This window comes from Sander lucioperca, chromosome 6 (genome assembly GCF_008315115.2).
Source record: "Sander lucioperca isolate FBNREF2018 chromosome 6, SLUC_FBN_1.2, whole genome shotgun sequence".
NCBI lineage: Eukaryota > Metazoa > Chordata > Actinopteri > Perciformes > Percidae > Sander > Sander lucioperca.
Genome location: NC_050178.1, coordinates 237,501 through 475,000, shown reverse-complemented (window position 1 = coordinate 475,000; position 237,500 = coordinate 237,501). Strand labels below are relative to the sequence as shown.

General features: G+C 41.5%; 6 protein-coding genes and 1 long non-coding RNA gene across 15 annotated transcripts; 2 read left to right on the top strand and 5 right to left on the bottom strand.

The window, feature by feature from the left end:
- Positions 1-36,618: 36,618 nt before the first annotated feature.
- Positions 36,619-75,902, bottom strand: phf2 (PHD finger protein 2). 2 transcript variants are annotated; one of them, XM_031300218.2, is made up of 22 exons: positions 75,461-75,902; positions 61,458-61,543; positions 61,220-61,334; positions 60,768-60,928; positions 58,272-58,413; positions 57,981-58,167; positions 57,027-57,189; positions 55,877-55,964; positions 55,458-55,564; positions 53,599-53,690; positions 53,421-53,510; positions 51,530-51,874; positions 51,282-51,398; positions 48,595-48,710; positions 48,238-48,416; positions 45,145-45,212; positions 43,656-43,822; positions 42,594-42,880; positions 41,651-41,746; positions 41,372-41,481; positions 40,606-40,921; positions 36,619-37,591 (listed from the first exon to the last, which is right to left on the bottom strand). In XM_031300218.2, exons 1-22 carry the CDS (start codon positions 75,556-75,558, stop codon positions 37,503-37,505), a joined length of 3,219 nt encoding a protein of 1,072 aa, XP_031156078.1. In that variant the 5' UTR covers positions 75,559-75,902; the 3' UTR covers positions 36,619-37,502. The 2 variants fall into 2 exon arrangements, with proteins under 2 accessions (XP_031156078.1, XP_031156077.1); XM_031300217.2 differs by having other exon boundaries at positions 42,594-42,901; positions 75,461-75,899.
- Positions 75,903-78,441: 2,539 nt separating this feature from the next.
- LOC116050241 (constitutive coactivator of PPAR-gamma-like protein 1 homolog) lies at positions 78,442-116,332 on the bottom strand. Its single transcript, XM_031300219.2, has 17 exons — positions 115,332-116,332; positions 114,235-114,481; positions 114,062-114,144; positions 112,726-112,854; positions 108,600-108,690; positions 107,593-107,678; positions 107,351-107,517; positions 103,816-103,912; positions 103,568-103,735; positions 103,247-103,418; positions 96,525-96,774; positions 96,286-96,400; positions 92,806-93,015; positions 89,570-89,762; positions 85,496-85,634; positions 85,309-85,405; positions 78,442-79,973 (listed from the first exon to the last, which is right to left on the bottom strand). The coding sequence occupies exons 1-17, from the start codon at positions 115,803-115,805 to the stop codon at positions 79,668-79,670; spliced, it is 3,024 nt and encodes a 1,007-aa protein (XP_031156079.1). The 5' UTR covers positions 115,806-116,332; the 3' UTR covers positions 78,442-79,667.
- LOC116050242 lies at positions 94,746-95,554 on the bottom strand. The gene is made up of 2 exons (XR_004105050.2): positions 94,925-95,554; positions 94,746-94,887 (listed from the first exon to the last, which is right to left on the bottom strand). It is a non-coding gene; the product is annotated as an uncharacterized LOC116050242 (long non-coding RNA).
- An 8,131-nt stretch (positions 116,333-124,463) lies between the features above and the next one.
- Positions 124,464-144,476, bottom strand: cass4 (Cas scaffold protein family member 4). The gene is made up of 7 exons (XM_031300216.2): positions 144,301-144,476; positions 127,816-128,238; positions 127,105-127,188; positions 126,890-127,006; positions 125,506-126,804; positions 125,280-125,363; positions 124,464-125,058 (listed from the first exon to the last, which is right to left on the bottom strand). Exons 1-7 carry the CDS (start codon positions 144,301-144,303, stop codon positions 124,648-124,650), a joined length of 2,421 nt encoding a protein of 806 aa, XP_031156076.1. The 5' UTR covers positions 144,304-144,476; the 3' UTR covers positions 124,464-124,647.
- Positions 144,477-145,251: 775 nt separating this feature from the next.
- cstf1 (cleavage stimulation factor, 3' pre-RNA, subunit 1) lies at positions 145,252-167,140 on the bottom strand. 4 transcript variants are annotated; one of them, XM_031300214.2, is made up of 7 exons: positions 167,136-167,140; positions 164,605-164,614; positions 164,107-164,296; positions 163,740-164,017; positions 163,457-163,654; positions 162,934-163,324; positions 145,717-145,976 (listed from the first exon to the last, which is right to left on the bottom strand). In XM_031300214.2, the coding sequence occupies exons 3-7, from the start codon at positions 164,273-164,275 to the stop codon at positions 145,717-145,719; spliced, it is 1,296 nt and encodes a 431-aa protein (XP_031156074.1). In that variant the 5' UTR covers positions 164,276-164,296; positions 164,605-164,614; positions 167,136-167,140. The 4 variants fall into 4 exon arrangements, with proteins under 4 accessions (XP_031156070.1, XP_031156074.1, XP_031156073.1 ...); XM_031300210.2 differs by lacking the exons at positions 164,605-164,614; positions 167,136-167,140 and adding an exon at positions 164,492-164,511 and having other exon boundaries at positions 145,252-145,976; XM_031300213.2 differs by lacking the exon at positions 167,136-167,140 and having other exon boundaries at positions 164,605-164,707.
- Positions 167,141-173,470: 6,330 nt separating this feature from the next.
- On the top strand, positions 173,471-186,962 carry znf831 (zinc finger protein 831). 4 transcript variants are annotated; one of them, XM_031300207.2, is made up of 5 exons: positions 173,472-173,717; positions 173,991-174,151; positions 175,353-179,550; positions 183,475-183,734; positions 184,618-186,962. In XM_031300207.2, exons 3-5 carry the CDS (start codon positions 175,401-175,403, stop codon positions 185,404-185,406), a joined length of 5,199 nt encoding a protein of 1,732 aa, XP_031156067.1. In that variant the 5' UTR covers positions 173,472-173,717; positions 173,991-174,151; positions 175,353-175,400; the 3' UTR covers positions 185,407-186,962. The 4 variants fall into 4 exon arrangements, with proteins under 4 accessions (XP_031156065.2, XP_031156067.1, XP_031156069.1 ...); XM_031300209.2 differs by adding an exon at positions 174,767-174,966 and having other exon boundaries at positions 173,472-174,151; XM_031300205.2 differs by having other exon boundaries at positions 173,471-174,151; positions 183,484-183,734.
- A 12,182-nt stretch (positions 186,963-199,144) lies between these two features.
- Positions 199,145-215,115, top strand: LOC116050304 (endothelin-3). 2 transcript variants are annotated; one of them, XM_036002280.1, is made up of 4 exons: positions 199,145-199,367; positions 199,687-199,915; positions 209,264-209,416; positions 213,370-215,115. In XM_036002280.1, exons 1-4 carry the CDS (start codon positions 199,298-199,300, stop codon positions 213,452-213,454), a joined length of 537 nt encoding a protein of 178 aa, XP_035858173.1. In that variant the 5' UTR covers positions 199,145-199,297; the 3' UTR covers positions 213,455-215,115. The 2 variants fall into 2 exon arrangements, with proteins under 2 accessions (XP_035858173.1, XP_035858172.1); XM_036002279.1 differs by having other exon boundaries at positions 199,684-199,915.
- Positions 215,116-237,500: the final 22,385 nt, after the last annotated feature.

The following is a 237,500-nucleotide window of genomic DNA, read 5'->3' as shown; positions in this document are numbered from 1 at the left end:
TTTCTGGTTCCTTTACAAGACAATTTGGAATATTTGGCTAGAGGACTTGACATGATAATCTACAGAACGCACTGTGAACGTTAATATGGACTATTTCTTCCAATTATCAGTGTACCATGAGATCTGTGCTTTATCCATTAATCAAAAGCACAACTGTTGTTGAAATATATACATATCATTTTGAATGCTGAATCCCATTCACCTCCATTGTATTGTGATGAACGCATAAATACCAGACAGATATCTCAAAACCTCAACAAAAGAAACCCAAACTTTCTCCATGGCTAGAGAATATGCTTTTGTTTGTTTCAATTTGATCTGCCGTTTATTAAGGCTTAAAGCTCCTGTTCTCAGTGACAAATTAGGTCTTATTTTTTAAACATTCTAACTACAACCTTGTAATCCAGCTATAAAACGTAGCGCTATATATATATATATATATATATATATATACACACATATATACACACATACACACACACATACACAGTATATATATTGACATATTGTCTCATCATACATAAAAAACAACGTATTAATAAATGTGGCGCTTTCTCCACCCTGCTTGTGCGCACACATCTGCCAGCTCTGTGTACTTTTCCTTCTTCCTCTCGAAGGCTGCCTCCATTCCCTCTTCCCATGGAATGGTCAGTTCGACCGTAATGACCGTCCTAGTAGTGGTGGACCAGAGCACAATATTTGGCCATAGGGAGGTTGTGGTGATCTCTTGTGGAAACGTGAACTGGCGGTCAAGGTCGGCTCTCAGATTCCAATCACCTCCGTTTGATAGGAGGGACCACTCTCTCCTGCTGCTGTTATGAGTCTCACCCTCTTGCCTGACAAACTAGATCAGCTGCTGTGATGGTGCTTGATTGCCCCTTTTTGCTTCCAGCCTGCGGGCCTCAAGAATTTCAGCAAGCTTGCGCAGGACCCTGTCATGGCGCAATCCGTGCCCTCCCTGAGTCAGTGCTACCTGGCAATCAGAAAGGATGTGCTGCAAGCTGGGGTTCTGGGAGTCGCAGGTCTCCTCTGAGCCATACCAGCGGTGCAGGTTCCGGGGGACTAGGAAGGGTATCATATGTGGCCCTGATAAGGACGCTAAGCCTTGCTTGGGGCATCCTGTACATATCCGCCCATGAAATGGCCCTGTTAATCACGGCCTCCCATGTTGTCTCCCTTGCTGCTGTTGACTCACCGCTTTGATTTTGTAGCTCTCCTCTTCCATCCTCACAACTTCAGAGATTACCAGGTCTTTCTTTTCCTTGCAATCCCACAATCTTCTGATGGTTCAGATGGTTGATGACCAGGTCTACTGTCTGCATTGACCTCCACTTGCGACCTGTGTGAACTTGGGCCTTGGTGTTTTGGACCGACAGGTCGGGTGATTCTCTCAGCTCGAATACAAGCCTCACCTTCTCCTGTTTGTAGCCCAAGCTGATGGATTTCAGTGGAAGCTTCAGATAAGTTCTCCCAAACAGTGCTGTACTGTAAAGACATCAGGGAAGGCCCAGCCATTTACGGATGTAGCTTTTGGCCTTTGTGTCCATCTTCAGGACTTTAGGGGCCACATAAGCCGTTGGTATAAGGTGAACTGGTAACACCAGACCTTGAATTTCCCTGGTAGAAAGCTTTGGTCGATCTTGCTCAGACCCTCCGAAAGCTGGGAATCCATTGCTATTGCTTTCTCCAGCCGGTGCCAACAAGTTGAGATATCCTGGGATATGTACCAGACGTGGAAGTTGTTGAAGTAGTTTGCTATAAGGCTCTGGATTCACAATGGTATGTGGAAGAAATTAAAAGTGATGAGCAAATAGGCATTTGCAAGATCCAACCAAACTACGTGGAGATCTGATTTGCTGCGCTTGGCTGCTTGGATTTGCTCCCAGATCATGGCTGAGTGCTCTACACAGCCGGGAAACCCTGGAACTCCTGCTTTCTGGCAGCTGGTGTCGATGTAATTATTTGCCAGGAGGTAGTTCGTCATGCGCTTTGCAACCACCGAGAAGAATATCTTCCCTTCCACATTGAGCAGGGCGATGCCTCTAAATAGGTTGAAGTTGTTGGAGTCTGTCGCCTTTGGGATGAAGGTGGTAAGTGTCCTGCTCCACTCTGGTGGGATGAATAGGGTTTTCCAGGCAATGCCCATCAGCTAATGAAGAAACAGTAAAATGATTTAGCATTACGAATTGTAACATAGCACTTGTTTCGGAGATGACGAAAATGCTGCCAATACGCATCCAACCCCGAAGCATGTGCCTTTTTTCAGGCAATGTCCCTAGAATGTAACATGTCAGCATGTCCGAAGTAAACCAAGGGTTACGTCTGTTCTCTACTCTTAAAGGGATATTTCACCGCTGGAAAGCTCAATTTATCTTTAAATTGGGTCACTTATGTAGTATAAATGTGATTTTTTTTTTTTTTAAATTGGTGCCTTCTAGGCCGAGAAAAGCCAGGAAATGTGTTTTTGGCTAATGTGGATGAAAGACACCAAATCCCAGAATGCACTTGCTTCGCTGCTCTGAGTCCACTCCCAGTGGCTCAAGTGGTTACACAATTAAAATATATAAAAACAACATACGAAACAGGCTACATTTAGTGCACACACATTAGCTATATGCTCCGTAAAGTTAGAGCCGTAAATTTGCGTGGAATGTAGAATGGTCGGCATCTAACAGTCACAAACTCCACCAGCAGTTAGCAGTTAGTTGGATACAAGCACCCCATTTCTGCAACAGTCCGTGTTAAAAAAGCCCACCTCCACTAGCTAGCTAGTCTTACCCGGTGACAGAGCTGCTACTGAGGCTGTGCTGGTCTCCATAGCAGGCGAAGCCTGGCACAGGTGGCTGGCTATCGTTAGCTTCCACCTAGCTCCAACTCCTACCCTCGTCCCACTTTCTGCAAAACATTTTAAGCAAGAAATAGGCCATGCAGTTGCTGAATCTGTCTTCATTTCAGATCGACAAAGGTCAGTTTAAAAGATTTGTCAGATTTTGAGAGACTCTAGTCATGCTCATTCCACTCCCTGTTTCCGGGTTAGCGCTCTACCAATCAGATGGGTAATTTGAGTCTGACTGCCAGCAGTGCCCGCCCCGCCGATTATACATGTGAAATCGGCCAAAATGAAGGACGACGGCCCCTTGGACGGACGACGGCACGGAACACACCAAACAGACTCGAGTCACCGACCTCACCAGACTGTCCAACGGCCGATTATCGGCTCTGTGCGTCCACACCTTTAGCTTCTTAAAAAGGAACATGTTTATCAACAACAGAATTTAAAAAAATGTAACAAAATAATTTAAAGCCATAGTAGGGTCAGGAACAGTTGTTGTAAGAGAAATATCACTAAAAGACAAGTCATGTACAAAACTTTTTAAATGTTGTCTTTACAATAATACAAGACTTTGATTTTTCGGACAGTGATTAAAGTTGAGTGGAAGAACCCTACTAGATTTAAAATGATGTGGCCTATTTGTAAAAATAAGATCCGATAAGGTGGCTTTCTCAAGGGTACCTGGATCAGGCCTAGAAGCAGAGATTAGCTGCGTAAGGTTTAAATTCCAGGTATGAATGTGTAACTGTGTGAATGTGATTCCTGCAAAAGAGAGGTTGCCTCTCAGTGAACCTTCCCTGAATTAATAAAGGTTAAAAAAAAAAATCATTACACAAATCTTTTGAAACACCAGTTGCATTAGTAAGCCAGTCAATATTTAAATCACCCATTATTACAACTTCTGAAGATCCGTGCAAAGATATCAGACAGGCAAATTCAGAAATGTAATTAGACGGTACCATATGCTCCTATAACAGGCAATCTTCCACAATTAGCATTGTTACTTACACCCAAGTATTCAAAACACTTCCGAGTAGATACAGGGCTAATAACAGTAACAGAAAAAACTTTGTTAATGAAGATGGCCACACCTTCTCCTTTTTAAGGCTGACATCTATCAGACCTAAAAATGTTATGTGCGAAGGAGCCAGACCTTACTCCACAGCGCTGTGGAGATAGGTCTGGCAATGCAAGGCAATATTTGGTATGATACTGCAAAACAAAAATAATGAATTCTGTTGTAATGTTCTATGTCTGGAATAGAATATTGAATTGAATATAGAATACTGAAATCATCCCCAATTACATTGTTTTATTAAATGAATTAACTACACGTAGTCTTTAAAATTGGTAAATGGAAGAAAAGTACACAAAAATTGTATGATATTCTAAAATACTTACCCACTGTGTCAACTAAATTACATTAAACTGTGTTTCACCTTGTATGTTGTAAATTATGTATTTAAATGAATTAATGTCTCCTTTATATTGATGTTATTGTCAGGTGCTACGTCGGAAGTAGACGAATCTTGGACCCAAATGCAGTTTAAGAGATTTATTGCAGACAGGAAATACACTTACTTGGAGTACTATCCACAAGGCAAGGCAATTCACGACAGGAAACACAACACAAACAGCATGCGACAACAAAAGAATGATCCGACAAGCGAAAAAGAGCACAGGGACTGAATACACCAGGTAATGAACACTAACAACGGACAGGTGATACAAACAGGTGGAACACATCAGGGCGAGGCAGAACAATCAAACAGGCGGGAAAACAGAAAACAGGAAGTAAACTAGACAAGACAAGGGAGAACAAACAGATATCAAAATAAAACAGGAAACACAAAGTCACAGTTATAATTATGTTCAGAATGTATTACTAAAAGCACTTTCTTTGTATTCCATTCTTTTTTATTTTAAGATGATCGTTTGGGCATTTTATGCCTTTATTTATAAAGGACAGCTGAAGACATGAAAGGGGAGAGATTGACATGCAGCAAAGGGCCGCAGGTTGGAGTCGAACCCGCGGCCGCTGCGTCGAGGACAAAACCTCTAGATATGGGCACTCGCTCTACCAGGTGAGCTACCCAGGCACTCTTGTAAGCCATTCTTAATCCTGTATAATAAAATGTCTATCTTTGATTACAATGCTTTGTACCATTCATGCAATGTACAAATATAAATCTTAAATAAATAAATAAAAGGTTGCTGATGACAAAATCACTCATTAAATATGTAAATTGAAACGATGTTGGCGTTACAGAGCTACCTGCTCCCTGTTCCGATTGTCTGATATGCATGGCCGCATTGCATTGTGGGATATTCCTAAATGCGCTTGTAGCCTCGTGGAGTTCTGTCTTACAGCATCCTGTAATATGTTACAGGTAAGAACGACATAATAACATTAAAATAAAGAAAAAGAAAAACCATGATAAACATCTCATGAATAAATGTTTATTAATGAGGCAATTATAGTTTTAAAAGTATTAATAACAACAAAGCGATACAGCTTCCCTGGTAATGAACTTCATGTCCATGTATACGAATCAATGGGTTAACCATTATCAAATAGGAGCCTGTGACTGCAGTCTAGCAGTACAAATACTTGGTAACTACTGTTTCCTGGATGACAAACTTTATTTATAAAAAGGTAAACCAAAAAGCCAAAGATAGTTTTTCTTAAGGAAGCTCAGAAGAGTTAATGTTGAAAGGGTTTTATACTTCTTTTTCTGATTCCGTTTTAACATTTGCTGTCTGTGCAGATCTGTTGGTTTCGAAAATCTGGAAAATTGTGAATGTGTACTGTAAAGTTGCTGGCATAAATTGTGTGTGTAAAAGTTTGAGTTTAAGTTGACACAAGTGATGAAGTTTGAGTTGACACAAGTGATGAAGTTTGAGTTGACACAAGTGATGAAGTTTGAGTTGACACAAGTGATACAAGATCTTATTGGACTCCTTTATATAGTGAATTTAATTGTCTTCCATCAAGGCAGAGGTTTAGCCTCCCTCAAACAGATACATGAGGGTTTTTATTCCATCAGCTATTGGCTTTTTAAACAAAATATGATTTGGCCTGTTACTACCTGTTTCCTTCTCTTATGTATTATCACCAACGGGTGTGAGGACTCTTTTGCCAACATACATCTCTGAATTTCAGAATGAGTTATCAAAAATCATAATGTTTTATGAAAAGAGAAAAGATGGTGATTTTGATATATTTTTTGGGATACATAAGCAGTATTAAGCAAGAGAGAGCAGAACAATTATCGCAGTTACATTTTCTTTAAGACAAGTCACAAAATATCATCCCTACACACTTACTGTGTAAAACTCTTGTACCCCTCTGAGGCTTTGAAAGAATCATACCAGAGGCCGTTGTCTGCATGTTGTATCACCTGATGTGTGTAACATCCCTCACTGACCTCAATGACAAACACAATAAAGCATTTTCCTAACAGATCTGTGATTGAAATGTGATTATATCCCCATTCATCACTCACGTGAAAGGTTTATTCAAGGGGAGGATACGTCCTATTCAATGGACGTGATTCATAACGACAGACAATATGCAGTCAGCTCAAGAGTGATGGTGCTTGTGTGAAGCAAATGGCCCATGGCGAAGTTCAAACACTGACACTGGAATTAAACTAGTTTGTAGATGTGTCATAAATCTCTAAGACAACGTATGTGGTGACATTGTATCCACATTTCACACTCAGGACTTCAGTGCCGCCAAATAGCTGGTTATCATTCACCCTGTAAAGCAATTAACTCGTTATTGGCTGTGTTTATAGAAGCTCGGGTGTGAAGGAATTCCCCTGGAAATGGTGATTACTGCCTGATCTGGAAATCATCTGAAGAGGAACCAATGTGTCTTGCAATGTGATTTGTCTTGCCCAAGTTGCCTATTTGTGATTTTAGCAACAACATTTCATATGTGGCTTCAGCCTGTGTAGCGTCCCAAAGGGAGAGCAGTACAAACACAGCAATTACAACTGTTGTAGAGAATCAACATTGCAGACCATAGTCCCCACCATGTGAGCAGTGCCAGAGGTTATTGTGTTCCCAGGCTTAATTTTTCCTAAACCGTTGCTAAACTAAGCTGTAAAACATTTGGTCACGAAGATTTTCACTTAAAAACAACCTACAATGTCTTGTGAAATGTCCCTCTGTGTGCTTTGTCTTATTACAATAACTCCTGCAAAGCTTGTGAAAACAATGTTCCCTGAAGGTGCTTTATGGCAGCAAAGTATTTTTTTTAAATTTCCTGTAATCATCAAATCGTAAAACCACAGTTGATTGGTTTAATGTAATCATGCACCGTGGTGAATAACTGCATATCTGCAATGGGTTTTTATAAAGAAAAATCTGTGGAGTTCTCCTTGAAAGATCCAAGACTTTTAGTGTGTGAGAGAAGAATCAAGTCCGTCAAACAAAGCAGAGTGAAACTGTCACTGCAGGTCGACTATTGTCATACAGCAAGCATCTTGCTGCATGTTATTTTCCTGGTGGGTGGTCCCCGCTCTGCTAGCTGTGGAAACTGAATTAGCGCCCAGCCAACTTTGCCAGCGATCTGGAAACATTCTTTACCTTCCAGAAATGGGCCTAATATAGAGCTGTAATAAAACACCTCCAGCCTCTGGCGTGTTGTTTTACCAAATAACATCTAACTGGCCATTACTCCCCATTAAGGCTAATGGTCACACTAATTAGGATAATTCCATAAAAGGCTCTGTGTTTAGACCAAACTGTGGACAAGCATTAACTTAATGACAAGACTGACCAATCTAAAACGTTGCCAGTGTGCCCTTTTTTCAAGCAGGCTATTAGTCTGCAGCCGTTTGGATATTGCAGTGTTGAGAAGCGCTCTCTCCGTGGTATTGCCTGCAGTCGAGCTGGTTATGAGGTCATTTTACACTTCGTTTCTCTTCATAATGTAACAGACGTTTAAATTGGTTTCAAGCGATAATGATGCCAGGGTAAACAGTGGGGATATTTAATGTAAGGATCCTGCTGAAGTGATAAGACCATTACAACTGCTACTCCACTGAGTTCGATCTCTTTAAAGCTGCACTAGTCAATATATTTCTAATTAATATGTGCAATGTGAAAGTGGGTCACTTGTAGTGATGAACCCACAGAGAACCCATTTATGCAGTTCCCCTCGCCTCGACGGAGCTTTTAAGCCTTGTTCAGCTCATCATTTTGGTTTAACGACCGGCAACTTTACTGTTTTGGTTCAGTCTCACCGCTCTCGTCAACTTTGTTTCTAGCAGCAGCAGGCAGATGAAACCCACTGTACTCTACCTGCTCAGCAGCAAACGGCAGACACAGTTAGAGAGTAGCTGGTGGACAAAGTGGAGCATTTAGCAGCTAAAGAGATGGATATTTCCCTCAGATGTTAGATAAAAAACAGAGCTAAAAGAGAGAGAATACTGAATTAGTCAGGTGGCCAGAAACAGAACTCTAAATAAATGTTGCTACATGTGTGCTGGATGTGTAAATTGGCAACTGCGTGCTAGCATGTTAGCCATAACATAACATTATATTGCATATGGACTGTCCTCCCAATCAAAGGCAGCCGTATAGGTCGTTTGTGCAAGCAGTTTATTACGACCCGTATTTACGGCAGCCCAGTCTCATGGCAGTTTGTGAAATGGTGACGTTATTTAATCTGTTGATTCGTGTACAGGGACACGTTTTTCTGTTTTTTATTGTGTTAGTGAGCACGAATTTTAAACTAATGTATTTGAATGGGAAGCATATTACGTGATAACAGCATGATTATGGTAGCGAGTAGTATTGAAAAGCTGAAAATCCACGTGAGGAGGTTGGATGGGGTGGTGGATGGGTCAAACAACACAGGACTTTCACCCAGGAGACCGGGTATCGCGTCCCGCATGTGGTAGTTCCTTTCCGCATTCTTGTTCTCCTAACCACAACCTTTCCCCGTCTTTCTTTTCCTAACCACAACCGTCCCGTTGTTGTAGCGCGTCCCCCGTTGTTGTCGCCGTTGTTGTCACTGGTGTGCGGCGTTTCATTTCCCCGTTTTTGCGTCCCCCAGAGACCGCGGATCGTGTCCCGGCGGCGTTGTTGTCACCGTCAAAGTCTGCTTCGGGAGGAGGCCAGGGTGGATGGATGTGTCAAACAAACACAGGACTTTTATCCAGGACACTGCTGTTCATGTCCTGTGTGAAACCAAAAGTCAACATTGACTTATTACCTACGTAAATGAACTTACATAATGTACTGAACTTACGTTGCGTACGTATCCTAACCTACGGACGTGAGGTTACGTAACAAAACTATTCATTTTAATCCAAACCATGATCTGTTTTTTTTTTCAACCTAAGTAGTTTTGTTTCAATTCAACCATGTGTTCTAAAACTGCAATGCGCGCCTGTCGTTGGTACTCTCCAATGGTCATTATTCTGTCACTGAAGATGTGTTAATCCCATAGTAAGTCGTTAAACTTTTTTTTTTACTTTTGTAGTTTTGTCTACTTTGACTAATTTAATTCAATTAAAATAGACCAGAATCATTGTAGCGATGTCACTGTTTTCACAGATCTTAAAGCTGTAGTGCGTAACTTTTTGATATTATTGAACGTCAACGTCATTCAAGCTGTTGCCAAATGAGTTGCTACAAAGCTAATTAAGACTATGAGCTCCACACAACTCTCTCTGTATTTCTCAGTATGGCTATGTTCAGAAGATTGTGACGTCCGGTGACTTTCCCTGGCAGAAACCTCGAGTGAAGATAATTACCCCTTCTGAAGAGTCCATTATGTTTTTTTAATCCTCCGTGTCCTCCTTGGCTACTAGCAACTCTGTGGAGGAGGGGCGGGACGCGCGGAAGGCTTGTATCATGTGGACGCGCCAACGGTTTTGTTGTCATTACTTAGAATTCTTTATGGGGGTGACAGAAACCACGCACTATAGCTTTAACATTTACTTTGGTGAGTGTGTTGTTATGATTGAGAGAAATGATCCCAAACTATGAGAATAAGTTACAAGTTATTAAAGCAGAACTATCCTGTAACTTAACATCTTCGTCGGCAGCTCAGAGTGAAATCAGTCAGGGGTATCCCTAAATGATTTCACTCTGCCCAAAGTCCTCTCAAGCAATGTCGAGTGACACTGAACAAATTCCCGAGGACATGGTTTGTCTGACTGAAACAGAAGAAAATAATTGGCTGCAGTGGAGCAAAGAATGCTTTTAAAGCTGCTTGTTATTTTCCCCTCTTTCATCCAGTTCCCATGTAAAGTCTTTGAAATCCTTTTAGTAATCAAGACGATTTTCTCTGGATGTACCACACAGCTTCTCCCAAATGTTTAGAGCAGTTTAACGCTGCAATTTTTTGTTTTCATAAGTGAGGCGGCATGGCTGTATAGAGAGCCAGCATACCGTATTAATTGTATTCTTGTGGGTACCGCTGATTGCCATTCTGCATTGCTGCTGATTAACACCGGCTCTGGAACGGCCGCTGTTGTCCCAGGTGCTCTGTGTTTGGGGAGAGAAAGCTTCCAACATTAAATACTTCACAGAGGAAGTCTCTCCCAGGGCCAAGGCTACGCAGCCAGACCACATTGAACCACTTTCTGTGTGCTTTGACTTCCTCTGCTTTGTGTTGTTAAATGTTAGGATTTGTGTAACAGTGATCACAGCGAGCAGCGAGCGAGGGCTGAAGTCACAAAATGAATTTGCAGGCTTACTCAGAGTTGAAATCACCAGGCAAGTCAGAACAATTAGCATTGTTTTCTTTAGCAGAGCATCCAGGGCTAGGCAAGGCAAAGCCTGCTCCAGACATTTGTTTGGATCACTGCTGCGTAGCTTTCAACATGCAAGATTAACCTGAATTGTTGTCATCTGAGTAAATGGAAATTGGCGGATTAGTGCCATGTTGTTTAGACTGGAAGTGTCATATACAATAGACACAACAGTTGCTGCAGAGTAACAGATCCAGGGGAATAATGTGGCATTTCCGTCTCCTGCTGCATTACCACATTTTGCTTAGTTTAATGCTTTGAGCAGATGATTTGTATGAATCTTTAACTGTCCTTCGGTTCACTATTTCCACGCGTGCATTCTCTTCAACATGTTCCAACAAGCCTAATAAAATAAGTGTTATTATTTCTGACTGGACTCTTGAATGGTGGCCTGAGCCCACAGCACCCAGTCGTGTGTGTTTGTGTGTGTGTGTGTGTGTGTGTGTGTGTGTGTGTGTGTGTGTGTGTGTGTGTGTGTGTGTGTGTGTGTATGTGTGTGTGTGTGTGTGTGTGTGTGTGTGTGTGTGTTCAGTAAGCAGTGTGGGGCAGCCCTCGCCGGTCGAGGCGCTCCTAAACAGAGTTGATTAGCGCAATTGGAGTATTTAAGGACAGAGCAGCTGCTTTGATTCTGCCTGATTGCTGTTTGAAGGAAATGGCCGAGAGAGGCACTGTTCTGTCAGGAACTGTTTGGCAGACTCCAGATGCCCCTCCCCTCCCCTACACACACACACACACACACACACACACACACACACACACACTACTTGCAGACCTCCCACTCGCATATTTTCACTTCATATTCCTCGGCCTGCTCATTTCCACCGCTGCCATCTGAATATTAGCAGTGTGTCAAACTAACCATGAAATAATGAGAGTAATGCTTCTGACATTAGCGATGTGATCATGCTGGCTCCGAGCACTCAGCAACCAAAATGGCACCCAGAAACTTGAACACACAAGTGGGGCTTTTGGAGCCGAGATGTACTGTACTGTTAGGACGAAACCAAATTGTTTCCGTTTCAGATGGGAAAGGGATACAAACATTTGGATGCTTGGCTTGGTTGTCTGGCAGTGACTGCTCGGTTGTCAGCGTGTAAATGACAGCCTTTGTGTTCTCATACGCTCCCTGAGCAATGAGCCATCCGCGCCGAGCTGCAGCACAACCAGCTGCCTGCAGCCAGAGCAGCTGGAACGAATACAGCGGTGGCTGCATTTTCCGCCCAGGACCGGCTGATCTGTGTGCCAGCGAGGTTGAGTGATATCAGTCAGGGACTCGGGATAATTAAAATGATCACCTTCCAGGTCTGCAGGGTCTGTGCTCACTGGAAAACCTGTTTTTCAGCTTTTTTTTGCTGGCGCTAATTCTGAGGTGATGAATGCTATGTCCGCGATAAGCCTTTTCAAAAGAAATGATCCAAGGAGAAAATGCACAGAGGGTGAAATGAATAAGATTCAGCCTACATTCAGGTGTGGCTGCTTCAATTTCCCACTAACACAAGCCATCAAAGACACATGAATTCATATCCTGTGATGATTTAGTCACACAAAACTCCTGCCTGGCTGTTTCAGCAAACTGCCACAACCCAGCAGGACCAGGACAGTGTAGCCCTGCAGCTCCAGAACTGTATGTACTTTGTTCTGGCAGTCACTTACTGAGCTGAAACATTATTTCTCCTTCCATGCCAAGTCCACAGTAATGAATGTACATACATGCTGCTGTTTCCTTTACCTCCCCCACTGCTGCTGAAACATGAATGACTCAAAAGCAGTTCAGGACATATTTCACAAAACTGTCTTCTCCCCTCAGAACCACTCAATCAAATGTCATTCACTTAGCAGGGTAACATATGGGAAGGTAAATGCAGTGTTATTGTGTCATTTTGCGCACTTATATTTGGAAATGACCTTCCCACCATTTAGTAAAGAAAATGTCAGGGGAGGAAACCGATTTTATACCACAGAACTGACAAAAACAATCATAACAATAGGAAAATGTTCGTTATTTCTTTTTCAGTTTTTTTTCTTTTAGGGTCAAGTAAGAAAAGCCTTCTTGTTCATATACATTCGTTGTGAAAGGAGAAGTTTAAAGGGTGATGAATTCTTGGACTACCATTAATAGGTCTCTCTACTTATTCACTTCTGCAACGACTCCTCTAAACATGGGGCCATTTCCAGCCCTTTGCCAGCGACAGGTAGGTATTGTTAGGTTAAATATGTCTTCCTCTGCACGCATACATACATGTCAGGCTCACAGGACTTGCCTCCAATTTACATCATTAGGCCTGAAATTATTGCTTCCTTCAGTCATGGTGGGAACACGATCTAGCAGCAAAAATGCAATTACCATGCCCACAATCAGAAAGCCGGGCACGTTGATGTCTATTCATTGGTTGCTGACAGGATGGATATTCAACTTGATAGAATTGTATGTTTTTGTCGATATTTTTTTTTTTTTTTACACTTACATGGCCAATTCTGACTGAAAAGCTGTGCTTAAAGACGGATCAATAAGTTTGGACTGCAGGGCCCCCATTGGGGGCGGACCAGAGGTAAATGGGGGCAAGCCTGGAAAAGGGTTGGGTGGTGGGGGTAAGTTGGTGGGTGGTTGGCTGTGGAGAGGACGGGGGGGGGGCAACATCTGAGAGCAATCGCATCGTGTGACAAAATGCAGACATAACAGTCAGGCCGACACTTGTTACCAGCACATAAACACTTGCCTCAGTGAGATAGCAGGGAGAGGACTCCAGCGGTGGAGGGCCTGTGTCCATCTGTCATTTATCAACTGCTAATTAACTGTTAATTTGCCAACCTTTGGGTTCAAGCATGCAGCCAATTCATCACGCTGAACAAACAGCGTGTCCTGCCGCTCCAGAGGGGTGGTCCATCAGACGGCGTGGCCGGGCCCGCTGCTGACGGCATGAATCATCTGCTTCCTTTGTTCGGCTGCACCGTGGTCTTTCCAAAGATGGAGGTGAGCCTTGTAACAGGAAGCTGGAAAGACCGATATTCTTGTGTTATGTTGATTATTGTTACTCAACACGTTTAGAGTGCTGGGTTTTTTTTCTTCCCCTAAGCACATATCATAACATAGAGTTAGACTGATATATCGCTTTGCTGATGTACTGCAGCGTCAAGCTTATACAATTGATGCCGAATGGATTATTCATGTTTTTTTTTTTCTCAGTTTGTGTCTCAATCCCATGTGGACTTTTTGCACTAATTGAAATCTGAATAAACTATTAAATGTCTTGTGCATTATTTTATGCATATTTCCCCAAAGTCAGCCTGACATATTTGAGATGATGAAACAAGAACGCCTGTAGTCTTGTTAGACGTCGTTGACAATGAATACTTGTGCTTACAGTGTTACTGTTAATATGCAAACACGCTCATCATGCTGACATGTTAGTATGTGAACACTAAACACACGTAGCATGCTTACATGTAGCATGCTTGTAATGTATGTTAACTTTAGTAAGTTAGCAAGGTATTCTAATATTTGGTATGTAATGTAAGTGTAACATGTTGAAGTTAATATTTAGATGCAAATATTTACTTTGATTTATTACACAGCTTTGTTGAATACTCCAAATCAATATTTTGTGCCACATTATTGATTTCCTTAGTACGTGTAATAAGCAGGATAATGTAGAGTGACTTTAGGAATCACCCTGTCAGGGTTTATTTCACAATAATGACCTGCTCACTCTCCATGATCCCTTACTTACATCCCTGATCTGAACATACAATCTTGCAGAGTGGTGCTTAGAGAAGAACCTGCTGCTCAACGTCAGCAAAACCAAGGCGCTGATTGTTGATTTTAGACCCACACCCCTCCTGTAAGTCAACCGTTTTAGGTTCCTGGGAGTCGGCATCACAGAGAACCTGACATGTCTCCACCCTGGTAAAGAAAGCTCAGAAACAACTGGATTCCTCGTTCACTTTGTTCAGAGGAGCAATAGAAAGCATTCTGACTGGAAACATTACAAACGTGCGTGGTTTGGGCTTGACCCAGGACGGGAGGGCTCTGCAGAGGTGATTTAAACCGCCCAGAACATCATTGGTACCCATCCAGCGAGCATCAGTGATATCGTTGAGGTTGCCTGTGCAGAACCCGAAGGATACTAAAAGAAAATACGCACCCAGCGACAGCCTGGTCACCTTGCTGATTTTGGCACGAGATACAGAAGTATCTGCTGTGGCACCACCAGACTACAGAGCAGCTTCCTAACTCAGGCTGTGAGACTCCTCAACTCATCCTCCACACTCCACCATAAAATTACTATTTTATAGTAATTTTTAGTAATGGACAACTTCTTTCTAATAACATCCATATTGGCCTTCAATAACCCTTATCAGTAAAAGACAAATCACTGTGCATGGTGGCAAAAACAACACACACCACTTACAGTAAAAAAGATAAGTGATGAAAAATGTCTCTGACTCTAGAGCCAAGTTGTTAAGTTATTCCGGTGAGAAGCTGTCAACGACTAAATATTTGTAATCTGTGTTTTCCTGATCAGTATCTTGGCAGACAACGGGGGTAGTAGGTGTTCTCCTGTGTGTGTGTGTGTGTGTGTGTGTGTGTGTGTGTGTGTGTGTGTGTGCGTGTGTGCATGCGTGCGCGTGCGTGCGTGTGTGTGTGTGTGCGTACTGACAGCAGTGGCTGTTAGCAGATGTATCTACCACACTGAGGTGACAGCACACGCCAGAGCGGCGGAGGAAATGCCCCCATAAAGCATCACTGTTGACAGCTACGACTCGGTCTGCCTGACACCCAACATGAAACTCTGCGCCTGGCCGGGTCACGTCTGCTAACACACACACACACACACACACACACACACACACACACAGATCAAACCACTCCACTGAGGTGAGAGTAAATAGCCGGGACAACTCAACAGGTCACCTCTTCATAAGCTCAGTATACCAACACGAGTCCAGGCTTCAGTCTCAACAGGGAGGTTGGTATTAGCTGCTGCACATACATCATACTTGACAGCAGGCCAACAGTAACATCCTCATTTTCTCCACTGACAACAACAAGAGGGAGATTACACTCTTGCTTGTTGTGCAAATCGCAAATAATTTCAATAATGAAACCAATCTGTTGCTGTGCACGCTCCACTTAAGCACAATTACTCTGAAACAGAATGCGTGGGGCTAATCCATTTAAAATGAATCACAAACTCTATGATAAATCTTAAGCTAACTTAAATAGAGCAGCCCAATTAGGTCTATTTGAAATCCTAACTTCCCTGGCTAATCACCTCTCGAGCAAACGGAGCGGTTTGATTTCAGTCACAGTTGTTATTAGGGGAAGGAATGCCCAGAGATAGCAGACCTAAAGCTCACACACACACACACACACACACACACACACACACACACACACACACACACATGCACGCACGCCACACACACGCAACCACTCCTCCAGAAATTGCCCTCACTCAAGCATACAAGCAAAGCCTGGTGCCAAATGAGGTCGTTTTGCAGCAATTTCACTTCCTTCAGCAAATCTCTGAGGTACTTTTGAGAAAGGACAGACTGTTTACTAACAGGCTCTGATTGCATGTGTTAGTTTAAGAGGGAGAGGAGATGCACACCTGTCCCCACACACACACACACACACACACACACACACACACACACACACACACACACCTGAAACAATGCAGCCGTTATTAAATTATCTTTATTGTGAATGACGTGAATTCTCAGCTTTATCCCCTCTGTCCAGGCTGTTGTCATGAACCATTCGTACAAATCGCTAAGAAAAGTGATGCACTGTAATTGGCAAGTGTTACATAAGATGAAGGCGGTGGGTCCTTGTTTGCTTCTGCCTCGCATTGCTATTTGATGATTAACGTCTGCATAAGTAATTAATCTGTGTTACACAGCATATTTGTGAAATAGGTAAATGAAGCCTCTTTTTTCCAATTTGGCTAACATATTTATATTAGGATTAAAGCGGCTGCTGAAATACTGCCCCAGTGTGCTCTCCCTGCAGCTGCGTGCTCCAGAGCCGGGCCTGCTCAGTCTAATGTGCTCTGATGGTCCCACCAGAGGATTTCCTTACACCATCTCCCGGCCGCCGCTCGCTTGATCAGGCCCAGGCCTCAGTGCGCTCATTCATCCCGCGGCCCCCCCGAGCAAATGTGTGTGTGTGTGTGTGTGTGTGTGTGTGTGTGTGTGTGTGTGTGTGTGTGTGTGTGTGTGTGTGTGTGTGTGTGTGTGTGTGTGTGTGGGTCGGCGTGTGAGAGCTCACCTCTAGGGTAATGACAGCCCACTGAAAGGGGACCTGTGGTGAGCCCGAGCCGGCCAGATTTTTTCAAGATGCCTGCAATCAGGCGCTCAGGACCGTGTCATTGCTCTGCCCTTCGCGCTTGCACACACGCCGGTTCGAGCGCGCTGATGAGCGAGCTTTCCTCAGACTCCAACTTTGCCATGGTGAAAATATATGAGAGTGTGTGGCCTCGCTGATGGGGATTCAAAGTGAACATGTCCTCATTTTACTCCTAAATGCTTTGTGGCCACTTTGCAGAACTCCCACTTTGCATACTGTTCACATTCAGCCTAATCATAACTGAGAGCTGCTGGGTATTGCTTTTCTGAGCGTTCAAAGCTTCGAATACTAACAGTTGTAAACATCAAAACCATTAAATCTGCTTTACATAATCTGACTCTGGGCAACGGTGAAGCATATCTCTCTGAAGTATATTTTCCGTAACACATCATTTAAGGCCAAGTGTTCCCAACAGGTCATTAAAAATCCCTATAAAAGGACAAAACTGCAAATGTTTGTGCCACAGGCTGGAAAAACAGCATTCAATCACAGCACTTTAATTTTAATCATTCGTGTTTCCTTTGCAGTGTGGTGCCCACGCTTTGAAACCGAAGAAACACAAAATAAACACGCCGCTCCTGGTAAAGAAAACACGGACGAATTTACCCCCGCTTTGTCTTTCTGTCGGGTTTGTCCCGCGTTTTCCCCTGCAGAAACACACCCACTCCCTCTTCACATGCAGATCAGGTATGGAAATAGTGCCTACGATTTACATGAAATGGAACAAATGCACAAAAACCTAATTTACACGTGTACATTTTGCACACATGTTAATAATATGTGCACTATTTCCAGGTCTGCCATGTGAGGTGTTGCTGCGAGACTCTGGCCATGTGTGGACACTGTGCAGGCCGCTCTGCCGCCCGGCCACTCTGCAGCCCTCTCTATGTTATCACAGCTGTAAGTTTGCTAGCCAGGGGAAATTTGTCTGCAATTCACCTGAATTAGAAGCGCTAACCCAGCTCTCCCGTGGCACGGCGTAATGGTTTGTTTATTTTTGAGGTTTTTGCTTTTAGCAAATCATTCCTTATCTGTCAATTGCTTATTGTCCCATTGAGAGGGGTTGCGGGGGAGGAGACGCCGCCACATGGCCCTGGAAAGTCCCACCTTTAGTTAAACAGTCCAACTTTGTGCAGGTAACGCATCCATCCAAGCGCCTGCATGATGTGTTCTCTGCTCCACTCAATCTGGCCTTTTGTGTGTCTGCCTTGTTTAGGATTCCCAACAACGAGAGACTTTGAACAAATGCCACAGTTATTCCAAATGAAAGATTCAAAATGCCTATAAATAGACCTTGATTATAAAGAGTTTCTCTGCTCAAGCTGACTGCAGTACACATTGTTTTGCTCGCTCTGTAATCAGCGAGGCGGGCTCTCAGTAAGCCACATGAATGAGGCCAACGAGATGTAAATTATCACATGATTGTCCATAAACCATGTCATTTGGCGCACAAACATGGTAATGTGGGAAGATCTCGACTCACCCAAATGCTACAGTTTCTTCAGACATCTCAAATGACCATGGGATAATGTTATGTTTATCAATTTTCCATTACGCATTTTATTTTTTCGCGTCGGTCACAATTGCCTTGTTTCCGTAAACAACTTTGAAGCATTAAGATGGTCGGCGGAGACGAGGGCGAAGAAAAACAAAGTTGAAGATGTCTAAAATCGGCCAAATGGGGGAAAAGATCATTAACAGACAAACAAATAGCCATTTGGAAGGGAAGTTTAGCAGGACTGGCACAGCGTCCAAGTGTTCCTTGATGTGCGGCTAAGTGTGTGTAATGGCCCTGCAGATGTCTTTAGCGTTCCTCCCCATTGAGATGTGGTCGGTGTGGGATGTGGAGTGGGCTTGTTTTGTTGCTGGGGTTGAGGGTTTACACAGAGCCGGGCAGCCTTTAGTGTTCTAAATCAGCCCGTCACACACCACTGCCTCCCTGTCAGAGGCCTATCTGCTACCACTTACTCAGAAATGCAACAAATTTACTTATAATTACTTAAAATTTTGCCGTGCTTGTAAATACTTGTGCTCTGACAGTTCATTTATTTTCTTTGATTGCTGCCGACTATTTATACTCCATGTGTCCTCTAGATTCGGCAATAAGACAAAAGTGGCTGTGATGATTATCCACTACTTTCAGGGTGTTTATTTACTCACTGAGGTAGAGGAGAATGGGGCTGTAATTGATGTGCATTCAAGCTTAGGATGGCAATCCTCAGGGAGTGTCTGACAGCAGCAAAGAAGGCCTATTATCTTACAAACCTGTGTTCTCTGCAGAATGGTTACTTCCAATCGTATGTCCGTGTCTAATGTGAGTAGGTTTCTGAGACTTGGTGCATTTACCCAAACTAGTGGAACACAGAGTAGGTGTTAACCGCTCAACAATGGCCAACAGCATCAACATTAACTCCTTTGGAAAGAGTCTAATACAAGGATCTTCAACAGGGGGTTCGGGAGCCCTAGGGGGTCCTCAGAGTAGCTGCAGGGGGGCCGCCAAATTATTGTTCGATGGTTTAAAAAAAAACATTTATATATGTTTTTTTATGTACACAACATTGATGATGGGTTTACTGGCCTACAGCTAAGGTAGCCATTCACAGATACAGTTAAGATTACGAATTTACTGTTACACATTTTAACATTTTACAGTAAAACATGATGTATAAATATATGAATATGGCAAAAAAAAAAAATGTTTAGCTTAGTATTATATGCACCATAAAAAGGTATGTGTAAAGGCTTAAGGCTTCCCTACATGTTATTGTAGGTCCAGTTTAATACACAACTACATTGTATACAACATATGTAGTAGGGGGTCCCTGCTCTGTTTCTCTTTCAGTTAAGGGGACCTTGGCCGAAAAACAACGTTGAAGATCCCTGGTCTAATCACACTTTTGGAACAATTGTCAAACAAATATCTTATTCAGTCCATGTGTCTCCATCATTTCCTTTTCTAGTCTATGTGTAATATGAAAGGGCTCACTTACAGGGAATTATCGCCCGACTGAAGTTTCTCTCGGCTTTACCGAGCATTTTAGCATTTTTTTTAGCTCAGTGTTCTCATTTTAAGGCCCACAGCTGTTTTCAGTAAAAAGTTCTGATAAACTGTACCCCACACACTAGCTGCCCACCAAATGGCAGACAGGCAGCGGTAGCAACTAGCTAGTAGAACAGTTCCGTGCTAAAGAGTAGAGAAGGTGGCCAAAAACACGACTCCAGATGAGCATTAATGTGTCTGCTGGATATGCAAGGGTGTAACTTTGGATTCAACATTGGGGAGGGTTGTGATCTCCACTTTATGAGCAAAACTAAACAAATTGAGCATATCAAACACTTCACTTACTATGCATTTTAATGGATTTTTCTGCAACAATGTGTGCCTTTTTACAAGTTATGGTGCAAATGTCTTTATTTATGTAAAGGAAAGTATTATTAGATTTTGGGGGGAGAGGGGGGGTGCACAGGCCAGTTTAGATTATTGGGGGGCTGTAACCCCCCCCGTAAATTACTGCTGATGGTTTGTTAACAAGTTTGTCTTAAAAAGTTAACATGGTGATCATTTGTTAGTTTTACATGACATGTTACAGCTGCTCCCAGTTGGTAAAAAAAAATCATAATAACAATAATAATTCCAATAAAATAACAAATAGAAGATTTAAGACAAGTATTCTTGTATGCTTCCATGTTAATTAATGTCATGACCCCTGCTGGGAACCGTAGATTCAATCTATTATTAGGTCCAACAATTACTATTATTACTTAGTGAGAACATGTGCTTATGGGGTGACAGTTTTTTTTAACCACTTTTTAATTGAAACAAAGTTGTTAGACAAGTGTCTTAATACCTCTCGTTGTCTTGCTGCAACACACCGACACTCATTTCTTTAATTCCTAAAACAGAAGAGACCGCACTGGAATCACATGGCATAGCATTTCTAAGTGTTTAAATGGGCTGGCCCCAGGCGTGGTGTCTAAACTCATTACACAGTTTTGTAGAGTCCCAATGTACAGAACAACTTTTGGTCCATCATCCTGGTCAATAAAAAGGTGTACATTTATGGAACTCTTTATCCACAGAACTTAAATCCCAAATATAACTAAAAGTGTTTAACACAAAAGCCAAACTATGGCTTAAAGTGCTCACATTATGCTTTTTGGCTTTTCCCCTTTCCTTTATTGTGTTATATATCTTTTTGTGCACATTATAGGTTTACAAAGTGAAAAAGCCCAAAGTCCACCCCAAAGGGACTTACCATCTTCCAGAGAAAACACTGTTCACAAACTGCTCCAAACAGCTCTGTTATAGTCCAGCATTTACTTCTATGACGAACGTGCGTCACTTTGTAACACACGTTATAATGCTCGCCTAGCTGCGCATGTGCGACTCCCAACAAAGATGGAACAGAAGTGAGATGCATCACTCTGTAGCTATAACAGAGAGCTCAACACACAGGGTGAAAAGAGGAGCTGCAGCAATGTGCAACAAATATATGGTGTTTTCTGAAAATTAAACCACATAAACCTATTCTGGTACAACCTCTAAATACAATTATGAACCTGAAAATGAGCATAATATGAGCACTTTAAACAACAACAGAGATGTGAGCACTAACGGTGTCCTTTAGCGACACAATTTTTACGTAAATTCTGTTTTTTATTTGATTTTATTCTTTGAGAATTGAATGGACTCTTTGTTGTGCTGTGTTTGTCGCTGTGATTGGTTTTGTAAAAGCCTGACCAGGGACAAGGACTGCAAATTAGCGGAGGCCAGACGTCCTGATAAAACCTTGCATCTCTCACATTTGGTTGTGATAATGTTATAGGTAATGTCCCTGATAAATAAACAATAAAGACATTTAAAAAAAAAAAGGACACTTCATATCAATGATGACTGCAGCCTCGTCCCTCGCATCGCCGCTCCTCCAGCACATGGACAACTAAGCACAAAGACTGAGACGCTCCATTTCAGCTCCACAAACACACGGCCATGTTTCACTGACAGGCGGGGTTGCTCAGCATTAAACAGGGCGTCATGAAGGAAAGATGAGACACTTCCGATTTAATTGCCACAATCAAAATATTAAAAGACGATTCACTGATTGCATTTTTTTGTGTGATTTCAAAGCCACCATTTTCTTTTAAAAGTCAACTTGTCATGGATGATTATGACATGCACTCCGCTTTAGATCACACACTGATACAAGAAATGAAACTCACAGACTGAAAGTGAGAAAAAGGCCTCTGATTATTATGTTCAGTTTCAGGTCAGCGGGTTCACACAAACTTTCTTAAAAAATCATTTGAATATTTTATCGCTGATGATTTGGATTACCATCGTGTACAGGGGTTGCATAGTAAATGCCTCTTTCACCATGGTGGCCTTTAAATACTCTAGTCTTGTATTAAAGCCCAGTGTCTGCAGGATAACTGCACGGCATTCATCTTCATAACAGTCTGGCTGGATTTGTCCCCCCATAAGGAGCCCAACTTAGCTGGGTTAAAGGAAAGCATTACAGCCAGCGGGCATGTGGCCACATAATTTCAGCCAGAGAGGCCTATGTTTCCTCTGTTTGCTGTCATTATGTCCTCAGTAAGCCACATAAAGGCCCAGCCATCCTGTGGAGATCACTGCACTCCTCGCCGCTCCGCCTGATTGGCTATTATCTAAATGAACCAATGTTCTATATCAGGGCTTTTGACTACATAACTAGCCTGTTAATATTCAGAGGAAGTGCTGGAGGTCAGGGAGCTCTCAGCCGTTTGACCTCGGGGTCGCAGGAACCTGAGCCACAGAGTGGCACATGGCAATGAATGAGCCCTAATGATTTAGATGGTATCTGTTACACAGCCCGGAGAAAGCCAATCTCTCCGGGCAATCTGGCCGTGGAGAAAAGGCAGAGGTTTGAAAATAAACCCCACTTGTTTCAGAACGGGATAATGCTGCCTTACCAGCGCAGCACGTCATTGGAATTCCCATGTATGAATAATTACACACAGATGACCACACGGGAGCTTTGGACGCACCGCCGGTGGATGTGTTGTGCGTGCAGTTGTTTAGGGAAGTGAGTCCAGGAAATGCAGTGCGAATGATTTGGGTTGTTTGTTTGTTTACTTGGTGCTTAAGTGACTTCGGCACCTTGTTAAAGGGGCCTCGCGCAGTCCTCGACGGCGAGAGCTGTCACAAGAGCCCCTTTCAGAGGATTAGGTGAGCATTTACCTCAGTTGGGCCGAAAACGGGCCTTTTGTGCGGCCGTTTAAGACATTTGTTGATGCGTGGCGTGGCTTTGAGTTTCCTTAAAATACTCTGGTAAACATTGGGCTTATGCACAGCAACAAAAGCATGACCTTAAAGAGCGCTTTCAAAAGCAATTTCCCCTCCCCTACTACTGCATGTAAACAGAGTAATTGTACTTGGGAGACTCCCAGTGCCAGCTGAGTGTACTTTATTTCCACGTCATCCACAATCAAATCAGAGCCACGGTGATAGCTGTCACGACAGCAATGCAAGTAACATTTTTCACAAATAATACTTTATTTTATCATTACTACTAATGCCACTACAATACTAATTATTAATAATTACAGCCAGACTGATACTGGACTTTCAGGCAAATGTAATGATATTTAAATTTAGATAATGACAAACAATTTTGATAAGAATCCTTTCAATTTGGTTATTAGAGTTCTGACCTGTATGATATGAAGCAGTTGAAAAATATACACAACAGAACAGCAACAAATAGATCACAAAAATATGTTACATATATATGTATAAAAATGCAGCCCATAAATCCTTTTTAAAGAAAATCACAAGTAAACTATATTGAAGTACAATATTTAATGAACTTTTAACAGTCAAAGAAGCGCATTAGTAATTACTATGTACAGTATCTTTTTACAGGGCCTGCTGTGTTTCTGTTTATGTGATGCAAACAGCAGAAAAGATTCATGTCAACATCCAAAAGTTAGTCTCTTGTTAGTTATTGGGTGACATATATGCAGATCATAATATAATTTAGTTTCTGAATGAACTCAACCTGATGCATTGTTGGGTCTTTAATTATCATCATCACCACATCTTCTACTCACGACTGTGTCATTTTAATGACAAAGCTGGCCTTTGATGTCATCATAATGCTGTTACCACTATCTGCTAAAAGTCAAACTACCACTCACGTCTGTACTAACAGAGATTCTGTTACCAACCTACAGTATTCTGCTTGAGCTGGTTCATCTAACAGATGTGCTGCATGTGTTGTTGGCGTCTTCAATCACACCGTGCACATCATAAATGTTTGTGTGAGGAGGCCTTGGTGCAATGAGTAACACACGCTCTGTGTTCATCTCTGATCACATTTCTTACAGTGTGCAGCTACAAGTGTCTATGAGCCAGCGGTTGGAGTTGGAAACCAAAATTCAAACAATGTGAAATAAAAAAAGATGCAGGTCTGTTCATTAGAAAGGGAAAGGACATGTCTTTATGTGGAAAGATGTTAAAGGTGCAGTAGGTAAGACTTATAAAACTAACTTTCTGTCATATTTGCTGAAACTGACCCTATGTTCCAGTAGAACTACATGAAGCAGGTAATTAAAAAAGAAATCTGGCTCCTCTGGCACCACCTACAGCCTGTAGTGTGATTTGCAAAAATCCACCGCTCCCTGTTAAGATGCACCAATCATGGCCAGGGTGGGGTGTCTAACTGCATGTCAATCACTGCTCATGCACAAGCATTCATTCTCCCTTGTGGGGGGAGGGACTGAGAAGTTGTCGATGTTCAAATTTTTTGGCTAAGTCCTGGATCTTCACAATCCTACCTAAGGCACCTTTAATGTGCTGCAGCTATAAAAAATTATATAAATTACAAAACACATGCTGAAAAGAAGAAAAATGGACAGTGTTCAGAGAATGCCACAAATGTATTTTCAACTATAGTATAAAGAAAGTTTATATTGATTAAATGTGTCTTTGTTTTGCTGTCTCCATCCGTCCATCTGCCATTTCTAATACATTTATACGGAAATAGATATAAGAAATTCATCTTTAAGTTAATGCATTTAAATGTGTATTTACCACAGGACTAGCTTAGCTGATATTTGATTTCCCCTCAATCATTACTGATTTAGCTACTGCCTCATTTACCAGACTGAAGTATTGGGATATTGTTCAATTACAGGACCCAGCTACAAAAAAATGCCTACATTTAGGGACCGTTCGGTATTTATGGAATGGACCACCGGAAGAAAGTAGGGGAGGGTCATGTCTTTTTATTCTTTGTTGAGGGGAGGGTCATCCGATTTTTTTAGTCTAGGGGGGGAGGGTCACCCAACTTTTGTATTTGTGAGAACAGCAACATTTCAAAGTGGCTTGTTTGGTGCATATTTATCCATGTAGCTCCTAGCGCTAGCAGATGGGTCCCTCCCTGTTTAGTCAGCCAGACAATTTGAGCTGTAGCTTTAGAGACCGTGGGATCTCCCAAACTGAATAAATCCTGCTCGCATATAAACACAAAACTGCTTTGCTAGCTCCATCGTGTTGTAACTAAGACACCAAGTCAAAGCTTGCAGACTGCACCAAGCCGGGAGGGCATGAGACAGGACGTCTCCAGGCTGCAGCCATACCCGACTCAAGTATCCTTTCGGTCCCGGTGATATTATATATATATAAACGACAGCCTTTTCAAGGCATTTGAGAAGGAAGGAGTGGTAGCATGCAAGCTCCCAAATTGACGCTCGTCTGAGAAATGGAGTTTTGGATAATGTTCAGCTTCGACAGCTTTACCTATGCTAAAATATACATGACTGAGGAAGCCTAGTGATGAGTCCATAGCAACCAGTGTTGAATTACCCAGTGTGCTTTGCTGAATGGTATCAATGTTGTATTGTTTTATTTCATGTGAATACTAGTTTACTAGAGGAGTAACTTAGTATTTGAAGTAATGCAGTAATGCAGGAAGTGTGCATTTAGTTTCCATGCTTATTGTGTTTCCACAACAATGTTAGTGAGTAAATCTACTGAAATGGCCACCACACCAGGTGGTGGCCATTTCAGAAGAGTGTGATGCGTAAGAGGAGTGTGATGCGTAAGATGAGAATGCAGAGGTTTAGACATGTATGTCATGGCTGTAAAAAAACAATGGATATCTGTATATCTTTGCCAAGCACAAATCTGTACAGAAGGATTCAATAAATTGTTGGGGAAGGTCATCCTTTTTTCCTAATCATTTTGGAGGGTCATCTAAAATGTATTCCTGGTGAAGGGAGGGTCAGGTCTAATTAGTACTAAAGGTCCCCAAACTCCTCCGGTGGTCCCTGAAATAAATAACGAACAGTCCCTTGGTGACTTGAGCTACTTGCTGACTAGTTGCTGTGTCTTGGCAGGTGATTACTTACAGGACTAATTACAAGCAGCCGACCAGGGGGGAAAAATAGTCATATCCGCCACCTTGTAATTCTAAGTCAGTGAAATCAAGAAGTTACCAAAACTTTCTTTCAGACTTGGTGAAACACACTGGCTCGCTGACAGCCCCGCCAAAATAAAATGCTAAATTAACTCTTCAGCTACTGCAGCTAAACACTATTTATATGTATCTGGTGTAACCAGGGGCAATTATAAGTGCTCAGAAAAGCTGAAAAAAAAAAAAAAAAAACACAAACCAGAAAATTACACTTTTTCACAAGACTACACAATTTGATAGACTGTGCTGTTTCCCTTTTCCCATACAGTTTAATTAACACAGGTGATAGTCTGACGGGCACACACCTGTTCTTGCTGTTATTCTGCTCAATTCCCTGTTTGTATGCGCTTTCATTTCATCAGGTAGCTCTCCATCCTGCTGTTTTCATGTTTGGTCATCATCTTAAGGCTCTGACACACCAACCCGACGGCCGACCGTCGGCAGAAAAGGCAGTCGGACTGATTGGGCTCCCCGAGTTGGTCAAAAAAGTGCCTCGGAACACATCGAAGCGACGCCGACTTGAGTGTACGTTCTGCGCGTGCGCGAGACGTAATACGTCTCCATAACAGCAGGCGGCGCTAATCTGTATTGTCACCCAGAAAATTTAAACCGGCAGCTGATTGGACGAACGCGTCACGTGGGTCTGGCTTCTCCCCGACCATAATGGCGGCTCGTTTGGAATACGATCTCGTATTTTTACGAAAATAGTTCACCGAAACGTGTTTCTGAAAACATTTTAAGCGAGAAATAGGCCATGCAGTTGCTGAAACTGTCTTCATTTCAGATTGACAAATGTCAGTTTAAAAGATTTTCGTCAGATTTTGAGAGGCGTTCATCACTCTCATCCCGCTTGTCATTTCCGGTAATTGGTCATTGAGTCCAACTGCCCGCTGGCTGATTCAACAAGTCAAATTGGCCCAAATGAATTTGGGTTGGTATGTCAGCCTTTAGAAAAATGCTTGAGATCCTGTTGTTGTTGTTGTTGTTGTTGTTCTTCTTCTTCTTCTTCTTCTCTGAATAATACACATGGGGAGCAAAATATCATCTTCTCTGCTAAGCTATAAGCACTTAAGCCTGGTTCACACGGGACGATTTTAAAATTGTCGGCCGATTTTCCAATCCTGAGAGACCCCACACACGGCGATAAAAAATCACGGGTCTAACAGTTTTGGTCATACAGTGTGTGGTGCGCAGCAGACGGCAAAATCAACACATCACACACGAACTGATTTGACTCCCGAGCATTCCCAGGTCAGATGGGAAATCTCGCAAAATCCCTTGAGATCAAACGTGACTTCAGAGTAAACAATCATGGCGGACGGTGAGGATGCAGTGGCGATAATTTGTAGTTTGTTTTTAACCGAAAAAAACTGTTATCAAAAGAAAAGGTGATGGTCAAAGAAGTGGAGACAATGCGAGCATGGACTATACTTATCTCTGACGTCCACCGGACTTTCTGGTGCGCCATGCCGCCGGCTGTTTTGATTTTGTTTCCCGGTGCTTTCCTCGCCGCCTCCTCACTCGCTTTCTGATTGGCTACACGCCACAGTCCACAGGCTGCGTGCTCGTTTGTCCCCAGGGGACACCACACACAAGGAGAAATCGGGCCAAAACAATCCAACATGTTGGATATCCCCGATTTGAGATCGGAGCGGTCCCGACGTCCTTCCGAGCAGACGAGAGCAGTCTTAACACACCACACACAGCAGGAATATCTGATCAGATTATTTTATGATAATCGGAGCATCCTTAAGATTGTCGGAAGGGGTGAATCGGGGCTAAAATCGGCCTAATTATCCTGCCGTGTGAACCAGGCTTTAGCCATTGTTTTCCCCTTCAGAACCACTCCATGTTAAATTGGATTATTTTTACCAGTGGTTTGGTTTAAAACAATACCCGGCTGGTGGGCGTCAAGGTGTTTAACCTCTAGTTTTACTTCAGAAGACAGCGTGCTGTAGAAGATAACACACACTGTTCATGGTGACCACAGTTACTATCTTCTTTAAAAGAAATACAAACTTATGACAACCAGCCTACGGTATACCCAATTACCCTGCTGGAGATCAACAAAGGTTTATCCTAACCTTCCTTGCAGCAGAGCAACAGGTAATCAAATCAAATTTGGGCCAACCTCTTTGAACAGGCCTATTGTTTTCCCCTTCACATTGTGAGTGTGGGGCTAACCTCACATAGCGGTCTCTCGAGCCAAACGCAATTAAAACACCATTTTTACCAGCCGCAGCAGCAACGCCTTGTGTTTCCACCTTGTGTGTGTGTGTGTGTGTGTGTGTGTGTGTGTGTGTGTCATCATGGGAAATTGTGGTCCTGGAGACACCTGCTGTATAGAGCGAACTACCACAGAGACAGATTTTTAAGTAATTTGCATTTATATTTCTGCCTGCCTGCCTGCCTGTCTGTCTGTCTGTCTGTCTGTCTGTCTGTCTGTCTGTCTGTCTGTCTGTCTGTCTGCCTGCCTGCCTGCCTGTCTGTCTGTCTGTCTGTCTGTCTGTCTGTCTGCGGACAGATTTTGTCACTGTGATAGCATCACAACCATGCAAAGTGTTTGGTTGAGATCCAAATGAAGGCCGAGTTTGAAGATGGGAGTGGTGCAAGTACGGGGATAGGAACTAGGAACTAGGCAAGGCCCCCCCTCCCCCCCACATTACGCCCCTGGCCTGATTTTGATGGTCTCTCAAATACATTTCTAAGTTACTCAGTTCCACTAAAACCACACTTTCCTCTGCTGGCAGCAGGTGGGGTGGTGTTACAAATATGTAACACAATAAAAAAAGCTAATTCAGGCTATTTAAACAGTGTGTACACTTAAGTAGTAATAATGTGAAGTATTCCCGTTCCTGTGAATGCAGCATCACAAAGCTAAAGTCAGTAAATAAGGTGACTTTGTAGTCACTGCATATTTTCCATGTTCCATTTTTTTGTTGATGTAAAATTTTTATATGGATATGATCACGATCATGTAAAAAAAAAACCTGGTGAGCGTCTAAACATATAATAAATACATAAAAACATAGGGGTGCCATTTCTATATGAATGAAGCTCTCCCGTGAGTGCTGCAGCTGTCCCTGTGAGCAGTCAGTGAATAAAACAACCTTTCCACCGAGGCCTTGATCACGCTCACATTAATAATACTCTCATTTGGGTGGGCTCTCACCTCACTCGTGACAGTCGTTTCCTTGACGGGCGTCAAAAATTAACGATGGAGTGTTGTTTTCCAGTTCCAAAGTTTTCAGGCCTGCCAAAGGTTAAGGAAACACAGCATTATAAAACAGAGCCTCTGTGTTTGGCAGCGTTTACTTGCACTTCTCAAGCTGTCGGACGTTCATTTTTATGCTGAGGCAAGACTGTGTTTTGTTTGACAACGCTTTTTTAAATTTGAGCTTCCTCTCACTCCATTACTGAATGATCTTTAAGCCCTCAAATAGAAAACTTTCAGAAAATTAACCCTTTATACACTCGTTGGAGCTGCAGTATGCGTTGGAAGTTAAACCGGTCGTCAAAAAAAAATCCTAGTACAATTAACATTTAAATCCTACGTGCTGACTCAAATGTAAACATTCGCCATGTTAATACCCTATCAAATAATATTAGCAATCCTTTTAAGAGTAATTTTCATTGATACTTTTTGGGAAGCAAACCAAAACACACAGGAAAAAAAGTGTGTCTGTGGGTTTGTGTATCGGCAGAAGCCAAACGTCTCTCCGCACTTGTGAGTTCCTTTTGGCTGACAGAGCAGTTAATCCACGCAGAGGAGAGCCTGCTCCAAACAACGGCAGAGAAACACGAGCTTCAGCTCGGCCACTTTTCATCACTGCAGCCTGAGAGTCTTTTGTGAGGCTGATGGCTCCAGGGCCGGTGCACAGTGCACATCTCTATAGCTTTACCAATCTGTTGGCAGGGGAATAACCACACATTATTACTAATGACAGCCCTGAACCCAGAAGAATGGGATGAAAAAAAAAGTTCTTTTAGCAACTTGCATCGTTGCATGGCCACACAAAGGCAAAGCTTAGCCTGACATTCCTGTGTAATTAAGACATCTCTCACATGGCACGTTTCTCTTGACCACTTGGGACTCTCCTACAGGACCGGAGGGTTTTCAAAGCAGCCGAGGGCAGCCCATTCACATCTGTGATCACTAAGCCAGTGCAGCATGGCCATGAATGCAGTTAGACTGTAACACTCTGCAGGCATTGTTGTTAGTACACTGACATTTAAATTGTGATCCCACTTGCCCTTTCAAGGGGACCAAACTGCAAACGAGGAGGGAGGGGAGACCAGAACTTTGATAAGAAAAGATGTGTAGTGCATCTGTCTACATTCTCCATTATATGCATGCTCCATTTTGAGGCAGCTACACTGCAAAACAACTCCTTGAATATTCTCCTTTCTTATAAGTAAAAATAAATAAATAAAAAATCTGCCAGTGCAGTAAGAATATTATTATTATATTGTAACATGTGTCTAACGTAATACAATTCCAATCAACTTGTTGCAGCAACGTACCTCATTTCTAGAATTTTTTTGAAATTGGACAAATTAATTTGCATTGAGGGGGAGATTGAAATAAGTTTCCTGTACTGGACATTTTCTTCACTAGTTTCTTTTTATTTTTTTTATCAACCCTCCTGTTGTCCTCGGGTCAAATTTGACCCATTTTCAAAAAGTTTCTATATCATAAATTTGGGTTTCTTTCAACCAAATTGTCCAAAAAAACGTGGATGGTTCACTACAACGCTCTTAACAAGTTAAATAAATAATCTGTTCGCTACTTTCATTGAATTTGGGTGTTTTAGTCAATTTTATAGCATTTGAAGAAAAAACAATTGATAAAAGAACTTTGAAAAAAAGTGACAATGTAAGAAAAAAGTGACAAATGTCAAAAAAGTGACATAAAAGCTTTAAAAATGTCACAAAAAAAATGACAAAACAGTGACAAATGTGACAAAAATGTTGAAAATAGTGACAAATGTAAAAAAAAATTTGGGAACCCCCCCCAAAAAAAAAAAAGTGACAAATACATCAGGGAAAGCCACAAAAGTGTTGAAATAGACGAGTTTTTCATTTAAAATTTTGACTCAGAAAAACTAAAAGTTGCAGGTCGACAGGAAGACAACACAAGGGTTAAATAACATTTTTAGGCCTCAGATATAGTCAGAAATGACTGGACAAGATGGAGATTGTTGTTACACTAAATTGAGTAATTGAGTTTACTTTTGTGCGTCACACACGCACTTTGTCCAAATAGTCTTAGTAACTGCTTATATTAGGAAATCAAATACAATACAAAAAAAAAATTAAGTTTCTTTGGCTGTGGTTTGGCTTCCATAAGATTTGCACCTTTCATTTCAGCGAAAGAGTCTCAAAGTGAAAACTCAGTGGGAGTGGGAGCTTGCTTTCATGTTGCTGTGTGAAAAACGATCCTGAGAGGACAAATGATGCGATTGTTTCCTTTGCTGCTGTCGGAGCACTTCACGTTCTTGTGTTAACAATTAGCGAACAATAACAAGTCACTTTGATGCTAACCAGGGTGGAGACGGAGGGGGTCAGGACCTCAGGCAGCCGCCCACATCTCAGTCACACACTCAGCGAGACACTAAGAAATTCAATAAAAACATCAATTATGGGAAATGCAGATTCCCATGACGAGCACGCTTTTATTTTTGTGAAATCAATTGTGTCCAGATGTGTTATTATTAGGCAGTATTAACCCTCCTGTTGTTTTCAGTCTCTAACATCAGAAATTTGGGTTTCTTTCAACCAAATTGCCCAAAAAGAACACGGAGAGTTTCATACAACACTCTTCGCAGGTAAAAAAAAAAAATGACAATCAGTTCACTACTTCCATTGAATTTGCGTTAAATTTTATGGCATTTGAAAAAAACAATGATAGTATAAGTATAGTATATCCTGACTAAACTCTGACAGTCTGTGACTATCCACTAAATTGTATGTAAATTGTATTGTAAATTTGTCAAAATAATTTCAGATTTAAAAAAAAATTAAAATTTAGTATAAATTCATATCAATGAGGTTTATTGATTATGTATTCCAAAAAAAGTGTAAAACTAGTGGTAATAGGTTGATATTATTGGTGAATCCGGTGGTAGTGGGGGAAAAAAAAGTTAAGAAAAAAAGCTAAACTTAAAGTGCTCATAATGTGCTTTTTGGCTTTTCCCCTTTCCTTTATTGTGTTATATATCTTTTTTGGGCAAGTTATAGGTCTACAAAGTGAAAAAGCCCAAAGTCCACCCCAAAGGGACACAAACTGCTCCAAACAGCTCTGTTGTAGTCCAGCCTTTTTGCTGCGTTCCAGGCAACCCGTAACTCGTGTTTTCACAACCCTATACCGGTGAAAGTGCCCTGGAACGGCAGTCAAACCCGTAACTTACTACCCGTGAACTCGTACCAGATCGTTGTACTCCCAGTAACAGTTTTGACGTCACACACACACACACACGTAAACAACAATGGCGACCCCCTGTTGATGCTGTACAGACGCCGGTGGTTAACGGTGAGAAATAGAAATAAATAGACAAAAATAGGCAACATAAAGTAATTCCGCACATTGTAATCAAAACAATACACATATGATTGTGTACTACTACGGCTTATGTTTATTAAATGAAGCCCAAAATATGTCGCAGACTAGAAATCGCTAGTATCAGCTAGTGCTAGCTAACGTCAATGTTAGGTAGCCGTTAGCTAACGCTAGCTAGAAGGGTTTGTGGTGACTTTGCCTGGAATGCTACCAAGTCGTGAGTCGTGACTTGAAGTCGTAACTTACAGGCTAAAAATTGTGTCTAGAACGCAGCATTACTTCTGTGACGAATGTGCGTCACTTTGTAACACACGTTATAATGCTCGCCTAGCTGCTAGCGTGGCTCTCCCTCATGCTCTGCAACTGACAAGCTAGCAGTACTTACTGCGCATGTGCGACTCCCAACAAAGATGGAACAGAAGTGCGATGTCTCACTCTGTAGAGCTCAACACACAGGGTGAAAAGAGGAGCTGCAGCAATGTGCAGTACAACAAAAATATGGTGTTTTCTGAAAATTAAAGCACGTAAACCTATTCTGGTACAACCTCTAAATACAATTATGAACCTGAAAATGAGCATAATATGAGCACTTTAAAAGAAAAGTGGCAGAAACCTCAGAAAAAAACCCGTCTTAATAAAGGGTACATTTTTATTTGCATTGTCAACGCAAGGGTTAAAACCAGCCCAATAATGGGTTCACATAACTTCCCTATTTATGTAATCAGTCCTCTAACACAAAGTAAGAGTTCATTTGACTTATTTTCGTTGGAGACACTAATTTTCAAATGCGTGGCAACTATTTTTGTTACAATCTCCTCATTGATGTTCACATCCCATCTTCAAAACGTTTGTGTGAATAAACACTGACGTTAAAAGCTTATCGAATGGCAAACCTCTGAGTATGAATATGCAGGTTGCGCTGAAACACAACTGCTCTGCAATAGCTGGATCATTAAGATTTCAAAAACATGATTCAGTTGCTACATTCAGATCTTTTTGGACTCCATCTAGTGGCGCAGCCTTGCTGTTGTTTTAACAGTTTTGACACTAATACTGGCTGCGTGGACCACAGATCTAAGCACAAAATCAGATCTTGTGAGGCAGTAAAAGTAAAACTAAAGGAAATATATTTTTGATCCTGTATGAATTTCTCTTCAAACACCGCAACACCTGATCAGGACGGTGTTAAGAGTGAAAAGAGTCTGACTACTTGAGAGCATTTTAACGTTAATACATTTTTAATGGTGTTGACTTTGGCTTGGTTCTAATTAAGGACTTGGCTAGAGCAAGCTGCCTAAGCTCCGGGAGGCCAGATCCTCAACTGAGTCCAGACGCAGATTTTTTTTTTTTGGGAGTGATGCTGGATTTGATGCGACTTCAAAGCTCGACAATGTGAAGCGTGGGGGAAAAACATTATTTAGTCGTCGCCACAGAAGCCGTCACGCTGCAGGCGGGAGAGGAACACACTACAAAGGAGGTTTTCCACAGTAACTGTATTGCAAAAGTAAACAAGGCGGGCAATCATATCATTCAACAACAATATGTTTGTTCCTCCGAATTTGCCATTTCTTGATGTCTTAAAAAAAGCGAGCCGTGATCTCAACAGAATCATCTAAATACAGAAAAAAAAAAAAATATATATATATATATATATATATATATATATATATATATATTTAGATTCAGGTCAAAAAGGGTTGTAAATACTTACTAGTACTGTAAATAACAGTGAGGGAAGACAACAGGTATCATTCACTGTCCTGGCACAGTGGATGCATTTAATGGTCGGACATAGAAAAATAAACCACAACAAAGCAACACACATATTGTACAAATTAAAAACCTGGACAGAAAAAAAAAAAAAGTCCCACTGACAGTTTGATCGGAGCGCATCTCATTTCTGAGAAGTGGACGCATCATGGTTTACATGTGTGACTCAAACACTGCTGCTATAGAGTACAGCTCATTAGATATCCAGACAAAATGAAACGCTGTGAAGGACGCAGTTGCTTAGAACTATTATATTAACAATAATAATAATAATAATAATAATAATGTTTCCCATGATAACATTGACACTGAGTGAAGACAGGATGGAGATAAAAACGTTTGCTAATGTAGATTCCTGTGTGTCAAATGTTTGTGATGACACACGCACGCACGCGCACACACACACACACACACACACGCGCGCACACACACACACACACACACACACACACACACACACACACACACACACACACACACACACACACACACACACACACACACACACACACCCCAAGAAAATAATAATTGTCTGCTCAGGGTACTTTCACAAGTTGATGAAATATTCAAAAACAGAAACTCTTCAGAATTGTACAAGTATAAAAAGCTACAAACATTAATAAATTACATCACTGACACATAAACACTTCACAAGGTGCTAGTAAAATAACTCTGAAACCCTTCAGGACACTAGAACTGGAACAAGAGGCTGGTCACAGAAACTTGAAGTGTTTTTTTTTTTTTTTGTCCTTTTATATTATATTATTTTTCCCTCAAAGCTTCGTCTCTTGTTCTAACAGAATCACAATACAGTTAGCTTTGTGTATGTAAGGCCATATGACAATATAATGTATTCATTTTTCTGTTGTTTTCCAGGCAACACCTTTAAAGGGTAGCTACCGTTTTTTTCCAACCTGGACTCTATTTTCCTATGTTTTTGTGTCTAAGTGACTGATGGGAACAACAATCTTTGACATTGGTCCAGTATTCAGCGAGATCGCTGCAGTTGGCAGCACTGAAACAAGCTACAATGTAAGTTAATAGGGCAATTGTCCAGTTTGTATTTACCTTCACAAAAGTGCTCGTTTTTCCACTGACATACTCAGATTAATATTGTGTCTGACAACATTATGGAAAGGATCTCTACACAGATAGACCTTTAAAATCTCTTTGAGACCTTTCTGTTTTAACCAGAAACAACTCTGAAGTCGCTAGCGCTAAACCCACCAGACTCCATTTAAAAAAACAATATTTCTAGCGTGTATAGAGCCAACATATTTTCAAGTGTAAATCGGTAAACTATGTGTTTATTTCAATCAAAATTAGAGTTGTGATGGTTGGAAAAGTGGAAAGACGACCCAAAAACGGCGTTTTATTTTGTTTCTGTCGACTTTGAAGGAAGTGCATTTTACTAAAATATTGTATATGTTTATTTATATGGAGTCTGGTGAGTTTAGCAAACGCAATTTCGTGGATGTTTTTATGTTTAAAAAAAGGATCTTACTCTTCAACAGAAAGGTCGACCTCCTTAGAAATCCTTTCCATAATGTTGTCAGACACTTAGAATATTAATCTGAGTCTGTCAGCGGCAAAACGAGCACTTTTGTGAAGGTAAATACAAGCTGGACAATTGCCCTATTAAGTTACATTGCAGCTTGTTTCTCCACTGCCGACTGCAGCGATCTCTCTTAATACTGGACCATGTCAAAGATTGTTGTTCCCATCAGTCACTTAGACACAAAAACATAGGAAAATAGGGTCCAGGTTGGAAAAAAAATGGTAGTTACCCTTTAAATGTAACAGGGGGAATTAATCTCTGCTATTAAAAATAAAAACAAAATAAAAACCCCAAAAATCAGAACTATGCTGTATATCCATATATATATTTTTATTCATTTATTCATAATTAGCAAAACCGGTAAAAATGTAGAATCAAACCTTAAGGGGAAAGAATACAAAAAGTAGTAATTTAAAAGGCTATGTACAAGCTACATTCTATATATTGTACTGCGTGAAGCTGTAAAAAAACAAACAGGTGCTGCCTGTGAAAGCAAGAGAAGAGAGAAAGTATCCCCATGTAACTGCAGACCTGACATGGATGAGGCTTATCATTAGCTAAAGAAATCCTACTCTTCTCATGTCCAAACATCCTGTTTCATACACAGCGGTACACATGACTCACTTTGTGCTTTACAGTTGAAGTCCCACTTCCTGTTTATGACTCGACACAAATAAATAAATACCACCGCTAGATAGTGCTCTGCAAACCTAAGTGTTAACACGGAAAGAGATAAATGCTCGAGTCGATGCACAGAGAATCTTGGTTGGCAATGATAAGCTGCATCCATATAGTAGGAATTAATGTGTAAAAATCCCCCAACCCTGACCCAAGCGCACATGCAACTGAATACATGCAAGGGATACTTTCAAAAAAAAAATATCTTGGAATGACTGCAATGTACTTCTACTTCATGTTTTAGCAACCCCTGATAAACTGACAGCTGTAGTAAAATGAGACATGTTCTCTTAAAAAATATTTATAGTAGGTTCTGTACACTTTAATATCTGAAAGTTATAAAGTATAAGTAGAGGCAAAAACCTATTTGAGTGATGTTCTTCTTAGAAATTGAAAATGCATGATTTTCTTTCTTTTTTTTTTTTTTTTTCCATTGTTGGCTTTAATCAGTGAAGGAGGGGGGAGAGATGTGAGGTGGGGATGAATTCCCAGTCCGACAGCAGTCTTCTCTGCTGCGTGCTACAGGAGGAGCTTTCCATTTCGATGGATCTTTAAAATCTTTCCAAGTCTCTGTTTGGCTGTTGCCATGCCTTTCTTTAGCCGCTTAGCTGTGAAAAGAACACACACACAAAAAAGACAGGAGATAAGACGGTAATCTTGGTGCTCGATGGTGTTTTAAGCCCCCACCGTTGACTACAAGGCAGCGCTGCGACCGTCGACTTCAAGGCACCTAACCCTAACCCTAACCTTAACCTTAACCGTAACCCTGGCCTAACCCTAGAGCCTTCCATGCAGCGCTGCCTGAAAGACGACATTGGGGGCTTAAAACACCAAACACCAATCTTGGTCCTGCTGCAGTAATAACTGAATTTCTTTCACAGATAAGATCTTTACTCCCTTATGAAGCTAAATGATATATACTAAAACCGTCCGTGTCTAAATGCATGCTTGACAGCTCTGAGCCTTCTTTTCTCCTGCCTTCATACTGGGACTTGGGTTTGTTCCTTGGCCCATTAATGCCATCAACTGTCAATCAGTGGGAATGACTTGAAACTATTGGCAAGAATGCGTCTCATAAAAACATTTTTCCATACCGCCTTTAGCAGTTAAAAAAAACAACACAGGGAACCTTTAAGCGAAAACACAATCATAATCATTTGTGTTGCAATTCCATCTTTTTCACACATTTAATAGTTCCTTTTAACAGAAACGTTGGGAGTTATTTGAGGTAATAAATACAGATCATTAAATGTAATGTGAAAAGTCCATTATTAAATGCTTTAACCGGGTTGGTGCAGATGCTTTCTCAGAGTAACTTCTGCATCCATCTGCAGCACCGATCATTTACACCAATCTATAATAGTTCATATAAACGTCTAACATGATGAATATACTTTGCATACATAAAAGGCAGAAGCTGCTGAACCATACTGTTTATTGCTAATAGTTATTAAATACTCATTCCAGTAGTGCTTCATTTTAGGAGCCTGTGGTTTCCTCAGAATTCTTGACAAGTTTCTTGAAAATAATGTAGTTGGTACTGAACATAGGGATAACAACTGCTCAGTGAGTAAATATTCATTCCATATGCTCATTTGGTGATTGGAAAAATGATTCTCCATATATATTGAATAGTATGCTCCTCTGTACACAAATACTTTGCTTATCTGCTGCGACCTACGCCTCTCTCAGTTATGCAAGCAATTACTTGGAATCAAGCACACCAACTGAACACAGTTCTTTCCAAGAAACTTGCTGAGAAATTCTGAGACACTTTTATTACTTTTGTTGAAAATGTCTATAAAATCAATTCATTAAAAAAATAAATGCATGCATGAATAATCCAAACAGCTAAAGTTACAAACAGGCCCGGTAGTGAACGGCGTGCTGTTCGCTGTTCAGATATTTCAGTCTGGACCAAAGTGTGGGCTGACGTTACCATCCAACTTGATGCTGCTTATGCCAGGATCAGACTACACGACAGTCACTGTGTCAGACTGAGGGCCCTATTTTAACGATCGAAACGCACGGCGTGAAGCGCCCTGGCGCAGGTGCGTTTAGGGCGTGTATGAATCCACTTCTGCTAGTTTGACGGCGGGAAAAAGGGTCCGTGTGCCGGGCGCATGGTTCAAAAGGGTTGTACTTAGTGTCTTTATTAATTCATAGGTGTGTTTTGGGTGTAACATGCAACAAACCAATTAGACTGTCATCTCCCATACCCTTTGAAAGCCAGGCGCGTTTGTACTTTGGCGCATTGCTATTATGATGGATTTGCACCGTAATATTTCTATTTTTAATCTTTTGCATGTTTGTGTGCTGCTGAGCTTCTCTGTGTTTGTGTAACAAGCATAGTGTGCGCACGCTGTGCATGAGCCTAGGCGCATTTTACTAATTTGCTGTTAAAATAACAATGAAATGCTACGTTATTGACTTTAGACCAGGTTTTTGTTGGTCAATGGCGTGATCACTTCCCGCTGCCTCAAGATAGCAATACGCCCAGAATGCACCTGAACACACCTCCATGTAAGACCAGCACGCCCATGGGCGCACAGATGGGCGCAGGTGCATTTGCTATTTACGGTGTGGGCGCTGGACGGGAAATTGCGTCGGTCTTAAACTAGCAAAGACACTTGCATCGGGATTTGCGGTGCACTGGGTGCAAGATAGGGCCCATAGTGCCAAACGTCTTGGACAGAAGAGTGGCAACACTAGTTTGACACCGACCAGCCCCCCCGGACCCATTATCGCGTGCTGTCGCGAAGATCACGCACAAGTTCATAGGTCTGCGCTTTGGTGGAGCAGCAGCGTCTCAAAAACTCACCAAAATCTGACCGTCAATCTGAAATAAAGACAGATTCAGCAACTGCACGGCCTATATTTCTCGCTTGAAATGTTTTCAGAAACACGTTTTTGGTGAACTATTTTCGTAAAATAAGAGATCGTATTCCGAATGAGCCGCTATTATGGTCGGTTTTGAAATCCGGGAGCCCCACGTAGTGTGGCGTTCGTCCAATCAGGTGCAGCCATGGTGGTTGTAGGAGGGTGGAGCCTGTTTTTCTTTGCTTGTCAGTGGTCAAAGTGAAGAGTAACAGATAACTGCTAGCGGCGAGCCCGCTAGCGTGCAATGCTGGGAAGCAAGGCGATCCCTGCCGTGATATATGGTGTGGACTGTGTGTATCTTTCCTCCAGTGGACAGCAGCAGCAGCGTCTCTCCTTCTTCACCATGGTTACATATGTGCGCCAGAGAGGCAGAGAGCGCTCTCTCTTCCTATTGGTCAAAGTCAAGGAACACGTCGTAGAACATGTCACACTGGGCGGAAAAAGGCACAAAAAAAAAAAAATCCAGCCATGCTAGACTTTCTGCGTTGTGGTGGTGAAGCGTCCCAGACATTAGGTCGCTGATCTTTGATGATGTCACACTACGAGAGGTAAAGATGCGTCCGTCGGCCCCCGACCCTCATTATCGGGCACCACTTTGAACGTGACGCGCCTGTCGGGTCACAACCGTGTTGAATTTGTGTCGTCTGACCCTGGCATTAGCATAAAGCAAACATGTCTCCAGCTAATTGAAGGTACTGGTCTGAATGGTCTTGCGCCCGGAGAAGCTTTCGTTGTGACTCACCTTTGGCGTCTGCTGACACCCCCCGCTCCCCCTTGGCCAGGCTGCTGCTGTTGGTGCTCGTGGAGTTGGTGCTGTTGTTGGGAGAAGAAACTGACGGCCGCCTCTGGCTGAGGAAAACCCCCGGCGCCATGGGCTGTGGCCCTCCCGGCGACTTGACTGTTCCAGTGTTGAACTCGTGGTCTGTCAAGCTGCCGTCTTGGGAGTCCAGATTGTGCTCCGGCGAGCTACTGTCCTGAGAGATTTTCGGGGGCTCCTCAATTACTATTGCCTTCTTTTTGGTGCTTTTCTTCTTCTTCTTAGTTTTCTGCTGCTCCTCCTATTAACACATGTTTTTTTTGTTTGTTGAGCAACACTTACAGGAATAGTTACTACTATTGGAGCTGGGCAATATATCGATATTATATCGATATCGTGATATGAGACTAGATATTGTCTTAGATTTTGGATATCGTAATACGGCATGATTGTTGTCTTTTCCTGGTTTAAAAGGCTGCATTACAGTAAAGTGATGTCATTTTCTGAACTTACTTGTAACTGTTCTTTTATTTGCCTTTACCCACTTCAGTCATTATATCCACATTACTGATGATTATTTATCAAAAATCTCATTGTGTAAATATTTTGTGAAAGCACCAATAGTCGACCCTACAATACCGTTGCAGCATCGATATCAAGGTATTTGGTGAAAAATATCGTGATATTTGATTTTCTCCATATCGCCCAGCCCTAACTACTATTATGTATGACTATTGTCACGATGACATACCTGATGAGAAAGCTTTGCTGCAGCCGCGGCCAGTCCCGTTTCTATGGAGGCCACTCGGGCTCCGTCTCTCGCCGGCCGCTCCTGTCGAGGAACTGAGGGCCCGACACGGGCTGCCATGACATCCATATACAAGTTTAGAACGCATTTAGTGTAGAACTTTCAACTAGATACAGCTGTTTGTACGTTTTTGCACTATCCCTTGCCGCTGTAACTAATTCCCCCCTACTGCGGGATTAATAAAGAATCTTCAATCTTTCTTAAGACATTAAGTTTATTTACCTGTCGGGCTGTATGGAGTGTCGTCACTACTTTTCCGTTTTTTCGATCTGGATTTGAAAACAGGATTATCCTCTTCAGACTCCAACGATGGGTAGACTGTAATCAAAAGATGTAACAGATTACGAACATGTCAGGCATGTAAGCTTTTCAATGAGAGGACGTCGAAAATTAAACATTACCGGCCAATTATTGTCACACATGTAAAACACAGAATGTGACTCAGATGCACTTATTTCTGCTTCTCTAAAATGGTGGAAGTTTCCAGTGACAGCATGCAGGACAGCTGTGAGACAGCTGTGGACTGCCCCCTTTCTCTCTGCCTGCGCGCAGCACAACCTTTCATTTCTGATAATTGGATGATCAAGATATACAGTATATCAGGAAAACTGCCTGTTTACAAAAGACAAAAAGGGTGCCAGTGTGTCAGGAAACGTTTTACGCTGGCCTGAAGACTTCAGGCCGAGAATGTTCGTGCTGCGAACAACTAATTAGACACTAATTTGAAGTTCAAAAAGCATGTCAAATAACAATTCACAACTCGTGTTAATGGCTTATTAACAAGCTGGGAGGGTCCGAGCAGCTGTGTTTGGATGGGGCTCAGAAAGGAAACCTTTCAAAAGGAAATACAATCACAAATTGGAGCAACACGAAAGGGTGGATATGGAAAGGAGGCACGAAAAAGAAACAAAAACCCTATCATCTACTCCTAATGAAAAGTTCAAGGCCAAATTTAGAATTAAAGACCCACGTAATGCTCCATCAAGGGCCAATCTGTTTTTAACAGCCCCTGTTAGCAGCAGTGAGAATCAGGCATGGCAGATAATTATTTTCTCATTGGTATAACCCTGTGACCCTGCTCTGACCTGGGTGAGCTGCATCTGCTGTGCTTTTACAATTCTAATAAAACAGGAACAAGAGGAATAAGTCGTCTTTCGGCGCTTACCATAATCAGAGTCCTTGAAACACGCGTCCATGTGGTCCTGGTCGTCATCGTAATCCAGACTCTCAATACTGCTGCTTTTCCTGGGTTTCTTCGGGAGCCGTTTGGTGGGCCGCTTACCATTGCCGCTGCCAGCTCCTCCGCTGGACTTCTTGCCAGCCTGCGTGCTGTGAGAGTTGCTCTTCGACTGGCTATTGTTTTTAGACTGGCTGTTGCTCCACGGCTGCTGCAAGCTGTCTGAAGACGACAGGTTGGCCATGGACAGCATGCCCTGAATGGCCTCCTGTGTGCTGGGAGATGCAGGTGGCTGACTGTAAGTACGTCAATAAGAAATACACAACAACACAGCCATTACACAGCAGTCAGCACGCTGGCAGAGGTGAAGAGTGTCTGAGAGAAATAATAGAAGAAAAAAAAAAAAAGGCTTTGAAGCCACCGCTTGTGCTAATAAGCATCATTTTCATTTGACACCAAATCTGGAAGAGCGACTCTAAATGTCCTTCAGAGACCTGTTATGAATCAGCAATGGAAATATCTTCGCACACATTAAGCAATGAGCAAAGTGACTGTCAAACACTGCTAATGAACTGCGGCCGCTTCAGTCCCCGCACTCGCCACGTTCCCTATTCAAAGCACTGGAACAATTAACATATTTCAGCTGATGTTTCTTTCTTTCTTTCATTGCTCATTTGTAGCTTTCAGTGTGGTGGAAACAGACCATCAAAAGCTGAGCAGAACAGCAAACAGCAGAGGAGCCTGGAGCATCAAGCTCAACACAAACTGCTGAAACAATCTGCCTAAATTGTTGTTGTGTCGATTTTTCAGCTTGAAGCCAAGTTATGAAATTTAGCTTTTTTTATCCAATTACATCGCCGTTGAGCGGGCCGTTTGTTTGTCAGCGGGTTGCCCCATTAAGGTAGGCGTAAGACCTGAAATTCATTCCAGTGGGGCCATTCAGAGAGTAACGCTGTGCATGTGCTGTAACCCAAGTGTGTTTAGATGTAAAGTTCCACAGGGGTTGAAGGACCTGGAGTGAAGAAGCAGAACAAAATGAGGTCAGTCTACCTGTTGGTGCTGTAGTCAATCCCTCCCACTTGCTTGCTCGCCTGCAGGAGGTCAAGAATCCCTGCAGCGCTGCTGCCCTTCTTCTTCACCTTGGAGTTGCGGCTTTTGACTTCAGACTTGGCCTCTGTGTCTATGTGCAGAGTCTCTTCATCTGAGGAGTCCACACTCTGGTTTTGGACAAAGTGCATGGAGTAGAAACAGACGTGAGAGACACAGAGGAATATGGTGTTTGATTTCTCCGGGTCCCTGTGTATTAACTTACTTGAGTCTGATACTGCTCCATTGGGCTGTGATTATGGGGGCGTGTTTCAACCGAACAGCAGACGGGTGTGGCAATGCGTATAAATACGTGATCGCGGTTCTCTGTTCCTCTTTTAAAATGAATGCGCTGTCGATATCTTCTATAACAGACGCGATGGCAGCCATCTTTGTTGTAAACGAATTCAACCCAAGCGCTCTTTGGTGACGTGGTTGATTGCGCTACTGTTGATCATCTGTTCATCATCGTATAAAGCCCGCCCGGACAATTGGATTGGTCCGAACAGCTCTGGTTCGGGCATAGTTGCTGCACAACGGCTCAAGTCCAGACCGAACTTCCCGACCTCAAATGTTGTGGGCGGGGCTAAATTCGGCATCCAGGCTACTGTTAACCCCCTTCTGTTAAATAAAATGGCGGGTTTTATTTGGGCTCGAGTCCATAAATACAGTTAATGAATACGGGCACGGAGAACAGGAACTGAAGGCTCGGTTAGCAACAATTAGCAACGATTAGCTCCGGTTAGCGGTTAGCTCCAGTCAGCTCCGGTTAATTATACTCCATCATAAAGACATGGAGAGGCTCAGCGGCGAACTTGTTTTGGTGGAACATGTGTACGTTCAAAAGTTGTTTAAGTCGTGCAACAGAAAACTCAGATTGGACAGATAATCTAGCTAGCTGTCTGGATTTACCCTGCAGAGATCTGAGGAGCAGTTAACCATAGTCCTCAGAAATCCACCGGAGGTTAGAACGCGAACACAAAGAAAGAGGAAGGGGACGGACATCCGGCGGAACCAGAGTAATCCCGTAAATTAATGGTCATCGATATAGACTAGTGGGGCTGTAAACTGTGTCGCAGCTAATGTTAGCTTGCTAACTCTGGCGCGCCACACTGGTCACAGCGCATAGCAACGTGCAAGTTGTTAAATGTGACTCATTTAGCGGCTGGCTCTCTGCCTCGTAATGATACTACTCCACTGCTTGTTTGTCCGTTACTACAAAACCTCACCTCCGCGACTTTCTGGAAGTCGGTTTACACGGAAGTTTGAACGTTACTATGGCAATGGTACACGTAAAAATGGCTGCTGCTCATGGGGGGATCTGGTCCAGTGTTTCTCTTCATGTATATACAGTACATAATCACATTACAACTGCTCAAATATTAGCTCCTTAGCGTCACAACATTTGATTATGGTCAAGGCCATTAGTCTAAGGTGATGTCGTGATACATACCTTGGTCACCAAGGGTTGGAACTTTGGTTTCTTGGCTGGCTGAATGGGTTCTTTGATGTCTGACAAAACTGGGAAGACAAATGCATTTATTGAGCAACAAACCTAAGTTGTTAATCAAAATATTGTTTCATTATTGATTGTAGGGCTGGGTATCAGTGCTAATATAATACCTGATCACCGGTATTCATAGCAAAACAATTCTTAATTACTGTACAGTACTGTACTAAAACTGTGCATTTCCATGACCGTTGGACACTGCAGTTAGACCTAATTCCCTTCATGGAGTGGCCAGCGCTTAAATTTTGTTATTTCATTTCATTTTGCACCGATTCTTCTGTCCACAATGAGAACACACACTATTTATACGTCATGTTGCTGTTAATCATGTGTAGACCACACACAATATAAATTTCATATAATTCGGATGACCTGTGACATCATTAATTCTGACTTCATGTTGCCACTAGGTTGCCCTACTGCCCTTGGACCAACTCCAGATCTGAGCCAGTGCCTTGATCAAGGGCACTGACTGGAGAACCTAGTACATGTTTTTCGACGGTGGGGGAAACTGGAGCACCCGGAGGAAACCCACGCAAACATGGGGAGAACATACAAACTCCACACAGAAAGGCCCAGAATGACCTGGATTTGAACCCAGAACCTTCTTTCTGTGAGGCCACAGTGCTAACCATTGAGCCACCATGCTTTTTCGAGGCGTAACGTGGAAATATGACCCCTTGCTACGTCCACACCATTCAATGAGAACTCAAATGCTTCGCAAGATAGCTTTGCCAAGGTCTTGAGATTGTACTGACCAATTTTGAAGTCAATTGGGATAAATCTAATAAAGCAGTAGGTTAAAGTACAGCCCTTGGAAATTATATATATATATATATATATATATATATATATATATATATATATATATATATATATATATATATATATATAAACTTCGCACATATGTGCAGGGGCCTTCGCTGACTAATAAACTAATGATTAGACTGAATTCCCATTTTGTTTCACTTTATTTATTCAGAGGTAATTTTGCTTTTTTTGTGTCAAATCAAGTCAATTTTATTTATATAGCCCAATATCACAAATCTGCCTCAAGGGTCTTTACAATCTGTACAGCATACAATACCATCTGATCTGTCTTTAGACCCTCGCTTCAGACCATAAAAAACTCCCCAAAAAACTGGACAGACAGGAAGTAGATGTCGTGAAGATTAACCAAAAGAAATAAATTACAGTATAGACAGCCCAAAGGACAAATTTACACATCGAATGTAAACATATATGAATTATATTTGTGTTGTGTGAAGCATGTGTAGCTAATGCTTGGAGCTAGTAGATGTCAACAACCTGTGAGGCTGCGACCACCTCATCCATCCATTTTTGTGGGCATTTTTTCTGTTGCTATTTTCCATGGATGAAGCGAGCTAGCTAGCTATGTAGGAAGATGATGTCTCACCTGGAACAAGGCTGGTTTTAACCCTTTATGTACCCAAATATACCAAAATGCTTAATGCATTAGTATTTATATATACATTTGTTTATACACACACTCAAATAAATTCCCTCATTTCAACAAAAGGAATTCACAAAAATACTTTTTGAAGGTGTACAAACCATTTTTGATATTGCTTGATGAGTAAATGTCTGATTTGTGTGTTTGCTGCTATGCTACGCCCTAAAGTGATATTTGTCTGCCTGGAATTGATTTTTGGTTATTATATAACAAGTAGATCCGACCAGACAATCTGATTGGTCAACTAGACATTTAGAACGCGCTCATATCAGCATGACAGCACACCCAGAGCCATTTGAGCACACCTGGCGCATCACTTAAAATATCACTCCGCCATTTCTCTGTCAACATTACGGAGTTGAATTAAAAAACTGTTTCAAAACATTTGTATTCATGTAAGTAATGCAGGAACCACAGTGGAACACACAAAAGCTCTCCAACCAGTATATAAAGTGATTCATCGGATTAAACGACTCATTTGTTACAACGCTCTGAAGTTAACCTTCACTGGATATATTTGGATCAGCTGTGCCTATGTAGAAAATAGCTGTTAAATGTGATTTTCGCGGACATACAGGGAGCTATATGTGTTGATGGAAACATTTTTTTTTTTCAGCAGACGTCTTAGTTACAACAAGATAGAGCTAGCAAAGCAGTTTTGTGTTTATATGTGCGGTAGTTATTCAGTTTGGGAAGTCTCACGATTTACACAAAGCTAACGTTAGCTTAAGTTAGCTGCTGACTAACGTTTTACAGGGACAGGAGTTCGTCTCTGTTGTTTGAAGTTCGCGGACGTTTAGTGTCTAAATCTATCCATGGAAAAAAATATTTTTTTCAGCAGATATCTAAGTTATAACAGGATAGAGCTAGCAAAGCAGTTTTGTGTTTATATGTGCGGTAGTTATTCAGTTTGGGAAGTCCCACGATGTCTACAAAGCTAACGTTAGCTTAAGTTAGCTGCTGACTAACGTTTTACAGGGACAGGAGTTTGTCTCTGTTGTTTGAAGTTCGCGGACGTTTAGTATCTAAATCTATCCATTGAAAAAAACGTTTCAGCAGATATCTAAGTTATAACAGGATAGAGCTAGCAAAGCAGTTTGGTGTTTATATGTGCGGTAGTTATTCAGTTTGGGAAATCCCACGATCTCTACAAAGCTAACGTTAGCTTAAGTTGACTAGCTGACTAAACAGGGAGGGACTAGAAATCGTCTCTGTTACTTTTTATTTTGTATTTTGAGAGCGAATTGCCCCACAATATGAATACCGTTTTATTTTGTTGGTAACCGTTGTTATAACTTAAGTGATGCTTATGAATCTCCTAGCCACATTACTGTCGTGCCAATAATGACGTTAAATCAAACCCTCTCGTGTAATATTGCTTAGGTGAAACATCGCGGTGATTTAGTCTATAGACCAGGAAATATTGGATCAAATAATGAGCAAATCTAATAATCTGACCAATTCAATGATGATTTTCAAAATATTTCTACAGACACATTTGTACATCAACAAAGAAAAAGTGTTGAGGTTTAACAAACTGAAACACTACACTAAATACTCACAGGACAGATCTCTCTTGACGGTGTTCTTTTTCCGCCTGATGGGGAATTCGTCAATCTTCAGCTCCCCCTCATCTGAGACGTACTCATACTCGTCTCTCACTGGTTTGGTTTTGTCCTCTTTTAGGTTTTGTAATGATCCAAAAACACTTGAGTTGGTCTGAGGTTTCAGCGTCTTGGAGCTGAAGAGGAAACCACAGGACAATAAGGGAGTGATACAAGGCTCAGTCTAATGGGTATGGTGATGATAGCCACATAGCTCCATAATCACCATAATACACCGAGAAGGTTAACATGCTCTCCTCTCCGAAGACCTTTCATGAAACGTTTGTATGGTAATCCCAGCCATTCCATACATACCCAAGCATTTTCTTGTGAGACATAGTAAAGCTGAATCTGTCCTTATTGCCCAACAGCGGCGTTCTGTCAAATTTGCACTCTTCCTCCATTTTCAGCAGGGAATCGGGTTTACTGTTCTGTAAAATTCAAGAAGAATGAAATCACCATATTAACTTAGCACACAACAGCATCTTTAGTGACAAACTTACTCCTTCAGATTTCAGTCCTGGTTGATTTAGAAATTATATTTGAGTGAAAACAATGGAATCATGCTGAGAGCAGATTTAGAATAGATGTAGAATTTCTCTAGCTCACTCCACCACTTTGTTTTATCTGTTAGCACCACTCTCTCTCTCTCTGTTATTTCTCTAGCTCGCTCCACCACTTTGTTTTATCTAACGTTAGCACCTCTCTCTCTCTCTCTCTCTCTCTCTCTCTCTCTCTCTCTCTCTGTTCTTTCTCTAGCTCGCTCCACCACTTTGTTTTATCTAACGTTAGCACCGCTCTCTCTCTCTCTCTCTCTCTCTGTTCTTTCTCTAGCTCCCACCACCACTTTGTTTTATCTAACGTTAGCACCTCTCTCTCTCTGTTCTTTCTCTAGCTTGCTCCACCACTTTGTTTTATCTTGTTGTTTTTTGTTAGCTTTAGCACCACTCCACATAGCGCTCTAGGATACTGTAGCAGTAGCTGTTGTTATAGCAACAAAAGACTCTCTCGGCTGCTATTTGGAACCTAAACGCTGCCAGCTTCTTCTTTTTAACAACAAAAGTGCCTTAGTCAACTTTTTCTTGTCAAAAAAGAGCCAGTTTCGGAGAAATGTCACGCCAGACACCCAGTTGGTAATAATGCAAATATATAAATCTTCAATACTTTCATCAGTGGGCCATATGCTCAATCAACATTGTGGTACCCATATATCTATGGTGGTACCTCCTTGAGTGATAGGTAGTGACTTAACAGACATTTAAATTAAAAAAAAGAATTCCAGATTACAGCAGCACTTATCAATATGTCTTATATTAAAAATAGCTCAAATGACTAAGTGTAATGTTAAAGAGGGCCGAGCCACAGCTCAGTTTCTCAGCTCCGGTCTGGTTTCCAGCAGCAACAGCAGTTTTGAGTGAATAAAATATGAGCTGCTCACAGACACAGTCAGAGACGAGCTAGTGAAGCCAGCGGAGCATTTAGCAGCTAAAGACAGAGAGGTTTTCCTCAGAAACATGGCTCCCAATAAGTGCTAATGTCACTCTGTGTTTGCCAACATGTTTTATAAGGTTATGATAAGTCAAATGTGTTTACATCTTATCAAAATAAATATATCTGGGTCACAACCTAAAAGAAACCTTTTCAAAAGTGTTCAAAAACAAACACGGGATTGAATTTTTGGAGTTTCACAATGTGGCTTCAACCCTTGACCTTTAATTCATGCAATTGTAATTAAATATATCCCAAACCTTGTATCTACTTTCCTATATAACTCATGTCACTATCCCCTCCATAACAATGAATAATAAGTCTGTCTCCCTTTTTATTTTTTTAATCTCTTTATCTCTTATGTTATTGTCTTTTTGCCAACCATGTACCAATAGAATCTGCTTGTATTACGTAACATTTAATAATCAGCACATTTTCTTCCTGTTTAAGTATTTTGACTCCCCAAATGTACTCAATAATAAACTCAAATAATCAGTGTGTCATCTTTTCAACACTATGGCTCCCTTCCACTTATTCTATTGAGTCATAATTAAACAATACAAAAACCCTGCTAGGAATAAGGATAAATACTGTAGCTGCAATGGACTGAAATCAACGTATCAAGTCAAGACGTGTTTGGATTTTAATGCCTGGTATTAGACGGAGAGTGAAAAAACATATGATGAGTACTTGTCTAATCAATTAATGATATTCACTTATGACATATTTAAACTAAGCCACATTTACTAAGAGGAATGCAACACTGCTGCCATAAAAAAATCACCACTGAGCAGACTGTGTAATTAACTGAAATCCAAGAATATACATTTTCAAATATTCACTCCACAACCACTTTGACTCCTAAATTAAAGGCATGTGACAACGCGGCGTAACTTGAAACCGTCTCCCGCATTCTTGTAATGGACAGTAAGGTACGGTGGAGGCCTAACTGCCCTGCACACGACACAGAGGAGCTCTCCAGTGACCTTGGTAACCATCTAACAGGGTCTCCGCTCCATCTGCAAATGTTTGGCCCGATGGGAAGGAGGAGTTGGATGGAGATCTGCAGGCATTCCACAGCAGTTTAAGTTTTCCATGAAACCAAAGCCCTCCAATGTCTTAAAATTACACTTTTGCTCCAAAAACCCTCCCCCTGTTTTTCAGCAATAACGATACAACAAGCTTTTTTTTTCTTTTTTTTTTTTTATAAAGATGAGGGCATATGTAAATACTTAGAAGGAAGGCAGTGGATATGGACGTGGTGTAATTCCATTAGGTAAACTCTGGGAGGGAGGCTGGATGTTTCTCTGATGAGCTGCAGGCCTCCAATGTGCGACTTGGCCACATCATTATTTTTGCTGATTGCTTTGAAGTGAAGTGTGCAAATCCCTTATGGATGGTCCGACATATTTTTTTTTTCTTCCTGTTCAGCTGCTCAGCTTGTGACTTCCACAACAGTTTGAGCCGCCTTTAATAGGACTGTGATATTATTTAACAAGCTGAGATGCTCTTACCTTATACTTCCATTTTGCTTCAGTCTTGTTTTTATTCTGCTCTCTGATTTCAAACTTCTCCACGTTGTTCTGCTTCGATATTTCCTTCTCTGATATACTCAGGACGTTCTTCACAGCCTGAAGGAAGACACAACTATTATTAAGAGTAATTACAGTATTTACTATTCTGCATATGTGGTTACTTTCGACAAGCTTTCCGCTAGAAGGGATGCGGAATCCGCTCCCATTTCCATCTACAGTACACTCACCTTCATCTTTTTCGGCTGGTCCATTTTACTCAGGATGTCTTTCGCGTGGGACTCAAGGGCTGCGAAGCTGGAGGGTTTAGGAGGCGGCGAGGACTCTTTTGCTTTCTTCGCTTTCTTCTTTCCTCCCTCCTTGACCTTCGGCACCTTCGGAGGTTTGGGCATCTTTGGGGGTTTGGGAGGCTTGGGAGGTTTGGGGGGTTTGGAAGCTTTCTTTCTGGGTTTCTCTCTGCTGGGTGATGGGACATGGGCCGGGGAGACGGGCTCTTCGGGCTCCGAGTGGGTGGACGGGGGCTCCTCCACCGGTACCTTCACGCTGGGCTCACTCTTAATGGCTTTTGTTGCATTCTAGAAGTGAAAGCAGGGAATGCAACGTGTGAAGTAAGCTGTCATTTTGGAATCTGCAATTTGAGCCTTACTGAACCGGGGCTGAAATTATTAGTTCATTGATCAATGGGTTGATTGCATTTTTGTTTTAAATAACTAAATAAAGACAATATTTATTTATTAAGTAACAAAACGATGACTGGAGGCATCACTCACATCACTCTGGTACCTTGTGATTGCCATTTGTCATGTGCAATAAATGGTTACAAAAAAAAAGAGATTTTATTTATATCACAAAGTTTGACACTAGTTCACCTGCTGGAGAAGCTAACATTAATGTTAGTCCAGGATTATCATGTCACCGATTACATTATAATAAATATAAACCTCTCATGTGTTGTCCATAACAGGGTCAGATTTTTCTGAATTTCCTTGTGTTCCTAAAGGCATACTGCCTTGAAATTAATAAATTCAAAAATTTCATTAATATAACCTTTTAACATTAGCATAAAGTTGGATGCTACTATCTCTTAACCTGACTCCGCCAGATGGATTGCTTCGCATTTGCTCGGCATATCCATCTGGGAACTTTCCGTTGGAGAACTTTTGGGAAGGGGCGATTGATATGAAAGGTAGTTGATATATCAAACTCTTGCTGAAACCAGTCGGGAGAAGAGCAAAAACATCTTTTCCTCCGAGAAAAGCCTCCAGTGCCGTTTTTTTGCTCTTCTTTCAATGAAGGAATACTTTCTAATTCGGATAAAACTTGCGCGATAGCTACGCTCATCTCATCTGTGGAAGCCGGAACAGTCGGTTCTCGTTGCGTCACACCTAAACCCGCCTCAAAACCAACGCTGATTGGTCGGTCGTTTGGCGAACGGCTCCAAATTTTCTCTATCTCAAGATGCCAGACGAGTGGAAAACTGGAGCTCGCGAGATCAGGGGGGTCTCACGAGGCTAACTATCTCTCACGTTAGTTTATGAAAGACTGAAGATAAAGTTATATTTGCCTCGTAGGACTTGAACTTTGCTTTTTCTGTGTGGTTTTCTCGCTGAACGTTTCACAGTTAACTTTCACGCTTTTGTGACAGCAAAGGAAGTGGCGCACCTGTCACCCGGCTCTCTTCCCGTGCAATTTCTAAAGCTCCAAGTAGAGAAGCTAAAACACTAAAGTCTGTACTGTGGGTCAAAGGAGAATAAAGCCATGGGGGTCACTAAAATGAAAAAGGTTCATCCTCTGGGGAGCAGGAATATTCTGTATGTAATATTTTGTGTGCAAAGCTGACACAGGGAGCTGATTTTGGCAGTGAAGCAAAGTCTATAAATCCACAGTCATTAGGTAACTTGACGTGTTGCTTTGGTGCTCCAACAAAAGTCATCATAAATATCCAGTAGACATGATTGCAGTCTAAACAGTAATGAGTTAAGACTCTCAGATCGCACATCGGAACATCACCATGTTGACGTAAACATCGAAACGGTCCTTTCTTACTGCCAACAAGTAAAAATACTCCGAAAACTTTGGAGAACGGTTGATCACGTTATAGCCAAAATGAAATGAGAATACCTCTGACAGTCTGATCTCTTTGGCAAGATCTTTAATGAGCTGTGATGGTTTCATGTTCTCTGGGAGCTCGTCTTCATGTTCCAAGAGTGCCTATCACAAGAAAAACAAACACGACTGTCATTACTTTGAATAACAGTTTGGATGGACAACTGACACGCGTATCCTCGCGTGTCCATACCTGCTTTTTAGTCCAAGCTCTGAAGGCTCCATTGATGATTTTGGCACCATGTATCAGGTATGGGGCTGGTTGCTTATTTGCTTTATGTAAACCTGCAGGAAAAAAAAGTAAACGCAAATGTTAGCATTGAATAAATCCCGACTTTTAAACTTTGAGAAGTCAAGATCGATAACTACAGCTGTGACTGAGTAAGCCTCTCACAAAACAAAATACCAGATGAGCTGACACAGAGACACCGTGTCAAATTATTGGATTGTGTCAACTGTGTGTTTGGACAAACTGTCCTGCTCCCAGAATCAACCAGAGCTGAGCTCCCAAACAGCCAAGTTGACATGTTAAGCCCAGTTTGGACCAAAGATTTGCAAGACGAGACCGTTTTAGAACGGAGGCTCGGCGGCCGCGAGCACGGTATGTGGCCACGCGAGCTGGAGAGAGACTGAAGAGAAGGAGCGGCGTTAGAACAAAGCCGCCAATTTAGAGAAATAAAACGCATTTTCGCCGATTCATCACTAGCAATGCAACTGTAACAAGCATCTCACTATGACTAATGTTACCCACATTCATATGTAGAATTTACAAATGATATATCCAGCTACAGAAAAGCCTGAAAGTCAGAAGTTAGAACGGAAGTACAAAGAGTTGTTGCTATGGATATGATACACCGTCTTGTCTCATTGGTGTGAACTGGCAGCTTTCACAACGCTGCAGAGCGGAGACTTGCAAGTAGTTGCCATTTTTTTTGCAAATCTTTGGTCTGAACTGGACTTCAGAGTCAACTCTCACGCACTCTGGATCCCTGTGCATCAGCTCCATGACTCCTGGAGCCATTGTATATATACAGTACATACGTCTGTTTTAATTACAACCCAATGATGTCAGTGTGGCAGAAGAGGACAAAACACTTCCTGACTGCTTTCTGTATTTATTGGTCATCACCAGCTACAACAGTGAACTGCATTTCCCAGGTGTACGTGAAGAAAGAGCCAGTGTGCCCACTTGATGTCATGAGAAGCTTACCCCTAAGCATGTTTTAAAAAGTACATTTTCGGTTTAAACTATTAAGACTGCTAAGATGTTTTTAAGAATTGTGATTAAAATATACAGAGTTTTTGCTGGCCAGGGCTCTCTGGACAAACTTTGTAATGCCTTATTTATTTCTACATGAACTCAAACATTATGTGTTATTTGTTAGCCGACATATTCACAGATACCAATGTGGCTGCAACAAGCGGATATCAGCCAGACCCACACGATGACTCACCGGTTCAAATTCAACTGCTTTATAATGTGGAGTTCCTTTTTTTTAATTTCAGTTTAATGGCAGAAAAACACAGTTTGAATACCTGAGTAGCTATATCAACTGAACCAAAACAGGAAAGTATTAATACCATCAAGGCAAAATAGCAGCAGCCGTGAAGTGAGTCTGAAAGAGCCGACCTTAAAGTTAGAAAGAATTATGGTATATTGTGGTTTAGAAGTACACGTACACGCACACACACACACACACACACATACACACACAGAAAATAGTGGAAACATAAACAGCCAGCTGAGGGGAGTTTAAACACTGGCTCGTAATGGAGCAAGTGATTCTAGCTGGGCCAAACCTTTTGAAGCTAATCATCTGTGAACTCTGCGATTCACCGATTTAATGACTGAAATAATATTAGAGCATCCAGCTCCTCATCTGTGCAGCAGACATGCAGCCGGACTCGGATTCTGACACTGTTTGTGTTTTCTCTGCTCTCACGCATTCTTCTGGAGAAATTCTAAGTGAAATGAGGATGTAAGTTTACATAAAAAAAGAAAAAAAAGAAACGCATATTAAATCTTGAAATACATCAAATATGAGAGTGTACCTTTGAATCGCTCGAGGAGATGTCGTCCCACATACCAGCACGCCGTCTCAAAGTTGGGGAAGGGGTTGAGAGTTTTGACCTTTAGCCGCTTCTCGATTTCATACGCTCTGTCGAGAGGAAACCAGGATGTTTCAGCTAAACACCGCCATGCATTACCCACAAACTCTGCCACTGACACATTTCATAAACAGATTGGAGGAATTTGGAGCTAAATGTTTTTTTTTTTGTTTTTTTTAAATGAGGACATAGTGGAAACTACTGAGTAAGATCAGCCAAGGCCAAATACGCAATGTCTTCAAGTCCCACTAAAGTCCCAAAATTAGGACACGGCTGTCTGCAGGAGGAATGGTGGCTCACAGACATAGAGCATAAAAGGTGTGTGTGTGTGTGTGTGTGTGTGTGTGTGTGTGTGTCCAGACCTCATCTGCATCTCCACACTGAGGTTGTGGACGAAGTGTCCAGAGAAGGCCAGGCAGTCGACCGGAGTCAGTATTGCATTGATCCAACCTGAGGAGACCATCACATTTCAACCACCAGGATACGAAAAATATTCATTACTCAATTATTTTTTTTAGTGAAAGAAAAATCATTATTATTACTTGGTATTACTTTCCCTTACCCACCTCAATATTCTATTTACCTTTTATTTATTTATTTTTTACACTTAATATTATTACCATTGTGCAAGATTTCGGAAGCTTTTTCCGATTGAATTTGTCGATCGATTAATTGATTTATCACCACATGGGACCAACATGATCATGGTGTACAGGAGGGGCTTGTGTCTGTCATCAGTTATTCCACTCATACTGTGAATGCTGAAATAGGATTTTTTTCACATCAACGTCGTGCAGTGCTTTGATTTGACCACAAAACCGACATCACTTGTCTTGTTATTTTATATCCATAAATACAAAATGAAATATCTCAATTGATTTTACACAACGTACAGTAGATCAATAATGTGATAGAGAATGGCATCAATATCTCCTTCCCGAAACAGTTTCATAAATCCAAAAAAACCCCATTTAAACCATGCATGTTATTTCTATTTTAATCCTTGTATTATAAGTTTATTCATTTGAATGAATTAATGGGAACAGAAAAAATGAAGAAAAAAAAAACTTTGTTTTTGTAAAGTATTAAAGTATTTGAATCCCTCTAATTTCTCTTGAATTGAGCAGATTCAAAGTTGGAAAATCAATGAATTGATTTGTCTCTAAAAGGTCACAATAGTGAACAAATGTCTGCAGTGACATCTTTAAATGATAATGATGACGTTTAAAGTGGTATAAAAAAGTGAAAAGAAGCTGGAAATATGTTGAGCATTTTTGCTTTTAAAAACAAAAATGACTTCAACGATTAATCAATTCACAACACTGAGAAATCCGGTCATTTTGTCAGTAGAGACATTATATCATATCATATTCCAAATACGTTCTACTGTGTGACTATGATATGCTTGGACTCCACCACAATTGAAAAATCATTGTTTTGAAACGCACACAGCTACGGGTCAGCTGTGATAGTGTGTCATTACATTATTGTAGTGTTTGATTCAGCTCTGACCTGATGGGATGAACAGAGTCTGGCCTTGCTTCAGAGTACATTTGTAACACTTGTCCACCTGGTCGGCAAAGAACATTTCGCTGTGATTGGACGATGATCTCCAGCGCTCGTACAGAGACAGGTTGGCAGACGTGGGCTTGATGAGGAAGAAGATCTTTTCGCCCTGCAGACACAAACACAGTCAGATTAGGTTTCATGGATTGCACACTCAGAGCCCTATATATATATATATATATATATATATGTATATATATACATATACATTTATATTAGGGCTGGGCGATATGGAGAAAATCAGATATGGCGATATTCTTGTCCTAATACCTCAATGTCGATATTGTGGCGATATTATAGGGTTGACAATTGGCGCTTTAACAAAATATCTTCACAATGAGATTTTAAGCCATTTACAATATTACGATATCCAAAATCTAAGACGATATATTGCCCAGCCCTAATATATATATATATATATATATATATATATATATATATATATATATATATATATATATATGACTGATATCTATTTTTGTTCCGAGGCCAGTTCTGATTAGAGCTGGGCAATATATTGATATTATATCGATATCGTGATATGAGACTAGATATCGGATATTGTAATATCGTGATATGGCATAAGTGTTGTCTTTTCCTGGTTTTAAAGGCTGCATTACAGTAAAGTTATGTCATTTTCTGAACTTACCAGACTGTTGTAACTGTTCTATTATTTGCCTTTACCCACTTCAGTCATTATATCCACATTACTGATGATTATTTATCAAAAATCTCATTGTGTAAATATTTTGTGAAAGCACCAATTGTCAACACTACAATATCATTGCGGTATCGATATCGAGGTATTTGGTGAAAAAATATCGTGATATTTGATTTTTTCTGTATCGCCCAGCCCTAGTTCTGATTCAACATACTCGTCTAACCATAAGAGTGACAGACCTTTAGGACGTGGTACCAGACGGAGGCGCCCCCGCACTCAATGTGGAAGTCTGTGTAGCTGTCTTTGACACAGATGAGACAGTATTTGGTGACTTTGGGCTTCCCGAGCAGAGCGTCGTCAGGCCAGTAGTTCTCTACCCAAGACAACCGTCGCACAATCTGTGGACTCTCCACGATACTGTTCATCCTGTCCCAGGAAAACAGACAAACACAATGAGTACCAGGAGTTTTCCACACGGCCATCTTGACTCTGGCTTCATGTCAAACATCGGCATCAGATCGAGTGCACACCTTGCGTCAGAGAACTCCAGGTTGATGACATTTAACACTTTCTTTCTGTTTGTGCTGTAGTAGTAATCCACAAATTCTTTGAGCTTCATCTTGCTGTCAGTCTGTTTGGTGACGTCGACGACGTCCACGCCGACATCAGGACCTGAGAGAGAGAATAACGGAGGACACAGAGATCACGATCAAACAAGCTGAAGAAAAACTAACCGCCTCCAAGCTAAACATTTTCTTTCAACAATAAACTGGGGAACAGTATGCTGTTGATTTGCAGCACCGGTGCACAGGGGAAGAAAGAACAGTTGTGCCCCCTATTGAAAAGAAATTGTATAGTACATGTTTTGTCTTGTGTTTCTTTAAGGGGGAAATGTAATGGAGTGCAGTCACAAATATTAGATACAGTATTAATGAATTAAAACTCTCAGGCTGTGCAAACACACTGCATACAAAGCATATGTTACGTCTTTATTTGTTCTTCCCTCTTCTATTGCTCATGCTTTTATTTTGAAAGCACTGCTGTGTACCTGAAGATGTTCCTATGGATATTTAAAGTAAGCAAAGTATAGAAGCTTTAAAAGTAATAGTTGTGGTGGGAATAGCAATAGTAAGTAAATTAGTAGAATTTATTGTGATATTACAGAGGTACTATTATTACTACACTTACTACTGTGAGTACAGCAGTAACAGTAGTAGTAAAGTCATACTACAGTTACAGTCTCGCATTGCCAGCTCTATCTCCACAGTGCTGTGGAGTAAGGTCTGGCTACACCACAGATGCATTCTGGGATAGGAGAAGAAGAAAAAAACTCTCCGGGTTGTTTGCATTTCTTTAAACCAATCACAATCGTCTTGGGCGGCGCTAAGCTCCGGACGCAGCGACGGTGGCTCTGCTAAATAGCCTCGGGAAGGAACTTGTTTTGGTGGAACATTTGCACCCCGCAAAAGAAAACACCACATACAATATTAAATTAAGTTAACTGATGACACAATACAGTAACGTGAGCTATTTAAATTAGCTGGATACATGGTTAAACCTCATTGGCTCTCACCAGTGTATCTCCGTGTGTACTTCGTCCACAGCAATCCCACCAATCGGTCCCAAAACGTCCCAGTTAGAGAGGAAATGCCCTAAACATATGCTTTGTAAATCTTTACAATAGCTTGAAGTTTGTCGTTGTTTTCCGAAGAGAACAGAGTTTGAGAACGGCAAAACGCGGAGAGAGGAAGGAGAGGGACATCCGGATCCAGACTATACTACAGTAGCTACACCAGCTGTAGTACTAGTACACTAGTAGCAGTAATATCTGTTGTAGTGGTAGTGTGGTAGTTGGATTATAGTAGACGTTGCTGTGCAAGTAATTACAGCTGTAATAGTAGCAAACAGCCAGTAGTATTGTTAATCGTGGCATAATGATTCATAGAGGTAAAGTGATAGTTTTAGTCATACCACTAATTCCTGTAATATTAACAGGAACAGTTCCAGGGCAGCAGCAGTGATGGTATAGGTGTAAGCAGCACTACAGTATTAGTACTAGTACAGTGGAAGCATGAGCAGAAACATTAGTGCTGATTACTGCAGTAACAGAGGCAATAGTTGCACAACGTTGACAGCCACATATTGATTTTTTTAAATATTTAAAATGAGTAGAGATTTAAAATGATTATTAAAATGAGCCCCGCGGCCGCCTCCTCTCTGTGCGCGGCTGCTTAGTCGGGATCAACGTAAGTACATTTCCAGGATAAAGCCTGACATCCGACGCGTCCCTCTCCTTCCTCTCTCTGTGTGTTGCCGTTCTCAAACTCTGTTCGCTTCGGGAGACAACAATAAACTTCGAGCTAGTAAGCTGAAGTGGGGTGCAAATGTTCCCCCAAAACAAGGTCCTTCCTGAGACTATTTGGCAGAGCCACCGTCATTGCATCCGGAGCTTAGCACTGCCCAAGACCATTGGGACTGGTTTAAAGAAATGCAAACCAACCCAGAGAGTTTTATTTTCTCCTATCCCAGAATGTATCTGTGGTGTAGCCAGACCTTACTCCACGGCGCTGTGGAGGTAGAGCTGGCAATGCAAGACTGTAACTGTAGTAACTGTAGTATGACTTTACTACTACTGTTACTGCTGTACTCACAGTAGTAAGTGCAGTAATAATAGTACCTCTCTACTACGAGACAAGCAGCCATTTGTCTCGCACTGTGTATCTATGGCAACGGCTTTCACGAGTTCACCTGGACTCTCACTGCTGTTGTTTTTCACATAGATCCTAGCCATAGCTATGATAGCTGACATAAGCTAACGTTAGCGCTTCTTACAGCGGACCTCTACATAACATCAGTCAAGCTAACTTTAACCAGACCAGTTCTATGTGAAAAAACAACGGCACCTCACAACAGTAGTAGTTGTTATAGTAGTAGTAGTTGTAAGACAAATAATCAGTGCAGTAACAGCAGTAGTAGACGTAGTCATTGCTCATTCATTAATTTTGCCTTCATTCTAAGGTCCTCACCAACATAGTTCTCCACATCGCTGATGTAGAAGGTGGGAGCAGGCATGGACATGCCCAGGCCGTCCTTCTTCTGAACCAGGATCGGATCGTTGAAGCCGCCCTCCTCCAGGTAATCCAGGGTCAGCTGACTGCCGCTCAGCTTCACCAGCACATCATCAGCACTGCAACACACACACACACACACACACACACACACACACACACACACACAGAGTGAGTGAATGAGCAGTGTGTTCAGAAATGAGATGCGATTGCTATGGCAACATGTAAAACAATTTGAAGTCAGATCTTGAAAAGTTATTAGACAGTGCCCCCTAGTGGGATTATGAATACAGTGAGGAATAATATTGACACGAGGACAATAATTAAGAGTCCCTAATGAGATCTCAAGAGGCTTATTCAATCATTTCATTATAACTAAAGAGTGTTGCGGCTATTCCAATGGTCTTTACCTTGGAAAGGTCCTACTGCGGAGCTCCTTTATGAAAACCTGACTGCCATTCTGAACAGCTTTGATATCTGTGCTTTGCCCCGTGTCATGTTTGCTCCAGTTTTTTTTCTTTTTCACTGAAAAACAGAACAAACACATTTAGAGCCAGTAATGACACGATCGCATCATTTCATCTTCAGACATAAAAACTGTGAAGTGAACAACAACTCAGTCAGCAACAGTCACAACTTGACACTTACATGTGGATTTGCCGTGGTTCTTCTCGCAGTTTGGACAGTGATACACGTCAATGTCTGGAGCATCATCTTCATCCACCCCAACACAGCTGAAACAACAAGAAACACTTCTAATTTTTAGGAATATGACCTTAAAGGACCCATTGTTAGGTGTCCCTGCAGTGTAACAGTCACTGTGATATGCTTTTATTATTGTCAAAAAGTTACAAATGTATCCCTGCATTGACAGCAGGGCTGCAACTAACCATTATTTTCAACCAATTCATCTGGCAATTCTTTTCTTGATTAATTATTTGGTAAAACAGTGAAGCACGCCTATTCCGCTCCCTAAAGCCCATGATCAACAGACATTCAGTTTACAGTGGTACACAGAAAAACAGCATGTTGTTGAACACGAGTTGTTTCTTGAAAAAATACAATAAAAATAGTTGTTTGTTATTTTTCTGTCGCTTGACAAATTGATTAATCGACTAATTGTTTCAGCTGCAATACGCTGTAATAAGTGCGAATGTATCTAAAAAGTCTGACCTGAAATGACCACAAAGTCCTTTCTAAAAAAAAAAATAATACAAAATGTCAATACAAACTGAAATTTGTAGTGGAGTGACCTGAACAGAAAACACAAGTCTTTGTAATTTGGAATATGGAGCATGAAAGGACACTGTAATAGTCCTTAGGCTTTAAAATTAGTCCTGGTCCACAGTAGCAGGCCTTTATGTACAGGACAATGCTGGATAAAGGGACAGGACAGTGGGGGACACCAGACAGACACCCCTCTTCACCGTATACGTATTCTAGAGTTCAGCACTGTGGTTTACAGCTGCTGTGAAAGGAAGTGTTGGTTGAATTTGTGCCCTTCATGGAATAATTATTTTTACATTCCACAGTTTACATCAGAAACATAAAAAAACTATGTATTTCTCAAAAAGCTTTTCTGACTCGAATGTAATCATCAATGCAAAAGTCTTGTATGTTAAAATGAAAAGTGCAAAATGAATATAAACTAAGGCTAGAGGCCCTTTTAAAGGTACAATATGTAACATTTCTGCATTAAAATGTCTAAAAACAACTATACCTATGTTATATATTTTGTTGAGTTGTGTACCTACACTATCCCAAATGTTTCCAACAACGTTCAGACCCAGAGAAATCTGTTATTATATTTTAATGACACGGGACGTTTAATTTAGTCAGTGTCAGTGACGTCATATAACCTTTGACCCCTCTAGTTACTGTAACTTCCGTCAAAACACGGGCACCCAGATGATACATTCGACAGTAATCGTAAATCATGTCACAGAAAAAATACTACTTAGTAACCGTAATACTTGCTTTCTGCCACACAGCATAATTTAGTCATTGCCACTTACAACACAGTAATACAGCAGATATCTTATTTATTGGTACATTTCAATATCGATTGATCCAGCTTAACGTGCTACGTTGGCAAGTAACGTTAGCGTTAGCTCATGCTAAGTTATTTTAAGTATAATTGTTTTGATCAAGGTAAAGTTACCGTTAAACAGCACTGGGCTAACCCACGATTACGTCCGCCAGCTAACGTTAGCGGGAACGTTAGCTGTATAGATAGAAGACAAATCTAATTAATTAATTAATTAATGCTAATTTAGCCAGCTACACCACCCTGTTTTTTCTGCCTCACTCCCCGCCGCTAAGGGACTTCAGTCGGGATGAAAGCGGACAACAGCCCCGGGGAGACGACACATCCACAGTTAGCCAGCAGCCAGCCACTATTATTAACTTACATCAATCCGAACCCAGCCAGCACAAATTCCAGCGCTGGGTGATAACAATGCTAACGGCAGTAACAGAAAGTTTTATGTTCCGTCGGGGAAATGTACCATATCGCCCCAGGCGTTGAGTTGGCCCCGGAAATACTAGTCTAGTCTCTCAGTAGGGCTGTCAACGAATATTCTAAATTTTAATATATATTCGAATAGTTTTTAAAAAACGAATTTCGAAGGTGAAAATTAATAGTCGAATTAAAAAAAAAAAAAAAAAGTGGAAAAAACCGCTCGCGGTAGCAGAGGCTGTCTGGCTGTCTGCTTTGCAAGTGGGCGTGCTAGCGCGCCTGAGGGTTCAGGGACAGGTCACAGGAGTCGCACTGTCTGGCACAGCTTCACTGCTGAAAGTTGACTTGTCTTGCATGGAAGATGGCAGAAAGTGCAGAGCCCAACTCGACCGCATCAGAGAAAGCGATTTTAACCCCCCAAAATCTAAAAAGCCATGTCTGGAAGGACTTTGGATTTTGGTCGGTAGGAGGTAAAATAGTTGAGCCGCGAGATAAAGTTGTATGCAAGCTATGTAAAATACAGTTAGCATACCATTCGACCACTAGCAACATGAGGTCACATCTCGAAAATGTGCACCCAAATGAGCATGGCATAATGTGTGGAACTCCAGCTAAACAGTCACGTCTTGACACGTATTTTGCACCGCCTGCCACAAGCTCTTTGTCTGCAACACGACAAGAGGCCATAACGGCGAAATTAATTTCGTTCATTTGTAAGGACATGAGACCAATCAGTGTCGTGGATGGGGCAGGCTTCAGGGAGTTCTGTCAAGCAATGGAACTGAGGTACCGTATCCCTATGCTACGATTGAATAGATATGCATGAATAAAGGTTAAATGCACTGCTTCCACTGGTTTGATTATTTACCGTTTCATGTCAAGGAAAAGCTCCATGTTTACCACAGCACAGCTCGCTCGGAGCGTTCAATGTCGGTTCTATATAGGCTACCGTGAAACTTCAATTAATGTTAATAATATTTGTTTCAATCACTGAATGAAGCCTGCTATATTTGGGACAATAGTCGCGACCTTAAATTGCTTGCACAAAGCTCTTGATCAGCACTCAAAATGTGTTTATTGTTGTTCATTTTAAACCGTTATGCGCACAGCCGCACATTGCGCAGAGAGCGTGAGGGCGAGAGAGAGAAAGTGCTCGAGTGTCCTGTCCTGTTATTGACAAAATGCGCGTCATTGACAAAATGCGCATGCGCAACCAGATGTTCGAATAGTTTGAATATTATGTGTTTTTTTAGAGGGAATATTCGAACGTCATTTTTGAGCAATTTTGACAGCCCTATCTCTCAGCAGGGTTGAGTAACAAACCCTTTTCCCCCTGGTGCTGAAAAAATCCAAAAAGTGACACTGACGTGAAATATATTGTGATATTGTGGTTTTAGCTGCTGGCTAATGTAAGCTTGCTTGCTCGCTAACTGGTATACTAGCTAGCTAGCTAACTTTAGCTACCAATACAAATCAAATCAAGCAAACGTAATTATGTGGGGGAAACTGCAGCTTTTTTATCAGAATGACATGAATAAACATTACTAAACGTAACGTGGATAAAACTGTAATGGATAAACCTATCCATGAACAGATATATTCCAATCGGCAATTGTGTTAAACTACAACTCCCATAATGGCACTACACGACGTCATCAAAAGTCCTTGTTTACATCCACTGTTTTGATTGAGAGACCCCTAGCAGCAGAAAATGACATATTGTACGTTTAATGTGCGCACAACATTTGTGTTATATAGTTATAGCTATTAACATACAAAGGCTTCAGCAGTGATGCAAAAAATGACAACACTGTAGACTTAAAAAAAGCCCAGTTGATTTGTGCAGCTCCGTTTCAAACAGCTGCTGTCATCATGGTCACAAGAACATTCCTCCCATTAGGAAGCGCTGCTCCCGAGAAAAAAAATCAACTGGGAGTTTCCCACAATACTTTATTTTTCCCCTGTGAACTCCACGGCTTTACTACACCACCTACTCACTTTCACTGAAGGCAAATACAACTGTGTGTGTGTGTGTGTGTGTGTGTGTGTGTGTGTGTGTGTGTGTGTGTGGGGTGGGGTGGGGGGGGGAAATGCCTGTTCACTGGTAGCTTGGAGGAAAACTAAATTCATACTAAATATGGAATGTACAAACAAGTGGGTGTTTAGACACTTTCACTGACAGATCAGAATTTAGTGAGGTGTGGTCACTTTCATTAGTTTGCTAAGTATAAGAAAAAAAGGACACGTATTTGGTCGCGACATGTTTTTAGGAGTAAGTTGAAACTTCAGTGAGAACGATACAAACATGTCACCTTGACGACAGTAAAACTGTGGCAGAGACTTTTTCTGCTGATCACAGGATCAGGCTACTATGGAAGTAAATCTGTTTCATTGGATTTTGAAATTCAGATGCAAAATACAATGTATAAAATCCAGTGTTAACACCCAGGAATCCAGGGAAAAGCAATCGATTCTAGATTCAGAGCAGCAGTCAGGGGAGAGGGAGAGCAGCATCTAAAAGGGCAGAGTTACCACTCTCTTTGACTGACTTGTAAATAAATGATAACATGTATACACATTAGATTTCATATTTCAGTTCACATCTGGTAAGGATGCCCCCTGGGCGCCTCCCTAGGGAGGTTTTCCAGGCACGTCCAGCTGGGAGGAGGCCTCGGGGAAGACCCAGGACTAGGTGGAGGGATTATATCTCCAACCTGGCCTGGGAACGCCTCGGGATCCCCCAGTCGGAGCTGGTTAATGTGGCTCGGGAAAGGGAAGTTTGGGGTCCCCTGCTGGAGCTGCTACCCCCGCGACCCGTTACCGGATAAGTGGAAGAAGATGGATGGATGGAGTTCACAATTACTGTTTGTTGTATTTGCTTATTTTACATAAATAAATAATAATAAAAAAAAACATTTTGTTTCAGTTTGTCTGGTAAATAAACTGTTGTAGCCTGGTAACATGCTATGACACATTTTATTTAGACACCAAAGCTTATAATTGTCATTCATTTATTGGCTTATTTAAATCAGGGACAGTGTACAATACATATCTTGCACCAGATATGTCACAATGCTAATTCCCATCTGTTGTCTCTGGGCATGTAGCCTAAATTCACATCTATATAAAAAATATAATTCCACATAACACTAATGTACATCTGTAGGACAGACCAGTGTGTATACATTCAGAGAGGCATTATCAGACCTGAATGACAACATGACTCTTTTAAGATTAGTTTTAAACTGACTAAAACTAACTGTTTTTTGTTCATGTAACTGAAAAGATTTTGAGCAAATGTTGGCAAGCAATGTCATTGCAGTGTGGGTAAATAGATCAACGGTGTTTGCACTTACAATTACATATACAGTGCATACACCCAGTGGTCACTTGATTAGGCACCCCTGGACAATCTAAGACTGTTCTGCCACAAGGCTGACTTTAATGATAAATTCCAAAACGTTGTCAAGTTAGAATTTATGGCAGAGCTGTTGCATTAAATTTCATTACTGTAGATTGTACAGGTGTACCTAACAAAGTGGCATTTGAACCAGACTAGTGCAGTGCCCGTTTGAAGTACGTGCTAATACGGAACAGGCCGATTGCTTGGTTCCCAGTATTTTTTGCCCCACAACTTTATCTAATGGTGTGTGTCCATTGTCAGCGTTATTTCCCCGCTTCCCATTCATTTCTATGGGAGCAGCCATGCAAAGCATTCTGGTAGCGTCACGGGAACTTTGGAGTAGGGCTGGGTGATAGGGAGAAAATCAGATATCACAATATTCTTGACCAAATACCTCGATATCGATATTGTGGCGATATTCTAGGGTTGACAATTGGTGCTTGCATAAAGTTGAATACAGCCAACTTTATGCAAATGAGGAGCGGCCGGCTCGGCTCGCTGCCTCTCAAAATCTTTGTCGATCTGAAATGAAGACAGATTCAGCAACAGCATGGCCTATTTTTTGCTTAAAATGTTTTTAAGCTATTTTTGTAAAATAAGAGATCGTATTCCGAATGAGCCACCGTTATGGTCTGTTTTGAAATCCCGGAGCAGCCAGACCCACGTGAGGCGTGTGTCCAATCAGCTGCAGCCACGCGGTTGTAGGAGGCTGTTTTCTTTGCTTGTCAGTGGTCAGTGAAGAGAAACTGGTGGCGAGCCCACCAGCGTGCAATGCTGGGAAGCGGGGCGATCCCATCCGTGAAAACAACACCTATATGGACACGTACCTTAACTATTAGCGCCGTTCAATCAGGCGCGGCGCGGCTGATCTAGGGATTTGCTGTGTCCCATTTTTTCTGTCTAGCCGTCACACATCCAGGTAGCGGGGGGAGCAGGGAACCTGGTTCAGCCTGCTCAGAAAGCCGCTACAGCGCCCAGAACAACCGACAAATGGGCACAACTGCCGGCAACAAAACAACATGCTGGGATAGCCCAAGAGCCCGGGCGTTCAACTACCACGTGTTTGTGTACCAACCCGTCCTCATTCCCATTTCGTCAAATACTGATACTTGGTCAGTGGCTCTCAGATACCGACGCAAAAGGCACCTTAAGCGTCTGTATAGGACTTACATCCATGTATGGGACGTATCGGGCATAGCAGCAGCTCGACCGCGGCGCTGTAAGATACGTGGTATGAAGAGCAACATAAAGATCAGTATTAAAGACCGAAAATCCATGTGTAAGAAGGTCAGATGTGGGGGATGGATGGATGGGTTAGACAACACAGGACTTTAACCCAGGAGACCGTGGACCGCAATCTATGAGCCGCCGTATACGTTACTGTGCTGCGCATGCGTGAGACACACGCACAGAGATTTCTCGATTTGTAGTTATAGTATAGTCAAAAGGAAGGGGGGAGGGAATAAACGGTGAAGGAAAATTAAGAGTTTATGTTTAACTACATTTTAGTGTTGTCTTTTTTCATCAACGAAATTGCATGTTGATATGTTGTTCATTTTTAAACAGGCTTTGCGGCTTGATGGTTATAAAGTAGGCCTAGTATGGATTTAATTAGTGGAGGTGATTTGCCGACGGTAATGTTATTAGAGTTATAAGTTAGCAGCACACTTAAACAACCGGACCCATGGTGAGTCTGAGGGAGAGGAGGAATTTAAGTTGGGCTTTAATTGTGAAGGGTAGAAACGGAAAAGCCAGAGTTATGGCAGCGTCTTTTTCCCTCAACCTTTATTGTGCAGCCATTTAGTTTTATTCACATTTTATTAATATCCAATATCCAATGCTGTCCAAAATGCTCCAAATTCCAGACTCAAATTTCATAGGAAACCAAGTGTGAAGTAGATCGGATGAACGGTTCATGAGATATTTCAAACACAACAGACACACGCGCACACACATACAGATATTCCCCAAGTTATTAATGAGATGTTATTGTGCTATAAACAAACAAAATTACGTTTTGTGACAGCATTCTAAAGAAGGGTGACACATTTCTGTCCTGTATTATTGCCTACTGTATAAGTCTACTTGGATCATTATAAGTCAATAATATTTAGATTAATTGTATTTCATTTTCACTTATATTTTGAAATTATATTAAATAATTTTGCCTGTGGATTTTGATGACCTACACCAGAATGTAAGTAATAGACTAACATAAAACACTAAAACCAATCTAGTAGAATACACCTGAAATGTTACATGCTGCTGGCTACCATCCACACAGGTGAAACCAAAACATATGACTTGGTTAGTGGGTGATAGGACAGACAGTTCATATGATCCATAGTAAGAGATGATGACAACAACGGCGGAAATGAAGCAGAGTCTGTAATTTACGTGTTATTATTGATCCAACTGCAGTTCTGGGAAAGACCCGCCCTTCAATAGCATTTGCGCGCTACGATTGGCCAGGCGTCCATGCTAGGTAACGGAACCCAATTTGTTCAGGTCCTATCCCCTGACCAATCGGCTATCCTAACCGACTCGAGGTCAATGCCTGACCTCAACCAATCGGCCTGCTTCGTAGGGCGGGTCTTGTCTCGAACTGCATTTGGATCCATAACAGAAACGGTTTAGAACTGAGACGTCCCAACTCAGAGTAGTTTCCTGTATCTGTGTCACCTAGGCTCCACTACTGCCACGTCTCTTTAGGAGACTAGTGGCAGATCCTGAGTGTATTGATTCCAATGGGTGAATGTGAATGTTGGACCCATTATTCACAAGCCACACATCTCCAGAACATTCTGAAACTAAAATGGCATTTTTCAGGTGGACACATCAGGAGAAATTAACTTTGTTTGAGACCTGTTTCTGTCTCAGGAACAAACTCTCGCGAGATCTGGCAACACAGATAAACTAACGTTGGCTAACGTTCGTGAACGCCCTAACAAAACTAATCTCTGTGATGCTAAATATGTATTTTAGCTGTGTAAAATATCTAATGTTAGCAAGAATTATAATAAATTATACAAATATAACTTTTTATCCATCAATACGACCTTCACTACACTTTCAAACGAGGCCACGCCCATTTAGGAGACAGGAAGTATAAACCGTTTCATACCATTGCCGCTGCTTGAAATGTGCTATCTTTAGTATAGAGGATCTTTGATAATAACGCATAGTTTACAGCACTGTGTACAATACAGCATTGCCAGCTCAGCTAGCCGCTACCAGGTTAGCTATGCATTAGTCATCATACTTCATCAGTTGAAGAAAATAAGACACCTTTATTAATCCCGTAAGGGGAAATTAAATTTTTTTCCACTCTGTTCTTACAGTTACACATATTACATACAGGTCTGAAATGCACAGGACCTACACATGCACTGATGAAGAGATGTCAGAGTGACGCCGGGAACACATCGCACGCGGAAGTGCCACGAATAGCCGCAAAGTTGAGCTATTATTATATGGCGCCTATGTTATCCAATCTGTCCAGCTGCGATCAGGAGCGGAGTGGCCGCGCGCTACACCTATCGTTTCGGTGTCTCCTCTATTTATTCCGCAACAGCGAGCGAATGTGTCTAGCCAGGTAGGTAATCACATACAGGAAGTCCACAATGCAGCCGGATACTTTACAAAATAAAAGAAATTTCAAAATAAAACACCCAGGTTTATGGTGATTTTGACTTCTCAGCTGTGTCTAGAGAGAGACAGGCAATCTGGCACATGGACAGAGAGTAACAGACGGACGGACAGACTGGCGAGAGCGCGCGTGCGTACACACACACACACACACACACACACAACCAAACACTCAGAGAGAGAGAGAGAGAGAGAGAGAGAGAGAGAGAGAGAGAGAGAGAGCTGTTCTGGAGAGTGGAGAGGAGAAGGATCACTTTGTGACAGAGCACAGCGCAGAGAAATGCGCAGCTGGTATGAACAGCCAGGCGCGCGATTGGGCACAAATCTACGCTTCGCTGGCGGTGTGTTCCCAGCGTCAGGGGGCTACAACTGCTGGACCGGCGCCCCGAGCAGTTGGGGGTTTGGTGCCTTGCTCAAGGGGCACCTTGGCAGTGCCCAGGAGGTGAACTGACACCTCTTACACCACTACTGAAATGTGATCTTCTTCACAGCACCGCTTGGCAGTAAATTGCCGTCAGACGCTAGTGGCTCCGTTAGCTTGTTCATTTACATATAACCATCATTTGTTAATCACATTGTCATCTTGCTTATCACCAGTATTGGGCAAGCTATTGGAAAGTTTAGTGAGTTAAACTAATGTTAAAACAGTAAACAAAGCTTCACTACACTGAAGATAACGTTAGCCCCCAAATAAATGAATCAAGCTATAAGCTACATCAACATGGCAATATTAGTTTACTACTTCTGAACTATTTTTTTATACATCCATGTACCGATACACGTCTGTGTTTGGCCATGGCATCAGTGCCACTCAGGATTTTTATTTTAGATCGCAGCAGAAAGCTCCAATGTGATTGAGCTTCAGAATGCTCGGGGAAATGTATGGACGCTTCCATTTAGACTCTTAAAGCGAATCGGAAACAGTGAAAACGGAAATCAGCCCAACTCTTATCAATGTTGAGATCAAAATTATTTACCACGATTATTCATTGAATTTAGGGGCAGTCAAAGCAGCTCCAAGAATGGACTTCTTCTCTTCTGTAGCCAATCATTTCTACGTCACTAAACAAGCACGAAACACGTTTGAGTTATTCCCGAGTCATGCTGTTATGGCGTTTTTCCATACATGGTACCTGCTCGACTCGCCTCGACTTTACTCGCCTTTTTTGTTTATCCATTATGATAAAAAGTACCTGGTACTAGCTAACAGGTACTTTTTTTAGTATCACCTCCGTCGAGGTTCCAAGTGAGCTGAGGCGATACCAAAAGGTGACATGAAAACCTGCAGACTACTGATTGGTCGGAGAGAATCGTCACTAATAACTGCGTCATCATTGCTAGCGACAGACGGGGGTGTTGTGAACAAACCCGCCATTTTTAAATAGTTTAGCCAGCGGTGTGTGTTCTGTGTGTGTGTGTGTGTGTGTGTGTGTGTGTGTGTGTGTGTGTGTGTGTGTTGCGTTAAGTCACGGCAATTTCCTGCGGCATCGCTACGACGACCAGCCACGCTCGCCTCACGCATGAGGCGGTACTAAATCTGCAATGGAAAATGGAGGATGGGGCACCGTGGCCGAGTCAAGTCGAGTAGAGCTAGTACTAGCAGTGGGTAAGCGCCATTAGTTGATTAAGCGCTTGATTTGATATGCAGTGGCATTTTCTCTGATCGGAGCACGCACTTCAAATGTCAATATCGCAGTCAATCATGTTTATTTAATTGTGGGAAGCTAAAATCCTGATCACGATTAATATTTGATAAATTGTGCAGCCCTAATACTTAGCAGGAACATTTTACAGTAGGAAAATAAACTTTGTAACTATGTTACAGTGACAACCTTTCTAAATTAGCACAAAACATTACTTTGGCATTTCTGTATTGACATTTTTTTGTAACTAGCCAACTTATGAGCCCATATCAACATATCTGTTATGAGCTAATCCTGGCAGATAATAATGTATCAGTCAACCGATTTATGGGTCAGGTTCTATGGTATTTACTCTCCCTCAGCTGTTGCTTCGCTCTTTAGCTGCCAGATGTTTGACTTCCCCACCAGCTAGTCCCGTTGCGAACGGCATAGAGTCCTTTAGAGCTTGTGTGTTGCTTTAGTAAAAAAGGGTTGATGAGAACTGTTAGACCAAACCCAGAATAAAACAAGGAGCTCAATTGAGCTGCAGAGTTGGACAATATCCATGTGGGGGTTTGACCCCTTTTACGTTATACACATTCATACAATGTAAAAACACATGGACTAATGCAGCTTTACTGTATGTGCATGTTGGACTGTTTACTCAACATGGGATCAACCAGTAACAGAATGTACAGTAAAAATAAGACAATGTGGTTTTCAGGACAGTTAGAACTATTTCCTGATCAACAACAGCTGGCCACAACTGCAAGCGGCATCTCAAAAGGTCTCTGCTGAACACTGCTGCAACTCCAACAGGCCCACACTAACATGACTGAAATATAAAGCTTACAAGTTGTAGCAAAGTGTTTGTCACTTTTGATGGCGCTGAGCTGTGTGTCTTTGTGAAGTACTGGACACAAAGAAAAACTGATACAGTCTTCTTATCTGATTCTATGCCAGCAAATAAGCATGTTCCCCAAAATATTTGATTGTTACATAATTCTGGTAATGAATTAGCATTACTACTACATGTTCACGACAACATACCTGTGTGTTATTATATGTTGTTACAACTAGCAGAATCATAATTTCACACCACACAAACTATCCACTTGATATTTTCTATAGCTTGACAAATCATACTAGGGCTGTTGGAATGAATTCTTGAAGTTGAATATAAATCAAATAGTAAAAAAAAAAGTCATTACTAATTGGATGCTGAAATTACTATTCGAAAAGGTACTTTTTCAAATTTGTTGGCTAACGTTAAAGAATCTCGCTCTTCTCGCCTTGGCCTACCCTATGTTAAAAGATACTGCTTTTGTCATGTCACGTCTGATGAACAATAAAGTTAGTGGGAGTGTGCAACACAAGGTATTGTAAGATCTTAAGGCCCTAACACACCAAAAATCATGAATAAGATTGTTCTAGCTGCCCTTCAGCTGTGACACAGTCAGCTTCGACTTCATACATTAACTTCTGTATTCTGTATTCTGATTACCATGACAAAAGAAACAGTTTGCTAATAAACCACTAAAATAGTAGTGACAGCACCGTGTGGCATAGTTATCACTGTCGTTAGCATGGTGGCTAACACTAATGTTACTCAATTTATGACATTTTAGCTGTGCTTTTAAACATGCTGTCGTGCTAACCGAGGACCGTTAGCCTTTACAACAGAGCCCCTTCACTAATTGCAAGGTTCTCTGTTGTTTTGTGTTTGTCGTTGTGTGCTCGTGGATGAAAATGAATGTAAACAAAGCAATGTGCCAGAAATACAATGCACCATGATTTAGTTGCCCCTTCTAGGCTAATGTTGGAAGCACTCTTGCAGATAGAATGTAGGCTATAACAACAACTACAAGCTAATAGTGGCAATGGCAATGCATACCCCTGAGTAGTGTAAGTAAATACAAATAATAGGCTGAATTTGAACATTAAATATTAAAGAAAAAAAAAAAAAAAAAATGGTATTGTAGAGGAAGATTAACCGCTCTACGTCATACTGTATGTGGGATCCCCCAGGGTGCCATCATTGGTTCACTGCAATCCATTTAAAGATGTTACCATCTACCTGTGTTATCACAATTATGCTTATGACAAATAATACCATAACATCATTTTTAGTGAATACATCTTCAACGGAATACTACTGACTTTTTATTTGAGTTAAATAACCTATTTTTTTTATTTTGCCTTAATAGAAGGTCCAGCTCATGCAGGATCCTGAATTATTGCAGGGAAACAATTAAAACACACCTTTCGTTTGTTAAGAAAAAATATATATATTTTTGTAACCTTTTAGATGTGAACACATAGAATTCCCTCCTGTATACGAATGATGATATAGGCTACATCAAGCTGATATGGGGACATTTAGGGTCTAAATTAATATCTAATAAGATGGGGTCTTTTTTCATAATGTTGATGCGTGACTGGAGGTCATGGCTTATCCCCAGCATTTAATTCACCACCGCATAATTTGATAAAGCTGCACACAGCCCAGAAGCAGCCAGGGGAAGCATTAAAGGGTTAACGTTCAGGCGCGTAAATACATTGCTCTGAAGGGCTTGTTCACCAAACGAAACAAGATTAACAAATAATCTAAAACAGACAAGGAGAGTGCAGCCGAACAGCAGGAAACATGGCAAAACAAAGACGAGTGCAGGGACAGACTTGTGTAGCAACAACTAGCTAGACAAAACAGGAGGGAATCTAACATGATGGTAATAACAGGGATCATTACAGCTTAAGTACAGCGGGGAAAGTGATGAGCGGCGGCGGACGACACGTCCCCGTTTAATAAGCAGTAAAACAACATATCCATTAGCTAAAGCTAATGGATATGCTAAAGCTCAAAGTACTGACAAACCTGCTCAGTCAACATTCATAAGTATATTCGTTCCCCCGCTAAACATTCAGGGCTTCCAGTAACATTTACGGGCTATTGTCAGCCATAGCTGCTGCCCGAGTGGCAGGAAGGCTGCGCTGGGCTGAGCTCAGACTCACACTGGGGTCCGTGATTTTCGGCCGTGCTCTGTAAAAGCACCCGGCGAAAGCTCTGAGAACAACATTTACAGACAATATACGTGAAATATAGACCTGAAGCGGCTATGAAGAGGGGAGATGTGAGACAAATGAGCAGCGAGTGTGCCGAGGCTTCCCCCGCTGCCCTCCGCTCGCTACGGGGACGGTTTAGTTTGGGGCTCTGCGGGGACGTTAAATACCCACTATCCGTGCAATTAATAGACGACGCCCGCGCCGAAATCACTCTATAAACCACCAAAACTTTTTATAAGGGGAATCTGTTTTGTGTTATTCGCGAAAAAATGTCACAACCCCGGTCGGCTATGCTTAACTCCGCCTTCTTCTTCTTCTCCAAGCGGCCTCTCTTCAGATGTAGACGGGCGACTGAGAGCCACAAAGCTGTCAAACGCACCGAGACCTCGCCATTTTTGTTTGTTTTAAACACATGCAAACCGCCACAAAAACACCCCGGTGAATAATCTAGCCTTACCTGCCGTGGAACCAGTCCTTGCAAGCATCACACTCGATCATAAACTGGGTCACGTCGTAAGGTAATCTGCAGATGCAATATACTGGTACAGTCGCCATGTTCAATTCACAACTACGTCGGGATAGACTGGGGGGGCTGCAGGAGGAACAACGTCCTGCAAACAATATGATCCAATATGATCTTCCCCAGAAAAAAAGCCAGGGGCAGACCCGCCGGACACATGAACCTAAACGCACATCTCCATCACACCACGGCCGTGTGCTTGAAACGATGGAGGCTCGTCGTAGCAGGCTTTCCTGAAATGCATTATTATTATTATTATTAGTATTACTACTATGTGCATGCCCCCTGGTGACTGCACGGCACCGAGGCGGTCATATTAGCAGCCTGAAGAAAATGTAGCCTCGATGTCGTTGCGAAATAAATAAATAAATAAATAAATAAATAGAGTAGCTAAACGTTACGTCAGGCAGGTTTAAATCAGCGGAGCTCAGATCAGATGAATGAATGTTCGGATTAATCACCAGTGCAGCTATATACAGGCAACATAAAAGCCTTTATTAGCAGTCTCAGGCTGATTATTGTTCTTACAAAAAAGTAAATTTAAAAAAAAATCACACATTCTGTCATCACCTCAGTGCCGATTCCTTTACTTTTACATAATTACGTTTACGTGATAAATATTAAATTGTGATCAATTATTTATTTTTTGTACATTTTAATATTTAATAATTTAAAACGTTTAAAAAATAATAAATTAAAACGGGTGATGTTTTAAATCATAACATATTATTAAGCATTTCATACTATTAGATTAAGACACAAATAAGTACATTATAGTCATTTTTGTCAAATGACAGTAAAATATAAGTTGTATGTCTTGTTATAGGAGCATGGATCATATTAAAGGTGCAGTAGGTAAGACTTATAAAACTAACTTTGTCATATTTGCTGAAACTGACCCTATATGTTCGAGTAGAACTACATGAAGCAGGTCATTTAAAAAAAATACAAATAAATCCAGCTCCTCTGGCACCACCTACAGCCTGTAGTGCGATCTGCAAAAATCCACAGTTCCCTGTTCAGATGCACCAATCAGGGCCAGGGGGGGATGGGGGGGGGGGGGTGTCTAACTGCTTGTCAATCACTGCTCATGCACACCATTCATCTCCCTTGTGGGGGGAAGGGCTTAGGAGACCGTTTTGGGCTTCAGCGGAAAGGGGGGAGGGACGGAGAAGTTGTCAATGTTAACATTTTTGGCTAAGTCCTGGATCTTCACAATCCTACCTACAGGACCTTTAACATTACACACATGTTGAGGCTGATTTTATATAGTTAAATAACAAATACAAGTTATAATGTAGGTGTTGTCTTAAGTTGCCTACATTTGGTGGCTTTAGTTAAACAATGTTGGTCTTAGGCCCTGAATACTGACTGGAAAATGACCGTCACATCTCATATTCATGCATGATTGCATTCATTCACATGCAGAGGCATTACAATACTGAAAAGACAATTTGACAGATTTTTTTCTTATAGTCAAAACGAATCCTCCAGGACGCCACAAAAATTGCAACAGAAACTTTTTCAACTTATCTAGTCTCATAAAAAGTCTCCTCTATAACATATAAAAAGTCCTCAGAAATCCAAGTGGTGGAAAGTATTGAAAAACACTGAAATCGGTGGTGCCAGTTTATCCCATTGCAGCCCATGTTAAGGGGAGACGCTGCAGGTGAAAGGGGACAATATTTTAACTAACAGCCATCTCCATGAAACTTCCCCAGTTGATTACGTACATTAAGACAATACTATTTTGTATTACAAGTTTTCTGAACTTGTATGTTTAATTATGCAAATGAGGCATTGTCTAATAAATGTGTGCCAATTTGCATAAATAATGGTGTTCCAGTATTTTTCAACTTGGACTGAGCTGACAGGCTCAGATTATTATTCTAAGTATCTTCAGCCACTTGGATTTCTTAGGACTTTTTGTTATACAGTGCTGCTCATGAGTTTATGAATCCATGCTAAAGTTGACTAAAAAGAGGAATAAAAAAAATCATCTTTTGGAAATTGATCTTAATGCCTTAATATAATAATAAAAAATAAAAATCCAACCTTTAAGGACACTAATTTTCTTTGTGAATGAATAATGTATTGTAAATAAATAAATGTTCTTCCTTAAATTACAGGGGGAATAAGTATAGACACCCCTATGTTAAATTCTCATAGAGGCAGGCAGATTATTTTTAAAGGCCAGTTAGTTCATGGATCCAGGATACTATGCATCCTGATAAAGTTCCCTTGGCCTTTGGAATTAAAATAGCCCCACATCATCACATACCCTTCACCATACCTAGAGACTGGCATGGGGTACTTACTGGCATGGGGTACTCCATAAAATCAACTCTCAATGCAAATCAAACTAGCTATTAGGCTAACTGAAATAAAACCATGTATGGTGAAGGGTATGTGATGATGTGGGGCTATTCTAAATCTACCTGCCTCTATGGGAATTTAACATAGGGGTGTCTATACTTATGCCCCCTGTATTTTAAGGAAGAACATTTTTTATTTACGATACATTATTCATTCACAAAGAAAATTGGTGTCCTTAAAGGTTGGATTTTTCCTATTTCTTTTAATTAAGGCATTAAGATCAATTTCCAAAAGATGATTTTTTTATTCCTCTTTTTAGTGAACTTTAGCACAGGTTCCTAAACTCATGAGCAGCACTGTAAAGGAGACATTTCTGTTGCAATTTGTGGGAGATTCACCAGTTTTCTTTTTCTCACAAAATGCTTGTACTACTTCTGTCTTACTTGGTCTATTTCCAAAAAGCAAAAACCTTATGTATGTGGCCTTTTAAAAATAAATGCAGTATTTGAATTATGCAGAAAGTCAGTGAGCAGGGATGAGGTAAAACGTGAATTCCTACACGCTGTTACAGTATGACGAGGGATAAATAAACGACCAACAACTTGTACTAAAAGAATATAGTTTTTATTAAGCATTGTAGCCAAGTAGCCTTCAAATACACCATGCCACAAGCCATCAATATTCAATCAAAGCCAACGGCAGTTCATTCTTTTTACGATCCACGAGTTAGGAAGAAACTGATCAACTCACATAAAAAGGTAAGCTATATGTAGCTCTGGCGGGGGACTCTGATCATTACTGAAAGATGAAAAGCTGAAAAGGAGAACGAAGTCAAATATTAAAAAAGAGGATTGTGGTGTAGTAGTAGGAGTGTGAAATCTTAAAATGTATGACTTGGCTGACAGCTAAAGGAATGAATGAATGGAAAAGTGGAGCACGTGTTGCTTTCGGCTACAAAGAGGGCATTTTCATCCAAGCTTTTTATGTGATTTCTTTGAGATTATTTGACTAACGAAGAAAACGGCAACAGAGAACACTATTGTGTGAATATACTATTTCAAAGTGGGTAGATACATTTTGAATTAAATGCAACAACAGAGGTCGCCAAAGAATCGAGGTCAGAACAAATGTGCTACTAACAGTTAAACCCCTTTTAGGGGGCCGTCGCTGATATCAGCCGTTTGTTATTAATGGGCACATGACGTCTAAAAGATGGAAGAAAAGGACAACATGCATAATAACTACACACCTCTGAAACTGTGAACCATGCAGAAGGTTTTTGTTTTAAACGGTAATACTCCGGCTCCTCATCTGACTCCAGAAACCAAGGCGAGTTATCAGTCGGATCTTTAGAGCCGTCTTCTTAAAATGTCCCTTACAGCTAAATGATTGAAATGACAAGGAGCTCTTCTAAACTGACGGACAGAGTTGCTTCAATACGATCCGAAACATTTTGTTTTTCCTCATCATACGTTTTGGGTTTTTTTTCCATTTAGCAGTTAACACAAACACAAAATTCGTAACAGTCCCTATGGTGGCGTATCAACCTATAAGAACTCAAATATTTCCAAATGAAAGCTTCTTGGAGCTTTAATATTCTAATGAAGTAAAAAGTGCCATGCTCATAAACATGTAGAAATCGTGGTGATGGAGTGAACACCTCCTTAAACTAACATGGGTCTTACATCTGGTGTTTACTGAGAGGGATTCACACATTTCATCGCTTTTCTCTATCTCACAGGAAAAAAGGTACATTGAAACTCAAGTTCCAGATATCTTAACCCTGTTCCACCTTTCATCCTTGACCCTCTCTCTAGAAAAAATAGGCTTACTCTTCTTTGTTTAAGACAGCGGCCTCCAGACCTTCATCTCTATGGCAGCCGCTGTCTACGTGTAGTGCATTTAAGTGAGAATTAGAACGGCACGTCTTGGAGTCACTGCTGAAGGCACTTTCAGGTTGGATGAGAGCCCTGCGTTCCTCCTCGTCTCCGTTCAGCCGCTCAGGCTCCTCGTCCTCCACGCCGTTCTCCGTGGTTGAGCCGTCGCGCCGTGCACTGGAGGATTTCCTCTCCTCTGCGTTGGGCTTCTTTCTCTCCTTCGCCGCATCGTGTCCGGACTTATGAGCGGGCTTACTCTGGTACAGAGGGAAGATAAGACACATTTTCAACTGATGCCAAACAGTGAGTAAATCATGTGCAACATGGAGAAAAATCCAGATGTGGGCTGGAAGTCCTCTCCTGGTCGACCAACACCACAGAGACCATCGAAGACTCAGGAGTAGGGCTGCACCATATGAAGGAAATATCTAATTGGGATTATTTTTGACTGATATTGCGATTGAGATGATTCATGATACAGACTGATCTCGTGAAGTTTCGTATGCCGTTATTGGCGTGTTATCAAGACACACACTTGTTTTTCAGCGTGTTTATCGACGCCGTTTGGCCTCCATTGACTTACATTACCTTGCGATTGCGTGCAAATTGACGCCGTAGCGAGTAGTATGAAAGGGCAAAAATCCGCATAGGGAGGTTGGGGATCGCGTCCCGCGTGTGATTGCGTTTCCTTTCCACGTTTGTTGTTTTCCTAAACCCAAACCCGTTGTTCTTTTCCTAAACCCAACCCCGTTGTTCTTTTCCTAAACCCAACCAGTTCTTCTTTTCCTAAACCCAACCCGCGTGTGCCGTTTTCTAAACCCAACCGTAGCCTCGCGATAACACGTAGCCTTGCGATAACACGCCACGTGGCTTTAGAAAGTGCCACGTGGCGTGTGTGTTTACGCTGTGACGTTGCAGACTGCCGTCTGCCGTACAAAGCGTGGACATATACACGGATAGCTCAAGATGCGTACAGATAAAACATGTTTACGCGACGTTGCATGATATTGGAGGGAATGATCATTTTTATTTTTTATTTCAAAGATTATTTTTTGGGGCATTTTAGGCCTTTATTTATATAGGACAGCTGAAGACATGAAAGGATAGAGAGATGGGGGGGGGGGGAATGACATGCAGCAAAGGGCTGCAGGACGGAGTCAAACCCACGGCCGCTGCGTCAAGGAGTTAACTTCTATATATGGACGCCTGCTGTACCAGGTGAGCTACCCAGGCGCCCTGAATGATAATTTTTGTGTCATTATTCTCATTTCCATTGAAAAAATTTAACATTTAAATACTAGGGTCGTTGCGCCTCGCCTGTAAAGTAGACGATGTATATAAATAAAATAAAAAAAAATGAATAAAATGTTATCATACCCATATATGAGCTTGTACGCAGTCTCCAGACTGTAGATGATCTGTAATCTGAACAGTCTCTCTGACTTCTAAACGTCACTATCAGCCTTTAAAATCAGACAAATAGCAATTACAATAAACAATAAAACGTTTAGATAAAACGTCATCATGTTGAGTCGATTCTGAGCCAGGGGTTTCCCAGCATGCCCTGGGTCTTGCAGTCGGTGGAAAGCAACTGTGCCGTCTGCGTCTCAACCCTGCGGCCGCCTTGATCTCACGAGGTTAGCGTTGCCAATGTGCGCATGACGTCAGACGGTCGGGATCAAGTCGGACACAAACCTACCCAGCATGCACTGGGCGGCGATCGCTGGTGATCGATTCTGCGCAGGCCTGGCTCATCTCCAACGAGCCTAATTATTAATTATAGCGATTTCTGCGAGGATCTGTACCAAGCAAAGATTTTTTTCTTTAGTCTGTAGGATACGATTTCTAAGCTGTGATGCCTCTACAGCACCACAATACTTATTTCAGAATGGTTTGACACATGCACTGTGTGGATATTGCACTGGTCCATATTGCGATTTCAATAAAATTGCGATTTAATAGCGCAGCCCTACTCGGGAGGCTCAACACCGAGAAAAAGCTGCTGGTGGCGACCACAGAAAGCCTCCTGACATACCGCATGTCAGTGTGGTGTGCCAGCTGCTCTGCTGCGGGTGAGGAAGCGCTCCAGAGAGTAATGCAGACTGCAGGGACCATCACAGGCTGCCCAGTGCCTCTCTGGAGGACATGGCCACCAACATCATCCCCCCACCCTGGCCATCACCTCTCAACTTTTGCCCTCTGGGAGGTGTTATAGGTCGGCCAAAACACACACACACCTCCAGATTCAGAGACAGTTGTTTTTTTTTTCCAAGCATTTTGCACATTAAATAAGAAAAAACAATGCACACTTTCATCCATGCTGCTACACACCTGCATTTTACGTAACAATCCAATCCTTAATTACCATTCACATACCTTCACATTCTCTGCTCTATGTTCTTAGTTGAATGTTTGTGTTTTTATGTTTGCGCCATAGAGTAGCACTTTTAAAATTGTTGTATGTACTTGCAGTGACAATAAAGTAAATTCTGAAAAGTTAGTTATCAGTCAAATAAAATACCTGCTGTTTAGTTCCCACTCATCTGGTGGGTATGTGTTCTGTAATCAAACAGCTGTAAGTAATCTTTGTAAAGCACATACAGTCTATGTTGAAGCATCACCACAACTGATATGATTATCCCCCAAGTCTAAAAATGGTTAATAGAGATAGTTTTTTTCCCCCAGTTTATTAGGAATGTACATTGCACCTGTAGTATCTTTTTCCATATGTCTTTTGACTGGGCCCACTCAATTAAAAAATTCAACATTTTAATCCTAAAGGTCCTATGACATGCTGCTTTTTGGATGCTTAGTGGTCCCCTAATACTGTATCTGAAGTCTCTTTCCCAAAATGCAGCCTTTGTGCAGAATTACAGCCACTAGAGCCAGTCCCACAATGAGCTTTCCTTAGTATGTGCCATTTCTGTGTCTGTAGCTTTAAATGCTATTGAGGAGGAGGAGGGGGGGGGGGGGGATGTTGTTGAGGTCATGAGCCCACTGTGCACCCCCCAGGCCAGCAGGGCATCCACATGTCTGCCATAGACGGCTGTGAATGCTGAGATTTTCCTCATCATTTCTGCAACTCCCTGACATCTCCTCTCCAAACCCAATACCCAGACCCCCATGAGATTTGCTGTGGATATTACTAATGAGCGAGATGGCGAATTAAGAACTTCACACGTCTTTTCATTCCATAATATTCCCACAGGTGGTACATCCATGTGTGTTGTGGCTTTGTACAGACGGGACGGGACTCAATGCTGGAGTGATATTTGGCACCAGGTGCACAAGAGGGAGCCGCGCTACGACTCAGCAGCACTAAGTAGTGATATCAAGGGGAAAGATGTGTCCTGTGGTCACCAAGGGCCCTCCCAATGCTGGACCATCGCTCCTGCCTGCTGTATAATGCCCCACAGTGCACGAGCATAGAATGACTACATGTTACATGCTGTTGACATGAATAGAAATGTATCAGGAGGTAGTGCTGGTAGTGAAGAATCAGCCCATTCACTGGATTTCCTGCTTTATGAAATACATGTCATTGTGTATTGTGTAAAACATAACAAAGGAGCGATACTTGGGGTTGGACAAGACACGCAGCTCACGAGATGAGACTTTAACACTATTTTACAGAAAAAGAAGTAGAAGAAATAGTCCTTTATTCAATCGAAAGTCACAAAATGAAAACCCGAGCACTGAATGGTTTTGCCACAAACTCAAATGGCTTCTCTCCTGTTTAACTAACAGTTACACTGTTACTTATTCCATATGTATGGTGGAGAGAACCAAGGTTACAACATAACGAAGTGCTTTTTTGGCAGTAGTTGAGACGAAATGTTTTGCATTTGAATTTGTCATTGTACAATCTCGTCACGTTTAATCTCACGCGAACTCGTGGGGACGAGATCTCGTCACACCTCTAACCGTGGATTTCCACAGGAATGCGGATGTCTGCGAACCGGCTCCGCTGCGTGTCAGCTGCGTGCTCCGCCGTCCGTCAATACCTACCAGGTCCGGATTTGTTGCGTAACGGCTGCGGCCAGCCGACCACGAGATCTCGCGAATTGACGTATGTTCGCGCGATATAACAGGATGTAGTTTCTATAAACAGAACCACAAAACACCACCAGTTAGTTTCCATCCAGAGGAGTAGAGGGTAAACTACTCTGAGCTGTGTTTTCAAGGTGTAGTGCAGGGAAAATGACCTGCCGTGAGCACGGTGTATTTTATTTTGAAAAGTAACCGGATGTTTTATTTTGTTTCTGTGCTCGACTTCCTGTCCTGCACAATCTGAATTGTGCTGAATTGCTGCGGAGCTCTCCGTCGTCCGTCAAAAATAGAAGCTCTGCATATCTGCTCCGGACTGACGGAACTGGGACGGAGTAGGGACGCAGATGTTCTGCAGTCAGTGGAAATGCACACATTGACTTTAATGGAAACCTAATGACTCCGTCGACGTTCCGGAGACGTTCCGCATCCAGTGGAAATTGCCAGTAAGCGACACCTTTCCAGAGCTGTGAAGACGGTGGAACAAAACGCTCTTTCCATTAATGTGACAACACTGAATTTAAACGTTGAAAGCATTATGGAAAGGTTACTGGTGTTACTTTTGTGTAAAATGGACTAGGGCTGGGCGATATATCCATATTATATCAACATTGATACATGAGGCTAGATATCGTCTTACATTTTGGATATCGTAATATCGTAATATGACACACGTTTCCTGGTTTTTACGACTGGATTTACAGGACTTTATAATTTGCCATGGTATCCACATTATTGGTGATTATTTATCAAAACTCTCATTGTGTAAATATTTGTGAAAGCACCAATAGTCAACCCTTCAATATCGCCACAACATCGACACCGATGTATTTGGTCAAAAATATCATATTTGATTTTCTCCATATCGCCCAGCTCTAGATGAGACGTACAGGATGACCTAAATTGAGGACTCATTCATTGTCAATGAAATGTCACTCATTCATTGTCAAATCACACATTATATACAGTCAGTGCACAAATTACAGTATCAATATCAAGCAACTTCATTACAATTTTGCTGTCACTTTTTTTGTGACGAATTCAAGTGTGAGTTTTTGTAAAATGTGGTGTGTCAAATGTTTCCTATCGTCCAATAATATCAGAAAGCTGAATTGGGCATTGGCGCCATGGAAATAACCCATGCCAAACAAACAACTTGACCATTGTCTTTCAAGTCAGTAACAGACCGTGTAAATATTTGTGAAAGCACCAATAGTGAACCCTTCAATAATCGCCGCAATATCGACGCTGATGTATTTGGTCAAAAATATCGTTGATATTTGATTTTCTCCATATCACCCAGCTCTAAAATGGACTTATTCAGACATGACACCACCAACATGGTAATGTTAATTTTGGGGTCTCTGAGAAAACCTGCTAAACATTCTGCTGGTATAACATGCAACAAGACAACATCTTAACCATGGAGCCATCTCTACACTTAAGTGAAGTCTGTAATGAGCGGTACCTGTCTGCATAGATCATTAGAAGTGCATTGTGAAGGCCCATGTCTTCCATGTGAAGACTGCTTCATCATTCACTTACCAGATAGGCTACCTGACTCTTGAAGGCTCGAGCGTGGTACCTGCCCCCCCGACCAAACGTCCTAATGACGGGCGTGGAAATCACACCTCTGGGACGACTGCAAAAGAGCAAACCCAAGTCCACATGGTTTACAAATAAATAATCGGACAGGTAGATAAAGTGTACCTCATCTTCTTTCTGTACGTACCCTCTATTGGGTCCACCAACAGACACCACCTGAACAGGGAAGCCTCCTCTTCCTCGGCTGCGTCGAGTTCCCGCCCACTGACCCACCACGGTGCCTGCTATCTCCAGCTTCCCACCCTGGGACGACATCCGTTGCAGTCCTTGTAGGAGGAGGAAAAACAATGGTGTTAATCTGTGCAAGTGTTTCCCTTGCAAAAATACCTGCAGACTACTGATTGGTCGGAGAGAATCGTCACTAATCACTGCGTCATCATTGCTAGCGACAGACGGGGGTGTTCTGAACAAACCCGCCATTTTTTAATAGTTTAGCCAGCTGTGTTTTTTTTGCTGCCTCCAGCTCTTTAGAAACTAAGGGCCCTATCTTGCACCTGGCGCAGCACAAAGCCCGATGCAAGTGTCTTTGCTAGTTTAAGAACGACACAGTTGGCAGTTTCCCGTCCAGCGCCCACGTCATTTAAATAGCAAATGCACCTGCGCCCATCTGTGGCCAATGGACGTGCTGGTCTTACAGGGAGGTGTGTTCAGGTGAATTCTTGGCGTATTGCTATCTTGAGGCAGTGGGAAGTGATCGCGCCATTGACCAACAAAAACCTGTTCTAAAGTCAATAGTGCAGCATTTCATTGTTGTTTTAACAGCAAATTAGTAAAATGCGCCTAGGCTTGTGCACAGCACGCGCACACTATGCTTGTTACACACCCACACACAGGGAAGCGCAGCAGCACACAAACATGCACAATATTACAAATAAAAATATTACAGTGCAAATCCGCCATCGTAATAGCAATGCGCCAAGGTACAAACGCGCCTGACTTTTAAAGGGAATGGGAGATGATCTCTGATTGGTTTATTGCATGTTACGCCCACCGTTCTAAACTCCGGTGGATTTAAAGCGTAACTACCGTTTTTTTCAACCTGGACCCTATTTTCCTATGTTTTTGTGTCTAAGTGACTGATGGGAACAACAATCTTTGACATTGGTCCAGTATTAAGAGAGATTGCTGCGGTCGGCAGCGGAGAAACAAGCTACAATGAACCCCAGTTCTGAAGTATTTGCACAGGCTTCCTGTCCCTCAAAGAACTGATTTCAATTTCACTAAACGGTTTAGGGCCAAAATACATTTCTGATCTGCTGCTACACTATGAACCACCCAGACCTCTCAGGTCGTCTGGGACAGGTCTGCTTCCTGTACCCAGAGTCAGAACTAAACGGGGGGGAGCACCGTTCAGTTTTTATGCTACACATATCTGGAACAAACTCCCAGAAAACTGCAGGTCCGCTGCAACTCTCAGTTCTTTTAAATCAAGGCTGAAGACATTTCTTTTTTATGCTGCCTTTCTTTAAATAATTGTTAATTTCTTATACTGCACTGTTTTATTCTCGTATTTGATCTGTTTTTAATTTTTTTATTGTTTTTGACTGCTCTTTGTTTTATGTAAATCACTTTGAATTGCCCTGTTGCTGAAATGTGCTATACAAATAAAGCAGCCTTGCCTAAGTTAATAGACAATTGTCCAGCTTGTATTTACCTTCACAAAAGTGCTCGTTTTGCCGCTGACAGACTCAGATTAATATTCTGACATTATGGAAAGGATCACTACAGAGATAGACCTTTAAAACCTCTTTGAGACCTTTCTGTTTAACCAGAAACAGCTCTGAAGTCGCTAGCGCTAAACTCACCACACTCCATTTAAAAAAGCAATAATTTTAGCGTGTATAAAGCCAACATATTTTCACATGTAAATCTGTAAACTATGTGTTTATTTCAACCAAAACTAGAGCTGTGATGGTTTTTCATCGTTTTATTTTGTTTCTGTCGACTTTGAATGAAGTGTATTTTACGATGCTAAAATTACTGTTTATTTACATGGAGTCTGATGGGTTTAGCGAACGTAATTTCGCGGATGTTTTTATGTTTAAAAAAAGGATCTTTAACAGAAAGGTCGACCTCCTTAGAAATCCTTTCCATAATGTTGTCAGACACTTAACATATTAATCTGAGCCTGTCAGCGGCAAAACAAGCACTTTTATGAAGGTAAATACAAGCTGGACAATTGTCCTATTAACTTACATTGTAAATTGTTTCTCCGCTGCCAACTGCAGCGATCTCGCTTAATACTGGACCAATGTCAAAGATTGTTGTTCCCATCAGTCACTTACACATAAAAACATAGGAAAATCCAGGGTCCAGGTTAAAAAAAAACCAGTAGTTACCCTTTATGAGGACTATGGTTAACTTAAGGTGACCAGATTTCTGAGACAAAATCCGGGGACATTTTCAGCTCAGAAGCATAAATACCTCCAAAAAGGTCATGTTTTTATCTTTGTAAAACTTAAAACTGGTACACTGCCCCAGGGGGGGGGTCACATGGGTATGCTCCCCTGTAAGAAAATTTTGTCTATTTTAACATTTAAATGCATCAATCTGGTGCACTTCGAAAAGAAATTCAGAGGTTAGACTTGATTATTCTTATCTATGGATGGAAATATTTGTGCTGTAGCTTGAACTATTTTGCACTTCAGAATTTTAACCATGCACACACAGGTTGAATAGATTTTTTCTTCATATTTTTGCATTAATGTTACTAGGAAGTATACCAGTAGAAATATATATTCATATTTGTAAGTGGGATTTAAATATATATAGTAAGTGGGATTGTCTGGAATCTGGCAATATAATAAACATTATGGTGGGATACATTGGCTGACAGAAATGTCTGTGTTGACATAAATAGTTTACATGAGAATACATTATAATTTTGGCCCTTTGGCTGAGTCTCTGTCTGTCAGAGGGAAAGCAGGAGTGTGGTTGTGAAGAAGTTGGTAATTTCATGTCGCAGATTAACACTTTTGCATGCATTATATCCGTGTCACATTCTCATTAGGGACTGAGCCCCCCTAAAGGTCTGATCCTAGAATCGCACCTGCTGCTACTTCATACTTGTACTCCACTACACCTCAGAGGGAAATGTTGTAATGTTTACTGCACTACATTTATCTGACAGCTTTTGCTTTATTGCTTCACGCTGGGCTTGTTTCTGCAACAGCTCATTGAGTATCAGATACAATTAAAACTATTGAGGAAATATTTTCATTTGACGTTGGTCCAGTATTAAACGAGATCGCTGCAGTCGGCAACGGCGAAACAAGCTATAATGTAAGTTAATAGGACGTCAATTGCGCCACTTGTATTTACGTTAAAAAAAGTGCTCGTTTTGCCACTGACAGACTCAGATTAATATTCTAAGTGTCTGACAACATTATGGAAAGGATTTCTAAGGAGGTCGATCTTTTTGTTAAAGAGTAAGATCCTTTTTTAAATATAAAAAGTCGGCGAAATTGCGTTCGCTAAACCCACCAGACTCCATGTAAATAAACAGTAATTTTTGCATCGTAAAATGGCCATTCTAGAACATCTCTGAGCTCTGAGGCTTGCTCTGGCTGTCTTGTCTGCCTGTGCGTGTAGGGTGCACGACTATTTCATTCCAATTTCGGGTCTGTCAGTCACAGTGAAAACCGGGGACATTTCCGGGGACATCTCCAGCCGGGGACAGGTCACCGAAACCGGGGACTGTCCCCGGAAACCGGGGACGTCTGGTCACCCTAGGTTAACTGTTCCTCAGATCTCTGCAGGGTAAATCCAGACAGCTAGCTAGACTATCTGTCCAATCTGAGTTTTCTCTCACACGATAAAACAACTTTTGAACTTAAACATGTTCGACCAAGACGAGTTCCTTCCCGAGGCTATTTTGCAGAGGCATCGGGGCTCCATGCAGCGCTTAGCGCCGCCCAAGATTATTGTGATTGGTTTGAAGAAATGCCAATAAACCAGAGCACGTTTTTCTCCCATCTCGGAATGCTGTGTGGACTAGCCAGACCTTCCTCTGCAGCACTGTGGAGGAAGGTCTGGCAAAGCGAGACTAGGCCTCTGGTGATTCCCACCCCTAGTACCTGGTCTAGGACATAGCACAGGGAACACAAATATGAAATCTTTCACAATGGTTTAGGGAGGGATGTTAGAAACTAGCCGAATGAAAAATGTAGGAAATGTTGTAACCGTTGGTGGCTGTACTCACCAGGCATCCCTCTGCCTCGCCCCGGAGGAGGCATCATAGGGGGTGGGGGGTAGAAGGAGCCAGTCAGGGGGTAGAAAGGCATCCCGTGAGGAGGTGGAGCGGGGGGAAATGGAGGAGGATGGGGTGGCCGAGTGAAGTTGAGACCTTCCAGGATGCTCCTACGCATCGTCTCCACCTTGGCCACCAGCTCAGGCTGAACAGAGAGAGACCAGTGTAAACACCCACATCAACACGCGCACCATTTCTACTATCAACGTTTGTAGTACGATTGATACTGTAATACGATTGATACTGTAGCACGATTGATACTGTAGCACGATTGATACTGTAGCACGATTGATACTGTAGCACGATTGATACTGTAGCACGATTGATACTGTAATATGATTGATACTGTAGTACGATTGATACTGTAGTACGATTGATACTGTAATTTATACTGTAGTACTCTTGATACTGTAATACGATTGATACTGTAGTACGATTGATACTGTAATTGATACTGTAGTACTCTTGATACTGTAATACGATTGATACTGTAATATGATTGATACTGTAGTACTCTTGATACTGTAATATGATTGATACTGTAGTACTCTTGATACTATAGTACGACTGATACTGTAGTATGATTGATACTGTAGTACGATTGATACTGTAGTTCTCTTGATACTGTAATACGATTGATACTGTAGTATGATTGATACTGTAGTACTCTTGATACTGTAATACGATTGATGCTGTAATAAGATTGTCGAGATAATAATTTAACAAAACATAAGAGAGAAGCAGCACATCTTCATATTTCAGAAGCTTTACCTTTACAATGTTGTTACACATGAATAATAGATTAACCAAATATACTGTAAACCGTTGACACTTTTATTTAGGAAGGACTACATGAATAAAGTAAAGGATATGTCCTCTTCATATTACAGCGTTAAATATTTCTGTGTGTAAACTAAAACTGTAATATTGACCTTATGGTTGGTTGAACTAGGGCACTTCTGTCACTTTGTAATCTTACTTCTGTTGTAGAGCGGAATTAAGATTACTTCGCTTAGCGTCGCCAGCCCTATCATCCTTAACTTAAAACAGCTGTTTATACGTTTTAAAATTTTTGTTGGCGATAAAGTAACCGTTTAGATTCCCAATATGTGATTAGTTTATCCAAATGAGGCCTATTTGGAAATAAGCGCTGACGTTTTCAGAGCTGTGAGCTGCCGGCTGTGTGAGACCCGCCAATCAGGATTTAAAAAAAGCACACGTCGACAGAATCTTTGTAATAATACTATTACTAACAATAATAATAATCATAATAATAATGGGAGGAAAGACTGAAGGGATGACAGAAGTGATGGTGAAATAAAATTGCTGAATCATATAAAAGCAAATGTGGATTATGTGTTGTTTCTCCTGATGAATACAAAATATAATATATAAATATAAAGTATATAATAACAGTATTTAATGACACCAACAAACGGTGTAGAGAGAGACAGTACGAAGTGATTTCAGGCTAGAATTGTATTTTGTCCTCCTAGTCACTGATGGGAGTGTTTCCCATACATTGATGTATTTATTTGTAGTGACCTGCCAGAATATCAACATCCACATATGGATTTTCTGTTATTTCTACTATTTGAAATGGGTAAAATCATATTTAATTGTAGAGCTCCACACAGTGACCCTCATTACCCCGCTCTGCTGTCTCTCTGTTTATCCAGAGCTAACGTTAGCTAGCACCCTGTGGTCCTTCAGCCAGCCCAAACTCCAGCACTGGGGGTCACAGTGGGAGCGCTGACGGCAATAAGTAACAGGAGGTTTTCCGATCTGACAGATAGTCGGGGCGGTCCGGGATCAGACCCCATGTACCAGAAACCCGGTACCGGGGTTTGAGCTGGATGAATTGGAGTTGCTACAGGCGCTAACTGAATGTACGTATTCCCCCTCCAGGTCAGCTACAACCCAAAAAATATGATCTAATTCTGAGGGAGACACTGTGTACTGTAAAACCATCCGCTCGCCCACAGTGTATGCTAAATGTTCCCAAATTACAGTTATTGTTTAGAACGCCAACTAGCAATAGCATAATGCTAACTGGAAGAACAAATCCAATTGCATTTGAGTTTGGGCAGTATAAGGTGACTATGATCACTGTGCGTTCACTTTCTTGGGAGTGCTTGTAAAGGGGGCCGGGAGAGGGGGGTTTACGGGAACACATTTCAAATTAGATATAAGTCACGTTATTGGTTGCATTTGCAAGTTTTAACACATAGGCATAAATCAGACAATGCACAGGCAATTTAGCAAAATCCCACTGTCACTGTCAACTACTGCTGTAACAACTACTTCTGTCAAGTTTCATGTAAACAACTGAGTGACAACATGAAAGCCTGAAAGTGTGCACCCCATCCCCATTAGTACGACTTATAGCTTTGAGACTACTGACCTTGTGCTTTCAGCACCAAGGAAGACTCGGAGTCATCTAACTTCCTGTCTATACCCTCAGTGGAAATGTGTTTCCTTGTGTAGGTGGACCAGGCTTTCTTTTTTATATTTATATATTATATATTTTGTGATTGTTTATAAAAAATTTAACGGAGCGAGAAGATAACAGACAAAACCAAAAACTTAAATGGAACAAAAGACAAATGGGCTGGGCCGCATACGGACACAGAACTGATGGAGAGAGACGGTGGGTCTGACCGCCGGCTCTCTGCGCCACCTTAGAGCTATAAACCGTTTGCCTGTAGACGGATGTAAAACATTGTTAAAGCTAATAGTGCGTAGTTTCTGTCCTCCCCCCCCATGACGGGGTAATGTAAGTAATGACAACAAAACTGTCGGCGCGTCCACATGACACAAGCCTTCCGTGATCACGAACCAAACCCCCCCCCTCCCCCCCTTTCCACAGAGTGGCTAGTAGCCAAGGAGGACACGGAGGATTAAAAAAACATGGACTCTTCAGAAGAGGTTATTATCTTCGCTCAAGTTTCTGCCAGGGAAAGTCACCGGACGCCACAATCTTCTGAACATAGCCATACTGAGAAATACAGAGAGAGTTGTGTGGAGCTGATAGTCTTAATTAGCTTTGTAGCAACTCATTTGGCAACGGCTTGAATGCAACGGCCGTTCATTAATATCAAAAGTGACGCACTACAGCTTCAAGATCACACTAAGGTCTTTAGCAGCGATGTGTTTTGCGGACGTGTGGGTGGTGTGGATGACGCTACCTGACCATCACAGAGGTCAATGAGCTGGGCCTTCTCCCTGTTGGCCCGGATGAGTTTACTCTGAAGCAGCTTTCCGTCAAAGTACATCCAGGGACAGCAGTGCTCCCAGGGGACTGGCTGCCCACACGCGTCGTTGGCAAACAGAGCCATGTCCACGCCGCTCATGAACAGAGCAGCCAGCTGGACTCCGCGAGGGTCCAGGTTGTCCATCTGTGGAAGAGAAACATCCAGACTTAGAAAATGTCCGGATAAGAAAAGAAAAAAAAAAGGACAGTATGTTCTAGGGCTGCACAATATATCGTTGTTTTTTTTTTTTTAATCGTCATGGCGATATCAACCGGCGCAATAAACACATCGGGAAAGAGACTCAGAGATTTGTCGTGTTAGTTGAAAGAAAATATCAGCAGAAAACTGCACTTTAAAATGTAACTGTCATTCTTTTTTAGTGGTGCCTTTCATATTCAATTCAATGTTCAATAAAAAGAATATTGGAAATGATTCCCTTTCATTTGATTTAAATTCAACAAGCAGTTTGAGTATTAAAGCAGAATGCTGAATATTGTTCATTTATCACAGACGTAGTTGTGATATTCAACAACCTTATCGCATATTTTCCTCATATCGTGCAGCCCTAGTATGTTCCTCCACAGCCCCACTGAGCATTCAGATTAAGGAAGTGCAAAGCAAAGCACAGAGCAAGCGAAAGCAGCCCATTCACTCCCAGCTGCCAAAATAGAGCGCCTAATCCAGCCGAAACAAAGAGCCAGCAGACACAACCAGGATGTTGTGGCACAAGCGAAGAGCAGACAGAGATACACACAGACAGACCACAAGGACTCGTACAGCTTGTGTGGATGGTTTACATTAACAAAGGCCAAATGACAACAGAGCTCGGTCTGGGATGGGGTTGATAAAAACCATCCACACACGATAGGAGAACCCCTCAGAGTCACTCAAAGTTTGACAAAAAAATTACATCTTTTAGTGCAAAGCTACGGCTTTAGAAACAACACGCTCTTTGTACGAGCATGTTGTTGAGTCTGCAGAATATGAGGAGTGTCTACAGAACAACAAACTGACAGGAGTCCATCCAAAGTGACATTTAGGGCCCTATCTTGCACCCGGCGCAGCGCAAAGCCCGACGCAAGTGTCTTTGCTAGTCTAAGACCGACGCAGTTGTCAATTTCCCGTCCAGCGCCCACATCGTTTAAATAGCAAATGCACCTCCACCCATCTGTGCGCCCATCTGTGTGCGCCGGTCTTTCAGGGAGCAGACCTGCCAACCTTGAAAAACTTTTTTGAGTAGCAACTTACTGATTTATTGTTGAAGTTCTGTTTCATGAACACGGCGGCACGCACGTGAAAAAAATATGCCAATACCGCTGTCTTTGATGTCATTTTGGCTTGTTGGGCATCAGTATAGTAACATGCACATGCTTACCAATCACTTCACCTGGTCCTAGGACGTAGTCATTAGTCATAGCCCAGGTTACTTATGATCTCTATAATAACCTTACCCTCCATAATGTTCCTACAGTAGCCTACAGTCTTATAATAGTCTCCAAAATACTGTAATACTTTTATAGTATGTCCCAAAATACTAGGCCTATAGTAGCCTATTTCTATAAGATTACTATAATATTGTTCCAAAATTGGCCTACTATACGATTCCTATAATTCTTTTTCGTGATGGTTTGTACAGCCTAGGCTACAATGAAAAAGTCACGTTCAGCAAACAAACACGAACAACATACAGGGTACCCCCAGGATCCTCCAACTTAAATTCAAGGCTTTTTAAGACCTTTTTAATACCTTTTCAAATGAAATTCAATGCCAACTTCGTACCCATTCCGACAGAAGTATGAGGGGAAAATGTCAAATCTGTATACATTTTAAACCCTAGAAAATAATTATGTATAAGTAGGCTACTTGAATTAAACATTTTATTTAAATTATCAGTCATATTTAATACAATTTATTGGATCATAATATAATCCAATAAAATAAGATATATTACACTGCATAATAGGCACTTTTACTTTTGGTACTTAAGTATATTTTGATAATACTTTTGTACTATTACTTAAGGAAGATGTTGGATGCAGGACTTGTAACTGACAAGTAATTTGTAACTCTACAACACTGTTTTTTCTACTTTTATTGCAATACATGATCTGAGTAAGTCTTCCATCTCTGTAAATCACCAATAACAGTCGTGCATGAATACCTGCAGCTCTGCTACAGTAGCAGATAACCTTTAAAGTTACATGCCGGTCACATGGTCTCTAAACAGTCCAGTTACAGTGAAGTCCTGCACAGATCAACAGATGTTAAGAGTCCGGCGGCTGCTCGCTATGTTTGTTATAAGACACACACCGAGCAGATTAATGCGCTCACAGATCAAATCTTAGCAGATAATAAGCCGTTAGCCTGTTAGCTTGAGCTTTGTCTGAAGGCGCCGAGCGGCCAGCCAGGCTCCGACACACACCGACACATTCTGTACATCCTCCGCTCAGTTTAATCACTAACCCCCCGGTACCGGTCAGAGAGGCGTGTTTACTTTGTGTCTCTGTCCTCCGGTGCTTCCAGCGACGGGCTCCGGTCAGTTTTTAATTAGCCTTCAATAGTAACAGTTAATTTTGTTACGGTATGAACTTAATCCTAGGAGAGGCAAAAAAAAATACAAGACCTTTGTAACGAAATCCAAAACTGAGACGGCTACTGCACGTCAACTGTCAACAAGTGAACTCAAAGCAGTCACCTGATTTTCGCGTAGTTTAAAGTGACAAATCATATCACCGTATTTTTTATGTCAAAATGCGTATCTACTACGCAAAATGCGTACAGGTTGGCAGGTCTGAGGGAGGTGTGTTCAGGTGAATTCTTGGCGTATTGCTATCTTGAGGCAGCGGGAAGTGATCGCGCCACTGACAAAAACCTGGTCTAAAGTCAATAGCGCAGCACATTAGTAAAATGCGCCTAGGCTCGTGCACAGCGCGCACACACTATGCCCGTTACACACACAGGGAAGCCCAGCAGCACACAAACATGCAAAAGATTACAAATAAAAATATTAGGGTGCAAATCCGCCATCGTAATAGCAATGCGCCAAGGTACAAACGCGCCTGGCTTTTAAAGGGAATGGGAGATGACACTCTGATTGGTTTATTGTGTGTTACGCCCTAAACACACCTATGAATTAATGAAGACACTAAGTACAACCCTTTTGAACCATGCGCCCGGCGCATGGACCCTTTTTTCCGCCGTTAAAATGGCAAAAGTAGATTTGGACACGCCCTAAACACAGCTGTGCCATACGCTTCACGCCGTGCGCTTAGATCGTTGAAATAGGGCCCTTAGAGCCGTTAACTACATACAGACCAAGTGAGCGACTGACAGGATGGCAGATTGTGGCCTGGACGCGGATGACCTGTGTGTGGTTCTCAGACACTCCTCCTATAACAAACACTACACAATCACCTTCAGTTCCTGCAGCTGGTCAGGCTCATAAAGTTTAGGAGAAAGTGCTTGGGCTAGGAAAGCGTCAAGTTCATTACGACGCAAAATTCTTACTCCTGGCCAATGTAACATAAACCTGAAGCAAAACACAGAAGGTCAAAAGTGTTACACATACCAAAACGGTCTTCAGAAAATATCCTCAACTCCCTTTCAATTGACTTCCCAGGGGACTTGTGGTCTAAACAGGGTGTAGTACTCACCGCAGCACACAGCAGAGCACCAGGAGGGGCGTGGGGACGCTGCCAGGGTTCAGCATGGCCGGAGTGTCCGAGCGCATGCAGGCCAGGAAGGCTCTCATCCTGCGGTTCTTGTCCTCCACGGCCTTCCCCAGCCACAGCTTCTTCAGGTTGGGACAGGTCCACTCCCTGAAGGGCAAAGCCTCCACCAGCTCTGGAGTGTGGGGAGTCTTGCCTTTGTAGGCGGCCCACTCTTTGACCATGACATGTGTATCTGGGGGAGACAACATTTTAAAGAGATCAGGGCTTGGGTCAAGCGTCCAGGGATCTAGAGCCAGACTGATATTATCGGCGGTCCGATATTATCGGCCGATATTAGGCATTTTCCAAACTATTGGTATCGGCATTTATTATATATATATATATATATATATATATATATATATATATATATATATATACACACACCTTTAAGTTTGTATTTTTATACATTTTATTTTAGAGGTGCAACGATGAATCGATTAATCGATTAGTTGTCAACTATTAAATTAATCGCCAACTATTTTGATAATCGATTAATCGTTTGAGTCATTTTTTTATTAAAAAAAATAAGATTCCTCTGATTCCAGCTTGTTAAATGTGAATATCTTCTAGTTTCTTCTCTCCTTTGTGACAGTAAACTGAATATCTTTGAGTTTTGGACAAAACAAGACATTTGAGGACGTCATCTTAGGCTTTGGGAAACACTGATCCACATTTTTCATCATGTTTTGACATTTTTATAGATCAAACAACTAATCGATTACTCGAGAAAATAATCAACAGATTAATCGACTATGAAAATAATCATTAGTTGCAGCCCTATTTTATTTAACAGAACTTTAATATATTTTGATGTTCCTCTGTTCTGTTGTTACAATAAAACAAACTGCATTATCATTATTTTAGTGAGGACTCATAAATAACAAATGTATAACAAATAACTAATGTTAGGGAAATCCGTTTATGTTTTGTTACGCGTTTCTGGATTTGTTTTTTTAAAATACGTATCGGCCGATATATCGGAATATCGGATTTTTAAATCACCAAATATTAGTATCGATATCGGCCTCCTCCATTTTAACGTTTAGAAAGAATTACTCTCTGCCGTTCTGCAACACTCTCAGCTGCAAAGTGTTTGGAGTATTAAACCGGGGTAACATATGAAATGCAGAACATGAGAGCTGCAACAACGTCAATTAGTTGAACAGAAAATGAATTGGATACTAATTTGATGAGGAATTAATGACTGAGAACTTTCTCTGGCTCCAGCTCCAGCTGATTTGCAGAATGGAACGATCCCGATTCACAAGGTCCCGTTTTCCTTTAAATGTCGAGTAGAGATATTTCAGTTTCAACACCAACTTTGCTTGGATATGAAAGAGAGCCACAGAGAACTAATGCTGCAAATTGTACAAGGAACCCTCTGACCTGGTGCAATAATAAAAATATAATGTTTACATTGAGAATGGACCCCAAAGCGGTTACATTAATGTACTTTTTGTTTCACATGAACACACTACAGCAGTCAACACAATAAAGTGGAACTCTACACACTCTGTATAGTCAGTGAGTATTACGTAGCCAGAAAACATTGTGGGTGCTTTTCTTTAGTGCAGAGGGTGTGGTGCACTGTACAGTATATACCTAAAGTCATTCATCCTGAAAATGCCCATGGATTTCCCTTGCCAAAATTGAGCCTAACTTTGGCTCATCTAGTTTCATATAATAATAATAATAATAATAATAATAACTAGAACTGCAAGCAGTTATGACGGGGCCCAAGCCACCCACGCCAGTCGCCCCCGACGCCCGGGGGAGCGCGCGGAAGCGGAACCCGAAGCCGGGCGGCGGGGAGGCTAACGTGCGAAACGTCGAGAGGCGCGAGCCGCGACGCCTGCGGAACGTCGCCGTCGCAAACGTAGCGGTCGACGGTTCACCTCCAAGCGTGTACGGACCGCCTTTAAGAATGCTCTACAACAAACAACCTTCTTAACCCCCCCTGACCGAGGGAGACAGCGGAGAGAAATGAGAGAGTGACCGAGAGGGTGGAGGGGGGAGGCAGGCGTGGTGGTTGAAGGAGCGGGGGAGGCGGTCAAGTTGTTGTAAATGGCGTCACAGGCGCCGATTTATGTTTTCCTCCGTGGGTGCTTCGTGGGAAATTAAGCATCGATGCCACCGACGTAACCGATCACGCTACGACAGGTGCTCCACTTAGCACCAATTGCAATGTTTAATTGCACGGTATCGCCGCCTACGAATGGTGTTGATATTGGATTTAAAAAGTGAGAGAAAAGAGTTGCATTTGTCCACTGTGAAGGTTGTAGAAACTTTGTCAGGTGGGTTAAGAAGTTTGTTTATTGTAAAAAACCAAAGGAGCACGCAAAAATGAAAACAAAAACCTAACGGTATGAGGCAAACTTCAGTAAATATTAAGAAGTGTGAGCTGCAAGGTCTGTGGTATATTTCCATTGCAAATATCCCATTAAAATTGAGTAAAAGGGCCAAAACTGGTCTACGTTGATTATAGCGCCCCCTAATGGCCGATCTTCGCCAAATTTGGTACTGAGCCTCAGAGCCCCATGCCGAACGAGCACCACAGGTTTCGCGTTGATTGTATGTACTGTGGCAGAGATATTGCATATGCAAAGTTCCCATTCAAATGCATTGAGTTATTGGCCATAACAAATAAACGTTGATTATAGCGCCCCCTAAAGGCCGATCTTCGCCAAATTAGGTACAGAGCATCAGAGTGGCATGTTGAACAATGACATCAAGTTTCTTGGTGATAACATTTCATTTGGCCAAGATATGATATGATACGTGTGTGGTAGCTATCTATGAAAATTTGTTTGGTCCTCAAATGCGCATACTTTAACATAGCAAAATTCCTTGAGTAACTTTTGGTCAGGTCCATCTGGAGATGCTGCGTACTAGGTTTCGAGCTGATCCGTTGCACGGCCTAGGACGAGTTCGAAAAAGTTGGTTTTGCGCATTGCACGATTTTGCGAAAAAGATTTTCAGCAAAAATGGGCGTGGCCTATATCATGTGATTCAGCTTGATTCAAGGAACACGTGGATGTATGGTTTTCTAATGTGCGATGTGTAATGTGGGAGATAAAGGCAAAAAACCATTATAGCGCCACCTAGTGGTCCACATGTGTAATTTTTGGTAGGTGTGGTCCATGACCCATTGTCTATCTACCCTGTAAATTTAAAGTTGTTCACATTAGTGTAAGTGGTGAATCTAGACTTGGGTCCCATAGGCCACGCCCACTTTGACCCCTCAGTACCCCACTCTAGACATGGCCTCAGAAGGATCCCTAGATGGTGCCCATCAACTTTTGTAAAAATCAGATGAGCCGTTCATGAGATATAAACTTTTTGTACTTGTAGCGCCCCCTAGTGACCAATCTTTGTAAAACGCGTGGGGCACCTCCAGAGGGTCATGGCAAACAAGAATCTAAAGTTTGGCGTTGATAGCCTTTATTTTGGCCGAGATATGGCAAAGTTGGTGTTTTCATAGTTAGCTACACAAATTTGTTCGTGCGTAATATGCGAAATTTTTGTCCTATCAAAATTCTTTTCATTAACGTTTTGTTACGTCGGTCTGGAGATGCTACGGTCCAAGTTTCGTGCAGATCGGTCACACGGTCTAGGAGGAGTTCGAAAAAGTAGGTTTTTGATAAATTGCGATTTTTCACGCATAAAAGTCTAGGCGGAAATGGGCGTGGCCTATATCACGTGATTCAGGTGGATCCAGGGAACGCGTGGATGTATGAGTTTTGAATGTAGGGTGTACGGTGTGGGAGTTATAGGGAGTTATAGAGCCAAAATGCGGTTTTTCTGCTATAGCGCCACCTAGTGGTGGAAGTGGGTCAATTTTTGTGCCTGAGGTCCTTGCGGTGATTCAGACCATTCCTGAAAATGGCAAACCCCCACCATGTACGGTTTAGGCTGTAGTCGGAGTTTTACGCGGAGAAGAATAATAATAATAACTAGAACTGCAAGCAGTTATGACGGGGCCCAAGCCACCCACGCCAGTCGCCCCCGACGCCCGGGGGAGCGCGCGGAAGCGGAACCCGAAGCCGGGCGGCGGGGAGGCTAACGCGCGAAACGTCGAGAGGCGCGAGCCGCGACGCCTGCGGAACGTCGCCGTCGCAAACGTAGCGGTCGACGGTTCACCTCCAAGCGTGTACGGACCGCCTTTAAGAATGCTCTACAACAAACAACCTTCTTAACCCCCCCTGACCGAGGGAGACAGCGGAGAGAAATGAGAGAGTGACCGAGAGGGTGGAGGGGGGAGGCAGGCGTGGTGGTTGAAGGAGCGGGGGAGGCGGTCAAGTTGTTGTAAATGGCGTCACAGGCGCCGATTTATGTTTTCCTCCGTGGGTGCTTCGTGGGAAATTAAGCATCGATGCCACCGACGTAACCGATCACGCTACGACAGGTGCTCCACTTAGCACCAATTGCAATGTTTAATTGCACGGTATCGCCGCCTATGAATGGTGTTGATATTGGATTTAAAAAGTGAGAGAAAAGAGTTGCATTTGTCCACTGTGAAGGTTGTAGAAACTTTGTCAGGTGGGTTAAGAAGTTTGTTTATTGTAAAAAACCAAAGGAGCACGCAAAAATGAAAACAAAAACCTAACGGTATGAGGCAAACTTCAGTAAATATTAAGAAGTGTGAGCTGCCAGGTCTGTGGTATATTTCCATTGCAAATATCCCATTAAAATTGAGTAAAAGGGCCAAAACTGGTCTACGTTGATTATAGCGCCCCCTAATGGCCGATCTTCGCCAAATTTGGTACTGAGCCTCAGAGCCCCATGCCGAACGAGCACCACAGGTTTCGCGTTGATTGTATGTACTGTGGCAGAGATATTGCATATGCAAAGTTCCCATTCAAATGCATTGAGTTATTGGCCATAACAAATAAACGTTGATTATAGCGCCCCCTAAAGGCCGATCTTCGCCAAATTTGGTACAGAGCATCAGAGTGGCATGTTGAACAATGACATCAAGTTTCTTGGTGATAACATTTCATTTGACCAAGATATGATATGATACGTGTGTGGTAGCTAGCTATGAAAATTTGTTTGGTCGTCAAATGCGCATACTTTAACGTAGCAAAATTCCTTGAGTAACTTTTTGGTCAGGTCCATCTGGAGATGCTACCTACCAGGTTTCGAGCTGATCCGTCGCACGGCCTAGGACGAGTTCGAAAAAGTTGGTTTTGCGCATTGTGCGATATTGCGATAAAGTTTGTAAGCAAAAATGGGCGTGGCCTATATCACGTGATTCAGCTTGATTCAAGGAACACGGGGATGTATGGTTTTCTAATGTGCGATGTGTGATGTGGGAGATAAAGGCCAAAAACCATTATAGCGCCACCTAGTGGTCCACATGTGTAAGTTTTGGTAAGTGTGGTCCATGACCCATTGTCTATCTACCCTGTAAATTTAAAGTTGTTCACATTAGTGTAAGTGGTGAATCTAGACTTGGGTCCCATAGGCCACGCCCACTTTGACCTCTCAGTACCCCACTCTAGATCTGGCCTCAGGAGTGTCCCTAGATGGTACCCATCACATTTTATAAAAATCAGATGAGCCGTTCATGAGATATAAACTTTTTGTACTTGTAGCGCCCCCTAGTGACCAATCTTCGTAAAACGCGTGGCGCAACTCCAGAGGGTCATGTCAAACAAGAATCTAAAGTTTGGCGTTGATAGCCTTTATTTTGGCTGAGATATGGCAAAGTTGGTGTTTTCATAGTTAGCTACACAAATTTGTTCGTCCGTGATATGTGCAATTTTTGTCCTATCAAAATTCTTTTTATTACCTTTTTGTCAGGTCGGTCTGGAGATGCTACGGTCCAAGTTTCGTGCAGATCGGTCGCACGGTCTAGGAGGAGTTCGAAAAAGTAGGTTTTTGATAAATTGCGATTTTTCACGCATAAAAGTCTAGGCGGAAATGGGCGTGGCCTATATCCCGTGATTCAGGTGGATCCAGGGAACGCGTGGATGTATGAGTTTTGAATGTAGGGTGTACGGTGTGGGAGTTATAGGGAGTTATAGAGCCAAAATGCGGTTTTTCTGCTATAGCGCCACCTAGTGGTGGAAGTGGGTCAATTTTTGTGCCTGAGGTCCTTGCGGTGATTCAGACCATTCCTGAAAATGGCAACCCCCCACCATGTACGGTTTAGGCTGTAGTCGGAGTTTTAGGCGGAGAAGAATAATAATAATAATAATAATAATAATAATGAAGAGGAAAAATCAGTAGAAAAACAATAGGGTTCTACAGCCCTGCTGTATGAACGGCATAGCTTTGCTATTGCCCGTTCTTACAGACTCGGGCTTGGACCCCTAATAATAATGAAGAGGAAAAATCAGTAGAAAAACAATAGGGTTCTACAGCCCTGCTGTATGAACGGCATAGCTTTGCTATTGCCCGTTCTTACAGACTCGGGCTTGGACCCCTAATAATAGTGAAAACTTTTATTTATATAGCGCCTTTCATGAAACCCAAGGACACTTTACAGAATTACAGTGGCAAAGCTAAGGGAGGTTGTAGGCTGTGGTCTTTTTTTTGTAGGTGGACTTTTTAAGGCCCCACGGAACCCTATTATTTTGAACTGATTTCCTAAATTAAGAAAAGTTGATAGAACTAAAGCAGCGCTACAAAAAGAGCTTTCCAACCACAGGACTCACATTCAGGGAGGCAGTTCTTCCTCACGGCGAGTCTCTCCGCCTTCTTCCTGGCCTCCGACAGGCTGAAGAGCACACCGTAAACATATTGACGGATTGGCCGAAACAGCTGCACTGCTGCAGGCAGCTCTTTGTTAGCTTCATCTTCAATGGTGACAGACAGCTTTATCTCGCCCTGCAAAAGACACACTGTTCCCTAAATGCTGCACGGTGCTACAACTCCATTCACAAATAAGGTGTCTGTGAATGCCGAGCATCACTATGACTGGACATGAACACAGATAATGAAAAGGCTGTGACTGTCAAACATGTCCCCCACTGTACCTTGGTGAGCGCGTGGTAGATGTACGGGTACATTAGGCCCTTCTTGTGTCTGTGCTCGGCCACCCGCAGGACCTCGGGGGCCACGGCCGGCAGTGGTGGGATGGTGATGTCCATGTGGTTCCTGGTGGGCATGGAGAGCAGGCAGGGGATGCTCGCACACAGCTCAGCCTGAGGACAGATGGGACACAGCGCCCAAACTTTACCTACCTGCTGACATTTCGGACCAGTGTTCCTGATGTTTGACTCACTTTTGTTTGGTCCCCTAGGTCTTCCTCTGGTGCGTTTTCAGAATGTGTACTATGTCCGTTTTTCTCCCATGATCCTCCCTGATGGTCACTAACATGACTACACAAAACAGAAAATACATACAGGTGAAACCAGTGATCACCTCTGGCTGGCAGTGTGCCATAAATACAACACAACGTGATGTGTTCATACAGAAAAATCTAAAATGACGAAGATGGACAGCGTCACAAAACACATCCAATTATTATTGTTACATTAAAGCTACATTGTGTAAGAATTTCTCCCATCTAGCGGTGAAATTGTATATGACAACCAACCGAATATTACTTTCTAGCCCCTCCTATTCCGAGCGCGTTTTAACTTCTACGGTGGCCGTATGCCAAGATTAACATGGCTTCCAGTACGACTTTGTCTGTTCTGTATATTGTACGAGATTAATAGTGTAAGGCAATGTTTACAGCATAGGCTACATATGTTTCTCCGTGAGCAGAGTCAGAGATCAGTTGATACGACGGAGGTGCGAGGGAAAGCTAAAGGAAGAGGGAAATAAGGTAAAGAGACACTCTCCAAAGACAACGAGGCGACTCCGTTACGTTATGTCCTCGAGAACAGGTGTGACCCACCATCTTCAACAGGCTTTCAAATCTGCCGGCAGTCGCGAGTAATCTCCCGGCTGGCATTCGTCACGGTGCCACGGAGTGTAAAAGCGCGAAAGGCGGAGGTATGTCCCTCTTTGGCTAATGTATTTTAAAGATGGAGGCGCTACATGGCTGCCGCCATTCGAGCGACTCGCTCGTATGTATTCTGAATGATTCTGAATGGCAGATTCTACGCGTACGAGAAAACTTTGATTAGTTGGTGGAAGTAATTACACATGAATGAGTACATATTTGTGAAAGAACAAAGGGTTTTTTGCTAAGAATCAACAACAAAAATTACACAATGGAGCACTACAGTTGTGCTCAGAATAATAGCAGTGTGTTTAAAAAAGTGAATAATGCTCTAAATCCTTAGAATAGCTTTTAATTCCATAATATCAATGCATTGGGAACACTGCACATTCAATTCCAAATCAAAACATGACCAAAATGTATCAAGTTTGTGTTATACCTTTACAGAAAGTGAAGAAAAAAGAATTAGGCTGTTCAAAGAAATAGCAGTATTTGCATTTTTCTTTACAAACTCAAACATTTACTGTATAAACTGAAAAATGTATCAAGGGTTTGCTTTACTTTGAATCACTGCACTAATATTTAGTTGCATAACCATTATTTCTGAGAACTGCTTCACATCTGTGTTGCATGGAGTCGACCAACTTCTGGCACCTGTGAACAGGTATTCCAGCCCAGGACGATTGAACTACATTCCACAATTCCTCTGCATTACTGGGTTTTACCTCAGAAACAGCATTTTTTATGTCACCCCACAAGTTTTCTATGGGATTGAGGTCTGGGGATTGGGCTGGCCACTCCATAACATCAATCTTGTTCATCTGGAACCAAGACTTTGCTCGCTTACTGGTGTGTTTTGGGTCATTGTCTTGTTGAAAGACCCATTTCAAAGGCATTTCCTCTTCAGCATAAGGCAACATGACCTCTTCAAGTATTTTGATGTATTGAAACTGATCCATGATCCCTGGTATGCGATAAATAGGCCCAACACCACAGTATGAGAAATATCCCCATAACATGATTTTTGCAACACAATGCTTTACTGTCTTCACAGTGTACTGTGGCTTGAATTCAGTGCACGGGGGTCGTCCCTAGACCCAAAAAGAAACATTTTGCTCTCATCTGTCCACTGAATGTTGCCCCATTTCTCCTTTGGCCAATCAACGTGTCCTTTGGCAAATTTCAACCTATTCAGTACATGTCTTTTTTTCCTCAATGGGACTTTGTGGGGGCTTCTACCTGATAGCTTTGCTTCACATAGCCTTCTTCTGATCGTAACAGTACTCACAGGTAACTTTAAGTCTTCTTTGATTTTCCTGGAGCTGATCATTGGTTGAGCCTTTGCCATTTTGGCTATTCTTCGATCCATTCGAATGGTAGTTGACAGTTTTTTCCCACATCGTTCAGGCTTTGGATGGCATTTGAAATCATTTTGACTGAGCAGCCTATAATTTTCTGCACTTCTTTATATGTTTTCCCCTCTCCAATCAACTTTTTAATCAAAGTCCGCTGTTCCTCAGAGCAACGTCTGGAACGACCCATTTTGCTGAGTATTTCAGTGTGAAATGCACTATAACCAGCATGCACAACATTTGCTTCCTTCCTTCCTTAAATATGGGCCATAATTGACACCTGTTTCTTCACAGAATCAATCACCTCACTAATTGAACACAACACTGCTATTATTTTGAACATGCCCCTTTCAATTACAGATTCAGTTACACAGAATGAGCAGCATGCATGTCATGACTGTTGGGTCTGTTGGTTTTCTATGACTCTACAACACTTACTAGTAAATTATTTGCCATGTAGAAATATCACTTCTACCAAAAAAATTTATTTATGAGGTTAGTGATGTTGGACTGCTATTATTTTGTATATTCATATGTATATGTAGCTTTTAAATGTTTCTGAAACGTAATTTTTCATCATAAATGACCTGTAACAGCAAATGAGACTAACAGCAAAAAGAACGCTATTTTTATGTAGTTTTTATTAATGCCTCTGCATGGGTACGATTTTTCCCGCACAGTCACAGAATGATTTGCGGCAGGTAGACGGCGCTACAGAGCACACATTCTGATGGGTCACAGATTTCTTTATAACACCGGAAAAGCCCGTGTTATTGTATCCAGCCAGGTAAAAGGAAGCAGGAGATTTCTTTATATAGGCCTAATTGTATTTAAATTAATTTTAGAAGTTATCTGCTGTAGTTATGGCTGATATTGGGGTAGGACCATCACAGGAAAAAGGAAATGAAACAAAGAAAAACTAAAAGGGAAAGTACGAGTCAATCTCTGTCGGGCTTTCAACATATGGAGGCAATTACGGGATTGTAAATGATTAATAAAAACGTCCCTGAATTGGCCTTCAGATATGTAATATTTCTATTTCCTTCATAAAATAACTTTAGATTGCGTGATGTGGTTGTACGTCAGTAGCCCACATTAAATTACGTCCCCCTTCCATTTAGTTTTTTTTCTTCTTTTCAGTCTATGTTGGCATACTGTTTTCTTTTTGTCCCCCTGTACTTGTGTAAAGCGTCCGTGGGTTTCATGAAATGTGCTATAATAATCTAAGTTAGTATGTCGTTGGTTGGTTAGGTTGTGCTAGAGTAGCCGGATTTTTTTTTTTTTTTTTTAATTACCTGCTTCATGTAGTTCTACTCGAACATAGGGTCAGTTTCAGCAAATATGACAGAAAGTTAGTTTTATAAGTCTCACCTACTGCACCTTTAAAGAGACCTTTTGCCCCAAATGAAATGATGACTACCAGTAGGACGATGAACGTGACAGACTGATGAGCTCTAACAGCTTCACCATGAATGGAAACAGTGACAGAGAGTTTAGTGTTGTGTTGAACTCACTTGGCAGTTGTGCCAGAGCTCTCTTCATCCTCCAAGGAGGAGGCGTTGCAGAGAGCAGCCGGTGTATGCTCGGGGTTGATGGAAGAGGACCTCTCATACAGCGGCGTGTGCTTCGCTTCATGAGGAATGTCGCTGAAGCTGTTCTTCTCCGGGTACGAGAGCTGGACCTGAACACAGTCACGAGTCATTCTCATGAAGCTCAAGCACCTGCACTATTTCACTGGAAGCTTTCCCAGTCTTACCTCCTGTTTTACAGGCAACACCTGTGGAATGGTGAGCGTTTTTGGAAACGGCACTGCAGCAGACACTCCCACTGGTTTTGGTCTGACTGTAAAACAATAAGCATAGAGACTGGACCTTCTGTACAGAGCTGGAATTATCAAACAGGACAAAAAGGACTACACATTACGGCACAAATCTTTAAATTTATTTTTCAGCTCCTACTACGTAAGCAGTGTCTGTGCGTAACGTTGAGTTTTTCCTGCGTGTCTCTAAGGCGTGTAATGTTAAGACATCCAATCACAGACATTATTACATCTTGCCAGAAGCATGCTGCATGCTTACTGGCTCACTGACACTGATGAGATTTACTTTTTAGGTATTGAAATTTGGGTATTGAATGACGAGGCATTTTCCGATACTCGATACTTTAAAGGCAGTTCGGTCGGTGCCTAAAAAGTATTGAATTCGGTACCCAGCCCTATTCCCAGATGAGCTGGACAACTTCTATGCACGCTCTGAGATCAAGTCCCCGGCTGAGGAAGTACAGAAGAGCAACAGGTGGCACAGATAAGCAACGGGTGTTGCTTAGAAGGTTAACAAGGCCTCTGGCACTTGTGCACAAAAAAGGCAGCCACAATTTAAATGAATTAACACCGGTGTTTGACGTGTAAAGCCCAAATGGCTCTGGGTGTGCTGTCATGCTGACATGAGCACGTTCTAAATTTCTAGTTGACCAATCAGACTGTCTGGTCGGATCTACTTGTTGTATAAAAAAGTATCTTGTCTTACTGACATTATCCCCCACTTATGATGTCAAGGCTCTGTCAAAACTTTCATTGTATGATCGCCAACGCAGCCAATACGACCCCGAATCACAGAGATGCTGATTCACACGGGACATATATTATGTATATTATTACTTTTTGTATGGACATGGCCAGCAGTCTAAAGGCACACTTTGTAAAGAAAAGAAACTAGCCAGGTCAATGAAGACCAAATATGTCTACAAGCAAAGCAACAGACCCACCTGACTGTGGAGGGAAGTGATAGGGCTGGCTGGCCACTGAGTAGTACTCCACTGCCTTCTTGAAGCGGATGACTTTGTCATCAGTGCACGTCTAAAAGAAAATAGGATGAATACACACAGAGCAGTCAGAACAATATACTTGAACTCAACACCAGAATTATCGAACTGCGCACGCGCACATGCGCGCGTGTGCGTGCGAGTACAGCAGCGGGGGCGGGGAGTTGCGCCCAACGGAGAGCCCACGAACTTTAACAGTTCTACTAAAACCATTTAATTGAATCTTAATTGCTAAATAAATACTTGGCAGTTTTACCTTTTTTTCCCCCGGAGCTTTTATTTTGTCATCGAAGCTTTTATTTCGACTGTCAACGGGGAATATTTTGTGCCACTGTATCAAAAATATAACAGGAGAATAAGACAGAGAAGGAGAGTAAAAGGGAAAAAAGGTTTTCTAAACCGATTCTTGAAAAACTGAAAAATGACATCAAAGATATGTTTACTAGCGATCACGTGCAGTGAATGGTTAATATGCTTTTACGTCCGTTTTGATGAGCCCAGAGGGAAAATATGGCATTTTAAAAGGTAGCCTACATTTACGGTTAGCTAACGGTAGACTACAGAGAAAGTGATATTTTTACGTCCATTTCGGAGCGAGAGAGGGAAAATATTTCAGTCAACACATTACGTGGAACCGAAATGAGGAACCGAAATTTACATTCTAATCCGGTCAGATTCCTACCGGTTGCGTAGGAACCGGTTCCATAGTGGAACCGGGTTTAGGTACCCAACCCTACCCTCAACATCATCACACCACAGGACTAAAACTGGATTATTATTTACCATACTGTATATGTAAGGGAGCTTTCACACCTATAGTTCGGTGGACTCGGTGCGAATCAGGGGTGAAGTTGCAACATTGTTGCATTTTTCATTTGGTTCGGTTTGCGTTCACACTGCACTTTGTCAAACGCACCAAAAACTGTAAGCGCATGTCACGCGATCAAGACGGTCGCTTGTTTATTGGACAGAATACCTGAGTGAAACTCGCCGATACTTCTGGTCTCAGAAATAATGGAGCAACACCAAATTTATAACGTCTTGGGTTTTCTGGTTCTGCTTTAGCGTTTCTAATATTTTAGAAGAAAAAAATGAGCAGCTGACAGACAGTGATTGAAGGAGAGAGAGAGAGAGAGATGATGATGATGCCACACAGACGGCCAGCGATGTGTGCTCAGAACACCTAATGTATCTGAAAGTTATCATCCCTTGAATCATATAGAAGTCCGTAAATTGTCTGCGAGGTTGAAACTGCAGGCTAGTAAATGTGTTGTTTTTGGTTCACTTCCTGTATGTGTCATGGTTTTGGTTTTCAGTTGTAGTTTTTCCTGTTTTATTGTGTTTATCTATTCCCTGTTTCCTTGTTGTTTACAGTCTCCTGTTTTCTCCATTGCGTTTTACCCTGTTTCATCCATGTGTACGTTTTCATGCTTCAGTTTTCTGTTTTATTTTGTAGTGTCCGTTTTTCCTGTGTCTTGTCTTGTTTTACTTCCTGCCTTGTGTTTTCCCGCCTCTGTCATTGTCTGCCCCGCCCTGATGTGTTCCACCTGTTCTTCAGCCCTCATGTCACCTGTCCCTTGTTTTACCCTTGTTACCTTGTGTATTTAGTCTCTGTGCTGTCTTTGTCTGTTGTCAGATCAATGGGCCTCATTCCCCAATACCTTCCTAAGTTTTCTCTTAAATATGTTCTTAAGAAAGTCCCTAAAAAAAGTCTACGTCTGATTCATGACGTGTTCTTAAACAGCAGAATTGTTCGCAGGTGTGTTCTTAGAATGATGAAGCCCAATGTCATCGTAAATTGAAAGCTTGTGCCCGTTGCTCCTATTTAGCATAGGTAATCGCCCTGTTAATTCCCATAAAAGGGCATGAGATGGCAGGGCCGTGTCGTGTGCACACTTAGAGAAATGTCCAAAAGACGTGGCAAAGACGGTGGAGGCCTCGACTCCAAAAGAAAGAAAAACTTTAGTAATTCTGAAGTGGAGGTACTGCTGCAAGAAGTTAGCGAAAAACAAGACATCATATTTAGCAGTGGATACAAAGCAGCAGATAAAAAATAAATAAAAACGATGCATGGAATGCAATAGCTCATGCAGTGAACGCTGTACCCGGAGAAGGGTGCAGAACTGACAAAGTATATAGGCCTAGCACAATTCATCACAAAAATGGCAATTCAAAGTGCTCTACGAATGAGCAGAAGTGCAAGTGTAGTGTGTATTTATTAAACCAAACAAACTATAAGTATGTGTAAAATAATGAAACAAATTAGTTACAAAATGATAAAGGAGAGAAATATTACATTTTTAAATTAGATCGGACGAAAACGGTATAGCTACTTGTTTTGCGCAAACATGTCAGCTCTCAATTGTGCGTAAGAGGGCTCTTAAAGCGTAACTCTCGCCAAAATGCAACCTAGGGTCTTTTTGTGAATGTACCCGAGTCAAACTTTCGTTTAAAAGCATATTTAGGACAGAAGCGCCACTTTTAAGATTTACCGTATTCTCGTTTTTCGGTCAAATGGCCTTTTGAATGGGAGTGCTAGGGGCACTTCTATGCCAGCCTCAAAATCGCTATTTTTAAAACACTAAGAAGGCTTGACACAACATGAAACGTTGCTTGAAGTATCACCAGGGGCTCTACACATGAACTCGAGCATTGAGAATTGAGAGCATTCTTTTTGTACACAGAGTTTACTAAAACTCCCTCGACTATTTTTGACTGGCTCGATGGACGGCGACCGGAAAAACAACAGCTACAGTGAGTTGCTTAAAACCTTTTTTAGTAAACTCTGTGTACACAAACAATGTTGTCAATACTGGAGTTCATGTGTAGAGACCCTGGTGATACTTGGAGAAAAGTTTCATGTTGTGTCGAACCTTCTTAGCGTTTTAAAAATAGTGATTTTGATGCGATCATAGAAGTGCCCCTAGACCTCCCATTCAAAAGGCCTTTTGACTGAAAAACAAAGATACGGTAAATCTTAAAAGTGGCGCTTCCGTCCTGAATATGCTTTTAAAACTAAAGTTTGACTCAGGTACATTCACAAAAAGACCCTAGGTTGCATTTTAGCGAGAGTTACGCTTTAAATGTACATATATTCTGTTCTTACCTAAGAACAAATCCCAAATAAGAAAACATTGGTGAATTGCCAGAATCTTCGTGAAAACTGCGTAAGTGGGGTTTAAGAACAAATTTGTTCTGAAGAACGTTTTGGTGAATGAGGCCCAATGTGTATTTGTAACCCCCTTCCTCTCTGTGTTCCTTGTGATTTTGATGCCGTAGTCTTTAGTTTTTGCAGCGTTTTTTGGAACTCCTTTTGCCTGCCTTACTTAAATCCCTTTTGCCTGCCTGTTCCATTGCGGGGGAACGCAATGGAGAGGGCTGGGGTACAGTACAATAACTTTTTTTTTTTTTCAAGCAATGCAAAGTTAAAATGAGCCAGTACTGTACATGCCAGGATAGAAGGAATGACGGTCATCAGTCATCCATCCTGTGCTCCGTCCTCCCTCTGCTGAGGTCCGATTTTAAGATTTGTGGCAAACTACGATCAGTCAGATAGTTAGACTTTATACAGACAGCTTTCACTTTAACTTGTAACAATTTGCTATTAGCCGAGCAAGAGCGCTGTGCTCGTGTAAAACATAACAGCAGCTGATGAAGACTGCCACAGAGCAGATTCAAATATTGCTTCCTACATCTACACGTCAAAGTGTCCCTGAGCAAGACACTGAACCAAGTTGCTCCCCGAATGCTGTTATGTATAGCTGTCCACTACTACCGATACTTAGGATGGGTTAAATGCAGTAATTAAATTGCACAACATTCTACTGTGTGGATGTGAACAATAACGTTTGTTTGGTTTTGTAACGAGAGTAGTTGTCTCCACTCTTATCTGCTGTCCACTGACTTCGCTCTGGGGTGTGTGTGTGTGTGTGTGTGTGTGTGTGTGTGTGTGTGTGTGTGTGTGTGTGTGTGTGTGTGTGTGTGTGTGCGCTCAGAGCAGGGCAGAGGCTGCATGACGACGGAAATTCGATTTATGGGTCAGCACTAGCACTGCTCGAGTTTTTCATACCTGCGAGTGCTTGAAGATGTCCTTAGCAACAGCCTCCAGGTCGGTGATGTCTGGGATGTTGCAGACGTAGTCGGCCACAGCCTTGATTACAACATCACAGGGCGGGAGCACAAGCTGGTGGGCACGCACCTGACAACACACAACCACTCAGGTTTACAATAAAACTCCACATGGCAGTGTGTCCAGCAACATCCTTTTCAAAATGCTGCAATTTGCCTGGAGTTTGGCACATGATAATAACAATACATTATATTGATAGAGCACTTTTCAAGGTACTCAGACACTTTACATAAGTTAAATCAAAGAAAAACTAAAAATATATAACAAAAATCATGGATCACACTTTAAAAGCATCTCACACACACACAGACAGGCACAGACAAACACGCAGACACACACGCACACGCAGACACACGCAGACACACACACACCTATGTTGTAAGTATAGGTATTTATGATGAGACTTTGATACCGCGGCTCCACCGCCTGATTGCGCAGACTTTGGCTCCAAAATTACAAAACGGGAGCGCCCGTATCCGGGAGATTTTGGCTTCATGAAGGCAAGGCTCCACAAGCAAGGGAACTCAGTTCTCTCAGTCAATACAGTACGCACTGAGGAAGTAATTGCTTCAAACGACTACATTTATCATCAACAGTGATCCGACATCCACATAGAAGGTGGCACATTTTCCCTTAACAGTTCCAGATCAATTTGTTGCCCAACCAGTAGTTTTGTCAGATAATTCTCAGCCTGCAATTATCACCAAAAAAGCAGTTGATGTTCACAATGCTGCTTTAAACCGCACTAGTGCAGTGCACGGGTCTGTCTGAAACGGGACAATTGATTGGCCTTGCGCTGTTGCGTAGCACAAAATTCAGGGCCCTGTAGAAAGGCATTTTCTATTGGCATCTTTGTGGGCCCTCCTCAATGGATCTGTGGATGGCTACCTTACCTATAAGCCAGTAAGCCTATCATTTGGGTTTTTTGTCCCACAAAATGTATGTGTACTAATAATAATAATAATAATTTGGTGGCCCACTGCAGTATCTCTGAGGTCCCTGGAACTCCTGTTGAAGATCTCTGCCGTACATCTCAAGATCTCACACTCGATACTGCACTTCCTTGGGTTAGCGATTGGTTAAAGGGGTTAGGTTAAACTCTTCTCGTTTGACAAAGTGAATGACAATGGTGGTTTTCTGAGAAATGTATTTATTCATTCAGCACTGTATGTGCGGAACCACCGTTCCACTGCGACTGTCATTCACACACACAAAACTCACAGCACACTTCTATTAGACTGGAATACAAAGACATAAACATAATTTAAATATTTACCTTTAAGGATGCTAATGGATGCTCTGGACCAAGTAAGCTCCAGTGAAAGGCAGCCAAGTCTTCATCAGGCAATATGTGATTTCCTATAAAAAAAAAAAAAGCACACAACTGCACATCAGCCTCATTTAAACTACCCCCTCCATTTAGATTCTGCACAGAAGTGTCAGACTTACCTAAAAGGGACGCAAAAATGACAAAACGATTTGGGTTGAGATGGAGCTGCCGAGCCACTTCGTGCATCAGGTACTGGCTGGTGGTGAGGTTTTTGCCGTTGCGGCTCAGTTTGAGGGCGTGGGCGCTGAAGTAGTATGGGATGTTGCACAGAGCGTAGTCAGAGTCATAGGCCACCAGGCCGTGGAAGCCGTTCTCCCTGCATAAGGCTATCACTTCCAGGTGGTGGTCCTCGATGCTCTGGACAACCTTAGGAGGAGCCAGCACAATTTAGGCTTTAAATGGTTAAGGCTCAAAATAAACCTGTACATAGACATAGTGTTAAGGACAGAAACAGGACGACAAACCAGGTGCAGCTTTGTTTTAGCTGCTCTTAGTGAATAAGCCTGACACAGTTGATACTCCAGACAAATAATAGGCTTTAATGATAGTCTATACATGTAAACTTTTATCCATGTAAACTTTTATCCAGAGCGTGTGAGCAAAGAACCTGAAAACAGCATTATATGAATACTAACACTATATAAAGGATTTACCACGTCACTGCATCGTCAAATTACTTGTTTTGTCTAACCAGCCCAAAGATAGTCCATTTACTATCTTAGAAAAACAGCATATTATATTTTTTATAATTGACAGGCTAGAAGCAGTGAACTTGGGGCTTTTATGTTTTTAAAAAGAAAAAGGACTAAAATGATAAATAATAATAGCAATATGCTGTCAATTGGGTTATCGTTTCAGCATTAGTAATATTGTTTGTATGTTCCAGAGGGACTTCCCATTCAGAATCTCTGTACTGAGCAGTTCAGTGAGTCTGTTTGATTATTGATCAAACCATCACAACATAGTCTGAGGTAATGTCACAGAATCAGAACGAGTTAGGTACTAAAAAGCAGGCCACTGACTCCACCGCTCACACTCCTACAGGCACAGTGATTCACTTGGCCGCGGGTGGAAGCAGCTTTTATCATGGGTGAAGTTGGCAGTGATGACATGGTGGGCAGCTAGCAGGCTAACCAGAGAGCCTGCTAACTTATGCCGGTTGGCGGTCCAGAGTGGCTCAGCTCAACAGGCATTGTCAGGCCGAGTTTTCACTCACCCCGACGCGGAACCTGAGGAGCGCCAGTCGGATGCAGTGGGCCATGCACACGGGAGGAAGGAACCAGACTTTGGGCGGTGGAGTGCCCTTGTTCTGGACGTGGCTGATGATCTGCTGGGCGGTCTGCCTCTCGTTCACCTGCCGCTTGACCCACTCGTGAAGACGGCCTTTCTCCAGGGCGCCATTGAAGCACACCGTGAGCTTTATGTTGCCGTTGAAGCAGGCCTTGGAGAGGGCGGCCAGGTAGCCCAGCATGTGGTTCCACTGGCCCCCGCTGACCCAGTCGGTGTAGAAGCCTCCGTAGAGCCGGTGGAGGCAGTTCTCGGCGTCCACCAGCAGTCTCAGTGGACTCTGAGGTGATCTCTGCCGGCCACCTCCAACCATACTTCCCCGGGCAAGCTTCTGGAGCTCCACCGGCACCACAGCGCTGGGGCAATGCTTTTCAATGTATTCTTGGAAACCCAGAACACCCATGTTGAGCAAGACGGACACTTGACAGCGAAATTAAACCGAAGTGAGTTGCAGTGCACTTCTCTCCCCCTGACAGGATTCGACAGCAGGCTGGGAGCTCCGAATATGGCAGGAGTTGGAATATTAATTTCGAAAGAAACGAAGCAAGGCTGCTATTTTAAAGCATCGTCAGTTTTTGGTGGTGGCCGCTTTTTTGGTTCATGGCTGCTTCTAGCCGCCATGTGTTGATTCACGGGGCCATGTCTGAGGTCTGTCCAGACTCCGGAGAGAGAGAGAGAGAGAGAGGGGGGGGGGGGGGACATGACGACATGACGCACGTACAGAGGCACGGCACAACAAGGAACACGAGCAAGACAGTTCACTGCTGCTTACTTCCGCAGATATTTTCACGCAGCTAAAGAGGCGAAAGCCTTCGCTCCAACGGTGCGGACACACAAAGTAGACAGCAAAGAACTAACGTTAGTGGCGAAAGCCTCATGTCTGCTGTTTCTTGGCCAAAAAGTTGCACTTAAACCACGAATGTACACACCGCAAAGACTACAGCCGGCGGCCAACTAGTACGCGTACGTTCTTCTTCTTTTAATTTCCGGCAGTCACTGGCATTTACGGCACATTACTGCCTCCCATAGGGCAAAGAATTTTCATTTATTATCCTATTTCCATAGGAACAATGCGGTTGCAAATTCAGAGAAGTTGGGAGAGAGAGGTGGCAAGAATTTCAAGTTTTGGATGGACAGGGGAGACAGTGGCACAGGAAATGTCTATTCATGATAAGGACTTTTGTCCTGGAGTGCTGTGGCCATCAGTTCCTTTATGGCAATTGGAGGTCCCAAAGACTGATTTAGACATACTTGGGATTAAGTTAGAAAATCCTGAATCAGATTTAGTGCGTGAATTCCAGTGTCATATAATAGAAAGGTATCAGGAACACTTATTAATGTTTACTGATGGTTCAAAGGATCAAGAAACAGGTGCTACAGGAGCAGCTTTTGTTGTTCAGAGGTGGAATGCCCAAGCGAGTAAGAGAACCTCAAATTTCCTAAGTGTGTTCACAGTGGAGTTATATGCAATCCTGATGGCAATACAATGGACTGAGCAGATTCAGAACCAGAAAGTATTGATATGTAGTGACTCTGTGTCAGCTATCAATAGTATTGGGAAAGGGTCATCAAAGAGTCGACAAGACCTTGTGTATGATATTCTTCTGGCAATTCGAGATGTGAAAATTAGAGGGGTAGAAATATCATTCATTTGGGTCCCAGCTCATGTTGGTATTGCATCAAATGAAAGGGTTGATAAGTTGGCCAAGGAAGCTGCTGAAAAGGAAATCATAGATGTCAACATTAGTCTATCTAAGGCGGAGGGTAAAAGCATTGTGTGGCAGGCAACAATTTTAAAATGGCAACAGCTCTGGGAGCAAGAAAACAAAGGAAGGCATCTATTCTCAATTTCTAGGAAAGTAACTGACTCAGTTAATGTTTGTAAAAGAGGGGAAGGTAGACGTAAGGAAGAGGTTATTATTTCTAGAATGAGGATTGGTCACACATTTCTGAACAGCACTTTATTTATTTTAGGTAAACATCAGAGTGGTTTGTGTTCATGTCAGGAACCTGAGACAGTGCATCATGTTTTGATTTCTTGTCGAAATTATGACCGACAAAGACTAGATCTACTCAGAGAATTGCGAGAAATTGGTTTGGAAGAAGTATCTCTGAAGAGTATTTTAGAAGTAGGATCAAGTGGGAGGGGAAAACGTTGTTTGTTTAAATTTTTAATAGACACTGGACTGTATAACAGGATATAATGCACTGCGGTGCTAGTTCCATAGATGGCAGCAATGCAACTTTTTGGATGCCGGCTGCCGTAAAATCCCAAAGAAGAAGAAGAAGAAGAAGAATGCGGTTGCATTGAGACCGGCTTTGAGTCAATTCAATTTGAATTCAATTCAACTTTATTTATATTGTCAAATAGAAACAGGAGTTATCTCAGGACACTTAACAGATAGAGTAGGTCTAGACCACACTATCATTTCCAACAATTCCCCCTAAGAGCAATCATTTGGTGCGACAGTGGTGAGGAGAACCTTCCTTTGAACAGACAGAAACCTCAGACAGACCCAGACTCTTGGTGGGTGGCCATCTGTCGCTGCCGATACACACTAGCAATTGTAGTACCAGATGCATTCTTTTTTCTTTTAAAGATTTGTTTATTTTTTATTTTAGGCCTTTATTTTTGACAGGACAGCTTAGACATTAAAGGGGAGATAGAGGGGGAATGACATGCAGCAAAGGGCCGCAGGTCGAAACTGAACCCGCGGCCGCTGTTTTGAGGACTGAGCCTCTGTATGTGGCTCTACCAGGTGAGCTACCCAGACGCCCACACCTGATGTATACTAGGACAACTTTTATAGTCCCAGGGTGGTTCTCTGTAGGATTTAACAGGCTTTTCATTGCCTCATAGGCTACTGTCTTTCTCTTTTTTTCTGTGAAGCCAGTGCATTCCATCAGTAAATGTTTCAATTCAATTCAATTCAATTTTATTTATAGTATCAAATCATAACAAGAGTTATCTTGAGACACTTTACAGATAGAGTAGGTCTAGACCACACTCCGACAAAACCCAACAATTCCAGTAATTCCCCCAAGAGCAAGCATTTAGTGCGACAGTGGCGAGGAAAAACTCAGAAATCTCAGACAGACCCTTAGTGTGTCAAAGGATGTCCCCCAGCAGTCTAAAACTATGACAGCATAACTATAGGAGACAGGTTAAGGAGAGGACCCTGGTCGGGCACTCTCCCCTGCCGGATCGGGCTGTACTGGCCTGCCTCCCTCTATTTTGACAATATGGTAGATTAATCTGACGACTACGTTTCAGTGAAACATGTTGTTGTTTATATATTCCAAAGAGCCCATCTTCATGCTTTCCTATTTTTGCCAAGTCCCATGTCGGTCCACAATGCCCCAGCTTCAGAGTAGTCATCATGACTGTATGTCTTCTTTCCCCAAATACCCCTGGGTCTTTATCACACTTCTCTGAATGCTGTAATAATGCCGCCCTGTGTTCATATGTTCATGTTCATGTCATATGTTCATGTGTTTCAATGTCTACGTCAATAATTTGTCATATTACGACCGAAATCAAATGTCAAAACAGCGTTTATTTTATATGCTCAATGGACAACAAACTAATTGTGCTCTCAGTATAAAATGTGATGATTATTTGGACATTTTTTAGCTAAACTCACTCGTCACAGGGTTGACTGCCTACTGACTTAGAGGGAATAAACACTAAACTTAATGTTAAGCATTAAGTATCTAGTATCACAATGATAACAACAACTTTTTGGTACACATCTTGAACAAAGATTTTCTGTATACATTTAATGGTCAGCATTTGTCATTTCAATTGACATTTTTGATTAAAAAAAATATATGTTACTAATTCAAAGTTTGTAGAGCTCTCGTGGTGCATCTTGGGGGTAACTCATCATTTAGGCCCCGTCAGAAAGCACCACTCTCACTCGAGGAAGGCTCCAGTATCAAGGTTCTCTGTGTTACCTTTGGCCATAAAGTTTTTTTTTTACTTTTACTTCTAATACTTAAGTATCAAAAGTAATTTTCTGATATTAAATGTACTTAAGTACAGTAAATATCAGATACTTTAAGAATTTTACTCAAGTAATATTCGAAAAGGAGACTTTAACTTCTACCAAAGTCATTTTCTGGTAAGATACTTGTACTTTTACTCAAGTATTGCTTTCAAGTACTTTATACAAGACTGGATATAGGCTACCTAGAAATACAAAAGCGTCATTTGTAAGACAAACATTGTAAGACAATCACAAAAGGAGTCAAGCTAATTCAAGTTAAGTCAAGTTTATTTATATAGCTTAATATCACAAATTTACCTCAAGGGGCTTTACAGTACAGATTCAGAATACATCGGTGATACCTCAAGGGGCTTTACAGTACAGATTCAGAATACATCGGTGAGGGAAATACCTACACAGACAACCGTCACAGAGAGACACCGCAGCTCTTTCCTTCCTGCTGCTGTCAGACTCTGTCTGTCTCTATTTATTCCGCTGTCTGTCTCTATTTATTAAAGCAAGACAAAGCATACATGGTAAATGGAAGCAGTAACCATCTGAGTAGTTATATGCAAAAGGATTTAAGGCACACAGTGACAATTATTGACGGTAGGCTGATACTGATGAGGTTGAGATGATTATTCTATTATCGTACATGAAATGATAGATTCAGAATCAGATTTATTACCAAGCAAGTTTACACGCAAGGAATTTGCCTTGGTGTAGTAGGTGCATACAGTAAACAATAAAAAGTATGGACAGAGTATTAGACTAAAATAGGTGAGGTGGTATTTTCTGTGAAATCCACTCCATTGAAATTATACAATTGAAAATAATGTGGTGTGCATTAAGAAAAACCTGCATAAAAAACATACTGAGCCAGACTAAATTAACACAAACCTCTGTGAAAGTAACTCATCCACTACCAAAACATAAAACGGTATACAGATGTTCATCTTGTTTATTATGCATAATGCAACGTAATGTTAGATAGTGTATGGAAATAGTTTTGTAAGGAAATACACCGATGATTTTAAAGTTCAAGTTTCAGACGGGCACCAATAGGAAGCCGCGGAGACTGATAACCAGTGATCCCATCATACACCCAGCCTGACCAATCGCAAGTCAATCACAGCTGTCAATCATAACGTTTCACCCTGTTTTTATAGCAACACATCATTAATAAAAACCAAACTGATCAGAAAAAATTAACACTCAGAACCTAAAATGACAGAAACCATCCTTGGGTTTGTGCTGGCTGTCAGCAGCAGGCAATCACTTGCTTTCTGAAAATGGTCAAGTGATACGAGTCGATATTCAGTCAGACTGGCGGAAAGTTTGTCTAAAAACCAGCAGATCCAGCACGTAAATTGAGATCCACAAATGCCTTTCACAGATAAAAACCTAATTATATACCCGTTCAAAAGTTGTAAATGTTAGGGAGATGTTCACAAACGTTTTTCATTAATTTGTCAATTTATGTAATGTACTTACAGATATTTTTGTTTGTGGAACTTATTTGTTATTGAGACAAATCTCTCTCCATAGTAGTTTCATTGTGAAGTCACAGGTTTATCTTCTGACTTTTAGTGCAAACCAACCAATCAGCAAGTTGGTAGTTTCCCCATCCATTGTAGTGAAAGAGTTTAAAATGTACTTAATGTCATCTGACAAAAGTATAATAATAATAATAATAATAATAATAATAATAATAATAATAACAAAAATAATTAGAAAATGATTGACATTTTTCATATTTAAAAGCTAGTAAGTGTAGGGACTCTTTATGACATAATGTGTTCCTGTCACCTCAGATTGCTTTATTGCATATAAGTTATGCAACAGGTTTTGCTTGGACCAGTTGTTTTGACATGAGTAATTTCCTGGAATTTCAACTCGTGGTTCCCTCCAGAACATTTAGATTTTGGTTCTGTAACTACAATTACCTTTATAAAAAGTTATGAGAAGCAGACACCTGAAGAATAGTATTCTATTGTCATTTCACATTGTACAATATAATGCTGTGCATCTCCTGAAAGGTTACATTAAACATTCCACACATGTACGAACGATCAGACACCACATCCACACATACGCACACCTACCATGCAGAAAACAAAAATACCAATAAAATATAAGTAATAAAAAGGAGTGGCCTATCAGATACTATTTTTGTACATTGTGCCAAATACTATTTACAGCTTATAAATATATTATTGCATGTTATAATGTAATGTATGTGTAATAATATAGCTTTTAAAATGTGACTCTGATGTAAAAACATATATATTGCATTTAATGATCTGTCATGGGGTGCTGTGGAGATCATCAGAATTTCCTACAGCCTGAAAAAGCAGCAAATAAAATCCCCTCCACAGCGTACTGCCAGAGGGCAGCATACCACTAGGAACTGCTTGTGTGTGCAGCAGTCATTCAGTGGTTGACTTCTCCTTTATTTTTGGCAAACTTAGTTTTTTCAACATCTCAGCCAGTGAAATGATCTCATAGTGACACAGAAAAACCGGAAGCAGACTCATCCCCTGCTAAAGTGTGTATACTGCATACCATGTGTTCCATAACATAAATCCTCCCACCAACATACGTACTGTATGTGTATCACTGTATTATGATTGTATGCATTGTATTACATAATTCTACATTAGTGTACTGTAAGCTTAAAAGGCATTTCAAAGCAAAGGCGGTAATGGCACCGCTGCACTCTGAAACCCTTTCTTTCCAATGGCTTGCGCCAATCCACAGCGCTGCCGCTGCTGGTTGAACTTTGGCCGCAGCACGCTTTACATATTGCTGAACCCAGCAGCAAGCACAGCGTAAACCGAATTTGGTCTAAAAGGCCCTAGTCTGTATCCTTGACGTTCGCCGGATGTCTGTTTTCTTTCTATTTCTTTGTGTTGGAATTCTAAACTCCGGTGGATTTATGAGGACTATGGTTAACTGCTCCTCAGATCTCTGCAGGGTAAATCCAGACAGCTAGCTAGACTATCTTTCCAGTCTGAGTTTTCTGTCGCACGACTATTTTGCAGCGGCTCCGTGCGGAGCTTAGCGCCGTCCATGACAATTGTGATTGGTTGAAAGAAATGCCAATAAACCAGAACATATTTTTCTCCCATCCCAGAATGCTGTGTGTAGTAGCCAGACCCTCCTCCGCTTCGCAGCGTGTGGATGGTCTGGCAAAGCGAGACTAAAAAGGCCCTAACAGGTGGTTTCGTGATGTTTTGTTGTGCAGAAAGATTGTAATCAAAGGAACCAATCAGCTGTTTGATTGTAGTAATGCTGAAAATTGAACCTGCAGTAGATGTTATGGGTGCCAAACTGTGAAGATAAATGATCCAGAAATGTGAGATTTTTCTTACTTTAAAATATAGCCCAAAGGCAACCAGAACAGAATCAAGGTTTAAAGGTAAATCCAGACAGCTAGCTAGACTATCTGTCCAATCTGAGTTTTAGGCCTGTTGCTCTGACTTCCCTTGTAAAAAAAAGTCTTTTGAAAAAAAAAAAAAAAAAGAGAACTTGCCACCAAAACTGAGCACCTGCTTGACCCATTACAGTTTGCGTATAGGACTGGGCGAGGGGTAGAAGATGCTACCAGCACTCAGGCAGCAAAACTCATGCCAGGCTGCTATTCATGGATTTCTCGTCTGCTTTTATTACAATCCAACCCCACATTTGAATCGATAAACTCATTAAGAACTTTGGTTTAGATTTTAATATTGTGGGCTGGATCCTTGATTTTGTTGCAGAACTCGGAGAGTGAGGGTGAATGGATGCGTTTCAGGAGAATTAAGCCCATCTTCAGGGTCCCCTCAGGGCTGCGTCCGTTCTCGACTACTCTGTATTCTCTATCCTAACGACTGTTTGGCTCTAGGTTCAGATTCCCTGTGATTAAGAGTAACCAGTACAAGCCCTCCTTCATCCCCACAGCCATTTCACTTGTAAACTCAGTCTGGGGGAGGAGGTAGTAACCCCTCAATTCACTTGGCAAAGTGTCTAGTTTAAGTTAGCAATATGATGTGGTTTGTGTGGACGGTGATGATGGTGGTAATGATGGTGATGATGATGATGATGTCTATGCTGCTGATGGGGACAATTTGTGTTACGATGGAAGAGATGTTGGTCATGTATTCGGACATGTCTGGTCACTTTGCACTTTATTGTGGGTATTTACCCTCATTCTACCTCATTCCCCCCCTCCATCTCCTTCTGAATTGTATGACTATGTTGTTTTTCATTGTACCTTGCTGCAATACCAATTGGTGTCTGGAGACCAAAAAAAACTTGAAAGTTGAGTTTTCTGTTGCACGACTAAAACAACTTTTGAAAGAAACTTGCTAAGCTCGGTGGTGCTCCCTCTCCCTCTCCCTCTCTCTACATTATATTTATTTAAATATTTATTGCCTCATTTATTAATTTCAGAATGTATATTTCATAGGCATCTTTCTTTCTTTCTTTATCTATAATGCAATCCACGTATTTCCAATTCCACAGCCCCAGTTAATAATGCATTTATATTTGTAAACTCCAAGCTCATAATTAGATGAAGAGAGTAGTAAACTGACCTCTCTGTGTAAAATATACTCTACAGAGATCACTACTGGTTTATTTGTACATGTGCTGTAACATCTTTGTTTATGTATAGATAGATCAGATAGACATTACCAAAATAGCACAACCATCTTTCAGTTTTTCATTTTAATATCAATGTTTGGGAATGCATAACACATTTTTTTTAAAGAATATTTACATAGATATTCATAAAAAGTAGACTGTATCAAACTACTACCCTGGAGAGTATACATCTTACACAATAAAGTAATACAATACATAAAACATCAACAAAAACAATATTCTGAGAATAAAACATTGTTGTAAATTATATAAAAAAATATGTTTCACTTTATATTTTAATTGCATTTTAAAATTGGACTGAGAACAGTATCATAAATGTGCAATTTATTTTGGAACTCCACAGTGGTGAAGTCTTTTATTCTAGTACAAATACAACTCCGTATTTCAATTGTTCTGCTCATCCCAGCAACTTTTTCTAACATTATTAACATTCTCAGCAATAATAACCTGCATTCCTCATGATAACAACATTCAGCAGAAAGCAATGATCTTTTGGCTAGTGAAGCTTAAATGTAGTTGAATATGACATGAATGAAAAAGTAAACTGATGATGAATAAACCAACGTATTTTGCTGTACAAACAAATCAGCATGCTTAAAATGTGTGTGCTCAGAGATCAAGCGATATCCGAAAGTGCTGTGCTCTTTGGGCCAGTTCCTTTGCAAACTCTTGAGCCTCGTGCAGAGCTTGCTTATCTGGGAAGTGCAGCGCCGCCTTCTTGGTGGCCACAGCCAGCTGCTTTAGGAGAGCACACAGGTGGTTGCTCTTATACAGGAGGCTATGGGTGGACTCTCCACTTTGGGCCTCCCTGCACAGGGTATTCACCAGTCTCTGGCCTACCATGATCACCAGCTTACTTTGCGAAATGAAGTTCTCTGGTGGCTGGCCATCCCGAAGGCTGCCCACAAATCCCCCGATGGCCTTCTGGAGAGCGCCAAAGTAAAGCCGACAGTGCTCTGACAGGGAGGGTGGTTGAGGTTTTTCTGTGCCATTGCCGGACTCAGAGGAGTTGTTATCAGCCTAAGCAGTGTAGGAATAGAACAAAGCAGATGAAGATGGCCACATATTATGTCTTCCAGGCTACAGTGTTTCCTGTCTCTTTCTGACTACGAGGAAAGTCATAAATCATAGACATTGAAGATGGATATAAACAAATCTAATTTTCTAATAAGCAAAGGTGTTTTTTGTTTTCCTCATGCTCATAAGTAGTAAAAAATCTCGTGTTAATAGGAAATACTCACTTGTGCCGTGTTAGAGACTGATGTGGCATTTGCCTTTGGTTCCGTCTGCACTTCCTTCTGCTGCTTTTCAAAATCATTCTTAGTCTGAGGAAGCAAGTCAAAAGCAAATGAATTAGTACACACGTTACATTATTAAATATGCTTTGGGTTGCCTTGGTCAAAAGCTCACCATTCAGTTACCATAGTTACATTATTTATGATGACTGAGATGATTAGAAGCTTTTACCTGTAGCTCTACATAGTCGTTGTCATCCTCCACTAAGTCCCCTCCCTGTGCACTTCCATCAGGACTTTTCTTTGTCTCTGGCTGACCTGTGGTGTTGAGAGGCTCTGCAGCTTTCTGAGGGACTCTGAACAGAAGTTTGCCATTGGCATTGATGATGGACACCAGGCGCTTAATGTCCTCTGGAACAGTGCGCGCCACCATAACGAAGCGCTCCAGTTGATCAGGTGTCTGGACCTGCCCAGGGTCCTGACAGAGTGTATTAAGGGGCCAGCCAGCTATGTTTAGAGCATTTACTGTTTGTTGTAGAATCACACCTGAGTCTTCTACGATGGACAGCTGTTTATAGAGCCTCGTCTGAAGGTTGGCATCGGTCAAACGACGGGCATTGCCCTTAACGTCCAGGGCAAAGTATAGGAAGCAAGTCAAAGAACATGCAATCACCTCTGCTGCTTCTTTGATCTCCTGCAGGTGTTTCTCCAGATGTTCTTTGCTCCTCCAGTGACTGCTGACAAACTCCATGAGACGGGGAACGGCCTTGCAAACGGAATCCTGCAGGTCCAGAAGTTTGCGACAGGCCTCGTCCTGACTGAGCGTCACTTCTCGCAGAGGCTCGGGTGAGGATGAGCTCAGAGCCAGAGAGTCACAGGAGCTGGTGGAGGAGCTGGAGGCCGTGCTGATTCTTTGACTGTCTGCTGCAGAGAGACGTAGGGTTCTACCTCGTTTGTCGTCCTCCTGCACCAGTGACTCCCCACTTCCAGGAAGGTCACAGAAAGACGTACATGCCAGGAAGTTTCTCATTCGCTGCAGACGCACCCTGGTGAGTTCATGAGCATTGCTTGAATCGCCCCTGCACTCTAGGGGTATATGATCACCGGAAGGATCACTGAGAACTCGTGTGAGAGGTTCCTCCTGTGGGGGAACCGCATATACTGACTCCTCTGTAAGCCTCTGAGTTGGGGGCTTGTCATAAATCGGGACCCTTGGCAGCACTTTGGGTGGACTCGGGATGTCAAGCGAACTGGGTTTTGGTATATCATAAAGCGAAAGAGTTGTTCTTTGAATGGGCCAAGCACGTGCTGGAAGAGTGTCATAGAGCTGCCTGCAATTGGTATCATGGTAGGAGCCTTGGGGTGGACTTTGTTTCTCAGGACCCACTGGCACATCATAAATCCACTCAGGCTTGTGGGGGCTTGGAAGGGTACTGTATCCACCCATCATCTTCTGTTGAGCTTCCGTGGCCGAGGGAACAGGGATGTCATAGTTTGGGTCTTGATGCAAAGGTGGTGGAACTGCATACACCTGTGCACAAAAACAACATTGTCAATATCCCAGTTGTGCAGACTATAAAGGCCTTCGTTAATCCCTCTAAATGTCTGAAACTTACATAACAGTCTTCTGGATTGCTACACTTTAAACTCTCCGGAGAGTCTAATCTTTTTTCCAGCTCTGAAATTGGAATCAGTGAGTGTTTTCGTGGCAAACGTCTTAGAGCTGTTGATGCCTGCAAAAAGAACATCACAATAACAGTGAAGCAGCAGAATATCTACAAATAGTCATTGTGTTTGATGCATTTTGTTGTGTACATTTCCAAGAGCTCACAGTGGAAAGAGAAACTTGTCTTGCTTGGCTTGGAACATCGTAAACCTGCCCTGTTGGACTGGACGCCATGCTGAAGAATGAAGCCTGCAAACAAGACAGTCAGGCAGTAATATTAGGGTTGACTGGTAACACTTGCATTGCTTTGATCATAGCTGCATCGACCCCATTGACCTCTGCATTAACACATTTATGGGGACAGTGTTTGCTCTGAAGCCTGTTGAGAGTGCCGGAGAACCCCATTATGCATGCACTTTGCCAATTAACGCAGCTCTATAATAGAAACCATGCTGCTCATTGAATATTAGGTAGCTACTGCAGAAGGGAACAGGACTCCCCTGGAGCAGGAGAGGAAATGGTGAACATGTGGGTTTATTTCTCCCCACCTTCTGCCGCACAGGCACCCGTACAGACACTTCTGTCTTTCTAGGGTCCCTGGCGGCATGAGCTGCTGTTTGCAGTTAAAAGTGTCTGAAGTCTGTGTCTGTTGGTCTTTTAAAGGCCAATAAAGACCCCGGTGCTGCATGCCTGTCCCATGGAGAGGCCCCTGGTCCCCATCTGTAAGCTCTTTTGCCAGCAGGGGTTTCACAGCATTACATCTCTGCACCAGTCTACTTAAACTTTAACCCCTAAGAAGTAGACAGACTAACATCTACAATTACTTATTTTTTGGCTCTTTTCTACATACATTCAATACTTCAAAACAATGTGTACCTTTTTTCCCTTAGGTCCTTGTGTGCTGTGACTAAGTGCCGGCTGGACTGGACTTTTTGAAGCTGATAAAGGTGTTGATGGGACCTTGTAGATCATGTCCATGCGTTCATAAGCTGGGCTGCTAGAGAGTCGGGGTACACTCGGGATCTGGTAGATATTTTGCGTACTGTCATTAGTTTCAGCATCAGTTAATTTGGGTTTTTCTGTGTCGTGGCTAAACGAGCGTGCAGTGGTTCCAGTTTGTGGTAAAAGCTGCAGTCTATTTGCAGGGGCCAGACCATGCCGTCCATAAAGAGAACACATCCACCATCCGCTGGTGCCAGCCACGTTTTGATCTATCACCATGATGATGTCCCCTTTTCTGAAAGCCAGCTCATCTGCGCACTCGGCAGTGTTGTCATACAGAGCCTTTGCAAGTTTGTTCTAAAAAAAAAACAGAGAAAATGGAAATATAGATTAGATAGTAAAACATAGCTGTAAGCGGATAGTGTGAGGCACATTTTCAACGTGCAGCATGGTCAGTTCTTATATTATAATTTGCACAGTACGGATTCACATTTAGATGGAAGTTATTGAAACTGAATGTTTTGCTGCTGTAGGCCTATGACATTTCCTTGTGCAAAATGTTGCTACAAGCGGAGTTCTCATCATATTCACAAGGAAACATTGCACATTAACACAAACAGTTGTCATAAAGTCACTCTTTCCCTTATTGTTAAAGTGATTGTGAAACTACAGGAAAAACAAGGTTAGAGCTCTTTTTGTTCTTTCTTTCCTCTGTATTTTCACTTCCTAATTTTTGTTCTGCATTGAAGTAAATGGAAAACAAGTCTAGCAGGCTTGTGAGCACCTTCATCACTCCAAAAATGCATCGCACTACATATTTTGAATCTAATTTGTACTCTGAAAATCAAAGAATTTTCACTGATTAATATGCATGTTTCCCTGTGAAGTCACTGCCACGTTTTGAACCATTTTAATTGTGCAACCCATAAACTTCCCTGCTCTTTTCTGTATGTGACAAACCTCAATCAGATTGGGCTGCATGCAATGACCATAAACACTATGAGCTTCTTTTGTTTCTGGGTCCACATCTTTGGTGTGGTGGCTTCTCAGAAGAAACAAGCTGTTAATGGTTCAAGCCTCTAATCCAAAACCATAAGACAAAGCTTGGGTAGCTTGTGGTTTGACAAGAACAAAACATTAATGTCCACACTTATCTCATTTTAATGAGAAAATCTATGGTTCGATGCGATGTGAACCAACTGTGTAGTTTGGGTGTCATGATGTTGCTTATGCTGACTACTTCATGTTTGGCAAAATCTGCTGTCTTCTGTCTGACTACAACATTGTTTAATGTGATGCACAACACAGGTTTCAACCTGCAATAAAACTGGAATGCAGACAAACTGTGACTGCAGTGCATTCTTTATTTATTCATTCTAATAATAAATGTACAAAAATACTGTGGGCGAAACACAAATACATATGCGACAACGGAAGTGAGTGTGCTGTTAACAAACGGAGCTGCGGATGAGGCCCGTTTCAGAAAACAAGTTTAGTGCATTTTTAGCGCAGTTTGTTATCTGCATGAATAAAAAAACAGGGTTGGTTTATGCATGTTAGGCATAAAACGTTTTTTCTTTCTCAAAACATGGCATTTCATTTTGTCGACGATCCCGTTGATGAAGAAGCTGTATTACTTCACAGGGAGTTAAATATACCTTGGGAGATGATATTGAGGCCCCGACTATAGATGCATTTTCATTTCCAGATACTAGCCTACCTATTTGAGTGGTATCGTTTCGGACATGCTGCTCGATGGTGTTTTAAGCCCCCAACGTCTCCTTCCAGGCAGCGCAGCGACCGTTGACTTTAAGGCACCTAACCCTAACCTTAACCCTAACCCAAACCATAACCATAACAATAACAATTGCCTAATTGACTTCAAGGCAGCACTGCGATTGTTGACTTCAAGGCACCTAACCCTAACCTTAACCCTATCACGAACCATAACCATAACAATAACCATTGCCTAATCGACTTCAAGGCAGCACTGTGACCATTGACTTCAAGGCACCTAACCCTAACCTTAACACTAACCCTAACCATTGCCTAATCCTAGTGCCTTCCAGGCATCGCTGCCTGGAAGGAGACGTTGGGGGCTTAAAACACAGATAAACGGACATGCTCTACATCCCAGCACATTCTTTGTGTCACATTACGTTTGTGTCACAAACGGCAGTTTTCTTTACAACACTGGTGATGCGGAGCATATTAGTAAAGCCACTGTATAACAAAGCGCCGTCAGAAGAGTGTGACTCGCTCTGAAACGTTTTTTGAAGGTCCAATGTGTAGGAATTTCTCCCATCTAGCGTTGAGATCATAAATCGCAATCAACTCTCTCACGCCACGCATTTCAAAGTACGTGCCAGGGCCGGGAAGCTACGATACCCATTAGCAGCACCTGTGAGGTTATCATGTGACACCGAAAATGCGAAAGGCGGAGCAGTATGTCCTGTATGTCCCTTACCGGCTAATGTATTTCAAGATGGCGCATGAATATGGAGCGTCTACCCCAGTTCATGCGAATGCAAATGTGAAAATTTCAAGCCAAAAGGAATACTTGGAATTGATGGTGGTGGTAAATATTCATGAAAAAGGACAAGTTTGTGAACGGGCAAAACAGATTTTGATAATGAACAACTAAACACGTTACACACTGGGCCTTTAAAAGATTTTGTAGTGTTCCCTGGACACAAACCAGTAAGAGCCATTAAAAAGGAGTTCCACAGTATTGCAGGTGAATGATGTCAACCCTTTGAAATAAGAGATTATGAATTATAATTCTGTTAATGATGGTGCTGCAGCCTCAGAATGGGATTAGTAGGCCTAGGACTTTTTCGCCCGCAGGATTGCACCTAAATTAAATAGATTGTAGGTTCAATACCATTTCACCAGTAATATTATACTTATGATTAAATATGAAATGAATACACTATATTGGAACTTACGCATTTACTCTAGCAGCAATTTGCTTTTTTAACGAAATACATGTTCAAACTCTGTATAGGTGCGCACGAGTATTTCCGCCGACCAGATTGTTTGTGGTTGTTAACATGTTGTTACCATCATGCTATTGTGGTGGTGCACACACTTAACTCTGAGTGAACCTACTCTGAGTTGATTGAACCAACTCAAATCAGCTGTTCTGGAACCGAAAACTCAAAGAGTTTCCCATCTCAGGGTAAATCAACTATAGTCATGTGAGTTACATGTTCGCTACGTCACAACTTATTTATTATGCTTTATTATTCATTTTGCGCATTAACTCTTTTTCGAAAAAGGCAACAAAAAAACAAACAAGCGAGCATAAAAACTTTTTTGCGAATTTGAGGATGTTTTTTGCGATACTTGAAAATGCGCATAAAAATATGTTGATGAAAACCCTACTACTGACACACGACAACAAATAGAACGATGCTTCTCTGGGGAGTCCTTTTTTTTTCGCCCAGCATATTTCCTTGGATTAGGATGGCACCAAGATCTTAGTTGCAGCTGTCGCCGTGGTCCTGCTGCACTCCCTGCTACACCCTGCTACGCTCTGCGGTGCCCTGCAGTGTCCTGCTGCGTCCTGCTACGTCCAGCTATGCTCTGCTGTGCCACGCTACATCCTGTAATGCCCTGCAGTGCCCTGCTATGACATTAACTACTATGACTACCATTTGTAGTCACTGTTCCATTATCTTTATTGTGACTATTATTGCCACTGTTCATCACATCCCCAACCGGCACCGTCAGACACCGCCTACAGAGACAGAGCCTGGGTCTGCCGAGGTTTCTTCCTAAAAGTAATAAGTAATAGGGAGTTTTTCCTCGCCACTAAATGCTTGCTCTTGGGGGAATTACTAGAATTGTTGGGGCTTTGTATATTGTAGAGTGTGGTCTAGACCTACTCTATCTGTAAAGTGTCTTGAGATAACTCTTGTTATGAATTGATACTATAAATAAAATTGAATTGAATTGAATCCTCCATGCTTCTTGTCACAATATATCATAAAATATGATACCCCAGTGTTTGCTTATAACAGACATGTCTGATGTGTTTAGAGGTGTGTGTGGTTATTCTGTAGCAGCATTGCTGTCATTTGCATGTGGTTAAATGAAGCTAAACTCCGTAAAACTCAGAGGCTGCACATGGGTCAACCTTCAAATGGCTGAAGGAGCAGCTTTACAGTATACAGTGCTGTGGACAACAGATACTGTAAGATTTACTCATATTCATTCATAGATCAATGCAGACTGATTTAAATAATAACAAATTTAATTTGTAAAGCACCTTAAAAGCTAGCGTACTCAATGACACCATGTGGTAAATTACCACCGTTCCTGCCTTAGCCACACTTCTACTTGACTTTTGATGCTGTTTTAAAAGCATCTGGAGAGTGTTTGATACTAGTAGTGTGGTTGCATTAGTACTTTGTTTTCTCATGCTGATAAAATCATCAGATCGGCAGCGAAGAGAAGCTGCACCAGGAACAGGCGTGGTACTCAGACATTCTTTATGCTGCATATTTAAATCCATTTAAAACCTCCGACCTTTTTGCAGCTCTCCTCATCTGGGCACCAAAACACCGTGCAGGCAAAGTCTTTTTTTGCAAGTCCAACTAAAGTCTAAAGTCTCTTACGGTTGTAATGGGCACTGCAAAGCTTTATTTATCTAAGGAATTCAAAGCATGTACTGTATGTAGCTTATCAGTTCAATTTTCTAAGCACAAACGGACATTTGGAAAAACAGAAAAATGGGTTCAAATATCCAATTTTTCATTTTTTTCCAACTTGACAAATTAAAAAATTGGATCTTTAAACTGTTTTTCCAATTTTCTATTTTTTAATCAGAGGATCACAAATTGAGAAAATTACAAAATTGCATCTGGGCTCCAATTATTCAATACTGCAATGGTATTCTCTTCCTCTACTTTGTGGAATATGCAGGTCATTAACTGCATATGGAACAAAAAAAAACAAACTGATAGACTTTGGGGTCAGAGGTGCTTGCAACTGATGGTTTCGAGTGGGGGGGGGGGGGGCGTAGCTAGGCGGAACGAGGGAGAGAATACCATTGCAGTTTTGAATAATTGGAGCCCAGACACAATTTTGTAATTTTCTAAATTTCTGATACTCTGAATAAAAACAGAAAATTGGAAAAAAAAAGATCCAATTTTTTAATTTGTCAAGGTGGAAAAAAATGAAAAATTGGATATTTGAACCCATTTTTCTGTTTTTCCAAATGTCCGTTTGTGCTTAGAAAATTTAACTGATAAGCGTTACACTGACCTATCATCACTCCTTTATCTATTATATTGATTGATAAAGGAGCATTGATCAGTTGCGGAGTATATGGTCTAGTACTGTAAAGTGTCCTGAGATAACAGTGTCTGTTATGCTTTGACTCTAAAACTAAATTTGAATTGAATTTAAACAGGCTATTGCAATGCCATATGAAAAACACACACAATGAAAACTTTCCTTTCAAGTTAGTAACTGTATTTTGCCTTATAACATGAACATACAGCTACAGTATCGACCAAGTGAGATCCTATTTAAAGAAGAAAGGACTTTCTTGTCTATCACTATAGAGTCCTGCAGGAATGAGTCACACAGAAATAAGTTAGAAGCCTTTTTTCAGGCAGCGCTGCCTGGGAGGCACAAGGATTAGGTAATGGTTAGGGTTAATCTCAGAGTCAAGTCTCCAGTTGAGTCCATGTCGCAAACTCAAGTCCCCATCTCTAGGGGCAAGAAAATACCAAGCTGTCAGAGTGCTGCTTGTGCTGGTCCCCGAGTCTGGGGTTTGAATATATTATACACACATTCATGCAAACACTGTGGGAAATACTGTCACACAACCTTAAAGCTACTTCAGGGGTTAGAAGGGAAACAGGATGTCATTGGTTAACCATTTCAAGAGCTTCCTCTTTGTGATTTAGAGAGGAAACTCAAACAGACAGTGATAGTTATGTATCTTTGTCTCTTTGCAAATTAAATTGTGTCCTCTGGAATTTAATGTATGCAAATTAAAACTACCCGATTTATCAGTCATGTCATCATGCTTTAGCTCCATGATTCATATCACATTTTATATCATACACTATCTTGTCATGCATCTGCGGCACAGCTCTGTCTGGTTGTGGTAGACATCGTCATCATATTATTTGATGATTACTGATGCATTAACATATAACACGATTTTTAATGCTGTAGGCATAGTGGAGCTAATTTATACTTCTTTATATGTAGTTTGTTTAATTAGTAACAACATTGTTAGATAGATAGATAGATAGATAGATAGATAGATAGATAGATAGATAGATAGATAGATAGATTTTTATTTATTAATCCCGAACTGGGAAATTACTGTGTTACAGCAGCAAGTTACAAAGACATACACACTCACACACACACAGAAAATAAAAGAAATTTACTAGAAATAATAAATAGTATATTTTTTGTATTTTCTTAATACATGTATTTCTTATTAACATTGGGAAGGTATTTGTTACATTCCACCACTGACATATGAAGACAGATCCAAGGCACTATAGGAATAATGGTACGGACAGACCCTTGACAAAACAAACACACCACCCTCAGCTGATGTGTGTGTGTGTGTGTGTGTGTGTGTGTGTGTGTGTGTTGGCTGAATCCTCCACAACAAAGAGCCCATTCACCATCAGAGCCCAACACACTCAGCACCTGTTGGGATGCAGCCCCCCCCCCCCCCCAACCCCCCACCCACACCCACACACACACACACACACACACACACACACACACGCACACACACCAAGCCTCAGCAAACTCCCTGCCTAATCCTCTGGGTCATGCAACAGACATGCAAGTGAAATGGGGTCAAATGACAGTCAGCGAGCGTACAACCAAAGATTTATGTTGTTGTACTTTCTCCTTGGAACCATCAGTATACACTAACCTAAGATGACATCAGCAACTGATTGGGTTCATGATCATCACTACAAACTCTGCCTGTGTTACACTCATCCATCATGTGTGTGTAAAAAGCTTCAAAAGTTTCAGTGCCTGTAGTGGGCCACACATTAAACCACAGCGTATCATTTGAGCTGATTATTGGTGACACTTTACCTCGGTTACACTGCATCCAGATCTAATATATACTCACTGAATTCAGGTCATGTGTGCCGCGTGCCTGCATGTTTATCATTGAGTACAGTAACAAAGTCAGATTCAGCTGTGACTCTGTTGGATTCCTGCACACGCCTGCCTGTGCAGATCAGCCTTCTGACAGCTGGCCTTCAGCACTTTAAATGCACAGCTGTTTTTGCCTCTCCCGTCTCTCCGCTCCATCCTGTTCACAAATTAACATCGGCCCGTCGGACGCAACGCAAGAAATGCTGATAAAAGTTGGGGATAGGAGCTTCTGTTTGGGCCAAATGAAGCTACTTCAATAATAACGCCGGATTATTGTTTTCATGACAATTTTTAACTTGCGGTTATATGATGTCAAACTGTTACACCAAACACTCAAGTAGGGCTAGATTACTGTTTTAACTAAGTGAGTCATTGTTTACTAAAAGAAAACTGTGAAAAATGCCCATCACAACTTTCCAGACCCTCAAGGTGACATCTACAAATTACTCTTGTGTCCAACCAACATTCCAAAACCAATTTACAATATGATATGATTTATTTCTTTGATTTCTTTGATATCTTTTATTTTGAACATATAGTATAATAATCAAATAGTAATAAAAAAAACATTTAAAAAATAAAACTCCATAATTTCCAGTACTTAAAGACCTTTATTTACACATGCAAAAAGGAGTAGGAAGAAGTAAAACTTATGTACTCCTACCCCTTTATGCCCTTTCTATCCTATTAAATGAGTTAGCTACAAAATAATAAGTCTACAGAGATAATAAATCTGTAATCAATGAAAATATATATTCAGAAGTTCTATTCACATTCATATATTTACCCATATACAACAATAACTATACACATACCACAAATTGTTCAATATAAGCCCAGGTTATTAATTGCACTGTGTTTCTCTGTACCACATCATAATTTATGATGATATATGAGGAGAGAAAGTGCACATTTGAGAAGCTTGATGAATGAATTGAAGCAGGACAACATAACTCCACTGTGGAAATGACAGGATGCTAAATGCTAATTGGTACCGTAATAGTAGCACAAGTAGATGAAGCCAGAGAACTGACTCAGTGATGAACAAAAGATCAGAGACTGATCAGAGCACAGAGCCAGCAATCCTGGCTTCAGTGTCAGAACACTTGGACATGGGACTGCAGGGCCAGGGATCGATCCAGCAACCTTTCGATTGGTAGACGGCCGCACTAACACCTGAGCCACAGTTAAGTTTTTGCTTAAAGCGGTTCATCAATTATCAAAATAGTTCTTAACCCTCCTGTTGTCTTCGGGTCCAATTTGACCCATTTTCAAAAAGTTTCTACATCACAAATTTGGGTTTCTTTTAACCAGATTGTCAAAGAAAATAACGTGGATGGTTCCATACAACGCTCTTCACAAGTAAGTACACTCTTCATTGAATTTGGGTGTTTTATTCTAATTTATAGCATTTGAAAAAAAAAAAAAGAAGACAAAAGAACGTTGAAAAAAGTGACAAAAATGTCAGAAAAAGCTTCAAAAATTGGAGGAAAAAAATGGACAAAAACATACAAAAAAGTGACAAATAAATTGGAAAAAAAATGACAAAAAAAATGGACAAAACAGCAGTGTCGAAAACGAAAAAACAAAGTTGAAATTTTTTATTTTTTATTTAAACGACGGGAAGACAACGCAAGGGTTAAGTGACTCACTGAAAGGTTGTTGTCCTCAGTGCATGGGTAAATATTCTGCAACCTCTGATGTGCATTAATCATGAATTTTGTAACTGCCCTACAGAATGCAAGTCACCCTTTTTTTTAAAAGAGCAATGCTGTTTGGTAACTGCAAACTTTCCCCCAAACAATCAGAGAGCACCTGTAGAGACACTATTGAGTCGACAAAGTCAGAGCACCCAGTCCCAGAGAGCCACTGGAACAGGAACCAGTCCCCGTGTGGGAACGACACCCTCTGACCTTTGTCCCCCCCTGACAGCCTGGGCACAACCTCGGGGTCAGGTCAGCACCTCATCCATTATCCATCCAGACACATGCCAGGCACAGAAACAACACCCACAGTGCTGCTTAACAGATCTGTCACACATGACTAAAAGTTCACTCACATTTAGAAAAATGTTCATTTTCCCAGACAGAGCGGCGGTGATCACGATGAGGCAGAACACACAGTTGAGATAATCCCTTTTCTTGAATTTGGACAGGAAGTCAGCCTGTAAATATGACATATTAGACTTTCCCACAGTATCTTAGATACAGAGACGGGGGCAGGGGAGAGACGAGGAGGAGCCACTGGGACAGACAGACAAACACCGGGAGAGAGAGAGAGATTTCGTTTCCCTGTAAATTATTTTCTGACATGTTGGGAATTCGTTCCCGGTCAATCAATTTTATTATCTTGAAAGATCCTCAGATGTGCTCCATGGAAAATCATCTCTTTCATCCCAAAGAACTCCAAGAGGAGGCTGCGTGGCAGTGACACTGACTCGCTACGGCTGCCCTGGTATTTCCTGTATGGGAACTGATGAAAACTATGTCACAATCTCATAAACAAATGCACACAAGTGATGGAAATATCCTCAGACATTCCACACACCAGCTAATCTTCTTATTACAATATACGACTAACACAACAGTCACTCGACTTAATAAGTTTCAAAACTAAACAAAAATGACTATTAAAGATAGATGAACCGATGGAATCTCCAATACATTATTTTGTTCTTTTCTGGAGTCTTTGGACTCTTAATGTTGATAAATGATAAATATGTCCTTTTGACTTATAGCAACTAAAGCTGCAAAATGCACTATGATCAATCCCCTCAGTGGTGGGGGCGCCTGGTTAGCTCACCTGGTTGAGCGCGCGCCAAATGTACAGAGGCCCTTGAAACAGCGGCCGCAGATGGGTTCCTACCTGCGGCCCTTTGCTGCATGTCATCCCCCTCTCTCTCTCCCACTTTCCTGACTTAATCTGTCCTATCAATACAGGCAATAAAAGCCAAAAACATAATCTTAAAAAAACCAAAAAGACATACACACATATATATATATATATATATATCAAATCAAATGCCCGTGGCTAACTTATATATATATATATATATATATATATATATATAATATATATATCAAATCAAATGCCCGTGGCTAACTTTGGAAAACTACTAGCCACAGTGGCTGTTGAGCAAAAAGTTCATGTCAAGCCCTAAATGTGTGTAGCCTAGTGAAGTGCATACAAAAGTCCATTTGAAGCGATATATTACCAAGGCATGCATATAAATACAAGTATATCCAAGACACATTCGATGATCGTGTCACGCAACTGCTGAATCAAGAGTACTGGCCCTTTCTTGGTTCAATTCAGGCACTGAAGCTTATAGTGGCTAATGTTAGCAAACGCTCAACAAACTTCAGTTAAATCAATTCTTGGCTCTTTGCTACTAATGCTATTGTTATACTATATTTCACATTTCAATGGTTTCATGACAGAAGTCAAACGAAAATGTAATCATTTCACCTATGAACAAATGAAGACTGTGATATGGACCTTTGATCTTAGATGATTTATAAGCAGATACTGTAGATGTAAAATAAGTCATTTATTGAATTACATTTTGTATACAAGCAAACAGATGGAAGTAAAGTAAGTTCTATACTGCATTACACTGCTGCAGAGTTCACTAGGAGTGACTATGAGTACAATTTAGAACAAAAAATTTCACCAGAGAGCACTGGAGCAGTATTTGGAGGTTTTAAGAGAAGTAAGAAAGACAAACTGATTCAGCTTAATTTTAATGTGCAATAATGGTCTGAGTTGAAACAAGAGTTCCAACATGTTTGTCCCAACAAACACAATGAGGAGTAGTGTAAAGGCTGTTTTATGCTTCTGCATCAATTCCACGCCGTAGCTTCGGTGTTGCTCCTACGGCGTTGTGACCCTTTCGGAGTTCTGCGTCGGGGTTGCTTTTCATCATGGTGCATTTCACCGCCATAACGCTAGGGGGTGATAAGTCTGAGGTTATTTGCGAGGTGTCTGCCATTCAGTTTATGTTATGTTAGCAAGCAAACTTTAGCACAAGCCGAAGTGCTAGTTTCAAAGCGTTACTGACATATAGACACTTTACCCCGTCATTGTAACCAAAATATGTCTGAGTTTATTTGCAAAGTTTATGTTAGTGAACTAGCATGTTGCTACTTCCCACAGTAGGCTGCTTGAAACACCGACTATCAACACACAGGACGAGTTGACCAATCACAGTCCTTGTGGTGTGTGTCGCCTCGATGCGAAGTTAAATTTTTTTGGGGGGGGTACGCCGTTGATTCGACGCAGAAGCATAAAACAGCCTTAAGATGCAGTGTAGTGACTTATCACTTAATAAGATCGGAGCAGACTGCGTTGAAGAGCTTCAAATATTTATATCTGATGAAATATGGAATAATGCCTTGGGTAGGGTAAATGGGTCAACATCATGTGCTCGCCTTGATTCTTCGTCTTGCACATTATTCTCGTGCATGATCTACCCTAACGTAAATGACTTATGTGATCGTTGTCACACAGACGAGGCAGACCATTTTTGGTGTTCTAGGGGAAGGTATACAAATGACAAGTAGACTAAAAGATCTGTTTGCCTTTGCAGCTCTTCTTGCAAAATCGGAACAGCCACCCAAAGCCTCGGCTTGGATGAACGACCTAATGCTATTTCTAAAGTTAGAAAAGATTAAATATTCCATTAGAGGGTCGAGCCACAAATTCCATAAGAGATGCTATGGTGTTTTATTTTGAAAGGCTCCCGAAAATTAAGCCGGAACTGCGTCCTCCATAACTAACCCTGCTCCACTGTTTGAGCTAGCAGCACACTGGAGTATAATGATAAGAACTGATGGTAAATTAGCCTATATACTTGTACATCCAGAGACTTCCTTTATTCGTACCTCTAAATATGTATGTATATTTTATTATGTTTTTTTTTTTTATTGTTACCTTATTTTAATATATATTTTATTTATTTACTTTAAAGTGTCCATATTATGAAAAAATCACTTTTTCTGGGATTTGGGATGTTATGTTGTGTCTCTGGTGCTTCCACACACATACAAACTTTGAAAAAAATCCATCCATGCTGTTTAGAGTGAGATACGGTTTCTGAATGTGTCCTGCCTTCAGTCTCTGGGTGAGCTGTTCAAAATCGGCACGGCTTGTGACGTCACAAGCCGAAACGAGCAGGCTAACCGCAACCATTAGCTCGTAGCGTTAGCATGCTAATGCTAATGCTAACGCTAGCATGCTAACGCTAGCATGCTACCTCGTTCTCAATAGCAAAGCACTGCTACAACACACACAAGTTCACCATAATCTACAAAAGAACTACTTACATGTGCGCCCTCATTTAGAAGTCTCCCAGCTAATCCTGCCTTGTAACTGACCGAAGTCAGCCTTTCTTTTACTGTCTATGGAGCTAGCTAGCTGACATGATCTACATCTGAGCTACTGGGCATGTGCAGTGCAATCAAAGATAGTACAGAAGAAGAAGAAGAAAAGAGGTCTCACTCTGTAGCTAAAACAGAGACCAGCTGAAAAGAGGTTTTTTGAAAATTAAACCATGTAAACCTATTCTGGTACAACCTTAAAATACAATTATGAACCTGAAAATGAGCATAATATGGCTGCTTTAACGCCTACTTGTTACAACACCCTGTATATATGTTGGAAATAGGTACTTCTTTTTTTTCTTCCTGTATAACTATTACTTGCATAGGCAGTATGTTGGGGGTGGGGGAAGCAAAAAAACAAACAAAATGTTTGTTGCCAAATGTCTGTAAGCAATTGCTGTTCTTTTTTGCAAATAAAAAGATGTATAAAAAGAAATACAAATATACAAACTCAACTGCAATTAACTACATTTTCATAAATAAAAGATTAATGTTGCTAACAAGTGACCTTTTGACACAGCCACATCTCACAAAATGTTAAAAAAGAAATGAAAAAGATGCAGTGTAGTGGGCAGATGTTTTGAGGAACAGCAGATAAGGTATCTCACTGCTTACACCCTGCTTTTATTTAAACCCACACTTCCTCAGTCTCATCTCCTGCCATGTGTCACACTCGACATATTCACCATGTGCTCTCTGTTGCTTTACAGTGACAGTGTTTCTCCCTGCACAGACACAAACATCATCTTTACCTGTGAATGTTGAATCAAACTGTGTTACTTTAAACATTTGAAAAGGACTACTTTCATTTTGAGACAATACTATAATAACATTATACAGATAGGCGAGGTTTGGCATTTCCTATGAGCCTATAGAGAGCCGAAGTCACGCCCTTGTACTTCCGGACCATGGGATCTATCTTTTGAAAAAATATGAACGGGAGTGAATGGGGAGAGGCACATTTTTATTTTTTATCCCAATTGAATTTGAGCCATGGATTACAAATATGATGTTCGTCAATTTAAAAGATATTTTTTTCAACTGAAGAAAGTCTCAGTTTATTGTTAAACTGTTGAAGTATAAGACTGTGAAAATGCATAATTAGAAAGACTACGCACTTCAAAGTCGCATTGGATGACATCTCGCTGAAGCTACGATGTCTGTGTGTATCGTACCAGGGGTGTAACGTTACTCAAACGAGCTGAGGATCTTGCTTGTTCTTTTGCTTATCTGCTGAAAACACTTCACTGGGTAAAACACATCAGGTAAGATAACGTTACATGTGTTGTGGAACAGAGCTAAGCTAGCTAGCTAGCAAGTAAGTTGAGCATCAAGCTAGGTGACGTAAATTGTGTGAGACAAGAGATGTAGTTCACTGAGCGGTTTCACACAAAACTAGCTAAGTGGTCGTATGACAAACCTACGGCTAACTGAGACTTTCTTCGGTTGAAAAATGATCTTTTAAATTGACGAACATCATATTTGTAATCCATGGCTCAATTCAAACGCGATAAAAATAAATAATTTGCCTCTCCCCGTTCACTACCGTTCATATTTTTTTCCGAATTAAGGTCCTGTGAGGTCCACCAGAAGGGGATACTCCACTTTTGACTCTAACCATAGACATATATAAAATGGACCAACAGATCCCGTTGCTCTGGACGGAGACCAGTGAAGGATATTAGAAGCACTTTTCCGGTGATGGCTGAGTGTCACTGCACAGCCTCCAACTGAGAGAGACGATGTAAATGTGACGTGAGCAACCTGTCTGAAAGTTGTAAGTCTTCTGGTAGCTGTACCACGAGAAATCTCCATCATTCCCAATCTTGCAGAGACGGAGACAATGGACAAATAGAGTCACTAAACGCTTCAGATGTAAAGTTATTCACTGTCAAAGTGGCACCAAAATGAATGGCAGTCAATGGAATGCTAACGGGAGGTGATGGCTTGGTAGCATCAAAATGGCGCCATAGGAGCTACGCGTTCCGGGGAGAGGCTTACCCCCTTGATTCTAACATGGTCGGATTTGGAAACGTACATCCCTGCAAATCGACAAGTGATGACACACAATTAGCAAACTCCATTCGCTGCATGCACTTCCAGTCGGCGGAGCTGTGTTGATAGAACTCGGCAGTGTTTGTCTCTCAGACAAAAAGTGGAGGATTTTATTTCAACACCACAACTAGGAACAAGGATATCACTTAATTGACTGATTTATTTGCATTTTTACATCAATGCTAACGACAGCTCCGACATTTGCTACACGCTCCCTCACTTGGGCGAGAGAAGTAGAGTGACAGCAGAGAGAGCGGAGAGGGCTTTATGGAGAGAAAAAAATACATATAGGCTGCTAAATATATAACTATTTACCTCCTAAAAACAAACAGTGCTTGTGTGGGTGTGGGAGCTCATCTGTCTCTGGCTCCTTCATCACTCAATATGTCCCACACTGGCTGTTAGTTTATCAGTAAACCAGTTTAAATGGGTGAAATGTGATAAATTGCATTGCAGGTTGATTTAAGGTGTGCAACCCTACATTTTCTGCCTGTGCCCCTAAACGTTTTTTTTTAGTTAGGAGCTACAGTGCTCCTAGTGAAAAAAAGTTATTCTGGAGCCCTGCAGTTGTAATACAATCAACTCGAATACAACTCTCGGTGGGTGTGTAACTACGAGCGACACCTTTCACACTACAAAGTCATTTTATCGTTTGTCAATGTAAAAATATTGTCAATGTAAAACTTTGAGCAGCTTTAAAAAGCAGACTTTAGGGTCTCAGTCCTGCTTTCCAGCTAACCCTCCATTCAATGGTTGTGGAATGCCCCGGTTACTGTGTAATATGTATGCATCCATGTATTATTACTGGATGACGCAGGACAGATGGAGAATGAAACCTTTGTTAATTTCCTTGGGTGGGATGTGAAGAGGATAGCGGCGTCCTGCTGTGTAAGCCGTCATGACTGTCTACTGACTCCTGCTCTCAGATGATAAAACAGCAACACAGCACACGAGGCATCCCAAAATAGCTCTCAATGATCTAAAAACAGAAGTAATTCCAATACAAAAAAACCTTGAAGAACAGGAAATGAAGATGCGTAAACCGATCAGTCATCGACCAAACCAGTCATGTTTTTTTAAAGAAGCGATGTATAAAATGAACTCAGTTGCATATTTGCTTTGCATGGAAAAAATGTCAGGATGATGCATATCCTTTTCCTCCACTGTGAGCTACAGATAGGACCTGGGAAGATTATGCTTTGCTATTACATTAATGTAATGTCAAGGCTTTTTAAACATTTTCCACCCAAAGACCCCACCCCCCCACCCCAAACCAAATAATGACTGGGCTGGTAGGCCCCGATCAAGTGTAGCTATTGCTGGGCAGAGTTATTCTGTACTTGTAATCATCAAATGATTCAATCCATTGATCAAAGCTAGTCATAGAAAATGTGTGGATAAACTGTAGAAGAGTCGGACCTGCTCGGATTCTCTTGAACTAAATGTAATCTTTTAATTCCATCTGCTGCTGGCTACCTTGCAGTATTTAAACGTGCCTAAAGTCCCAATTATGCGTCTCTGAGCAGCCTGTGTTGATCATCTCACTTCTAAAGGCTTGTGTGTTAATGAGGCTCATAAAGTATCTCTCTCAGCTGGGTCAGGTTACAGCCTACAGTAGAGCAGGTCACAGGGGCTGTATAGAAATAGGCGGTAGCTGACGCTGCAAGTTAAAGTGAAATTCAAGCAGGTGGTCTGCAGGGACATTCGCCTGGACAAGCAACAGATACACAGTTTACATTCAAAACTGACATTATGAATGATTCAAAAAACAGCAACGTTTAACTGAAGTTATTGTAATTTGGTCAAAGGCAGCTGCACTACTCACCATGGTTGTTCAGCAGTTGTGTTCAGTGTCCACGCAGAGAAATAAGTCCGTCCACAGAGGCTCAGCTTTCAGTGAACCATCTCACCGTGTGTGTGTGTGTGTGTAGAGCTGTGTGTGTCTCACAGCATATTGTCTGAGCTGTCACTGAGAGCCACTCTGTTGTACACGCTGGGCGGAGTATCTCAGCTCTATGTCACTGACAGAGCTGCTTTCCTGCAACCCCATTGGCCGGAGAGACACCCCCTTCTCTGGTAGCTGCCCCACCCCACCAGCTCCATGCACCCCCTCCCACTCCCCCGTCTATCTAATAAAGCAGAAGTACATCACTTGTCATTGGTTTACTTTTCCTACTAACTGAGGGGATTTTGTCGTCATCTTTTTTGATTATGGTTCCTCTTTTCTTATAAGTCTGAAACATTCCTCCACATACGTGACAGATTTATTAAGTTTGTTTGAAGCAGAAATTCTTGTGGCTTTACTCGTTGTCTGGACAACACAGACGGCAGCGTCTGAGAGAGCTAGGTTGGGGGTTGGGGAATGCAGATGGGGCAGGGCGACCTTCACAGTCTGTGGGGTGCAGGCTGGACTCGAGAAGGAAATCAGCAGCTTTTTCTCTTTTTCAGATTCTTTTTTTTAAGGATGTTACTAAACACAACAAAGTTACTAAACACAACACACTAAGTTTTAGGATTAAAATGCAAGATATTTTTCTCAACAGAAAACTAATCCAACATTAAAAGCCAGACTGAAACAAATAGCACAATAACTAAATGTGTATCTACAATGAGTGTGTGTGTGTGTGTGTGTGTGTGTGTGTGTGTGTGTGTGCGTGCGTGCCTGTGTCTCCCTGCAGGTTGCTCACTTTTTGCAGCAACAACTGTGTTCTTAAAATATCTACAGGATATTACCATAGCTGTGGTTGACTTCTGAAGGGGACTTTTCACCACCAAATTCACAGAAGAAGCTTTGTTCCTTTTAATTTTTTAATAAAAACCAGAATTACAACAAAGGACATAGACAAAATATAAAAGTGGAAAAGACAACTGTCAATAATGACACTGAACTGAGAAATTTGAGATGTGAGAAGGGTTGAAGTTTCCAAACAGCAAAAAAAACAGAAAGGATTTTTAAAAGGTCAGACTTTCAATTCAATAAAGACAAAAGGTTTAGTGTGTCGTTATCAAAAACGAGAAGACATCTAGAGAAATAGGGCTTTACTCTTAAGATGGTGCAATGACAACTCCTTATTTTCTTAGTTTCTTCTAGGTACTGTCCACACAATTTCCACTGAAGTTCTAATGAAATAAAAATGAAGATGAGCAATGAGTTCACTGCGGTCACGGAGACAGCCGAGTCCAGCGTGCGGTTAGCTTCTCAAAGAGGAGGCAGGGCGGAAGCGTGGAGGCTGGGTGCGTCTCAGTCTGTGGTGGTGCGGCGGTACCAGAAGCGGGCCCTGAAGTCGTCGCTGCAGGTCATGAATCCGGGATTGGTGGGCGAGTGGACGATGCAGCGCACGATGTTGTTGTGTCCCAGAGACAGCAGGTTCTTCCTCTCGGCCGTGCGCGAGTCCCAGCAGCACAGGCTGATGGTGCGCTCATCTGGCAGCAGCACATAGTCCTCTGTGTGGTTGAACACACCCTGTGTCCGATGCATCTGACGGCCACTCAGCCCCGCGCCTGAAACACACCAGACACAGTTTAAATCCCATCGCCATCACTTTTATTATCATCTTTGTAATGATGAGACATATTTAAAAGCATTTAATGGTTATTGTGGGCCGACTGAGTGGGCTGGTTCTAGTGGTACAGAGAGACTGAGTGGGCCGGTTATAGTGGGAGAGAGAGACTGAGTGGGCTGGTTCTAGTGGGACAGAGAGACTGAGTGGGCTGTTGTAGTGGGAAAGAGAGACTGAGTGGGCTGGTTATAGTGGGACAGAGAGACTGAGTGGACTGGTTACAGTGGGACAGAGAGACTGAGTGGGCTGTTATAGTGGGACAGAGAGACTGAGTGGGCTGGTTATAGTGGGACACAGACTGAGTGGGCTGGTTATAGTGGGACACAGACTGAGTGGGCCGGTTATAGTGGGACAGAGACTGAGTGGACTGGTTATAGTGAGACAGAGAGGCTGAGTGGGCTAGTTATAGTGGGACACAGACTGAGTGGGCCTTGGTATTCTGAATGGCTAATATACCCCATTACGTAAGATCTTTTATGTAGAAATCCTAAATATAGTCAGTGTTATGGCCTATAGGCAGGCAATTAAAATCAGACATACAAGAGAGAAACAACATACTGTGATATATTAATATATTTATTTATGTCTTAATTTGTACATAATATACAAGTTATTTATAAGACAACATTGATTTGCATTAACCCAGCCACTTCCTGTAAACTGGCATGGGCTTTGTTGAATGTTGTATGATCAGAGGAGAGGTTGAAGAGCCTTCCAACTGCAAATGAGGAGTTGTTCTCGTTGATAAAGCAAGTCTTCTTCAGAAATGCTCATGTTTTTAGCAGGGACTCCTGATGGACGCGTCACAAGATAAAGTTATGGACATTAAATTCACGATAATAATGTGGAGAAATCGCGGGAATCTTAACCTGAACTGCTGAAGTACAAACTGGATTACTTTACCTGCTCAAGAAAATGGATTCTTTTTATTCGCTTTAGTGGAAGGGTTAGAGTTGAGTACAGTTGACAACAAGTGATGTTAATAAATGATGGCTAATTGCCAGACTCAAGACAGCTAATTTGGGGTAAGCTAGATGTGGTCCACGTAACGTTTAGTGCGACCCCTCGGCTGATTGTGTGGTCGGCTTATGTTCCGTCAGAGAAGTTCCACTCTCGGGATTCTTCCGGCTTCTGAACCGGTTGCAGTTCCACTCTGGTTCCACATGAGGGCGCTCACGGGCGAGTGCAGAATGAATGGTGGTCTATGGAGCTATACCCCTCAAAATCCACTTGTCTCAGGATATCATTTTTTGTCTAGTAATTTGAATGTTGCATTCGAAAGGGGAGGCTAAGAAAATACACACTGCTTGGTGTTAGATTTTTTTGAAGTTGTTTTTTTGTTCTAAAAAGCCTTTTAAAATGTCAATGATGTCATACACATCGTACGGCCAGAGATACTGCTTTACGGCAAGCTCTGAGTCGCTTCCTTTTTTCTCTCGAGGCATCGGCAACACAGCTGACAGGTTAGGCTCTCCCTGTCAATACACGTGCTAGAAAGAGGTTTGCTAATGTTTTAAAGACCACGCCGAAATATTCACTCTGACATTCTGGTTCTGCTTCGGATGGCGTCAAGCGGGATCTCCGATCGTAATCAGTCCATCACTGACCAATCAGCATTCATTAACTTGCAAAAACTACAATCAAATCTCAGATTTGTCAATGGCAATCAGGCGAAAGAGACAAATTTAGCCATCTAGCTCCATAGAGTCCCATTCATTTTGCACTTGCCTGCGATCACTGCAACTGGAACTGCAACCAAATTCAGTACAATGGGGCTAAATAGGGAGCGAACAGGCTCTCCGTAGACGGGCTCTGGTTCCGTGTTGCTGTCATGTGGTTAACGTTACTGTTTGAGATGTACCAATTGACCGGCTGGAGACCGGAATTGGCCGATTTTCACGTGATCGGCCAGTCAGTCGACATATGCCGATTTTATGCTGGTCAAATGCACTCGGGCGCCGCATGATTAACATCGCGCAACATCAGCGCACCGCCGCTCAATCAGCGGTTTATGAAATGTCATGAAGTCTTAATTATACACAGCTCTGCAGAGCCGTCTGCTCTACTGATCTCAGGCGAACGGTCAGCCAGTCTCTCTCTCTCCCCTCTGAGGCTGAACAACTGGAACATGAAAACCACACTCATGCGGATCCCGTGAAATATGACAGCTACAGTTTATCGGAAAATAGCGTTGGGCACGCTGACTTTGATGAATTTATTGTTTATCAGACCCCAGATGAGACAAGAAGCTAACGTTAGCGAACGCTGCGGTGATGATCCGTTTAAAACGCTTTCCAGGTTAGTGGGGATGCATACCGCTCAAAACCAACATTAAAAACGTAGTAATCTTCCCCCAGCGTTTAGTTTTGTTGCTAAACTGTGTGAGTGAGTGTTTCAGGTAACAGCACTCTAGGGTACCGTCTATTTGCTGGATTGTTCCGAGGTTACCGTCGGTAGCTAACGTTAGCAGATAAGCCCGTTGACAGCAACGGTATTGTGTTGTTCATATTTATGCACAATGACAAATAAAGCAAACTCGCTTAAAAAAAAAGGAACTACATGCTGTTTTCAGGTAACGTTACTGTTGACGTTCAAACAGGCCTGTGTGTGTTTTGTAGGCCTGCAGCGACGCGTCGATTACGTCGACGCCAAAATTACGTCGACGTCGTATTTTTGCGTTGACGCTTCGCCACACACACGTGGGAGACCAAAACATTGCAGGAAACCGCAACCTCCTCACAGAATTCCCAACAAAGCCCTGCAAAAAGCCCCATGAAAAGAAGAAGTCCTAAAAAAACAGCTCGCCCTTAATCATCGAGGGTATGGGAATACTTAAAATATAGTCCCAAGTACTAACGTTAGGTAAATTAATTTCATGTTTGTGTAGTGTGTTGTGTAGCCTGCGCACTTAGGTGGTGCTAGCTAACTATCTTAGCTCTCCGTGCAGTTTGTTCGTGCTAGGTTAGTAGCTAACGTTAACGTTAGCTAGCTACTGGCGCCTAGGCAGCTGTGTTTAGCTAACGTTAGTTATCATCTAATGTTGGCTTGAATGGTAGCTAGCTTACAGCTGCAGAACACAGCTATCTATAGTAGCTAACGTTAGCTAACGTCAACGTTAGCTACTAACCTAGCACGAACAAACTGCACAGAGAGCTAAGATGCGTTGGTTAGCCTAGCACCACCAAAGTGCACAGCTGCATTAGCATGTAAACCTACAGAATAGCAGTTAAGAGAGTCAGTTTGATTATGCATCAGGTTTTATGTTGGGACTGTTATGTTGTGTTAAACAATCCAAGGAATGTCTGTACTGTGCACTGTGTTTTTCTTTTTTGCACTACAACTTGATTTTTTTGAACAAGAGAGTTATGTTGGTACTGTAAAAGAGTAAACAGGCTGGCCTTTCATTTTGTATAACAGTAAAATAATTATTTTATTTTGTGTAAAGCAGAAGATTTTTTGCTGTGCAAAATTGTTTAATAAAATATATTAAGAATTTTTTGGTATATTTTTGAGATGCATTATGGTTTTTATTAATCGAGCAACAGAAAAATAATCGTTATATTAATCGTCCAATTAGTCGTTAGATTAGTCGACTAATCGATAAAATAATCGCCCGATTAATCGTTTAATAAATAATCGTTTACCCCCAGCTCTAGTGTTTTGAGAAATATCTTTATACTGCAAGGCTATATTTAGAGGTCGACCGATATGGGTTTTCTCTGGCCGATGCCGATCTTTAGAAATCAGGGTCAGCCGATGGCCGATTAATGCTGCCGATTTATTTTGGCCAATATTTGGCCGATATGTGCTTGTTTTTAAACCTCTATTTGAAAGATAAAATGTAACACTAATATACACAGAATTTCTCAACAAAAACATTTATTGAACACTTCACCAATCTACACTTGTATACTTCAATTAAAAATGTATAATGTAAAAACATACTGTATATTGTATATAATAATAATGAAAAATATATTAAATAAACGAAACAGGTAAGAAGAAAATAAACTTTGTCAAATAAACTTTTAAATGAAAAAAATAAAGTTTAGTACACTTTGACCACAGAAAGTGACATTATTAATCTCAACACTATTTCCTCCTAACTCCTGTTGAATCACATAAGACTAGGGCTATCTAAAGTCAATTCTTGTTCACCTTGTTTGTTAGATCATTGTTCATTTGTTTGTGTGTTTTATCTGTGTTTTGGGGACCCTACTGTTACATGTCCTCTTGCACTCATTAGGATCTTATCTGAGCAGATTTGTCATTCAAACAACTCTTGGTTGTAATTTAAAACTCGTCCAGCCAATAATATTTTTATATATATATATATATATATATATATATATATATATATATATATATATATATATATATATATATATATATATATATATATATATATATATATACACAATAATAAAATTAAGGGTTTTATTCATGCTCGAGTCCATAGATGCAGTTAATGGATACAGGCACGGAGAACTGAAGGCTCTGTTAGCAACGATTAGCTCCGTCATAGGAGTGGATGAGACTGCCACAGACAGGGGTAACAACCAGACTGATAAATGACATTCGGGGAGCTTCCACAGCGGTGTGGCCGCGGTGTTTTGTACGGTTTTATTAGTACAGTTAATCCCAAGGCAAGAACACCAGCAACTGCTACTACTAACGGTAGTGTCTGAGCCTGAAGTGGCTGCGCGAGACACACGGCAAGACTTCACGAGGGGAGGGGCTGGAGGCAGCTGGTCTGGGTACGCTGTAAAAAATGTCGCCTATTCATGTTTTTAACACTAGGCTGCCCGCAGATGCGCCTGCCTATTAATCGGCTTGATATACTGGGATATTGGCCGATGCCGATTATGTTAAAAAATGCCAAAAATCGGTCGACCTCTAGCTATATTTATTTTATTTTTTATATATATATTTTTTTGTATAACAGTAAAATAATTATTTTATTTTGTGTAAAGCAGAAGATTTTTTGCTGTGCAAAATTGTTTAATAAAATATATTAAGAATTTTTTGGTATATTTTTGAGATGCATTATGGTTTTTATTAATCGAGCAACAGAAAAATAATCGTTATATTAATCGGCCAATTAGTCGTTAGATTAGTCGACTAATCGATAAAATAATCGCCCGATTAATCGTTTAATAAATAATCGTTTACCCCCAGCTCTAGTGTTTTGAGAAATATCTTTATACTGCAAGGCTATATTTAGAGGTCGACCGATATGGGTTTTCTCTGGCCGATGCCGATCTTTAGAAATCAGGGTCAGCCGATGGCCGATTAATGCTGCCACAGAGGGAGCTACGGTAGAGACCGGATGTCCGTCACCTTCCTCTTTCCTTGTGTTGGCGTTCAAAACTCTGGTGGATTTATGAGGACTATGGTTAACTGCTTCTCAGATCTCTGCAGGATAAATCCAGACAGCTAGCTAGACTATCTGTCCAATCTGAGTTTTCTGTTGAACGACTAAAACAACTTTTGAACGTACACGTGTTCCACTAAAACAAGTTTCTTCCCGAGGCTATTTTGCAGACATGCCACTGCCGTCGACGCATGACGATTGTGATTGGTTTAAAACAGGGATCTTCAACAGAGGGTCCTCAAGAGTCACTCCAGGGGGGCCTCCAAATTATTGTTAATTTTAAGTTTTTTCAAAAATTTAAAAGTCTTAAGTCTTTGATTCCAACATATTATTAGCAAATATAAATCTCCACTGATGGTAGGCTTACTGGCCAATAGGTAATGTAGTCACTAAGGCAGCCATCCACAGTTACAGTTCATCCCAAAGGATTGACTGTTTCACATTTGTTTCACATTTAAGGGTTAACATTAAAACATGATTTATAAAATCAGTCAACAATTATTAGGCTATTTGAATAGCTTAGTATTCTATTCAAAAAAAGGTATCTATAAATGCTTTAAGCTGCCCTAAAAGATATTGTAGAACCAGATTAAAATGCAACTTTATTTTATACAATATATGTAGTAGAGGGTCCCTGATCCGCTCTCTTTCAGTTAAGGGGTCCTTGGCTTGAAAAAACGTTGAAGACCCCTGGTTTAAAGAAATGCCAATACACCAGAGCACGTTTTTCTCCAATCCCAGAATGCTGTGTGGACTAGCCAGACCTTCTTCCGCAGTGCTGTGGAGGAAGGTCTGGCAACGCGAGACTACTCCGTATGACACATCGCTCCGGTTGTGCTTTCTAACATGCTGTCTAACCGAGCACTGTTAGCCTTTACAATAGAGCCGCTTCACTACACTTGTTAGACATCGTTCATCACAGGGTTCTCTGTTGATTTGTGTTTGTCGTCGTGTGCTCGTGGTGGAAAATGAATGTAAACAGAGCGGCGTGCCAGAAATGCAATGAGCCATTCACCAGGGTGCCGCTACAGGGCTAACGTTTGAAGTCCTTCGAGTGCACAGAACATACAACAACAACCACATGCTGAATTTGAGCATTACATATTTAAATATAATTTGAATGCATTCAGCTACATGTAGCAGTGTAGGTAATGTAAACCCTGCAGTAGTGCCTGTTGCGTCACCCACCAAAATGTTTTTTGGTTTTTGTTTTTTGTGATGTCTTCCGGCTGCTCTGCCGATTACGGAGTTTCCTGATGGACAGACAGCTTTACTTGTTGCTAAAGTAATGCGAACCGTTAACTGTTGCTGACATCAGCCATGTATATATACAGGCGCCGGCTAACATTAGCTCAGTTGGAGCACCGGGGGTGTGTTGGTGATTACACCGCTAGCACAGGAGCTTTGGACCGCTGAGGGCGGGGGGGGGGGGGGAGGAAGGAGGTTTTCAGGCCCGGGGTGGGGGGGAAATACTGGCGGGGAGTGGGGCGAGCGGGCAACAGAAGCGGGTTCAGCAGCCTCTACGAACATCATGGCAGAGGAAGCTAAGAAGAGAAAAGGAAAGAGTAGATCCCAGACAGGCCTTTAGTCGTTGCCAAATACTTGTAAAAGGCTGCAGGCTGACGGCGAGCTGGCCACGTTGCTGTTGGACTTGTCTCGTGTTGTTGCACCTGCCTGATGTTTGGCTGTGTGTGCAAAGTTGTCGTCTCGCTAGTTTTTCATCATAAGTCATGTAATCATAACAAATGCACGTGTACAGCTGTCTATAACCCTGTAACAGCCGAGTAGAAGTGAATTGCATTCTGAGACTGTAGGGTGCCAAATCAAAACAATACCAATGTTACGCAAAGTTGCTGTAATGCAATTTCTTTTGTAGGCTAAACATGTGCCTGTCCAAATCATGTCCAATCAAGTAAACTGACCACAAGTGGACTCCGATCGAGGTGTAGAAAGATACGTCTCAAAGATGATCAAGGGAAATGTGAGGCACCTGAGCCACACTTCAAGAGTTATAGCAAAGGGTCTTAATACTGGTGTTAATGTGATATTTCACTATTTCATTTTTATTAATGTGGCTTGTAATGATGAGGTATCGAGTGCAGACTGATGTGGTAAAAGTAAATTTAAGCATAAGCCTGCAACATAACAAAATGTGAAAAAAAGGTGAAGTTGCCTGAATACTTCCTGAATGCACTCTATGCAGACAAAGATATATTGCAACAAACTAAAACCTGCCAGAGCCAAAGTAACAACCAATCACTGTCAGTCAGCGGGTGCAGTGCGGGTTAATTTATTTCACCTAGCAGCTTTAAGTGATGTCATTACTCAGATAGAGAAAACCACTGTGTGAACTAGAGTAAGTGTTGAAGAAATGCCAGCTGGGAGTGTGAGTACAGACGATGAAGGGCTCACAGAGGAACCAGATGCCGTGTCGGTCGTGTGGCTTCAGTGAAAACAATACAGAACAAAATTACACTAAAAGTTAATTCTGTCAGAAAATAGATGGCCTGTGGAGGAAACATGAGCATTTTGTTCCATCCCCTGAAACACAGGACATGGAGGGCCAATAACAAAGAACTTGACCAGAGCACTTTTCAGATGCTGCAGTCTATAACACAAACTTAGAACTGGATGAATAGTGTAGGATCACATCCATTTTTAACATAAACCCCAATTTAAGTACAACGCATCAACTACCCCAAATGTACTCCGTAAACGTATCTCCCGTTAATCGTCCAGTCGTGGTTACTAGAGATCGTCGATAGGAGATCTGATCGCCAGTCTGACAGGCTGGCATCATTGAACACAAAATTGGACGTAACGTTATGCATATGCGGAGCGGCTCCCACTTCAAAATCAATGAAACTGGCTCCACCGGCATGGCTGTCCTGCCTCCTGCTTGGCTGACGCGAAGCGGTAAGTGTAGTGCTACGTTTCCGTTTGACAATACTTCTGTGTTGCTGTGATAGCATCTTGCTTTGGAAACTCAACCCAGTTACTGTTGTCTAGTGATGAGCGAATGCAGCCTTATGAAGCTTTAGGGCGTTCTTTCCATTTGTGCTGAAAAAGATGGAAGGCTTTGGGGCTTCAAACACTGCAAACACAGTGACATCTGGTGGCTTGCAAAATGTATAGCAGCTCTTCAAGACGGGCACAAGCACAAAACACCTCTGATTTGAATAGTTTTAGTCTCACACGTGCAATACAAGTTCAACAAGCCAGTGTAGAAAATCTGCAGTACTTTTGATCCGAAGTGCTGCATTAAATGTAGATAAATGAATGACTTAATTTAATTAATGCATTTTCAAAACTAACACAAAACCTTAAATGTACCTTGTAAGTGTAGTTTAGGCTCAGTGTGATTTGTATGCAACATTTCATATGAATCACAATGTGCATTAAATTAGACTATTCATTTTATTTCCTTTTTACAGGAGGAAATGTAGTACTTATGTCTTTATAGATAGTTTAGCAGCAAAACATTGAAAACAGACTGAATAATTTATTGTTTTAGCAGTGTTATGACTGATGAAGCACTTTTCATAGCTACTTTAGCCTAGCAGTTAGCGATGTCTTCTCTCTCCTCCTCATCCGTTGATCAGCGTGTCAAATTGCTAGTCGTTCTTCTGTCTTCTTTGTAATAACTGTAGTTTATGTGCCGTGTTGGAGGCGAGGCTCTGCACCATGGAAACGTCAAAGTTAACATCAGCTGCTGTAGTATTATTTTATAACATCTTAGTCGATTGTAAGTTAATAAGTTTTGCTTGCTTAAAGAACAGACATAAATAAAGTCGAAGAAAGAAAAGATACCTAGTGTCTGAGGTTTCCATAGTAAGAAATAGGGAAACATTTTGGACAAAATTTCCATCAATCTTATGACATTAACAAGGTAACAGTGAGGGCTGGGCAATATATCGATACGGTGATATTAGGCTAGATATTGTCTTGGATTTTGGATATCATAATGAGTGTTGTCTTTTCCTGGTTTTACAGGCTGCAATACAGTCAAGTGATGCCATTGTCTGAACTTACCAGACTGTATTAGTATTATTATTATTATAATATCATTATGTCCACATTACTGATGATTGTTTATCAAAACTCATTGGGTAAATATTTTGTGAGAGCACTAATAGTCAACCCTACAATATCGCCGCAATATCGTCATCTAGGTACTGGGTCAAAAACATCCTGATATTTGATTTTCTCCATATGGCCCAGCTCTAGCAACAGTTACATCACAGAGGTGTGACGAGACACACGGCTCACGAAACGAGACGATACACAAGACTGGGTTCACGAGAACGAGACGAGACTTAAACCCTATTTTAAAGGAAAACTTCAATGACTTTTATTCAACTGAAAGTCACAAAATGAAAAACGAGCACTGTGAAAGGATTTGCCACATAGAGGATGGATACCCGATACGTTCGGACAGATATTTAGAAATGATGTTCGGGTTCGGGTCGGGCTCGGTCACATCAGCGCGATAAGGCACTAAACATTTTAAATTTAAAAAAGCGTATTATGTAGGTGCGCACCTGTGTTAAAGTGATGGTTCGGAGTAATTTCACCCTAGGCATCTTTGCACCTTGACCTCAAGCCAAACAACCCCCCATAAGCTTTTTTCCCTTGTTATAACGTTGGTCGAGTTAGCGTTATCAGCTGGTTAGCTTAGTGCAGGCGCTAATGGATCCACGTTTGTATCTCGTAAATTACCCCACTAATAATGCCCGGAATGATACCAAACTTCTACAGTAGTACAAATAGTTTCTGTACTTATACATTACATGTCATTTAGCTGACGCTTTTATCCAAAGCGACTTACAATTGCTATATATGTCAGAGGTCGCACGTCTCTGGAGCAACTAGGGGTTAAGTGTCTTGCTCAGGGACACATTGGTTGATGTATCGCAGTGGGAACTGAACCCAGGTCTCCCACACCAAAGGCATGTGTCATATCCACTGTGCCATCACCACCCACGAGGCATTCGAAAGTTTGTAACTACTCCAGTAGTAGTAGTAGTATGTAAGTACTGTGCGATAGCGCCGATAGCGCAATAGCAGCCAAGAGGAGTATCCATCAGGCAAGTATTATTTAAATATACTTCTGGTGTAGTTACAAACTTTCTAATGCCTCGTTTTATTAGTACAGAAACTATTTGTACTACTGTAGAAGGTTGGTATCAGTCCGGGCATTATTAGGGGGGTAATTTACGAGATACAAACGTGGATCATAACAAGGGAAAAAAGCTTATGGGGGGTTGTTTAGCTCTAGGTCAAGGTGCAAAGCAGCCTAGGGTGAAATTACTCCGAACCATCACTTTAACATGCGCTGATGCGCTCATCTGTTGACATTTCCGAATGCCTTCCTACAGTTGCTTAATAAAAGCGGGCTTTCCACACAAACAAATGTATGTGTCAGTATGAGAAAAAAAAACGAGATTTTAACTACTACTAACTATGTTAATGCCCGTCGAGCTCGGGCCGGGTTCGGTTACTGCTCTGTCGGACGCAGGCAGGGCTCGGACAGAAAAATGCGGCCCGATCCGCACTCTATTGCCACAAACTCAAATGACTGGCTTCTCTCCTGTATGTGTCTCTTCACTCAGAGAACCAAGGTTACAACTAGGGTTGGGCGGTAATACGGTATACCGCGGGGTCTTAAAAATAGCAACGGTATCAGTTTCAATACAGTCATTAAAAAAAATGCAATGCACTTATATAGGAGACAAGGATTAAATATTAAATATCATTTATGTAATTATGTGTGGTTGTCATCACGTGACAGTGTGGAGGAGAAAGTAGTTTTTTTGTAAGTTGTTGTTATGTTATTAGTGTTTCAGTATTAGTGTTTGGTATTCAGTTTCTGAACGGTGCACAAGCCAACAGTTTGGTGACGCTGTCTGAGCCTTACGTCATAATTTTTAATTAGTCACGGTAATACCGTATACTGGGGTAAAATAGGGAGGTTTGACGGTATCAAAATTTGGGTACCGCCCAACCCTAGTTACAACGTAACCTAGCGTTTCCTGGCAGTAGTTGAGACCAGTTGTTTTGTACTTAAAAGTGACTATATGTAACTTTTTAATGTTTCTGAAGCTCATTTTTCATACAATGATCTTAAATGACCTGTAATAGCAAATGAGACAGTGAAAAGAACGCCATTTTGATAATGTTTTTAGTAAGGCACCTGCCCGGGTCCGATTTTTCACGCACAGTCACAGAATGATTTGCGGCAGGTAGACGGCGCTACAGTAACACATTCTGATGGGTCACAGATTTCTTTGTAACACCGGAAAAGCCAGTGTTCGTATCCAGCCAGGTAAAAGGTAGCAGGAGATTTCTTAATATAGGCCTAATTGTATTTTAATGTTATTTTAGAAGTTATCTGTTGTATTTACGGCTGATACTGTGGCACTATGGAACTGGTTCCTACGCAAGTGGTAGTACTTGGACCGAATTAGAACGCAAATTTCGGTTCCTCATTTTGCTTCCACTTAATGTGTCGACTGAAATATTTTCCCTCTGTCGCTCCCAAACGGACGTAAAAATATCACACTTTCTCTGTAGTCTACCGTTAGCTAGCTACCGTAAATGTAGGCTACTTTTAAATGCCACATTTCCCTCTGGGCTGACCAAAACGGATGTAAAAGCACATTAACCACCCCGAGCCGAGGAAACCGAGCGCAGTCAATAGATTTGTGCCTTTCCGTTGATACCTAGTACCACGAATCAGCGAGACAACGGACATAGCTTTCCACCGAGCCTGGCCATGGACGAACAGGCGGGGCCCGGTGTGTTCTTCAACAACAATAACAACTCTGTTTTACCCGGAGGTGGGAAAGGACCGCTGCCTGATGGCGCAGTACAGTATCCCGGGGATCTTGCACTTCCTGCAGCACGAATGGGCCCGTTTCCAAGTAGAGAGAGCACAATGGGAGTTGGAGCGGGCTGAATTACAGGTGAAAACCACTACATTTTATGTATACACGGTTATATATTAGTGGGACTACCTGGGCATTGCGCTGCTCCTTTCTAGTAACTTGCGTTGAGTTTCTGTGTTTGATTGTTCTGGTTACTAGGCTAGCTTGTTAGCGTTAGCTTGGGAACTAAAAGGAGCTGCAGTGCCCCCTGGCCCGACTGCACGACGTCTGTTTGCGACCTCTTTACTGCGACTGAAACCACTGAACTTGCTTGTTGCCTTTGTTGCTTGTTGAATCTCTGATATATTTTTTTAAAAATGAAATAAATTAACTATGACCAGTTTAAAGTAATTTAAAATAAGTGTTTAAGTGTAATATTTTTGTTTTTGATATCAGCTTGCTACATAGTTAGTGTGCATACATCCATGTTTAGTTACGAGCTGTGATGGCAAGATAGTAAGCAGAGGTAAAATGAAAAAAAAAAAAACTGCAATCGTGGCTCCAAACAAGAACTATTTGAAAGAGAAGTGTGGATCAGGAGGAGAATATTTCGAGCAGTCTCCACAGCACCTGCTAGCAGCAAATGATGCAAAAACAGTCAGGAGATATGAGAGAGTTACCTTAAACTTGGATTCAGTTGGAGCGGGACGGAGAAAGTACTGTGGCTGTGGACGAGGAATAAACCTGCCTCCTGCCTGAACTGTCCCCAGCTGAATAGAGTAGGCCTCTGCTACTAGTTTAAAGCTTTAGCGCGTCACTTTTTGATATTAATGAACGTCCGTCACATTCAAGCCATTGCCAAATGAGTTGCAACAAAAGCTAATTAAAGCTGCAGACACACCAACCAGACGGCTGACCCTCGGCAGAAAAGGCAGTTGGACTGATCAGTCTCCCCGAGTTGGTCAAAAAAGTATAATAACATACACCAGCAGACGGCGCTGTATCATGTGGACGCGCCAACAGTGTTGTTGTCATTACTTAGAATTCCTCATGGGGGCGACAGAAATGACGCACTATAGCTTTAACTACAATGACAAAATTATTGGTTTTGGCCAGACTAGATTACCTGAAACATAATGATATAATGATTTGGGGCCCCAGGCAAACAGTGTCTTGCTTTACTTCTCACCCTCTCTCTATGTTGCTTGTTACTAACCTAGCTCTGGGGAGTTTACTCCCCGGAGTCCTTATGTTTCTTTTTCCCAGCATATTTCCTTGGATTAAGATGGCACCAAGATCTTGGTTGCAGCTGTCGCCGTGGTCCTGCTGCACTCCCTGCTACACCCTGCTACGCTCTACGGTGCCCTGCTGAACCTGCTACGTCCAGCTATGCCCTGCTGTGCCACGCTACATACTGTAACGCCCTGCCATGCCCTGCTATGACATGAACTACTACGACTACCATTTTCTAGTCACTGTTCATTATCTTTATTGTGACTATTATTGCCACTGTTCATCACTCCCCCAAACGGCACTGTCAGACACCGCCTACTAAGAGCCTGGGTCTGGCCGAGGTTTCTTCCTAAAAGGGAGTTTTTCCTCACCACTGTCGCACTGTCGCCCTAGGCTTGCTCTTGGGGGAATTACTAGAATTGTTGGGACTTTATAAATTATAGAGTGTGGTCTTTCTTTATTTATTGAAGCCTCTATGTTTACGGGCTTGTGGTGATGCGCAATGTGCTATAGGTGCCAAAGAAATCTATGTTTGGTACTGCCAATTTGTTTTGTCATGGTTCATGTGTGCAATAAACATTACACTTTGTTAGAAAAAAATCGTGGCAGAGAATCGTGATATCAATTCTAAGCTAAAAAAAAATCGTGATTCTTATTTTTCACCGAATCATGCAGGCCTACTCCAGCTTCCAAGGTTACTCAGCTCTTGGGGTCCCTTTCTTCAGCGGTACAATCCAAACTGAGAAATCTTGGTGTTATATTTGATAATAACATGTATTTTGATCATCATATCAAATCACTGACCCGCACATGTTTCTTTCAATTAAGAAACATTGCCAAACTTAGAGCTGTTGTTTCGCATTCTGAGCTTGAGATGATCATTCATGGATTTATATCATCCCGGCTTGATTACTGCAACTCCATTTTCACTTGTCTTAGCAAGTCGTCCCAGGACCGTCTACAACTAGTCCAGAACTCTGCTGCTAGGCTGTTGACCAGGCCCAACAGGATGTCGCACATCACTCCAATTTTATACTCATTACATTGGCTTCTGATCAAGTTCAGGATTCAATTTAAAGTTTTTGTTCTGGCTTATAAAGCTTTGCATGGTCTGGCACCTGTTTATATCTTGGACCTGCGCCATCCGTACACTACTAACAGGTCCCTCAGGTCTTCTAACCAAGGATTACTGGTGGTCCCACGCACTCGCTTAAAAACTAAAGGTGACCGTTCCTTTGAAGCAGTGGCTCCAAACCTGTGGAACGCCCTTCCTACTGTCTTACGTTCTGCAGTCTCTGTTGAAGCTTTTAAAAAGCAGCTGGAGCAACAAGAGTCAAGAGCGAATTTAAACAGATGTGTCTTCACACATCTGTTTAAATTCGCTCTTGACTCTTGTTTGTAAACTTTGGGTTTTAGATTTTCATCGTTGAAATGATTATCATTGGTCATTCAATAATAATTTTATTTTTTCCCCTTGTTTATATTCTGTTGGATTGTACTGTATTTTTACAAATGTTTATCATTTCAAGCACTTTGTGACTGTCTGTAAAAGGTGCTATATCAAATAAACTTATTATTATTATTATTATTATTATTATTATTAATCACAATTATTTCTGAGACAATTAATTGTACAGTAACATTTGGAATTGTTACAGCTCTAGTCAATGTTGAAAACATTTCAGTGTCAACATGACACTGATTGTGGAACTGAGGGATCATTTGTCGTCATTGGGACTGCCCAAAAAGTTACCTCACGTATTTGCCTGTTTATTGTTTTTGGTGTGACAGTGCACTTAAGTACTTGGAAAAAAGTGAGGCAACATAAAATTTGCACTTAGTTACTTTTAGTCAAAACACTTTTTTTTTTTTTAGGGCTGTCAAACGATTACATTTTCTTAATCGCGATTAATCGTTGAATTTCGTTAGTTAATTGCGATTAATCGCATGTTTTATCACATGATTAAAATTCTATTATTTTGCATTTCAGTGTTTCAACTGTTTTTAAGTACATATTAACAATGGAAAGCAATTCTTACCGATGTATCTTGATTGGGAATCAAATGAATGCAAAGAAAATGACTTTATGAACTTGATTTTAAGATTTGTACTTGTTTATTATATATTTAATCTAGTACAACTAGGAACAAGAACAAAGCCAAACTAAATCATATCAAACCAGCTTTGAATCACAGAGTTTAAGACCACGTACTAAGATACTTATTGAATTAGATGAAAGTAGGGCTGGGCGATAAAACGATCTCGATATGGGATCGCAATAAAATTCCGGTCGATAACGATGATTAACTTGGACATATTTTACTCGATTTAGATAGATCTAACAGCCTATCACACAGCAGAAATAAACGCCATTCCATTTCAGAAGGTGGCGGTATTGCGCACCAAAAGTTGTTTGCCAACCGCCAAAAAAAGGCAATAGAAGAAGTTTTTGGCTTGCCCGTCAAAGTACACGCCCATTTCCTACGCAGAGCATTGTTTGAGCTACCGGCGGTGAAGAAATGAGTGGAACCGAGGGGCATGGGCACGAAAGCGACGGTGAAAGTGAACTTGCATCATCATCCAAAGCTGAGGAAATTGACAAAAAAGGTAACAGTCAATATAAACGTCAATTATATGGAAGTGGTTTGGATATCTCAAAAGCGACGAAGCGCAGATTAACACGGTCTGCAAAATATGCCGTCGGTCGGTGTCGACCAAGACGAGAAACACAACCAATCTTTTCTGTCAGTTGAAAAGGTACCATCCCAGCGAACACAGCGAGAGTTTGAAAATGCGGGCCCATGTTAACGTTAGTCTGCCCACAAGTTTTGTCCAACATCCTAGTGGTTCTTCTGCTGTTAGCAGCACTAGCGGGGCTGAAAAACAACAATCGTGTCGTCTTTTGCGACCATTGCCCCATATGAAAAGTGAATGTGATAGTAGTCACAGCTTTTAGTTTTATTTACATTATTTGCATTTACATTACTAACTTGTACTGTTTTGTTAAGGCAGATAAAGCATGTTTGCAAAGTTAAATGTTTACATTTAGATGTTATTCAATATATTCTTTTATCACACAATATATTCTAAACCAAGCCATGTTTGCACAGTTCAATGTTACATTATGTTATTATATTTTTTATGTTGATAAACTATATTCTAAAGTTTAAATAATGAACCCTCTGGTTTCTTCAGGCTTCAGTCATTATCAGGATACTCTTCAACCTGGCAGCATTATCAAATTATATATCGTGATAAATATCGATATTGATCAATATGGAAAAAATTATCGTGATCATATTTTTTGCCATATCGCCCAGCCTTAGATGAAAGTCGCAATAAACACAGGGTCAACTTCTACAAATTGCCCTCGCATGTTAAATATAAAGCAGTCCTCCCTGTATGAATCAACTCATGGTCCTTACCTGTGTACTTGACCAGTGTCCGACCGGTAGAGATCTCCCACAGTTTGACCACGGAGTCTTTGCCACTGGACAGGATGTACTTGGAGTTCTTGGAGAAGATGGCGGAGCAGACCTCGGCTCCATCGTGGGCCTTTTCAAAGGTGGATACGCAGCGGTTGGACACGCCATCCCAAAGCTTTATGCTGCCGTCCTTGCTGCAGGTGACGTAGCTGTTGGCGGTGGGGTTGTAGCTGACCCCGCTGATGGTGTCTGTGTGCTGGTCCAGCGGGTTGCAGGACACAAAGCACTGAAAGGTGTTGGCGTCGTAGAGGCGGACGGTGGGGTGCTGCGTTCCCACCAGCAGAAAGTCCCCTGATGGGTGGAAGGAGATTGAACGCAGCATCTCTGCTTCCTGTTGGGAAATAGATAGATGGAGAGAGGCTTGGATTACAACAGAATAATAGTAGTCAGCATAGTTTAACGAAATATGGCAAATGTTAAATGGTGTGGGAAACCCAGAGGAGTTCTGTGTACAAAATCTGACCTGTATATATTTAAATGCTCTTTTTGCAGAGGGCTTCGAGTAGTCAAACAGTTTGAGTGTGTAATCTCTGGAGCCAGAAGCTAGAATCTGTTCAGTCGGATGGAAGGCAAGGCAGGTGACTTCGTCCACGTGGTCATACAGTGTTCGGATCACAGGGTGATTCTCCATGTTTTGCTGCGCTGTCTCATTCATCATCACCTGACATATAAAGACACACACATAAAAGCAGTAAACATAAAGCTGCTGGACTAAAAATGTGAGTTCACTCTGATCTCAACCTCACCTCAATAGGCATAGCACTCTTGGCCAGCATGCGTTCAGTATCCAGGATCTTGATGGAAGCGTCGGCAGAGCCAGTGGCAATCAGCTGGCCATCCCGGCTGTATGAAGCGACGCGGCATGGACCCTTATGGGATGTTACATAGCAGGTCTCATACTCTGATGCCTCTGGAGACATGGTCTGGACATCGGCATCAAATTCCATATCAATACCCACACCAGGTGCCACTGTATCTGAACGCCCAATGGCATACTGAACTGCACTGTCATCATTCTCCATCCCTGAAAAAGGTAGTAGATTGCTCAATTAGGGCCTGTTGGGCCATCACACATAGCTCAAAACATACAGACACGGAGGAAACAAGTGGTACCTGTTTTAGCCAGCTGCATCAGCTGCTCAGAGGGTGACACTACATTCTGTGGCTTGACCTCGTTGATGAGGCTGTTGGCGATGCTAGTGTATCCGTCATAGAGCAGCTGGCTGATGATCAGCTTGTACAGGTGCTGTCGGTCCTTCAAAGTTGGTTTGGGACGAAACATGGTGTGTATCAACTGAGCTGGCTGAAACAATAGACAATGTCGCCACATGTTGAGTTGTCTCTGCTTCACAAGATGTTACTGCAGTTTACAACACACTCCGTTAGCTGGGGCTAACGTTATAACGAATGGATGCGGCTTGCGCTCAGGCTTAGCAGTGCTGCTAATCATTTTAGCTTTGTTGCTACACTCTAGACAGAGCATAGACAACAGCAGTACCGTTATATTTAAACCGCGAGCTGGCCGGACGTCATTAATGTGCAACAACAGCATCACGAGCCGTTTTAGGAAACGAGCTTAATATCACATTTTAAAACATTAAAATATCTTACCCTCTTCAAACTCAATGGCGCTCCTGGACCCAAACGTGCAACGTCACAGCACTGGTGCCTTCATCTTCTCCTTCTTTGAACTTTATTGGCGGTTGGCAAACAACGATTTGGTGCATTACCGCCACCAACTGGTATGGAGTGTGGATCAGAATATCACATATGTAAAAAAAAAATGAGATAAGATAACATTATAATGATTAATAAAAATAATGAATTACTAACCATATCTTTTCGGACATATTCATTTGTTTAAGAAACTGAAATAAGTACTCAATAACACTCACATCTTGAGCTCTTTTGTCGAATAACTATTACATCACACTGCACTTTTATCTATGTTAGGTTGTGAATCAAATGCCTTCTTTCTTCCTCATATTGTTGACAATATGATATAATATGCTCTATTGTTTCTTCTTGTAAACACATATACATATATATTCACACTGTACTTTATTTATGTTCACACATAACATGGCACTACAACAACATTTGTACAATCACTTGTTTTAGCAACACAATCTTTTTAACCTAACCCTCACGTTACATCTATGTTTTTTTATTTCTTGCACTGTAGCTATGTACGTCATGTTTCTTACTCTTACTTTTACCTTGAATCTGACTGTGAGCAAACTGCACAATTTCCCTGAGGGGATCAATACGTATTCTAAATCTGATTGATTCTGACATCTATAGAATGTTTACCTATTTTAAACTGAATGGCATGTAAAACCATCATTCTTTCCTCTATTCCTCCAATTTAATTTTTTCTCCGTTTAAAAATGCTCTGAACTTATTTTTGCTGAGACTAACTACAAAATTAATGTTAATCATTAGCCAGTGTTGTTTATATTTACATTATGAAAATGTATACTGTGGTAATAAATCAAGTGAGAAGTAGGCTCATTTTTTCAGAGACTTCTATAGAAACACACTTCTTTTTGGAGCCAGTGGAGTCGCCCCCTGCTGGAAGTTACAGAGAAGGCAGCTTTAAGGAGCTTCAGCTTTGGCTTTACATTCCAGGCCGGAAGCTTCTTCCATTATTTTTTACAGTCTGTATGCCACCTTATCTGTCATTTAATTTCCTTTGATACCAATATAGTCCGTGTATGTTTTGATAGTTTGTTTTTTCTTTTAAACCAATGGAGAATAAACGGTAATGCCATTTCTTTTCCGTTTTAAACCAAAAACAGCAAAAGCAGTTGTTTCCTCGCCAAAATGAAGCCTAGCTTTGGAGCGTTATTTAATTAGGGCTGTGTTTAAACGACGGAGATACTAAGAGGTAATTTCGGGTTCGGCCACCGTAGGAGTTAAAAACTTGCTTGGAATGGGAAGGGCTAGAAAGTAATATTCAGTTGGTTGTAATATACAATTTCACCGCTAGACGGGAGAAATGCTTACACAATGTAGCTTTAAGCGACAGGAGTTAGGGTTTTTGAGCTAGAAGCAGGACTATCTAAGGTGCGCTACAGCCTCGTCTCTGTGAAAACAGCTGTTGGTGTTGAGGCCTGAAGTCAGTTAGGAGTCAGTCAGTTGGTTAGTTAGTCCATCATGACATCATGTTAGCTGACAAATAACACCTCTTCTCCTTTCTTCATCTCCTCTCCTCCTTTCTTCCTCTCTTCTTCTCGTCCTCTCCTTTTCTTCTCTTCCTCCTATGGCAGTTTGTGTTGCTAAAGTGATTTGCGCACTGAAGGAGTGGAGGAGGGAGGGGGAGACTGTATGTTGGAAAGGTCAAAAATGTCCATTTAATGATAATTATACCGCTGAAGTTCGTTCTGTAATTCAAAAACCGTGAGTCCAAACGGCAAAAATATTATCATCAACAGAGAGATAAAAGTCTGGCGAATGCATTAATGTGATTTTTATGTTTGTGGTGTCAAATACTGTATATGCGACACAGAGCAGGTAACAAACAGGGAACTGTCTGCGTTTCTATCGGCAGTTGGTGTGAACAGAGCCAAAAGTTTAGGTCCAGTGGATTCCACAGTTACATGTCTGCGACCGGCACAAAATTTCCTACGTTTTGACCAACCATGATGTATGAAGAGTGAAAACTGTAGGGGAGAGAGCAATTTGTTTGGGAAACATTTCAGAGAATTGTACTGCAGCTCCCCCCTCTGTCCTCCCCTCTAACTCTCAACATTCCATCCCCATACAAACACAACACCGCGCGGCAAATCTCTTAGAAAACTCATAGCACACCATTCCCGATCATTACACACGTGTTGATGTATTTCTGTGCATGTGTTGGCAACGCTCTGTGACTAGTAGTGAGACAAAAATGTGGCGGAATAATAAGTATGGGGGATAATTGTCATTGTGCCAATTGCTGCTATTGCAGCACATTAGCACACTGAATTACATGTTAAAATTGGCATTGATCTGTCACACTTACCACTGAATGGCATAATATTTGCCTTTTATTGTATTTTATCTGGGTGTATTAGGTGTGTTTCAGTGATGGTGATATTTAATTGCTGCCAACATCTGTCTACCAGCAGATCATTCCAGGGGGTGTTACATTAGGCTACAAATAAACAGATTTTCATACTCTTAATACAACTATCTGGCAATTACAAAAGTCTTGTTAAAAAAAGGATTAAAAGTACATTTTTCATTTAACCCATTCTGCTCTTTAAAGTGCCCATATTATGAAAAAATCACTTTTTCTGGGATTTGGGGTGTTATGTTGTGTCTCTGGTGCTTCCACACACATACAAACTTTGAAAAAAATCCACCCATGCTCTTTAGAGTGACATACAGTTTCTGAATGTGTCCTGCCTTCAGTCTCTGGGTGAGCTGTTCAAAATCGGCACGGCTTGTGACGTCACAAGCCGAAACGAGCAGGCTAACCGCAACCATTAGCTCGTCGCGTTAGCGTTAGCATGCTAACGCTAACGCTAGCATGCTAACGCTAGCATGCTACCTCGTTCTCAATAGCAAAGTACTGCTACAACACACACAAGTTCACCATAATCTACAAAAGAACTACTTACATGTGCGCCCTCATTTAGAAGTCTCCCAGCTAATCCTGCCTTGTAACTGACCGAAGTTGTAGAAAGAGCCTTTCTTTTACTGTCTATGGAGCTAGCTAGCTGACATGATCTACATCTGAGCTACTGAGCATGTGCAGTGCAATCAGAGATAGTACAGAAGAAGAAGAAGAACAGAGGTCTCACTCTGTAGCTAAAACAGAGACCAGCTGAAAAGAGGATCTGCAGCAGTGAGAGAGAGTGGTGCAGTACAACAAAAAGATGGTGTTTTTTGAAAATTAAACCATGTAAACCTATTCTGGTACAACCTTAAAATACAATTATGAACCTGAAAATGAGCATAATATGGCTGCTTTAAGATTCATTCATGAAATTCAGGAAAATCTTTATGACTGAAAACCAGTGTTGGGTAAGTTACTTTTTTAAAAAGTAATTAGTTACAGTTACTAGTTACTTCTCCCAAAAAGTAACTAGTTATTTAGTTACAAATTGTGAAAGTAACTAGTTACTTCAGAAAGTAACTATTGCGTTACTTTCAAGTACATTTTTAAATGCTCAAATGTGACCCCAACTCCACCTACCCCTCTTTAATGGAACTTAAAATACATGTGTATGTTCAATTATTTATGATAAATCTGATTATAATGAAATGGACACTTAATACAAAACATTATTAACAGAAACAATGTACACAAATCTAAACTATTTTAATGTTGCTGTGGGACAAAGTGAGACTAGCCTCCAATCAAATGCCATGTATGTAGATATTATGTTTATATAGTGGATCGATACAAATAACACAACACCTCAACAGGCCACAACTGGGCAAAATTGAATTATGCTTGTTAAGCACTATACCAAAAATAAATATATACACTCTTTGTAGTGCAAATAACGTAAGTGGCCTGATGTTTATACTTGTGCGCTAGTGTGTGCGTCGAGCCGGCGTGTGTGTGTGTGTGTGTGTGTGTGTGTGTGTGTGTGTGTGTGTGTGTGTGTGTGTGGGAGGGGGGGGTAGAGCGAGGGAGAAGTGAGAGAGTGACGGCGATTAGCTTTCGAGCGAGTAGCGACTCTAGAGTCGTAAGAGAAAGTGTCTCCCCTGTTCTTTCTGACCACGGTGGAAAATCTGTAGCAGGAAAAGTTAACCCTCGATCTCCTTGATTTCATAACGCCATACCTCTCTCTCGTTGACTGTTGACTGACTCGCTTGTGTTGTTCTTGTGTGTCCGACTATGCGTGCTTTCGAACACCCGCCCAACACTACCTCTGATTGGCTAACCATGACATTTTACTCAACCTCAGCCAATCGTCAGCATTTATGCGCTTTCGTCGTGCACTGCCCACTAACCAAGGAAGAACAGTAAAAAAATGTATTTGCCTCTCGGCTCAGACCATAGACTATACAGTCTATGGCTCAGACTCAGATATCTAGTTGGTCTGATGAAAAACACAGCTTCAAATATAGTAACGCGCCGCATTTTTTGGCAGTAACGGCGTTATTAAGATGGGAAGAGTAGGCCTAATCAATTAGATTACTCGTTACTGAAAAAAGGTAACGCCGTTAACGCCGTTATTTATAACGCCGTTATTCCCATCACTGCTGAAAACATGATTAACTAACATAGTTTGGCTATTTTTATTTACAGACTTCAAAAAGTTTGCAAGTCCTGTTAACATTCTTTTCATATTCTCCTCTAAGTTTGTTTTATTGTTCTGGCTGGCAGACACGCTTCCTCATTTTGCATCATATTTGCTTGACTTAACCCTCTTCCTCTAGCACCCGCACGCGGCAAAAAGTAGCTCTTGCTTTCTAAAATAAAGTTAAACTAATAAAAAAATGACCCTTTATATAATGGTAAACAGTTGTCGATTAACTAATCAACAACCATTCTGAAAAGTGATTCGAGGCTGGTTTTTAAAAAATAATAATAAAAAAAAGCTAAATATTTGGTGTTTCCCGCTTCTAAATAAATAAGCTAAATATTTGGTGTTTCCCGCTTCTAAATTGTGAGGACTGGTTCTCTCTGTTTAATATAATATGAAAATGTTTTTGGAGTGTTGCTGCTCAGGTAATACAAAGCAAAAAAGAAAGAAAAGTCACCTTCTTCATATATGCTTGAAGTCTACTGTGCTTCACTGACTGACCCTTGTGTGTATAAACTGTTTTTTACCTCAGCTATGTGAGAGGTCTGACACTAATGGCCCAGCAGAGGGTGCACAAGTACAACATCTCAAAGACATTAAGAAAGAACAGCTGGGAGCTGTTGTACTGGATAGAGCACAGCTTCGTTGCTATAATTGCAGTCTTGGCTTTGCAGTTGTAAGCTTGAAAATGCCTTCTGCTGAACTACATGCTGAACACAGCTGAGACTGTGTTACATAGTCAAACAGAGATAATTATTATGGTTCACACTTTAACACTGACAGGTACACACACTGGGTTTGGCAGCTTGTACTAGTAATGTTATTGATAGTGGTGCTGAAGACAAAACTGGGGAATGAGACAGCTGTTCTTTAGTTCCATTGTATTTACAGTGTCAAATCATAACAGGGGTTATCTCAGGACACTTAAGAGATAGAGTAGGTCTAGACCACACTATTATTTACAAAGACCCAACAATTCCTCCAAGAGCAATTGCACACAGCGGCTTTATCCACTGAAAAGACAAAAGTGAACATGTAAGTGGATATAGGCCTGCAGCAGTTCAGCACCCACCCACTCACAGTCTCTCAGTTGCCACTTCCTGCATTGAGGCTCAGCACTTCAATTGCCAGCAAAAAAAAAGACAGAAATGGAGTGTACATGCGTATGGATGATAGAGAGATGAGCATATTCAAATGATACAACTGACATTTGTCATTCCATGTGCAAAAATGCTAGCCTAGACATCTAGACGCACCCTAGCGGTAGCAAATGTAATTTGCAGCCAGGGTCGTCTAGCAACTCTCTGTTGCCTTGCGAGCTGGAAAAACCAAACTCCAGTCAGGCCAATCACATCGTGTATAGAGTCGGTGGGCAGGCTTCACATAAGACAGCAGAGTTGCGACGGTTCCACGTGAATTCCCTGCTACTTGAAAACAAAGAAGATGGCTGCTGCTGGCGAACAGCGGTCTTTCGAATTGGCTTTGGCCACGACTCTGGAAGACTTGGAGTTAATCTTTTCTTTGAGAAAAGAACAACGAACGGCACCGAAGTCGTTCTTAAAAAAGGAAGATGTGTTCGGAGTTTTGCCAACCAGAAAGTTTAATCTATTAACTAGCTCCGCTAACTTCTTCGTTGCTGTTGGTTGTAGCGCTATCCTATTGCATGCAGAGGGAATTTGAAAGACAACCGTGTATCCCGCCCCTCGGATTGAGGCCTGCCAATGGTGTGTTCCCACACCCAACATCTTGATGTGGGTCTGGCTTGTCAGGCTACAAAAATGCAACAAGGGACCCTTTCAAAAACTAATAAAGTAAGCTGGATATTTACCTTGGGTACCTTGGACCTAGGACCATGACAGCAAAGAGCTTGTCTATCGCAGTGTGCAGAGGCAGGCAACTTCACAGTCTTCACAATTTGAGATTTAAGGACGAGGAACTCTTTGTCTTAAGTGATTAAAGATGTACTTTAGTTGTAGTTCTTGCATGATGACATTAGTTTTTTTATACTTTATTTTTTAAAGCATAGAAATACAACAAACATTGTAGAATAAACAGTTGGCCACCACTGCATTCATACAAATGTTATACAGATGTAAATACATGTTCAATACATGGATAATAACAGCAATAATAACAAACCAAACAACTAAGTTCTTTTTCAGCAATGTGGACCAGGAGGATGATCAGAACACATGTTGTTGGTCTTTGGTCACTGCTGACCATCAGCTGTAAAACCTGACTCAACCCTGTATCCTAGTAACCTGAGTAACATGACCAAAATACAATCTATCAACATTATTAAACGCCTGCTGACTGTTGAAGAAGACATCTGTGCAAATACTACAGACTATACACATAGTGTGATTTAAAAACCTTTCTTCTGACTCAGTCTCTAAAAACAGGACTGGAACTCTACTTCCACCCTGCAGGACTGTCAGCTGTGTGCTAGAAAACATGCATGGTACGAGGTGTCTTGTTACCATGTCAACACAAAGCATGCTCTCAGTGGACCAGCCTGCAGTTGCCTTGGAGACCAGCTAGTCTGTAGCAGTGAAATGGTATAAAAAGTATTTGTTTTCTCATCTCAAAGTTGCAGTCAATCCCACACGATGACATACTGTTCAAAACTCTGATCTCTTAGATCAGAGCTATCGGCAGTAGGGAATATATATATATATATATATATATATATATATATATATATATATATATATATATATATATATATATATATGTATGTATGTATGTATGTATGTATGTATATATATATATATATATATATATGTATGTATGTATGTATGTATGTATGTATATATATATATATATATATATATATATATATATATATATATATGTATGTATGTATGTATGTATGTATGTATGTATATATATATATATATATATATATATGTATGTATGTATGTATGTATGTATATATATATATATATATATATATGTATGTATGTATGTATGTATGTATGTATGTATGTATATATATATATATATATATATATGTATATACATGTATATATATGTATATACATGTATATATATGTATATACATACATACATACATATATATATATATATATATATATATATATATATATATATATATATATATATATATATATATATATATATATATATGTTTGTATGTATGTATGTATTCACATTTGAAAAGCAATAGCCAATCATTTTGTATTAAATCAAATGACTAAGTGGCATATGAAAGTGGTTGTTCGTATTGACAAACCCACAGAGAATTATCACCATCTCTGCTGCTTCTCTCCGCTCTAAACAACGTTTTAGCTTCTTTTAGCTCAGTGTTTTGGTTTTCCTGTTTTGGTTGAGTCTTACCACTCTCATCAGTAGTTGTTTCCAGCAGCATCAGGCAGCTGTATGTACTTCCTGACACCCAACACCAAACAGAAGAAAAGTTAAGTTAGCAACTAGAATCTAGCTGCCAAAGAGCCAGATCTTTTTCTCAGGAGGTAGAGATGAAAACAGAGCTAAAAGGAGAGGGAATACTGACTTTTGCATTCGGCAGGGAGCAATGAATGCAATTTTTACTTGGTATGTGTTGGAAGTGTGAGCTTTCCTAACTCCTTAGACATATCAACTTTGTAAGGTTGTTGTGTTTACAGCTTAATGTGCCATAGTAATGTAAATGTAATCCATTGCAGTCATGGTGTAGTTTATGCCAACAGCATAATGTACCACTCAGACACGATACTTGTCTTCTTTCATGCTGTCCACATAAGGATCTCCCAACTGTGTCTCTGACACTGGCTAGCATTGGCCATTAGGTGGCATGGTTATGTGGACAAAACGTGGGTTTGTATGTGGAAAAAGTATGTGTTGCATTTGTATTTTTATGTCATCATGAACTGTTAAAAAATAGCAATGATCTGCTGTTGACATTTGGGTCAAACAAATGGTTGTGTATAGCTGTGTGAGATTTTACATTTTGTTCACTGGTTTAATCATTGACAACTTGAAGGAAACTGCTGCCACTAATAGCACATCATTCCTCAGGATTTGTGTATTCTGTATTCTGCTTTTTAAATTCACTATTTTGCTGTTTAAATCCAGCAACAGCAATGCAGCCAAGAAATGAGACATTGTTTTTCCAGAAAAGGGCAACTGTACTACTAAGCGTGTGCGGTGTGAACTGGTGTAACCCTGCAAAATAAAACATACTGTAAGGGGGCTATGGTTGGAGGTGGGAAATTCACTCCAGCCACTCACAACTCATCCATTTGCTCTCTGCCTGAGAGAGTGAGAGCAGTGCACGTGCAGCAAAGCGGCCACAGCAACATTAGCTTCGCTGCACCCTTGTTTTTGTGGGTGTATGAAACACAGTGTGTAGGAGGAAGAAGGTAGGTGGGGGCGCAGGTTTATAAGTGGGCTAGAAGTCCGATACTGCCTCAAACTGTTGATTGTAAAGTCAGTCAGCCAACATGACTGTTGAAGGTAAGCTCGCCTCTGTGACTGCACTTCCTCTGCCAAACAGTCGCTTTCACTTCTGCACAACACTTTGTGTTAGCTTTAAATCCTTCCATGTGCGCTCAGGGCCTCTGTGCTCTTTCACTCTGTGTAATCTGTGTTTTCAACTTGTCCTCCGGAAGTCTTTGTTGGAGAACTACACACCCACCCAGCCAGCCCTCACTCTCCTCTCTGCCTCACCACTTTCATAGTACATCTTTTTTTTTCTCTCATTTGCATTTCTTCCGCTTCCTCAACAAGAAACCGTTCACGTGAAAGAGCTGTGAGAGACAATCAGACTGGAACACACGGCATTGGATGACAGGAGAGATTGACAGCAGCAGGAACCCTGAGGATGGGGCTGCTCCCTGCAGAAGACCAAGGTGGACGACTGTTGCTGATTGAAGTGCAAAGTACAAAAGGTGAGTGACCTTTGCATGACCGTGATGGCAACACCATCAGATATTTCCTCTTTTCAAACATTCTGCCGTCAGAACAGCAGTTGGAAATCAGATTAACAGAGCAGATAAGAAATGAGACAGATCTAGAAAGTCTTCCTTTTTGTTTACATGTTGATGCTTAAAACCGTTTGACCTCTTTGAAACCAATTCCAGGACACACTTGTGCATAACTGACTAAATGTGTTTGTCGAGTAAAACATCCCTCTGAATATTTCAAAGGTCCACACTACAGTTGTATGTCTTTATAAAGTTGCAGCATGTGACATATTTACATAGCTGAAAGGAAGTGAAAGCACATTACAGTAAGAGGGTAAATCTAAGTTCCAAGTAAATCATGTTAAAAATTAAAGTACACTCACAGTGCTTCTTGTTTTCACTCAAATATGAACTTTCCTCAGTGAAACGTATCTAACGTGGGTGTTCTAAAGCTGTACAACTAAAAATGCCTGCTCCTCATGCCAAGTGTACCTCTGTGGGAGAATTATGCAAAGTCATCATACATGTAGAAGCAGCATGACGGCAACAGGAAATGAAATTTGCTTGACCTGATATGAAGCTATTTATCTTGTCATGTAGGTGGCTTTACCCTTTGATTAGATTACTGCACAAATATGACAGTCTGTCAGGAGACAAAGCTGCCACATGCTACTGTGAACATCAAGGGAATGCCATTTAATTGGTGCAGACTGGAGACAGAACAACCGCTAATGTCAGCAGACACATTTCATTTGGGTATATAAAAGCCTCTGATCTGACTCCCTCATCCCTCTCTTGATGTGAGTCACACTCCTGCATTCCCTCTTGTATATAGACCTTGCTTTCCACGTTTGTGTCTCATACATTTCCACTGCCTGCTTACAAAAAATATCTTAAGAGTAAAATGGTATCACTCAGATATAGATGTGTTTTTATTTTGGTGCTGTAGGAATGTGGACATCATTGCAAACCGTGTCTCCCTGGATTGTATCACCATGCAGAATCCAGACTGGAGTAATTGCTATATTAGCCATCTGTCCTAAAGGGTACAGCATATCTATCATATCATTTACTGCTGTCGTTCATTTATCCATTGCTATGCTCCTTTTATTCTGTTATTGTCTCTAAATAGATGGATCTGCCCTGTTTGATCTGAGGTCTAATGCAAACTGTTCTTATCTTACAGGTAATTAGAGACCTGGCACTGGTGCATCACGACAGCAGCAGGGTTACCATGGAGACTGGCAGGCCAGGATTGGCGAGTGTTCCAGTGCACATCAGCTCCGTCGCAGCGCAGACAGAGAAAAAGATGGAGGTCCAGGCCCCACTGACGGCTCTTTACATCCACACAGCACAGCCTGCAGCTGCCCAGGAGCCAGCCACACTCCATCTGGCCATGCCGCCACTTTACTCCAAGGAGACGCTTCCCTTTCTGACACTTCATATTGCTGGGGGACTGCAGTCTCAGCTGGGATTAAGTCTGCCAGCTGCTGCTGCACCCAGACCCAAGTCGGCAGGAAAGCACATGTGTCCTCACTGTGGACGGGACTGTATGAAGCCCAGTGTGCTGGAGAAGCATCTCCGCTGCCACACTGGGGAGCGGCCTTACCCCTGCACCACTTGTGGAGTTTCCTTCAAGACTCAGAGCAACCTCTACAAACATAAGCGTACTCAGGCTCATGCCCGGCTCTCATCTGAATCAGAGCAGAGCAGCGTAGACAACATGTCCAGCTCCAGTTTGTCTCTAGATGAGCGCGGCGAGAAGTCCGGCAGCATGGAAAAGGATGCCACACTACCTGCTGCTGAGATCACCTGTCCAGCCAGTGCTGCAAACGTCTACTCTGTAAAGACGCAACGTTCTGTCAGTGAACAGAATGTGATGACCCCTGCAGGTCAGATAACAGAAGCAAATGAAAGAGAAGGAGAAAAACAGAGGATGGGAAATGAAAACCCTCCGCTGACTGCCAGTCGACATCTTCCCCTTCAAAGACAAGAAGCCACTCTGTTCTCCAAGCAGTGGGAGAGCTCCGAATCCAGAAGAAAATCCCAGAGCCACGAGAGCACAGACTCAGGCTTCAGTGAGAGCAGTGAGCACTATCCGAGCCCTGGCAGCGTTTTACCTGACCACAGTATGGATTCCCTCACCGAGTCCACTAAGGAGCATCTTGAAGAAACCCCCAGCACAGAAACGCCTTTGGCCCCAGGCCAGGATGGACAGGAGCCCAAATACACTGCAAGGGAGCAAGAGCAGAAGACACTGGAGGAGCGCATATCTAAGCTGATTTCAGAAAATACAGCTGTTGTGGAGGACAAACAGCTGGAGAATGTAAGGCCACGGAAGACAGTTCTGTCAAAGCAGGGTAGCATTGACCTCCCCATGCCGTACACGTACAAGGACTCCTTCCACTTTGATATGAGGATCAGTAAGACTCCCAATGTTGGGTTACAAAGAAACAGGAAGCATGAGTTCTACAGTTCTGTGCCCACTCAGCACTCCAACACCATGGAGCATGCTCCCCTGACCCGCAGCAACTCCCTGCCTTTCAGCGTCACCCTCCTGCAGCCTGAGAGGAGCAGCCCAACCACCTCCTGTCACAGGGATTATGTAACACTTATGCGGAGGGGAAGCTCCGGCCACATCAATCCAACAGGTTTCTCAATCAAGCCTGTAAACCAGCATTCATCCACCCATCGCCCACTGGTCCGGCAGACGGCCGTAGACGGCAACCACGCAACAGACGGTCTCTTCGTGAATTCATCTGTGGAGGAGGCGTGCACCAGCAGTCTCAGCTGCGATGGGGATGGTGGTGACATTTGCAGAGAGCCAAGCAACAGAAAGTTCCGGAGGAAGAAAGCACAGAAGTTTGCTTACAACAAGTGGTACATGTACGGGGGAGGGACATTTAAGAAGCTGTACAGTGCTGAGAAAGGTGGCGATGACAGTGTTATCAAAGGCAGGAAATGTTCGACAAACCCAGAGCATGAGGTTGTTCAGGGCCTGCAAAAAGTTAATAAGGAGACAGTAACAACAACAGGATCAACAATCACCTTCAACAGCAGCAGTGCAGCTCTGTGTCATCCAGGCTGCCCTCCTGCCAAACTATCTGTCGTCTCTGCTGGGGATTTGAATCTAATAACCAGCAAGCTTCAGACATCATGCAGCTCTCTCAAGTCTCCACTCCAGAGAAACCTGTCTTTGTCAATACTGCCATTATCTTCAATTGGATCATCGGTTAGCCACCAAACAGACAGCATGAGCAGAGCAGAACCTGGGAGAATGATTGATGAAGAAAAACATACTGACTCCACCTTGCAGCTCCGTGGAGCCCATATTCCCTCCGACAGGAAAAAACTGAAAACTGATGACAAAATAATTTGCCCTCTGGAGATTAAAACCAACCCAAACACACCAACTCATCCCCTTCCCTCTGTCACTGGCAGTGCACCTCAGCAGGACACAAATCTTAGTTATATCAACCTTCAAAAACATACTCAGTTAAAAGCAGCTCTCTTCCCAACATGCATAATCAATGCAAATACACCATCTGTTAGCATCTCGCCAGCCACTTCCACACCCTCCCCTGCCAAGGCCAGCTTCCTACCCAAGTACCAGCTCAGGTTACCTAATGCTGCTGAACCTGATTCAAATCCTTCACCACGTGTTTTGGATAAACCGACGGGAACTTTCACCTCTGCTCTGTCATCTTCTCACACTGAGCAAACCTCACTCTCGTTCAAAACGTCTGATCCTGTCACCTCACCGTTGATGCAGACTTGTGATATCAAAAAGACAAATGCTTTTAGCTCCACACAAGACCAGCTCCTCTTGCCTTGCACAGCCACAACCGTGTGTCAGGCTAAAACATCAAGACTAAGTCCAAATGCTGTAGAGCACAGGCAATTTGCAGCAAACACAATAACCACATCCTGCCTACAAAATGATCAGGCAGGATTATGCAGCACTTTAATACACACCTTGAAATCTGCACGGAGCTCAGCGCCTATGCAGTTACCCAGACCTGATGCACCCTCGAACATCCCTGCAACACCTACCATAACCACAGCAAACAGTAAGTCATCTGCTGCTGACATTACAGCTTTCTCACAAGGTCTAACTAACCCTTACCCCCCTCTGTCACACACAAAATCGCCAGCATCAGACCAGTTGAGCCCTATAAACAGTGCATACGGCAACTCAAACACTCCGGTCGTTCCTTGTCACATTGTACCGTATAACCACATGCAGCCGGATGCTCAGAACGTGTTTCATGTTCACACAGCAGACCTCCAGATCTGCCTCCAAATCATATCTGATGAGCAGCTGGCTCTCATGGAACCCCAAATCGAGAGGCAAGCAGGTAGCGCCCTCTCACAGAGACGGGATGTGAAAGCAGTGGCCCCGGAAGTGATCCAGAATAAAGCTCAAAGCTCTGTCACCATGGAAAGTAGCAACGATGGAAGGGACCATCACCAGCAAGGACATCAACAGCAGGGGGACCAAAGTGAGTCTTTACCCACACGTGACATGGAGAGAAAAAAAACTCCACTGTCTGCACAAACTGGGAAGGCAGAGCCAAATCTCCCCCTGACTAAAGACAGTATTTCCACTCAGGCTACAGTATCAGCTCGATCTACACCTCCTGAAGCACTAGGCTCGTCGCTACACCCACACCAATGCGCTCATGTAAACACGTTCACTGTGACTCAGAGCTCTATGGGCGATATTATGTCAACTGCTACTTCACTCAAAGGTGTAAAGTCAGGAAGGAGCCACACTTCAGGCCTTTCTCTTAACCGTTGTGCTGAGGAGCAGCTTTTGCGGGACAGAAGGGTCAGCCAAGGTGGATTGATCTCTCAAACACTCTCTGGCCAACACAAGCTCAGCGGAACCTCTCTATCTCACTTTAAAAATCAAGCAGCTTCATGTAAGGTAGGCACAATTAAAGCCACGGGCGAAGCCTCTGCATACGGAAGCAGCAGGTTAGAAAGTGGAGAAACCCACCCCCGTCTGCAGGTCAGCCTCAGTCAGGCCTCCGGTGCTGCAGGTGCTGATGAACTCTCTGGTTCAGTTTCTTCAATTTCCGTCAATAAATGCAAAGCTTCAAGACAGTTGAACTCACATGCAACCATCTACGGCAGTAATTCAGTGGAATCGACATTATCAGAGGCATTAATTTCAATGAAACATGCAAACATGGGATGTGACAGGGTGGGACCTTCAGAGGATTCCCAGAAAATGACTCTAAGTGAATTACAGGATGTAAACAGTTCAACCCACTCAGAAAAACAACTCACTCACTTTATTTCAGTGTCTTCTAATATCAGGTTAGAAGGACCCAAAGACATCCCAGCTGTGCTTACAAGTATTCAGAGCGCTCCTGCAGGTAATTATATGACTATTTTAAGTATACAAAGTTGTATGTGACCTGAATAATATACTTTACAGTGTGAAAAGTTGTCATTGATTAGGCTTTGTAGTCCAGCACATTGGATTTAAATGTAAACAATGACTATGAGGGTAATAGCTGATTTCAGGGTGTTTGATAGTGTTCACATCCACTTTAGGTGAACACTTTGTGTCGATTCAGGGACAATGACCCTAACCATACAGTTTACACAGGGCAACCAACTGCCAAGGGCCCCTGAAGCCTGAAGTTTATATTGTGTTAGTCTTGCTTTGCCAGACCTTCCTCCACAGCACCGCGGAGGAGGGTCTGGCTAGTCCGCACAGCATTCCGGGATGGGAGATAAACGTGCTCTGGTTTATTGGTATACTTTTAAACCAATCACAATCATCTTGGGCGGCGCTGGACATAGCCACGGTGCTTCTGCAAAATAGCCTCGGGAAGGAACTTGTTTTGGTGGAACATGTATATGTTCAAAAGTAGTTTTATTCGTGCAACAGAAAACTCAGATTAGACAGATAGTCTAGCTAGCTGTCTGGATTTACCCTGCAGAGATCTGAGGAGCAGTTAACCATAGTCCTCATAAATCCACCAGAGTTTAGAACGCCAACACAAAGAAAGCCAAAGGTAACAGATATCCGGCCTAAATGAGTGAAATCCGGTGGAATTTCCTGCGGCAACGAACCAATCCCGGAAGTGGAACGTCGTGGATATAGACAAATATTGGGCCTCATTCACCAATATCTTCCTAAGTTTTCTCTTAAGAAAGTCCGTAAGAAAAGTCAACGTCTGATTCATGACGTGTTCTTAAACAGCAGAATTGTTCGCAGGTGTGTTCTTAGAATGATGAATACCAATGTCTTCGTAAATTGAAAGCTCATGCCCGTTGTGCCTATTTAGCATAGGTAAACACCCCGTTAATTCCCATAAACGGGCATGAGATGGCAGGGCCGTGTCGTGTGCACACTTAGAGAAATGTCCAAAAGATGTGGCAAAGACGGTGGGCCTCGAAAGAAAGAAAAACTTTAGTAATTCTGAAGTGGAGGTACTGCTGCAAGAAGTTAACGAAAAACGAGACATAGCGTCAGCAGTGGATACAAAGCAGCAAATAAAACCAATGCATGGAATGCAGAATGCAGGGAATGAGAAGGGCGCAGAACCGATGAAGTAGAAAAGAAATGGTTTGATCTGAAATTTGAGGCAAAAAAAATATTTCAAAACATAGAAGATACTCTTGGCGTGTAAGTAGCGTGATCAATCACTTATTATTGGATGGCAGGGTTCTCTGTTAACATAATTGATGTGAATTGAAGGCAAAGCAAGGCAAGTTTATTTATCTAGGCCTAGCACAATTCATACGCAATGCCAATTCAAAGTGCTTTACAAATGAGCAGTAGTGTGTATTTATTCAAACAAACAAACAAACAAACAAACGTATAATTATGTGTAAAATAATGAAAATAATAAGTTACAAAATGGAGAGAAATGTAAAATTTTAAATTAGAACGGACGAAAACGGTATAGCTACTTGTTTTGGGCAAACATGTCAGCTCTAAATTGTGCGTAAGAGGGCTCTTGAGTGTGCGTAGATTCTGTTCTTACCTAAGAACAAATCCCAAATAAGAAAACATTGGTGAATGCCAGAGTCTTCGTGAAAACTGCTGCTGTTTAAGAACCCATTTGTTCTTAAGAACATTTGGTGAATGAGGCCCCATGTGTTGACATGGTGCATCTTCCTATGAATGTGTTTAGCCCAGAGTGTACAGGGAGAAGGTGCTGGAGACATAGGCGCTGATAATACTGAGCACCCAGTGCCAGACTGCCAGTAGGCTACATTCATTTAAAATTAAACATTGCAGTTGGTGCTAAGTGGAGCGTCTGTCATAGTGTGCCTAGGCTACTAGACAGGTGGAATTGATTCTTAATTTCCCACGAAGCTGATCGCGGTTACGTGTTCATCTCCAATCCTATCTGTATTTGTGAGAAGTGGCGTTGTCCTGAGGTGAAAGACAGTCTATTTTACGGCTTTATTATCGAGTCAATAGGCGTGTGTGTTCGTGTCGGCCGCTGTCCATTTCCTAAGGTTCTGAAATGCAAACATTTTTTGACAATTTTTTTTTTAAAGGGCGTGCGCCCGTGAGCACCCACGGAGGAAAACATAAATCGGCGCCTATGGCTGGAGATGTTAACAGGGGGCCACAGCTCATTGTGCCTCATTGCCCCAAGTAATTGTAAAAGATTTGCTAAAAAAATATATGATTTGATCGCATTCATCCTAAGGTGTAAGATACATTTGCATGTAAAAGGGCTACAAAAACTGTTTGTCTGGTGTGGATGTGAACAGCCTCAAATGACCCTCATGGTCATTGTTTAGGTTCCATTCCCATGTCCCGGAGTACAGAGACAACAAGAATGTGTCTGATCTAATACTGATATACAGACTGCTCTGGATTGCTTTTACTAACAAGTTTGAATCTGCGCACATTTCAAGACAAACCAGTTTTTACCACAAGATGGCATTATAAGACCACTGGTTTGCAGAGTGGAGGCCTTGTCTGGATTTGTATACTGCAGAATCACCAAAACCCACAACTGATGTGGAGGTCTTTTAACTATCACTATCTGAATCTTTAGTTATGGACAAAATAATCAAAGGTCATGGTTCATTTAAAAATGTCTCCATAGTGAAAACTCACAGTCCATGTGGCTTTCATTCGACCATTGTTGTCCTTGTTACTGTGACATGTGGGCTGCCCACAGGCTTGCACAGAAAGGTAGTGTCCTGCAATGTTTTTCATTCCACGCCTGTCACAGCACACAGCACCAATTTACCCACTCTTTAAATGACTGGAGTTTGGGATTATCGTGTGTGCTCCATCCTCTGCCTCTTGGCTGAAGTGAAACAACAAACTACGTTTCTAATTGTCCTGGAAAGACTTGTCACCAACACTAGTGTTCAGGCACATGATAGTAAAAGAGGACAGGGGAGGAGGGGTCCATGTGAGTCTTCTCCGAGCAGTATGCCCTAAGAGTTTGGCAGAGCAAGGGAATTCCAATTTGAGAAAGTCTACAAGCCCATTCATTTTTCATAAAGACAATTACTGTTAAAGCCTCCACAGCATATTATACCTAAGCACATTTGTCCATGTGTATCACGCAACACGGTCTCACGGCAGTTTGTGAAATGGTCACGTTATTTTTAATCTATTGATTCGTGTACACGGACACGTCTATTTCGTTTATTTCGTGGTGGTCAGCACGTAATGGGAAGCATCTATACGGAGGTTGGGTTTAGGAAAAGAAGAACGGGGAAAGTTAACGTCACAGGTCGGGACACGATCCAAAGTCTCTGGGGGACGTGGGACAACAACGGGACGGTTGAGTTTAGGAAAAGAACAACGGGGAAAGATAAGGTCACACGCCGGGACACGATCCCCAGTCTTCGGGGTGAAAGTCCTGTGTTGTTTGACCCATCCACCACCCCCAACTCCCTGCGCGGATTTTCGGCATTTCATACTACTCGCTACCGTAGTCGTGCTGTGATCACAAAAGATGCTTCCCATTGAAATACATTAGTTTAAAATATGTGTTGACCACCACGAAATAAACGAGATAAACGTGTCCGTGTACACGAATCAATAGATTAAATAATGTGACCATTTCACGAACTGTCATGATACTGGGTTGGTATCACGACGATATGATTTGCTATTAATATAACACATTTCATTCATTATTTTGCCATTTACAATGATATTTGTTGTTGTTGTGCTTTTATCCAAAGTCAGCTACAGTTTGTACATTCAGCTGTAGTTTTTTAGGTGAATGATTAGCATTAACATTGTGGATTCACCGTCCTAAAGAAAACAACTGCTTTTTTTTAATTTGGTTTTCTTCCCCAAGTGCTTATAGAAGGACCCCCCCTGGCCCAGACACTGGGACATGGAGAGGCCCCTGGGCATCCAGACTGCACAGACTGCAGGCCCAAGAAGAGCCAAGAGGCTGGAAAGACAAATGTCCAATGCATGGAGGGGCGAGGTGGTGGAGTGGTGGCAGGAGAGGATAAGAACAGGGAGGTCGAGACTGACAAGGTGCCGGGACAGCGGGACAAGGCCGAGTCAAACTGCACATACACGTGTTTAGCTGAGATGACAAAGCCAGAGGTGAGATTTAATGAATGTATTCACTGCTCAGTGGCTTCATGCTCATTATCCAATTATTGTATTGTTTCAGTGTTTACATTGCACACATTGGTGTCATTTGACAAATGATTGCACAGCCCAGACAAAAAAAATGAAGGGTCCTCACTACTGAGACTTTGTAACCACCTCCTTCTTGACATGTATATATATATATATATATATATATATATATAGTATATACTACACATAAACCCTCTCTAAACTACACACAGGCTAAAGTGACATGGCACACAAATGCCAAAACTGATTCTTTCCAATCCGGCATTCTTTCTAAATACTTTTATTGTTTTAATTATTCTTAAACTCCTCTACAAATCCTTTCCACAAATCCCTCTGAGCCAGATGTATTCAGACTGTCCTTACGTGGGGATCAAGCAGGTTTCAGACATGATTGTTGTTACAGAATTGTTTTTCATTTTTTAATTACTTTTACCAAGAAATGAAATATTCACAGCACAATCAACATATGATCCCACGAAATGTGTGGAACAGAAAAGTATGTGGTAGAAAAAGAAAAAAGATTTACAAATTTATATCACAGAAGCACACATGGTAGCAAGTCAGCTATAAATCATGAGGCTTTATGAGCTTTTTGCCAAAGTTGAAAACATCAGCAATCCATTATAACAGAAGCAGAACTCCACCATAGGATTTCAAACGTCATGGTGTATAATTGAAAGTTACAAGAGCAACTTAACTCTCCACTGCGATGGTTTGATCACAATTCATAACTCACTGGACACACTAGGCATCGTGGTACTTGAGCTATGCAGGAAGGCAGCAAATGAGAAGACATGGAGGATGATGACTGTATTATTGTTATATTCTTCTTTCCTCTTAACAGGGAGAAGACAGAAGGGTAAAGGTGGATTCATTTAAAGACTATTGGCTATCTGAGCAGCATCTTCATAATCTTTCCCAGACACACTCAGGAATGTCTGAGAGACAGAGCCCTCATCAAGCTCCAAGCAAGTCTAACAACCTGAATCATTGTGTCAGCAGCAGTCAGAAGAGCCTTTTCAATTCTCCACAGGCTCCACTGGACATGAACAACTTCTATTTCTCACAACAACACTGGGAAAGCAGCATCCTCCATAACCAACAAACACAGATCTTATGTGAATCGGATTCAAGTCAAGGTATCAGAGCACAGGCCCCATTAACAGAAACACAACGTGCTCTTTCACAGGTTGAGTCCAGCCCTCAGCAAACACCAACATGTTCCCACCAGGACCAGCAGCAGAGCAGCATCTCAGCTAACAACATCCCAGCAGTGAGCTCAAGTGTCTCGCCTGATGTCAACACATCACCCTCCACCTACCCCAGCCAACTTTTTTATTCTGTTCGAGTCAGTAGAGCTGCTGCTGGATTGACAGGGGAAATGTCATCAGAGCCCTTCACATCCCCGGAACCTGATGACTATCAAGACACCAAGGATACAGCAGCAACTGACTGCACGAGTCAGAGCAGTGACATTACCAACAAATGCCACGCTTTTTACTTGTCTGGCCAGCTTCGTGACTACGAGCCAGAGTGTCTGCCCAGTGGAGTACGGCCTGTGCAAAGCTGCCTGGAATACACAGAAGACACCAGCAGTAGTGATGATGAAGGAAAGCTTATCATCGAACTTTAGGGCAACATGCACATATTTATCTGCTGCAGAGACATGTTTTTCAGAGTGGAAGCAGAAATAATATCGATGGCCGAGTTAAGTTAGTGGGCAGAGCCAAAAGAACCACATGTGTAAACTCAAAATAACTGCCATTGACTATAGAATAATATATTAAACGGTCAATGGGCAACTTGCAAGAATAGTAGGTTGAATAATGCTGCGTTCATGTCCTATCACACAAATGAGTTCCAAGATAGTAGTGTGATGGTATCTCCCACATGATGTCACTGAACCAATCACAAAACAGCTGCAAAGCCACCATCGCAGGCACTTATAAAATCCAAATATTAAGACTAATGCAGATGATTAATTAAGTGGAGCAATACACTGTTTATATCTGGTTTCATTTGTAAACAATGAAGTCCAAATATGTAACATGATTAAAAAAAATTGCTAATTTAGCCTTACTTTCCATTTACCTGGTGTGACTACAAAGCTAATGGGGCTAACCATCTGGGATCGATGCACGATCGCTACAGAGTGTCAATAACTGGAGGTTTTCCCGTCACTCAGCCGACATGGCTTGAATGCAGCATTACACATGTAGGGGCTTGCCTGCAGCCTGCAATACCCATGCCAAGCACCCAGGCTTACTGAATATATGAATGAATATAAAAGAAAGAATGGCATTGACCATGTTTTCATTTAGCCAGCTGGCTTGGTTCTTTAGCTATTAAGTGTCGATGTCACAAACATTTCTGTTACCTCGTTATAAAAATGAATAGTCACCATTTAGGAATCACTTACAAGCCCTGAAGACAGCATGGCTGTTGTTTCTGTTAGCAGAGTGTGCATGCTTCACATTACTCGCTCCCCCCTGCTTCCCCTCATGTCTGTTTTGCTTCATGAGTATGCTGACAAAAAGATTGTGGCTGCTTCTGCTACTACTCTAACCAATGAGATGACTTCTGCACCTATGAACTGTTGTACTACTTCTCACACATAATTTGTGCCGCCTACCTTCCCTCACTCACTCTCTCTCTCTCTCTCTCTCATTAAGTGCACTCTGTAACTTTCCCAGACAACACCTGTGTGTGTGACTCATGTGCACATGCTGCCAAAAAGCTGTTAGTAGATCTCTGCTGCCAATCAGATCATGCCAGGTGAAGCGGCCATTGGCTGGAGGGGCATGATCCTTTTCCCAGTCTGGGTTTTGTATTGAGTCAGCAGCTATGATTAGGCACCGGCACTCACGACAACAGGAAATGGGTGTATGTGAACATTTCTGTACATAATTCCACAGCTATAACTCACGCTGACTTACTTGTCAATCCTCATCCCGGTATTGGTCATAAAACATTTTGGACTTGACAGGTTTATGTGTGCGCTGATTTATTATTGTGTGAAAAATGTGAATATTTGTTTAGTTTTCATTTTCTAATTTTATATTCTTGTGTAAGTAAGCAAAACTGATAAAAACAAATACATCCATCTTCCATTTATTGCATTTATCGTTTTGTGTTTATAACCATTTTAACAACAGGAGAGGTCAATTAAAGCATTTCTTCTGGTCTGATCGTGTGGCTCTATTCTTCACTTTCACCTCTGACTTGATGTAAGTTGCTGTAGTCCTGAAGTAGACCAGGTTTATCCAAGGGGGTAAGCTTCTCCTCGGACCACGAACCTCCTATGGCGCCATTTTAATGCTACAAAGCCATCACCTCCCGTTAGCATTCCATTGACTTCCATTCATTTTGGCGCCACTTTGACAGCGAATAACTTTACATCTGAAGCGTTTAAAGACTCTATTTGTCCATTGTTTATTTCTAAAGAAACGCAACAATGTATAAAAGGCTCCATTACCTTGTACCTCACGTTATGGCTCTGTAGCAGACGTTTTTGTAAAAATAGGCTAACGATTGTGTCATAACCACGTGACTTACTGTCGCATAGTAGAGGAATTACCGTATAGTACAGGAGAAGCACGCAGGCAGTTTCGTCTCACATTAGCTGTTTAAGTGTAATTACTAATGTTAACTAGCATTTTAGTTAGCAATAATTAGCCTGTGCCTATGTTATCTCCTTACATATACCTACGCTCTACGTCTCTGAAATATTCTGAATGATTGAGATTTCTCTTGGCACAGCTACCAGAAGACTTTCAGAAACGCACATTTACGTCGTCTCTCTCAGTTGGAGGCTGCGCAGTAACGCTCAGCCATCACCGGAAAAGTGCTTCTAATGGCCTTCACTGGTCTCCGTCCAGAGCAACGGGATCTTTTGGACCATTCTTATATACTGTCTATGGGTTTATCTTGTAAAGGTCTTCATGTGTAAGCAAACATTTGAGTGTAGTGTAGGCCTAGTCACCTGATCAAAGGGTTGCAGTCTGTATTCTCATGTTTCTCCCTGATAACGTTCACATAGGTTCATGTAAAAAAACAGCTGTTCAAATTATTTCAACGTGTTTCCAAGAAATCAGGTTTTGTCCATCATTTTGACGAACAGTTCTATATACTTTAATGCTCATGAGTTTCTGCCGCCTTTGCTATGGAAACCAAGCAAGTCAGGGACACACATCAGAAACTAAGCCACTGTGTTTTGTTCACAAATTCAACGACAAAGCTTTTATAATGAAGAGTAACTACCATTTTCAACCTGGACCTTATTTTCCTATGTTTCTGTGTCTAAGTGACTGATGGGAACAACAATCTTTGACATTGGTCCAGTATTAAGAGAGATCGCTGCTATCGGCAGCGGAGAAACAAGCTACAATGTAAGTTAATAGGGCAATTGTCCAGCCTGTATTTACCTTCACAAAGAAAGTTCACCGCTGACAGGCTCAGATTAATATTCTAAGTGTCTAAGGTCAACCTTTCTGTTAAAGAGTAACCACGAAATTGCGTTCGCTAAACCCACCAGACTCCATGTAAATAAACAGTAATTTTAGCATCGTAAAATACACTTCATTCAAAGTCGACAGAAACTAAATAAAACTATGAAACGCCGTTTTGGGTCATCTTTCCACTTTTCCAACCATGACAACTCTAGTTTTGGTTGAAATAAACACATAGTTTTAGTTTACCGATTTACACTTGAAGATATGTTGGCTCTATTTACGCTAAACGTATTGCATTTTTAAATGGAGTCTGGTGGGTTTAGCGCTAGCGACTTCAGAGCTGTTTCTGGTTGAACAGAAAGGTCTCAAAGAGGTTTTAAAGGTCTATCTCTGCAGATATCCTTTCCATAATGTTGTCAGACACTTAGTAATAATAACTTAGTAATAATATAATAATATAATTATATATATATATATATATATATATATATAATATAATATATATATATATATAATCTGAGCCTGTCAGCCGCAAAACAAGCACTTTTGTGAAGGTAAATACAAGCTGGACAATTGTCCTATTAACTTACATTGTAGCTTGTTTCTCCTCGCCTACTGGACCAATGTCAAAGATTGTTGTTCCCATCAGTCACTTAGACAGAAAAACATAGGAAAATAGGGTCCAGGTTGAAAAAAAACGGTAATTACCCTTTAAACTGTAAATGCTTTGTCATTGAATTTGTGAACAAAACACAGTGGCTTGGTTTCTGAATTAATTTAAAACTGATTTCAGCTGCAGATTACACTCACCTTGAAGATTATTAGGAACACCCTACTAATAGCGTGTTTGACCCCCTTTCGCCTTCAGAACTGCCTTAATTCTTCGTGGCATTGATTCAACAATGTGCTGGAAGCATTCTCTAGAAATGTTGGCCCATATTGATAGGATAGCATTTTGCAGTTGATGGAGACTTGTGGACATGCACATCCAGGGCACAAAGCTCCTCTTCCACCACATCCCAAAGATGTTCTATTGGGTTGATATCTGGTGACTGTGGGGGCCATTTTAGTATGGTGAACTCATTGTCATGTTCAAGAAACCAATTTGAAATGATTTGAGCTTTGTGACATGGTGCATTATCCTGCTGGAAGTAGCCATCAGAGGATGGGTACATGGTGGTCATAAAGGGATGGACATGGTCAGAAACAATGCTCAGGTAGGCTGTGGTATTTAAACGATGCCCAATTGGTACTAAGGGGCCTAAAGTGTGCCAAGAAAACATTCCCCACACCATTACACCACCACCACCAGCCTGCCCAGTGGTAACAAGGCATGACGGATCCATGTTCTCATTCTGTTTACGCCAAATTCTGACTCTACCATCTGAATGTCTCAACAGAAATCGAGACTCATCAGACCAGGCAACATTTCTCCAGTCTTGAAAGGTCCAAGTTTGGTGAGCTTGTGCAAATTGTAGCCTCATTTTCCTATTTTTAGTGGAGATGAGTGCTACCTGGTAGGGTCTTCTGCTGGTGTAGCCCATCCGCCTCAAGGTTGGTTTCACAAATGCTTGGCTGCACACCTTGGTTGTAACGAGTGGTTATTTGAGTCAAAGTTGATCTTCTATCAGCTGGAATTAGTTGGCCCATTCTCCTCTGACCTCTAGCATCAACAAGGCATGTTCGCCCACAGGACTGCCGCATACTGGATGTTTTTCCTTTTTCAGACCATTCTTTGTAAACCCTAGAAATGGTTGTGCATGAAAATCCCAGTAACTGAGCAGACTGGAAAATACTCAAACCAGCCCGTCTGGCACCAACAACCATGTCGCGCTCAAAGTTGCTTAGATCACCTTTCTTTCCCATTCTGACATTCAGTTTGGAGTTCAGGAGATTGTCTAGACCTGGACAACACCCCTAAATGCATTGAAGCAGCTTCCAAGTGATTGGTTGATTAGATAATTGCATTAACGAAAAATTGAACAGGTGTTCCTAATAATCTTCAAAGGTGAGTGTATATTTTTGGTTTTCCCTTTAGCTTCCAGCCGCCGTTAGCAGCACATGGAACAGAATTTGAAGTTCGCCGACTGCATCTTTGTGCGAAACGTCTTTCCTGAAGTTTTTATGTACACAGGCTTGTACCTTCACTGTGAGTTACCCCTTTCACATTGCTCATCTGATTCATTGGTAATCAATAGCACTTGGCTTTGAGAGCTCCATAGTTTAAAGATTTGGTTACATTGTGCAGGCCCTGGATCAAAGTCCAGACGTTTCTGTGAATGGTGAAAAGTAAATGGCATAACTGAAGACAAGAAGTCAATAAAGGCCAGCAGACTCTCTCATTCTCTCTCTTGTTACCATCTCTAATCTGATAAAATGGTCAAGAATACACTAAACAAATCCCAATGTATCACCTAAATGGCAGTAGAGCCTTTTAGGATTAATTATAGCAAAAAAATAACTTTTTGTAAGATATCATACACACAGTTGTATGACGATACATTGTTCCAAGTGGACACACCAAAACGACTTACGTTGACTGTGTTGATCAGATATATATTAGCAGCGAGGTGCTCAAACTACTTCTTACAGTGTTTTTCTGGCATGGCCATTTCCAGCTTCCTCCGGCTGCTGTTTGTCCCAGAAAAAGTCCAAAACCAGACTTTCAATAATCTTTGGAATTGGATGCTGTATGAAAGGTTAAGGCTGGCCAGAGGTGGAGTGGCAATCAGGAGAGTTGGTGACTGTTCTGGTGGGCCAGAGGTGTTTCGAGGCCGCGAGGGCCGGTCTGATAATAACCCCCCCATCCAAATATATACAAAATGTAAGCACTGTGTGCAATGGGCAGATGTATAGTCCACACCTACATCCATGTATAATCTTATGTTGAAATTATATCCTATATATTTCTGTGGTCCGATGATTATTTTACACACTAGTCTTTAAGGCCTTTTCGCTACACACAAGTAACGTGAAAAATGAATTATTGAAATAATAATTACATTTTAGAAATGTTTGAATTCTGCTTTATAACTTTGTTTTCATGTTTTCCTTTTTATACTACCAACAAGTAGCAAAGACTTAATAGATGAAGGCTGTATATACCATATATTTTCTAACAGCTGTTTTTCTTAACCTTTGCGCTGCTTTGATAAGTGACAGTATATTTTAAGAAATCTGAAGCCTAATTTACATGGTGCCTACAATGTATGAGTGAATCATATCCTTGCTGAAATGCTACTGCTGTGTCCACCTCACTATAAGAACAATCTTTATACACAGAAACTGAGCTCACTGAGCAGGTGAACCACCAAATACTACCAGCTGTTGTTTCTCATTTTCCTCTGTATATGACCAAGGTGGCGTGGAGCTGGGTGGCATTCAAATTTGGTAACCTGATATTTAACTTTGTGCCATGAGCGATGTACTGCTGTTATCTGATCTTGAATCTCTGAACACACAATTTTGAAGAAGAAATGAATGACTTTTGTTGAGTCACTTCACATCCTGTCACACATAAGTTACTCAGTCACTGTGCTGGGGTTCTGTTTCAAGAGGCAGGATATTGTAGAAACACCAGTTGACAGATGAGTTTTAAGCTAGCAGCAGAGGTTGAGGGATGGCATTGTCGGCCAGTCGGTCCACCACTCTGGTCCGGATTGAAAAACCTTGACAAATACTGGATGGATTATCAGGAAAGTTTGTACTGGCATTCATGGTCCCCAGAGGATGAATCTGTGAATGTGAGTGTCAGGGAGCAAGCAGTGAGGCAACAAGGACACATTAGGGAGCATACATAGTGGCTTGGCCAAACCCAATAACACACAAGGGATAATTAAGAAGCCACCAACTACAACTAAAGCCTCTCAGGCCTCCTGCTAGCCCATATGAGTTTAAAGAATGCCAACTAGGTAATATTGGCTGTCTGAGAAGCAGCCAATCAGGAATGGCTATACATTCCGCTGCTTTTGGAAAAGAGTGCTGGTGTGGAAAGTTTTCACAGTTTATAAATAGATACGTTTTTTTTTTTCATTGTGTGCATGCAAGTAATACCAACAAGTAATACCAATATTTGTTGTTAATTTTACTTCATAATAAGTGACCCCTGTTGGCCACAACCTTTGATAAACCAGTAAAATTATACAGTCTTTAGCGTTTTAAGAAATATAAAGGTACTTTTTTTCATATGCTTTGGTCATGTGAACAACTTTCGTTATTTTGGAAATTTGTTACCAAGCTGATATCTCTGTGTTTAAATGTATCTGTTCCCCTTTCACCTCATTTATGTCTTTTGGGAACTAATATGTCTGACAAGTGGAATAAATATGAAAGTATGTACATAGATCCTGCTTTGATGGCAGCTAGGAAATGCATAGCTTTAAAATGGAAGGCTTCCAAACCCCCAGCAATAGTGCACTGGTGGAATGAACTCTCAAGCTACTTTGTTTTGGACAGAATTTATTATAATAGTAAAGACAGAACCTCTGACTTTTTGAAGATATGGCAGTCTCATAGAGAATTTGATTTTATACATTTTTACATTAATGTCAGGGATTACAACAAAAGTGTTATCTGAGTTTATTTATTATGTTGTTTGATTTGTATGTTTTGTAGCTTTGTGTCTTTATTTATTTTTTAATCTATGTTTATGGCGTTGTGTCCTAGTGTGAAGGATCTGAAATATGAATAATGAGATGTATGTTTGAAATATCTTTACACTGTTTATCCATAATAAAATAAAAAATATAATAATAAAAAAAAAAAGTAATAATTATACAGTCCTTCCCATTCACCAAAATAATAACTGAACTTAACATGAAAACTGAACAGGGTGTTAACTGAACAAACTGACCTGCCAAAATGACACATTAGAGAACATATACATAAAACACAAATCCAAGGCTAAACATCAGCATGTTAGTATTGTCATTGTGAGCATGCTAACATGTTGATGTTAGCATTTAGCTTAAAGTCCTGCGGTAACACTTAACACAGACACTAGCGCGGCTGTAGACTTAGGGCATTTTCACACCTGTAGTTCGTTTTCTTTGGTCCGAATCAGTTGGTGAGTTAGTAAACTTGGAGCAATTTGCCCTTGGTCGGTTTGGTTTGGTTTGGTTTGGTTTGGTTTGGTTTCACACCTGGAAAAATCCAAGCGTACCAAAATGCGTAGCTGGTTTGACCACGAAGATACGAGTGAAGGGCGCTGAGCTTGACTGCAGTCTATTTCTGTGATAGAAACACTGCAAGCTGCTACAGTTTGCTGCTCTGCTGCATCGCAGATTGCTAAACACACCTGACTACAGGAGACATTAGCTCAGACTTGCGGAGTACATATAGTTGGTGCGGTTCGAGTACGGATCACGGGCTCACCATAAACGAACTGCTCCAGAGTTTGATTGAAAGCGTACCGAGACCACCTCATCAAGCAGGTCTCGGTACGCTTGTTTGCTCCACTTTTGGTGCGAACCAGAGTTTGATTGCCGCATTCTCGACTGCCCAAACGAACCGCACCAGCGGGGCAAACAAACTCTAGTTCGATTCAACCGAACTAAAGGCTCTACAGATACCTTTACATTTAGTAGTTATATTATGCTGTTTACAAGGTAGAGAATGAAAAGTTCACCCAGTTCATTCTCAGTTTTGAAGCTGACAAGACCTTGCACGCTGTCAAATATGTGCATGCTTGCTTGAAAGTCACATAACTATACACAATTATCCCCTTAAAAGCTCTCTCTGTGTGACTCTTTAGTCGCTCAGTGCCCTCTGAGCTGAGAAGTGCTTTAAAATCCTTGGTCCGCATGGGCAATTTTAGACCCTTTTTAGGGGGTGCTCAAGCAACAACATGTTCTATTTTGCATCGGCTCCACTGCTTTTTTCCGGTGCTTAGCACCGCCCAAGATGATTGTGATTGGTTTAAAGAAATGGCAATAAACCAGAGCACGTTTTTCGAAACGAATGCTGTGTGGACTAGCAAGACCTTCCTCCGCAGCGCCGCGGTGGTGGAAGGTCTGGCAAAGCGAGACTATATAACCTTTGACCCCTCTAACTTCCATCAAAATACGCGATACACCAGATGATATGTTAAAGGGGAATTGTAAATCATACAATGTCACACTCAGTAGCAGTAATACAGATTTTCTTTCATTGATTACATGTCACTTTGCAACACAGTAATACAGTAGAGACCTAATTGGTACAAAGTATATTGGTACAGATATCCATGGTGCCCAGGCCATGTATTCTGCTGACTTTTCCTCTAGTGCCACTATGAGCTACACATTTAAATTTGTCATTGGCTTTGAGTTAGAGAAGCTAGTGGAATGGTGATTACGAAGGAAGTGGTATCTGGACTTTAAGTTGTTGGTAATCGCTCTGTGGGTTTGTCCTTTTGAGCAACCCCTATCACATTACACATAGTTAAAATAAAGATTGTCATTAGTGCAGCATTAAGGAGATGTAGCCTATTTTCCACACAGCAAGTATTCTTCAGGAGCCAAACTTTGACACACTTTACAGTATACTAAGATATGGGTATAGCTGAGTTTCACATACAGTACTGTAAGAAGAATTCATTGTAGGATTGTTGTAAATTGTTCATTCCCAGATCACCATGTCACTCATTTTCAATCAAGCTTGAAAGCTGTAAACCGCCATCAGGTCAAAACATTTCAGGATATTGTGTCTGTCTGTTTTTTTTATGCCTCAACAAGACCAATCTTGTGATAAATACCTTGACACTGAGTAATCTGAGTTTGTCTGTGTGAGCCTTAGCATGACTACACATGATTTCTAAATACACTATATGTCTTTCTATGTAATGTACCTGTAAATGTCGTCTGACTGTATAGTCTGGTCCAATCAAGGATTGATCACTTTGGTCAAAACCACACAGGTGCCAACTACTGACTTCATAGAGTCAATCAATGGACACTTGCTGGGAAGGTGTGGTGGGCCCCATACCAAGTGTTTTAGTAACATCTTTTCTGAGTGGATCTTTGTGGAATGGGGCTCTGATTGCAGGTCATGCAGCATGCTTTTCAAGGTAACCTGTGAAAGACATCACCCAGCCGGTGCTGCACTCCAGACATCATTCAATTCAATTCAATTCAATTTTATTTATAGTATCAAATCATAACAAGAGTTATCTCAAGACACTTTACAGATAGAGTAGGTCTAGACCACACTCTATAATTTACAAAGACCCAACAATTCCAGTAATTCCCCCAAGAGCAAGCATTTATTGCAACAGTGGCGAGGAAAAACTCCCTTTTAGGGAGAAACCTCGGACGGACCCAGGCTCTTGGTAGGCGGTGTCAGACAGTGCCGGTTGGGGGTGTGATGAACAGTGGCAATAATAGTCACAATAAAGATAATGGAACTATGACTAGAAATAGTAGTTGTAGTAGTTCATGGTGTAGCAGGGCACTGCAGGGCGTTACAGGGTGTAGCAGGGCACAGCAGGACGTAGCAGGGCACTGCAGGGCATAGCAGGACGTAGCAGGGCACTGTAGGGCATAGCAGGACGTAGCAAGGCATAGCAGGGTGTAGCAGGGCATCATCACGCCTGTGTGTTCACTGTTAACATCCCACTGGGCTCCAGGGTAAAACCCTTACTGACATAAAATAAATGCAATTGAAGATAAGATCTACAAATCCTCCATTAGTGAAATTGCAGCTCTTAAAAGATTACTGACTGTGGAATGTTGGAATGGGTGTTGCTGCTTGAAGCTACACACACACACACACACACACACGCACACACGCACACACGCACAGACGCACACACAAACACATCCATCCATCCATCTTCGCCGCAAAAATTTCGCCGCGAAAGCATGAACTGTCCTCTGGAGGACATCCACCAGACCAGCGGGCGCCCGTGGATTGTTGTCGGCCGCGGCAGGCGAGGAAGTCGGGGAGGAATTAGAAGGATGCCGGTCGGCCCTGCTAGCCTGGCTAAGGCAACTAACACACAGTTCGCCACTGCAGAGACTACTATTCACCAACGCCAGATGGATCGCACACAAAATGGATATATATGCTACAAATACACAGGGAACTGCTGCTTGATGATTATTACCGAAGCCTGGCTGAACACACTCACTCATCCCAGACGGCAGCTAGTAGCTAACAGGGTAGGTGAATTTAAACAATGTCTGAGTTGAAAACGCATCTTGTTGTCATATAAGGGCCCTGTTCATGTTGCACAGACATTTTAATTGCATTTTGTGTCTGTTAAGAGGCACAAAGGCACTCTTTATGATATGCCCCCAAAACTGTCGTTCTAGCTAAGTGGGAGCTCTCGGCATTAGCTGCAGCAGCTCCAGTTAGCTAGCACCGATTCGGCTCGTTTTTTTTTGCTATCGACAGTACTCACATACTTATAGCGATCAAGATTAACGTAAAAATTGCCCGGAGTTCTCCTTTAAGTTGACATTCAGGCTCCAAGTCCAAAACTCAAAGCTGTTAGAAGTTGATGTCGTTTTTGCAATGAGGGTATAGTTGATCCCCGGTGGGAAAAAAAGTAAAAACATTGTTTGTTATTAAGTGCCAAAAAAAGAGAAATGGTTTTCCTGCTTCTTCTGAAAAAAACTCATGCTGACGTTCACTTTCCCAAAGATTGAAGATTTTACAGATTCTGCAGTGCTGGTGTTAAAGGGTGTGAAAATGTGGAAAATGAATTGTCATTCATCCCAAAACAACCAAGCAGACTACTGTATTCACACATGATCAAAGGCAGAGCAAACTTAGTTCCTATTTAATATGACTTAAGAGAAATTACAATTCTGTCACTTCCATCAGCCCCATGTTTCCTGGGGTACCTCATTAGACCTTCAGTGAAAAAAAATATAAATATAACCTCATTTCTGTTAACCCAAAGAAACAGTTACGTGGGAAATTGGCTAATTTGCTTTTTTCTGAGCATGAGATGAAAAGACTGACAACATTCCCATATCTGTGCACTAAGTACAGAGCTGGTGTCAAAAGTCAATTAGCTTAGCTTAGCTTAGCAAAGTACTGGAAGCAGGGGGAAACAGTTAGCCTACCAAGTGCGCCTACCAATACTTCATAAGCCCATAATTACAGTAACATGTTGTATCGCGTTTGTTTAATCTACACACACACACACACACACACACACACACACACACACACACACACACACACACACACACACACACACACACACACACATTGATTGAAAAAGTAACAACATGAAATTGAGGTTTAGTGTGGATGTGTAAAATGCTAACTATATCTTGATATACACCAGCCTGGCGCCTTGACTTTCTGAAGTGATCCAGAGGAGATGCTGCACACAAGTGCTGGCAGAGAGGTAAAGACAGTGTTAGGACAGAGATTCCCAACCAGGGGTACTTGTACCCCATGCTATGGGGTACTTCTGCAATTGCCAGGGGGTATGTGGGAAGATTGTAGAACAGTTCAACCAATTTAATATTGACATTAAGTCAACAGTAACACATACACACTACATGTTGCAGTTATGTAAGAAGACGTTTATAAAGCAATGAATAAATAGCAGAAATAGCTAAAAGTAATGACATCATCTACAGCAAAAACATTGGAAGGACAAACACATGGCGCTTCTTTTGTAAACGAGTTCACATTGACTGCAGGTCGCCGTAGTACGTTTCTACTTACATCCCTGCTCTTCTCATCCTTAAAATACGTGACTGTTTGTCATTTGGTTGTGGAACCAACCCCTGCAACTCCCACTAAGGCCCCCTGCAGGTCCCTGAACCATGACTTGGAAACCACTGTGATAGACTGCATCCCTGAAGATGTGCTGCTGACTTCAGCCCTCTGGCATCATTGAAGCCCTGCCTCCAGGGGGTGCTGCTCTGCATCGTCAAACCATTTGCAAATAACCACAGCAATAACTTTGCTTTCAAAATAAAAGCACAAAAAAGAAGTGGAAATGCAACAGTGTAAAGCTAATTTCATGAATACACATAAACTATATTAAAAAAAAAAAGTCTAAATATTGAACCACTATTGTCATATGAATAACTAAATTAAATAGGATTTGTCTTTTTCAGGAATTACAATGGTATTCTTGGAAAGGCGATAAATCAGGCACAGAACCTAAACCATGACCGTGAAGAGATCATTTTGCATTCGTTATTTTGCATTTGTAATCTTTCATTTCACTTTGCTTTGTATTAATGGTATTTCATTGTATTAAGGTATTAAATACAGTTATTGTCTTTCATCTTAGGGGGTTAGAAACCTAAGTTTGTGATAGGAAGGCTCGTTTGATTATCTGTTTGGATGGAGAAAGTAAAAGATGAATGTTTACCTGCCCTAAACATTGTTTTGTGTAATGTTTTGTCTGTAATGCACAGTTTTAAACTCAGTTTGCAGAGAGCTTTGTGTTAGCAACTGTATCTGGGCGCTTGGATGATCAAATTCATTGATAACATTTTATGAGGTCAGCCTTATTTAACACTGAGGCTGTAGCAAATAAAACTCTTCTTATGGGTGTGTCTGTGTGGGATGCCATATGTGGTTTTAGCTAATTCCATATGTTGTAAGCTATATTGTAGTTTTGCTCATTTTGATTTAAAATATGAAAATCTGAAAATATAATTAATTTCAAAATACTGCAATATGTCAATTCTGCAACTTACAAACGATTCAACAACTAATTCAATTTCATTTGACTGGCACAGCACTCCACAAATGTCATTAATTGTCCGCTGGAACGGAAGTCAGCGGTCAACAGCAGCAAACCGCTCCTCCTAGGTGTCTTAAACCTCGCATTGGCTTTTATTTTGAAAACTGCAGCAGGAAGCATGTGTGATATTGCAGGTGACTTGTCGATGACCTGTTAGCCCATAATAAATCAGAGTGTCTGAGGGAAGGACACGCAGTCTGTCAGCAGCTTATAGATGATCAGATATATGAAGTTTTGATGTCACAGAGAAACACACAGAACACGCACTGGACTTTTAATCGTGTTTGCAGGATTTCAGCAGGTTTTTTTTTCTTTTCTTCTCATATTCTTTAAATTTCTTTATTTTTTAACATTCCCATGTTTCGTGTGTGATGGCTAATGTATCATCTGTTGATGTGGGAGTTGTGTTTCTTATCGTGGTGACAGCATCTTTGGCAAACGGTGAGTAGTCATTTTATTTAAAATATCATAAAACCACATAACAGTATAGGTAACAATTATGGAAGTATATTAGACAATGTAAAGACAAGGTAATATAAGGTAAGACAGCCCAAAGTGATGTCACTGAATACAAGCATCAGTGACCTGTTTGGTATTTTTACTGTTTAAATTACTTGAATTCATCCATAATTTGATACACACACACACACACACATACACTGTATGTCCTCTCAGGGTATAGCAGACATTTAGAAACGCTGTTTCAGACCAAAGATATGACAGGATGATGTCAAACACTCATATTGCTGTGATCCAGCAGGTTTCTCATCAAGCATAGATGTGAGCCAGACGAAGGAGGTGGAAGCTATTAATCTGAGCATGCTGCTGCCAGGCGGTGTGGACCAGCTCACCAGGGAAGCAGAGCCCTGCTCTGCATGTGACCCGCCGGGGGCCAGGAGGCGTTCAAAGAGATGCACGTGTTACACTTACAAGGACAAGGAGTGTGTGTATTACTGCCACCTGGACATCATCTGGATCAACACTCCAGAGTAAGAGTTATCCTCGGTGTGCCTTCAGTATGGCTGCAGGAATATTCCCATGTTTCTTTAGGGATCTCCAGCGTGTCTGTGCTGTCCATCATGTACTTACATCATATTATCATTTTAAAGTTTACTGCAGCTTATGGTTTCATGTCATGATCTCATCATTGTCCGCTGTAGTCAAAACTCATAATACTAGTCTGTAATCATAGAGCTTCAGCTTCGCTTATTTTTAAAATAAGCGTCACAATCTGCAAATGTAAAACCTCAAATATTGCACTTAATTTGTCACAGGTTTGTCCCTTTGAACTTGTTTTAGATATCTGGCATAAAACAGACAACAAGAAAAGCTCACCTGAAAAAGTACTGGCAGCTCATTACCCGGACATTGTCCCATAATTAAAAAATGGAATTTTTCAGTTAAATAACCGTGTCAATGGTAAAAAGACATAACATTTTCTGTAATTTAACAGTGTACCTACAGTAAAAAAAAAACATAACATTTTCTGTAATTTAACAGTGTACCTACAGTAAAAAACATAACATTTTCTGTTATTTACCCTTGTGTGGTGTTCGGGTCTGTGGGACCCATTTTCAATGTTTGCTAAAAGAAAAATGATGCTATTTATTATTTATTCTAACTCAAACTCATTGGCCTTGGCTCATTTTCTGTGAAGAACATAAAAAATTACTTATTTTCAATGACTGCACATGGTACACCCCCCCTACACATAACTATTACATATGAGGTATTCGGGTCTACTGGACCTGAGTGTATTTAAATGTAGGTGCTATGAAACTATGTTGTCTTTCTGCACCTGCTATTCCCACACAAAGTTACAAAATTGTTACATTTCAAGCACTTTCACCTGTTAAGTTCTAAGAAATAAGCACCAATAATGATCAAAAATCTTGCTTCTATTTTTTTTTACCTTTTTTATAATTGAATTTCCTTATTTTCTCACAAAAAAACGAAAATGATCATATGATCATAAATGTGATCTCACAGGGGTAAATGGCAAACATGAACCATAAATGATGTATATATCATTGGTAATTGAGCTACAGTAAACATCTATTAAGTATTTTTACATAAATTGTTATGGCTGTATTGATTTAAAAGCCTAATAATGTGGTGGGTCCGCCAGACCCGGGAACATTGGCTGTGTAACAAAAATATGAACACCACACAAGGGTTAACGGTGTACCTACAGTAAAAAAACATAACATTTTCTGTTATTTAATGGTGTACCTACAGTAAAAAAACCCACAACATTCTCTGTGAATTTTACATAAATCCGTAAAATAACAGCAAATGTACTGGCAGCTCATTACCGGGACTTTGTCCTGTAATTAAAAAAATCGAGATTTTCTAACATCAGTAAATAAGGAAGACCATTTTTGTTAATATTACTTATATAGCAATACAAATGTAACTTTTCTGTTAATTAAAGGTCTACTTATAGTGGTAATACATTTCGGTAAAACATTTTAAACAAATCTGTGATGAAAAAAAGATTTTTATTAACTTTCAAAATTCCTTAAAAATACAAAATATAAGGACAAAAACATTACCCAAAGGGAAACCATATTAAGTTTAACAACATTAACACAATTTGTCACATTATAGGTTTCAGTGTCCGTTTTATTAGGCTACTCTGCATTCTGCATTGAGTCAATGTACAACAGAAGTACACATGCTGTGTTCATCAGCATGTACCTTGTTAATGTTATTGATAGGCCAGTTGGTTTCAGATGCTGGTTGACCTTTAGTGGGAGGACTGCATTTTTCTTAAAAATGTAAACTTTGCTCCAACTCTTCAGATATTCTGCTTACACAGGCATCCAGTATTTATGGATGATTTAAATTCCAATACAACTACTGCCTTTATTGGATGAAAACTGGGTGTTAGTGGCTTAGATTGCACACATGTTCTGATAGTGATGTTGATAGGGTTTTAAGTATAGTGAGTCCCCAAGAGCCACAGGTCATTTGTGTGGGTCTCCAATAAGGCTGCACAATATGAGGAAAATGTGCGATAACGTTGTTGAATATCGCGATAATGATATAACTTCAGTCAGGCTGTAACATAACAGTCATTTCTCACAAAAAGGCTATACGTTGAGAGTAAGTCAATTTGGAATTTAAAAATGTAGCAGTTTACATTTTAAGTACATCTCAGGCAGAGTATGAAAATACTTTCTACAATATAACACAAGTATAGTTAAATAAACCAGAATGAAATTGAATCTGCATTTCATATCACCTACTAAAACCATGTGGCATGTCTTTCTCTAGTTAGTTGCTCCAGTGCAAATAAATCCATGTCAGTAGAGGGCAATAAAGAGCAAAATGTTGCAATAAATCCATGTTAGTATAGGGCAATAGAGACCAAAAAGTTGCTCCGGTGCAATAAATCCATGTCAGTAGACAAAGATAGCTGTACACAGACACACATCCGTCTCCTTTCTCTCCGTTTGAGATGCTTCTTCTGCTGTAAAACAAAAACAGAATTACTTATTACCAATTTAATAGCAATATACAGTAATAGTAATAATAATAAAATGAACATTACACTTTTAACTATTTATTGTTTGTCAGAAATGAAATGAGTTAGAAGGATAGTTTCTTTCTAATACAAATTGGAAAATTAATAATTAAAGCTGCAAGCAGCGTTGAACGGGCCCTCGCCCCTCGCAGCACGTCGGGGGTGCTGGTGGGATGCCTGGGCGATTTACTTCAACACACAGTCTCAGCGGAGCACGGGGGAACAGCTGTGCAGAGTTTCCTCTGATTCAGAATAACTGAATAACAGATGCCACGTACAGGAAGTCGGTCCTCTATAACTTGCGCATTTTTTCAACTATCAAAATTCTTTTAATAAGTTTTTGTCATGAGGATCCAGTAAGTTTACATGCAAATTTTGGTGCAGATGGGACTCACGCTCTCAGAGGAACAATTAAAAATGGCCACCTTCCGGTTTGGCGGAGCTAATGAAAGTAAATTGGATCAGAGATACACCAGAACAACGTGTGCCCAAGAGAGGAGCCATCTGCTGTTCTGAAGGGTTTTGTTTTTTAAAGATTTGACATAATTTAGCCACTGTTGTTGCCGGTCGTGTTAACGTTACTCAGTCGCACTAATGCTACTCGGACGTGCAAACGTTAAGACCTGTCACCTCAAGCATGCGGCTGAGTAACATTATGAACGCAATAACAATCCACCTATGGTCGTGCTACAGACCGTCGAGAAGGACGGTTCAGAGCAATGATTAAAACATTGGATTTAAAATGTCTTGCCTCACTGAAATACTTCTGCCAAACTACTAACGTTATTCAAACAAAGATCAAGCTGACAGCGGACTACTTTTTAGTCTATAACTATTTTGTTTTTTGAAAATGAAGCAATATTAAAGTTATTGGTATGTGTATTTAGTTTGCAGTTTGCACAATAAAATAGTTTAGATTCTGTAACAGTTTCATGCATTCTCCTTCATATAACATTATTGTAGAATGTTGTGGAACCAAGCAAACCCTTTAGTAATCAAAGCTTTTAGTAAAGCTGATGACATTGAAATGTTTTTTTTTTATATTCAATGTACTACTGAGAGTAGAATAAGCCATTATAAACCTGTATAAAAAGCCAAGCAAAAGAAAGAAAATACCATGATCCCGCCAGAATCTTAAAAAATACTGTGAAACAAATTTTTGGTCATACTGCCCAGCACTAATTAACACCGGTGTGAGTAACAAAGGTGTGTGTAATGACCTTTAAATCTTCCAAGGATTCTTGAAGTCATTAAGGTCCGAAAGGAATCAAAGCAGTTTTGGGGGGATGTTGTACTGTTTCCCCCGCTTTTCTGCTTTCGTGCCCCGTTCTGGGTTTATCCCTAGCAGGCACCTGTGGCAAACAAACATGTCACTTGGCATTGCAAAATAAATAATACTATAAAACGGACAAAAAATATGGCCAAAACTTATCTCTGGATGAACTCCAGAGTCAGGGCTGCTCCCTTTGGATACTTTATATTCAGCACATAATATAGGCTGAACATATGGCTCACAGCAACTAGTGGACAGCCGATGATGTTAACCGTGACTTCATCCACTGACATCTTGCATCTTCCTTCATCTGCAAAACATAAATAATGCTTTCCATTAATTAAACAAATACACAACACCTCCCAATATTTTGAGTGGAGACATGCATATCCATAACTATGATACACAGGGTGCTTGGCAGCTCTGCTAAGGCATCCTGTGAGAGAGGTGAAGACAGAGAGGGGAAGCTGTGATATGCCAAGCTGCATAGACATATTTGTTGGGCTAAATCACAATTTACTAAATTAGTGAATTTATGTTTTGCTGTGGAACATACTTCTTCATTTATTAAAAGCAGTGTCTACAAAGCGTATGACGGAGTTGTGGCCAGTTTTCAGCCTACAGAGAGCTGTGCAGCTAATCAGTCAATCAGTCAGTCAGTCAATCTGTCAGTCAGTCAGTCAGTCAGTCAGTCAGTCAGTCAGTCAGTCAATCAGTCAGTCAGTCAATCAGTCAGTCAGTCAGTCAGTCAGTCAGTCAGTCAATCAGTCAATCAGTCAGTCAATCAGTCAATCACTCAGTCAGTCTGAGAGTCAGTTGGTCAGTAAATCAGTCAGTCAATCAGTCAGTCAGAGAGTCAGTTAGTCAGAGAGTCAGTCGGTCAGTAAATCAGTCAATTAGTCAGTCAGTCAGTCAGTCAGTCAGTCAGTCAGTCAGTCAATCAGTCAATCAGTCAATCAGTCAGTCAGAGAGTCAGTCAATCAGTCAATCTTATTTATCACATGAAATCGTACAAGGTATAAATTCCAGTGAAATGTAATCCCATCAGCACCTTCAACTTGTGCATGATTGATCATTGATCATGAAGCAGAATGTGGCCGTCAGATACTGTCTAGCCAGCAGGACTCCCAGCAGAGAAGTGGCAGTCGGTGTTTAATTCCTCCACGCTTGCCTCTGTGCCCCTCTGATGTAGAGATGGAAATGGATGCAGAGATGGACTTGCTTGTCCATGTAGTCGGATCGTAGCCATAGGTCGTAGCTGATAGCCATCTCCACCTTCTCCTCTGTGTTCACCCTGATCTTTAGCAGAGTCAGCAGGAGACTGCTGAGTCGATTTCCTGGTCCTGATGAGCGACTCATAGCCACATGCCATCACCATCCAACATCAACCCCATAAAGCTAAACTAATATTTGTAAAATAGACAATTCAGCATGGATTTTGCAGAGCTGACTGGAGAGGTCCGTGCCTTCTAGAACAATCTGACCCACAGCCACCCTCGCTGACCAACCGACTCGATGAGTTCAAAGACCTACCGTATAAGGGAACACATTGCAGATGAAGCTAAAATTGCCTGTGCACAGCCTTCTAGATTTATCTTCCTGAGGTACCCATGGTTATACCATGTGGAATGAATCCAGCTGTCCTGCCGCTCACTGTGCAAAAGTATAGACTGCTAATGTCTCACAGAAGATTGATAGCTCCTGCTTAGACGTAGCATAGACATTTGTAAATTTTTCCACTTCAGTTTTTTGAATAGTTGAAACTGTACTTGTTAGCATAGTGGACAGAGGATAGTGCAGTATAATGTACTGCATCTGTTCCTGTTCACCTTTTAACCTGTCTTCTGAGTTCTCAGCTTTCCTCTGAGCTATAATTCCATTTTTCCATATTTATTTGAATTGAACAATCTTTGAGCCATATGGCCTCAATAAGCAATCCTTTGACATTAGGATTAAGGTTACATATATATATATATATATATATCTCATTGACGATTGTCTGCAACCAATATTTTAAAGTTGACCCTGGATCTAATAGAACAGCTGTAGCGAGTGATTGGTGGTTCACGTGGGAGCCTGTTTGTGAGAAGGTGAATATTCAGTAAGACTAAAATTAATTATCTGAGGTTTTATGCATCTTAGGGGACAGCTTCCAAAGTACCTGCAGCTGCTACAGTAAGTTGACCTTTTGACGTTACTCCTATGACTATTGAAGTTTTCTTATAAAAAAGAAATCATGTTTAATTTTCCATCGCTGCCATCGAACAGGATGGGAAAACGTTTCAGTTCTCAGTGACAGATTGTAAGCCATGCAGCGTCTATAAATATGATTGATTTAGATTTTGTTACTAATGTCGATTGGATCTTTTCCTTTCACTGCTAGAATTAAAACGGCACAATGACAAATCAGGAAAACTGTGCAAGCTAAGGTCAAACATAAGACATGCCTTCAGACGTGTGGCTTATACCAGCAGCTGCCGATCACAAACCTGATTGATGCTGTTGTTAGTAGAAGAAAACTCAGATAGATAGATAGATAGATAGATAGATAGATAGATAGATAGATAGATAGATAGATAGATAGATAGATAGATACTTTATTGTTCCTGAGGGAAATTTTGTGAAATTCTTGGTGCAGCTTCCCTAAATAAATCACAGTACAGTGGTTTCAGGTTTGCACTCCAGACATATAAATGGTCAGAAAATGTCTTGCTATGTCTCATCTGCTCATTTTCAGTAATAAATTCATTGGAACGACTTTGGCATCGATGGTAGTCTTTTAAATAGTCAACCTGAAACCATTTACTGTTCAGTGGAAGTTAGAAAAATGGTACTGACTGTGCAAGATGAGTCGTTTCTGTAGATATACAAACAGTTTTGTAACACTTTGATGACTTCTCAGGAGTCCCAGGCTGAGCAGCGCTGACAGTAATAAGTGAACCGACCTTCATGTTTAAAATCATGAAGTGCCCCTTTAAGTTACAACAATTAAATTAATTGGTAAAAATATATAATGAGTACAAACCACGACCAAGGTCAGAAAACTCTGTATCAGTGTGCAAAATGTTGTCCAATGGGAGTTTAGCAGGAAGAAGTAGTCCGGCTCGATAAAGCCTGACATCTGGAGCATGACAGGCTTTATACGTTCCCTTCCGCTTTACATAGAAAGTACATGGTCGCTTTCCTCACTAAAATAATATGATAATGCAGTTTAAAAATAAACTTGTTTGTTTTATTGTCACAACAGAATAGAGGAACATCAAAATATATTAAAGTTCTGATAAATAAAATGTATAAAAATACAAACTTAAGATATGAAACTTGAAGTCCTTTGAACAAAAACACAATAACAAAAAAAACAAAAAAAAACAAACAGTGTTGCCAACAGGGACGTCTGGTGGACAAACTATGCAACGCCAACACTCATAACATGGTTGAAGGGTGTTTCGTCTGTTTTTATTTTATTTTTGAAATATTCATTTATCGGCCATTATAAATGCCGATACCGATAGTTTGGAAAATGCCTAATATCAGCTGATAATATCGGCCCGCCGATATATCGGTCTGGCTCTAAATACAAATAAGCCCGAGCATATTTACCCCTATTTCAGAATACATAAGTGGTGTAGCCAGACCACACTCCAGCGCTGACACAGTCTGGCAATGCAAGCCTATGTTTAAATAGATACTGGCTAAACAATGCCAGATCCTTTTTGAACCGGCCTCAAAATCCTTTCATCTCCTCAAAAGAAAATACAAACTGAATGAAGAGTACATTGCATTAGTTTGTTCCCCAAGCACACAAGACAAGATAATGTTAGGCAGCCCTAACTTGACAGAGGATCAAAGGAACAAAGATCAGAAAGAAGGGTCAGCGCCCGGCTAGGTCTGTTTGTCATATTGAAAGGAGGTGAGTTCAACGTGGTGTTCAGGGTCAGCCTGAAGATCCTCCAACACCATCAAGACTTATGTACCCACGTTGTTTAAAGCTTTAGTGCGTAACTTTTTCTAATTATTAAACGTTACATTCAAGCCATTGCTAAATGAGTTTCTACAAAGCTAATTAAGACTATCAGCTCCACACAACTCTCTCTGTATTTCTCAGTATGGCTATGTTCAGAAGATTGTGTCGTCCGGTGACTTTCCCGCGCAGAAACTCGAGTGAAGATAATGACCTCTTCTGAAGAGTCCATCATGTTTTTTTAATCCTCCGTGTCCTCCTTGGCTACTAGCAACTGCGCGGAGGAGGGGTGGGGGGTCGTCATTATTTAGAATTCCTCATGGGGGAGACAGAAACTACGCACTATAGCTTTAAGAGAACCAGTGGTGCACATCGAAGGCAACAGGTGGTGCTGCTTTGGTTTTTTTTGTTCACTGTGAAGTTCGGTCATTTTTTCTATTTTGGCTAGCTTGTTCTTCATGACGATTTACAGCCATGTGGAGAGGAGATCAGAAGACTTGAGGGCAGGGTCAGTGTGATGAGCCCACCACATGTATGCTGAACCCTTCACATTTCTGTTCTGGGGATATGAGAGTTTAAAAGCCTCCTGTGGACATGTGTTGCAAATTAGCATTTGGCTACAAACACTTAACACTGTATCTGGTTCACTGATGCTCCTGTGATTTCCATTAAAAAAAAAGAACTAAAACCAACTGAGGTGCATTTTACCATTGACAGTTAATAACTTAGCCTAAAATCAGGAAAGGTGTACAAGTGTGAGGAAAGGTGATGTGAGGCAATTCAGGCTGAGCAATGAGATGATCGGAGCGAGGGGAAACTATCTCCAGTGATAATGATGCTGCCTCTCAATATGCAATAAAATGTATTTTAATGCTACTGTACATTTTATGTCATCAGACTTTTCTTTAGTTGCGATGGTGGACATATTCTAAGTATTTTCCTGAGATCCTTAGCACAGCCGTGTCTACTATTCACTGAAGCTTTCGTGTTTCTCAGCAATAGTGGACCAAAGGAACACTCAGATACAAACTGCTCATGCTTTACTTTTTCTTTATTTGTCTAAATCACAGTGTGACTGTAAAAGAGACAGCCTGACTTGACTTCTCAAACTTTACTGGCTGAGTTCAAATCTTTTTAAACCCTTGAACCATATAGAACTTTCCCTTTGATCTGATGACTTTAAACCTACTAATGTAATACATTCAAAATACACCAACTTACCTATTCAGTAGTTACACCTTTACAGTGTATACCATACAACAACAGTTCTGTAATAAATCAGAGTGGTTAAATCAGGTCATTTTGGAGCTTGCATTATGCTGGACTGCATTATTCTGAAAGGTGTTTCCTATATTCTCTCCCCATATTGTCAATGGTGGAGGACAAAATATTAGAAACACATCCCAGTATAATGCAGTCCAGTAGAACACAGCCTGTAAAATCACTGTAGAGTTGAATCTGTTTTTGTGTGATGCAGTGTGAAACCTGAGCATTCAAAGCCTCTCTGCCTGAAGTGTAATGTCAGTCTCATGTACAGGGCTTCCTATCTGTCTGGTTTTTTTTTTTTTTTTTAGGCACACTGTACCGTATGGTATGTCCAGTTACCAGGGTTCCCTGCGCAGGAGGCGCTCGGCTGGGACTGAGCAGGAGAGGAGGGGGGCGGCGGCCCAGCGCTGTGTGTGTGCACGGCACGCTGACTCCAACTGCAGCGGCTTCTGCATGGACAGGTAACTCTAACTGTGTCTGTACTAATGTTCAGTGGACATTTCCATAAGTACTTGTCATAAATAATACAAGAATGTCCTTCTCAAAGGAGATACCAACAGTGAACATGTCCTCGACCCAGAGCATTACAGTTTTCATACCATAGCCTCTCAATACCTTCAGACTGAAGACAGACTTAAACAAATCTAAACCTATCCTTTAACTTTCACATGTCAAACCCAGTGGTGGAATGGAACGAAGTAAAAATACTTCATTACTGTACTTAAGTACATTTTTCACGTATCTGTACTTTACTTAAGTAGAATCAATAGTGCATACTTTTGACTTTTACTTCATTAAATTTGGCAGCAATTATCTATGCTTTCTACTCCACGTTACATTTTCGTTACACTTTCTGATCAGTTTTTCCCCCTGCCAAAACGTCTTCCTGACTGTCACACGTTTGCAGTCCGCAGGGAAGCCTTCAGCAGCGGCTCCTGCACTGCCACACCAAAACCCGCCCCTGAATAGCATTTATTGGCCAGGCGCGTACCGCTCCCGGTACTACCACTGCTCCTGTTACTGCTGCTGCTCCCGATACTCTGCTTGGTCATATGTGAAGCATCCGTTCACATAAGGTTAATATACAACCAGTATATTTATCTTAAAAACACTCCCGGTCCTCCTCAGCTGTGAAGCCACGTATTTGTTGTCCAAGCCCATGTGTTCTCACTAGATAAATGTGTGCAGCATTCACTCTCCGGTGGGAAAAAATGCAAAGTCGAGCTTCATGCAGATCACCCTGATAGATAACCAGAATTGTAAGTCAGAATGTAAACTGGGCCCCAGATGGTAAGCACAATTAAATTAACCTAAAACTAACTTAATTAAAATGCCACAGCCCATAGGCCTACTGTTTTTTTTATTATTAGAATATAGACATTAAGAGAATAAATCGTTATGCAAGTACTTTTACTTTTAATACTTAAAGTACATTTAAAATCAGGTACTTTTTACTTTTACTTAAGTAGGGTTGCCATTGTGGTACTTCTACTTTTACTAAAGTAATATGTCTCTGGTTATTTGTACTTTTACTTAAGTACTGAGATTCAGTACTTTCTCCACCACTGGTCAAACCCTAACCCTAACCACTAGTTTAACTAAATATGAAATGTATAAAGATTTAAATGTGGCCTAAAGGCACTGATATACTTGCTTTTAATTACGCGTTCGCGTAGCACGAGCTGAGGATCTTGCTTGTTCTTTTGCTTATCTGCTGATAACACTTCACTGGGTAAAACACATCAGGTAAGATAACGTGACATGCAGGGCACGGAATTAACACCCGACCACCCGCCAAATGCAGGTGAATTTTGCATTTGGCGGGTAACACTGTCAATCTACCTGCCACATTGGCAGGTAGCCAATGAGAATTGAGTGATTCAGACGCGTAACTATCGGTAAGCAGGGTACACGGCTGCTTACGGGCCTGGTCCAATCAGGATTTTCATTACTCACACAATCCCAGCAGTCCCACGTGCAGCCACTGACCAAGCAGGAGTGAGAATAGGTAAAATTAATTTCCTTGTTTCTGTTATGAAGATGAGATGTGTGTGACTCGAACATCTCACATTTACCAACAAAACATACAGCGAAAGACATTTCAAACCGTCCTGCCAACCTGTACACATTTTAACATCAATGTACGCTGTAACGATTTTTCAATATAAAGTCAGCGGCTGCTGTTTCAATCTGTCGGCTGTCGCTGGTGCAATGTCCACGAGTAGGCTACCATGAATAGGACAGGATAGGATCATAGAGACACAGTAATTCCTGTTTTTCACCTTTTATGAGGCAAAAAAAAAACTGGCTGGTGGTCAAAAAAGTTAACTTCATGCCCTGGTGACGTGTTGTGTAGGGTGACCAGACGTCCCGGTTTGACCGGGACAGTCCCGATTTTGAGTTGCGTGTCCCGAGTCCCGACAAAAGCCTGTTGGGACGCTAAAATGTCCCGGTTTACACCAACCACTATGAAATTGTCCCGGTTGTCAGTGATTACATAGCCGACGTGGTCTTATTATAGCCCGATCATTAACTAAACCCATGTAGAAAGACTAATAAAGCGTCCAGTGTATGATTTTAACAATGTGTGTGTGTGTGTGTGTGTGTGTGTGTGTGTGTGTGTGTGTGTGTGTGTCAGTCAATCGTAGCGGTCTGCGTCTGCATGATCTGTGCAGCCAGCGTTACAATGTATATTTGTAAACATTGTTGCAATGCCTCTTATCTGTCTCATTTTAACCAGTCCATCCAGGATTTCACTGCCTTTTTTGAGATTGTCGTGGCCCAAAATGCCTGATTTTGCGGGAGCTGTCCTCAATTTAGGTCATCGTGTCATCTCATCTCCGGTTTTTCCTGCATCCACCGTGTGTGGTTTTGTGTGTGTGTGTGTGTGTGTGTGTGTGTGTGTGTGTGTCAGTCGCGGGGGGAACTGAGCAGCAGCCCCACCCCGCTGCAGAGAGCCGACAGGATTGAAACAGCAGCAGCTTCAGCGACTTTAGAGTGAAAAAACGTTACAGCGTAGCCTACATTAATGTTAAAATGTATACAGGTTGGCAGGACGGTCTGAAATGTTTTGCACGTCTTTGCATGTCTTTCGCTGTTGGTAAATGTGAGATGTTCTAGTCACACATGTCTCGTCTTCATATCAGAAACAAGGAAATTAATTTGGCGACGTACACAAATTCTGATTTGAACACAACTTTTGCATAATGATGTACCCACCTTACCTAATGCTTTAGTTGATGTGTTGTTCATGCATGAGGTCATGAATGAGAGGCTATGAACTCATGTCAATTCCTGATGATTCATAAGATATGAAGGAATGAAGTAATGCACAAATCATGAATTAATTCATGCATGAATTCATAATTCATGTACCCTTACCGTAAAGTGTTACCATAACTTTAGTTCAAGCCTGTGGCAGCAGTTCCAAATAATTCCTTTAGTGCCATGCGATGAAAAATACCGTTCAGTGGGTGCATTTTCCAAAAGAATGCTTTAATTCTGAAAAATAAAATTGGTCCCACACGAAACTCACTCAATGTCTTTTAATATTATTTCTTAGATATGTAGGCTACATACCAAGAAAATTCATGAATATTAACTGAGATACCCCATTATGTTGTGAGCAGTAGGCCTACGTGTGCTGTTGGCAAAATTGTGTCCAATCTGTCTGTGTCTATGTCTGACCTGGGCTGGCACATGTTCACGTTAAAAAGAGCGTGCGTGCACGAGGACTATGGTCACACGCAAAGTGTCCTGGTTTTAGTTCCGGGAAATCTGGTCACCCTAGTGTTGTGGAACAGCACTAAGCTAGCTCGCTAGCGAGCAAGCCGAGCCATCAGCAAGGTGACGTAAATTGCAAGAGATGTAGTTCACTGAGCGGTTTCACACAAGACTAAGTGGTCATACGACAAACCTACGACAAACTGACTTTCTTCTGTTGAAAAAATCTTTTAAATTGACGTACATCATATTTGTAAACCATGGCTCAAATCAAACATGATCTAAAAATAATCTGTCTCTCTCCGTTCACTACCATGTATATATTTTCTGAATTAAGGTCCCATGAGGTCCACTGGAAGGGGAGGGACTTTGCCTCTCTATACATTTAATCCTCCAGGTAAACCCAAAATACGTAGGCAAGTATGTGAACAATTCCGTTTGCACCACCGCCGCTTGTCTACACGTACGCATTGTTAAAAAGCAAGTATATCGGCGCCTTAAGTAGCTAACTATACATGCATAAAAATGCCTTTAGTTCATGATAGTGCAGACACTATGACTAAATTAGCAGCACCTGATCAGATGGGTGTGTGTGTGTGTGTGTGTGTGTGTGTGTGTGTGTGTGTGTGTGTGTGTGTGTGTGTGTGTGTGTGTGTGTGTGTGTGTGTGTGTGTGTGTGTGTTTTTCCCAGCAGGCAGAGGAGGCCACCACCCCGAGCAGCTCGTAAAACAGACAAGAGGACAGCTTCTCTGCGCAGTGGGCCTGTTATGAAATGAACATATAAGTGACATGCTAATGACCTGAAAGGTGGACATACTGTACGTTATTTGGTGCCTTGTGATCAGAGTGCTGGGTGAATAACGTGCAGAGCTGCTGAAAGCAAGGGACACCAGCACTCTCTGCCTGTGTCTGTCCGGCAGGTGTGGACAGTTTTTCATTATCCTGTCACGACTGAGGATGGTTTACATGGCCCGCTTGTTTCGACAATGACAGACTTTGGTAGAGCACACACATGCCCATGCCGCGTGATGTGGAGACCATTTCAAGAGCTTCTGCCATCCAACACCACCATCTCATCCCATTCTGGTAAATACACAAGAACGGTATCACTCCACATGGACATCATTCAACACAGCCAGTAACTCAGCAGTATCACAGTCATTGATTGTTTTATTAGGTTGTTCACTTATAAATGCAGTTAGTTTCAGCAGTAATTGTTATCATTGTTATTATTATTTTACTTTTCTGTGAGATTTTTGGAGGTAAAGGAACTTTTGTCAAGCTGTGTAAGTCTTGTGAATATGAAATGTGTTTCAGTATATATAGGCTATAAATCATATTTCAATACAATACCTATATGTACATTAAAGGTGTAAAGTAAGATGTTGTATATAGAATTATACATGTATTCAGCATAATCAACAGTCCTCTGTGGTAAATAACCCATTTAAGTAACAATTGCAGTGAGCCATGCAGTAAATTAATTCTACACATTATTTATCCTGTGTTTAGTCTTGTTATGGTTGAGCCCTGAGGCAATTCCCCAATCAACTGACCATCTGCACAGGAAAGATGTTAAGAACTAGTAGTTTGTAAGTCGAGCATCTCAGCCTACTGAATCAGTTTCAGTCTGAGAAAAGGAAGACATTGATTCCTTACTAAATGTTTGAAATATTCTGATGCACGTCTGGCTTATTTTTTTATTTTTTTTAAATGTGCCTGAAAGAATGGTGAATAATTTCAGGCCAGACTCTGACCAATCATGTTTGGTTAGTTTGATCAGAGGCTCCTTTTACATCCATTCTGAGTTCATATCAGGAGACACAAGACTAGCTGTAGTCGACATTTGTGCTGACTGACGCACACCATGCTATTGCATTGCACAGTGCTGTCAGGCACACCTTCTACATAATGTTATCCTGCACTTCAGTCATTTTAATATGTAGAAATGCTGAATAACACCAATGATCTGTTCATATTATCTGCTTATGGACTTTTGTCTCCACACAAGGATCAAATTATCTACTGAAACTATACTATATGCATACTTTGTATATGTTGGTGCCTCCCTGCCAAGTTAACATTACCACAGTATAGTATACATATGAACTGTAGAGAGGCCACATATGCAAAGGGCTTGAAATCATTATCTAGCAGCTTGTTGTAGATCATAGCAGCTCAAGCCCATAAGCATAAGCCCATTTATAGCTTTGTATGTGACAATAACTGTATAGGTTTGGCGTAGTCTATATCCACAATGTTCCACCTCTGGGACTACTCTCAATCCGCCGGAAATTCCGCCGGATGTCACTCTTTTCGGATGTCCGTTTTCGGATGTCCCGTCACCTTCCGTCTTTGTGTTGTAATTTTAAACTCAGGTGGATTTATGAGGACTAAGGTTAACTGCTCCTCAGATCTCTGCAGGGTAAATCCAGACAGCTAGCTGTCTGGATTTGCTGTCTGGATTGGCTGTCTGTCCAATCTGAGTTTTCTGTTGCACAACTAAAACAACTTTTGACTGTACACAAAACAAGTTCCTTCCCGAGGCTATTTTGCAGAGGCACCGTTGCTTCATCCGACACTTAGCGCCACCCAAGACGATTGTGATTGGTTTAAAGAAATGCCAATAAACCAGAGCACGTTTTTCTCCCATCCCGGAATGCTGTGTGGACTAGCCAGACCTTCCTCCGCACCGCTGTGGAGGAAGGTCTGGCAATGTGAGACTAGGTTTGGTGTGACCAGCACCATCTCTAAAAAGTCTATCATTTTAATCCAAGTTGCTCTAACCCTAACTATGTTCATATTGGGCAATTCTGCAGCACTGTCACGGTCCTGCTCTATGGCCATTGGTCTTTGGACTTTTGGTTTGTAATATATTTTGGACTGTGTGAAAGTTAGTTTGGTTTTTGAGTTTCCTGTGCTTGTGTGTACCTCATGTGCAGTGGTTAAATTGGGCTGGGGCTCTCCGGGACTAAGCCCCGGCACATAAGCCTGCTTGTTTGTGTCCGGATGTGCCTGCTTGCAGTCAGTTGCCTACTGGAAATATGTCACATAAAATTTGATGAAAGTGATTCTTTTGAAAACATGATATTTCTGACAATAAATGAAAGATTTTTGAAAGGGCATGTCTATTTTGTCTCGATGGAGCTGAGATGAGAACAATCGGAACACGGCCGTATTCTTATTCATGACCTGCCGTGAGCATGGTGTATTTTATTTTGAAAAGTAACCGGATGTTTTATTTTGTTTCTGTGCTCGACTTCCTGTCCCGCACAATCTGAATTGTGCTGAATTGCTGCGGAGCTCTCCGTCGTCCGTCAAAAATAGAAGCTCTGCGTATCTGCTCTGGAGGGCTGCGGACTGACGGAACTGGGACGGAGTAGGGACGCAGACGTTCTGCAGTCAGTGGAAATACACACATTGACTTTAATGGAAACCTAATGACTCCGTCGACGTTCCGGAGATGTTCCGCAGACGTTCCGCATCCAGTGGAAATTGCCGGTTAGGCTGTATTTTTTGATGAATGTTCCTGAGAGATCCTTAGTTGTGTGGGATGTGTGTGTGTGTGTGTGTGTGTGTGTGTGTGTGTGTGTGTGTGTGTGTGTGTGTGTGTGTGTGTGTGTGTGTGTGTGTGTGTGTGTGTGTGTGTGTGTGTTGTAGTAGTAGTAGTAGTAGTAGTAAAGAGAGAGAATGGGAGAAGGAAGTTTGTGTGAGGTGTGACCACAGACCCAAATCTTCTCAGCTGTTGCTACTGTATGTGGCACATTATGTTTGGCACAATGTATGGGTCACTTCTTATATCATAACAAGGTAATACAATGTGTAATCAAGTGATGACTGATTAACAGTAATGTAAATGCTAAATGCCCTAATACCTGTTGATACTACAAAAATGCAAAGTATAAGCTCTTAACCTTGCAGTTTTGCACAAATCATGTAAGACTCGATTTCTCCATTTCTTTGCACAAAACTCTCCAGAAAGTGCCATTTAAAGATTATTTTTTGGGGGCTTTTCCCTTTATTGTAGTGACAGTGGATAGATGTGAAAGGGTGAGAGAGATGGGGGATGACACGCAGCAAAGGGCCGCAGGTCGGATTCGAAACCGGGCCGCTGCAGGACTCAGCCAACATGGGGCGAACGCTCTTACTGGGTGAGCTAGAGGCCGCCCCAGAAAGTGCCATTTAATGGTTTATTTTTAAAAAAACATTCCCGGGGTGACATACCCCCGGACCCCCCTAGGGAGTGCCCCCCCCCCACATAACAATCCCAAATCAACCCCTGCTCATGTGTTTCTGAAGCCCTGCCCTGCATGTCTTTCCTTGTTCCCCTCTTTTGTTTCTACCCTTGTCAGCCTGTCTTTGTGTTATCAGTCCTCGTTGTCTTGTTACCACCGTTGTTATCCTGGGTTTTGTTAGTTTCCTGTTTTATTTTGGAGTCTCTCTGTTTCTCCTGTGTCATGTCTTGTTTTACTTCCTGCCTTGTGTGTTTTCCCACCTTGGTGATTGTCTGCTGAAGGATAAATGTGGTTGTGGAACCTCAGGCACTCAGGCCCTCTGATTCTGACTCCAATTTGCCTTATACTTTAAACTATCCCTCCTCAGCATATTCTTTGAATGATCTCTCAACCGGTGGACTAAAATAAATCACTGAGATGATAGAATAAAGTTAACACTTTTAGTAACAGTATTTTAAGAATTACAATACACATGCGGGCCTACAACTGAGAATTCCGATGTCTCCCAAGTTCTGAGCGCTTATTCACAAGTCTATTTATCCTCTCCGGGCTGTCCTCTTCCTCCGTCAGGCAGGATGTGAATGTGGGCATGTGGGGGTTGCTGTCTCCATGCCCCCCCAGTCAGTAGGGACATCTGTTTTCACTCCAGGTGAGCATGAGACAGAAACCCAATTGTCTTGTCTTCCTCCTCTCCTCTTCGTGACCTCTCCACCGGGCGCCTATAACACACGCACATCCCTACCAGATGTTTCCTGTCATTAATGTGGTTCCTCTGGACAACCTGCACCCAACCTTTTCTCACTGACTGGACACCACTCAAGCAATGGAAATCATAATATACTTATCATACAATAACTTGAATAATATGTCACATCTAGGTAAAATACAAGAAATAGAAATATCTCAACACTGCCCCACCCTGATGTGTTTCAACTGTTTGTTAGCCCTCATGTCACCTGTCCCTCGTTACTACCATAGACTGTATATTAATATTTCCAGTCTATGGTTACTACCTTGTGTATTTAGTCTCTGTGCTTTCCTTGTTGTCCGATCGTGATCATTCCCTGCGTCTCTGCATAGTTGCTTCCAAAGTGGTTTTGGCTTTTCAGTTTCCCAATGTGTATTGGATTTTGTTTGGATCTTGCGTTTACCTGTTTCAGGATTGACCTGACTTCCTCAGGACACTTTTTGTTGTAAACCCTTTTTTTCTTAAATACATCTTCTAACTCTTCCTGCTGCCTCTTCGTCAATACATTCTGCATTTTGGTCCAAGCCTGCAATTCCAAGTTGTGACAAGTGCATGATTTCTGGTAAATGGCTTTATGAAGTAATATGTGCTTTATGACTTTTGTGTTACTGTAAGCACAATATTAACGAGGTGTTTTACTCAGCTAACCCTGGCGCCCGGGGTTGTGGAGGTTGGGCTGGTGAATGCTTTGTGTCCTATGTACCACAGTCTCCCCAACCTTAACCAAGTGCTTAGTTCCCTAACCATAATCGTAATCATAACCACACTCTTAGCCATACGATGGTTGCCATGCGCAGATGTTGAAGAAATATTTGTTTTGAATGGTTTGGCAATGGCCATTAAAAACGTGAAATATGACTTTGCAGAATGTATCAATATTCTCCTGTTGTGTTCAGCATGGCAGAGGCAGTTCTGTTAGTGATCATTCTGGCACTGTTGCAGAAAAACAAAAACAAAAACAATTCAAGAATGTTTCACAAATTCTCAAGTGCCCACTTTGCCCGCAAGTGGTTGTAATGACACAGCAGAAATGTTTGAGTACCGATGATAAATTAAATCATTATGTCAATATAAATAAAAATTCAGTTTTCTTTGAGGATCATCTTTAACATGTTCAGACATCTGGGAACATGCCAGATTTGCCCTGGATCAAGTTTAATCAAGTTGAGCATTCTTAAGCTTCTTTATCTTTTCATTATCTTTTCAACTTCTAATAACTCTGGTAAGAGTGCTGCTTCTGAGGTGAAAGTGGGACTGTTTGTTGCAAGGGTACAAACACAGACGCAGTGCCATTCATGAAGCTCAAATGAAAAAAAATTTAAAAAAATTCAGTATAGACCAAATTATATTTGCAATTATAGCTTTATTAAAAATATTAAAGTACTGAAAGCTGCTGTGCTCAGTCTGAATCTTAGATTTGTTATTTATTCTTTGATAAGATATTGTCTGACCTTTAGCCCTATTCTTTATAAGTAAACACAACATTATTTTATTGTTGTTCTCTCATAAAGACAACCCTTGATGCATTTGATAAGTTTTGCTTATTCTGTAAAGTGTTTGCAGAAAAATGTGTTTCTACTCAGCAAAATATCTTGTTGGCACTGGTATAAAAACCTTTGGACCATACTCAGCTCTACCTGATGCTGAACCAACTTTCGTTTGCAGGTGCATAAAGTATGTAGTACAACACACAAGCCTCAATTTCTATCATCTGTGGAAGCAGCTGTTGAGGGATTTTAGCTGTCCACACAAAATGCCCCGCAGTACTGTTTATCCTTTGTGTATGTTTAAGAAAAAACAGTAATGCGAGTCATGCAAACATCTTAGAAACATATTTTATAACTGACATGTTGGTGATGTTACCACACACACACACACACACCAGGGTCTTAAAAAGTCTTAAATTAGCTGAAGTATTGTTTTTTAGGTCTTAACATTTTTTCAACAGGTCTTAATTTTCCTACGTCCATGTAACACTACCTTACGGAGCAATGTTTTTTTTATTCCATGGTGTTGGTCTTTCTTTCACTTGTGCAAAAATAATTCGCTGTATTACGAATACAAATGAGACCAAGATGCAACTTCGTCCAACTGTGTCACATGCCCATGACCGGAAAGCACTGCAGAGGGTGGTGAAAACTGCCCAACGCATCACCGGTTCCTCACTCCCCTCCATCGAGACCATTCAGGGCAAGCGATGCTTGCGTAAGGCGCGCCGAATCGTCAAAGACTGTTCTCACCCCAACCACTGCCTTTAACCTACTAATAATTTGTATATCACATTGCACTTTTCTGCTTGAACCTAATCTAATCTAATCTAAAAATTGCAGCCAATCAGCTTCTGTGTTATTGGTGTGAGTCTCTTTCTAGCCTACCACAGACATAAAACAGATTTTATTCTTTAGGTATGTGGAAGTGCAAGTTAAGCGATAGGCTACTTGGCTTGAGAAACTGAATTTAGGGCAAAACTCCAGGTGCTTACAACGTATTTGAAGCCTACTGCTTCTTATGCGAGCGAGAAAGCAATTAAACTGGGAGCGTTGGGTGTATGGGCGAGTATGGGGAGTCTCATGCAGAAAGTGAGAAACATCTAACTGCTGTGAAGGGTATCCAGCAAACAGCCAGCCAGTTCTGCCGAGTATCTGGTGGCGGCTCCAGCACTACTGCCACACTGCCTAGGCGAGACCCACACAGCAGCTTCCCGTAACTGACCTCCGTGTCACTTTTGGATAAGAGCCAACAGAGCGGAGGTGCTCTGGGTTGGGTACCGAAACCCGGTGCCAATATGAATAGCAACGCAGATTTCAGTGCCTCATTTCGGTGCCATTTAAATGACTGCGCTGCTCTCTGGTGCTCTAAAACGTACATCAGAGGCAACAGAAGCATAGCTGCATGAGACGCTTGTTAACATTACACTTCACAGCAGGTAACGTTAGCTTACCGTTAGAGAGTACTCTGCTTAAATACGGTTAAATGCTGAAAGCTAAACAGTGTAAAGTGTGACTGTATTTCACTGGAAAGGATTCCAACACTGGGACAACAGTCTGCAGTTACAGACAGAGAGTAGCTGCACCATAGACACTGGTGGTGCTCAGTCAGAGCAGAGTTGTCGGAGAAACAACACAGACAGGACATAATGGTACATTCAATTAGGCCTACAGTTGGTAAGCAGTTGGTTCAGTACAGTTGGTTATTGTAAAATACCCATTTGTCATCTAGTGGTTCTTCTTTTTGTTGTAACTGCTAATGACTGGTAAAGAAAAAAAAATTGCCTTAGCAATAAACAAGCTGTGCTCTTTATTTTAAAGTATCGATTTAGGCACCAACACCATTTACAAAAGTATCGTTTTAGGACCGGTATCACACTCTATCATTAACACAGAAACAATTCCCCCCAAGAACAAGCACTCTTTGAAAAGAGTCGGCCTCGAGGGGAACGTACCCGGGAGGAGGTCATCAAGGCGATGCAGCAGCATCAAAGTGGCCCGGGCCTTTTTAAAGACCTCCTTAAAGGTCCTATGACATGCTGCTTTTTGGATGCTTTTATATAGGCCTTAGTGGTCCCCTAATACTGTATCTGAAGTCTCTTTCCCGAAATTCAGCCTTGGTGCAGAATTACTGCCACTAGAGCCAGTGCCACAATGAGCTTTACTTAGGATGTGCCATTTCTGTGTCTGTAGCTTTAAATGCTATTGAGGAGAAGAGAGGTGGGGCAAGGTGGAGGGTGGGGGTGTGGCCTTGACCAGCTGCCATGCTTCGCTTGTTTTCAAGCCATGATGTCTCTCTCTTTCTCATGGGCGGGCCAAATTCTCTGGGCGGACAAAGCAGAGAAAGGGCGGTAACCTTCCTCCTTATGACGTCATAAGAAGGAGATTCCAGATCGGCCCATTAATTTTCTCAAAGGCAGAGCAGGATATCCTCATACTCTAAACTGGATTCGTTGCGCACAGTGTCACCTAGTGCTAAGGTTGAAACACCACAGCACTCCAATGCAATATAGTCCCTACAGCCCAGTCGATGTGTGGATTATGTCTGCTTAGCCATGGAAACCCCAAATGACAGGCTGTTGTGGTGAATGGATAAGGTGAATGTTGCAGCAGAGCCAATAAGGACTGAGACACTGTGGTGATCCTGAATCAAAGGCAGGGGGGCATTTCTGAGTTCATGGTCTGGCTCACCAGCACCCTTTGGATGACTGGTGAGCCATGTCTTTTAATGGGCAGGAGCAGGGACGGACTGACAATCTGTGCGTTTGGGAAAAGTCCAGAACAGCCGTCCAACCGACAGCCGTCGGCACAAAAAAAGTTGAATAAATCGATATTAACAGCCTACAGCAGGGGGCGCTAATACGATCACTTATATGCTAAGTGGAAAAGAAAAAAAACTGAGGAAGAAGAGTAGGCCTACTAGTCTGGTTATCACCAGACCAAGCTCAATCTTTTAAGATTGAACATTACAGGGCGAAATCAAATCGCTGGCACATCGGGCTGGGTTTACCCAGTCTATAGGCCTACATCATTAGACTTGACAATGGCTAGTAGAAAACGTAAGGAGAAAGGTGGATGGGAAAAATTCAAAGAAAAGAGAGCCAAGTCTCTCGAGACTGATGCAGCAAAATGCAAAAAGCTCACAGAGTTAATTTCACATGAGCAAGAGGTACTGGTAAGTGCCAGGAGCAGGACACATTATAATAGGCTGCCTTTTATCCCTATTTTAGCGAATTGCATAGATAAAAGATTATTATAAAGACAGTAGTGTTTTTGTATACAGGCGGCCGCCGTCTTGGGAGCTACTGTCTTTCTAAACTATCTTTTTAATAAACTGTCTGTACACTTACAATGTTCTCAATGCTTCGGTTTAACATTTAGGGACCCTCATTATGCTACCGTTGAAGTGTGGTGATATTTTGAGCCTTTTTAGAGGTATAAATAGCAATTTGTTTTTACTTTCCCTGTGCCCCGAATACTAGCTTTGTAAGCTAATCAGCGGTCCGCGCTAGCTTGTTTCAAGCTACAAACACATTTGATTAGCATGAAAACATGTACCAGAGAGCGAACGAGTGGGTACACATCTGTTATTAATCCCTAGGTTCGTTTTGCACCGGAATTGTCCTTTGGATCCCCAAGCTGAAGAGCACCGGAGGGACACACTTTCTACACACCCGAGCAGCACTTCATGCAGCCTGCATTGAGACACAGTTAGAGTCTAGCTGGTGAAAATAGTGGCGCATTCAGCAGCTAAAGAGCCAGATATTTCCCTCAGGAGTTGGTGGGGACCAAAACAGAGATCGAAGAGTGAATATTGGACAGAAATATGACTCTCAAAGAATGCTAACGTTGCTCTGCAAAAGGGCAACTGTTTGATAAATAAGTGTTATAAGGTGATGTCAATGTTCCACTGTACCTAAGTGGCCAAAAAATCAGCTAATGCAGATTTAAGTGACTGTTACTGACGGCTTTCTGTAGTTAGTTAATGTAAACTCAATTTTCACAGGAATTAGAAAAACCTGATTTCCCCAGCTGGATTAAAGCCAATTTCTTGGTAGTAAGAAGTAGTAGTGATAGTTAAATTATGACTGAAGTCTGACTAAAACAAACTGACATTAGGCTCATTCGAGATGAGCCAGGCCTGTGCATAATCGATCGGCGGTGAATGCTGACTAATGCATACTGGGTAGATTTGTGTCCGACTTGATCCCGACTTGCTCCGACGTCATGCACACGTGGGCAACGGTAACCTCATGAGATCAAGGTGGCCGCACACATGCAGCGCAGTTGCTCTTTACCGACTTCAAGATCTAGGTGGACCCAGGGCATGCTGGGAAACCCCTGCCTCTCAGCTGATCTAACAGCAGATTGGTTCATTATCGACTCAACATGATGGGGTTTTATATAAACTTTTTACAAGCTGATATTTGGGTCTGATAACATTTTATTAAATTGGAATGGAACCTAACAGGATGTGAGTGTTTCTGTGACTTCCTGTTCAGCCTGAAGGCTGTTGGAAATGAATGTAAACTGTCTGACTTGACCGCAGCTTTTTGCCACCGCCCCCTGCTGCTGCCACCTGCGTTCGTCTACTTTACAGGCGAGGCACAACTCATCTCAAACGAACCTAGTATTTACATGTACAAGATTACTACAGTGCATATAAACATATACTCCCACTTCCTGTGTAGCCTGATTTCTCCCAGTGTGAATGTAAAAATACTGACAGAGGAGAGGTTAACTCTGAATCACAAGCACAGGGTGGGACTGCTACAGTACCATGTTCAGAGGATCATCACGGAGACTCCTTAGGCACCTTCAAGTAGTTTTTTTTTGTTGCCGTTGAGGCTAAGATGATTTTTAATGAGTTTATAAGGGCTCAGTTATTTGACATGATGGCTGTGAGCAAATTTCATTTAGTCTGTATCCTGTGAGACAAAGAGAATCATTATGGTAAAGTTTGAACAACAAACAAAAAATATTGAATCCGTTTGCTTCGAGGAAAAATAACCGGCTGCTCTTTTCTGCCCACACAGCTGAAATGGTGCATGGAAGGTGAATTCAAAAGCCGTCATGCTGACCTGTTTATCTCTCTCCCATTTGTTCTAGTTATTATCTGGTTGTTTTTGCTGCATTTGTCAAAGCAAAGTCTAACAGAGGAGGTCTGTCTCAGTGAAGTGTCTGTTATGTTAGGTAGCAATGCTTGAAAGTCACTGATGGCTAGTCCCTTTGCTTGTTTTACATTTTTATAGGATCAGCATGCAATCCTTATTCTGCCAGGATATGTACACAACCAACTTATTAATCATTCCATCCGAGGAGTCAGCATTTCTTTCTTGTGTTTAAGTGGTACAAATCCCTTCTGCTGGCTGGAGCTGAAACCATTCATAACACAATAAAGATTGCAAGTCTGTGACACATTATTACCAGCCGCGGCATATTGTTTTCACCTGGTGAGTCTCTGTCTGTGTGTGTGTGTGTGTGTGTGTGTGTGTGTGTGTGTGTGTGTGTGTGTGTGTGTGTGTGTGTGTGTGTGTGTGTGTGTGTGTGTGGGCTTGTTTAACTATATTCGTGGGGTCCAAAAACCGGGAGTCCAGTATATTTGTGGGGTCCCGACAGCTTTGTGGGGCCAAAAAGCTGGACCCCACAAGTTTAAAGGGCTGTTTGAGGGTTAAGACTTGGTTGTAGGATTAAGGATATAATTAGGTTATGGTTAGGGTGAGGGTAAGGGTTAAGGTTAGGCATTTAGTTGTGATGGTTAACGTTAGGGTAAGGAGCTAGGGAATGCATTATGTCAATGATCGGTCCCCACAAAGATAGTGCCACAAACCTGTGTGTGTGTGTGTGTGTGTGTGTGTGTATATGTGTATGTGTATGTGTATGTGTATGTGTGTGTGTGTGTGTGTGTGTGTGTGTGTGTGTGTGTGTGTGATCAATGTTGTCCTAAAACACCTGCTGTAGAGGGAACTACCACAGAGCTTGTTTGGCTTTGCCACTGTCTGTCTGCATATGAGATTTTGTCACTGCAATAGCATCACAACCGTGTAAGATGCAGTCACCAATCTTTAAAGGGGTGTCATTAAGATTCAAATGAAGGCCGAGTTCAGAGATGAGTGTTGTCCGAGCAAGGGCGTCGGAAGTAGGGAAGGGGCCAAATTGGCCCCCTCACTTTATGTCCCTGGCCTGGATTGACGGCTGGTGTGATCCCATCAGTCTTGTATAAAGTACTTGAAAGCAATACTTGAGTAAAAGTACAAGTATCTTACCAGAAAATAACTTTGATAGAAGTTAAAGTCACTTTTTAGAATTTTACTTGAGTAAAAGTCTTAAAGCTATAGTGTGTAGTTTCTGTCGGCCCCATGAGGAATTCTAAGTAATGACAACAACACTGTTGGCGCGTCCACATGATACAAGCCATCCGTGATCACGCACTAAAGCTTTAAAGTATCTGATGTCGCTAGCGTGGACCGCTGATTAGCTTACAGCGCTAGTATTCGGGGCACAGGAAAAGTAAAAACAAATCGCTATTTATACCACTAAAAAGGCTCAAAATATCACCAAACTTCAACGGTAGCATAATGAGGGTCCCTAAATGTTAACCGAAGCATTGAGAACTTTGTAAGTGTACTGACAGTTTATTGAAAAGATACATTATAAAGACAGTCGCGTTCATGTTTACATGCCGCCGCCATCTTGAAAACCAGTCATGACTTACAGCTGGCGATGTAAAATAAAAAGCAATTTGCTCAATATATCTGAAATAATCGCACTCTGCATAACTTGTCTAGTGTACTTACTCAGTGGATAACTGTCCATCGGGTCCCTCCGGTCTGGGTCGCCATCTCCAATTCATTTTCGGGACATGGAAAAAAGTTTCAAGTACAGCCCTGTTTATCAGAGAGGGGAAATCTTCTGACTGTACAAAACACTGCGTCTCTTGGGTGTCGCGACGCAACAGGTGTCGCGACGCAACAGGTCCCACTCCATGCAACACAGACACTCAGGACACTATGGAGGCCATAGCTTCACAATGTCTGCAGGTACACCACCAGTTTCCTGAAGTACGAGGCTGTGTTGCGGCATTGACTACCGGTAGCTCTCTCTCTCTCGTAGCCCTTTCACGGAGCTCCCGCAGCTCTTCGTTCAATAAACTGTCTGTACACTTACAATGTTCTCAATACTTCGGTTAACATTTAGGGACCCTCATTATACTACCGTTGAAGTTTGGTGATATTTTGAGCCTTTTTAGTGGTATAAATAATTAATTATATAATTAATATTAATAATTTGTTTTTACTTTCCCTGTACCCCGAATACTAGCATTGTAAGCTAATGAGCGGTCCGCGCTAGCGTCTTTCAAGCTATAAACACATTCGATTAGCATGAAAACATGTCTGTCTCCTTTTCTTCTTTAGTTTTGGCCTATGTTTTTTTTTTTTTTTTTGCTTGGCAACAAACGAATGGAATGGAGGGTACATTAACTTGCAATCTAGGAACAATATTTTGCCAAAGTTTTTTTCCAGTGTAACAAATTTCTTCAGATTTTATTTTGTAGTAACGAGTAACTAAGATACTCGGGAAATGTAGTGGAGTAAAAGTAAAAGTTTCCAGAGATTTAAATAACAAAGTAATTTAAATAAAGTATAGTAACAAAGTATTTGTACTTCGTTAGATTACAACCCTGGTTCCAATCGCAACATGGTCTCTAGTTCTTCCTCTCTTCGTTTTTGCTTTGAGCCCTGCAAGGTGAGAACATCACAGGAGAATCTGCACCTAGCCTTTAAATGACTTTGACAGGGAAATCTGACCCAGCTGTGGTCTTTACAACACAAACCTCTGACTGATGGACAGATAAGAGGCTAGACATGCCCAAGAAGAAATGCGACATTTTTAGGACTGAATGCCATTATTTACGATTGTACCATCTATCATCACGTATCATCAATCTGTTAAACTGGATATTTTATGGCAAGTTACTTCAAAAACACAAAACATTACTCAACAGCAAAACAAATTAGTTACATTCCTGACATTACTATGCATTGCTCAGGCCAGCTCTGTCAAACGTGCCTTCTAACAAGTCCAAAGCCTCCACATCAACACGTCATATCCCTTGTGGTTGTTTAAAGGCCGTATTATGCTCATGTGGTAACTGTTTTTAAAGTTATGTTTGAGGTAGATGGGACCAGACCAGACTATTGACTCTATGTTTGGATGAATGACTGCTCTGGGTCTCCACAGGAACTCATTCATCAGATGTGAAAGCCACCTGAGCAATGTGTTATGTATGTTTTTTTGTGCTCTACATGTCAATGTATTTATTTGTCTTTCAATTTGAGACATGCAGAGTTTTTTTTTTCCACATGGGAGGGTGAGCAATAGGTCAGCACACAAAAGCCAATGCATAGTGTACATATAAAAAGTGCATTCATTCCCCCATCTAGGTGCATTGAATGCTTAATGTGTGGAATGCTAAATGTCAAAATGTCCAAAATATTGTAACGGAATTTGACAGCTGCTCAGCAACACCTCATGAGCTCACAAACTGTAAACTGTATTACCTTCCAACAACTGCATGCAATCTGTCTGCCTATGCAGCCTGTTTATAGGGATTATATGTTGGCCTAAAAAGTTAAAAATGTGATTTTGTCTCTCCGGCTCTTCATCAGCTGTCATCAGCTCCTCTGCTGAGAATACTATAGTGGGATAAAATCCTTCCAGAGCCACTTAACCAACATTGGGGTATGATTTCAATGCACAAAAGACCAAGTCCAAAATGAAAAAAAACATTTTAAGTCCATTTATTTCCATTTAAGGTACAGCGATGCAATCTGTGGATGGTGTGGTTGAACTGGTATAGCTATCCCCGTCTCAAGCCAACCCCCTCCCTACTAGCAGACATCATAATTAGCAAATAAGAAACTAAGGGGTGTAATAATGAGGGGAGTAACCTGAATATGTGTGTAAATAATTATACCACTGATAATGTAGGCAGGCCATCTCATACTAATAGAACAAAGATTCGGTAAATATAAATGCAAATAAAATATATATGATAAACTTAGTAAATGGCTCCTACAACTACAGTAATAGTATTTGTTGCTAGATAAAGTAGCTTTAGCAACTCTGCCATTAGCAAACAACAGACATGGGTTTTAGGTTAACTATTACTTTACTGGAACTTTTTTGAGTATTTCAATTTTAGAAGATCAATAAAAATGCAAGTCATTTCAAATGTGTCGTGCAATGGGTGCCTGGGTGGTTCAATTGGTAGATTGGGCACCCATGTGTAGAGGTTTGCTCCTCGATGCTGCGGCCGCGGGTTTGACTCTGCCCTGTGGCCCTTTGCTGCATGTCGTTCCTCCCTCTCTCTCCCCTTTCATGTCTTCAGCTGTCCTGTCAAAATAAAGGCCTAAAATGCCCAAAAAAATTATCTTTAAAAAATAAATTAAAATATGTGTCGTGAAAAGTCAATTGAAGGTGTGATGGATTGAAGATATTTAGAAGCCACTGGTTGTTGGCTGATGATGCTTTGCTCATGTCATTTGGACTTAGACAGTATGTTCTGCCTGTTGCTGGGCATGGCTCCACTGATGGGAGCACATCGGCTAAATCAACCACCAGTTGATCAGGATGTCTTGGTCCTTGTTTGTCCGTTTGGTTTCTACCTGATGCTGCTTCTGTGCAACACACAGCACCATACCAAGCAACCAGTCTCTGGCATACTCAACTGGGATGTAGCTTTTGATTTCTTTAAAGGTCAGGACATCGTCTTCAACTGTGATTGGTTCTTCTAGTTGACTTGTTGCATAGAAGAACTGCCATGCCATGACCTTTGTCCTGGAAATAGGTTGAAAGTAATGCATATTTGTAAATCTGGGGACCCAATTCAATTCAAACAACTTTATTTATCCCTAAAGGTTAGTGATGGCCAAATGAAGCTTCGTGAACCATTTTCCCTTTTATTCTGAGCCCACTAGATGGGGCTCTCTCATCAACAAAGGGTTGAAAGCACACTGAATTGCCATTCCTTTAACCTTTTTCTTTGAACAGAGAGCGCCATCTAGTGAACTCAGAAAATAAAGACAATGGTTCACAAAGCTTCATTTGACCATCACTACTAAAGGGCAATTCAATTTTGCAGTCAATCAGTCACATAAAAAACAAACAGAGGGGGCGAGATAGCGCCGCCCTGATGGCATTAAAGATAATTTACAAGGAAGAACATGGCCAGAATTACCCATGATTCTCTTAGCTTTCTGGAATACCTGTTTCTTCCAGAGGGAGCTCAGGTCTGTTAAATGAAGTCCAGTGATCTTAGAAATCATATATTTTCAATAACTATAGAGCGGCATCTTTGCTTTCTCAGTTCTCAAAAATACTTGAACAAGTCTTTGTCACAAGGCTGGATAGCTTCATCCATGAAAACAATTTACTGATGGACAGTCAGTATGGGTTCAGATCAGGTGGATCAACTATATTGCACTAATACTAAAAAGTTAGTAGAAAGATGAACAAAGTGTATTGAAAATAAAAACGCGGTGGGGAGTTTCATTGATCTTAAAAAAGCAATTGATACTGGAAAAATGGAAAGGTATGGTATCAGAGGTGTGGCCTATGACTGGTTTGTTCAAATGGGTCATCATGGTCAGTGTGCCTCAGCATTTCCTGCAGCGTCCCACAGGGGTCTTAATGACATTTGTAAAGTATCAAATTTACTAAAATGTATTGTTTTTGCAGATCACACATATTTTTGGGTTGTGGGGATGACTTACATAGCCTGGTCCTACCAGACACTACATTTCATTTGTACAGAGAGTCTGGCCACTCTCCATTGACAAGTGTTAACTTCCTTGAAGGCGGGTACTCTGTTGAAGTTTAAAACTATTGGATCTGCCCAGAGCTCTGGTAGCCTGGCTCCGCCCTCCTACGTACAGTCTGGCAGGACCAGGCTAACAAGAGGGGAGACTGTCACTGCCCGATGTGAGTCGAGCGCAGATGTGAGTCGCACATGCATCACTTTGCGACGAGAGCAGATGTGAGTTGCGCATGCGTCACTTTGCAACAAGTAGCCTACAAGATGCTAACGAGAGACTTCTGTAATGTCAGTGAAAATGGACCTACAATGAAGTTTGTTCACTGCTGGCTACAAGTTAGCAATCAAACACAACAAAGGCTGTCACTTGAATGGCGTTTGAGCTAACATTAGCAATCAAACAATCATAGATAGCTAAAACGTTTTTGAAATGACTGGTAGTTACTAAGGGGGTAAGCTTCTCCTCGGACCGCGTAGCTCCTATGGCGCCATTTTGATGCTACCAAGCCATCACCTCCCGTTAGCACACTAGCGGTGCCAGGATTTTGATTGTAGGTGGGCCTCCAGAAAACTGGATGGGCCAGTTAAAATAAGCCAAAAAAAATTAATCTCCGTTTCAGCGCTTTTCTTCGGCACTGAGGACAGCGACTCAGTAGCCTACCTGTGTGGCTCTTGTGTCGCTGTCCTCAGCTCACTGCTGAAGCAGATAAAGACATACACCTTGGCAGTAAGCCTAACTTCATTTATCTCTTTTGAACGTTCAATACACAAAAAGACTGAAACGGAATTATTACAGCCAGACACTAACATTAACAGCCGCTTTCCGACCGGAGGGATTTTTGCAGTTCCTAGATCATAAAATTCCTAGAACCCTTTTTTTCTCGTGTTCCGACTGGACCAATTTTTAATTCCCTCTGGCCGCAGTTCCTGTAACTCTTTCAGCTCGTACTTCAGGGCAGGGTCTTTTCTCTTTTCCCTTTTCAGCATATGAACCTAGGTGAACGAGGGTCGGGTTTCCGGGTACAGACAGACCAACAACGGGACAATTTTCGCCATCTTATTCATCACTAATTTCACTTATGACAACGTTTTAGGCGAGAAATTAACTGTTTAGATTTCGAATATAGGCAGTCTTGTTAAAATTGATGCCGAATTGACAATTTGCTTCAAAGTTTTCGGAGCTCCATGAAGTGAGGCGACAGCCAGCAGGCTCCTGCCCCGGCCGCTAGCTCGTCGCTCGGCCAGTCATGCTCAGAGATCCCGCTGTAAGCTGGACGTCTCTCAGACCGGTCTCTAAGAGGCTTTTATTTCGCCGTTGACGGTTCATATCACAACACGTCTATCAAAAGATTAACGGGAACCTGTGGTTAACTGTCTTTTCGGAGTTAAACTCCACAAGCGTGTCCTGCGGCTGGCCGGCCGTCACACACACACACACACGCACAGTCACACACAGCGCAGCAGACAAAAGCGGGGGAGAGAGAGATACCCGTTTCTCTTCGGGAGACTTGTTTAAATTATGACAAATATGCTATATACATTAGATTTAGTATTTAGTTCATACTTTTTTGGTGTATTTGTTTTCTGATTTTAACGCTATAAAGACCGTTGCCGTGCTTGCATCACTCCCTAACCCCTCCTACCAGTGCGAATGCAATTGGAAAAAAACGGTTTTGGGGGAGAGTAATTAGTAGATCTGTTTAGAAGTGGACTCTTCCTATAACTACGTTCCTGTAACTACTTGGTCGGAAAGCAGCTAAACGTTAGCCTAACTGCCTTGCTGGTGTGAGGGGGTGGCTACAGGAGGACTTGATGGGGAGGGGGGCCGAGCAGGATGGTAACTCGTCACTTGTAACCATGTTACTTAAAATGGCAGGAGTTTCCTCCTCGCGCTCCTCGGAGCGTTTCTTGCTGAATTTAAATGAAAACAAGCTGCTTTGCTTTGCTTTGCGTTTCATATTAGCTAACAGCTACCGTCTGTCTCTGTCTTATTGAGCTTGCTTGAAAAGCTTGCGCGGCAACGTCATTCATTTCACGCGGGGTAGAAGCCGCTGATTGGCTAAGAAGCTTTCACTCGAAGCTTTTCTCGGGCTGCTTATTGGATGAACTGCTAGAATGAAAATCACTCACTACTCACTATAGGCCTGGGTCAAAATGGGCGGGCCCGGACCTAAAATGGTAGAGTTATATTTTGAATGTGCACAAAGTTGTAAACATGAGCAGAAATCTTGCAGAAACATCTGAGCTATTGAAGTCGAGGGGTTCATAAATTAATTAAAATGATGTATGATTCATATGAATAAGTGCCACATGCACATTTAAAGAGATTTACTTCCCCAACAAAAGACGCAAAAGAGGAGGGAAGAGTAAATTAGGCCTACATGTGTGTTGACTCAGCAGAGATAACGTCAAATTAGAAAAAGTTGATCTATAAGAGAATAGTTGAAAGTAATACAGAATGCCTGGGGGCCTTATTTTCCTATATTTTCAATTGTTTCCAGCATAAATTGATGTAGAAAAGGGTAGAAATACGTGTATACAAATTCAGTGTTAATGCTCAAAACTATATGTCTCCTCACAAAATCTGGAAACAAAACCTATGCCATTGGGTTGCCAGGCCAGCTGTGACTGGTTTGTGCCAGCTCACCAGGGGGGCAGATACTGGGAAACTTTGGGCCACTATTGTGCTTCTCTAACCTCTGTGCATCTCTAATGCTTGCAGACATTATTTAGAACCTAAGTGTCTTTCTCTTCCCAAAAAATGACATACAGTAAGTGGGGCACAGAGGATGAGGGCCAAACATTACAGGGCCTTGGCACAAAAAAAGTTTGAGAAAGGCATATAATAAATAATATAACATATGCACAAAATGAGCCATGCTGTGTCTTTTGTCTTGCTGTTGGAAAGCAACCAGTCCCCCTGGTGTCCAAAAATGGTTATTTCTATTTATTAGAAGTTAGTTTTGAAGGATTAGAATTTATGTAAATCAGTGGTTCTCATTCTTTAAAATTTCAGTGGTCCTAGTAGATCCCTTTGGTAGACCAATGTTAATTTAACTTTGGGACCCTTGCTTTGTACGAAGCAAAATTTTGGTTGGCCCCACCAAATCTCACTCCAAGGTTGTTTGAAAAGTTGGCAGCTCTGTAGATAGCTAAAACGTTTTTGAAATGATTTCCATCTTCTGTTATTGTATGTAAAGAGAAAAGTTTATTATTTTATGGATTTCAGTATGACACGTTATGCCGTAAACCGTTTAAATCTGAGCATGCGCGACTCACATCTGCGTTCGACTCACATCGGGCAGTGACAGAGACAACAACAACTATCGGCTTAGCAGCGCTAGCGTTAGCCTTAGCTAACTTCTTCACCACTAACGGAGCGAGCTGGAAAATCTAACTTTTCCTGAACCCCGTGGGGAGGAGGGCCACAGCATCATGGCCCACAACACAACTCAGCAAAGATTGTTCTTGCTCGGGCTTTAACGTGTGGATATTCGGCAGCATTGCCACAACGGACCGCATCTTTCTCCGCCGCCATTACGGAGCTCGCGGGAGGTTACTGAACCTCAACGGCATCGTTCACCTCTGTTCGCTGATTGGGCCTGTTAAAATTTGATCAGAGAAAACCCAAGAATATACCCAGACGTAGTACTGAAGGAATATGAAAATTGAGCGGAAGTACGTAGGAGGGCGGAGCCAGGCTATGACTTACAGCACATCGTGAAATTGGTCACAAAAGAAATGAATAGATTAAAACTTTGTGGTTTGATTCAAACAAGTTATCTTTAAACTTGAACAAAACTAAATGAATGTTATTTGGAAATGGCACACTAAACACAGATGTTAAAATAGTAACTAATAATGAAAAAATTTAAAGAGTCTATGAAAACAAGTTTCTGGGTGTCATACTTGACCGCTGTTATATATCTGTGCAATAAGATGGCTAGGAGCATTGGGATATTGAGTAAAACTAGATGCATCTTGAACCAGAAAACACTACATACTCTGTACTGCACCCTTATTTTACCCAATCGCTTCTATTGTGTGGAAGTTTGGTGAACCACCTACAAGAGCACCTTACAAAAGATTTGCACATTGCAAACAAAGAGCAGTCAGCATAATAAATCATGCAGGGTATCATGAGCACACTAATCATCTGTTTGTGGAATTCACAATCGTTGAAATTTATGGACATTGTCAAAATTTAAAACTGCACAATTGATACTTAATACATTTAATAAATGTTTAAGGATATAGAGGGGGGATATCATCGAAGAGGTACATTTATGTTCAAACATCCTCTTGTACGAACTACTCTTGCATGTGTATTTCAGTTTGTGGGGTGACCTTGAAATTATTATACAGTTCAAAAATAGAAAAGAAATTGATATTTTGATTTCAGATTTGATCTGGAATAATAATAATGATAACGATTTTAATAATGGCCCAGGATTCTAAATTATTGGTTGCAACAAGAGACTTGATTCTCCTCCTGGTCAATGTAAGGTATTTATTCAGGTCCTATATCCCCTGACCAGTTGGCTATCCTAACCTTAACTACTCGAGGTCAATGCCTAACCCCAACTAATCGGGCTGCTTCGTAGGGCGGGACATGCCTTGAAGTTGCATGGGATCCAGAATAGGGCTGAACGATTAATTGCATTTGCAATAATATCGCGATTTCCTAAACGCAAAGGCTGCGATTTGGTCACGTGACTCGCGAGAGCAAATCAGTCTGCACTCTGCAGAGAAAGCATCAACTTAGCACGCTAATGCTACGCCATACCTTGAGCAGATTTCTGTCATTCAAACAACTCTGAGTTGTAGTTTAAAACTTTTACAGCCATTTTAATAAAATGAAGGGTTTTATTCGGGCTTGAGTCCATACATGCAGTTAAGGGATACAGGCACGCAGAACTGAAGGCTCGGTTAGCAACGATTAGCTCTGATTAGCGGTTAGCTCCAGTTAGCTAGCTCCGTTATAAAGATATGGAATGGAGGAGACTGCCGCGGGGAGGGGTAACAACCAGACTCTGATAAATGATGTTCAGGGAGCTTTCACAGCAGCGTGGCCGCGTTGTTAACGGTTTTATTAGTACAGTTAATCCCACGACAAGACCGGCAGCAGCATGCTACTACTAACGTAACGATAGCCTCTCTGTCTCTGAGTGCAATGTTGACGCTGTCATGCACGCGGCACGCAACTTCATGAGGGGAGAGGCTGCAGGCTGCTCCTCTGTTCATACTATACAATGATTTATTGCTTGTCTTTGTTGAATAATACAGAAGACAAAGAACTTAAAAAATAATCGCATATTAAATCGCAATCGCAATATTTAAAAAAAAAAAATCGCAATTAGATTATTTTCAAAAATCATTCAGACCTAATCCAGAATATCGCCTGAGCAAGGGGATCGGGGAGGCGCGATGTTTTCCGCAGTGAAGCCGTCTCATTCACTAGTGTTAGTGATGGACAATTAGGCTACATTGTTTCATTACTGTACATTGCATTTTCATTTTAAAAATTGAATTAACATTTGAATATTGTCCACTGTACTGTGGGTCAAAACTGCTTATCCATTTTAATATGGTGATAGAATGCCCATACGAGAATGTGAAAATGAAAAATGGATTTAATATATTTTCATTTTATTACTAAAAAAATGTTATTGCTGTTTAAATTTTTTTTTTTTTATAAATTATGCTATTTACACATTTACATGGGCTTCCATAAATGACAACAAAAGCCTCCACCATTCAAGTTAACAGCGAAGTCTGTCAAAATAAGCATCTGTGCCCCACACATAAAATGAATTCCCCTAACTACATCAAGATTTGACTTCACATTTACATCTGCAGCTCAGTGACAGCAGAGATTTCTGCACTCACAAACCTTACAGTAAATCATTACTCAGTTCTGCAGATTGGGATGGCATGGGAATGACAGGCAAATGAGATATTTTCTCTAGAAAGCCATTAAACAATTCAATCTCACCACCCACCCACACCGATTTAGAAGAATAGCAGATAAATTCAAGTTCTCTCCCAAAGAGTGACAGGTGTTGGATGTGTCAATTATACATCTTGCTAATCCAGCTGTTGCAGTATTAACACATACCTTCAAACTGGGGTTAATGTCAATACATTTTGGTATTTAATACATCTCCACTTTACACTGATGAACCCACTATAATTACAGTTTATGGACATATGCCATTGCTCTTGGGAGTAAATAATTAGCTATTGTAGTCTAGTAGAGGCAAACATTGTATAATCAATCATCACTTTGTAGTTTCACAGGTGGAAGACAAATGCTGTGTGTCAGTGAGTCACTTTCTCAACATAGCACTGTTGCGTGCCTTTTTGGGTATTATTGTCTAACATTTGAGTTGATCAGCAGGTTCCCATCCTTTGACTCATAAATTCATCACTCATGGTTCCAGGTCGAGAACGGTGGCACGCAACCAATGTCTGAGGAGATTGTGAAACAAACACCACCTCCGCGCACGCGCACACACACACACACACACACACACACACACACACACACACTCACACGATCATACTTATTATGTGACTGTTGCTTCTTTCTCCCATTACCTGAGGCTATTCATTTCTTCTCATGCTCAACAGCATGTCAGAGGGAATTACACGCAAACACTTTATTTTACAGTTTATTCCTGAGGACAGTACCATAGCTGCTCATGTAGGTATGTCTCAGTCAGACAAAACAAAAAGTCATACTGAAGGCACATAGAGTAACTGAACTTAAATACAAATTACCCAAAATTATAAACATGTATTTATAGAGAGATGGTAAATACAATTAATGGACAAAAACCTGCAAAACAAGTTAAACACTATGAAAACAAACATTTCACATTATGCCCTGGAAAACACACTAGACATCGGCTAAGTGCCGTACACTTGCACTGCCACCTTGTGGCCATTCACAGACCACATATAGTGATTACACAGTCCTGTCCAACGCTCCTCCTGTCCAGTCTCACAGAGCAATGAGTATTTATGTCACTTCTAAAGATTGGTTAAAGGAAAACGACAGTTTATTACAACTTGGAGTTTATCTTCATAGCTCTGGTCCTCGGCTCTATTGGTTATGATGTTGTACTCACCAAAGTGAACGTGAGATGTGTGAACGTGGGGACATCACTACAAATATGTCCAATGAGCAGTCACTCAAACAGGTTGGAAATGAAGCCAATAACTTAAACAAAAGTTATTGGACAAGAAAAAAAGCAAATAGTGAAATGTTTTCCCAGATTTGTTTTAAAGAAAGGTTGACCTCCTTAGAGATCCTTTCCATAATGTTGTCAGACACTTAGAATATTATATCTGAGCCTGTCCGTGGCAAAACGAGCACTGTTGTGAAGGTACAGTTGTGCTCATAAGTTTATGAACCCATGCTATAGTTGACTAAAAAGAGGAATACAAAAATCATCTTTTGGAAATTGATCTTAATGCCTTAATTAAAAAATGAGGAAAAATCCAACCTTTAAGGACACCAATTTTCTTTGT

Excerpts from the sequence above, each read along its gene's own strand:
- phf2 (XM_031300217.2), bottom strand. The coding sequence starts at position 75,558 with ATGGCGACTGTACCAGTATATTGCATCTGCAGATTACCTTACGACGTG. Across the intron at positions 48,417-48,594 it reads TCTCACAAGAAAATGCTTGG|CTCCAAGACGCTGAAACCTC; the intron begins GTATGTATGGAA and ends TTTCCTCTTCAG. Across the intron at positions 42,902-43,655 it reads ATTGACTACAGCACCAACAG|TCAGCCACCTGCATCTCCCA; the intron begins GTAGACTGACCT and ends ACGTACTTACAG.
- LOC116050304 (XM_036002279.1), top strand. The coding sequence starts at position 199,298 with ATGGCTAATGTATCATCTGTTGATGTGGGAGTTGTGTTTCTTATCGTG. Across the intron at positions 199,368-199,683 it reads GACAGCATCTTTGGCAAACG|CAGGTTTCTCATCAAGCATA; the intron begins GTGAGTAGTCAT and ends GCTGTGATCCAG. Across the intron at positions 209,417-213,369 it reads AGCGGCTTCTGCATGGACAG|CAGGCAGAGGAGGCCACCAC; the intron begins GTAACTCTAACT and ends TGTTTTTCCCAG.
- znf831 (XM_031300207.2), top strand. The coding sequence starts at position 175,401 with ATGGAGACTGGCAGGCCAGGATTGGCGAGTGTTCCAGTGCACATCAGC. Across the intron at positions 179,551-183,474 it reads TATTCAGAGCGCTCCTGCAG|TGCTTATAGAAGGACCCCCC; the intron begins GTAATTATATGA and ends TTCTTCCCCAAG. Across the intron at positions 183,735-184,617 it reads CTGAGATGACAAAGCCAGAG|GGAGAAGACAGAAGGGTAAA; the intron begins GTGAGATTTAAT and ends TCCTCTTAACAG.
- LOC116050241 (XM_031300219.2), bottom strand. The coding sequence starts at position 115,805 with ATGGGTGTTCTGGGTTTCCAAGAATACATTGAAAAGCATTGCCCCAGC. Across the intron at positions 107,679-108,599 it reads TCACTTCCCTCCACAGTCAG|TCAGACCAAAACCAGTGGGA; the intron begins GTGGGTCTGTTG and ends ATTGTTTTACAG. Across the intron at positions 96,775-103,246 it reads GAAGAACTGCCTCCCTGAAT|ATACACATGTCATGGTCAAA; the intron begins GTGAGTCCTGTG and ends TGTCTCCCCCAG.
- cass4 (XM_031300216.2), bottom strand. Across the intron at positions 127,189-127,815 it reads AAGGACCTAAGGGAAAAAAG|GCTTCATTCTTCAGCATGGC; the intron begins GTACACATTGTT and ends TCTTGTTTGCAG. Across the intron at positions 125,364-125,505 it reads ACGACTATGTAGAGCTACAG|ACTAAGAATGATTTTGAAAA; the intron begins GTAAAAGCTTCT and ends TTGCTTCCTCAG.
- cstf1 (XM_031300211.2), bottom strand. The coding sequence starts at position 164,323 with ATGTGGCGACATTGTCTATTGTTTCAGCCAGCTCAGTTGATACACACC. Across the intron at positions 164,018-164,106 it reads GATGCAGCTGGCTAAAACAG|GGATGGAGAATGATGACAGT; the intron begins GTACCACTTGTT and ends TACCTTTTTCAG. Across the intron at positions 145,977-162,933 it reads GACACTGGTCAAGTACACAG|GCGCGGGGCTGAGTGGCCGT; the intron begins GTAAGGACCATG and ends GGTGTGTTTCAG.